This window comes from Phasianus colchicus, chromosome 25, assembly GCF_987193195.1.
Source record: "Phasianus colchicus chromosome 25, bPhaCol1.hap1.1, whole genome shotgun sequence".
Taxonomy (NCBI): domain Eukaryota; kingdom Metazoa; phylum Chordata; class Aves; order Galliformes; family Phasianidae; genus Phasianus; species Phasianus colchicus.
The window spans coordinates 4,135,066-4,398,769 of record NC_143460.1 but is presented as its reverse complement, the minus strand read 5'-3'; the positions used below and the strand labels follow the sequence as shown (position 1 = coordinate 4,398,769).

Sequence of the window (263,704 nt, the reverse complement as noted above, 5' to 3'; positions counted from 1 at the left end):
GCAGGTCCCAGCTCTTCCTACACTGAAACTAACTCCTCTCTCAATTCTCTTTCTCTCCAAAATGGAAGTGGGAGCTATGGGAGCTCCCAGCAAAGCAGTGACCAAGAGAAGCTCGCTGGCTTTGTACCCCAGGTTGTGTTTTGACACAGCCTCAATGTGGGATTTTGTTCCCAGGTTGGAGCTGCAGTTCCAGAAAGCGAACTTGCTCTAAAATCTGGTCACCTAAAACCAAAACCTTGAGCGTGTCGTTCCTGGAGTCACACTCAGCACCACCAAAACACACCAATAACCAGCAAAACCGACCCGATTTCTCCCTAAAACTGATCCCAACACTTTGCAGTTGCTCCAATTGTTTCCCTGTAGAAACACATTCTCCCCATGCAGCTCTGCACACAGTCCTGCACACGCTGAGCCCAGCAAACGCCCTGAAAACAAACAACGCCATTTGCTCCCAACCTGTTGCTTTACAGCACGAGGAGTTTCTTCCTCTTTCGGCCCATGCATCTCCTATTAATAGCAGAGCAGAGCCCGGCGCAGTGCAAGCTCTCTGGAGGAGGCAGGATGTGAAGTGCTCTGATGCCAAATGCTCTTCAAGCATTTTGCTACGCATTTCCACCCTCGGGAGGAAATCCTGCTTGGGGAAGATGGGTCAGGCTCAGGATGGGAAAACTCCTGACCTGGGGCAGCTGAAGGAGGGAGCCCTGCCCAGGATCCAACCCATGCCCAGGGACAGCAGTGGGATGTCACAGCCTTCCAGTGAGGTGTGACAGCCACACACCCACACAGGATTGCTGGACTTCACCCAGCATCTGGTAGTAAAAACACAGGGGACACAGGAAGGGACACAGCTGGGATGTTTCCGCAGAGCCACTCATCACTTCTGCCCTCTGCTCCCCAGTCCCAGGTGCGTCTATGTCACATCCAGGGTTGGGGTTTCTGAATTACTCAGCCCTCCCTCCTCCAGTGCCCAGCACCCAAACCCAGGGTCGGGTTCTGTCTGTGCTCAGCATCCGCAGGGGATGCTTGCGGTGTGGGTGCACGGCTTCTATGCAAATCTTAGCTTCCTCAGTTCCCTCCAAGCAGGGGTTGTTACACATATTTATATCCACCCTGTATAGCCCACAGTGTAAAGCACAGCAATTCCAGGCTCAGTGACCCTCACTGCCCTCACACCACCAGCCCAGCGTCTCACTGGGAGGTGCTGGAAGCTGCAGCTGCCCCCGCTCTGATCATGAGCTGCATGTTCAGTTCTTGCAGCCACAGGGCTCCCCACCATCCAGAGGACACGCAGCACTTCGGTTGTGCCACCTCCCGGCTCCCCCCATTGGGATGCCAGCAGATCCAGCCCTGTGATGGGAACCGGTTCTGTGCACCGCTCGGATTTACATCTCATGGGATTAAGACACAGCCATGCATGCCGGTCAGGCGTTCCCCGCTCCTCCCCAGCACCAAAGCACACGGAAACGCCTGGCTCGGGATGGGGCGGTGGCTGCAGCCTCACCCCCAGGGTGCTGGCAGCGGCTGCACATCGCGGTGTGCATCCAGGCAACGCACAGCGTGCACTCACACTGCAGCACGCGAGGATGGAGAGGCGGCTCCTTGCTCCCGCAGCTCCAGCTTTCATATTTCAGGCTCCGTATTTCGGGTGGTGCTGCTGAAATGAGGTGGGGCTGCACCTGGCTGGGGGCTTTGAGACCCGAGCAGCCCATTTCCCTCACCCCATCGCACTCCACGCCATGCTTACCCTCCCGATTTAGGAGGAAAAGATTGATTTTTCTGCTAGTTCACCCCAGCCCAGATCCTGTGAACAATTGCATTCGTGCTTGGCATATACACATGAATAGCTGCGGTTAAGTCAATACATCTCCTTTGCTTAGGGGCAATAGCTCACATTTCTCTGGAGTTTACTGTTAAATACACACATGAACATATCTGCAAGTTCAGGATCCAGGAGGAGAAAGCATCCAGGCTGCAGCAAGCCCGGCATCCTGAGAAGCACCTCCAGCCCCGTGTGCTGCCCAGAGCCCACGGCTGCACCGTGGGAAGGGCTGACCCTGCCCTCCAGCCCTGCCTGTCCCCGTCCCCATCCCCATCCCCATCCTTTGGGGGGGGGGGACGCTCTGACATCACGGCCGAGCACACGGAGCCCACCGCCGCCTCTCCCCACCACTCACACCTGGCAACTTCGCAATCCGATGGGCACCGTTCCATTGTTCTGCAACGCATCCCACACAACCGCCCCCCGCACCGCACACTTTAAGGACGGGACCCCAGCCCCGTTACACCCCCCTCTTACCTCGCGGTCCTTCGGGCGCTGCCAGCAGCCGAACCGCCTCCCCGCAGCGCTGCACCGAGCAACGCGGATCAACGCCGCGAAGCGTTGAAAAACCCGGAGCGAGCAGCTAAAAACCTCGGGACCGGCCTCCTCCCGCCGACCCCCAAATCCCACCGTTTCCCGTTTGCGTGCCGTCGGTTCCAGCGCTGCACCGCAGCCCTACCTGCTCCCAGCGGACCCGGCGGGCAGCGCGGGGCCGCGCCGCGGCGGCGGCGGCGGCGGCTGCGGGCGGAGGGAGCGCGGCGGCGGCGGCGGCGGAGGTGGCGGACAATGGAGGGGCGCAGCGCGGCGCGGAGCGGCGCCATCTCCCGGCGGTCCGCAGTATTGCACGGAGCGGGGCCGGGGGCGGCCCCAGCGCTGCGTTCGGCCCGAGGGATGGAGGGGATGCGGGGCTCGCACTGTGCTCTCCCCCCCCCCCCTTTCCTATCCAAAAGCACCGTCTCCATCGGGTGCATGTCTGCAGAGAGGGGTGAGAGCACCCCGTGGATGGGGCTGAGAGTGGGAGGTGGGTGGTGGGCGGCTCGCAATGTCCCCAGCAAAGGGATCAGAGCGCACAGGAGCATCTGCGCATGGTGGGTTGGTGTGAGAGGCATCGCGGCCGGAGCTGTGGTTTGGGTTTGCCGGTAATTGGCACACACTGTCACTGCGTGTGGATTGGGGTCGGTGGTAGCACAGGGTGAGTCCAGGCTCTGTTTCCTGGGAAATCTCAGCCACGGAGTCATAGGGGTCGAAGATCAGTCAGGCCAATCCCTCTTCTAGCTCAGGTTCCCTAGAGTAGGAAATCCCAAGGATAAGGGAGGTTGTGGTGGCATTCGCCGTGCCTCTTTACGAGCGAAGCTGGGCCCTAATGGGGAAATCAAACTTTGCAAAACCGCACCCCCTGATGGCAGTTGTCACCCGCCGCAAGGACATGCCACATACAGGGCTGCTGGAGGAATCCCGCTAACTAAACGTGCCCCAGTATCTCCAGTCCTGGAACGGATCATTTCCTGCTCTTCTTTTCTTAGAGCTTTGTCTGATCCCGTTTGGAACAGCACAGATTTCTCAAGGGCTGCCATTCCCACAGCAGCAGTGCTCTGTGCCTCCTTTGGGTTATGCAGCAGAAGAGGTGAAGGGCTGCGGGGGCAGCGCAGAGCATCGCCCCGTATTCACCCCCAGAACCACCGTGCCTGCAGAAGGAATAAAGCACAGCAGGCATCTGCTTTGATTTATTGCCCTGAATGCGAGAAGGTGAGAGCGGCAGGGACAAGACGGGGGTGCAAAATGACAGCAGGGGAGGGGGGGTTCGGGGTGCAGGGAACAGAACGGTGCACAGCAAATTAGAAACGCGAACACAGCAGTGCCTCGTGTAGAGCCGTATGGATGGAGACAGGAGACTTGTCCAAGAGCCCGGATAGCTCAGTCGGTAGAGCATCAGACTTTTAATCTGAGGGTCCAGGGTTCAAGTCCCTGTTCGGGCGTGTAATTTTCTCGCGCGTTCCTTTTTCTTTCGGTTCCTTTTCTGATTTTTTTAGATTTCTTTATTTTTATTCCACAACCTCCAAGAAGCTCTCCTGGTTATTTCTCTCCTCAAAAAACTTTTAAAAATTGGGGTAGGAGCGGCAACGTCCACTGCTGGAGTCTCGGCTGCCCCTCTTAGCAGCAAAGGAAAAAAAAAAAAAAAAAAAAAAAAGGGAAGAAAAAAAGAAAAGAAAAATTGGAAAGGAAAGAATCCAAATCCGGCGGACAAACACAAAAATTGGCGCGCCCGAACAGGGACTTGAACCCTGGACCCTCAGATTAAAAGTCTGATGCTCTACCGACTGAGCTATCCGGGCTCTGAGAACGGAGCCCTGACGCCACTCCTATCACCGTGCTGCCGAGTGAACGCAGTGCTGCGCTGTGCCGGGGGAGGAGCGGAGGGGCTCGAAGAGGGCTGGAGGCTCGCATGCAGAACTCGGAGCGTCTCTGGGTGGCACATCAGTTCAGGGAGCGGGCTAAGAGGAGGCACTGTGGGGTTACGTGGGGCACAGCACTACGCGAGATCAGCCCAACCGCGCGGTCCTCCAGGGCGATCTTCCACCGCAGGGAGCGGGCGCGGATTCCGTCCACTCTAGCAGAGCATTTCCGGTATGCTCTATGATGCGGCCGCGCCGTGCCGGGCGCCGCACGGAAGCGGCCCCGCAGCCATGTTGGCTCCGAGGGGAAGTGGCGGCCGAGGCCCCGCTAAGATGGAGGAGCGCAGCCCGCGGGGGGTGTAGGGGGGCTTCCCCCTAGCCCGGGCCACCTGGGGCCCATGGAGCAGCTGTAGGGTGAGCTTCGCCGCTGCCAGCACCGGGAGAGGCCGCGGGGCTCGAGAGGGTGCGGGGAAACGGAGAGCGAGGCCTGGAGTGGGTGGGCAGCCTGTGTGGGGGGGCGGAGTCGGCCTCTGTGGGGGGGCGGGAGCCGCAGGCCGGGCCGTGGCCGCTGGGGGCAGAGCTGCGATCCCCACGTGGTGCCTGGAGAGAAAATGAAGTTTCCAAACTTCAGCGTCGTTGTAATTGCGTGTTGTGCTGAAGGCTTGAAGGGTCCTCCTGCTGGCTGGCAGCTGACGTGAGCTCACGGCGAGCTCGAGCCTTCTGCTGCAGCGGTGAAGGGAGATGTGAGAAGTGCTGCTCTGTGGTGCACCTCTGCGTGATTGCTCGCTTTTTCCTCTATAAGCTCTCTCACAGCTCACAGTTATCTGTGACTTTGGTCCCTTAGCAGCACGGTCGGCATCTTGGAGGAGTGTGTCACAGCCTGGCTACAAAGGGGAGGAGGCTGGGACTGCTTGTACTTCATATCATGAAGCCTTCACATCATTAACCTCAAACCCTACCATGCTTTTCCAGGGCCAAAGCCTTCGGCAGTGTAACTGTTGAAGCAGTGATTCTAAAAGCTGTATTAACAAGAAAGAAGTGTTTTCAGAGAGCACAGATAACTCAAAGAGCAGATGAATGATGTTTTGCAATTATTACACAAGATGGACTTTAGATGAGCCCTATTTTTTAGGGTGGTCAGACGTGGCTTGCAGCCAGAAGGGCTGCAGGTCACTGGGTTAAAAGCAAAGGTGAAAAACTGAGTCTCGGGTTTGATGGCAGCAGAGTTTAATAGATGCAAATTATAAACTATTTTGGAGAAAGGGTGACAAGATTGAAATGGTCGGTGAAACAATGTTGTTACAGGTTACACTGATATCTGCTTTAGTATTTGTTTATGCCACGCTCCCCAGCAGCTCAGTGTCACAGCACTGCTCCAAGCAGAGTGCTGGGGCTGCTGCTGCTGCTGGGTGGGTCTGCAGGGTCACCCAGCTCTGCCCTGCATTGCACTTAGCACTGGGAGACTGTGGTAAACGCTGATGGAAAGAGGTTGCAGTTTATGTACTGAGTGCTCGTGTCTTCAGGACTGCGTTGAGGGCTGTGTGTGGCAAACAGACTTGCAATAGGACCTTGAGTGAATGCTTGTGTGTTTAGTAACTCTTTTATAGGAGTATTACAAAAGCCCCTAGATGTTCAGCTCTGTGCAAGCTCCTCAGGCAAACATATGCAGCTGGAAGATAGGATTAAATTAAGGGCTTTTCACTGCAGCAAGAAAAATAGGTTTAGATGATTAGCTTCAGTTTCGCTTATATTCTAAAGTGCTTAACACTGTATCTGTGCTGTGACAGGAACACTTAGCATAGTCATGTCAGGGTATTATATAGCCATTATCTGGTGCAGGAGAAGCTTTTTTAATTATCTGACTTGCTTCATCTTTGTGTTAAAATAGTGATATTGATTTGACACCTCCTTAAAGCAGTATTTGAGAAAAGTAGCCTAGGAAGAAAAACGAATACAATATAATATGTTAAAATAGAGGTAAATGGAAACAGTATGTGCAATGGGGTAGAGCTGCTGCAGGGTTCCAGACATGGCCACTGACAAAGCTGTCAGCAGCAGCTGATTTAGGGAGATTTGCAGAGCCGTTTGCCAGCATTCATTTTTAATTGAAACAGTCAGTTTTGTTTTTCCTCCTCTTTAACTGGTTTTGTAATGAAATAGCATTGCATAACGTTTGTTTTTGATAACTACTAACATTTGTCAAAGGCTGGGGTATTTTGGTGCACTGTTGGCAGATCTTAAAGTGAGAGCACACAATGAAGGTGCAACGTCTCAGCAATGAAATTCTTAATAGGCAAAATTCAGACTTTTTTGTTATTGTTAGATTTGGACTGTACTCAGAACAGTTTTAAAACATCCTTTGTGGAAACTGGTGTTTCAAGTGAATGTTAAAAATAGTAGCCCTGCCTTTAGTTACCATAAGTAATGCATTAAGGGACTTCTCCATTGTGAAACTGAGCATTTCTCAGGATGCTTTTCCTAATTGAATGCAAGTCAATATTAAAGCAATGAGCCAGAGCCTCCCTGCAGCAGTTAGCACTGCACTCAGGAAGACAAATACCTGCAAAAAGGCACTACAAAAGTACCTTTTGATGTTTCCTTGGCTGATATCTTGCAGCCCTCCCAGAGGAGATGTGTGGACTGGATGGGAGGGTAGTGATGCAATCAGGTGAAATGTGTGGCGCAAAGAAAGGCAGCAGCAGAGCAGTGATGGGCTAAAGATGCAGGCAGGTGTGGTTTACAAGGAGCAGTAAAGCTCTTTAGCCAGCTGATAGGTGGGCAGGCAAATTTGCAGGCATGAAAGCTCCCAGGGACCTCACACTGATAGGGCCAAACCTAATTGACTGTGACTCAGTTGTCAGATTAGTGCTTGCTTGGACCCTTCTCTCAGGAGTTTCTCTATATGTGATGGTGTACACATGATGAATTTATTCTTTTCTTTTTTTTTTTTTTTTTTTTGTAGAAATTGTTCTTTATTTGAAAGCAGGAAGAAGGATGATAACTGGGAACAAGAATTCAAAGTCAGGCGTTAGCCCACTGTTGAAATGAGCTATTACTGAGACTATAGATTCACCAGACAGCATCATGTCTACTTTATACTCTTTGCTGCTCTTTTTACTTTGCACAGTAGCTAGAAACTGCATTATTTCTTGAAAGACTGAAAGCAAACTGAAATAGAATTAGAGCTTCAACTTTACAGATGGTGCCAGGAAACATCCATGCACCCAAAGCCTGCACCCACATGTGAGTGTCTTAGTTATGCTCTTTGTCTCAAGCTTTGCTTTGTGTGAGCATCAAATAAGCCGTGATCTCATGGGGTCCTGATCTCTTTCAGGAACTTTTACTCACAAAACGGGCAGGCTACTTGTTCCTGTAGTGTGCATGACCATATAAAGCATTCAGATGGAAAAGAAAAAAAACCGTTACTTCATGACTACTTTGTGATTCATGATTTGTTCCAAGGCTTTAGTCTGTTGGGACCAGTGTCTGTTACACATGTGGCTCTGAAGCTGTGGAGGAGAACAACGTTAAGTTCCCTGCTACTTTGTTGTCTACAAACTTGTCTGGACGCCTTCAGCATTGCAGGGTAAATATGTGGCACATAATAAATGGAAGGATACAGCTGGAGGGGAGGTTATGGAGGAACTGGAACTGCTTCTTTCTGGCCAGCCCCGGCAGGGGAGCCAGTGAGGTTTTCTGTCCTGATGGCCCTGGGCAGAACAACTGGTGGCTGCTTCCATCATTCTTGTGGGTATCTGCAGCCTGGGCATGTCTTAGAGCTTGCATGCTCATTTAGCCTAATTAAAGGAAAGCTGCTTCTACAAGTCAGTGCTAAGAATCAAGCTTACTAAAAAGTACAGTTTGCCTGTGAAGTCTGGAGGCAAGATGATGACTTGTCTGCCTTCCTCATAAAGGCAGTACTGAAGCAGTTAAAACTTGAAGACGGTAACTGAGGTGTAACCTGGAGGAGCAGAATCTCTTTCCAGGAATGCAGGGTGGAGGGGAAACCCGCTGTTCTCTCCTCTTTTGCCTTCTTTTCACACCTCCTGCAGCTGCCACCCAAAGCTGATGCATTTAGCTGCAGCTGGCAGGGAGCTCAGCCAGGCTTTTGCAGAGTGCTCACAGCTCTTACCAGGAGCAGAGGCACAGGGAGGATTTGGAGCAGGGAAGTTCAAGGCTGGTAAGTTGAGCTGCAGTTCAAAGTACAGCACAGATCGTGCAGCATAATGGGTTCTGTGGGTGGTTTGTGTTGCAGCATGTGTGGCATTATGGAGTACAAACGTTGGGAGAAATGTAAGGCTGGCAGTGGTTTTAGCTATTAAGTCACTTAAGTTATACCTGGATGTGGTGACTCCCAGCGTTGCGTACCCAGCTTGAATTTGAGATGCATTAATCACACTTTATTTAGAGATGCTTGATCTTTAGGGATGATTTTGTTCCTGGCAGTGCTTTATTTCTGAGAAATGCAATGGTATGAGGAATATCAGCAGCTTTTTGCAAGGTCACAGCATCTCTCAGTAGTTGGGCTATGGGAGGGATAGGGGCTGAGTGTGTTACTCTGGATGTTGACTTGAGAATGCTTTAAAACCTTTTGCTTGTTGAAGTGTTAGCTCTGCCTGCTAGATAGGTGTACGGTCTGTTTTGTCATCCACCATTCTGAAAGCAGCATTTCAGTCTGTATAGGCAAATTCAGGAGCCAGGCTTTGCTATTTAGTTCATCTCATGCTCTGCCAGAATGTCAGCAAGAGTAGCCTATAGGATTTGTTTTATTAATGCCTTAAGAAGAAGGCAACCAGATCAACATTGCAATGGAGAATTAATTGTAAGAACAGCATTAGTGCTGGGTTGGTGCATGCTCTAGAGCTGAGGTGATGCTGTGTGAGAATAAGAGGTCGGAACTTAAGCTCTTTCTCTAGCAGGTTCAATTTTCTTTTATTCAGTAGGTGGTTAATTTACACTGTCCTTTCTCTTTAAATATAGAGAAGGTTTTGAACCTGCTTTGCATGGGGCAGATTGTACCGAGCTGCGCTGAGAGCATGAGTCATTACCAATCATTGTGCTTATGAAGCTGGGCTCTCTGGGTGGATACTGAAACTGATAGGGCCTGACACATTCAAATAGCTGCAGGACTTCCCCTTTTGTTCCTTTCCAAGAAGGGATCACTTCACCTGCTCAACCAGTAATACTGTTAAACTCGTTCACTTATAGCCTACATCTGGTCATTTGGGGTGAAGGCTGCAGCAGCTTTAACAGATTTTCTCCTCTTGAAAAAGCAGGTGGGGAACACGCTAATCATTGCCGCCAGTGCTGGCTGCTTGGGGGGGTTGCTGTCCTGTAAAAATTTCCCTTGGGGTTATTGTGACTCAGTTTCTGCATTCTCCCCCTGTGACTTGAGGGCCTCAGCACGTTAAGAATTTGCTGATGGCTGGTGCAGAACTGCAGTTTGCCCCCAGCTGGCAGATCCAGGTTCCTCACCCAGCCATGCTGCATCCTCAGCAGCCCCAATGCCTGCAGAGCTGTCCCAGCTCTCACCCAGCTGTTTGTTGGGTACTGAGGCAGATCTGTTTTAAAAGAGCACCTGTGGGGGCACAGTAACATGATCATCATTTTAGATATGCGTGCAGGGCTATTTTTAAACACTGACTTCCTGAAATTTCTAAGAAGTGGAAGTGGTTAAACTCAAGACCAGGTTTCTTGGCTTAACTGGTACATGAAACTTCTTGTTTACAGGTTTGTACCATAAACAGCTTATCACTGCCACAATGACATCTTCAAGCTCTGCCCAGCATCCAGCAGCTGAGAACGCCTGCAGAATCACTCTTGGACAAGCTAACCAGGTAATTATCTCCTCTGCTTATCTTCATTGCTTGCTTTCTCTTCACTAAAGCTTCCACTTCTTCCATTAAATCAAAACTCTCTAATGACATTTAGGTAAGAAGAATTTAGCATGATGGAATAGGGCTTTTATCCTGAAGATTTCTGTTAGCTTTCAGCAGATCAGAGATTTATGAGTATTTTAAAGGGAACTGAAGGGGAGAAAGCAGATAAATTGGGCCATAGAAGAAAATGCATAATGCATGTTTTTGTATTGGAGCTATACTTGAAGAATTCCATATGCAGCATTGCTCCTAATGGTAGACTACTTGTGACAGTTGCACTGAAGCATTATAGCTTTGTATGCTAAACTTTGTTCAATCAGTAATGCATCCCCACAGCTCATTTTGAGGTCAGTACTGAACGTGCAGCACTCGTGTTATTGCCTCTTAGAGCGTCCCTGGAAGAAGCAGCTGCAGCTGCAAGCCAAGGGCAACATGGCAGGCATGTGGTTTGGCTGTGACACAGCATGCTGACAGCCAGTCGAAGAGGAAACACCCTGCAAAGAGTGGCTAGAGAAATCTGATCTAAAATCAACTATTTCTCTTCCAGATCCACTTCACTTGTGCAGGGCATCTCCAAAATATGAAGGGAATGGGCAGGAGTGAACATAAACTGATGGTGTGTTAGAAGATCCTCCCATTTGAGGCAATTTCAGAGGCTTTGAAATACAGCCAAGTCCTGTGCAGTTTATGTATATGCTTATTTATTCAAATCATTTTCCTTGAAAAAAAGCACATAAATAGGCTCTGATATTGTTATGAAAATATTGATGGCCAACAGTTTCCAAACTAACAGTTCTGTTTTGGCTGTACTGTAATAGCTGAGGGCTCATTTTGCATGGATCAAGCTAACTAGGTTGCTTCTTTAATCAAAAGGAGATGCATGAGCAGTTATTTCAAAATCTATTTGAGAGTGGTCATTAGAGAAATGAATGAGTGCAAATACATAATTTATCTTATTGAAAACCGTATGCTGATACAAGCAATTACTTGTGTTGTGCTCAGCTTTTTCCAAGTAAACATGCTGTTTTTGAGAAAGAACAACTCATGTCCAGCCACAAGCCTCTATCTGAGCTTGAAAATATATCTAACAGTCACAATAATGGGGAAACAGGGGAACTAGATATTCTTGCAGTAGGAAATAATTTTTTATGGTACTTAAACAGTGGAACAAAAGCCTTGCCAATATGCTGCCCAATAGCTGAGTGACAAATTATACTTGTGACAAGCAACTAAAACTTGTGAAAACAGTGCTGCAGCTAAATCTGGCTGTTGAGGAAATATAGGGTTGCAAGGGAAGGAAATAAGTATTGCAGTTGCATTTATATAGACAGAAAGGAGAGGTGTGTATGAAGCCCATGTGAACCCATTTGACTGATAGGTGAAAGCCTTCACCTGCACAAATTGCATGCCTTGAGTGCCTTGTCAAAGTATAAGGGAGCCAGCAGTAAACATTGTGTGCTAAGAACTGGGTGTTTTTTCCAGTTACAGATTGAAATATCTTGCTGTTTTAACACCTGAGAGACAAAGAAGGAGGGCAGCGGAAGCGATTCAGAGTGGGAAATGTGTACATTAGCATACAATATTGTGCACAATTATGTAGCATTCAGCTTCCTGGCAGAGCAGCGTGGGCTTTCTGACATCTTTTAGGAGTGTGAGGCTCTCCTACGAATTATTAAAATTCTTGTGGAGCACACAGAGTGGAGGGGAAAGCAGCTATTTAAAACTCGCTGTAGTTTTATATAGCATCTGTCTCATGTACTACTCAAAGCTGCTTGGGAGTGTGGGTGAAACCTAAAGGGGTTGTGGTGCACTTGCATTGTTCCCAGGGTGCTTTACATATTACTTAGTACAAATTTTGTTTATTGACTGAAATCTACACAAAGCACAGATTCTGGTCCTTGGTGTTAATTAACCACGCGTTGTCTTTGACATAGTCTTATTATTAGGTGCCTCTTCATGGATCCTAATAAAGACATCCCTCCTGAGGTTTGTACAGAGCATGTTCAATCTGTTCTCTGCACTACTTGAGGGAAATCAGCCTTGCTGAACTTGAAGTCCCACTGTGGGTGCCCCATGGTTGCTCTTGAGTACGACTCAGTAAGTTTGATTAGTCACTGCCCAGCCCTCCATACCAAGGGCCTGAGTTTCCTATATTTCCTCACATGATGGATGACATCAAAGTTAATTGGGCAGTGTGAGTGATTAAAGCCTTTGGATCTGTCTACCCAACTTCCTTTATTTTTTTTTGTCTTGCACCTGAGTCAGGGTGATAGTGCTGATTTTCAGACCTTCTGGCTTTTCTTCAAGCACTTGACCATGCAGATTACTTGTTAAAGAGTATCAGCTCTCAGCAGGTTAGCCTAAGGCAAGCAGTGTTTTCCCATGACCTCCATCTTATAGCACAGTTGTCTCTGCTCAGTGTGGCAGCCTTAGGCAGCTTGAGCAACTTGGGTTCTGAGCTGAGATCTGCAGGCATGCATGCTGGGCTCACATTCTTTTTCTCATTGCTTCTCATCATTCAAACAAAAATCTGTGCTTTGTGTTTCAGGTGCGACCCAAACTTCCTCTTCTGAAGATTCTGCAGGCTGCAGGTGCCCAAGGTGAAACCTTCACCCTGAAGGAGGTGGGCTCAGTTTCTAAGCACTGAAGGTTTGCCTGTCCTGGGTTGCTTGGTGGATGGTTCTTTTTGGGAAAGATTTGGGACTGACTCTTGATTCTTCTGTACTTGGAGGCCCTACCTGCAGAACAGGCATTCTGTACCCATGGAGCTGTTGGGATTTAATTGGTGGTTAATTGTCAGGAACCTTTGAAGGAACTGAGAAAGGAAGAAGTATAATCAGAAACTGCTTTAGAGAAAGATGGAATAAATAGTCTCCTGCCTGAGAGAGTGTAGGAGATGCTATTCAATTGTCTTACTTAGTGCATGAGAGCCTTAAAAATTGGATGCTAGTCGATACTTTTAAGTTCTTTTTGAACTTGCTTGTCAGCTAAACCTGAGAGACCCTGCAAATTCATTTATTTTTAGATTAAAATGCAGTATGTGTACAAGATTAAAAAAATGACACTGACTGTGATTTACAAGAGTAGCCTGTCTGGAAAGAATTAAATGCAGTGGTTTTTCATTATGAATGTGTCAGATATTCCCGCAGAGCTCTGTGACTTATTTTAAACACTTATGCATTTAAATAACTTGTTTAGCTTCTACAAAGTTTTGCAAAAACAAATTGAATGCTTTAAATGGGGGCAGTTCAGTATTAAATGCAGGTTGCTTGTACGGATTAACATTTTAACTCAGCTCAGTCAGTTTTTTTGCAGCAATTGGTGTTCTGTTAGCATCATTTTGGTGGCATTTGCTATCGTTCAGGAGGGTCACTTTGGTGGGTAATGGGGGGTGGAACTTTGCCTGTATTGGGTTTAACACACTTTTCTTTCTCCTCTTGTACTCCTCACTGTAGCTGGCATTTCTTTTTAAATTGGAGTAGCAGAGGGAACTTGTCTTAGCTTTCTGTCCTCTTAGTTGCAAACCTTATGGCAATGTGGTAAAGCTTCCTTGTTTGAGACACTGATGGGTGGCAGAAATGCAGAACAAGCAGGTGCTATTCAGCTTACACTGATTAGGGTATCAAGAACACCATAAAAAATACCAGAAACTAACACAAATTTCCAGGGTCTTTGGTTTCAGCTGCAGATGTGGCTAATGATATGTTACAATTCCACAGGTTATGCATTACCTAGGACAGTATATAATGGTGAGGCAGCTGTATGACAAAAGGCAGCAACACATGGTGTACTGTGGAGGAGATCAGCTGGGAGAATTGCTGGGGCTGGAGAGCTTCTCTGTAAAAGATCCAAGGTAAGAAAAAGTAACCTTTAGCACACGCTATATTATGGAGGTTGCTGAGTGAGAGACCCTTGGTGACACTGTTCCTATTTGCAGTCACACAAATCTCCATGAGCACCAAGTGCCCAGCTCTCTGGCTTTTTGCTAATGCATTTGATGAGTTTGAGTTTAGCTCTTGTTTTGAAGAGCTGGTTCTGAATGATCCAGACAGCAACTTGCTTGAGGTGACATCTTTTCTTCCCTTTTATTTTTGCATCTTCTCAGACTGTTGGTTTCAGGCTCATGCTAAAATCTGCATCCTTCAGGTAGGTTCTGAACTAGATTTAGGAGTGGAAAAAATGCACTGCAGATTCCAGCATCTCTATGGGGATAATAAATGAGAATTTCTGTCACTGATTTGACAGGATAATGCTGTTTGCTATTGTGATTATATTCACCACCTCCTTCTTTTCCACAGCCCAGTCTATGACATGTTGAAACGGAACCTTACTTCTGCTGCCATGACAGGTAGGTTTTTTACAGTATGGGCAAGTATATTCAATAAAGTGTTGATGTAACTTGGGTAAGTAATATATTCAGAGAAGAGAAATGTATCTGAAGTTGGAACAAACTGCTGATGAAGGCTTTGACAAGAGTCTCTTTGACTGTGTTCTGTTTGTGTGTGTCCACCATCACTAGCTGTGGTATGAAATCAATTAGCTGGTTGAGTAATACAGCTGCCTTTAACCAATGGCCAAACCTCAAAGCAGCAGATAAAATATCGTGGATGCCCAAATTAACATAGCTGAAGCATCTCATCCAAATTTTTATTGATTGCTCAGTCTTTTGTCAGTTTTGTGACAGTCTGTGACTTCTCTCTCTCGTCTCATTTTATTCTTTAATTGTCTTGAGAGTGAGTGTAAAGAATGCTGGAAACCTAACCTAGTTCTGCAAGCCAAAGAGGTCTGGACTTTACTCAAACCCTTGGATGTTTAAAGGCTGCAGTTCTTTGGCTTGTGAGGGATACAGTCTATTTACATCAGTTTATTCTTAAGTTAATCTCAGGTGATGGCTCCCATGGTACAGCTCATCATCTTCATGTGAAAATTAACTTATTGAAGCCACAAATATGCAAATCAGGAGTTAACTGTACCAGGAAGATTGTAAAGTCTCATGTCTTGCTTTCTAGGCTCTCTAAGCAGATAATATGGGCTTAGTTCTTCATAAGTGCTTAGTCTGTTTTTGCACACGTGTTCAAGCAAATGTAGAAATTGAGGAGATATAGCCCTGAACTATTTATGTCTGTTTTGAGCCATATATTGGTGCCTGTGAGGCCCACCTCCTTTCCTTTCTATTTAGAGCCTTCCTAAGCAGACTGATCTAAATGTTTAGCTGCAGAATAACTGTGTGAGTGCAGTTTCCCTTGCTGGTAGTTCCCTGGCCTTTTACCTGTAGGCAGTGTATGAAGAGCAAAGGATCCCAACGAAACACTCTCCTCTGCTACCCTGTTCCCTTTTACTTGGTGTGTGTATGTGGCTGTGCACGTGTGGCTGGGTGTGCATGTGTTGTCCAGTCGTGCTGTAACTATTGCCAAACCTGCCAAAGGAAGTACTGTTCCTTTGGTGTGATGATTATTTGTTTTAACCACCATGTGTGCATGTGTATCTGTGTGACTATGATGCGAAACAAGCTTGGCAGACCAGGCCAACTACGTAGGAAGGATGACTCTTGGTATTGTTCTTTCCTTCGTTGCAACAGAAGTAGCTAAAAGTGCTGTAGGGCTTAAAGAGGCCATTATGTTTTATATTAGCAGCTTGTATTCATTTGCCAAACCAGTACTCATCAGAACATCACTTTTGCAGATTATCCTGCCCACTTCTTCCAAGTACACTTTTAGGAAGAACAGTGACTGCAGTACATCTTAATAAAGATTAAGCTCTGACATAATGCTCTTTATCAGATGCTAGCCTTACTTGGCTAACTGTCACCCTTAACATGAATCACAGGAGGAGTATTTAGGAACGCCTACCTCATTTTAAGGATGTTTTGTGTTTAGTTCCTAATATATATTAGCTTTGAATAAGGAAGCCTTTCAGTACGTGGAGTACATTTTCACACAATGTTTAGGACTAGTATGTGTCATCCAGTGTTAGAAGGGCCACGCTTCTTTTCTAATGCCACAGTGGAGACAAAGCAATGATGGATGAGCCAACTGGCTTCTTTCTTCCTGCAGGTATGAAATACTTAGTGGCCACTAGGAAGTTGTATGGTGATGAAAGCGAACAAAAAACCTCAGCAAATTAATCCATATCATTTTGTGGTCCTGCGTGTTATCACTTCATGGTCCACTTTTCTGCATACAAGATGCAGTTTTCAGTGCCATGACTCACAATGCAAATCAGATTGTTCATGCCTCCCTGGCATTCTGCAGGGAATTTCTCTGCTAAACTGAAATGGGAGAAAGCAGGAGCCATCCTCTCACCTTTTCAGAGAGTAGATTTCTTAAATACAGCTCTTCTATGATGTAGAAAGACTCTGTAGATGGTTATTGCTATTTAGTTAGGCTGGCCTTTTAAATTTCCTCCATTTGTGCCTAGCAAAGCCTGGGGAGTACTACCAGAGCGATGCTTCTCTAGGAAATGGTCAGCTCTCTAAGGAAGAAAGGGCTCTGCTTTCCTAAAGGATTGTTTAGAGGTCTGCCAAGCCTGGGTCGTTGGTTGCTTGCTGAAGACCCTCTGTGTTGTGAGAATGGTTATTACCAGGGAAGGTTTTTTCTTTTGTTTTACCTGCTATCTAGATGCTGCACAGAATCTCGCAAAGGAACAGAGCGTCGATAAGCCAAGCCAAGACCAGCTGAAGGTAAACCCACTGCGTGGTGGTTTCTTTTGTTGTACAGAGTGCCCCTTCTCTGTACCTGTGCATGGTGGACTGCCAGAACTTTGTGCTGCTTGGCTGCCAGGTTCTCACCTTCCTGAAAAGTTCTTGGAGTCCACACAGCAGGGACAGAGTGACCCTTCTCTGTTCTCATCATAACAGAGTACCAGTCTCTGAGCGCGTTTCTCTGGGGTGTAGCACTTCTAGTCCTCAGTTCCTCCAGCCTGCTCTGTCTTTTCTTGTCTTTCCCCTTTTCCCACATTTTGTTTCTGAGTAGGAATTGCCAAATCATTAAACATTCTAAAAAGCGTGAATGAGTTTTGTGTTTAGTAGGATTGTTTTCAGAAGCTTTCAGATGGAATCTGAAACCTAGGAAAAATCTTTGCACGTTCTAACTTATCTCAGGTGTATTTTGGGATTAAGGTTAAACTGATCTGGGAGTTGTCTGTTCACACTGGGGGCCAGAGAACCATGAAGAGAACAGTTTTACTGCATTTAAGATGGCAACTTTTGGATGTTTTGCCAGTCTTAAGATTTTTCCTGGGTTGCAAGTGTATTGTTTGTGCTGATTACAGATGCATTAGTGTTCCTAGAGGGTTAACAGTGTGTAGCTTTTGTTCAGAAACTTTTATTTATCTTCTTCTCTTTTTGGCCTTGTACTGCAGCTGGTGACTCAGAATGGAAGTGCTACATCCCCTTGTCTCTATAAGCTCTGGTGAGCTAACATCTGCTTTTTCATTCATGCAGTTTAGCCCAAAGGAATGTTCTGACACTGTCATCATGGAGGATGAAAGCAATGCGTCTGCTGTGTCTACCTCAGAGCACAAATGTGAGAATTATGAAGGTGAGTGCCAGCTTTTCCATGGTAACAGGCTGTACAAGCACTTCTGCTCCTTCTCCAGCATGACATGTTGAGCTTTGTATCAGGAAACAGCTGGAGGAGGGTGTTGGGAGACTAATAAAAACCTGTTGTGGAATATAGTCTTTAAAACTCATCATTTTATGGCAAAGATTGAGAGAAGTGCAAATGTCTGCCAAACATACTTTATGATAGGCATGTTTTCTAGCTTAGATACTTTGTCTCAAAAATAAACACTGAATAAATTGGCAGATTAAGCCCCAAAAGCACATCTTTCACTAACCAGTGCCATCAAAAATCTTACAGACCTTGCTGAAGGGTATTGTAAATGCTGAAATTAGACTTGTATCTATTTATCTTCCCGAGGGACCCTCTCCTCTGATTACACAGAACACAGCCTGAGCTGTCTGCAGTCATTACCTGCAAACCAATCAGGAAAATGAGTAACAAAGGATATTTTTTTTCTATCCTGCTTAAGTATCGTACAGCTCCCTCATATTTAGACATTTCCTTTGTTTTAATGTCTGGAGTTTTCTTGCTGGTTCAGTCATGGATTTCTGATGTTATGGAAACAATTTTCCTGTTTTTTCCACCTTCTGCTCACAGATTGTTCTCACATCAAGGAACTTAATTTGTAAAAACAGATCATCTTTGCAATGTGTTGGTATTTCTGGATAAAATGAGAGCAGCAAATATTTTCTTGGCTGCATGTGCAGAGGAGGTAGAAACAGTCCTTGATGGTGCCTTTGAAGCTCTCAGCAGTGAGGAGGGTTTGTTTCAAGGTTATCTTGAAACTTAGACCTCTGAGTTGAGGATTGGAGGCTAAGCTGCATGCACTAAGAAGGAGGATGAAGCAGGTAGTTATAAAGGATAGATTTTTACCTTTCCATTTCCTGATTTAACCCTGGTTTGGGAATTCAGGAGCTCCCATCATTTGAAATTTGAACAAAATTCAAACCAGTTCTTTCTACATCTTAAGCACTCCAAGCAATCTACTCAGTGTTGTCTTGGATAGAGTTCTGAAGGGAGGATTCATATTTATGTATTCCTTCTTAAAAAGATGGTAATGCTAAATAGAACATGTGCAGTTATAGACACGCTGGGAGCTCTGGAATGCTTCTTTGACCTCTTGGCTGTGTGCTGACTGTTATGCCAGATTCACTTGGGTAGATACACCAGTGCAGTTGTGTGGCAGATCTAACATCTCAATACACTCACACAAACTTCAAAGCTCCTGGCAGTAACTCAGGCTGTAAGATAGTGGAAGAAAGGTTTCTCAAATTAGATGGGGCCAAATTTGTCTCTGCTAGTCTCTTTAACGATGTAGGTGTGGCATGACTTAGATTCTACTTGGCTCTTACAGACAAAGACTTAATAGAAAACCTCTCTAAAAGCAAGAAGCCTAAACTGGACCTAGTGTTTGAGGAATGGGATGTAGCTGGTCTTCCATGGTGGTTTTTAGGCAACCTCAGAAGCAATTACAAGTCCAGAAGTAATGGATCAACAGATATTCAGACTAACCAGGTGTGTAGACATTTTAAAGAGGTGCACTGTATTCTCTTCCTCTCCTCTCTTGTTTTCCAAGTAAATAATGTTTTTGTCCTTTCTCTTCCCTCCCCGCTTCAGGATTTTCAGCCTCTCCCTTCTGTGTTCCGCTCCCAGCCTTTCATATCAGGTGGTTGGTTACCTTTATAGTGTTCTTAAATAAACTAGGCACTCTGTTATCTGCTGGAGGCCCTTCTGCACACCAGAGCTTTGATGGTGTGCAGTAGGTGCCCCTTCACTGTGTTGAAAGTTGTTGCTCAGTACAGATGGTGGTACTGTGGTGGACAGCTGTATGGCCAGCCTGCAAGGGGAATGAGCATCGTGCTGCTTGCCACCAGGGGTGTCTTTGTGAGAGTAGTCCACTGCCCCTTTCTCTCCTAGGCATGACTGGAAAAGCAGCCCAGGGCCTGGAAGGAAAAAGGGAGAGGCATTTCCTGTGGCTATGGCTGCAGTGCTGGTCCTCCTGCTGTTGATACTCTGAGCTCTAAGTGGTCTCTTCTGTTTCTTCTCCAATAGGACGTAGACACTGCCATTGTTTCAGATACTACTGATGATTTGTGGTTCCTCAACGAAAGTTCCTTGGATCAGACCAACACTGCAGTCAAAATGGAAACAGCTGACTGCGAGGAAGTGAAGGAAGGTGACAAAAAGGTACCTTTTCAAACAGACACCACATGCGTGTGCCACCAGTTGGCTTTGTCTAAGTGATCTCAATGAAGTACAGAATCCTTTGTTTTTCCCCAGCCTTTCAGTGCTGTATTAACATGTGAGGAGCTAATCTGTAACCACCCAGAGTTTGTGTTAGGAAAGGCTGTCACCATTCCATACGCAGAGTGATAGCTTTCCTTCTAGTCAGTCTGGGTTTTGGTTTAAATGTGTGTATTTTCAAGGCACAAAATTAATTTAAAATTACTGGCCAATCTGAGGTTTTAATTAGGTTAGTCATAAGAGGAATTGATAGATGTGTGTTACAGTAATTCAGTTCATGATTCATGGAATTTAGTAGGAACACTCAAGTATTTGTGTTTGCGTGGGTGTGATTTTTTTGGTGTGTGCATTAGAGAGAGATATATGAATTCATCACAGGAAAATCTGACTGTAAACCAGCTCAGTGCAAGTTATCAAAAACAGCCTGGAATAGATAAAGTACACAAAATGACTTTTCATTCACTTCTGTGAATTAATTCTCATGGTGATTATATCATCATTTTCGTTTTGCTGTACAGAGTTAGGCACATCATAAGTAAAGATTGTTGCAGCTCTTCTGACAGCATATCTACTTTTCCCAGGTGACTGAGGAAGCATGTTTGCATGACTTTGAGGATTCTCAGTGTTTAAGCGACGACACAGATACAGAAGCTGCTTCTGAGGTAGGCATCCCTTGGGTCAGTGTTCCTTGCTTTGGAGTATGCTGCAGCCCTAGCTGTATGTAGGGAAAGTGCTCTCCCAGCTCCTTCTTGCAGTAGGAGAAGCATTAGGATGTCCCTGGCATAGGGCAACTGAATCATAGCTCTTGCCCTTGCTTTCTGGGGTAACCAAGTAAGCTACTGTCAGTTGTGCACACTCAACAGATGCCAAATGATAATGGTGTCTGGAAAATGTATTCCTAACTGATTCCAGGAGCTCTACACTTGAATTCAATAAACTGCACAGCTTGAGGACACTGTATTCTTCCACAGGCTGGGAGGAAGGAAGGACAAATTTAATGCTTAAGGAGAGACCTGCATTTTTAGAATGCACAGAGTACTAAAATTCTTAGGCTTTCTGAGGTGCTGATAATTGAATCACGTATCTGCAAGCCTCAGTAATAGCTCTCTCTCTTTTCCTTTGTTGAGGAAAAGAATTGTTAGCAAGAATGCACTAACTTGCTGCTGTTTTTTGTCTGCCCCAATCATTCTTCAGGACTGCTGGCAATGCACCAAATGCAAGAAGTTTAACTCTCCAGGCAAACGGTACTGTTACCGCTGCTGGGCCTTACGGAAGGACTGGTACTCAGATTGTCCCAAACTCACTCATTCTCTTTCTCTGTCCAACATTGATGCTATGCAAAATGAAAACAGTGATGAAGGGATAGATGTCCCGGACTGCCGAAGGACTATTTCTGCTCCAGTTGGCCCACCTAAAGACATGTATGTGGTAGAAAACAAATCACACGTAGATCCCTGTGGCTCTATTGAGTCCTTGGATTTGGCACAAGAATGTGAAAGCAGGGACTCTCTGTTGCGTTTCACTGAGCATAAAAAGGAAGAAGAAATACAGTCTTTAGAGAGTATAAAAAAGTTACTGAATCCTTGCTTCCTGTGCCATCACAGACCGCGAGATGGGAATATTGTCCATGGGAGGACTGCTCACCTTGTGGCCTGTTTCAAGTGTGCAAAGATGCTGAAGAGAAAGAGATCACCTTGCCCAGTGTGCAGGAAAGACATTGAGATGGTGATTAGAATCTTTATGGGGTAGTTGTGCCTCTTCAGGCCTTCTCTGCTGAAGGATAGTGCACACATTTTCTTGCACTCTACACAAACCCTAACTTCAGAGCTCGGAGCATGAATACCAAAGACAATTAAGATTCCAAACTGACGAATAACACAGAAATCAACCCTGTATGTCATATGAAGCAGTGTTCGTTTCTACTATCTACTTAAATGTTGGGAGTGGGGAGGGACCAACATGCTGGTATTGATGCCCTAGCTTTGAAATTATCCAAATGTTTTAATTTGAGTTCAGTAGTTTCAGAAGGCTTCTCTGTTCTAATAACTGATCCTTGCAGAAAGCAAGTTTTGGAGAGAGTTATGACTTTGGCTGTTGGAGTTTTCTCCAGGAAGTCAGACACTGTGCAATGTCTTCTAAGGGAAGAGTGTGATGGGTGGGTAGGAAGAATGGGAGGGAGGGAGGGGTAGGTGAAGAGGGTTGTGATTTACATAAGCCATTTCTCCAAGGATCAGCTCTCATGAAGGCAGTAAGAGGTAAATAGCCAGGTTTCCAATCATCCCTTTTTTCTGTTTTTTTTTTTTTTAACGTGTGTTAGATAAAGTGAAAGTCCTTTGCACCCAGACTTGAAATAAGTCCTTTCAAACTTCTAATTTGTAGCTATCTCAGGTCATGTACCAGTTGGCAGAAGAATAGGGTGTTATACTGTGCTTTGTTACTAGATCTTTTCAATTTGTATTGATTCTTTTTTTCATTTAAGTACACTTCTATGTCAGCCTTATAGCTTTGTTGAAGCCTGTCCAGTGTTAGGTCAGAATCTGGTGTGCCAACTGGATTAAATCATAGCAGCTCTTTGCTCATAGCACCTGTGCAACTTTCACCATTGCTTCATTTCATCAGGTCAGTCTAGAAGATGCATCGCTTTGTGTTATGTGGCTTTGCAATCAGGAGACAGGTCTTTCTGGGGATAAAAACAGTCCTGCAAAGCACTGATTGCAACTAGTTAGTCTGTGGGCTGTGTTTAGTGTTCGCTCTTTTGAGTTTTCTCTGCTGATTTTTTTCTTACCCAGTGATTTAATGCTTCAAATCTGTTTCAGCAGATTTGTTCTGTCTGTCCTTGAAAGCTATCTGTGTTTGCTCTGCTGTTTGTTAAAACTCAGTTAGGACTTGCAGTTTAAACATGTCTTACTCTTTTCTGAGATCATATGCTAGAGTGCTCAGCTCTTCCTCTGCTTGTTTCCCTGATGCTTTGTGTTCAGAGTATTGCCCCATGGAGAGGACCTGTGCTCTCATAAGTGGAAAGCAGGTAGGTGCAGTTCAGAAGCAGGGAGGAATTCTAGGGGTGTAAAGCTTTGGGGCTCCCAGAGAGCTGCCTGGGTGCCATTTAGGGTGCTCTGAGATCCCTGTGCTCCTCTTCTGTTCCTCTTCCAGCTTTCCTCTCTGTGTATTCTGGACAGGGCAGAGTAATGCAGAGTCAAAGGGAGAAGATGGTGCTGTGGGAGAAAGCACTGAGCACAACTTTCAGTTTTCTGAGTCTTTATTTAAAATGTTATGTTAGCAAATAGTCTTGCCATCTGTCTATTCTGGGTTCTCTAATGTGAGCCGAGAGGTGGGGGAAGGCAGCTTTCAGCCTGTTCTTCAGTGCTTTGAAGGCCTTTATCCTGTAGCAGTAGTGCCTTCCCCTCTAGCTTTCAGTATACAGGCATTTGAATTCAGCCCAGCGTGTAGGATGTACCCTGTTTTGTCATCTTCTACATGATTCCCTCTCCAATCTAGGAAGTGTTCTGCAGATAGAAGAAAAGAAGGTCGTGTTTAGAACTCAGAGCTTCTCTAGGCTGTCTCCCAGTTGTTTTTCACACTCCTTGTGCTGGTCCACTCCTAGCAGGTCAGGTGTGCAATGGAAGGCCACAACACCTGCCTGGCTGTAGGTCCCAGCAATCTCTTATGTCAAAGTTGTTTCTGTGCAACGATATTGGAGTAGGTGCTATTTGCAGTCACTGCCAAAAGTCAGATCAATTTTATATTTTACGGAGTATTGTGATTATTTCTATGTTGGTTCTTACTTAGACTATTATTGTTGGCTGTTATTTACAGCTGTGTTATCAGACAGTTTTCCTCTTATATATTTGCTGCACTATCTGAGTATATGGGAGTCAGTCCATGTGGAAAACTATGCTTCTTGCTCCCCTAACTGAAGGGCTGTTCAATGCAGGTGATGCACTTTAGTCATGCTAAGCTCAGCAGCGTTATCTCCTTGAATCACAGAAAGGGAGTTCCTGCCTGGTAGTTGCTTCCATTTTCAGATAGTTTTTCCTTTTTTTTAAGGAGCTTGGGCTTGGGCAGTGTGCATTGTGGCACTCTGCAGCACTTCTGAATACTGTGAATTCTCCCTCCCCCCCCAGTAGCTTCTGAGAACAAAATATTTTGCTAAAAGCAGCTTTACTGAATTGTTCAGGTATGGCTGCACTGAAAAGCAATTTGTGTTGACCAAATAAATGTCAGGAGAGTGTAGGTTCCTGCAGTGGGCTGAATATCCTTACCAAAATCCTCCTAAGATCTGTATGCAGCTTTTGTTGTTAAATTAAAATTGTCCATGTTGCAGGTTGTGATAAAGAAATCGAATCTGTGGGATAAGCTTTAGGGTAATGATCTTCTGATCTGTGACTTTTCCTTGAGTGTAACCACATTGTTTACAACATGCATTTGCTAAGTTCTTCATTCTTTTTAACTGAAGTAGTGCTCATGATGTCTAACAACGTTACAGTTGGTCTTCCTTTCTCTAAAAGAATAAGCTATTGCAGTGCAAGCGGAGCTGGGGTGCCTGGGTTGTGGCCAAGGCATAGGGTGGGTGGGAGGGTTGTAGTGAGGGAAAAAGAGGGAAGAAGAATGTTTTATTGCTTTAACTGAAGTGTGAGGCTAAATGCGGTGTAATTCAGAAAGGGCTGCTCTTTAGGTGACACATTTTAGGAAGTGCAGGCTGGAAGTGTGGGTTGAAGAAGTAGTTCAGAGCACTGGGTTGTAATATTTCCTTTGCAGTGCCATGGGATGTTGGCCAGACGGTGCTATTAGTTTCCTTTTCCACCTGTGCTTTTTTTTTGGAGGTGGGTATTGTGAGCTCATGTTCTCTGAAATCATCCCTGGCATCTTATTGTGCATAACAGCTCCCTCTCTTAGTGTGGTTTTCCTATGAAGTGCAATATGGCAGAAGTGGTCCGTGGGTAAGCTTAGCAGTTTTGCTGCCTGTCTGTATTAGGAAGGGCTGAGCACAGCTGCCTTTCAGCTGTCAGATCAGAAAGGTTTCTATGTTCTTCATTGGCTGCTGGTCCCCAGGAACCTGCTGACATCTCAGTGTGACTGTGTTCCCATGCTGGGCTTCATTCATGAGATCCCTCTGCTTTTCAGCCAGTTTTGACACCATTTATCTCTGGAACCAGCACACTTCTTCAATGGATATTTAAACAGAGCATGGGATCCATGAATCCATGGGCAGTGCTCTGCAGTGTGAATCCTTGTATACGCCTTCCCTCTATCTTGACAGCTGGAGGTACACACACTGCATTCACTCCTGCAGGTCTTTCCAGTTTAAGTGCCTCTTTGCAGTTACTCCCAGTGACTTTTGCTTACTGCTGCACCTCCCTTACCAGCTGTTTGGTCGGTTGTCTGCCCCTCCTCTGCTGAGCTAAATAATTTAGTTGAATTTATCATTGCCAAAGCTGTGACTGAGGGGGAACATTTGGAGCAGCCCCCAGAGTGCTTATTTTTTCTGAGTGCTGGGCCTTTCTTTGAAGACAGTAATGAACTTTCTGCCTCTGCATTGCATTGTTTATCATGGTGCACTTATGAAGGTGCGTGATGAAAACCATGCTACAGCTTGCCAGTGTCCTCTCCATCCTTCTGCATCCAGTGCTGATTGTAGCTGATACTGAGAAGCTGTTTTGGCAGAAAAAAGGTGGCTGTTGGACAAATGAAAATGATGTGAGAACAGAGTGCTTGAAAACCCACTGGGGTAGCTTGCTGTTGCCCGTTCTGAGCTTTGTCCTCCTCTTCTGGAACAAGAGAAATGCTCTCATTAGTAGAGGCCTTTGGTGGAGGCTGGCTTGCTGGGAGACAGCATGGTTAAGTGATGGAAGAAGAGCCTTTGTCCTGGCATGTTGTGTGAGGTGGAAGAAATTCCCTGAATCTTGTGCCATCTGAACACCTGCAAGGAGCATCAGGATCCTCGAAAAGGAGGCACTGCAAGGCTGTTTCTTCAAGATCAAGAAGGACATCTGCAGGTGGTGTGGGGGTGATGAGCAATGTGTGCTTGGAACAGCTCCAGGACAACAGATCACCTCCAGGCAGCAGCTTTCTTGCTCCAGAAACCTTTTTTTGCTTACCTATCCAAAATGGCTGGCATTTTCCTTGCTCCTTTGAAAGTAAGCGAGACCATTCTGCTCATCAGCCACAATTTGCCCTAACACCTCTGCACCTTGCTTTCTGTACTTGTTCATACGAATACAGACAGCTATTTTGATTGCAGCCCTGTTTTTTCTGTGCTTTTACCCTGGTTGCGTGCATTTACTGCCCACGTATGTGTGTGAACACCACATCCTGTTGCTCCAAGCAGGTGCTTCAGCAGCACGTGGCTGCTGAGCTCTGCAACAGCTTCATCATCTCTGTTTCATGTAAGACATAACCGCCTTTGAGGATTGGTCCAGGAGGATGCACGGAGAAGGCAGGAGTGTGTTTTACCTCTGGCAAAGGTAATAAAGATTTCTTGTTGTGCAAAGTGTGTTCTCCTGCCTGCTCTCCCTGGCACGCTTCTCCTGCAGCCTGTGGTTCCTCAATCTATTTTTCTTTAGAAAAACTCTGTATCTGAGTAACTCACCCACGCAGTCACCACAAGCAGGAGCTCTCTCTGAACGACCTCTGTGTTTGCACTATTTATAAAAGGCACGTAGCACAGAATGGATGGCCTGTTTTTGTGTCCTGCGCCTAATGAGTTTAATTAAATAAAGCACATCATTCTATTGACAACGTAGGTTTATTTTTTCATTCACACTGCCTTTTGGGGAAAACTTTAAGTAAAGGCCTGTTAACCAGTCAAGTAACCTGTGCTCTTTATATGTTTGTCTTCATGGGGAGGCAGAGACCTCCCAGCCCTTCCCAGGCTGCAGGTGGAGGGGAGGTTATACTGCAAGGATTTGTCTGCAGGGCTGGTAGCTTGGGGCTGGCTTAGTCTACCTGTGGAAGTACTCGCCATGTGGTTTAGGAGGCTGGAGCAGCTCCCCAGTCCCACTGCCACCCCTCCGTGCAGCACCCAGGCCATGCAGCTCACTAGAGGGCACCCGCCCGCTGCTGCTGGTGGAGCAGGATGCTGGCAGCTTCCTTGCAGCGCTCAGTTCCTCGCCTCTGGGCTGCGCACACCGAACCTTTAATGCTGGCATAAATAGGTTGCGTTGGGGGGTGGGAGTCCTGCGGTTAGGATTCAGCTTTCCTTAGTCTCCTCTTGGTTTATGGGGCTGGTTGGAGACCAGCAGGCTGCACGTAATCAGGAGGAAGACAGATGAACACGCTCTGCTCTTTTGTGTTGGAAAGTAGCACCACGTGCACCCTGCAGTGATTGATCACCAGCTGCTTGCCAAGGAGGAGATGCTGCTTCATAATAAGCATCTTGACTGCATTGTAGGAAAACAATAAAACTCCACCTGTGGCATCAGAATAGGAGAAAGGAGAGCTGGCTCCCCCATCCCTGACACAAGGATACCTGCTGGCAGGAGGCAGAGGTGGCTGTGTGGCTCCTGTGCAGCCTCCTGCTTGCTCCTGGCTGTATTTCTCTGAGCTTTGGGGAAGGTTGGAGTCCAGGATCACCTGTTGGCAGGCAGCTGGTTTGCACCCAGCAGCCGTTCCTATTCTGCCCTGTAGCAGCCATTGAAGCAGTAATTAGGTTTGCTGGTAACCCCTGCCAATCTTGAAGCCTGCAGGGAAGTTCTTGGCTCTGCCCCTGCTGTCTTCTCTCAATGTAACCTTACTCTGCACCCTGCCAGCAAAACCAACCAGTCCCAACATGCTCCAAAGCACAGGAGCTGCATGAAGCAGATCCCATGGAGCAGAACATTAAAACACTCATCAGCTTCTGAAGCAATTCCCTTCCTTCTGCAGGTCCCAGGTGAACGAGGTGATCCAGTGCTGCTTTGTGCACTCTGTGCAAGAGAAGCCCTCCCTGAGAAGGAACGATTGCATCGCTCCTCTGGGAGCCTTCCTGTATGTGTGCAGCTGGCCAGATGTTTCCACCAGGCTGGGGTAGGGAAGGAGGCTGCTACAGAGCATCTGTGTCCATCCTGCAGTTTGGCAGGCTGAACAAATCCTCCCATTTCTAACTAAACGTATTGGAACAAGATGGAATTGCTCACCTCAGAGTTCAGCTTAGCAGGGAGGGCTGGTGGGGTGTGTGCTGAAGTGAGGTGGCCATTCATCTCCTATGGGAAACAGCAGTGCAGCTGGCATTTCATCCTCATAGGTGCAAGTGGGATGTGGTTCGATGGGGAAGAGGCACTGTTGTGTAGCTTAGCAGAAAATGAAGGCTTTGTTTTTACAGCAGCATGCCATGTAGCTGCTACTCCTGCTTGGTTGCTGCTCTCTGAAGTCCTTCAGCTTCATTGTACTGCTTTCTAACTCATCTTTTATAGGAAAGCAGTGGTTTGGGGGCAGTGTCAGTGACCCAGCTGTCAGCATCAGGGAACCCTCTGAACAAAAGCCCTCTGGAATGTAATCTATGTGGTAGAGCAGCACACTGGACAAAGAGTCACCTGGCTCTGGAGTAGTGGCAAAGTCTGCATTAAACCACCCTGGCACTGCAGTATCCTCTGTGCACCCAGCAGTAAATCAGGAAGGACATTTACCGGAGTGATTTAGTGGGATGCTTTAAATGGCACATAAATGTTTGCATATTGCTGCGAGCGTGGGAGCAGCTTTACAAGTGCCAGGTATTATTATTTTGTTTGGAAACGGTGTTCTCTTTAAAATCAATACCACGAAGAAGAATACAAGAGCAAGCGAGTTAACTTGCTACAATAGTCTCATTATTGCCATTAGCAGAGGATTGTAACCCACACTGACAGCCCTTCCAGCTCCAGCTGTTGCTCTCATTTGGCATAAAGCAGCACTTGCTTCATCCTGACAGAGCAAGCACTCTTATCTCTGACCCTTGCTTGGAAAACTATATTTTCTCCTCCTACCTGGAAATAAAATGTAGACAGGCCTTTAAACCATAAAGAAACAAAAAAATAACCCTGGACATGGCTTAAAACACTGCCTATGAGCACTGTGCCATCAATCAGCCATGCTAGCATAGAGGACAAGGAGCGTGGCCCATTCTTTAGGTGGGCAGCACATCCTCAGCTGTTAACCCTGTGCAGGGAGTTGGTGACTGCATGACTGTGCACATCACAGTGGGAATGCTCATCCGTCCTTCTGTGCCTGGATTCTGCATGTGCATTGAGTTCCCATTGTTCTCTGATGCTTTGGGTCCTATCCATCCAACAGCTGCAAGCTCCCAGTTTGGGTCTGAGGCCTGCCCTGCTGATGGGGGGGGTTTAATTCATCTCCTTGGCTGCTCTATCCAGATATAACGTCCTATAGGTGCCACTTATCACTCTTCTCCCCACTTTCCCTTAAAGCTGTGCGATTCCCCTGTTAAATATTTACTATTCTCTCCATACCAGTGAGACTCACAGTTCCCTTCAATTTCAATTAAAGATTTACCAGGTGGGCATTGGCATCCATGGGGCAGCCCTAATCCAGCACAGAGCATCCGTGTCGCTGCGCTGGGACGATGCTGCTCATGGCAAAGCCTCATCACTGCTGTAATATTTATAATGAACCAACTTTTTTCGATCAATATTTTATTGGGAAGGTTGCTGGGGTAATTCACGCTCCGAGCATCCTCCCTCTGCCAGAGAGAAGCCTGGACTACTAGGAATAATTAACTTTTTGCTAGTTACCTTTCGTGAAGTCGTAAATCTTTAATGCTGGCTGGGAATTTAATAACGGAGATCGAGCAGTGACCTCAAAGCTGACAGCAAGGTTGGGGATGGAAGGGGGGGCAGCTGGGAGAACAGTGAGGATGGAGAGCACAGAATCCGTGCTCCTCCAGCCCAGCTGTGCTCACACAGCTGCTTTGCATGGAAGGAGAAAACCCCCAAATTTCCAGAAGGAAAACCCAGCATTTCCATGCAAGCTGCTGCCACCATCCTCTTCAGGCTCTTTCTCAGCTGCTGAGCAGCACTCAGAATTATGTTTCCAAGCAGGAAAGGCAGAAGGCTGCTCCTCATCATCCCTCCCCCCCCACAGACACACCAGGATTTTGGGATGCACCACAGCCTCTCCCCCCATAGCAGATGTTCCCCCCTCGCCCGCAGCCGGCTGTCACTGCGCTGCATTATTTATCCACTCGGTAACATTTGCTGGGATTTAGTGTTTAATAACTGTCACTCCAATATATCTTTCCTTAATCCCCCTCAGATCTGGCACGGTGGCAATTTTAAATATTTATCAGCTCCGTTTGTGTGTTTGCTGTTAAGGTTGCAATTTTCTTGTAATTAAAGATTTACAAGATGCTGCGTGAGGTGTACAAAGGGTTGGTAAAGACCAAAGCCCTCTGGCATTCATGCTGGAAACCAGCAGCTCCCTGTAGGTTTTCTATGGGTCTGAGTGATGGGGCAGCCACCCCCATGCATCTCCAAGCAGGTTTTGCTGTTGTTTTTTCCCCTGCTGCTCTCAGTGTGGCTCCTTGTGGTGCAAAGCAGCTATCTGCAAGGGATGGGGCTCTCAGCCCCCTGTTGCTGTGCCTTTGCCCTTCCAAACCCTCACATGCTGCTCTCCCTATGGCTCTCTGCCTGCTCCTCCCAGCTGTGCTCCAGCTCCTTGTTCCCTATCAGCATCCATTTCTTATTAGCAGGAGCCCCATGCAAACCCAAACTCAATTCCCCCTCCCTGCTCCTCATTAGGATTCAACACGGCTCCAGGATGGCTCCACAGACCCTTGGCTCACCAGCATCCATGGTGTGACAAAGCAGCACTGTGTCCCCAAACTTTTGCTCCTTTGGTGACCCCCCAAAGCAGGAGGTGAGCCCTGAGCACCCCAGTGCAAGGGGGAAGCATCCCAAAACACATAGCAGGGATTGGAAACGAAGCAAAGCAGCTAATTGCAAAGCACCCCCTCCCAACACCAAGGAGGTCAGTGCCTGCCTGGCTCAAAGCAGACTGCCATCTGCCCCAGCTGCTCTCCATCAGTGTGATTGATGGGCACCTCATTGCCCACCTGAGCTCAACTGAACCCATTTCCTCAATGCTTGGCTCAGGTAGGAAGCTGGAGCTGCAGTATGCAAAGGGCTGAGCAGCTCTCTTTCTTTTTCCCCATCTTCAGAGCATTGCAGCAGAGCAGGGAGAGGTGCTCACCATGGAGATTGACAGGCAGGTCTTCCTGAAGGTTTTTTGAGCTGCACCTGCTTCATCCTAATGGCATCATGCATATGGATAACACTGCTGACATTTCCCAGGGAGGTTGGACGTTTTAATTCAAATCATTCTGGAGGAAGTGCTGGAGGAGAGGCCTGCTTTGATTCCCTAATGAACCCATAATGATGCGCCCATTGCGCTTCTCTGGGAGCCAAAGGATGGAGATGTGGGTGCTGGGGCTGCCCAGCAATGGGTGCTGAGTGCAGGGCGATGCTGTGGGGCTGCATGAAAGAAGGGCCTCTTTAGAAACTTGTTTTATTAGGAGCTTAAAATAGAGCCTGGCATGCTGTGTTCTCAGTTGGCTTTGCCAGAAGTTCTCTTGCATATGGGATCCATGATGCTGCTTGCACTGAAAAAGAGGAGGAGGAGGGATGGAGGGCAGAAGAAGCAGAAATGAGACGTGGAGAAATGAGAATCCAGCCCTGGATCTGCTTTAACTTCGGTGGCAGATTGAAAAGCCCTCCTGCTTTCCACTGCAGGCTCAGCCTGGGAGCAGAGGAGGATCCACGAGCCCTATAACACTTTGCAGCCACTATAATTCACCCTGAAAAGCTCATTTCTGGCCTGATGCCCCCGATCAGGAGCTGGAAATGGCACAAAAAATTGCAGAGGGAAATTTATCGCTGGGTTGGTGCAGGATGCTGAGATTGAGCTGTGCACTGAGGGCTGTGGGGTGCTGCCTCACAGTGCTGCATGGGCTCCAGCATGGGGACAGGGAATGGTTTCACCTGACACAGCACAGTGATAATAAACATCATCAGCAATGAATAGTTGATGAGGTACTGATGGTGCTCTCCAGCTGCTGCCTGCAGTCTGGTCTATGGATAGGGGGTATAAATGGTTTAAAAACAGCTTCTTTTGGAGGTGAGGGGTTTAGGATCTCACTATGGAAGAAGGGAGCTGTACCCTGCCCCAGCTGAATTAATTGCATTTCAATCTCTGGTTTGCAGCATCACTTATTTCTCAGCAACTCTTTCCGTGGGTTGTAGCAGCCGTTCAGCTGAACTGCGCAGTGCAATAGACCCCATTCATTTGTGACTTTGATTGTCAGAGAAAGCAGCAGAGCAGATTCTATGCCTTCCTTTCCCTTCACCTTCCACATTGTACAGCGGTGCGGGGGCTGAACTGTCCTGGATCCCATTCCTTCCTGCATCTGAAGGAAGGTTTGTTACCATAAAGCCCTCTTGCTGCAGTACATACAGAAATTTAGAAGAAAAAAAGAAAAAGAAAAGCAAGAATATCCTTCCTCCCCCCTCCCCCCCCTTTCTCTTTCTGTAACGTTACCCTCCGAAGTTTACAAAACAGCCATGAGATTGCACTTGCAGGATCTGGGGTTGCAATCAGACAGCCCTACAGGGATGCCCATTAAGAGATGCGTCACTGCTGCCACTTCTGCTCTGTTTGCCCCATGTGGCTGCCATCCATCCCCTCTGCTTCGCTCTGGGGGATGGCAGCGAGCAAAGGAGGGAGCAGTGGGAAGGAGCAGGGGGTGGGTTTGTGGCTGATTACTCAAGAAAAAAAACAAGAAACAAACAAAGGAAAACGTATCCTAAAGGGAAAGGCTTTTTTTTTTTTTTTTTTTTTTTTTTTGTATTTCCAAAGCAAGGACTGTCCAACCATGGAGCTGCCAGGGCTGTGGGAAGGGGTGACCTGCTGCCCATTCCTATGGCTCTTCAACCATCCCAGCTGTCCCAGGGCTGCTTGTAGGACCTACACGCAGATCCAGACTGTGTAGAGCTCTGCAAGCCCTGCTGCCAAGCTTTGCTCCTCAACATCCCCACGCTGCTTTGTCTCTTAGCCAAGTCCGTGATATTACACCATGTCTTCACTTTTTGTTCTGTTTTGCCTGATTTTTTTTCTTTTTTTCTTTTTTCTTTTTTTTTTTTGGTAAAAAATAGTTTCTCCCTCCCTCTCCCCACCCCGCTCCCACCCAACCCAACCAATGTGACAGCCTTCAGGAGTCCAGGGGTGCTGCCTGCACCTCCACAGCCAGGAGCTGCCCGCTGCGTGGCCCCTGAGCCCAATGCTGGGCGAGACGGGGGTAAACCACTCGCATGGCCCCTGCATCCCATTGTGCATCACCAGCCCTCCTGGGCTCGTCCCCAAAACCACAGCGAGCCACCAGGCCGGTGGCCAGCAGCAGGATGCTGAGGGCCAGCAGAGTCAGGAGGCACTGCCTGTCCCCGAGGAAGCGGTGGTGGCGGGTGGCCTCTTTAGTCCTGGCGTTGACACATGCCACCTTGGCCTGCAAGTCTACAAAGGCCACGTGGAGGCAAGCCCAGTACTCCGTGTCCTGGTGGAGCCGGGTGATGTTGTACGCGTGGGTCCCCAGCGGGATGCGAGCGACGTTGGTTGTGTCCAAGCTGGAGCTGAGCAGGAAGCTGGACCAGGTGAGGTTGGAGGAGACGGCGTTGAGGTGCGGTTTCCAAGTGAGCAGGATGTGGTAGGGCTGGATGTCCAGCACCACCAGCTCCAAGCTGGCCTCGCTATGTGGGAAGGAGCTGTTGACCAGCACGGTGATGCTCTTGGTGTCTGCCCCCAGCAAGTTGTGGGCCACGCAGGTGTAGAGTCCAGCCTCCTGTGCTGAGATCCCCATGATCTCCAGAGTCCCCTCGGGGTGCACCTTGTAGTGTCCATCATGTGCATAGGGGATTAACTTCACCCCCGAGGGGGTGACCCAGTAGATCTCCGGATCCGGCTCTGCCATCGCCCGACAATGCAAGGAGATGTTGTCACCATCCATCACTTCCAGACGGGAGGGAAAGCTCTGGGTGGAGATGAGAGGCAGACACCGATCCGTCATCTCTCGGAAGGGGACGTCCCGAATGTGCCTCCTTTTGAGGTCGGGGGGCTCAGCACACAGCGTGGACTGCGGCTCGATGAAGCGGATGCGGGTCTCGGTGCTGTTGACCCAACGGATGACGCAGTCGCAGCGGATGGGGTTGCTGTGGATGCTGATCTCCTGCAGGTTGGGCAGGGACTCGACCGTCTGCTTATGCAAGGCACTTAGGGCGTTGTTGTTGAGCATGAGGGTTTCCATTTGGGGAAGGTGGTGGAAGGCGTTGGGGTGGATGAAGGACAGCTTGGGGTTGTTGGTGACGTCCAGCTTGGTCAGTTCGGGGAGGTTGATCAAGGCGAACTTGTCAATGGACACCAGCTCCTCCATGTTGTTGAGCCCCAGCTCCTTGAGATGCAGCATGTTGGTGAAGTCACTCTGCCTGACCCTCTGCAATGGGTTTTTGTTCAGATCCAGGAACTTGAGGCTGGGCACTCGCTGCAGCGCCCGTTTGGGGACGGTCACCAGCTTGTTGTCATAGAAAGAGAGGCTCTCCAGGCTGCGCAGCCCCTCCAGCGCGAAGTCCGAGATCTCCCGCAGGTTCATCCCAGCCAACACCAAGCTGCGAAGGTTTGATAGGGGCCTGAAATTCATATCCAAGATAGCATCCACCCTGTTGCCTCCGATCATGAGAATCTCCAGGCTGGGCAGCATCTGGAACCAGCGGCTGTCCACCATCTGCAGGAGGTTGGAGTTGAGGTGCAGGCGCAGGAGGCTGCCGAGGCCGGCGAAGGCACGGGGCGCAATCCTACGCAGCTGATTGTGGTTCAAGTAGAGCTCCTGCAGGCTGCTCAACCCTGGGAAGCTGCTGTCGGGCAGCTCGGTCAGCCGGTTCTCCTCCAGGTGAAGGCTGAGCAGCTGCGGCATGCTCTTCAAGCCAAAATCCCAAACGTTAGAGAAGCTGTTCTGCGACAGGTCCAGCTCTGTGAGGTTTCTGAGATAGTCCAGCTCGCTCTGCTCCAGCCTGGCGATGTTGTTGCTTTGCAGAAGCAATGTGTGCGTCCCCGCTGGCAGATCCTCGGGCACGGCAGTGATGAACAAATCATTGCAGTCCACGGTGGCAGCCTCCCGGTACGCAGAGCGTGGGGTGTACCAGGGTCTGATCTGGCACACGCACTGCAGAGGGCATTTCACCTTCCAGGGTACGATGGGGATGGCAGCAGCAGCCACTACGCAGAGCAGCAGCGAGCTGCCCTGGAAACCTCTCATTTTTGGGTGGTGGGACCAGGTTCCTTCGGTCAGGGAAAGCTCAGGGGGTGCAACAAGAGCAGAGCATGAGGTGACCGTGGTGGGGACGGGGTCTGCAGGAGGAGATGCCCCAAGTGAAGCCCTCGGAGCAATCAGCCCCCACTGCCCTGCCTGACTCCCCCAGCTGAGGGCACATCACCCCCTGAGTGGGGCCAGTCCTTTAATCAGAGCTTCGCCTCCTCTTCCTCCCCAGTGGGTTCATTTTGGCACTCTGCTGCATTTTCCTGGTTGCTCCTCAAGATCATTCCTGAAAGAGGGCAGACAAGGAGTTGCGTTAGGGGAGACCTTGCACGCATGGCATGGACTGGAGAGGCAAAACCCCAGCATCAGCCCCAAGACATACTAAGACATCCACTTCACCTGCTTTGTATCAGCAGCATCACCTCTCCCCTCCCAGCCCAAGAGGTTTGGATGTTGGCTCATGGTTGCTCTGTACAGGGCAACCAGCAGCCCATGGACCTCTCGTGCCCATCTCATCCTCTTTAGTCCTCCATTGCTCTGGCCTGGGGAATCCCACCCCAGCTGCCCTCTGGAAATCAGAGGAGGGACTGGGACCAACCATCCAACCCCAACCGTGCACCTCAGCACTTAAAGCACTGCTAGGATCTAATTAACAGGACCAGGAGTCGCTGAACTCATTGGAGGCTCCTGGAAGAATAGTGAAGCCCATTAACCCCATCCCTGCTGGGTGAACCCCTTTGTATCACCCCCTTGTTCTCCCTATAAAGGGCTTCCAAACAAACTTTGTTCGGCATCGACTCAACCAAACCTGGTGCCAGAATCGATCCCTGCACCGCCTGCTGTGGGGGCACTGCCTTTAAAGCACCTCCTGCATTAAAGGAGGGGAAGGTGGTATTGATTTCTGCTGCTTCTGATGGACCCTCAGCTTTCTTTTTAAATGCACGGACACTCCTGTGGCTTTCAATCTCTCCAGCCATTAAAATACCAAAGAATTTTTTTTCCTTAAGAAGAAATAATATGGAAGAATATATATCTGTATATATAATATTTCCTCATGGTTGTGAAGAAGAGCCCAGAAAAGTGCTCTTTCCTAGGGCTGGCTATGGAAAGCCCTGTGTGTGAGGTGATGCTCCAATGGCCTGGGTGGTTGTATAGCAAAAGGACCCAAATTTACAGAAAACCATAATTTTCTGCTTGGGTTTCTGGTTCTGTTGGACATGTTCCCCAAATGGATCAGGGAGGGCTGATGCTGTGCACACAGCATTGCATGAAGAGGCAGCAGAAGCCCAGAGGGAAGAAAAAAAAAAAAAAAAAGCAGCACAAAATAGAAAAGCAACGAGAATGAGAATTGATGAGGCACAGAGAAGGGAAGAGTCTTTTCATCAGCAAGTTTGCTGGATGAAGCCAGGAGATAAATCACTGCATGGAAAGAGCTTTGGTCGCTGCTGCCTCTCCCCTGCTGCCACGGAGCAGCCTGGCTGTGGGAGATGGATGGCTGCAGCTGAGCTGGCTCCCTCCCTGCTCCCTTAGCAGCAGTGAGAGGGGCTGATGGTCCCCAGGGTGTGCAATGAGGCGGGAGGTGATGGAGGAGAGCCTCTGTCACCCTGGTGGAGTGATGTCTGGGGAAAGGCAGAGGTTGAGCAGTGGATCTTCTCTGCAAGCAGCATCAATCCTGCAGTGGTGTCCCCAGGTGATGTCCCCAAGGCTTAGCAGCCATCTCAACCACCCTGGGTGCACAGCACTGCCCTGAGCATGCTGTGAGCTCCTTCCAAACCCTCCTCTTTTCTGAATGACAGCTTTACCGAATCTGAGTGTGGCTGTCACAGCTTTCCCATTTTGCTGTGCTCAGGCAGCTGTGAGCCTCTGCATCCCCATCAATATGGTGCCAGATGAGAAGTGGCAGCCAGATGCTGGAGGACCTGTCCCTCCCCAATGCCTTTTTGCTCTTTTCCAGGGCATGATGCCCTGGAGGAGCCCAAGGGGGATCCAACCTTTGTGTACAGGGAGCAGGAGGGTGGGAACACACAGCTCTGCAGGGCTTTGCAGCCTGAGATGCACACACTTGCTCCAGCCCAGCAGGATCCTCTCTGTGCACTGAGATGCTGATATCAGACCCATGTGTGCATCTCTCCTGTGTGCACGCCCACAGAAGGGATTTTTGGCAGAGCTTCACCCCTCCTTCAGCTCGGGGTCGTGGCACTCAGTGATGTTTATCCCTGTGCTGAAGTCACATCTGCACTGCTCAAACCTCACAGGTTGTGTTAATGAGAAAACCAGCAGCGAGTTAAAGGGTTCTGTATCGACTACTTACAAAACTTGGAAGTAAGGCCCCCTGCCGTGATCTGAAATGCTCCTCTCTCCCTCTTTGTCTGCAGCATTTCATTCTGCAGGGCTTTGCTGTGATGGCCCATCGCTGTGGTGTGGTTGGGGATATGGACAGCATCACCATGTTAACAGCCCTCCGTGGCTCTGGAAGTGAAATGTCAGTGCTGGAGCATCGCTGTGGGCTGTGTGATGGCGTGGAGCATAGGATCAACCATGGGCTACAATGTGCTAAGTGCATCCCAAGGGATCTCTGAGCTGCAGCATTCTGGATCAGCCACTTCGACAATGCTGGCGGTATCTACTAGATAGCTGTTAATCTCTAATGAATGTTTTTAATGATCCCCTGTTTAACATACAATACCTGACGTGTTAAATCTGGAGCTGATTGTGGTGAGGTGGGGTGGGAAATGACGGAGCTGTGGGTGCCCCTGTTTGTTTTGGGGAGTGGGACATGATGGTCTATAGAGGTCCTTTTCAATCCCAACCTGTGATTTGAGGCATACAGCCTAGTGGTGTTGGGCTGATGGTTGGACGTGGTGATCTTAGTTTTCCTTTCCAACCTTAATAACTCTATGATTATTCTACGACTCAAGGATTCTCCCCTCCCCACTTGCAGCCAATGCTCCAACCAGCTCTGATTTCCTTCCAGCCCTCCAACAGCGATGGGCAGCGGTACCTCCATTGGTGCAGATGGGATGTGGGGAGGTGAAAAGAAGATGAGATGGAGCTCTGGGGCTCAGCACCACGCATGGCTGTGGCTGGAGACCTCAGCAGAACCTTTGCTGGATGTGAGTTCTGCTTTTCTCCCACATGAGAAGCTTCACCATGCACACGTAGCATTGTGGATCAGTGATGCTCAGCCTCCATCTCAGCTTCAAGTTGGGAGCGCAGCAAAACCCTCCGGGTTTGCAGTCTGTTGTGTCCATACAAACCTTGCGTACAAAGCAATGGCACAGCAACGCTCAGTGTTTCTGGAAGCTGAATGCCTCCCCGGCCCTCCTGCTGCAAGCCTGGTTCAGCAGCACAGCTGGGTTGCAGCATCAGTACCCCAAGGTGGAAAAGCAGCCTCTCCATTCAACACAAAGCAACCGACCCAGACCTCAGCAGGGAGTTTGCTGCCACGTCAGAAAATAAACCAATAAATAAATAACTACAAATCTACCCAATCCCTCCGGTAACGTGGCAACTCCCCAGCACTGCTTTTTCTCATCTGTATGCTTTGTCACAGCCCCGCACCATCCGCCGGGTGAGTGCCATGGCAACGCTGTGGTCTTTAAACACAGGAGTTTGTGCTGTGATCGCAAACAGCATTAGGCAATTTAATTAAGCAGCTGGCAAAGGAAAAACTTTGCCTGTTCGAGGCGTTTTTATTAAATTCGGGGGCATTATGCAGCTCTGCGCCCTTACTGCATGGTTGGAGGGATGCTCCTGCCCCGGACCTTCTGCAGCTTCAAAGCAAATAAACAGCACGGAGTAGAGGATGGGAAATCCTACGTGGATCCTTGCAACCAGCAAAGGCACGGATGGGGCAAAGCCATGCTCTGTGCTGAGCTGTTACCCCCTAAAAGCATTTGCACAAGGCAGGGAGCAGAGCCCTACAAATGCTGGGCTGCTGCTCTGAGTGTTTCTTTCCTTGGTTTTGTGCAAGCAGACTCAGGGACTTTGCTTGCTGCCTGAGGGCCTCGTCCTGCAGCTCTCCTGGCAGGGAGGGAGATAACGTTGGTTCTGCTCATCCAGGAAGAAGCCAGCAGATAAAATTCTGCCAGGGAGCGTGCAAAGCAAACAGCTCCACTGCTGTATCTCCTATCAGTCCCATCCACCCGCAGCCGGCGGGCAGCAGCCGTGCTCACACCCTTATCAGACAGCTGCTCCCTCCTCCCCCCAACCCCAGCAGTGCTTTGGGTGGTTTTTAATGAGGAAGGTTGGGAAACGAGGCTACTCTTTCTCATCTTTTACTTTCAGGCTCTGGACCCACAAGTGTCCCTGGCTTCTGTGCTGGCCCGGAGTGGTCCTGTCCCATCCTCCTGCTATGGGAAGCCCTGAGGCTGTTTCATTGAGATAACACCACCAGGAGCCCTGGGGCTGCCTGGTTTCAGGGTTGGTCTCAGGGTTATGTGTGTATTTGTAAATGTCTTTCAAAAGCAAACTGGAAGAGCTGGCTGATCTCTCGGCTGGATTGCTGGGAAGATGGACTCTCAGGCTCAGCTTGTGGCTGAATCGTTCCTTACTTTGAAATATTGGTGTCCTCAACAGACCCCGTGCTGCATTGGGCAGTGTCTCGGTGCGTTTTTGGATGCTGCTCACACGACTGGCACATCTCCGGGCTGCAGCAGGGCTCAGCTGTGTGTGGCCACTGCAGCGCTGTCCCCTTCCTCCTCACTCTCCCATTGCAAACAGCCCAAACCCAGAGCATCCCCAATACCACGGGATGGCAGTGGGAGAGTGGGGTTGGGATGGGATGGGATGGGATGGGATGGGATGGGATGGGATGGGATGGGATGGGATGGGATGGGATGGGATGGGATGGGATGAGATGGGGTGGGATGGGATGGGATTGGATGGGATGGGATGGGATGGGATGGGATGGGATGGGATGGGATGGGATGGGATGGGATGGGATGAGATGGGGTGGGATGGGATGGGATGGGATGGGGTGGGATGGGATGGGATGGGATGGGATGGGATGGGATGGGATGGGATGGGATGGGATGGGATGGGATGGGATGGGATGGGATGGGATGAGATGGGGTGGGATGGGATGGGATGGGATGGGGTGGGATGGGATGGGATGGGATGGGATGGGATGGGATGGGATGGGATGGGATGGGATGGGATGGGATGGGATGGGATGGGATGGGATGGTGGCTGCTTCCCATCCTTCTACCACCGACTCCGCTCTGCTGCTGTGCTCATCCTCCAGCTTGCTGTTTGCCCTTTCCAACTGTTGCTGCACTGTCTCTGTTTCCAGAATGCTATCTCCCCAATCTTCTTCCTGAGTGGCAATAGCTAATTTAGAGCTCTTCACTGCCTAAAAGCCTCTGAGAGCCTCGTGCAGGGTTCCAAATGCCATTTGGCTCCTTCATCACCCGCAGGCTTTAGAAAATGTTATCTGCTATCAGTGGAGCTCAGCACAGAGTCCATTCACCTCCCTGCAGTTCTTTTGCTTAGGACCCCGTGTGGGACCCCCAGCCTTGGGGACATGCCTTGTGGGGATGCTGCTGTGCCCTTCAGTCCCTGCACCATGCCCTTGCCAGCATGCAGCTCTGTTTTTGCACCAGAATCTTGCTCGTGAGGTTTAGCTCCATTTTGCCAGGTTTGGAGACAGAAATTAAGATTTTCTTCCCCAAAACTCTGTGTACAGCGATGGGGTGAACCGTGCAGCACCAGGGAGCTGTGCTGCAGGCAATGCCTGCTCCCTGCTATTGCCTGGCAGACAAACAGCCCCGGTGCTGCAATGAGCCACGTGGCTCCTCCTGCCCACTGTGCTGCTCAGTTATTGAACTGCCTGGAAATCACCCCCAGCTCTCTCCTAATGAGCTCACTACGGACCTGCTGTCCAAGGCTGGTGGGGGGAGAGCTGTGCCAATGTGCACCAAATTGGCTCACAGCAAATTGGGGGGCATTGATGTATTCCTCTGAGCCCATCTCCAACACCTTTCCTTGCTTCCAAACCCCGCAGCCCCCCAGCATGGAGCTGGACAGCGGTGGGATGCAGCAATGCAGCCTCTATGCTGGTGAACAGCGTGCTTGTGTCACCTGTGCCATTAGCAGAGCCCTTTTCCTGCCATTTGCTGCCATTTTCTGGTGGCTGACAGACACCACTGCTGCCATACGGGGCCATAGGGCACTGGGGATCGGAAGAGGAGGAGGAGGAGGAGGAGGAGGAGGAAGGAGCAGCATTTTCATGGGGGGAGAAAGCAAAGGTTTAATGCTCTCAGCCTGCAATCTGCCCACAGCATTTTGTGCTCCAGCTTTCTGGCTATGGGGTAGACAAGAGGATGGAAAGGAGAGAAAGTGGTAGGGAAGGGGGGGACCCTGAAAAAGCAGAAATCCCCAAAGGTGGCAAATCAAGGAGAGCTCTGACTCTTGGCCACAGCACCGAAGGAGGGGTGAAGGCTCTCTCAGATCTCTGCCCTGCTCTGTTTTTAGGGTGTTTTCTGCAGGGTGTTGCATGCCCATGAGTGACACCATGGCTTGTTCCATTCCTGGGTTTTGGGAGGAGCTGCTCTGAATGGATGCTGAGTGCACGAGGAATTGAGCACTGAGACACAGAGCACTGAGACAAGCACTGGCTGCTTGGCAGAGCCCTGGCCTTGAAAGTGGAGCAGATGCCAGTCCCAGACAGCCCCGTCAATTCTAGCTAATAAAAAGAATATTTTGCATGTTGGCCACTTTGCAGAGGCTTTAATGAGAGCAAACAAAGGCTCCTTGCTGCAGATCAGGGGGTGCAGGAGAGAAGCACCCCCTGCACCCATAGGACCACACAGCAGCTCCATGGGGCTGAACAAGGATGGCCAGTGCCCCCCAAAACAGCCCCAAATGGTGACACTGGACCAGCTGTGCCATGCTACAGCCTGATGTCTGCCACTTCCCACGTGGGCTATCCAGGAGAAGGAAGCATCACCGGAAGGGTTAACTTTTTTTTTTTCCCTTTTCCCATTTCCTAAAGGAGAGATTTCATGCCATGCTGAATAAATAAAATAATGTGATATTACAAAAGACTGCAGCGCAGTATATTAGATAGCACAGCACCGTTGCAGGGCGTCTGTCAGCACCAATCACCGTGACTGATGACTTATCAAGAATGGACCTGACATTTCCAAATGAGCTGTTTTGATAGAGCTGTCATTCAAAGGGGATCTAAAATAAAATAATAATAATAATAAAAGCACCCGATAGGAACAGGAAGGGAAAATGGAAAACATTTGCCGCCTTCATCCCGCCTGTTTAAGGCTTCCCAGCTTGGCAGCGAGACAATGAGGTGCGTGGCACAGTTCAGCAGTGCTTGGCTGCTGGGGGAGCTCCCTGCAGGAGATGGGGAGCTGCAGCCCTGCACCTTGCCCAGCTGGAATGGGGGGCTGCATTGCAAGGGGCTCTTTTGCATTGCAGAAAGCAAGAGTGGGGTCGTGGGGGCTTGCCTCCAAATGGGCGCACATCCCAAATGGGTGCATGCCCTTAGGGTGGGTGAAGCTGCAGCCTCTCTGTGCTTGCGTGGCTGGGAGTGTAGGGAGGAGATGGAGCAGCTCGAGATAACTCTCTGTCCTTGGAGGAACTGACAAAATATTGTTTTCCTAAAAGCCCCAGAAAATGCTCTTCGCATGACTGAGCTCCGCGGTGATACTCATCCATTCGAGTCACAGAGGAAGGAGGAGAGGGGCTGCTCTGGGAGGAACCTTGGGATGTGTCATTAATGGTTTGAAAGGAGCGTGAAAAAAACCCAACCTGACGCTGGATGTAGGCATGTGTATGGATAGCAGGAGAAAATGGTAATGAGCACAGAACCCAACTGCCACAGCTCTGACCTGCAGCGGAGCAGCGATGCTCAGCATCGCCCTGCACCCTCCAGCCCTGAGCTCCTGCCCAATTAAGCACACAGCTCTAACGGGGTCCTCCTGGCCCTAACGAGCCCCCGTCGTTAGCTGATTGCTGTGCTGTGTCACTGCCACTTGTCAGCACGGTGACAGCGGGAGCAGCGAGGTGACACTGAGACGTGGAGCAGAGCTGATTTGGTCAAATAGGGGAAAACTACGGCCACCCAAATTGCTGCATGGGGCTGAGCTGATGGTTACAACCCCAGGCAAGGGCCCACATCTCCCTGCTTTTGCCAGGAACAGGCACTGGGGCTGCTGTGTGCTGTGGTGGTGTAGGATCCCAGCATAGGGTGCACGGGTTCTGGCTTTGGAGGAGCTCTACAAGCAGCTGCTGTCACAGAACCACGGAATCATTGAGGTTGGAAAACACTTTGGGGATCGTTGCATCCAACTGTAAGTGCGACTTATTGAGTCTATCCCTACCCACATCTGTTAACACCATGTCCACACATCTCTTACACACCTCTGGGCTCAGGGACTCCAGCACTTCCCTGGGCAGCCCATTGCAATGCTTGAGCACCATCTGCATGGAGAGATTCTTCATAATATCCAGTCTAGAGCAGGTTTCCAGGTTTCTCAAAGAGTCCCATGATCTCACAAATAACATCTCTGGCTGTGACATCGCTCCTGCAGCTTTTGAAGCCACGAGAATCACTGAGCTTAAGCCTTTCCTTCACCAAGATCTGCCCATACGCATGTTTGCACGGAACTGCACCTCGAGTATTTCAATCTATGGCAACTTGAAGCATCTATTTTACAACCTGGATTAGTTTAGTTATTGAAAGGCTGCTTTTATGGTTTCAGATGTCACCCACCAAGTTTTAAAGTCTGAAAACCTAGCAGGACACAAAACATATTTCCCCTTAAAGCAAAGCTACCGGTCAGTTTGAGCAATGACTGCCAGACACCATCTTGTTCCCCCCACGGTTTTAATTGGTGTTGTTCGAGAGCTGCACCCCGGGAGGCTCAGCCTCCACCACAATGGAGGAGGAGCATTGAGGTTCAGACAATTTCACCTGCCACTCCTCCACAGGGGGCCCCATGCAGCTCCCAAAAATGGGATCTCCCAGTATGAGGGGTGCAGCCACCACCTCCTTCCATCTAAATCAGCTATTCAAATGAAAGGTGATTCAATGGGACGATGGATTCCTTAGGAAACATCGCCAGCTCTGCAAGGTGCAGAGGATGATGATGATGCCAGGGGGATTTGGGGATGGAGGGGGAAGGAGGGAGGCACGGCCGGAGATGTTTGGCGACAGCGAGGTAAAATCAGAATGGGGAAATAATGGTGTGATGTTTCAAATTAAATGACAACCCCCTGCTTCAAAGGGCAAGCGGAGAGGATAACAGACTGTGACAAAGCAAAACGTATGGACACGGGCAGCCAATTCCCCTAAACACGGCTTTCTCTGGCTTTGATGTCTGCAAACAAGTGGCCTGCAATAAAAAATGAATGTATTCCCCTGCACTCCCCACCATGGGCATGGCTGTGGTCCTGGCCCACCCCATCCCCACCGAGCCCTGAAGTGGTGGGGCTGTGGGAGAAGGAGCGAGACGGCATCACTTAGCCTTCATTAGGCCAAATTAAAATCAGAACCGAGATGACAATTACAATTTGTGCCCGGCTAATTGTTCACCTCAGAAGCTGATCGTTGTGCAGATTGGGGAAATTAATTGTTTGCAATCCCAGGTGGGCTGGCTCTGAAACCTGCTGGAGGCGTGGAGCTCCTGTGGGCACCACAGCCAGGAGATGTGTGCTGTACTGCTGGGGGGCTGCAGACCCCAATCCCTGCTTCAACCCACCCCGAGCAGCTGCACAGTGGCTGAATTTAGTGCAGCTTGCAGCCCGGCCCCTCGCATCCTGCAGCCTGGTCCTTTATAACATGCAGCCAGCTCCATGGGTTTCACCCATTGGAAGGGTCTCAACCCATCGCTTGCCATCTCCTCAATGGCAGCACTGCCGTCCTCACTGCTGGGTGACAGAATGGCTTTGCTTGTGATGTCTGTCCCTGCCCACCCTTCCTTCTGGTGCTAGGGGTGCTGCAGCCATTGCTGCTCCTGGTGTCAGCCGAGCTCCTGTCAATCAAACCCAACCCTTCAGAGCATCCTGCTGGAATTTAGATTTTTTTAATCCCCGGGGTGCTTGGGAAAGGGTGTTGTGAGCACTCGGGTGTAATTATAGCTTCTAACGAGGCTGCCAGAGAGGGGGAAGGTGCCAGATTTCAACGGAAACGGAGACCTCCAGCTTCTGCCTTCTCCCACCCCGCAGGTTGCTGGCAGGATCTCGGCTTCGACGCTGCTGCGTGGGAGCTGGATCCCTGCAGAGCTGGGGCTGGGCGTGCTGCAGGCTCATCCATGGGCCAGTACCTTTTGCAACCTGCAACCAGGTCCTTTGCAACCTGCAGTTGGATCCTTTGAAACCTGCAGCCTGCACTGTTGCAATCTGAAGCTGGGACCCTTGCAACCTGCAACCAGGTCCTTTTGCAACCTGCAACCAGGTCCTTTTGCAACCTGCAGCCTGAACCTCTGCAATCTGAAGCTGGGACCCTTGCAATGTGCATCTGAGTCCTTTGCAACCTGCTGCAATCCCACATTAGAAGGGCTGCTTTTCCCTCTCCTCCTCCTTTTCTCACCTGCAATTCCTAAAGCAGACTGCAGCTCCTCTCCCTGGAATAAGGGTCTCATTTGCTCACTTTTCTTTGGCTCTCAGACAGCTCCTGCAATGCCAGCAGCCTGGGGCACAGAGCATGGAGCACTGCCAGCAGCCAGGCACTGGGACATGATCATTCCTATGCTGTACACACCTAATGAGCTGCACCAACATGACAGCAATAGCAGCTCATAACACTCACAAGTGTGTGCGTGTGCCTTGCAGCGATGTGAGTGCTGGAGAGACAGGTGCATGTCAGGAAATGATGGTGTATGTTTCCTTGATATACCATTGCCCTCTGTTGCATGCTGCAGATACAGAAAAGCCCACAGATGGTCGGGGTGGGATGAAGCACAGCCTGCAGAGGGAACAGGGAGCAAGATTTTCAGCCCTGGTGAGCCTGACTGAATGATGCAGACAGCTCTGAAGCTCTGGACACTGAGTCTTTGTGAAAAATCAAGGCAGCATGGCACAGGAGCTGAGACTGGAGAGGGATGCTCACATCTCTTCCATTTATTCCTACATCTCTCTAATCAACCAAGCAAGCAGCACGCCTGGAGCTGCAGCATGCAAGCTGCTTGAAACCTCCTCTCCAAAGATATGAAATCCATGGGAAAGCATCCATTGCTCCGTGCTGCTCCTGGTCATCCTGAGTCCCCAACCCACTCAGCACAAGGCTCTGTCCCCATCCCATAGGCATCCTGACCCTATGGCCAGCACAGGTCTGCTTGGGGTGACTCCATCCAGGCAAGCACAGTTGCATCACCCGGGGGGACTCTTCCCAGCTGAGCAGCATGGAAACAGAAGGATCAATAGGAGCGTGGCTGTAACCATCCCCCCTTCCTGCCCACAGCGAGGCCATGGCAGCATCCTTAGAGCAGGGATGCTCCGGGCAATGTCAAAAAGCCTTTTGAGCTCTGCTGCCCACGTGGCTGGCAGCAAATCCAAACTGCTGCGAGGAGACTGTCACCTGGGGAACACACATCCATGTCAACGTGGCACTGGGATAAGGTCTCACCTCCCATTACAAGTGCTGGGACAGCAGCTCCGGGCAGCTGAGCATTGGGTTCACGCACTGCCCTCTGATCCCAGCCCAGGGGATGCTTTAGGCTGAAGTGCTCTCACTGCAGCATTTTGATGTCGATCCCTTCAGATGGATAAACCTCAGCTCTTTACGCTTTCTTCAGCAGGTGGGGAAGAAGAGTTTATTAAACACAGCTTTAAAAAGGGAAGGAATTCCTGAGCGTAATTAAAATCTAAGCCACGATGGGACGTCTGCTGTTATTTCTCCAGAGATGCCTGTTGCTGGAGACAGTATTTCTTCAGCTAAGCAGTAGTGCTGCAGGCAGGGAATGCTGCACAGGGGCAGGAGGGCAGCTGTCTGCCTTTGCTGACCTGAGGGTCGCAGGCGATGTTTCAGCAGCTCATTAGGACACAACAGCCATAAGGAGCACAAGGGTGGCACTGCAGGTTGGATGCTGAGCTGCTCCCAGTGCTGCTGGCAGAATCTTTCCTGCTCTCTGCTCATCCACCAGATGCAACGTGCAGCACTAACAGCAGGCAGGGCTGTGCTATGAAGGAGCTGCGCAGGAGAGCTCAGAGCTGCACTGAAAACCCCACGCTGACCTCAGGTCCTGCTCCATCCCCACAAACTGCAATGGCAAATTGTGCCTAAGCTGCCCCCAGTGAACCTGGGCAAGGCGTTGATTTTTGGTGTTATGCATGGGTTGAAAACAAGAAAGCATTGATTTCTCTCTCCAAGCTGAGTTTCGCACCTCAGAGCACTGTCTGACCCTGCGGTGGTTTTGGGGTTTGCATGGGGCCCCTCTCATTTCTCTGCTTTCTGCTGCATCTATGCCTTGCAGGAGCAGTCCCTCTCCATCCCCAATATGTCTGTGCTCTCCTTTGGGGAAAAAAGAAGCTGTGCTTCAGCACCTGCCTTGTGCAAAGGGCTCCAGCTTTTTCTACTCTGTGAAGCTGTGCTGACAACACCAGGGCAGCATCCCCAGCCCCATCCCTGCTGAGCACCCCGTGGGATAAATCCGTTCTTTGAGGCCGAGGAGAGGCAAAGCAACATCCAGCAGTCAAAGAAAAAAAACCACCCAAACCGTAGATTACTGCAAATGCCAATAAGTCATTAGGAATCACAAGAAAAATGTAGGGTTGCCATAGCAACTGCCATGCATGGCTTTTGGGGATGCTTCACCCCTTCCTAGGGCGGGGATGGAGGAAAAGCTCTGTGCTGTGGCATTGTTCCTATTTGGTTTGGGGGTGTTGAGCCCCACCTGGGGTGCAGAGAGGCTTTGCCATCAGTGAAGACCACAGGGATCATCCCAATGGGATGGGGATCATGGGGTCTTCCCATCCATGCAGAGCTGCTGGGCCATTTCTCTCACCTGGCACAGCCCCGTGGTGCTGAGCCTCCCACACAGCTCCTTTTCCATTGCATCTTTTGATAAATGCTTTAGCAAAACGCAACCTCTCCCCATTCTGTTTCCCCCCTGCTTCCCTTTCCTGCTCTCTCCCTTCACCCACAGCATCTCAACCAGGATTGCAGCACAACCCTCTGGGTGCCACGGCATCAAAACCCCATTCCCTTCCCCTAAGTGCCACAGGTGCCTTAGCAGCAAGATGCAACAAGATGTCCCACAAAGCAGAGCGAAGGGAGGACACTTCTGGGTGGACAGGAGTTGCTTGGAGCCTCTCACTGCAAACTTCTCCCCCTCCCTGCTGGGGTTTTTCAACTCATTTAGCTCCATAATCCCATTATGACCGGCGCTGCCCAAGGAGACCGTTTGCATCAAGGACACCAGGAGAACCAAGGTTGGCCCCAAGCCCTGGGCAGGGCAGATGGAGCAGCGCAGTGGGGAATGCAGTGCTGCTGGGTGATGCCTTAGCATCCATCACCCATTTCCCTTCTAAGCACTGCAGTTTCCCAAAGGAAAACGGCTTTGACTGTACGTTTCTTCCGTTCTCCGTCCCCATTCAGCACTTGGGAAGACATAAAATAAAGCAAAATGTGACGCTGGGCTGCTCTGTGGCTCGGAGCTCTTCAGTGCAGTGTGACATGGAGCCAGCCCTAACTGCTGCTCCTTCCCAGTGCTCAATGCAGGGTCAGATCCTGCTGCTGCACCGCGGCTGTGGGAAGGTCTGACCTGACTCCGGACCAATGGAGCAATGTGACCCATATGATGCTGCACAAATCCAGCCCTGGGAAGCCCGGCTGCCCAGCCCTCAGCACATAGAAGGGAGGAAAACTGCCTCAGGAATGGGAATTAGCAAATTTTCTCCAATGTTTCTAAAAGCATTCGCTGGAAAATGCAGCTCTGGATCAACTGCAGCCATCCAAATTCGGATCAGACGCCGCAGAGCTCTCAGAGCAATGCCTGAACCCAGCTGGACTCTTCAAGTCAAACAAGCAGCTCTGGTTCCACGTTTCCAAACCACATTTTGAAAGGCTGAACCTTTGAATTAAATTGAATTATCATACTCTGAAAGAGCGATGGGCACCCAATTAAAAGGCGCATTCCGGCGCAAAAAAAAAAATTGCTTCATTTTGTAACGTTCCATAAAGAGAAAAGAAGAATTCTTGTTCTCTTCCCAGGTGCCAGCATCGCTTTCTCTGTTTTTTCCACATTGATGCTCTTCACCCACACACCCCTGCTGGGATGAGTGGGGTTTCCCTGTGTTTTCTACCCCCAAACTAAGCTGGGATTAGTTCTCCTGTTGGGAAAGGTTGGTTAAAATGCAAAATCCCCTTCATGCTGATTGCAAACTCGGCACTGATGAAAGCTTTTACATTCAAAGCAATTGCTGAGGAGCACGGCGGCTTCGTGCAAAGCAGGTTTCCCAGTATGAAGCTGGAGATGAGGCTCTGCTCAGCTATGGGCAATGGGAGGATGGCGTGGGGAGACCCTGACCCCGCACATCAAGTTTGATGCTGGAGAGGCTGCTTTATGGCCAGTGATAAATGCCACAAAATATGGTTTTATAATAGTGCCTGGGATGGGCTTTTAAATCCAGCGGGCAGCTCTGGGGCCTGGAGGGGTCAGAAAATATGGGCGCGTTTATAAGCTGCTGGAGGGGGAAGCTGGTATTCATTCTGAGTAAGGATGGTGAATAATTTATCATGAGTGATTTAAGGACTAAGTTCGTCTCTTCTGCCCGTCTGGGTGAAAAGCACCCAGAGAGCCAGCAGCAGGCTATAAGGCACCGCTACATCCCAATTAAGCCCTTTGTGAACGGTCTGGGAACGGATCCCGATTTTCCCCTATTTCTTTGTTATTTGGTATTGCACTCCACAACAGAGCCGGGGCGTCGTTCCTACTGTTTGCAAACAGCTCGTGGAGAACATGACATGAGATGTCTGGGGGAGGCTGCTCTGAGGATCCATCACCCCCCTCTCTCGTGGGATGGGGGCATCACTGGGACCCCACTCCTTGCACTGAGGGACCCTGCAGCCCACACCCCCCCATACAGCACACAGAAACAGGGCTGGGGGCTGCCAACCCCCTGCTGAGCCCCCGCTGCTCCCAGCCGTGACCGGAGTGATTTTCTCAGCCATTTACTCCCTTCCTAAACCCACCCATTGGAACAACCTCTTACAAGCCCTCTATAAATTTCTTCATCACAGAATACTCTGCTGTCAACCACTGAACCTCTGTGTCACTGCTTGGGTGCTGGATGCTGACTGGGTGCGGGGTCAGTGTGGAATAGGGGGAACCTGGATCCCCACAGAATGCAGGGATTGTCTGGGGCATGGTACGTCTGGTGGTCAATGAGCATCAGCAAACAAAGCCCAACCCCTACATGCAACCCTGAGCCCAAGGAGACCAACTCCCTTCATAGGAACAAGTTTTGGACTCATTGAATTGTGATGTTTTCTCTCTTCCCAACGCATTCCCAGTAAGTAATCCCGTTCCTTGTGACTCTGCCCAGGGCTGGGCTGGGAGCTGCTGCTCACGCTGCAGACATTTCCCCATTTCATGGCCAGGAGAGCCAAAGTCAAGAATATATCCCCATCATACCAAGCTGAGAAGGAGCTGCCAGGGGTCAATGCCATGCTGGCAGCTCTTCAGGAAATCTGCCACGTGCTGGCCCGTGCTCAGGACCTCCCTACATGTCCCATCCCTCCCCTAGGCAGAAATTTAGGATCACAGAGCTCTCAGCCCCAGAGGGGTCAGCATGCCCTGTTATGAGTGTTTCCACAGCTCAGCCCCAGCAGCTGACACTGAATTTCTCATTTCATGTTGCAGAAAATAAAAAAAGAAAAGGTCCCACTCAACGGAAGGAGCTTAAAATGGCAGAGGAGCAGAATGTGGCACTGAGTTCTGCTCTCATCTCTCCTCTGCACAGCCCCTGATGCCAACACCAAGGGGATGACAAGCCGGCTCTGCACCAGCGCAAGGAGAGCTCTGCCCACTGCAATGAGGCTGGATTGGAGGGATGGGGGTCTCCTGCCATAACGAGGAGGACAGCAGCTGGTTTGTGGTGTCCCATGTCCCAAACCTGACCCCCAGTGACTGATGGGCTCAAGAAGTCCCACAACAGGGAGCAGTCAACGCTGCATGGAACTTGCATTCACCCTGCAGCTACAAAGAATTAAGGCAAGCAATGTTTGCTTCCCAGCTTTGCTACAGGCTCTACCTGCATGCAGGCTGCAGCATCAGGGCTGCTTGTCCTCCAAACAGCAGCAGGGGCCGGGTCCTGGCTCAGCAGTTGCACAGCAACATGGTAGGGGGGGGGAGGTGAGATGGGCAGGGTCTGTATGTAGCCAAGGGGCTCTTAATGCACACAGACCCCAGGATCCCCATTGCTCCCTGGGCTGGCAGCACCCTACAGCCACAGGAGGGGCTGCTTTTCTTGTACACAGCAGTGTTTGCATGGAGAATGGGAGCTAAGAAGTGGTAAAATCAATACAAAACCAGCAGAGAGAGCATTAAAATGACCCCATGAGCTTCTCCTGCAGAGCAACCCAAAGCCTCTTACCTTCCCCAGGGGCCATCCTTGCAGTGTGGGGCTGTGCACCCCCAGCACCCTGCTGCCCATAGGCTGCACACCCACTGCCCAGGGCTCCCAGTTTGCTTTCCCCACTCTTTTTGCCTTGCTGCACTCTCAGCAGGGTTGTGCCTGGCACCGGTGGGTAAAAGCTGGTTGGGAAGGAAGGAGGGAGAGCACAGGACCAGGCTGCTGGATTTGATAGAGTCTCTTCTTTATGCCCTAACTTTGACGCTTTCTCCAGGGCTCGGGCACAGAGGGGTTAATGCTTGAAAGTGCTGCTCCTGGCGGGATCACATCCTGCTGGCAACCCTGTGCAGTGCTGGATGGGTTTCACATTTCGGTCTCAGTGACACCAATGCAACCCCACTGCATCGCCATAGGGATCGTCACAGTCACCCCATCAGTGCCCAGGCAAGAATCAGCCCGATCCCAGAGAGGGTTTGAGGGTAGGACTGGCAATCCAGGCTCCCCCATCACTTCCGAGTGAAACCTTTCCCTGGAACACCCGTTGTGCTCCTTGCCCCCTCCTAGACCACTCAGCAGATGCTGTGTGCACTTCCTATTGTCATCTGCTTCTCCGCTCATTTTTTTAACACATCATTCATACCAGAGATCAGAAAGAGAGGAAAGGGTAAAACCCCAAACAAACAGCAGAAGCCCCAAGCACACCCAACAGAGATAATACGGCTGAAGCCCTACTCACCACTGGGGTCTCCTCCTGTCTCCCATCACCGTGAGCATCCGCTGCGGCCGCCGCTCATCGGGTGCGGGCAGACAAAGGCTGGGGGTGCGTTGGACCCATCAAAGAGCTCTCCAGTCCTCCGGGGAGGGGAGGACAACAGCCCACCCCTGCACGCTGCCTCTGTGCTCTCTCTCAGCGCCTGATCCGGAGGCAGCGAGGAGAGAAATCCATCCTCCCCTCGCGCTGCAGCCGCTGCTGCCCCCTCCTCCTCCTCCTCCTCCTCTTCCTCCTCCTTTCTTCTCCCCTCCCTTTCCCCGTCCTCCTCCTCCTCACTCGAGCCTTGTCGCCACGACGTGCCACCCACCCGAACCAGCTCCTGCTGCCTTAACTCCTGCAGCTCTGGTGAGCACCATCACACCACGCGCCCATCCATGGGCTGGTGACATGGGGACAGCCACCCCTGGCACCCCCACAAGGCAATGCTCCCCAACAGCTCCCATGAAGGTGGAGCTGCTCGCTTGCACCCCACGGCATCCACAGTGCCTCCTGTGGGGGCAACATGGGGACAATGACAGGGGGGTCACAGAGTTGGGGTTCCTCGCACAGAGATTCCTGGCACTGTGCTGGGAGAGTAGTGGGGAGGGTGATCTTCTCAAAGGGTTTCTTCCCTTCCACAGCCTGGTTCCTGGCACTAATCCTCTCCCCATGCTGCCCGTAGTGACACTACGGATGCCTCTATGTGCTTTGTTGAATATCTCCTCCAATTGGGTGGTGGCCACATCCCCAGGTAGGACCCGCTGCCCATTCTGGCATTCTTTCACATTAATTGGAAGAAATAATCCCTAACTGCCAATAGAAGTCTGAGTATGGCAGATCTATCACAACCCAAGAGCTGCTGTAGGGCAGGATTTCAATCAAGCCAAAATTTCCCCTTCTTTAACCCATGATCCAATCCTAATTTCAGTGGAATTATAAAAAGTCAAATTTGGGGTGCAGAAGCCTGGAGGTTGAGTCCAGAAGGCTGACTGTGGTCAGACAGAGAGAGCTGGGGTTAATCACAGAATCGTACCCCTACAGAACCATAGTATGGACCTCAAAACTCATCCAGTTCCAACCCCCCTGCTGATGTAGGCACAGATGTGGGCTCCAACCAAGGCAGGATTCCGGGTGCAAACCAGAGCAGCCTCAGCTTTTGTTTTCTTGCCAGCAATACTCCCCCCAAAATGCTTTTTCCATCTGATGTCAGAGCCCCGCAGATGCCACGTGCCCCAGGGGTGACAGTGGCCATTGAATCACCATCTCATGCGTGCATTTGCCTGGAGCTCAGGGATGGAGAACAGCCGCGCACACACGCGCCAGAGCCAGTGAGGGAGAAGAGGAGAGATTGGAGTGACCTGATTTAATTGGCAGGACTTCAATAACATAAAAACCCTGCCCATGTGCCCAGACCAAATGGGTGATGTTCTGGCATGTTGGCCCCCATTCAGCAAAGCATTTAAATGGAGAGTTAATGGGAGCACATGCTTAATGTTAGCCTCGCTTAAATGCTTCGCAGCACAAACTGAGAGGCAAAGAGAGGGGTGTCAGCTGGAAAATTCCCTTGTGGCTTTTTAAGTAGCAAAGGGTGAAACTTGAGGCTGCATCCAAACGCTGGGAGAGGTGGGGCAGTGCCAAAACCAGTGAGCACCCTATGAAGCGCTGCAGGAGGAGGGACGCTTTTGCTGTCCATTCTGAGCTGGGAATGGGGACCCACACTACTGGTATCGGGGTGAGAAGCAGCTGGCTGTGCCCAACCATTACTCAGCAATGCATCCTCGAGTGCCAGCCACCCCGGGTGGCCCTGAGCCCTCCCAGTCTCACACCTTGCTGCTAATCACGCTGCTCCCTGCACAAAGCCAGCCTGCTGCAGAGGATGACTAATGCATGTCACTCTCAAGATGCTATCTTCAGGCAGATGAGTACAGCCTGATCCAGGTTTTAATTGTGTGGGATTTTAGCCGAGATGGTGTTAATTTATTTTCTCTGCTGCTTCAGCACTTCTCATGGCTCTCATGCATGCATTTGAAGTCACCTGGAAGATATTCCCCTGGTGCAAGGGGTTAAAGCTTTTCTTTCTGGGGCAGCAGCTTGCAGTCTCAATGATGTTCTTCCCCTGTAGCTGGTTATGTTTCTGGGGCTGGAAAGAGCTTCACATTCTCTTCCAACCCCATATTAGCTCCATGGGGGAGATCATGAGTGCTCCACCCCTGGAGATGCCCAAAGCCATGAGTGGGCAGCCTGAGCTGGTGGGGCACTGAGCTCATGGCAGAGGTTGGATGGGATATCAGGTCCAGCCCAACCTTCCTATGACCCTGTGTTTGGGTTAGGAATGAGTTGATCTTTGAGGTCCCTTCCAACCCAACTGTTTTATGCTCCAGTGATTTTAGCACAGTTGCTGTAGGGATGTGGGGGCTCAAAGCCTGTGGCACTGTCTCACCACACCTCCATTCCAGTCAGAAGTAATGGTGACCAGCAAAATTTCCTCTCTCCTTAGGGCCCAATTTGCCCCTGCAGGTTTGCTATAGGCAGGATCAGCCCCAGCAGTGTTTTCCTTTCCTTCCTCCCAGCTATCTCCCCTACCTCACTTGTCCCCATTGGGGATAGAGATGCTGGGCACAAAATGCTGAGATCCCCTGGAGCATCGCCTGGATGTTACATGGATACAGGAGTTGTTGTATTGCCATTATTATTTTTCTTTAATGATTTAAGGACATAACAGCAGCTCCCTCAGGCAGCAGGAGGGAACCATAAACCCTGGAGGTGTTTGCAGAATCTGCCTGCAGCCCTTCCTCCAGAGCCAAAGAGCAGACACCCCTTCCCTCCCGCATCTCCCCTGTGTGAAATAAAGCAGATCACTTCCCAGCAGCAGCAATAAGTTATGGCAGGGCTCTCTCTGGTGCAGGACAGAGCCATAATTCACACAAGCTCTGCTGCTGCTGAGTTACAGCGTGGCTGCTGCCTGAAGCAGAGTGGCTGTATGTTACCCCTGGCACCTGGAGCACTGCAGGCAGGGATCAGTCCTTCCTTGGGCAGCAGTGCCAAGAATAATCAGCTGGGCACAACACAACCAGTTGGGTACAACACGATCCAACTGAGTACAACACAACCAGATGGGTACAACACAATCCAACTGGGTAGAGCACAACCAGTTGGGTACAACACGATCCAACTGAGTACAATACAACCAGCTGGGTACAACAAAATCCAACTGGGTACAGCACAACCAGTTGGGTACAACATGATCCGACTGAATACAACACAACCAGCTGAGTACAACACAAACCATCTGGGTACAACACAATCAGCTGGATATAACACAACCAGCTGGGTACAGAACAACCAGTTGGGTACAACATGATCCAACTGAATACAATACAACCAGCTGAGTACAATGCAATCCAACTGGGTACAGCACAACCAGCTGGGTACAACACAATCCAACTGGGTTCAGCACAACCCAACCCAGCACAGCCCAAGCCCCAGAGCTTCCTGATCTCAGATTTTCAGGGACCTGTGATGATTTTCCTCCTACTCTGCTGGGAAGACAAATGCCAACATCGTTCCACCAGGCTGGGGATGGTTCCGTAGCTCTGTTGTTGCACCAAGCAGCACAGCACAGGCTGCCACCCAGGATGCAATTGCCATTGCATCAATTCCACAATGTCATTGCCATTTTGGAGGAGCAGTGTACACATAGGCAGGAGCCCTGGGGTGGCTGCTCATTGCTCAGAGCAGCCACACACTGGCAATAAGCTTGCTCAGGGTCATCAGTAAATCCTTGCTTCAAGGCACTGTTAACACGCTATTGTTGTTTTCTTCATATTTATATTTCTGCACATTTTTTTTTGGAGTATCTTTCAGCACTCTGTTAGGGGAAAACCTCCACATCCCTCCAGATCAACCCCTGCACATTGAGCACTGCCCATAGACACCTCTGTCCTCTCACTGGGTGAGGTGACAAACCCACGCCCATGGCAGCAGCCAATGTTGGGGTGCAGGAGACAGCCACGCTGTCAGCTGATGAAGGGATGCTCCCCCTCAGCCTCACACCTCCTCCAGAACACCAGTCCCGAGCTCTCACCATCTCATCCCAAAGCCACATCCCCACACACCACCACCAGGCTCCCGCTGCAGGAGGCGAGCTGGGTGGGAAGGGCAAATATTCTCTAGTTCCTTTATTTCTCTGCTTTGGGGCTGGTTTACTGCTACTATAAAAGCTGCTCATAAATCAAGGGCGATACTATAAAACGCAAGAACAGCCATAGTTAGAGCCCCAAAGAGACCAAATCCCTCTGCCAGCCCCGGCAATGCGAGAGGAGCCGCTCGGTTTATCTTTCCCCTTTCCAGCATCTTTATGGCTGCCTTGGGAAGCGAGTCACAGGGGTGAGGCAAACCTGATGGAGTCCCCCATTATATGAACACGAGGCACGCTGAGTAATGCGGTCTTCTTTTATGGAACTCGCTTTGCATTGCAGAAATTTTATATCACTCTCTCTTCCTCTCCTTCTTTCAGCCTTCGCCCCCACCCGCTCTCAAAATTACAGGCAGGAGATTGGTCCGGGGGGAAATAAACTTCCTAAAGAGCACAGCGTTGGCTGATTAAAGAAAGGAAAAACCAGGGAAGGAAATGATTATGATGCCTCATGTGTTACGTGCTGCTTTAAGAGTCAGATTTGTTTCTTTTACTGCCAGACAAAAATGTAATTAAAAGGCTGCAGCGTCAGCCAGCGCGAGTGAACTTGTTGCGTTTGTCAGCAGACAGCGACCATTAATGCCTTCTGTGTCTGGGTCTGCTGATCCCCCAGGTCCTGTTATCGCTCCCATTGCCTCCTTGCAGACAAAGAGCAAGGATGCATAGGAAGGGAAGGTTGGATGTTAGGAAAAAGCTCTCCTCCAGATGTTTGGCGATGCTCTGGCACAGCTGCCCAGGGAAGTGTTGGGTCACCATCCCAGGAGGTATTCAAGGACCGTGGAGATGTGACACTTGGGGACATGGTCGGTGGGCATGGTGGGATGGGTTGGGGTTGGATGTGGCAATCTTGGAGGTCTTTTCCAGCTTTCTGTTGTTCCACTCTATGAAAGGTGAGGCACGACCTCAGCTCAGCCTGTCTTCCACCTCTGGGACTGGAAAACAGACTGCAAGATGTGATTTTCTTTACATTGGATCACACGGGAGGGAGGGAGGGGGCCCTCCTGCCCCTTCCCCACTGCTGCATGAGGCCAAGCATACTGTGTTTGCCAGCAGCTTTGCATTTGCCAGCGTTTCCATGACGATGCGAGGCACCTTCGCTCCCCCTGTGCGTGCACACGTGCGCTGCGGGCACGCACGGGGCTCCCACGTGTGCACACTTGGTTGGCACACACCCATGTGCTCACCTCCATGCACATGCACTCACGTGCCCACACGCACACCCACACGTGCACACAGCAGAGCATCCTCCCCCTCTCCCTCTGCCCCCCGCCTCCATCAGAAGGCATCTCGCAGGCCTCCAGGCTTTGCTTGCTCCTCACCAGCAGTCATGTAGCTTTTATTTGTTCCTCTCTTGTCAGACTGCTCCCTATTGCTGCTGCTTTCCTGTTGAACGTGGAGGCTGTGGCCGCACCGAACCACCAGGAAGTGGCTCAAAAATTAAAACATGCATCATTTGTCCCCATGTTCTGATTGATACGGATCCCCCAGCACTTCTCTCCCAGGCAGCCTTGCCCTTTCCTTGTGGGTTGCCCACCTCCCTGCTTGCTCTCTCCACCAGAGCCCCGAGCTGTGCACCAGGCTTGTTTCCCTCATTTTTTTTTTAATTGGAATCTCTGCTGAATCCTCTAATTAAGTTCTTTGCCTGCAACCAATATTATGCCTCTAATTCCTCCCCGAAACGATTCCTCCAGCAGTTGCAGAGGTTATGTTCACTGGCATCCTTCCACCACTCTGTTAGGAAAAAAGAAGAGCCCTTTCTCATCGCTGCAGATGACTCATCTGTCAGCCCACTGCTTGCTGTGGGGCTGAGCCCTTGCAGGATGGGACCCTTTGGACCAACCACAGCCCCACCAGCGGCCCTAAGCAACCACTTGGCCCCACTGCAGCACACAGCACAGACCCTTCTTCCCCCTCATCTTGAGGATTCAGCCACGCTCATGAAAGACTCGGAGCAAAATTTCAGCTTCATCTGCTTTGCAAAGGTGCAAAGCCCCTGCTGGAGCTGCAGGATTTGGCCTTGGGCTCCGGCAGCGCGGTGCAGCTGGGGCTCAGCACTCCTCCCGGAGGCAGTGGGCTGTGATCTGATCCAAAAGGCTGCTTGCTCACACGCAGCATGAAAATTCAAGAGCCCTTTGATATTTTTCCTCTCTATCTGTTTTCTCCCGCTTGCTATTTTTATAAATAATACCTGGGCTCGAGCTGAACAGAATACCAAGCGTGCAATTAAATCCCCGAGTGCCAGCGCTGCTTTGGAGGAGGGCTCCAAAGTGGTTCATCCTGGAGGCAGTGATGCCACAGCAGATCATCAGCCCTTGGTGGGATCTGACCCTACAGAGCACCCTGCAGTCCCACTGCAGCCAGGATGGGACCTGTTCTCATCCCACCACCCCTTGAAATGGGGTCCTCCCATCTCTTTGAACTCAGTCCCTGTTAATCTGAGCAGCATCTCTCTCTCTGCCTGTTGTGTGCTGGCTGAAGCTCTGCATTGCTGGAAGGTGAAATGCATCAGAATTAAGGGGACCGAGCATGGAGAATAATGCCCTTCTTGCACAGACAAAGAGAGAAAACATCATATGTGCTTTGTTTTTTCTTTGGGGGGGGAGGGTTGTGGAGGGTTCTCTGAGATATATTTCTGCTGCTTTGTGGTATCCAGGGGTGCTGAGATTTTAGCAGGCTGGGCAGCACGAACTCTTCACCACCACACCCCTGGGTAGAGCATGGGATGCTGGTGACAGCCCCAGTTGCCACCTCTTGGTGCCATCAGGCAGGACAAGATGGGGACAAGAGCAGGATGCAGAGCCAGGTGTGACCCAGGGCTGTGATGTGAATGGGGTGAATGGGTGCAGAGCAGCAGGGAGCTGGGAGATGCTACCTGGAGAAGCGTTCGCAGGCAGCTCAGGAGGATGGCCCCAGGGTTGCCATGGCAATCAAGCAGCTACAAATTTGCCGATGATTTATCATGAGTTTTGCTTTGGTTGGGTGAATGGAAGTCCTGCTTCTGGGCAGAGGGCTGCTGGTGGGCTGTGGGTGCCAAAACAGTGTTGTGGGAGCTCAGCTCGTTGCTTGGTGGTGTGAGAAAACACGGAGCAAACCCAAAGGCAGAGCTGAAAGTCGTCTGCTCAGCCCTTTAGCAACAAGAATTTCTCACAGGCCTGGATGCCAACCAAAAAGATTGAGCTGGGGTTGTTTCACTCGCTGCTTGCCTTCTGAGTGCAGCCCCAAATGCCCCACAGATCTGCACTGTTGGTGGATTTGGCACAGGGAAAACAGGTTGGGGCTTCTTTAATCTGTTACCCGGTTTTGTTTTTTGGATGGGTTTGGGTTGGGCTCTGCATTTGCCAGTGCAGGCTGAATTGCTGCTGGATGGCTGTCTGCTAGGAATGCTTCCCAAAGCAATTTCAGGAGAGGTGATTGAATAATGCTCAGATTTATGGCGTTTCATGCCACCTCCTGAGCTCCCTTGCTTGGAGCAGCAGAGCATCCCGCAGCCTCTGAGCAGCATCCAGCTGCACACATCCAGAAATCAGAGCCTCCTGATGGGAAGCCCGAGCTCTCTCCAGATGTCTCTCTGTGTATCTTCCTCCTGATAACATGGGGGGGGCACGGGGAGCTCTGTGGTTGCTTGGAGCTGGGAACTTGTCCATGAGCACAGAGCAGAGCGATGGATGGCACACGGAGCCCAGGGCTGAGCAGCTTCTGTAACCTGCTGCCAGCTCCCAGCCTGCTCCCCTTCCGAGCAGACATCTCAGTAATTGCTCCTAAACCTAATAACCGATTCTTTTTGATGCCTTCAGTGTCACTGTTATGTAAATCCCACCGTGATGGTGCTGTATATTTTATGGAGTGTGTGTTTGCTGATGTTCCCAAGCGTGCGTGCAGCTGAAGAAGCGCTTTTGATTGCAGCATCAAAAAATCACAGGGGCTATAAGAACAGTACAAGCAAAGAACAACTCAAGGAAATCAGGAGCCTGTGGTTGGATTGATTTGATCTTTGGTATGAAGGTTCCTAAAATCTGGCTGCTGTAGGGCTGCCCATCTCCCTCACCAACCCCAGCCAAGGGGAAGAGGAGAGGAGAGTTCAGTCTGGATGCAGAGGAAAGAGGAGAGAAGCCCTGGATGGATGCAAAGCCCTGCTTTGGCTTCACCCCTGAGGGGGCTTTGCTGCCCTTCTGCTATCTCTACAAGCAGCTTTTGTTTTCCTGGGTATTCCTGGCTGAGTCGTGCTGCTCCAGATGGTGACCCTGCTCAGTTATTTCGGGACATCAGCTTGACCAGAGTTCCCCTGCCCTCAGCTGTGACAACTTCTGCTCGGAGCTAAAGCAGCTGCAGCAGGAAGCTGCACGAGGCACTGGGGGCAGCAGGGGGGGCACATTGCTTTGTTTTCTGCTGGTGCAGCTCTGACAGTGAACCTCTGTCCAAGTGCAATGTGGAGGAATAAATGAGGCTGACACAGCTTCCTTTGCAGCAGTAGCCCCATCCCTTCTCCACACGTGCCTTGAGATGGCCATAAAGCATCTGCAGGCTTGGGGCAAGCTCTAACCCTAACCCTAATGCTGTCCCTAACCCTAATGCTAACCCTAACTTAATGCTAACCCTAATCCTAACAGCATCCCAGCTGGTGCTGCCTCTGGAACCACCACAGAGGGCATCTGAGGCACCCATCTAAGTGGGAGGCTGAATGGGAACCTTCCCACGGCCATGAGAGGATGATGCTGGAGGACCACAGATGATTTGACTCCCCCTCTTCATTCCAGCCCCTATGTACCACACAGAGCTCAGCTCTCCAAGCTGCCATACAGCACTGTCAATGCGTCAAACCTAAGCCTGGGATTTGGCCAAACAAATGGAAGGTGGAAGGAAGCACTCCTTGGGAGGGGAGGAAAGGTTTTCCAAGAAGTGCCACCCCCATGTGGGGAGGACAATGACAAACGAGGTGAATTCAGAAGCTGCTGAGAAAATTGGCAGAGTGATGAAGGTTTGCTGCCAGGTTTGGGGGAGCTTTAAATGGCATTTAATTAGTGGCATTCAGGTGGTCACGATGCTGTGAGGCACAGTGGCAGCAAAAAGACACTGCTGCAGTTCCTGGCATTTGTTAATTAAAGCCGCTCCTGACAGAGACTAACGACTTTTTAATGAATCTGTTGTCTTAATGTCTTATTAAGTTTTGATTTTCCCTTTCCATCCCCTTTGTGGTGCTCTCCCCATCTCCCCACGCTGGCAGCAAAGCAGAGGGAGGGAGGCTTTGCTGGGAGGTGAGGAATGCATGCTGCTGTCTGTGCAGGGCTGGATCTGGCAGGGGAAGCATTGGGATTAGATAGCTCAGCTCCTGCCTGCAGCCCTGGAGCAGAGGATGCACAGGTTGTGGGGATGGAGCTCCAACAGCTCAGTGTGTAATGCTATGGGAAAACATCTCCCAGAATCTGAGATGAAGGAGTCAGAGCAGAGAGACCAAACTGAGGGAATCCACAGATCCATGTGATAGAAAGCAGAAGGTGTCATCATGCACTGAGTGGCTGCACTGCAAGGGTGCACAAATGCTGCTCCAGCCTGGTGGTCCGGGGGTGCTTTTATGCTCATGTTGCTCTTATGAGTGTCTTGGCAGCCCTCAGACAGAGCAATGAGGAGGACAGAGGTGGCCTCAGGGTCTGTGAGTGAGGCAGGGAGCAACTTCTCATCACACCAGTCTTACAGGCCGACATAGGCAGGTAATAAGGTCCTCATCATTTTGAATTAGTGACACATGCATATACAAAGGTGTGGCCCTGCAGACACGTGAATGCAGAGCTGGCCATGTGTGCAGCAGGCACACACACACACACACACACACACAAACATACTCTGCCATGGCGTTTGCGTGTGCAATGCCATCACCCTGCAGCCTCAGAGATGGGACAGCATCCAGTTCAGCGAGGAAGAAATTTCAGCTATGACACATTGTACAAGTGTTACCAGAGAGCAGAAAGCCACAAAGCTCAGGTAGCTGTCAGCAGGCCAGCAGGTGCAATACACGAGGCATTAGCCCTTGGTAGAGCTCTTGGCATTTAATGAGCCTCTGCTTAAGGACAAACTCAGACACCAACACATTCGCAGGACCTGCACATGGGGGATCTGCACTGTGTCCCCTCAGTGCCACCCTGTCACACTGAAGTGCAGGCAGTGCTCCTTCCTTGGCTCAGCCCTGGCCCCAAGTGCTGGAGCAGCACTGAGCTGAGCACGATGGATGCTGCCATCTCTATGGCAATGAGACGCTGGGAACTTGGCACCAGCCACTCCTGCCAGCCATGGAGAAAGGCATTAATGGGGTCTTTATCTCTCGGAGCCACCTTGGCCCTTCTGCTGGTGCTGCCAAGGGCTCAGCTTGCAGCATGGGATGTGTTGGAGCAATGCATCCTGCCCTGCTTTCCTGCAGCTCTGCTGTGAGTGCAAGCTGTGGGGTCTGTATGACTTCAGGGCTCCTTTCTCCCTCTGTTCCTCTTCCCTTCCCTGCACCCCACTTGTGCACAAGTATTTCTGGCATTGCAGATCTCTCTTGGAAAGAAAGAGTTAAGCACAAATCATTTTCACAAGTGCTGGGATGGAGAAATCTCCCGGCAGCTCATTGTAGAGAGCCAAGCTCCAAACCCTCTGCTCCAGGGCCAGCTGCTCTCCATGGGTGTCACTGTCCTAATTAAGAAGGAGATGTTTAGCAGTGTAGATTAAAGGGGAGGGAGGAAGGGGGGGAGAGAGGAAATGCACAGAGGATGGGGACAAAAGCGATGCACAGGGAAGAAAAGTGCTTTGAAAGAGGGGAATGTGCAGCAGGGACCAAGAAGTGCTGCTAGCCTAAGGTCCAGGAAAAATGTCCTGTGACTCTAAGGGGCTGCTGGAAGCAGGTAGAGAGCAGGTTTCCCTAAAGGCCAAGTGCAAAATCTAGCAGGATCCTAACTGCTATCGTTCATCAGGCATCGCTCAACAGAATCCCAGCTGCTCTGGTAGGAGCCCACGTCCCAAACAAGAGACTGACGCTGTGCTGACAGCTCCCAGTGTTGACATCCGTAGGAAGAGCAGCAGGCAGAGCCCGCTTCAAAGGGAGCACAAACCACCAAAATAGATCCGATTTCTACATCTATATTTAACACTGTGTTCTCCTTGGAATGGACTCAGGCTATGGCAATTAGCTGATGTTGAGGATGATTAAGGTTTGCTCTCGCGCGTTACATTTATAGCATCTCTCCCACTTCTTTTCTGCATGATAATTCCTTTCCTTTGCAATAGCTCCCAGGAAACGAGAGGTAAGAGGCAAGGTGAATTAGAAAGGTGACCCACTAAATGGATTGGGGGAAATGAATCAATCTGGTGTTTACGGATCCCCCAAACAGGAGGAGAGCATCGGCCCCGGGAAGGATTTACTCATAGATCTCAGGTGAGAGCAAATGGCTCTGTGCATAGATGTGAGATAACAGGAAAAAGGAATGAGACCAACAACCAGTGGCACATTTCTGTTACCCTATCTGAAGAGCTGGGGGCAGGAGAGTGAACATCACTTTGAGATCTGCAGTGCCCCTGCCTGCCCCATCAGCATCCCTTCAGCAGGGAGGAACATTGCTCCTCTTCCTGAGAGCGAAAACAAACAGAGCATGAAAAAAAAAAAAAAAAAAAAAAAAAGAAAAGAAAATCAACTGAAATAATTACAGGTTGCAAAGAATCAATTGGAGCTGTGTAAATAGCCTCCAGACAGACGTAGGACATGGTGTTCAGGGCTGAACGCACTCAGTGCTCACCCTCTTCCCCAGACACTTCTCCAGCTGCCACAGCTCCAGCCAAGGGATGAACTCAGCTGAGATGAGCCCTGCAAGTCCTTCCAGAAAGCAAACACTGGGGCTGCCCTCGCTGCAAGCTGGTGCCATGGGTTTGGGTTCCATCACAACGCTGGGGAAGGTTGGAGGGAGATGTCTGATGCTGTACAGCCCAGGAAGCAGATGTGGGCTCTGGGTGTAGGTTTGGGGCAGATTGTGGGATCCCAGGGTGCTGGGAGGATGCTCCGTCATGCATTCATAAGCTTCTCTTAGCAGAGATCGCCGTTAGGTATTCATGCAGCTAATTCTTAGAGACGTGCTGCTGGAAATGAGAGGGCAAAACTGTCGTCGTAGTGAAAATTTTATGGCTTGCAAGCCTTATTACAAAGCATTTTGAGGAAACAAGACAGGAACAATTTTCTAGGATGTTTCTTCTGCTTTCAGAAACCCTGGTGAATATCAGTGCTGCTCACTAGCTGCCAGCAGCATCCCTCTGCCCCCCTGCCCATCTCCCCTGGGCTGCTCTAGGCACCATCCTCTGCTTCTCCTTTGGGTTTTGGTGCCATGGATATCCCAGCTGGGGATGGGGCTTGAACAGGACTGAGAATAAGTGCTGACTGCACGCACTGCAGCAGCCACAGGGGTGGATGTGGGGGGTTTCTGGATGGACACATGGTACTACAAACCCACCAGGAGCAAGAGCTCAAGAGCAGAGCATCCTTCATGGCTCGGTCTGGGCTGAGCACCCTGGGTGTCCTCATTGCAGCCATGGGAGCTCTCTGCTCACCCAGCATCCCCAGCACTCTGCAGCTGATCTATGGCCACCGGAGGCTCATTCCCATTGATTGATGTCCCACTGCTCCTGTACACGCTCAACAAGATGCTAATTTAATGCTGCGGTCAACTGGCTGTGTATGAGGATTAATATGAGCTCGTCCTCCTTGCAGCCCCACACTGCTCGGGCTGTGGGGAGCCAGATCACCTCTCTCAGTCCTTTTCCACCTGGGGAGATGTCCCAGCTCCATCATCAGCTATCTGAAGCAGGAGTTCCATGGCTAATAGTGCTGGAGCACAGCCTGGGGGTCTGCAGTGTCCTCATGGGGCTTGGGAGTTCTGGGCGCCATGAAGCATTTGTTAGGGCAACACCAGAGCTCAGCAAATGCCTTGCAGAAAATATATTTTTTTTTTTTCTGGACCAATCTTGGCTTGAAACTTACTTGTGAACAGCTTACGTGTTCCCTGGCCAGATCTTCTTTTAAAAATCAATCATGGCACAGCTTCCGAACCAGCTGCTCAGATAGCAGCTAATGCACAAGCAGCAGACTGGAGATTTTCAGTAAGACTTACTTGAGTAAACACGGGATCAGTTGCCCCCCACCCCACAGACGTTCTCCCCAATGGGAGCGTTCTTTGAACGCTTACAGTACTGAGCTCTGAATTGACTTTCTGGAAAAAACCTCTCCAAGTTGCTTTGAATTTGGCTACTTGCTCAAACGCAAGTGCCAAGAAATTCATTAGCAAACTATTAATGGAAAAGAACACAACGTCTGAGTGCCCATCAAGGAGCTCGCAGAGGAGATACTTGGCAGCTGGCTGCTATCATCATGATTGGCATCTTTCGTTACACCTGAAAAGTGTTGGAAATGTGAAACAATGAGCACCTGTGTGAGAGCAGCTCTGCAAATAAAGCTGGTGTCCATCCTAAGCATGCTATAGCTGTAGGGAGAGCCTTGGTGGTGGATGGGGGGCTGTTTGGAGATTAGGGCTTTTTGGTGTTCAATATCTTGTATCTGCAGAAGACCAAGGGTGGGAGGTGCAATGGTGGTCCTGATCCTGGCTGTTCTCTGGACAGTAAGGTGAGATGTTGAGCCCTTTAAATGTGTGATCTCCATGCAGGCAGGACTTTGTGCTTCAGGAGCAGCAGCACCGCAGTGATCATCTCATGGGATGGCTGTGCTACTGAAATGGTTTAAGCTGGTAAACCTCCCCAAGATGGTAGAAACCAATAGATTTCAGTACATGGCTTTGAAAGACACTGAAGGAAAAGGAAACTCTATCTGCTTAGCTAGAGTTGTGTTGGATGCCTTTAGTGATCAAGGAGAAGGCTGTATCAATCACTCCAGCAGAAAAATTCACAAGGAAAGTCCTTTAGAGCTGGAGGTGGGCACTGAACAGCCCTGCAGGGAGGGAGCCCTGCGAGTGCTGCTGATGGAGCTGTAAATTATATTCCACACTCGAATCCTTTTGCAGTGCAAGGTGTCGGCTCTGCTGCCTGGGTTCATGCTGTATAAATATTTATGGCTCCTAATGTAGAGCTTTGTCACATGTAATGACATGAAGCGAGCGGGATGTTGTCTATAGGTGACACGCTGCACCAAAGGAAAGTGGTTAATGTCCTGCTCTGCTCCTGTGGAAAGTGCATTAGCAATGCTTCATGTGCAGCTAAGGGAGCAGGGAACTTGGTGTGGCAGGGTGATTTCCTACCCACCGTGGCCCATTGAAGGGGAGGGGAAGATCAGGGTCCCCTGAAGGGAAGGGAGGGGAAGCTCAGGACTTCAGGTTATCCTCTCTGACTGCTCACAGATGGGGTGAAATCCCCATCATGAGCATCCTTGCTGCAGGGCAGCGTTAGATCTGAGCATCACCATCCTGCAGTGGGGGCTCCTATCCCCACATCAGCTCTCCTCCCTCTACTTATAACCTGATAACAACAGTATCTCTGTGCCTGCCAGCCGACAGCACGATCTGGTTTTTGTTTTTTTTTTTTCTCCTCCTGTATTGTTCTGCACGTTTCAGCTGCTCGAGGCTTTGGGGCCATCTCCCAGCCTGGCTGATAATATTGCCATTGTTCTCCTCCTCTACCGCCGCTGCTCTGAGTCATTCTGCTCTCTTGCAGGGTGAGCAGAAAGGTCTGGTGGATATCAGATGCAGCTCAGCCCAAATCTGCCTGTTTGGTTGGTTCTGCATCTGCGATTCATCTTCAGAGAAGTTGAGGGGCTGTGGGGGGGGGAAGGGAGGAGGACTAATAGGATTAATCCTCTGAATTCATTACAGAGAAAACTCGGCGCCCCGCCAGCCCTGTTCTCCTGAACAAATGGTCAATGCTTCTCTTTAATAGCATTAAGCAAAATTACAAATCACAACGTTGGCTAATCAATCTCAATAGGCTTCTCTGCATGAACTTTTTTTTTTAACTGTCTCCTGGAAAAGACTGTAATGGATGCTTTACTCCCTCTTTCTTCTCTCCTTTCCCCCTTTTCCCTCCTGACATTGCTAGAATTCCTTGTTATTTAATTCCTTTCTGAAGTCCTGGGCTGGCTGGAGTTCTGCATGCCAACTTCCTAAATGAAAGCAATTCCAATGCATTCATCTGGGTTCCAAACCTTGTGCAAACAGAGCTGGGCTTGGTCCAGCCCTGCCTGGTTTTGTGCATGGGAGAAGCTGGGAGCTGCAGCCCTCAGTGCACCCCAATGCTGCTGTGCAGCAGCAGATCTGCCTCCCCCTCCCCCCAAAAATAGAAAACAACTTGAGATCCATGGAATGCCCTTTCATCAGATGGGCCAGGCTCTTTCCTTGCTCATTGTTTGTGATTTGGGTGCAGGGTTTGGTCATGCTGCTGTTTGTGCTGCACAACAACAACTGCTGCAGCAGGCAGACTGTGGGCAGGTGTATTCTTGCTATGCTAGGCAACAGTTTGGAGTCAGAGCAAGGCATGCTTTGGTCTTTTGTGGTTGTTTTGGTGTTTCTCACGTCAGCATATCTCTATATTAATACATGGCAGTGGCTTGCATACAGTGTGGGGGTATATTTAAAGAAAAGCTAACACAGGAGTGTATATATATCATAAGTACAGCTCTGTATTACACGCTGCTGTTTGATATTGGAGATGTTTGCCCACCTGTGGGCTTGCAGTGCCCACCAGGGCAGCTCATTCTGGCCAACCAGGAGGGCAGGCTGAGGAGCAGATGCTGCTTTGTGCATTGGGGGAGGGGGGGGTTGGGTGAGCTCTGAGCCTGCAGTCTGTGCATGTAGGATCTGCCCTTCCTTCAGGTTGCATGGACATCCAGGTTGCATGGACAAGGTGGTTCCAACTGGGGTAAAGCAGCAGAAATTATGACAAGAAATAAGGAAAACCTTTGTAATGGGGCCCCTTAGCACTCTTTGGGTGGAACAGGGGACCAAGAGAAGGCAATGAAGAGGGCAGGAACACCCACACAGCAGAGGAAGGTCAGCACTTGAAGGAGCTGCCTGGGGTGGTAAGCATTAGCTGGAGTGAAATCATCAGGAAAACGAGCTCTGAAGTGGTCTTGCACTGCTTGTTTTGCTGGAGAAGCACTTCAGTAATAGGCAGGCTTCTTGCAAAGAAATGCCCACTTACCACCTATATCACATTCTCAAGAGAACAACCAAAATGTGCCTCTTAGGTCCAAAGTAGTAATTGTATTTAAGGTCACTTTTAGCTTATTTATGGTTTTTTTTCTGGCCATGGTATAAAAATTCACGTGAATATATGTAGATGAGTGTGCTGAGATGCATCAATCCCCAGGCTTGGGTTTTTTAGTGATATTTCAGTCACCTTTATAACAGAGAGAGGAAAGAATTTTGGTGATATATGCAGTGCTGGAACGGTGAGGGCACAGCAGCCCACCTGGGTTAGGCTCACCCAGGATGTGAGAAGCCACACCATCTGCTCTGCTCCATGGAGAGCATGAGAAGCAGAAGGAGGAGCTGATCTCACCAAGAAGTTGGTGTGTGCTGATGGCTTGGGAGGTTTGCAGGTGATGGAAGAACTTGCATGGTCTGGTCCAGCATTGCCCACAGCTTGGCACAACCATAGGGATGCACAAATGCTGGGGGATGCTGCTGCAAAGGTTGGGGCAATAGCAAATATCTGCAGGACAGTGCAGGTTCCTTTAGCAAAGGAGAAATCTAGCACTGAGCTTCCCCTGGTGCACCAGCCTCCTCCTCACCTAATCTAAAATTAACTTTGCTGTTCAGCTGCATTTAAGCAAAACCAGTTGCCATGGCCACGCCAGGGGCTCCTAGATATAGCAAACGAGGTAATCAGTTAAAATGAATAGCCACGGAGCTGATGCTTGCTGTAGGTTACATGTGAAGTTCATTCACTTGTTAAACCTAATGGACTGTATTGCCTGTGAATTGGAAATGTAAATTCTTTCTCTTTTGGTGTCTGGAGTTTGAATCCGGCTGGAAAAGCTGGAGGAAAATGTCAAATTAAAAGAGCTGGTGCTGTGGATAATGTGAGCCCATGGTGGATCAGAGGGGATTTCTGTGTAGGTTCGAGCCTTAGGTTTGCTGCAAGGCGTAGAGCTGAGCCCCCCTCGCTGCCTCTGAGAGGGACACAGATATTTATAGCACCTTATTAATGCTTGCTTTGCTGGTGCTTATTAGCTCTGCTATCCTGCTTTGAATTAAATCAGTGATCAGGTCCTGCATGGCTTCAGAAGGTGCAGGAAAAGAACAGTTTCTATAGCACAGCCTGCAAGGCATTGAAGAATCTGAAGGCAGGATGCCATGGATTGGCTGTGACCAGGCAGCCTTTGCCCATTGCTGCTGAGCAGCCAAACCCTGGGCAGAACTGTGCAGTGGGTGGATGCTCACTGTTTTAATAAGCTCTCTCCTGCAGGAAATGGAATGGTCTGAAGCTCTGTTTCATTTTTCATACCAGATCTGGCAAGTGTCCTGCTCCAGTGGCTGTGAGCAAAGCCTTTCCCCTAAGGATATGAAGAGCAGAGACTGTGGCACAGCTCTCTGCAGCCTCAGGGCAGCCCATTACTGAGTGTCAAGCAAGCCTGGGTTGACCCCTGTGGTCATCCTGCTTGTGTTATCAGCCCTGTGCTCATCAGTCTGCACAATGCAGGCACAATTGCTTCGTTTGTAGCAAGCTTTACTACCAACCCATTCTGGCCCCGTTCCACGCAGCCTGATCACAGGGATTTCTGGAGATTCCCACTTATTGCTGTGTGTGCTCCCCAGGATCCCCTCTGTGCAGGCTGTGAGCACACAGGTAGGCACAGCATCCTCCGCTCCTGCTGCTCAAATGTGGTAGAGGCTGAGTCATCCCCTGCTGCCTCCCTTCCCCTTTTTCCATCTCCTGAAGGTCTGTGGTTCGTGGTGATGGAGAAAAGCTGGCCCGTGCATCAGGTTGGCTTTTGGGAGGGTTGGGTTCGTGTCTTTTGCTTCCATGCATGAAGTGATGCTGTTCAATGCTTGTCCTAACCCAAAAACTGGGTGGTCAGGAGGTGATATTTACAGCATTTAACTGCTGCACTTGTTAACATCTTGCTAACTCAGCCTCAACTAAGTTACGAAAGAGAACAGATTATTTTGTCTACTAATGGCCTGTTCCAATTGCCAAATCTTGCTCTTCTGCCAGCCTGGGGCTCTTGATGGGTGTGTAACACCACTTGCTTTACTTTTCATCTCAAATCATAGGCACAGTAGTGGTTTTGTCCAGAACATCCATATCTGTCTCCATATGGAGAATTGCAGACCCATATGGGCATCGTGGGCAAGTTCATCACCTGACATAAATCAGAGTGTCCCCACACTCTTAACAGTTATGCTGATTTACAGCAAGCCAAAATCCCCTTCTAAGGAAGCTTGTGGCATTGAGTAATAGGCCTCACTGCAAATCTTGGAGAAATTAGCTTTACTGTGACATATGGCACAACCTTCAGGTCCTAATTGTGTTGGCTTGAGCGTCTGTAATACTACCAATTATTTACATGATGAGGCAGGATAGCGTGTTTATCAGTAATCTTCTTTTTGCAGGCAGTTTATCAGTTTATGATCAGCAAAGTAGCACCCATTGGAATACTCCAGGCAATTAGCCACTCTGATGTGTGCTCGGTGTCATCAGATGTGTCGTGCAATAAACAAAGAGAGGTTTTTGTGTTTAAAGGGGGCCCTGCTAGAGCTGCTGGGTCAGAAATACATCCTCCACGCTGTGATTGTAATTGCAGGAGGGTGTGTGATTTGTCATTGCTGTGCCTTTCCCTGAGCCATTCTTGCACACAGATAGGGAAGCACATTGACCACAGCCACCGAGCTCTGTTGCCTGGAAGTTTATGACTTGTCATTTTTGGGTTAGGATTTGCTGTTGCAGCTGAAGCCATGGGTCAGTGGAGCTTCCTATCTCTGCACAGCACAAATGGATGAGTGGCAGATGCTGTGTCCTGAGCCAAGTGCCCCAGGTTGGGGATGCCCCACAGTTCCCTGCATTTTGGGGTTGTTCAACATGGGAGATCTGCTTTTTTTTTTTTTCTTCTTCCCCTTTGTGTGTGGAGGCTGAGTGTTCCCCATCTGCTCCAAGCTGGTGTCTCACCTGGGTACCTCCTAGGCAATGTTCAAGGCAATTATTCACATGCTTCTCCACCTCCTGTTGTTGGTGGAGAAGAAAGCAGTGCTGGCTGCCCTCACTTTTTCCACTGTGCATTCATCTGTCAGGGTAAATATGTACCTCCAGGCTTGGGTGAGATGCTGATGTTCCTGCACAAGGTGTTCGTGCTCACCTTCCTGCCATTGAGGCGGTGACAGCATTATCTTGGTGTGCTCAGGGTCCTCCTTATCTCCTGTCCTTGTGATTTCTCCCATGAGGTGTCAGCTGCCTCCTGTTTGGTGCTAATCAGCTCTTTCCCACTGTCCCAGCAAATTGTTCAGATAAGGAGGGCTGATAGGGGAGGGCACAGTGAGTGATGAGCACGTGGATTGATGAGGGGTTCTAATCCTGAACCAAGGGGAGTTCTGGCTTCTGCCATGCAGCCTCTGTGTGCTCAGGTGACAAAGGTGACCCATGCAGGCTCCAAGCAGCACAGACCCCAATGCCAGAAGGAAGCCCAGCCCTGTGGTGGGCTGAAATAAGTGTCAGGCACACAGCTGGAACAAGCTCACAGCACCTCACCTTAATGTCCCTTACCTGTTGTAGGTAAGGACTTACCCAGCATCCATAGACCTGCTGGTGGCATTTCCAGGCTGTATTAATAAGGCTTTAACAGTGTGCTTTATTTCTATTATTTTACTGTCATTTTTCCTGTGAATCTGAAGCTTAGCAGCTGACTCAGATGAGGTTAGCTTGTCCTCTTTAGGCTCAGATCCTGTGAGCTCTGTGCCCATGGCCTCACTTCCATCTGCTGCCCGTTGGCTGATCAGTAGGGCTGGGCAATGCAAGGAAGTTAATTAAAGAAGAGATTTGCTGAAAGGGTGTCTGGGAAGGATGTGTTATGCAGGAGGGTCATCAGGTTCAGTGGGGTGAGACTGGCTGTTGTCATCTCCCTGCATACAAAAGGGATGCATTTAGATGTGACCCATTGCATGAGGCTTCAGCCTAGCCTGAAACTTGGAGATATCAGTGTTGGTTGGCTCTGGATGAAGCTAAGGAGCATCCTGCCCCATATCCACCCCTGGCATACCCATTGCTGTCTCTCCCTCTCCATGGCTTTGTATGGGGATGAGCTTCTCATTCCAAAACATCATTCTGCTCCAGGTTGGAGGGATGGCTGCAATTAAAGGCTCTCTGCTAACTGGCTGCCTACGGGCACTGAGAGCAGATCTCCTACATCCAGCCTCAGCCCGCTGCTGGCTTTCAGCTCCAGCAAACGCTGCCTATCAGGGGACACTTAAGGAAACCTTTTAGTCAATATTGCCTTGAGAAATTCACTGGTTGAGAGCCTTAATGCCTTATCATCCACAGTGTGTGGTATAGGACAACACAGTCCGGGAGGCAGAGAGAAATCCTCCAACACTTTCATCCTCCCCACCACTCATCCAGAAGATGAAAACCCAAACTGTGCTGCTGGCTGCAAAGGAAATGACTTCTCCCTGGGGGAGAGAAGTGTGGCTCTGAGAGCTGCTGTTCTGTGCAGCCTGAGCTGCTCTCCTTCTGAGAAGAGGAGCAGGGAGTGTGTGCATGCTGGGGATGAGGAGCAGTGCGTGGATGAAGGGCAGATGTGTGGGTCAGCACCTCCCTGTGTGTGGGATAATGCATGCAGGATGTATGGGAGCACACATCCCTACCTGGTGCTGGGGATTCGTGGCATGAAGCACTGCCTAGGAGCTGCCTCAAAGCCAGATTGCTAAAAGATGGTGGTAGGGCAGCCATGCAGTGCCTGGCATGTCAGTCTTCCTTGTGATACTGGTCTGTGCTGGGAGAGCATCAATGCATCCCTATTGTGGGAAGAAAGGGAAGGACTCCTCCTCTCCCTGTTGGCACTAAGCATCCCATTGGAGGCCACTTCCAGCCAAGGTGGGGATCCTGTCCTCATCTCTTGAGACACAGAGCTGTGCGTGAATAAAGGAGAACAAGTTTGCTCCTATTTCTCATGTCAACCTCCTGTCAGCCTGTCTTTCTCAACTGCCATGGTCTTTTGTATCCTGTTTCTTCCCTATCCCTCCCACTCTGGTCTCTTTTCTCCCACCTCTACTTCATTTTATTTTTTATTTTTTTCCACTTTGCAGCATTGTGCTAATTAATTCTACTAATTAGTTCGTGTTTGGACATACAGCAAATGAATGTGCCATGGTAGGAGGGTAAAATATTAGACATTATGCTGTCATCTAAATCTTAAAGGCATCAGAGCTGCCTCCCTCAGTAGGTGAGCGATGTGGCTGAAGGCTGCATTGGTGCTGGGTGTGCAAGAGAACACCTGGAACTGCAGCAGGAGCTGCAGGGGGGGATGAGATCCATGTCTGGGATGGCATCATACTGTGGGTGCCCTCTGGTTGGTACAAGTGAGCTCACTATACATGGGAACCTGCAAGATGCATGTATGTAAAATGCCATTGGGTTCATAGCTTGTATGTTATCCAGGCTTGGGGGTGTGTGGGTTCTGCATTAAAAAACTGAAACGTGGCAAAAAAGAGTCAGTGTGGGCACCTCTAAGATTGGGTTGAAATGCATGGGTTGAAATGCATGGGTTGAAATGCATGGGTTGAAATGCATGGGTTGAAATGCATGGGTTGAAATGCATGGGTTGAAATGCATGGGTTGAAATGCATGGGTTGAAATGCATGGGTTGAAATGCATGGGTTGAAATGCATGGGTTGAAATGCATGGGTTGAAATGCATGGGTTGAAATGCATGGGTTGAAATGCATGGGTTGAAATGCATGGGTTGAAATGCATGGGTTGAAATGCATGGGTTGAAATGCATGGGTTGAAATGCATGGGTTGAAATGCATGGGTTGAAATGCATGGGTTGAAATGCATGGGTTGAAATGCATGGGTTGAAATGCATGGGTTGAAATGCATGGGTTGAAATGCATGGGTTGAAATGCATGGGTTGAAATGCATGGGTTGAAATGCATGGGTTGAAATGCATGGGTTGAAATGCATGGGTTGAAATGCATGGGTTGAAATGCATGGGTTGAAATGCATGGGTTGAAATGCATGGGTTGAAATGCATGGGTTGAAATGCATGGGTTGAAATGCATGGGTTGAAATGCATGGGTTGAAATGCATGGGTTGAAATGCATGGGTTGAAATGCATGGGTTGAAATGCATGGGTTGAAATGCATGGGTTGAAATGCATGGGTTGAAATGCATGGGTTGAAATGCATGGGTTGAAATGCATGGGTTGAAATGCATGGGTTGAAATGCATGGGTTGAAATGCATGGGTTGAAATGCATGGGTTGAAATGCATGGGTTGAAATGCATGGGTTGAAATGCATGGGTTGAAATGCATGGGTTGAAATGCATGGGTTGAAATGCATGGGTTGAAATGCATGGGTTGAAATGCATGGGTTGAAATGCATGGGTTGAAATGCATGGGTTGAAATGCATGGGTTGAAATGCATGGGTTCTGTGTACCTAAGAGCAGAAGGTTCTCTGAAACCTCACTGTTTTCTTTCTGATCCTGCAAGAATTCAACCTTTGTCCTCACCAAAAAAATGCCTCATTTTATGTATGGGATAGAGAGTAAACTGTGTTATTATAAATAATGAGGCAGCTCGTTATGTATGTGTGCTCCGAACTACTTGCTCAGCGTCTTTGCTGTTGATGGGGGAATAAAGCAAAGCCTCCTGCAGGAATAGTGATGCTGCTCACCAGGTTGGTCTGCACCAGCTTTTGGGGCAGGAATTAATGCTCTGAGATGTGCTGTGGGTGCTTCCCCTGCCCTGTGCAATGCCCGTGTTGTTTGCTCCTCATTCAGCACGTACTCGGTGCTCAGAAGGAGCACAAACAGCTTTGCTACTTCCTTCTGCTGTTTGCTTGCTGTGCAATATTATTTCTTCCTTCTCTGCACAGAAACCTGTGCAAATGGGTCCCAGCCCCATAAGCAAACAGAAGCTGGCACTGTGGAAATCACAGAGCCGCATCCAAGCTGCAGGGCTGGTTCCTTCACCTGCCTGTGTGTGAATGCATTCACCACTGAATGCAAGTACTGATATGGGCACCTCTGTATACCTGGGACAAGCTGTCCTCAATGTCCTGCATGGTCCTAAACCCAATTTCTTTATCTGTGGAAACCCAATTATCAGCCTGGATGCTGAGGTCAGGAGAAGAGGCAGCTCGGATGATGAAACTTCCATTTCCACATCCCTCAGGCTGAGCTGTATTATTTTCTTTCATTATGTCACGCTGTCAGAACCCATTGCCTGTGTAAGCATGTAGCTTGATCGTCTCAAACGATCCCTGCAGGATCAGGGTCGATTAATACCAGTGAACCAGAGGATGGATATGGAGCATCTTTGAGATAAGTGCTTCCTTGGGACCCTCCATCTCACAGCATTGCTCTTAGGGCAGAGTTCTGTATTGGTTTCCCTTCTCCTGGGTACCAGAGCTGAGAATCCCAGAATGGCCAAAGGACCAGGAATGAGGCTTTTTGGGGCAACGTGGGCAAAGCCCTATTTCTAACACTGCTGCAGCATGTAGTGCTCGGTCAATGGAGAGCTGTGTGCTGAACTTGCTGCTGATCTGTACTTGAAGCACTGGGCAGATGCCTGAAGTGCCTCCTAAATCACTTCCCTGCACAAACTGCCTGGGCAGCCATAGATCACTGATGGCATTGAGTTCCTTGGAGCCTCTGTTTTTGGCTGCTTTGAAGTGGCACCGGTGCAGTGGAAATGGAGCAGTGGTGGAGAGGATCTGTTCCCCCTCATCCCTGTGCTGTGTGCAGAGTAAAACAGCCAAGTATATTAATTTAAACTCAGCTGAGGGAGGCCATGGATGTTCCCCATATCCCACTACCTGCTGTCCTATGGGAGGAGCAGCCTCTTGGAGAGCACATTTGCAGCAAGATCACATCTGACCCAGGCATTTCCTTTCATTCCCTCCCCCAGGTGGCTTTTCCAAAGGGAGAGGGGAGCCCCCTCTTCCCAGTTAGGGACCAGAAGATTGGCAGTGCTGCTGCTGGGAATGGCTGGGACTTCTGTTCCTCTGAGAAATGAGCCCTGGAGGCACCCTGTAATGCACACCATGGGTGCTTGGTGGGGATTTTATATGGCCCTGCTCATCAGTGAGGGATGCTTGGGGAAGGGAGGCACTGTGCAACATTCTCAGCAGAGATCTGGAGAGCAGGAGGGGGGCTTAAGGGTGCAGGAAGAGCAGTGCCACTGCAAGGCAGGATTTCTGCACCATCAGAAGGTGATGCAGGGGAACACAGGGCCCAGATTAGGACGTGGGTGGGCTGGCTGTACAAAATCCCTGGGGTGACTGCAAGATCTGGGGCTTTGGTTTCCATCTTGTGCACTGCTTTCATCATCAACCACCTGATAAATGAAAGGCCAGGAGCTGATTGGCACAGGAGAAAATGAAATGTTTCATCTGGAAATTTAAACTTTTATTATTTTGTTTGTTGTTCTGATGAGAACTAAGTTGCTGTTGGGTTTTTTTTCCCCAAGGAGGAAAAAAATCCCTACATTTTTATTGAGTTAATAGCAGGGATGGAAGATTTTTAGATAAGTCTCATAGGAAAGCCCCTGGTGAGGTTACAAAGGAAGCAAGGCAATTTAAAATTGAATCCACCCAGAGCCAGTGAAGAAAAGCAAGTCGGAATGCCTTGTGGCTCAGAGCATCCTTTGCCCCAGGTGGGTTAATCTGTTTTCCTTGCAGTCAATAGGCTGGCTGAGATTTACCCACACTGGGGTAAGCCTGATCCCATCACCTTCCTGCTCAGTTGGCAGCTGGGAAGCAACCAGGGCTGTGCACTGTGAATGTCACTGCTTGGCTCTCACTCTGACCCTCTGTGGCTGTTGGGGGAAAAAAAAGCATCTCTGGTGGATCAAGTGCTTAGCCAGATCCTGCATTCCTGAGCTGGGCTTGCTCCTCAGAAGCCATCAGAAATAATCAGGACCCTGGAGGTTAGCACAGGGGGGTATGAAGGAGTGTTAGCAGCCTGACCCAAAGGATCAGCTGCCAGGGTCTGCTCTGCAGCACTGATGTGGGGCTGTCAGGTGCTGTCAGGGTAATTATGGAAAATTGCTGCGGGATAAACATCACTGTATTTGGAAGCGTAATTGTGTGGCAGCCTCAGGTTCCTTTTGGCATGTCAGGCAGGCACCAATTTTAGCTCCTCATGCCTTGACGAGCTCAGCAGCTCTGAGCGAGTGTGCTCCTTCCTTCCATCTCTGCTTGTCCCCCATGACAGCAATGAGTGCTGCCCTCTGGCTCATCCTCTCCTTGGGTGACCATAAAACGCTTCTTCCAGACACACTGTGAGTGATGCCCCAAAGGGGGATGACTTTTCCTTGTCCTCTGGGAGAAGAGTGTGTTGCTCTGCTTGGGATAAGAGGCAGCGCTGCCTCAGCTTTGGCAATCTGGAGAGGCAGTCTGCAGTGTTTTCCCTTCATAATTTCTGCTTCCATTTCTATACATTCTTGGTGGTAATTGTGGGGAATAAAGAGCCTATTTATACCATTGTAAACAACTTGCTGCTGCTTTGGGAAAGTCTGGCTGGGCTGCTGAAGCCCCAGATGCGATGCGTCGAGATGTTCTCCATGCAGCTAGGACAGCTCTAATGTCCAATCAGCTCCATCTGGTGTGGCATCTGTAAGGGAGAAACAAATGGGAGCAGGGGAAATGCCATGTGAAATGAGCATGGGGTGAGAATGGAACTGGCCAAGCATAAATTAACAATAGGACCATAAATACAGTGGCAGTGGCAGCCTCTGTGCACTGCTGGGTGTGGGTCTGTACCAATTCCCAGTGAAGAATGAGTGAAAACCTGTTGGATTTGTCAACGTGGGTGCTGTGTGTGCCTGTATTGCTGCTGGCATTTGCTTTGCAGTGCAGACAGGTACAGGTTAGGTGTGTGCTTTCGTTCTTGCAAATATAGTTGGCTGCGGATGCCTTGTGCTCATACGTGCAGAGCCCTGACCCTCATTCTGCAAACACTTCTGTGCAGACAGAAGATTTCCAGTGCTACAAGACTTCCTTAGGGACATGGTTTAGTGGGCAATGTTTGTGGTAGTTTGATGGTTGGACCTCTTAGAGCTCTTTTCCAACCTTAATGGTTGGTTGTATGAATGAATGTGGACTCATCCTTGTGCTTGACCCAATGGATTGCCAAATGAGTGCTCCTGGATATTTGGGGGCAAGATGGATTTTTTCTTCATGTGAACACTACTGTGTGGCTCTGAGCACATCTTGGCTGGGTTCTTAAGAACTGCTTGGGGAGGAACCACAGCCCACTGTGGGTGTCTGCTCCCCAGTGCCTGCAGGGAAAAGGCAACTGAAGGAGCAATTAGTCTGAGCGGATGGGTGTGTTTGTGTAGGAAGATAAATAGAGATGTGGATGGATGGCCAAGGCATAAAATATCATAGGTAGATAATTATGTGGTAGATGGATGGGCCAGTAAAGTCGGATTGATAGCTGGCTGCAGAGATGAGGAGATGGAAGGAGACTTCTTTTGAACAGAGCAATCTCAGCTTTGTAACTCACAACAAGAAAACAACCTCAAGTCAACACACACCCACACGTGCGTGTAGTTGGCAAATTTCATGAGAATCCTGCTAAAACTTTCAGAATAACTTCGTAAATAACAATTTTGTCTTGATGTTAAGCAGAAAGCAGGAGTTGTGAAACCCACCTCCTTACACAGCACTTCAGGAGGTAATGGCCAAGCCCAGGCTTAAAGCAGGCTGGTTTGGGATTTGCATCATCGTTGCTGTTACGGAGGAACAAAGCAGCCCTGGGGCTGCCCTGGTCACTGCAGGGGACACACGGGGACATCTGTGGGCTGTCATCTCAGTGCACATCCATGTGCATTGTGCTGGAGAGAAGGGATCATCATGAGGCTGTCAGGGAAGTCCTTATGTGTGTATCGACAGAGAGTAATTTATTGTTCAGGAGATCTCTCTGGTTCCATTAAGGAGAACACTAAGGCACCAGCTGCTCTGCTGACCTGGCTCGGGCTGTTTCCCTGTCAGTCAGACTAATGCACCCTGGCACTTCCCAAGTTAATTTGCTGCCTAGGTTAGCCAGCCCTACAGCTGTAACGCCACATAAATCACGTTTCTTAAAAAAAAAAAAACAATGTTTGCATACATTTATTGGGAGCACTGCAAAGTATCTGCATGCTCTCTGCAGTTCAGAGACTCCAAACACGCTGAGAAACCCAGCAAATTGTGAATTTGGGACTGTTCTGACATTGGAGCCCTATGTGCACCTCTCTGCACAACCACGGCTGCTCAGATAAATATTAATGCTATTGGAGTCATCCCAATGAGTTCCTCTCATTCCTTCATCTGCCCCTTACCAGATTGACCAAACCTAGAGCCTGAGCTGCAGCAGGGAGAGGGGATGTGCTCACATTGAGTCTATTGGGAGCAATTACTAAATATGAGCTCGGTCTTCATTTGGTGCAGGGAAGAGGGGGAAAAAAAAAAGAGATCAAAAGGAATTTTTTTTTTTTTTCTCCACTACAGGAAAAGCAGATATTATGGATGTGAACTGCTGGAGAAGGAGCTATTTTGGTGTTCAGATAACTCAGCTTATTAAAGGGCTGTAATCAACAGAGCTGTGGGTTGGTGGCTGTTGTGATGGTGGTGGGCTGCAGTGGGTGGTTTTCCGTCTTGCTTGCAGCTGTAGAGTTTTACAGTGGGTCCTGGGACTGCATGGCCATGAAGAACTGCTTTTTGGGGAGGCAAATCTCATTTCTGGGCGCGTTTCTTACCATCAAAAACTTAAAAAAAAACAAAACCTCTGGGGACTGTATGAATTTCAGCAAAACTCTTTGCTCCCCACTTCATACTGCTTTTACGTGTGATCTACATCAAAGCCTCCAAGAACTGTTTGGAGTTCTGCTTACTGAAAAGTGAGATGCTTCCTCTCCAAGCAGGGATCTGCAGAGAACTGCCCTTCCTTCCCTTGGTGCCAGCAAAATCTGCATCCCATCACAGCCTGCAATCAGAGCACCAGGAGCCTGTCTTGCTGGGCCCCCATCTGTGGGATGGTTACCCCTCAGCTGGGGAATGAAGTGGAAAAATCTTGTATGAATGTGCTCACACACAGTGCAATAGAGATGTAGGTGAATAATATGCTACAAAACGTTGAGGGCGTGAGTTAGAGCAGAGAGATGCCAACAGGATGAGTGTATTTATTTATTATTTTAGGTTGGAAGAGAGAAAGCTGTTGCCTCGTAAAGGACCTTGTGGCTTCCATCCTCTATTTCTCAGCCCAGGTTGCTACGGGATGGCAAAGATTGGGCATGGGCTCAAAGCAAGGCTGTGCAAACTCCTTCATGCAGCCCCATCCAAGTACTTTTCTGAAAGGAAAGGATGAGCTCCTGCCTTGGGCAGCAGTAGGAATGACCCCAGTGACATCCCAAAGCCTTTCTCCCCCACTATCTGAGCACCTGGGCTGTCTGCCCTTCCACCCCATCCATTACACCCCTGGCAATGCCATGCAGACACCAGCACCAATTTACTTGATAAATTCTACTGCTTGTTATTTGAGGGATCGGACAGGCCTCGCACTTTTGGGAGATTAATTTTTGATTTATTGCTGGCTACAATGATTTATTCTGATCCTTCCCCAGGGAAAGGACAGGGCCGTAAATATTTTAAATGCCGTTGGCTGGTGACAAGAAGCATTGCTGGATGGTAACGGGGTGGATGGGGGATTGAAATCAGGGCAGCCTTTCTACTAAATTACTTAAAGGCGACTCCAAACATCTGCTGGTCTGCTTGAATGGAGGAAGAGGGGAAAGAAGCTCCACCACGTGCTAAATTGTTATCTTATTAACTGAGAGAACATTCTTGGCTTTCTCCATTTGCCCTCGGAACCACCGCTGTTGATTGGAATGAATTGAATTTCAAACATCATCTGTCCTCCCTGGTGAGGCAGAGAGAAGCAATGAAAAGGAACTGCATCTTGAAATGCCAAGTAGTCACAGAATCACAGAATTGCCAGGGTTGGAAGGGACCTCAAGGATCATGAATCTCCAACCCCCCTGCCACATGCAGGGCCACCAACCATTCCACCTAATGCTAGACCAGGCTGCCCAGGGCCCCATCCAATCTGGCCTTGAACACCTCCAGGGACGGGGCATCCACAACCTCCCTGGGCAGCTGTTCCAGCACCTCACCACTCTCTCCGTAAAGAATTTCCCCCTGATGTCCAACCTAAATCTCCCTTCCCTCAGCTTAAAACCATTTCCCTTGTCCTGCTGTCACTCACCCTTTCAAAGAGTTGATTCCCCTCCTGTCTGTAGGCTCCCTTTAGGTACTGAAAGGCTGCAATGATTCACCCCGCAGCCTTCTTTTCTCCAGGCTGAACAAGCTCAGCTCCCTCAGCCTGTCCTCATAGGGGAGGTGCTCCAGTCCCCTGATCATCTTTGTGGCCCTCCTCTGGACCCTCTCCAACAGCTCCCTGTCTTTCTTGTACTGGGGGCTCCAGACCTGGATGCAGTGCTGCAGATGGGGCCTCACAAGAGCAGAGTAGAGGGGAACAATCACCTCCCTGTCCCTGCTGGCCACCCCTCTTTTGATGGAGCCCAGGATCCCATTTGCCTTCCGAGCCGCAAGGGCACACTGCTGGCTCATGTTAAGTTTTTCATCTACCAAGACCCCCAGGTCCTTCTCCACAGGGCTGCTCTCAAGGCCCGCTCCTTCCAGTCTGTAGGGATGCTTGGGATTTCTCCTGCCCAAGTGCAAAACTCCGCACTTCGCCGTGTTGAACCTCATCAGGTTCACCCAGGCCCACCTTTCCAGCCTCACGAGGTCCCTCTGAATGGCATCCCTTCCTTCAACCGTGTCAACCACACCACTCAGCTTGGTGTCATCAGCAAATTGCTGAGGATGCACTCAATTCCGCCATCGATGTCATTGATAAAGATGTTACAGAGCACCGGTCCCAAGACAGACCCCTGGGGGACGCCGCTCGTTACCGGCCTCCACCTGGACATAGAGCCATTGATGACCACCCTCTGTCTGCAGCCTTTCAACCAGTTTCTTATCCATCGAGTGGTCCACCCATCAAATCCACATCCCTCCATTTTGGAGAGAAGGATGTGGTGGGGGACCGCGTCAAAGGCCTTGCTCAAGTCCAGGTAGTCACATGGAGAAGTCTGGGCTGAAGGCTCTTGGTGGTCTTCTGCTCCAGCTGGGATCTCCACGTGCTTTATGGAGGGGATGGGCACTGCACCATGCCAAGGTGGGCAATGGGAGAGCAGCAGCAGTAGGGCTCAGGTGTCCTGTGGGTCTCTGGAGCTCTGGGCTGGTGTCCTGGCTGCTCGTTTTGCTGTAGTCCCAGAGGGGTTCAGCACTGTGCTGTATCAACGTGAGGAGCCGGATCAAAGTCGAGCTGCGTGCAGCTCCAGTGGGAGAGGAAAAACAGTCCTGCTAAGTTATGCAAAACATGCAAATTGCTTTCTTTTTTAAAAGCAACTTTCCACGCCCTTCTCCAAAGGTTTGAGAAAAGGGAAAGCAGTTAGGATGTGTGTTTTCTTCGGGATGCCTCTTCTTCTCTCCTCGCACCCAGGGATGATTATTGGGGTGCTTCTGTGCTGACTCTTGGCAGTGGCAACCTGCCTTGATGCAGGATGGGAGCAGCTGCAGCTCCAGGAAACTGGGAAGCATCCCCTTTGGTATTATTATAGGCTTCCCCATCACTATTCCTTTTTCAGCCCCATCAGCCCTGCCTGTTTACAGAGCACTAATCAGCTGCTGTTATGGTTGCCCAGCTGTGCTCTGTGCTTCCCATAAAACTAATGGTGTGTGCAGAGGAAGCGTGCATAGTGTGAGTGGGGTAACTGCCTGTTCTCATGCCCTTGGTTAACTCCACCACTGATTCCTTGTTTTCCAGCTGTGCTTTGTGATGCTCAGCCTCCAAGAAAGGAAGAGACTTCACCTGAGCACCGTCTTTCCTGTGTTACATCTGCACCGTGATGCTGTTGGGTGGATGAGCAGCACCAGGACGCTGCTTCTGCTGTCAGACCCTTCCACCTCTCCTTCGTTCATGAGTAAATCCACCCCAAATCTCCTCTGCTTGGGTTGCTCCCAATCTCCCTTTGTTATCTGCCAGCGAGAAGAGGGTTCTGGCCGTTGGTGTGCACTCATTGAGGTGTTAATCAGCAACAACCAAGCTGCATTTTCCTTGCTCAGAGTGATGCCCAGGGTGAGCAGGGGCCCTGAAACCCATCTGTGCAGGATGCAGACCCCAACACATCCAGGTCTGAAGCACAGTGAGGGCTCTGAGCCAGGAGCGCAGAGCTCCTTTCCTTCTCTGTTCGAATAAAATCCTTTCCTCCTGCTGCTAAACGGGAAAGAAAGGGAGAAAGAAGAAGACAAAACAAAACACCTCCCCCCCATCTTCCCCCTCCCCAGCCTCACAATAAATATCTTGGAGGAAAAAAAAATAACTGGAGCATTGAAGATAAAAGAGCGGCTGTTAAATGAAAATGTTGAGGCAGAAAGGCATTAGACAGCTCTAGTAATTGTTAATTTGTACTCGGATTTAGTACGAAAGGGCTTTTATTACTTCAAATATGCATTTATTCTGGTTTTCCATTTGGAGCAGTAACACGCAGATGAGCTTTCAAACCCCCAAGGTATTGGGTAAAATAAAAAATAAAAAATAAATCCGTTAATGGATTTTCAAGACTCCAGTCCAGCAACCATTCCTGTTTTTTTTTCTCTCTTTTTTTTTCTTTTTCTTTTTTTCTACTGTTTCGAGCAATACGGTGTGCAATTAACAGAAGCACAATGGGCTCATCATTAATTGACTTCTCTCATTGTGCTAGGGAGCATCCCAGGGCATTGCTGGGTTATGGGCAGAACCCCCCTATATGGGGACAGCTGGGACATGGGAGCTCTGCAGTTGGCTTTAAAAAGTTCCCTGTGACACAGATTATTCTTTCTTTTTTATTTTTTTCTTGAGAGAAATATTCTGCTTTAAATGGGAATCGATTCGAGGAAGTCTGACAGACGAATACTATAAACAAGATCAAATGAATTTATGACTGTTGTCCCTTGTAGCTTGATAATCAATGAACTGTCGCAGGAAAGATGCTGGAATAGCAAAGTGCTGGGGCTGTATTGTCATCAGAGCCGCAGGGTTGAACTGTTCAGAGCTAATTCTCCTCATCAAAGCTCTGGGGATGCTGGAGAGCTGGGTAAAGCCGCACCGCTGAATCACCCCAGCAATGGGGTCCCATCAGGGATTCATTGCAGTGTTTTCCATCAGAAACAGCCAGCACGACCCCAACCTTGTGCCAGGACGGACACCTCGGGCTGTGCACACAACATTCAGCTGAAAAATTATTGAATTTTCCGATTTCAGCTGGAGCTGCCTAAACAGCGGCATCATTTGCACGCGGTTTGGTATCATCGCACCCCAGGACCTCTCCCTGCCCTGGTTGGGTTCCTGTGGTGTGGCTCAGCCATGCCGCCTCCTTGATGACCCCCACGTGTGTCCTGCAGCTTTACGAGCTGTTATTGTCTCTGATGGGCTTTCAGTTTTCTTGAAAGTGTGTGCCGGAGGCTTCCAGTGGGGAGTTTTACTGTCTGAATCATAGGGCTGGGACAGCCTCATCTCGCTCCACTCTCTGCTCCATTAACAAGTAATCACTTTCTCACCAGCCAGCATTCAGGTTGTGTTTTGTCCTCATCTCGTTTTCTTTGAGTGAGCTTTAAACTGTGCCGTGCAATGCTAAGAATCACAAAGGAAGGGAACAAAACCAACTCAAACCTCACCAAACCCATTCCTGGTTTGGTAAAAAAACAAAACATTCCTGGTTTGGAAAAACCTTGGCCAATGGCAGATGGACACCACTGTTTCTGTATGATGGGAAAGCCCAGAACTGCTGTGAGCTGCTCTGTACAACATCCCAGCACAAGCTGCAGAGCCTGGAGCAAGCTCTGGGCTTTGGTGTGGTTTTGCTTTTCATGCTCACAGTGCTCAGTATCCAGAGTGTTGTCACCTGCACAGGTGAGCAGGCAGCCAGCCTCATACCTTCTGGCCTTGCAACCCCAGCAGCTAATCCCAGCCTTGGTTTCCTCTGCACTTCAGTTTAGGGAGCCCAGGAGCACTAAGACTGTATGGAAACCACAGGCTGGGCAACCTTCCAGCCCTGCTGGACCAGGGCGAGCATCCTTCCCAATGTTAGACCACTATAAACATGTCAGAGGCACTAAGACTGCAAGAATCGATTCCCTTCACAGGATCAACAAAGCAATTTGCTGTCCAGGTCTTGTTCTGTTGTGAATAATAAGCAGTCACGGAAGCACGGCCTTTTTAACACCTTTTGCACTTGAAATTTGGAAACCATCTGGGACTGTGTTAGTCATTAAAAGCAGGGAGCAGAAGAATGCATGGGGGGGAAAGGAAGGAGGGAAATTCCAGCCTCGTCTTTTCAAACCTAATCCATAAAGGGCTCTTCACGTTCTCAAGTGCTGCAGATGGAGTGGAGCTGCCACTGGGGGGGAGGAAGAGGGCAGTGCTGGCTGTGCTGCCTGCTTGGAGAGCACAGGTCAGTGTGTGTGAGCCCAGTGATGGAAATGCAAGACCTGTGTCCTCTGTAAGCAAACGCACGTGCTCACCAAGTATCTTCAGCAGCAAGTCATGCAGAAGGCATCTCTTGCCTGGTGCACCCAACACTTTGCAGATCCCCTCCTCACGGGGTGCAGCTGGAGCTCCGTGGCAACACTTCACACCAGAGCCCAGCATGAAGGTTGTGCCTGATATTAGGAAATACTACTTCTCTGAAAGGGTGGTCAGGCACTGGAATGGGCTGCCCAGGGAGGTGGTGGAGTCCCCTTCCCTGGAGGTGTTCAAGGAACGTTTGGATGTTGTGTTGAGGGATATGGTTTAGCGAGAATCATTGGTGATAGGTGGATGATTGGACTGGATGATCTTATAGGTCTTTTCCAACCTTAGTGATTCTGTGATTCTGGGGATCTGCTCTAAGCTCGGGTGTGAAACCAACCTGTGTCATCACAAGGTTGTACGGTTAACCCAAAACTCAGAGAAGCAGCACGAGGGAAGACTCACACACTTGTCAAAATATGCACGTTCCCAGGGCCAGCCTGATGCTGAAAGCCACACACAACGCTCTCAGCTCCCTTTGACAGAGGTGTTTTGTCCCTTTTTGCTCCCTCGAGTGTTCTCAGCATACCAACACCAGTCCATTAACATTGAACCCAGCCCTCCTTCCCCTTAGCAACAGCATCAATATTTATGATGTGTAGCTAATGCAGTCTACTTATATGATTTCTAGGATTTCAGGTGGGAATTCTTTGTACAAAAGACCTCTATTACCTTTCAATATAGGACGCCGATGTTCACCTGCAAAACAGGCATTATGGATCTGTGACCTTCCTTTTACAAGCTATTTCATGCTAGAGGGACCTAGCCTGCAGCTGCTTCTCCATCACAGATAATCTAATTGGGAATAGAAATACAAGAAACCCACTAGTACTAATTGTTCTGCTTAAGCAGGTTTCTGTGAGTGTCTGAAAAGGATCAAGCCTATTGATTAATGAACCAATAACCCATACACAGGTTTTGGTGCAGGCTCTGCAGCCGTGTGCTTGAGTCACTCTGCAGCTTTTTGTCACAACAAACGGTGAGCAAGTCAAAAAGTCCTGGGATTGGCTTTGTGAACCTGATTCTGGAGGACTGAGGGTGCTGTGTGAAGGGCAGTGAAGTGTCCCAGCTCGTGACAAAGAGCTCAGAGGTAGAATAGTAGTGAAGGAGGGGGAGCTGATGTTGTGGATGACATTTGGTCTTCAGCTATTGAGTAAAGCCAGCACCAAGGGACTGATGACTGGTAGGTGAGAAACTAAGCAGCACCAAGGGCTGGACACCCCTATGTCATGGAAGGATGCTGTGGTGTAAACATCTGAAGACTTGTGTGCATCCTGGGTCCTTCCCTCTGTCCCACATATTGACCCCAGGCATAGCAGCTCTCTTCTGCTGCACTTTCATACGTTCTGCCTCAATTCAGTCAGGACTTCAATTTTTCAAAAGGACATTCATGATTGTTGGCAGCGAAGCCTTTCTGCAGGGGGAATCTGTTTCAGCTCACTGCCTGGTTAAGGAGGGCTGGAGGAAGTTTGTGCTTTTCTCTCTCTGTCTCTTTATATATTTATTATACATATATATGCTATTCAGCAAGAGTGGTGTTTTCAACTCAAGCAAAAACACTGCTGAGCATTGATGGAATCTCGTGTGCTTTAGTTCTGTTTAGACACTTAAAGAAGGAAGCCTAACACTTAGTATGAACCTGAACAACTGCCATGCCTCCCTCCCTCCCTCCTTCCTTATTTTTCCTGCCATTAACTCTCTGTGCTTTAACCTGGGCCTTCCACATCATCCCTTGTGTTAGCTGTGTTCTCCAGACCCACAAATTACCAGGAGGGGTCACTTCAGGACTGCTGTGTGCCAGACACAGGGATCCAGTTGGACATTTCTCCTCCAAAGGCACGAATACTGGATGGCAACTGGAACAAGGCAGTGGTTATCTGAGCGATGGCCCAAACAATGAGAAATCCTCAGGCTCCCAGCCCCAGGATTTGAGATTTCCACCAGAACACATCCTTCAGATTCAACACTTTTCATTGCTCCGGAAAAAAACGCTGTTCTTTTCCATGTGGGGCATCTAGCAGCCAAAGCCCAGAATGCCAGTTGATAAAAACAGTTGACTGATGATTATCTTTACTCTCCTTTAATTAAAACCATGGCATTTACAAATCAAAAATATCCACACTGGGATTTTCTCCTGCCCTGGTATTTTAAATAATAATTGTTAATTATTAATTATTCATGATTAATGAATGTTTTGCACATCTAAATGTCTTCCTTCCAGACAACCCTGTAAAATACTTTGCTATAAATGTAAGAAATCTGCTAGGTAACAGCAAAAGTTTTAGGCCTTCCGGGGCTGCAGTGGAAATGCAGGAGATCTTTAATACATGGCAAATCCCTGTGAAGGGATCCTCTGAGAGCTGATGGATTTGCTCTTAGGATGTACTTGGTTATGTCTTCCTATTCTAGCAAGGAGAGGATGCCCACTTTGTCCTGTTGGATGCAACAGGCAACATAGATCACCCCCCAGTGACAAAATTGGAAACTTGGGCACAGGGCATTCTTGGTAGCAGTGCAGGTTGTGGTAGGAAAGGTGGATGGGTGGATGGGTGGATGGATGGGTGGATGGGTGGATGGGTGGATGGGTGGATGAATGGGTGGATGGGTGGATGGATGGGTGGGTGGATGGGTGGGTGGATGGGTGGATGGGTGGATGGGTGGATGGGTGGATGGGTGGGTGGATGGGTGGATGGGTGGGTGGATGGGTGGATGGATGGATGGGTGGATGAATGGGTGGATGGGTGGATGGATGGGTGGATGGGTGGATGGGTGGATGAATGGGTGGATGGGTGGATGGATGGGTGGATGGGTGGGTGGATGGATGGGTGGATGGGTGGGTGGATGGGTGGATGGGTGGGTGGATGGATGGGTGGATGGGTGGGTGGATGGATGGGTGGATGGGTGGGTGGGTGGGTGGATGGGTGGATGGGTGGGTGGATGGGTGGATGGGTGGATGAATGGGTGGATGGGTGGATGGGTGGATGGATGGGTGGATGGGTGGATGGGTGGATGGGTGGGTGGATGGGTGGATGGGTGGGTGGGTGGGTGGATGGGTGGATGGATGGATGGATGGGTGGGTGGATGGGTGGATGGGTGGATGGATGGGTGGATGGGTGGATGGGTGGGTGGGTGGATGGATGGATGGATGGATGGGTGGGTGGATGGGTGGATGGGTGGATGGATGGGTGGATGGGTGGATGGGTGGGTGGGTGGATGGATGGGTGGATGGGTGGATGGGTGGATGGATGGATGGAAGAAAACTTCAACTGTGGAGTTTGAGACCAACACGTCAAAGTTGAAAGCTTACAGCTCAGCTCTAAAATACTCATCCCAGCTGAAGGATTCAGCTGGAGTTCAAGAGTGCTGAGCATGGATCAGTGCTCTTGGCTTCTTTCTGCAATGGGAATTGCAGAAGAGAGGTTTGGAGACAGCCACCACCGCCTGTCAGCTCCTAGGATCACGTTGTCATTGTCAGTTCAGCAGTTTCTTCTAGGTCACCTCTTGAAGGATTCACAGCCAAGTTTCAAGTTTGCCAAATGTTTGTGCAAACTCAGTAGAAAACCACGGTCCGGTTTCATTGGAGCTCAAGTCATTTACCTTTATGGCAACTCAGTGCCTTGAACAAACTGGTTGTAAGATGACACAGTGCTGCACATATGGGATGTTCTTCCAGCCCAACAGAGTGGGTGTGAGACATTCTTGTGGGTTATGTGGTTTCCCTTGCTGTGGTTCACGTTATGTGGGATTTCTCACCTACATTTTTGCTTGAGCGATAGCAAGATGTTTCAGCTCTGCAAACTCCCCTGTCTGCTCCTTTCTCCCAGCCAGCCAAGCGTGCTGGCAGCAGAAATCGATGTTCTGCTGCAATCTAGTGGTGAAACAGGCTCATGAAATTCGATTCAGGCTAAAGATGGGCTCCCAGGCAGGTTGTCCCAAGTTCAGGCAGGTAGTTCTGCAGGAATACTTGTGTATATGTGCTCCGTACCAACAGTTCCAAAGCAAATGAGACAAACCAAAAGCAATGAACGTTATTCTTCATGATAAACAATAGAGAGCATGGATACGGCTTGAAATACTTGTAGAAAGGTGTTTCAGAATGTGCAATCTTTTAAAATTGCCCCCTGGAGAGTGTTGGAAGCCATCTTAGGCTTTATGGAAGGGCAACACGACTGAAGTCTTGCATAAAGGGCAGCTGGCTCATGTTAGCAATCAAAGCAATGGAAGCACAGGCAAGCTGGCCTACTATTTTCCAGCTGAGCAGAGTTATAATAATAAATGAAGGAAACAGGAGGGGTGCTCTTCTAGTTTGCAAAATGCTTTTTTGGGATATGATGCTGAAAGAGAGCTGTGGGCAAAGCTGCCCTGCCTGGCCCCAAAAGGCAGCGTTGCTGGAGGAGAGGGAGGGAAGGATGCTGCCTTTTGTGTCTGTGATCTTGAAGCCTGTCTGGAAAGAGCAGTATCAGAACGAAGCTTTGTTGATGTTGAACTGTTTAATGTTTCACAGTAAGGCAGTGTTGAATACAGAAGCCTCTGAGGATGCCTGGAGCTGTGCAACAGAGGTGTTTCGTTGGCCTGGATGGCTGCATACCTGCCATGGTTTGCAGCAGGCTTTGCTCTCAGCTGTTCATCTCTAACCTTTTCCAGGCCATTAACAACCAGCATCCCACTGAGGTTTTCCCTGGGCTGCAAACTCTGCAGATCCTCATTTCTACAATCGTGCAAATAGGTTTTGTTCTGAAGCTAAAAGTAGAAGGGAATATTTTCCTAGAATGAAGGCCAGAGTGTGGCTGGCTGACACCAGTAAGTTTTCTCTGGGGGATGCAGAGCACTTGCTTAAGCCCAGATGACACACAGGCTGCCCTGGGGCAGGCAGTGCTTGGGAATTAAAACCATCCTTTCCAACAGCTGTGGCTCTTTGTTACCAACATGAATATAAGAGGAACTGTGGGAGGGAGCTGAAGATTGACCAGAGGAGCACATCTGCTGTTCAGTGCATATGGCATGCTGCAACGACCAAACCCAGCTGGTTCTGAAGGTCTAGCTCAGGTTTGCTGTTTCTCTCCTTTACTGGAGTCACTAATTAATAAGAATTGCCCTGCTGCAATTCTTTTCCTTCCTTATGTCTGTGGCAGGCACAGAAAAGGGAAAGCTTCACACCCAGTGCCAGGAGGCTCATCTTTTTTAATGAACTTTTGCAAGGAAACCAAGTAGCTGCTCTCCCCGTTCTTCGTGCCATCTGCAGAACATCCCAGGGCGCTCACAGGAGGAGCTTTGCAGGAGAGCGTTGGGCGAGATTTACAACAGCCTCCTAACAGAGGCACTACGGCTGCGTTCTGGGGATGTTAAAAATAATCGCCCTGAACGGAAAAAAACGCCGTTGTGCTGAGAGCAGCAGATGGCAGCACAGCATCACGAATAGCAGCAACTCGGTGGAAGGTCTCCAGCCCGGCTGGGTAACTTGGCACACCCACCCATCCTTGCCTTAGAGATGCTTTGGGAGCTACAGGTGGATTTATTTGTGGTTTTCTCCCCTATGGGTTGGCTTCATCTGCAAGGTGATTTAATGTCCTGGGGGCAGGAGGGGCTGCTTTCCCATTAAAACAAAGTGCCTGGGATGTACATCCATCACCAGCCCTTCTCGAAAGGCTGGTTGTCATAGCAGGGTGCACATGAATCCATCTCTCCAAGCACAAATGCTTTAAGGCATTTCATCAATACCTTCTTCAGAGAAATCGGTTGGAGGAGAGGAACTCGTCTAATTTCTCCACGTTTCTCATCCCTAGTTAAACCTTTTAATTTGATTGCAGAGGATCTCTGGGGATAAGGAAAGAGAGAGACCCTCAAAGAGCTGTGGAGTGAGGGCAAATGCACAGAGTGGATCTGGCAAGGAATCAGAGGTGAGGAGGGAGCTGCCCTTCGTGTCACTGCCTCCCATGGTCAGCTCTGCCCTGCAGGGAGATCTGGCTCAATAACCACTGCACATATGTATGTCTCTGGTATGGGATGTTCTCCTCATTCAACCCAATTCTCGCTGGCAAACGTCAAGAACATGGGCCAAGATTCATGCTGGCTTTAACTGTTAGCTGCCACAACAGCCTTGTATGTGCAGGATACAACTTCCATTGGGCTTATCTCTAGTTGCCATTAACTTGCAGTGATCTATTTGAACGTTTTGATCCTTGCTGCACCAAGATTGGTTATTCCTCAACAGAAATGAATTGTAAGAGGCCGTTTTTAGTTGTGTTTCCAGTGCACACATGCTCAGACAGTCTGCAAGGCTTCTGTCAGGGCTCAGCTCACCGTATCTTCCAGTGCATCTCTCTGAAGTGGCCACAGAGAAGAGCAAACAAATTTTTGTTCTTATCACAAATGGAGCAATGCTGCATGTTGCAGATCAGTGTTTGTAATGGAGTCAGGCAGTGTCTTCTTCCAGCAAGGGCTCCTTACAAATCCTCTATAAAGAGACTTCCAAAAGCAAGAAGGGATATTTCAGTTCCTTGATGAACAGGCTGCTTTGCAACCAACACCACTGACAGAATGGGACAGGTGCTTGTAGGAACAAGGAGAAGTACACTTTGCAAGACATTAAGCAGCCCTTATGAGGTACAAATTCCTCTGGAGTTAACAGTAATCAGCATTTTGGAAAAGCACTCAGCACAGTTGGAGGCGACTCTTGGAGAATGACTTTATGTCCTCCTGCCCTAAATAGAGCTGCACAATGGGATCCCTGCAGGAATAGCACAGCGTGTTGAAATCTGATGTTTCCAAAGGTGCTGAGCAGCTCTGGGATAAAGGAGGTAAGCCTGAATCTCAGTGACATTGGTAGCAAAATGTCCCCACCTTATAAGCCCTCTTTCCTTGGCATTGTTAGTGACCTCTCCTTTCTCTGTGGTTTGATTTTGCCTCCCCTTCCACCAACAGCTGTGCTGAGCAGACTCAGCTATTCCTCATGGATTAATCTTAATTTGTATCAGCTGGGCCACTGCTCTCCTGCAGCCCCTGCTCTCTGCTTTTGTATAACTGCATCTATCACTCATTAGAGAAATTGCAGTGCACAGCTCATTTTCCAGATCCCCTGAAGAAGGTGCATCCCTTTGGAGGCCATGTAGACCCCATGGGATGCACACACAAATTCTGAGCGCACGATTTCTTCCCTGACATTTATGGGATGGCAAATAGATCTTTTGGGCAAACTTTTTCATGGCAAACTCCATGAAGGCATGGAATGTAGGACGTGGAGCAACATGCTCAATATATGTTGTCCAGCAATGCCTAATCAATAAGGATGAAGGTGCTCCTGCAGGATGGATGCACCTAGATTGAAATTTCACAACCTCAGCAGTTATTTGTCAGGCATCAAAGTGGACGGTGAGGGAAGTGGCAGGTCCCACTGTGAGTGCATCCTCGATGGGGGAGGTTTTAATTAACCTGACATTTCTGATAACCAAATGACTGAAGAGATGGCTGCGCTGTTAGCAGGAGCCTCTGCTGGGGGGGCACGGAAGGAAAGTGCCTGAATGCAGATTGCCACCAGCTGACGCCTCACCTAGAGCCAAGCTGGGATGCTCCTGAGCATCGTCACCCCGTGTGGGACAGGGAAGGATGCATCTGAGTGATTCCTCGTGCTCGGAAATCTTTCTCCTTCCCTGAAAACCCGGAGTTGAGCTTCAGAACCTGAACCCGGTGGGTAAACCCTCATCGTGTTTGTGGGGAAATCTGAGGGCTGAGCAACAGCGAGAGCTGCAGGTGCTAATTAGCGGCAGCGTTAATAAATCCCTCCCCTGCCCTTCCTTCTCCTCCCTCTCTCCCTGCCTCCTCCTCCTCATCGGGGGCGCGCTCGCCCGCCCGGGAGCGCGCAGTGCGGCGCGGCGATCCCCGGCTGCGGCGATCCCGGCGCTCCGGTGTGGGTAAGCGGGGCCGGGGGGGGTGGGGGGGAGAAGATGAGGATGAGGATGAGGATGGGCGCCGTGCCCCCGGGTACAGCCGGAGCTTTGGGGCTGCTTTACTCCCTCATCCCCCCCACGGGTCTGGGATCTTGCTGCCTGCTGGGTTCCCCCTTCCTAAATTTTTTTTTCCCCTCCCTCGGAAATGGGCCAGAACTGCAATGGGGGGAGGGGGGATGCTGCGTGCGGGGCTCGGGCATGTGATGGGGTTTTTGTTCTTACGTCACGACATCGCGTCTGTGTGAGCGATAATACACTGATGTGTCAACCCAGGGGGACAGGGTAAGGAGCACGGTGTGACAGGGCACATTTCAGCCCCAAATCTCCAGGGGGAGCTTCTCCCTGCCCCTTTTTCCCCCTATATTTAAGGTTGCAATCGCATCTTCCTTCTCAAACGCCCAGGGCCGGTGAAACCCCTCCTCTGGCCTTATCGGGGAGGCCTCTCCGCCAGCACCTGGGCTGTGATGCTGCAGTAGCAGTGCTGGTGATGCTGTGGATCCGCATGCTCTGGCTGAGCCTGCAGAAGGGCTCGCTGCTATCGATCAGGCTTCTGGAGGTGGGGAAAGTGCTGAATCATTTGTACTCCGGCTGTACGGGCGGTTCAGCTGTTCTCCATCTCTGGGAAATACTCAGAAATGATCTGCAGAGGCTGAAGAAAACTCTGTTGTGTTGGTTTTTGGTTTTTTTTTGTGGCTGAGGTGGGAGTCCCGTGGGCCTGAAAGAGAGGTCCTGTCTGCCTTGAGCACAGGGTGATATCCTCCAACGTGGCCTCAGCTGCTCCTCAGGCAGCAGAGCACAGGGAGAATGCATGCTTACATCTTGCTGAGGCCTCCAATTGGGACCTGGGGGGAGTTATGTGGGTTAAGAGGAGGGGGGGGGGGGTTGGAGGGAGGTTTTTCTCTAGAAAATCCTGTCCCTTTTGGAAATGGGGAGGGCATGTGAGCCTTGCTGCCCGAGTTGGTTTCTCTTTCTTCTTTTGAATGCCGTCTTTGAGATGGTTTTCAAGGTCGGATCCTTGGAATAGCATGTGGGCTATTGAGCATTTGTGAAATTCAGGCGGGGATGTTTGTCTGCTTTTTGAGAGGCAGCACGGAATGCTGGAGGGATGCACATAAAGCAGAAAAAAAAAACCCAGCAATATTGAAATCCAGCCCAGAAGCCTGACTGGTTTAAGATGGATGCTGTGGCAGTGTCAGCGTTTCCAGGGCGCTCCTATCAGATGCTCAGGACAAAAGGAAGAATCTGGTGACTTTTATGAAGATGCTGACTCCTTTATTGGTGGCTGTGTATCTGTAAAATGTCCATCCTTTGGCTAAAATGATTGTCAGCATGACTGCTTTGTTTCCAGACAACTTCTTTGCATGGCCTATCCTGAAAGATAACTGCCCAAATTCAGCATCGGGTCCTTTTTATTTAAGGGCTTCAGGCTGGGCCTTTGCTGACTTTTCTTTTTTGTGTGTGTGGCTGTAATGTGAGTGCAACATAAATAATGCATGGAGGCCTTCTCAGCTGACCGAGGATGGGCTCAAGTTGTTAAGTTTGAAAATGGACTTTATTTGCCAGGGTTGAGTTTGGGGGCTGCCTTTGTCTCATTTGAGCTAAAGCTGCGTGATAATGCAGCCTATCAGATCAACAAAGCTCCAAAATCACCCAACAAGATGCTCCAGAGGTTACTGAGGCCTCGCTGTTCTGTGACTTTTGTTGCCTTGCTTGTGGCTAGGGATCTGATTTAAACTGAGTCAGTCAATCCAATCGTGCTGTCTCAGAGCTAATGATTAAATGGAAAACATCCCGAGCTCTTAAATGGTATTAATTCATAATGAATTATTTGTCTAGCTGTGATCTAATAGCCTTTATGTTTGTGGGTCTCGTGTATAATCGATGCTGCTGCTGGCAAAGTGCCACCATGAAGGCTTTCTGCAGTGCACAGGCATTAGAAGTGGTCGTGTAGCTTTAATTATAATAACAAGTAACGAGGCCTGATCCTTCATGCCTGTGCACCTGCAAGGATGCCATGAGCATGAAGCCCATAGGGGGGTGATCTTAGCGTGGTTGTGCCCCACTAAATGTCAGTGTTTGTGTGAAGGAGCCTGGGATCAAGGCAGAAGGAAGAAAGGACTTAAGAAGCAGGAGCATAGGAGAAACTGATGGAAAACAGGACTACCCTTCCAATCTGTTTACTAACTTCCCACAGAAGCAATCCTTGCTTCCATTGCTCAGGTTTTGACCTGGCTGGGTGACCTCGTGTCCTTGGGACAAGCTTGCTGTGTGAATTATTCATGCTCACCGACTACCTTGGCTTCCTTTCTTCCCATCTCTTTAACCCCATTTAGCAGAAATGCAGTCATCTGAGGATGTCTCTATCAAAATGCAGACTTGGCAAATTGAAGAGCTTGTAGAAATGGAGACCCCCTAGGCAGAGAGAAGGCTTTGTACAGATCACACAGAGCTTCACAGTGCCGTGGCTCAGTCTTGGTCTGGTTGTGCTGTGGTGAGGCAGGAGCCCACAAGTGGATGGTTTACATCTGAGCTGGTTAGAGAGATCTGGGGAAATGAAACAGCTGTATTCCCAGGACGCTGCTGTGGTTCTGACATCTAGCAGGGAGATTTCAGGACTGGCTGAACCTTCCTTCTTTGTGTGGAAGCTCTGTGTGCGTGTTGACGTGTTGGTTTTAATTTAGTTGTCTTTGCAGCATCACCGTATTGAGTCTCATCTGCACTTCACCTTCTAAGTAGATAAACAGCAAAGCTGAGTTCCCTGCTGTATTGCTACAGGGCTTCAGTGAGATCTGGGATTGCCTGGCAGCTGTGGAGATCTGCTTGTTCAAGTGAGATCAGAATGTAAGGAAACCTACAAAGAATTTATCTAAGCTGTAAACAGAAATCAGTTTTCACTTGAATTTGAATAGAAAGCACAGGAGGAGGCTTTTAAAAAAAAAAAAAAAATCAAGAAAGAAAAATAAGCTCTGGTACTTCCTCTAAGAAACTCTGTTCTTCCTTGGTTTGCCTTCATCAAAATATTCCCTCGTATCTTAAAACTGAACGGGCAGCCCAAACCACGCGTTGTATTCAGTTACAGTTTTTGAAAGGCTCTGGCAAATCTTGTCAGAGAGGTCTGGCTTGTCTCCCTGCCCTGTGGGCAACTCCTTTCAAAAAACATTCTCTTGATTTTTAAATATTGTTGGGTGACTTCTGCTCTTCCCCTCCCTGTCTGCTGAAGCAGGTTGGAACTTTATTTTTGCTTTTACCTCTGCTGTGCTGGGTTGCTGTTGCGTAATTGCGCAGATGCAGCTCGGAGTGAACACTCAGAGTTGTTGTTACGCTCAGTAATCCCCCTCCTCTTCTTATTTATTTATTTTATTTAAATCCAGAGCTGAAAGAGACCTTGCTGTGTTGTTATGGATTAAGGCAGAGGAGGATTTAGCCCTCAGCCCCGCTTATAGGGATCACAATTCCTAGTCAATAAGACAGGCAGCAAAGGATTAGCGGCCAAATAAACAGAGATGGTTATGTGTGGCTAAAGCAGGTTAGAAGTTCTTGAGGGTGATATGCAGGGACATGTCTTCACCTTGCCTCTTCAGTGCTCCTCAGTCTGTGTTCCTTTGGACCTCATCCCATCCTCTTGATGCTGATAATAACCGGCTCCTTTTATTCTCGCTGCGCATTGGGAATGTGGTTTAGAGACTAACCCAAGGGCACAGAGAGCAAAGCATCCTGTCCTGACTGCAGGCAGAGCTGGAAAGAGAGCAGGATGCAGGCCTCAGGAGCAGGGAATGGAGATCTCCCTTTAAAAAGCAGCACCTGGGAGACCTTTGCTAGCATTGCTCTGTCTCTCTTACTCAGTTAAGCAGCCTTCATGCTGGACTTCATTCTGAGGCTGACAGAGAAATATAGGTGCTATAAAGATGGTGCTTTGTGGAGTCAAGGTACAACCTGGTGTGATACTGGGCACCTTCCTGTCTCGGTGTCTGCAGTGGTATTTGAGGCTTTGCCAGCTTCATGCATGAAAGTCTGTGCAGTCCAGAATGGTCTCACCTCATGCCAGCCCTGCTCCAGCTGGCACCGCTGATCCTCGTTATAGAGAACAACTAATCACATGTTCAAAGCCTAATGTAGGTAGAACTGATGAACACTTGGCATTGTCTGTCCTTGATGCTGCTCACCCACCTTTGGAAGCAAACACTGAGCCTTACTGATGCCAGCATTAAAAGGAACATAACCCAGAGGCTTGGTGCAAGATGTTTAGCCCCGGAGGTTTATTTTAATTCCTGGCAAGTTTTCTCCTATTTTATGCCTTCTTGACAGTAGGTTTTGCAGGCTTCCAGCATGGGGAGTGATAGGTTCCTACAGACTTTGAAAGTCACAGCAAGCATGATACCATCTCACTGTCAACCTGCATATTCTATTCCTCCTGAAATGCCCTGGCACAGATGGGAAGGGCTGGCAATTGCAGTGTGAGCTGTGAGATGGATAGGATGCTTCTTGAATCTGCAAAAATGTCATGAAATCTCCTTTCTGTGATGAAATGTTTGCTTTTTTTTTTTTTTTTTTTTCTAGTGACCTCAAATAGCTCCAAGTTAAGAAGAGAATGCAGGGCCTCTGAAACTGAGGAAGATTACCTGAGGCACTAACCTGTTGCTCATGTCTTTCCTTTGTATTAAGTAGTTGCTACTTAAGCAGGAAAAGCAGCTTTCATTTTCTAGGCATTACTCAGAAGGCAGTGCTCTTGGAAAAAAAAACATGTGAATCCTCCTTCTAATGTGCTTGGAGTCCTGAGGTTGTCTGCATTTGTTGGATGCACAAATAGGACATACGCTCCCTGATGTTCAAGATTTTAATTCCACTTATTTCCAGTGAGTATTTATATGTTGAACAAAGCCATAGATGATTCTGCAAGCCATTGAGAGTACCCCATTCCCCTAGTTTTAACCAGGAAATGTGATTAAATAACGATACAGGGTTAGCAAAGAGGAAAAATCAGCAAGGGAAAGGGAATTAGAAGGAAATCAGAGGAAAATAAAAGGTTTGATCTTTTCTTGAAGAGGACAATCTTAGATAACAAATCATTTGCCAACAAGTGAATAACTCTTCAGGTATTGATACATTCAAGTTAAGTCAACAAAGCAATTGCCGGACAACAATCCCACAGACATGGCGAAAAATTTCTCCTGCTGAACAGCTGGGGCTTTATTCCGCAGTTTCACTCGTCATTTCATACGATTCAAGGCTGAAAACTTGAACACACCCTGTAAATAAGGTGCTCGGGTTCCCTGGGTTGGCACGGGGCGTTGCGTGGGATCGGGCGCCCAGCCGGGCTGGGACGGCGCTGCCCGCCGCTGCCGCTCTCCGTGGTGCTGAATCTGCTCCTTCGCCCCTTCCATGCGCTGCGGGAAGCGGGCATAGATTGAAATAAATGCTTTCAAATGGATGTCGGGTGGGGGAAATATGGATGGTAGGGTGGTTGGATACCAGGTCAAGGGACCCAGCCTGCCGGAGGTTGAGGAGAGTTTGGGCAATGAGCTCGGATTTATTGTTTGAATTTAGGGTTGTTGTGTGGAGACAGGAATTGGATTTGATCTTTGTGGGTCCCTTCGAAGTCGGGTTATTCTGTAAAAGACGCCCTCTCCTTCACAAGCGTATGCTAAGAAGTAGAAAAGGTTACTTGGAAAGGCTGGGCAATTTCTATCCTCATTGGATGGGTGTTTTCAAGATCTGTGTGGATAAAGCGCTGAGCAGCCTGGTCTGACCTTACAGCTGATGTTGCTTTCAACAGGCAGTTGAATTAGATGACCTGCTGTGGTCCTTTTCAAACTGGATTGTTTTGTGATACTTTGCCTTGAGGGTTTCCAGCAACAAAAAGCAAAACAGACCCCTTCCTCTTTGTGTCACTTTGAGCACTTTTTCTCATGTACATAGGCTGACTGCCATCCCTCATATAACTGTGAAGGAGCTTTTATTGGATATTTACATGGCCTGAGGGCAGGATGGGGGAAGGGAGAGAAAGAAATTACAGCACTGCCTTCTCACACAACAAACTGAAAAGGTGAAGACCATCCCTGACTCTTGACCCAATCCTGAAGCTTTACTTATAACCTGCTCAGTTAATGAGGAGCTGCCTGTGCTCTGGTGTATGAGTGGTGAAAATGTCACTGTTCCTCAAGCAATTTAGATGATTAGTACTGGGAGTCAGCCTGCATCTTGTTCTGCGAGTTCCACAGTAGGGTATAGTACCACCAGCTGCCTTGCATTTAATTACACAGCCCTGTTTGTGATAGCTGGAAGAGTTACTAATATGCCTAACAGCACAGCATGGCTCAGCAGTTGATAAAGACACATCTGTATGCTGAGCTGTACCCTTATTGAGTTAAGGGCATAGAAAAAGCTCTCTTTCTTGCTGTCACTTAAATGGTGTCAGGATTCGTGAAATCTTGCTTTCAGATTCCTAACAGACCCAGCAACAAAGACTGCTTGTTGCAAGCTCATTGGCTTCTGTTTGAATCCCTGTGACGTGTTCACAGATGTGTGCAGGCAAGTGGGAGAGAGAAGGGAGTGAGAGAAGTGAGTCTTTGTAGCCACGCGTGTGTGACAGCATGCATGGGACCCGTGGAGCTCCTCAGACGCTTTCATGACACATCAGCCATGCCCCAGACCATGCTTTGGCACAGTCATTTTGAGCAGCCTGTCTGCAGTTGAATTGCAAGCCTTGCAGAGTGCCTGGGAACTGAAGTCTTGGCTTATTTTTACTTCCCCCTTTGCAATTTCAGACCGGTGTGGCTAGGTAGGATTTGATGCCCTCAGGAGTGAAGCTGTTTGTATGAGCGTGCACTGAGAAAAATCTCTTGAAAGCTGTATCAAATCAATCTACTTAATAAATTGATAATCCTATTTCTTTCTTCCATTCCATCTCGTAAATTTGGATTTTAACATAAACTATCTAAGGCTGCGCTTTCTGTCAAAACAGAAGTCCCTCCCTTGTGCCCAGCAAAGCTGGATTAATCCACGCATGTATTAGTTGATACAAAATACTTGGGCTGTGCTTATTACAAGACAAACGTGTGTGCAGTATAAAGTGTCCTTCAAAGTATTGTGTTACATATCCCAGGCTGACATCTCTTATTGACGGATCTGGTACCCAGATGCCAAGGCCAACAGAGTTTTATTTTCCAGCCACATCAGCAGCTGGGTACATGGCTATGTATTTTGGTTGACCTCGTCTGAAATCTCCTGACCACACTGACAGCTGTGAGGCTAATCTGGCATGAGCTCAGTATAGCAGACTTCTCTCTAATGCTGCATCTAATGTTCTGCTGTTTCCTGGTCTGCCCCACTTCTCTAACCTTTCTTAACAAATAGATCCACTTTTCTACAGTGTTTTGGTTTTCAGATGGAGGTGGGACTTGTTCCTACGAGTACCAGGAGATGAGATGGGGAGACTTTGCTTTCTAAATGTTCCTGGCAGGCTCTTTACCCAGGAGATCCTATGTTTGCTCAGCTGTAATGTTTCTTACTTCCCCTTAACTTATTCTGCAGGACAAACAAATGTGATTTATGCTCATGTCCTTAAGATGGCCCTCGTCTGTGACCCACACTAATACATTTAAAAGACAACTTAATCTCAATTAAGAGGGGAGTCAGGGACTTGGGTAAGAATAAATAATTCTCTGATTGCAGGAGGAGGTTAGCTGAACTCAACGGAGTGTCTGGAATCCTCAGTTCTAGGGAAGCATGGCACTTTCTTGGGACTGTGTACACACAAATCTAATTCATTCTCAGCTCTCTCCTTGGCATCTAGTTATTCCTAACTAGAGAATTAATGTGCTCCTCTAGATGTCTCCCAAAAATCATGTTTATAATGGCAGTTATGTAATGCAGACTAACACAGTTCTCTTGTGGAAATTGGGTTCACTGTAACTCATGAGGTAGAGTGGGGTGGGAGGAGCACAGATCTTGGTTGAAGGGACCAGTCAAAGCAGAAGAGCCTGAGAACGAAACTTAAATGTATTGCCTCTTAGGCTGAGCAAACATATAATTAACAATAAGATACCAGGGTGGTTTCACAAGGCAGCTAATTGCATTTTCAAATGTCAGCTTGTCGGTTCTTATTTAGTTTTCATTCAATCTGGCCTTTGTCAGAGCACTGTCTGGTTTTAAATGGCATTTCCTTCTCCTTGTGCTGCTGAAGAGTTGTTTTCCCTGTTCCCTGAAAGCTCTGGTAGGCCACCTCCATGCTGTTGACTGTGCTTTGTGATGTAGGCTTCTGTTTGCTGATGTCAGGGAAGGAGCTGGCAATGTGTGGACAGGCAGGAGGGATTCCTCGGTGGGAAGAAGATCGTGTCACTTCTGCAACTTGTTGAATCTACTGCTGATGCATGGTTGAAAAGTCTCTGCTCCACTGCTAGTCCTCTGGGTATCAGCAGAGCTTTTCAAAACTCCATCTCTATAAGGTAAAAGGTGCCACTATTATCTTCGCTGTGCTCGTGGTTTCTGTTGGAGGAGATGCTGCAGCAGGTTGCTGTCATGGGATGGTATTTCACCTACACTGACCAGAGTTTGTGTATCATAGGCAGAGATTAGCATCATCCTGGTGTTTGAGGAAGACAGCACATACATGGTGTCAGCTCCAGCCACCCGCCACGCAGTGAGCAGCAGCGTGTCACTTTCATTTAGCATAGCCTGGGATGGTGTCCTCATTGCTGACCAGCTCGTCGTGCCTGGCTCAGGCTGTGATAAGCAGGGAAATGGCACTAATGAACTTTTCAGTTTATAATCCCTGACATGCTTAGGCAGGAATGGTGTGACTCGACTTAAGGACTGCCTGTGGTGGCAGAGAGCATCATGGAGCTAATGCTATCCAGTTAGGGCTTGGATGCTGAGAAGTGCTTGGCACTGCTGTGTGTAGTCATGCTGCAGGTAAGCACTGCCCTCCCTGTGCTGCAGCTGGCAAAGATGCTCAATCAAAGGACCTCCTAGCAGAAAATAGAGCTAGGTAGATGCAGGTCTTTAAAATGACCAGTGTCACTGGGTGTTCATCCCCTTTCCCAGCCCCATGGTTGTCCTCAGAGTGGGGGGAGGTTTGGCTTTCATGGCTGTGCACAGCCACAGGGTGCTTGGGCAAGCAGCACTGGTGCTACTTGGAGATGTGAGGTCCCAGATTGCCCTCTGATCACCTGCCCTGCCAGCATGAGGCCATGTTTTCCCTCATGGCATGGTGAGGATGGGCTGGGTGCTAATTTTCAAGCAGTGTCCATATTGCAAGGGCTGGCCTGTGTTTCTCTTCACGTCAAGAAACTTTAAGGGCTTCTAAAAGGAAGCGGTGGGTTAGCACGGAGCACTTATTCTGTGGCTGCTGAATGCATGAAAATGCTGCCCTTGCCTGCCTCAAGTCAACAGATGTCAAAAAATTTGCAGCAGATCTTGGTTCTCAATCAGGAGGAGGTCTTGCAAAATGAAACAGAGCAGGAACGGGGTATGGTACGTGCACGACCACAAAGCTGCATGCCAGCAAGCAGAAAGCTGCAGCTCTGCAGTGGAAGTGCAGTCTCTGACTATTGTTCAGCAGAGTGGGGTCTGAGCTGTGCTGGCGACGCTCCCTGCTATTGATTCTGAGCAGATGTTGAGATGTGGGAAGGCAGATGGAGCCCCACGGCGCAATTACCTCCCACAATGGGGTGGGCAGCACTGAGCAGATGTCACGTAGGGACGTGGTGGTGGCTCAGCTCCGGCCATGGGCTGCTGGGAGCCTTTGCTTGTGAGGTTTGTCTTTGGTTTGAACACAGTTCTGGTCTCAGGTAAATGAATCTGACCCTAATTGTCCTGGTGCTGAGAGGCGCTGCGCAGCTCGGAGCAATGTGTGCCATCGTCTTTCTATTTCTGAATCGCAATCTGTGACAAATCCATAGACATCTTCAGCATTGGGCTCTAGAGGGCAAAAGAAAGGCTTTTGGAATTCGGCTGCCATCAGCATGTGCTCGTACCTAATTATAGCCCAGTGCTGGCAGCTGTGGCTCCATCCTTCTACTGCCAGGCCGAGCAGCACAGACCCAAGCTCACTTGCTATAAGGGCTGTGTTCTGCTGCTCAGTGTCCTCAGCACCCCATGCAGATGTGTGCTGGGGCTGAGGCTCCATTCTGTGTTTTCTAGGGTGCAAGAAACCCTCAAGTCCTGTTCTTGCAGCTGGGGATGCTGGAGTGAAGGGCTGCAGACTGAGCTGGTGTGCAGTGAGTTTCTAAGCTGGAAAATATAATTGAATTGAGCACGTAGCTGCCTCTGGGACACCAGGAGTAGAGCAGCAGTGGTTCAAGAGCAGGCTAGAGATGTATGAAGCTGTTAACTGGGACTTCTGGAGGGTTTTTAGAATGCAGCCTGAAGAGTTAATCAGGAAGATGAAAGACATCTTCCTCCTGGAGAGGAGCTGAAGGCAAATCGCCTCCTCTCCTGTCTCACTTGGGGGTAAGATGAGAGTCCTGGGGTCCTGCTCCTTTCTCATGCCTCACCTCTTTGAATAGTGGCAGTCTGAAAGAAGTCTCATAAGGAGGGAAAGCAGGAAAAGAATCCTGAGAAACAACCTCAGTACTGGAAAATAACCCCGTTTTTCTTCGTGGTTTCCTTCAGGGCAGAAGCAGAAGAGGTGTTTTGTTAGTTTATTCTGGTTAGAAACTTAGCTGGATTCTCACCAAGTCTATGCTGGGAGGGGAGCTGAGGATTTTCGCTGCCCTTGGCTGCTGTTTGTGAGCACCCACCCCATGAATGCAGAACCCATCTTCTTTCCAGCAGCTAATTACCCCTGAAATACAACTGCTTCTAAAGGCCTCTTTGGGATACTGGGGGGGAAGGAAGAACCAGCAGCAGTGATCTCTTCCTGCTCAGTACAAGCCTGTAAGCAATCAATGGGATTTCAAGGATCATGAAAAAAGAGCATGGCTCATCTTCCCTGGGGAGCCTCTGCTTGTCCTCATTATTCCCTACCTCCCAGCCCTGCAGCTACTGCTGTCCCCACCATCAAGCAATAGAGATATTGAGTTAATCCCTGGTGACTTCATTCATCTTTGAGCAGGGATTATTTCTGCTGGCAACGAGCCCTGACTCTGACCACCCGCTGCTGTGTCCCATGGCATGGCTGAGGCCAGCACCCTGTGCAGCCCACCCCTGCAATGTGCTTTCCTTCCAGTCCATCATCAGCAGCCAATCTCTGCCATGATGGGAAATTAATACCCAAGATGCTGGCAGCATCCCGCTGCTGGATGGAGTAGGGATGCTTTGGTTCTCTGTGTTGAGCTCCCTGATTTGTCCTGTGGGAGCTGTGAAGCTCAGGATGGGGATGATCAGCAGAGTGTTGGTGTTTTGCTCTGGGGTCAGGGAAGCATCATTAGGGGATGCCACATGGATGCTGCAGCCTCACAGCCCTATGTTGTGTTTGGTTTCTTTGGGAACAGAATGGTTCAGCTGAGGATCTACATCAGGCATTTGTGTAGATTGAATTAATTCACTTTTTCATCTCAGTTCTTACTTACCTATTCAGGGTTTACTCCACGAGATCAAGTTTTAATTTCATCAGAGAGCAGGAAAGCATTGCCTGGATGATGAGGAAAGCAGAGGCAGAAGTAACAGGGCACATGGCTTACTGGGCATCGTAGTGATGAGCTGATGGTCTGTCCAACCTTTATGATTCTATGAATCAAAAGAGAAGAACGGGGCTCATGGTTTCAAGTCCAGAGTCCTGCTTTGCTGTCCCATTGCACTCATCCCTTATCCTTCTCATTTCCAGCCCCCCCTTTCACTTTCTAGTGGTTGGAAATGTGCTTGGGATTGCTGGCTTGCCCCTGGGCCGTTGCCCAATCTGAATAATCTGGCTCAGCAAGGCTGCCCATGTAATTATCTCGGCAGCTATGCTGGGTTAATGAGAAACACAGCGGAGGAGTCGGGCTGGGATCTGTTCGTGGTGGTTACGATGCTCTTTCAATGGGGGAGAAAGGATTTGGGACGTTATTTAGACTGAGTTTCATTGGCTTGTTGTTAAATGAGCTGCCACAAATAACACACTGATCAGCTCACAGTTATTAGGGCTGTAAATGATACTGAAGGGTGAGTTTTGCAGCAGTGTATGGGGGAACTGTGTGCTCTTGTTCATGGAGATAAGGACTTACTCATTGGCATTGCATCCAGTGAGCTTTAATAGCAAATTCTTGGGAGAGGGGAGCTGTGAAACAATGTTTGTCCTGAAATATTGGGTTCTTGCAACAGCTGAGCTGGGATTTGTCCTTAGAGGGCACCTTCAGGCTCCAGGAAGCAGAACTGAAGTGTTTCCTTATAAAGGTGCTGCTGAGCACTGCTGAAGCTCAGCCCCCAGCATAGGCACACTGCAGGACAGCCAGAGCCACAGCCAGCACTATTTATGCCCGTTTAATCAGAGCAATGGAAATGGCATTTAAATAAGATGGTAATGAAGTTGTGGATCAGATTGGTCGATTCCTCATTTGAAGATACAAAGGGAAGCTTTGTTTATTTCAGGGGTTTATCACTTCTGTTCTTGCCTGATTAGTCTTAATCTTCTGCTGCCCTTTGCTGGGAACCCCCCATCTCTATTCTCTGCAGAAGTCCATATGTAAGTTTGTGTATTACCCTCCAGGGAAATCAGGCCACCTATATATCATTTAGTGACTTCAAACAATTAACCTAACAAAGATTCCTCTCTCCCCGCCTCCTTCCCCCATCTGTTTCCTAATTACCAGTGGAACTGGGATGCATAGGCAGACTGTGCCCATTTCTTTAATTAAATCACCTCTCTGCAATGTTTTGTGCTCGCCTCTTTAAAAGCTGGGATTTGCTGTTGGGGGGAAAACAGTAAAACACAGAATGGACCATGAAGGCAAAGGAGCCTGAAAAGTATCTGAGGTGCAGATTTGGGGGCTGGAATGAAGAAGAATTTCAGTCTTTTTCTTGTCTTGGATCACAGTGGTGGATGTGAACTCTGACCTGAGAGCTCAAAGCGAGTTTTCAGTGCTTTCCTCCCACAGCTGGCAGAAGCGTGGGCCAGGGAAGCGTTTCTGGGAGGGGAGAGAGAGCTCCCGGCTCCCCATTCAGAAAGGAATAATGCACACGTCCCTGTGTGCTGGTACAGGCTGTCCTGCCCTCCCCTCCCTGGGTACCACTGCACCCAACCACCCCCATCCCAGGGGAAAGCATTTCTCCCTCAGCAGCTGGAGTCTGGCTGACTGAAAAGCACGGAGCTGCTGGAGGTGCCGTTAATTAATGCAGGGCAAGGCTGGTTCGGGCTGTATTGAAACCTGCTGGGAGGTAATTACCAGCTCGCTGGCTCCGAATGCCTTCGGTGCGCGGCGATGCTGTGCGATTTGAGCTTGCAGCTGATGCTGCGTGTGCTGCGGCTCAGGCTTGAGCATTGCAAGGACCAAAGAAACTGCCCAGCAGCTGTTCCAGCGATGCAGTAAGTGATTCAGCAGAAGGTGGGGAGCCAAGCAGCTCTGCTCTATTTGTGCTCCCATGCAGTGTTTGAGCAGTGCTTGGGTGTTATTGCACTGTTGACTTGTGGTGCATGGGATGGGTGCGTTGCAGCCTGGTGGGTGTGATGGGGTGGTTTGGGGTGGGACATTGAGCACACACAGGCTCGTGGATGGTGTGTGCTCAGGAGGGGTTTGAGGGAGCTCTGTTCTGCAACACGCTTTGTGCTTTCTTATACAGCAGAGGATTGAAAGCTCAGGGTGAGTTTTCATTGTTTTCTAGCCACAGCTGGTGGAAAGACAGAGAATCCTGTGCTGTGCATGGGAGTGTGTGCCCTCCTTCTTGGCTTCCCTTTTTTAGCCTTTGCACTTTTAGGCTTCATCTTGTCCTTTGCAATAATGCGTGTTCTCGGCAGCATCCTTGTTTTTGGGCAGGGCTGTGGTAACAGAACAAGGGGGTGTTCTCCTGAAATCCCTCTGGTGCTGTGAGACTGGGACCAGCAGAGCTGAATCCGAGCAACCTGAGCATCACTCAGATCAGTGCGTTGGGTGCTGAGGCTCCTTGGGACTCACCTCACCCTTCAGCATCCTCATTGCTTTGGTTTCCTCAGCTGCGAAATGAGATGCTGCTGCTTGCAAGGGACGGGGAATAGTACTGAAATAGTGGTGAAAATGCTTTGAAATCTCTGGATTGGAAGCTTCTGTCTGATACCCGGGGAGCTCTGCTCTCTGAGGATGTCACACAGCTCTCAGCAGGGTTGGAACAAAAGAAAACCGCATCTGGGAGCAGCAGCCGGTGGTGCTGACAGCCGGGATGTGGGGACAGGCCCTGGCTGGCACCGAGCCCCCTCCCTGCTGGCGTGGGGGGTGGTGGTGGCAGGGGACAGAGTGGGCAGTGTCCTGCACCGCAGCTCCTGCCTTATTCATGGGGGAAATCCAGCCGAGAGCAAAGAGGGGAGAGTTGGGGTTGTTAATAAATGCTATTGTGCCTCCTGCTGCAGAAATGGGGTGGGGAGCCCTGTGCCAGGCAGGACTGGGGAGGGGGGGGTGGGAGGAGGGACGACGGGGGAAAGATGCTCTGCGATGCCGGTGGAAGCGGGAGGCATTGAGCTAGGAAACTGATGGTGGGAGGTGAAGGAGCCTGAGAATTCGGGAGGGGCAAAGCAGGTCTGAATGGGAGAAGTGAAGGTAGGAAGCTCTCTGCCCTGGGAGCAGATTGATGGAGATGGGGTGGAGGTGATGTTTTGGAAAAGCTTCCGAGGAGGAGAAAAAAGGCTTTGCTGTAGGATGGGCTGGAAAGTCTGCCTGAGATCCCCCGGGGCGTCAGGAGAATCGCCTTGCGGCAGGGCAGGGCTGAGCTCTGTCCCCGTCGGTGCGGGGCTGTGCAGCACCTGACTTCCTCGCGCACCGCCTGCTCTTCCCACGGCCTGTTTTGTCGGCATTGGGATGCTGTAAGGACGAGTTAATCTGTTTCTCGTATATATGATCACAGCGCTTTTTGACTTTCCCGATTTCCATCCCTTCCCAACTTACGCAGGGATGACGCGTGGCCCCAACCCCCCTCATTGCTGCTCTTAGGGCCGGATGGCAGCAGCCCCGTCCCTCTGCTGGTGGGAACACCAACCATCGCCAGAAGTACGTGCACCGTTGGGTTCGATTAGGATGCTCCTCTTTTAGCTTTAGTGCAAGATCTGAAAGCGTGACAAGAGATTTAGTGCAAGATGCTGAAGTGGGACTCTGGCTATTCGTGTTATTAAAAAGCCTCTTGCAGAAGGAGATGGTGGATCTGCAGTGCTCTGGGTGCAACCCTGCAGCAGCCGAGTGTGTCCTGCTCTTTCACACCGTGCTGTGCTTTTGTTTGGGTCTGGGCTGTGCCCCGAGTGTGAGGGATTTTGTTCCATCGGTGCCTCCTCAAACCCAGGGTGCAGGCACTGAGCCCCGAGGTGATGGCAGGAGGCATTAAAACAATGGCAGGAGGGTATTAAAGCACCCTGCAGCCCCCGGGCCATGAGTCAGGATTGGAACTCCTTGGGGAGGTGATAAGTGTCCTCTTCCACTAACTGCACAGAGCGTTTTCATTACTATTTAATAGCAGGCTTTGTCTGCTTTGCTCAACCCCTCCTTGCTGGGGGCTGTTGGGCTCTGGAGACCCCCAGAAAACATTCAGAGGAATGCAGAAAGCTTGCTGGTGACCTGGAAATCTGCCTCCCTGCTTGCCTTCAGCTGGACCTGAGTGCTGTGGTGCACGAGGAGGATGCTGCGTTTTGCTTCTCCTTTCCTGGCTCATCAATGCACCCTTTCCTCTCAGTGCTGCTCCAATTGGTGACAGAGCCCTCAGGGTAGGATGATTAGGGTGTAATTGCAGCCAGGTTGCTCCGGAGATGCTGCGTCGAGTTGTATGCATCAGCCTCACCTGTCTGTTGCTGTAATTTGATCTGATTTAAAACGAAAGCCTCTCAAAAGGTTGGCTGGGAAACCTATCCTAATAGCTTCGATAACAACAGCAGTGTTCGCTGCCGGTTTGTTTTCAGTGTGCTCCATGAGACATCTGCTAGGGATTGTCTTCGTGGACCCACATCCACCTGCAGATCAAACCCCCTGCGTGCTGCTTGAGTCCTGACACCTCCCTCCCTCCTGCTCATGAAGCATCTCAAGTTGGGAACACAGGAACCAGAGTTTTGGGGTAAGCTCAGCTTTGCCACCTTTCGTGTTTCTCCTTCTTTGCCAAGCTGTGTGCTGCAACCTCAGCAGTGAAAGGCAGCTCAGAATTACACCCCAAGGCTCACACCGAGCCATCAGCAGCATGGGGTGGGAAGGACACAATGCACAGAGCCTTCCCATGGCCCTCCAGCACGTCATTAGCAAATGGGATGGGGACAGGCGTGTGTAGGGGCTGATGTGAAGAGATGATTGCTCTTCTGGGACTCGAAGGATGGCAAATACATTTCCACGCCATCTCTCTCTGTAAGAGGAATTTGCATAAAAGTGTATAAGGAAATAATTAGCATAAAGTGGCTGTTGGTTGTGGGATGGGTTCCCAGGAGGGGATGGCTGCTGGATCTGCAGAGGGCAGAGGAAAGGGGAAAGTGACCTCCATAGGGCTGAGAACACTGGGAAGGCTGGCTGGGCTGTGGTGGGAATGGGAAGGAGAACCCTGGATTCCCAACCACCATATAAGCAGCAGAACTCAGTCCTGCCATTGGGACCAAGTGCTCTTTCCTTTTCTTTTTTTTGCTTCTGAGTGAATGGCCTTTTGCTAAGGGGAGCTGAGAGCAACGTCCTCTGCCTGGCTGCTCCAGACAATCCAATCTCATAATCTAAAAAGAAAACAAAACACACTAATGCCTCTATTCTATCAAACCCTATTTATACACTAAGAAAAAAAGGTGTATGTTGAGATGTGCTGTGTCTGAATTGGGAGGGAGGAGCCTGCAGGGCTGTTGTAGCTCTCACTAATTGCTCATGAATAATTTTTGAGGTGGGGACCACGTTCCCCTCCTTCCCACAGGCATCTACATAAGTGTGGGTTGCCATGGGCACACGCTGGGATGCAAAGTGCTTCTCATGGAGAGACGGCAGCCTTGGTCCTGCTGCTCTGATCCCTGTGTGCTGTGAGTGCCTGTAGTGCTGCTCCTGCATGGAAATCCCTATTTATTAAAGACTCTGAGCTCACATCTCTCATCTGTCTCAAGGCGTGAAGCTTTTGCTAGTGCAAAGTTGTCAGCTGAGGTGGCTGCTTGGGGTTCAGTGCTGCTGTATATAATGCCGTCCATCTGTTTGCTGAGATGCTCACAGCACAGCTCAATGAGGTGCTGAATCCACGATGTGTTTATGCGCCCAGTGAGTTTGCTCCTGGCTTTAAACTGACAGCAGTGGCAGCCTTTGCATCCGATCCCACGGTATCCTCCATAGCAGCCTTCCCAAATAAAGGATGCAAAGAATACAAAGGGTTACAGCTGCTGCAGGTTTGGGCTGGCTCCCTGAGCTCTGAGCAAAGGCTGGAAGGCAGACATTATGGGAATTGTATGCATGCCTGAGCGGGAGGGAGGCTCTGACTGCTTGGCATCCACTTGTCACATGGTGTGTGTTTGGATGCCAGATGACGGCTCCTGAGGTTGCTACCCAGAATAGATAGTTGCTTGTTCTTAAGCTAATTGCACCCTTTCAGCCATTCACAAATAACAAAGTGCCAAACTTTCTCTGTTCTGAAAATTCCTGGAATATGCCTGACGCTTTCCATTATGCTTTGCAAAGAATGTTTTTTTTTTAAAAAAAGCAATCCAGCAAAAATAAACAGCTGTTTGTAATTGTAAGATCATTAAAAAAAAAAAAAAGTGTTTTATGAGCAGCGGGGGGGGAAAAAAAAAAACTCAGGCTGTGTTGAGCTGCATCCATGGGCTCTGCAATGACAGAGCAGGGCGATTTGTGGAGGTGCTGGGCCAAGTGAGTGCAGGTTGGGATCAGCCCAGAGAGCAGCTCTCCTCCTGGGACAGCCCTATTGCAAAAGCCCTGCTTGGAGATGGAACTCATTAAGCAGAGTCCCTTGGCACCTTCTACTGGGAATGGTTTTGCTTCACTGTTTTGAAGCATCGAGCACGGGCTTGTCTGCAAATGATTGTGAAAATCCTATCATCAAATTAAAAGCGTGGCTCTGGAAGCAGCAGTGTGGTTCAATGGGATGTGAGGTGCAGCTGGGGGATCTGGGATCAGCCTGAAGTGATCTGGTGGCTGCTCTCCCTTTGTTCGTGCTGGTTTTAAAGTAAAGCAGCTCATGCGATAACGGTGTTGCTTTGCAGTTTGGCTCATTAGGAGTGAAACCAGCAGCAAGACCAGGAGGCAAAACCCAGCGCTCTCATCCCTTCTTGTGGCTTGAGAACAATTGGAGCTGGCTTTTCCCCTCTGTTCTTTGAGGGGGTTTAATAAACGAGCTGTGAAAATATCTCTGGGGAGAGATGGTTTTTTAATGTGGTTATGTTTTATGCGTACACTCGCGTTATCAAAATCTGTAACAGCATCTTGAAGGGGGAAATGCTGAGTGGGTTGGGCTGCTCTGCGCCGTTGACCCTCAGGGGGATGTGAGCACATAACTCCATGGCAGCAGGGAAGAAACCAGCATCAGCCTTCGTGTCCTGCAGGTGGTTGGATTGGGGCAGACATCATAAAATACAATGAGGTTGGGGAAGACTTCTGAGGTCAACAATTCCAACCCCAACTCATCCCACTGTGCCCACTGACCATGTCACAGAATCACAGAAACACCAAGGTTGGAAAAGACCTACAAGGTCGTCCAGTCCAATTATCCACCCATCACCAATAGTTCTCACTAAACCAAACACAAAATCCAAATGTTCCTTGAACACCTCAAGGGTTGGTGACTCCATCACCTCCCTGGGCAGCCCTCAATGCCACACCTCCAGGGATTTGCGTCTCCATCACCTCCATGGGCAGCCTGTGCCAGTGCATCACTGCTCTTACAGAGAAGGGATTTTCCCTAATATCCAATCTGAACCTCTAAAATCAAAAGCAAGTGCGTAGCTTTACTTTGGGTTCTGTTCCAGTCTCAAAGTCAGTGCACAAAACAAGCTTACGCAACTCCTTCTGTGCACAAATGGTCTCGCCTGGAAAGGCTCAGCTAAATTTGTGCCAGAGGAAAAGAGAAAGAAACTCTTTCCAAAACCATGATTTAAAACAAAACCAAAAAAAAAAAAAAACCAACAACCAAAAACATTTACTATTTTCCATATCGCTTTAGCCAGCGTGGAACATGCTCTGCATTTCTAGATGGTGTTTTGTCCTGGGGGAAGTCAAACAAGGAGCCTGGGAACGGGTTGTGAAAAACACGGCCGGGTGCAAGCCGTGTCCAGGCCAGGGGAGCCAGAGCTGCCAACTGGATCACAGCCAGGATGGGGCCACCAGAATTGGGTTGGGGACACTGCACTGGGATGGGGACATAGGGACACGGCCATAGGGACACAGCGCTGGGATGGGGGTATGAGGATGGGGATATGGGGACACAGCTGCTACCTGTGCTGGTGATCTCCAGTGCTGCCCAACCTGGAGCTGCTGGAGAGAGTCCAGAGGAGGGCCACGAAGATGATCAGAGGGCTGGAGCACCTTCCCTATGAAAATAGGCTGAGGGAGCTGGGCTTGTTCAGCCTAGATAAAAGAAGGCTGTGGGGTGACCTCATTGCAGCATTTCAGTACCTAAAGGGAGCCTACAAACAGGAGGAGAGTCAACTCTTTGAAAGGGTGGATAACAGCAGGGCAAGGGAAATGGTTTGAAGTTGAGGGAGGGAAGATTTAGGTTGGATGTCAGGGGGAAGTTCTTTCCTATGAGAGTGGTGAGGTGCTGGAACAGCTGCACAGAGAGGTTGTGGATGCCCCATCCCTAGAAGTGTTCAAGGCCAGGTTGGATGGGGCCCTGGGCAGCCTGGGCTGGCATTAAATGAGGAGGTTGGTGGCCCTGCATGTGGCAGGGGGTTGGAAATTCATCATCCTTGAGGTCCCTTCCAACCCTGGCCATTCTGTGATTCTGGTGGCTTCTCCTCTCCTTGGGCAAAAAGGGCCATCAGGTGTTTGACTACAAAACCAAAGCTGTGCTTTTGTTCAAGCTTTGGCATGTAGACCTCAGGAATCTTGCTGATTTAGCCCCTGGTTCCCAATCTCACCTCTCTGCCTCTTGTTGCTTGTCAGCTGCAGCGCGTTAATGGCTTTTACGCCGATGTTTTGCACTTAACGCTTGCAGCAGTTCATCTCCATGGTGCAGAGCTTGGCTGGATGAATTCGAGATGAGACAGTTGAAGAGCTGAATATTTAAATTCCCCTTTGTTTTCTGCTTAAATACCACTATTTATCCAGTGAACTTTTCCCCCTGCTTACAGCTTGTGTCAGTGAGAGGAGATCAGAGCTTGCTGGGATCTGCAGGACACGTGTTTCCTATCTCCAGCCTATGGGATGTCGGAAATGTTTTGCAGCCCAGAGAAGGGAGATGAGGCTGCTTGACTTTTGCATCCCCTGTTGAAGCTGACCCACGATCTCACCAGTGATCTTATACAGATCTCAACACAATAATCAGTCTGGCAGCTGTGGTTTATTTTTTCTTCTATATCCATCAATTATTGCTGACACTTATGTTGTCCCAGTGTCTTCCCAGGGCACAAACCAGTTGATTTTTCTTTCCATTTTCCAATGCTGTTGGTTGGGTATGGATATCACCTGCTATTGGTGACACTTAAAGACCAAGCACCAACCACATCCTTCTGTATGCATAACCTTTCAGTATTTTCTGGCACAGGAAACCAAGTAATCCGCATCCTGTACTCAGTCCTGAAGGTTAAAAGCAGCTTTTGTGCCAACTTCATTATGTAGAAGCCAAGTGCTTCTACCAATTAACTTGTTACAGTTTTGAAGGGGTCTCAAAAAAAAAGAAAAAAAAAAAAAGGCAGATGGAGTGTCTGTGCTGGCAATATTCACGACTGCCGTGCCGAGGATGAGAATTTCATAGGGAGCAATGCAAAAACGTGCTAGGAAATGTGCAAAAGCAGCACTGCTGAGGAATGCTGGGTGGTGTTTCCCTGCGAGCCCTGTGAGCAAAGGCTGTTTCTTGGGGGTAATAAATAAAGTGTGAATTTGATGCTGTAACGGTTGATGCCGTGCTGTCTGTCGTTGAAGGCTGTCAGAGCTTTGGGGCTGTGGACAGATGGTGGGATTGGGGCCAGCACAGCGTTGTGGGTGGGTGGGAGGTGTGTAGACCACCGACTCCACCTCACCAGCTGTTGCTATGGGGGGAAAAGTACCTAAAATATTATCAGTGGGATCATGAAGGAGGAAGGAGGAGTGAAGGAACTTGCAGGAAACAGGCATCCCAAGTGGGATCTGCAACGGGCCAAGAGGTTTTATTGGAAGTGCCCACCTGAAACCCAGCCTGGGTAGAGAGGTGGTTTTCCTTGAGATAATGGGCTGAAAAGGTGGACTTCTGATATTCAGTTTGCACTTCTTGGAAAATCATTACAAGATACTTCATGTTTTTCTGTTCTATTCTATAGGCATAACTTTCGGTGAGGGTTTATAAAGCCATGGCAGGCAGGTGATGGAGCTCAGGTTTCCTGCCAAGAGCTCAGTTGCATCTCAGTGAGTGGCTGAGGGAGCACAGAGGAGAGCTAATGATTCTCCTTTGTGATTCCCTACCTGTAAACAGGACCCACATGTGCACAGGGCAAGGAAAACTGGTTACCCAGCAAAAGAAATTGCAGTGCTCCTGAGAGAGGCAGACTTGGCCATTCAAGCAGCTTTCCAGATAACTTTATTTGTGTTTTTATGTAATATTTTAGAGAATCGCTGTGTCTTTTTGGGTTCCCTCTCATTTTTTTTCCAAACTGTTCTGTGTTGTAGTGCTGTCTAAAGGCTGTACATCAGAGAGCTCAGGGATGAAATGTCAGATTTGTTGCTGCTTTGCTCTGTCACCACCGTTGAAGAGCCTGGGGTTTGAAATTAAATGTCAAAGGCGCTTTGCAGAACATGGAAACCAGATGTGCTCCTTTCCCAAGTGTCTGGGAAAGACAGGGCAGCTTTATTACCTACATTGACTCTTTTAGGGAGATGTATGTTGGGAATGGAGCTGAGACCCAGTGCAATAACGTGGTCCTACTGAGTTGTGCTCCATGCAGCTCGGGTCTCTGGACCCTCCTGGGCAATGGATGGATGGATGGATGGATGGATGGATGGATGGATGGATGGATGGATGGATGGATGGATGGATGGATGGTGCAGTGCCCACACACCATGGTTCACTGTAAGGTGATACCACAGCTTGAGGGCCCTCAGCTGAGTTGGTGTCTGTAAATACAGCTCACTTACAGGATTAATCATCAGCAGGTGTGTTCCCATCTTGTTGGTGACACCTGCGTGTGATCCAGTTACAGACCTCGCAGATGGAGACAGGAGATACACATGGTGGTGGCTTGGGTGAGAAGACTGCTCCTAAGGCTGGTGATTCCAGTGCTGTTGGGGACTTCCAGGTTAGCTGTCCTGAGCTGAGGGGAGCATGGGGTTGGTGTCCTGCAGATTAGGAACAAAACTGTGCCTTTCCTGAATGGGCAGCACTGAGTAAAGCCCTCTTGAGCTGCAGCCATCGCTGCAAACAGGTCCCAAGCCTGCAGGGCTCAAGGGCTGAATGTGAATCTTTCTGTGGTTTAGGGCTGGAAAGCTACACTGGGTACATCTGCTTTCCCCCTCTAGAATTCAGGTTTTGCCTTTCTTCTGCCTGTGCTGCTCTGGGTTGGAGCTGGAGGGGGATGGAAGGGTTGATATCTTCTTCACAGTCTCCTCAGTCATCCCAAGTGCCCAGGACCTATGAGAGGTAACATGAGATGGAAACACCAATTCTCCAATTCATTTAGCCACTAAAGTGGTTTCCTGGTGAAGAAGCAGTCAGGGGTTTTTAACCCCTGGGCATCAGCACGCGGCCGATCATCCTGCTTTGCTTCATTAACCTTTTTCTTCTGTGCAAAGAGAGAACCCTTCTTGTGGTGTCGGGGCGTGCACGTTTGTGCCAAATTGCATCATGTCACTGGCTGCTGCCATGCGGCTGAGCAGGACAGCTTAACCTGAGTGACACTGCATGGGGACAGCTACTGCAGCACGTCCTGGGATGGCTTTATTTATTCCTCAAGGGATGCTGTGGACTCCTTAGCATGCTCAAGTCTAAGCTGATGGGGGCCTGAAGGTCCCTTACCCACCTGTGTGACCAAACACAGGTTTGAGCACTGCAGACCCCCTAGATCCCTGTGCTTCTGGGTACTGGATAGACTTATGTGAGCCAGAAGGGAAAAGGCAGATTTTCCCAAGTGTTTGCTATTTATAACTATTGCTGGGTGATTAGCAGTTGGCTAATCGCTCAGGGACAGATGCTGTGGTCCCTTGGATGGGTGGCCAAGGGACACAGCAGGGTAGATGTTAATGGTGTGTCCCCTGTTGCTCTGCTATGCATCTCCTGAGCAGCGTGGGATGGAGAGCCCTGGAAAGGAGCTTTGCTGTGCGTGGGGGGGATCAGAGCTCAGTGGTCTCAGGTCTCTCTTAGGGACACGGTTAGTGGGCACGGTGGTGATGGGTTGACAGCTGGACTTGATCTTAGGGGTTTTTTCCAACCTCAGTGATGGTTCTTTCCTGAAGCTAGCAGGGAGGTTGGCATTACCACTGGTTGGGTTTGCACATGGTGCTGCTCCACTGGGACAGAACACCCTAGCCTGGCTCTCACAGGCAACACGCAACAGCCAGGATAGTTTTGGTGCTCAGAGCCTCTGCCTTTTTGTCTCAGCTGCCCCATCTTCCCTACCCATCCCACCACACCCCACAAGCTGGCAGCCCAAGGCTCAGCCCGTGCAACAGCGATGCTCTGGAGCATTTGCTTTCTACTTAAGGGCAACCCCTCACAGCTCTCTACTCCTGCTAGTGACAAGATCAGCTGCTGCCCCACACCACGCTCATGGTGCTGGCAAAGGCCACGTCATTGTCATCCACAGGCAGCTTCACACTTTCACATTTTTTCTCCACTCTCGATGACCTCTTTGTAAAGGTTAAACGCTATTTTCTGATTAAATTCAGTGCTCTGGTGTTACAGGCTTATTTCCCACCCACGCCATATCTCATGCATGACCTTGGGGTAACACTTAACCTCCCTGGACTCGAGTCACTCTCTGTAATAGAACTACTGTTTTTTCTTACATTACCAAAAGGACAGAATGATAAATTAATTCACATTTATGTAGTGCTGAGATACGGTCGTGATAGATAAAGAGCATCTCCCTGGAGTTATCCATGCTTTCAGCAGTCCTACATGAGAATGAATTACCTTCTGAATGCTCTATGCAATGCCAAGTTTGCTTCCACAGGGTCTTGAGGGTACCTGGCATGTGCAAGGTGAATTTTGCCACCTGGGACAAAGGCTCTAAACAATGGGGGATGGGGGATTTACAGCCTGGAAGGCAGCAACCTGGAAATCCACCCAATATATGGTAGGGGGAACAAAGCAGGAGCAGACCCTGGGAAAATGGGTTCTTCAGTCGCTGCTGGGGAATCACATGCATATATTCCCCCTAAATCAATGTTTTTCATTATCTGAAATGAAAAGAGCTTTCATTTGTGGAAACATTGCTCTGTGCTATTCAATCAGTTTTAATTAAGCGACTGAGATGCGTTAAATTGTGCTGGAGGAATCTTCTTGGGAACACTAGCTGCTCGAGTTTTACTGCTCCTCTTACAACCATAAATAGGGATAAATGCCTAATTGCTACTGAGAGTGTTCTGCTGGACCTAATGAGCTGATCACAAACAATCCTTCATTGTGGAATAATTTAATCCTATTTGACTCCAGCCAGTGATCCCTGTGCCTCACCGTGTCCATGTGCTGTGAGGGGCTGGGCTGGGGTTCTGCAGGGAAGGAATTGGTTTCCATTGCTGCTCAGAAAGGTCCCATCTCATTATCCTAGCCCTTCCATGTGGTTGTTTGTACCTAGGGGAAATTCTCCAGCTCTTCCTTTCTCCAGAGGAGAGCAAAGCGCAGCAGTGCAGTGAGGTTGGGACTCCTGGAGTGGAGAAGGACATTGGTGTGCTGTGGGGATGTGGCTTGGGAATGCCTCCCATAGCCAGGGCTCGGCCAGAGCAGGGTCAGATGGCCAGAGCAGGGTCAGATGGCCATCCCAGAGCCCTTGAGGAGCTGTGCATGTGCTATTGCCCAGAGGGAATCTTTTCTGTGGTGGGATCATCACCCTCACATCTTCACTGAGCATTTTGAGTGGTTTATGAATGAAGTGCTTGGCTATGTTGTGCGTTTTAATTATGGATGTATGAGCATTGTCTTTCCATCAGCAGAAACTTGAGAGGGTGAAGCTCTCTGCAGAACATACACAGGGAAATGAGCAGTGATGGCACCTGGGCAGGTTTGGTTTCAGTAGCACCCAACTTCCCAGCACGGCTAGTGGGAGTGTAGGCAAATTGCAGCCACCTGGTGGGGAATTGCCCCAGCTGAAGGGGGACAGCAGAGCTCCACAGAGCCACGCTGGTCTCTGCTGGGCTGCATTAGCATCCAACACCCCAACTCTCTGCACCTCCTCTTGAATCCATGCAACCCTTGGCCAGTTGCTCAACTGCTGCACTGTTACTCCAGATTTGGCTCGTTTTGCTATGGAAAGCACAATTCCCCTCTAAGCCTTTAGTTCCCATCCTGGTCCAGCAGAGTTGGCTGCTGTTATTGGCTCCCACCAGCTGTGTTCTCAGCTCTGGAATGAATTGTCCCATCAGTTTATCCACCATCCCCAGGAGCGTGTCAATTTTTTTGCCTTCTTGCTTTGCACCCTTTCCCTCTGCCTGCAAAGAGGAACAGCCTTCAGTTTCACAGGCCCTGCCCTGGGGCTCATTATCCTTTTGCACAGTGAAGGATGTTCACACAACATCTGAAGGAGGTCTGGAGCAAGATCAGGGATGCATTTCCCAACCCAGACTAACAGCTTGAGAGTAGGACATCAGGGAAATGCAAAGCAGCAACAAGTTGAAGAGCCCTTCTGGACCATGAAGGAGTATTGGGGTAAAAAGCATCCAAGTCCATCCTGCTTCTGCCTTGCTGATAGCTAGAGGAAAGCAAAGCTGGGACCTGGATTTGCCCATCTTCTACAGCAGCATCACTGGATGAGAGCTGTGTTCCAACTCAGGTATCTCCCATTGTCAGACACTCTCAGGAACATCCCCAGACACCCATTGCTATGCGCCCCATCCCTCTGTGCTGGGGCAGTTCCCTTACTGCCCACATCCCCAACAATTCAGGCTCTGTTCTGCAGCGCCCAACCCCAGCAGCCCACCTACACACATGGGCACGGTGACAGATTTTGTGCTGCTGCACCCACAGCTGCCCTGGAACGAGCCTGGCTGTTGCTTCCCTTAAAGGCAGGGATGATCTTAGGGCATGCTTTGTTGTGAGTTTTGTTATTTGTTCATGTTTCTTTGGATTAGCAGTGCTGACAATGCTCTGCGTGGATGCAAGGTCACGCGTGCCATACAGGCTGTCCTCCCTGCTCCATTCTCACGTGGTCCCCACTTTGCTCCCACGTTGCTCTTCCCTCTTCCTTTGCTCTAGATCAGCTGAGTCTCCATGGCTCCCATCCCCTCAGTGCAGCACTGCTGCAAATCTCCCTTCTGATTCACACAGCCCTTGTTTTCCCAGTCCAAGCACACGTGATGATGGGCGGGATGTATCCATCAGTTGGGTGCACAGCTGCCTGCTTTGTATACTCCATGTAATCAGTGTTTGGACTCAGTTATAGATTGGCTTAGGTTGGAAGGGGCTTTAAGTCCTGTTTGCATTTCCATTTAATGCATACATGTATGTAGGCATCTCCCAAGCCTCTGCCAGGACCCTTCTCCTTTATGTCACAGACGTTGCTTTCACTGTGGCTGATCTCAAAGCAGTGCATAGAGGCATTCAAATGCCTGTTGCCTTACACCTTGCATTTGTGAAGGAAGCACATTTTAAAGCATTTTGTGATTTTTTTTTGTGAAATATCGCAATGTGAGCATAGGAAGGATGCTACAAATCTCAGCCTTGCTAAATATCTGGTTGCAGTATTGGCTGATTTAGTTCGTAAGTCCAACTATTGCTTAGTAACAGAGAGGCATAAAACCAGCCCATCCATTACTCACTTTAAGCTGAAACTGGAGAAATGAAACGCTCTAAATAATGAAGACCACAGATCACAGTGATATCTTCCTTTAGACAGAAAGCTAAAGAAGTAATTTGAAAAGCTTCGTTCAGGACGACCTGCTCCCTGAGGGCTGTGGAAGTCCTGGACATGACTTTAATTACTGACCCGGTCCTATAATTATTTTGTCCTTCAACTGCTTTTATTGCAACGACTGGATTGGAAAATCCTTTGAATGAGCAAAAAAAAAAAAAGATCAAAGTAGAACTCCCCTCTGAGCCCCTTTGCAACCCATAATTTGGTGTCATGGGGATGCAGAGGGCTGGTGACTTCGTTTGGGCTTCAGCCCAGGGATGGAGACGTGTTCTGGGCTCTGATTTGGACCATCCTTGAGGTTCAGACGTGTGCACGAGGTCAGGAATGCTTCATGGTAGATCTTTAGGGCTGAACAACTTGCTGTTAACACTTCAAAACGAAATCTTGGGCTGCACATTTGGTCTGGGAAGGATGCACACAGTCCTCCTTACTCATCCCTTCTAATTTAATAACTGTGATGGCTTTTAGACATCTCTATGATTCCAGGGTGCGGTGCAGGAGCAGCATCTCCTTTAGGCAGGGCAAAACCCAGCATGGATGACAAAACACTGCCCGTTCTCCACAGGGGCGATGGGAAAAACGTTCTCAGGAGCTGCGTTGCACTGGCTGTGCCCCTGCCTGGGGTGCAGGAGAGCAGTGCAGGCCATGTGTCAGGGCTGTTGGCTGGCTGACAGCTGTCAGCTTGGCTCCCTGCAGTACCTATCAACGGCTTCTGTCTGTTGTCCTGAGCCCCCTCCCTCCCACATCAGCCTCATTGGGTCTCAGCAGCAGCAGCCCAAGCTGGACTGATTTATATTTCATGACCCAGGTTCTCCTTGCTTGCCAAATGGCCTCTGTGCTGCTCTCCTGTTGGTGCCGTCCCACCACAGTGCAGGGCTGCATGGAGATGGGAAGGAGCAGCACTGGGGATTTTCCACTGTTTGCTGCCCTGGCGTTGTTTCTGCTCTCAGCTGAGAGCTGTCTGGATGTCTGCTGCCCGGCTGTTATAGCTCTATTACAGACAGAGCTGTAACTCAGCTGTGATGCCACCTCTGCGGTGCAGCAGCCTTTCTACGGGGAATTTTATTGTCCAGATAAGATAATTCATCCTCCTTTCTACTCTCTTTTAATCTGCAGTTTGTCTGTGGGCTTATTAACAGCCAAATCAAATGGATGTCTATGAAAACTCCAAGAGATGCGCTGCCAGTCCCTGCGGGCTCCTGGATGTGTGCAGGGGTGAAAGCATCATCCCATTGCCTGACCCCACACAGCCTCGGAGCCCCATTGCCTCCTGGAAAATAGAGGCAAAGCAGCTCACAAAGAGATGCTGCATCTGTGCTCTGCTCCCATTGGTCCAAAAATGTTCCCATAGTGTGTAGCAGGCAGTGCTGTTTTGGGAAGGGGAATGGCCATCAGCAGTGCTGCAGCACCTTCTGGGCTTTCATTGGCTCTAGGGTCACAGACAGTTCTTCCTTCAGTGGAATTCAACTCTTTTTTTTTTCGGTCCAGAATGAAAACTGGGTTTTAGTGTTTGTTGGGTCTTGTGCATGAAATTCAGCTATGGGCTTCCTGACTTCTGGGCAACATCATCTGGTGCCTGTTTCATCTGCTTTAGAGGTTTGCAGCCCTGCCCATGGTGGGGTGGTTGGTAGGAGGTGGTCTTTGAGGTCCCTTTCAACCCAGTCATTCTATGATTCCATGGTTCTGTGTTTCTACGGTCCTATTAAACAGCAAACCATCCTTCTGATTTTCTCCTGTGGGGGCCTATGTGGTTCTGCATTCACTTCTGGGGCAACTTTCCAACGTTCCTTGGGGAGAACTCAACAGAGCTCTGGGGTTTGAGCACAGGTAACCATAAAGGCTTAACAAAGAATGCCTTGGAAAGACAGCGACCGTGGGCTGAGTACTGGAAACATGGCCTGGAAACTAATTACCTTTGTTAACATCCTTTGTCCCTCTGCACAAATATTTTCACATTGCAAACTCTCTGTCCCCACAGTTGCCAGGAAGAGAAATGCAGGACATAGCAGTGCTGACCTCTGTTTTTTTGTGTTTTGCAGCTGAGGACCCAACAGCCATCAGCTCTCCTCGGGGGAGCAGGTGAAACCATAGCATTATCCTGATATCCAAAATGGTCCTGCACAGCCACCAGCTCACCTGCGCAGGGATTGCATTTGCTCTGTGCCTCCAACACCTCATCAGCGCCATTGAAGTCCCTCTGGATTGTAAGTTCTGATTTACTCCACCTGGGGCACGGTGGGGATGGGCTGATAGTTGGGTTGTATGATCTCAGTGGTCTTTTCCAAGGCTTATGATTCTATGGTTTCCTGCTTGAAGGTCTGCAAAGGCAGAGTGAAGAAATACATGGACCGGGCATGTCTCCTGCTCCAACCAAATATTTGGGATATTTTTCTTTTTAAATCACATTTCATCCAGAAATCCACCTGAACTGCTGACTTGAAAGCTGAGCAAAGGACTTGCAGCCACCCATCAAAAAGGGACAGAATACCAAGTTGGTAGAGAAGCCCATCCCCAGAAAACCTTTAGCCCATAGACTTAAAGTGGAGCATCCCACAGTTTTTGTCTCTGTTGGGACTTTTGGTTAAACATGAGACACGAGTTATGTTTTATTTTGTTTTATTCAGAGAGTTTGAGGATATGGAGGAAGGGGACAAGGGGTGATGTTTCCACTAAACAGCATCTTCAGGCCAGTGTCTGGGAAACGTATGACTTGTTTGGGTGCACTTGGGATGAAGGTTTGTACTGAGAGCGAGCTGCTAAGTCATGGCTCAGAGGCTCTGTTCCAGCTACTCGTCTGGATACCAGTTTCATAATTTCTCTGTGTCCCAGCTTCCTCCTGTAGAGGCTGTTAATAATAATCAGCCTGTAGCTGCAGGGAATCTATTCTGACAGTGCAATGTACAGAAATCCTCCAGCGAGCGGTGCATTAGTGGAAAAAGCACTGCTTTGTGCTGCTGTCTGTACTCGGGCTGAAGCACCAGGGTTCTTTGGAAACAACGTGAAGAGAGAGTGGGAAAGCTCTGATTTGCTGAGGGGAAAGTAAATACTTGTGCAACTGAAAGCTTGAGGTGGGGGTCCCAGTGCAATCTCTTATCTTTGCAAGAGTTGAGTGTGAGTTCCTGCTTTACTCCATTCCGAATGATTGTGGATGAGCATAATTTTGTTCCCTAGGGTCAGCCCTGGAATGGGAACATGGCACTCTTGTTCCCAGCATGGGAATTCGACAGGATGTACACAGTTTGGATGTGCAGGCAGTCAGTACAGAAATGGGATCCAGTTGGGCATAACCGAGTAGGTCTGCAAACAGCACTCTTCTGCTCTTTCTTGTGCTTTCCTGTCAAAAAAGAGTGATTTTGATGCTTACACGTAATATGAGCACAGAAAAGTAAGGGAAATGCTGACAGCTGGTGGAGAACTGCTGAAGGCAGCCTTCCTTTGCAACTTGCCACTTCTTCGGTCTCCTCTCTGCTGCACAGCATGGACCCACAGCAGAGCAACATCACCTCCAGCACTGGAGATGCTGGGGGATATAAATATCTATCTATCTATCTATGGGATAGATACCTATATATCTACATATGGGATATAGTACTGGTACACTAGAGTTCATTTCATGCCCTCTTTGGACCCCCAAAGCTCCCAAAGGCTGCACAGGCAGTTAGCAGCTAACAGTGATTTGGAATCCATGGCCCCTATGGGTCTCTTCCAACTCAGAATATTCTATCATTCTCTGAGTGCTCAACAGCATCTCCTGCTATATAACTATATAAGTAGGTGGATTAGAACATGCTGGAATTGTTAAATCAGTTGTACGTAGGATTTGCAGATCCTACAATAGCAGCATTTTGTTTTCATATGTTTGTGTGCATAATGTGTGTTTATGGGGGTTAGCCCTTCGATTAACCCTTCTTTCTTCTTTTTCATTATGCTTGCACTTCGGAAATAACAGCAAATATTCAGAGTGAATGTAAGTGCTGCCTTCTATGTGAACATGGTGGTGTCCTCTGCATGTCCAAAATGGCATGAGGGGTTGGGTCTGGTGCCAGCTGTGCTTTGGTGCAAGGTACATGTGGTGCACAGGGCTGGTGACAAATAGCATGTTCTCCACGCTTGCTTGTGGTTTTGGAGGTCTTTGGACCACAGATTTGCACAAATTGGGAAAGAATCCTGGTGAGATCTGCTGCAGGAAAGCAGAGAGAGGCACACAGCTCATCTCACCCCTGCCATTTGCTTTGCAGTGCCTCAGCCCCCCACCATCACCAAGCAGTCTGTGAAGGACTACATCGTTGACCCCCGGGACAACATCTTCATTGAATGTGAAGCCAAAGGGAATCCAGTTCCCACGTAAGTGCCCCGGAATTGCTCCTGTACCGGAGCTCCGTGGTTTGTTAGCACTGGTTCTGAAGGTGCTGGGATTTCTGGGCAAAGCAGATCTGAGTTGGTCCCACTGTCCCCAGAGCCGGCACTATAGATGCCGATTGCCACTGATTTAACTGTTTACTTGCATAGCCCAACTAAGGCTCTTTTCAGGTAAATACACCCCACAGTCACCTCACAAATCTCTCTGCCATGCTCACAGCTTTTCCTGGACACGGAACGGGAAGTTCTTCAACGTGGCAAAGGACCCCAAAGTGTCCATGCGGAGGCGGTCAGGGACGTTGGTCATTGATTTCCATGGAGGTGGGCGACCAGACGACTACGAGGGCGAGTACCAGTGCTTCGCCAGGAACGATTTTGGCACTGCACTGTCCAGCAAAATCCACCTCCAGGTGTCCAGTGAGTAAGCACAGTTGTGTGGGGTGAGCACCAGAAATCAGACTCAGGAAGTTCCACACTTCTATGGATGCTTTGTCGTAGAAGCACAGACAGCATCCGGTGATCAGATATCCCAGCCTGCTTTGTGGTCTTTAAGGTCACTTCCAACCCTGTGATTCTATCATCCATTGCCTGTGTCAAGATCATAGAATCATTAAGGCTGGAAAGGATTTCTAGGATCACTGAGTCCAACCCCAAGCCATCTCCATCATACCCACTAACCATGACCCTCAGTGCCACATCTCCACAGTTATTGATCCCCTCCGGGGATGGTGAATCCACCACCTCCCTGGGCAGCCTTCACCAGTGCCTGACCACTCTTTCAGAGAAGAACTTTTCCCTGATATCCGACCTGAACCTTCCCTGGTGCAACTTGAGGTCATTGCTTTTAATCCCATTGCTGTTACTCAGAAGAGACCTACCCCTCCTCGCTACAAACTTCTTACAGGGAACTGTAGAGAGAGATGAGGTCTCCCCTGAGCCTCCTCTTCTCCAGACTGAAACATCCCAGTTCTCTCAGCTGCTCCCCATAAGACTTGCACACGCAGAAATAAGGCTTCCCTCTCTGCCAATTGAGGCCATTCCATTGAAACCAGGCCAGGTCCAGAGGGAAGGGAGGAGATCTGCAGAGTGAATGCCTACCTTCCTCATGCAGTGCTGTGATTCTCGTGGCAGGATCTCCCCTGTGGCCCAAGGAGAAGGTGGATGTCATTGAGGTTGACGAAGGTTCTCCACTCAGCCTGCAGTGCAACCCACCTCCTGGTCTGCCTCCTCCTGTCATCTTCTGGATGAGCAGCTGTGAGTTGGGGAAGCCTTTTCCATCATGAACCCTCACTCCCTTCAAGCACCTGCAGTGTTAGTTTGAAATAATTAAATTTGGAGTCATCGTTGCCAGTTCACAGCTTGGTGGTACCCACGCATGGTTTAAACTGGGAGTTGCTTTTTGCCTTCACGTGTTCAGGAGGTCCTGGTTAACTGAATGCCTCTTCCCCCGCAGCCATGGAGCCCATCCACCAGGACAAGCGTGTCTCCCAGGGCCAGAATGGTGACCTGTACTTCTCCAATGTCATGCTGCAGGATGCCCAGACTGACTACAGCTGCAATGCACGCTTCCACTTCACCCACACCATCCAACAGAAAAATCCCTACACCCTCAAGGTGAAAACCAGTAAGTGTCATGGTTGTCAGCCAGGATGGAGCTCTGCCAACCTCTTGGGTAGGGTTCTCCTTTCAGTCTTTGACAGCTCTGAGTCCTACCGAAGAAAAGAGTGTCTTCCCTCATTTTGATTAGGATAGGAGTCTGGTTAAGAACTGATGGGACTCAGACTGACTCCATGGCTTGTTCCCTTGCTGTGTCCCAGGGCTGCAGAGGTAGCTCAGTGTGGGTATTGCTGAGTTTCTGAGATGGACACAGATGGTGTATTCTGTCCATCTTTAGGGAGAAGTGCAATATCAAGTGATTTTTTCCTAATTTGGAAAGCTGGAGATAGCTGTGTTTTGCTCCAGGTTTAGGTTTACGGGGATGCCCTGTGGTGCTGCATGTGACTGAGTGTGTGTTCATTGCTGACCAACAAGTCTTGGGGCTCACCATGACCAGGAGCTGATGATCAGTTCTGGGAGGTGGGAGCAGGGGGAGCAGAACTTTAGGGATCTGGGGACACTGGCTCCCAATTCCCAGCACCAGGAGCTTCATCTGTTGCTTAATAGGAGGTAACACCATTAAAGCGTTCTGATACCTGGGATTGAGGTGTGATGTGAGCAGCAGGCTGGGCTTGGAGCATTCTGCACTTCTGGTGTAACACCCTCTCCTTGTGCAAAGCATGAGAAGTAGTGATGCAAATACAACAAATGGGCACTTTTCTAATGGTGAGGAAGGTGTACATGTAACCCGCTCCGATTACTTGTTATCTGAGTGAGAAGCTGGCTGAATAATGCCAAAATTTGCCTTGTAGTGAAGGACTGAACCCTGAATGAGCTCAAGCTCAAAGTAGCAAGCGAAACCATGTGTTCATTTGGGTCTCAGACGTTTTCAGCCTGGTATATTGGTCCAGCTCCAGAAAAATAAGTGAAAGAAATCCTGGAAGGATTTCCTGTAGAGCATCTCTGCTGTGTCTTGGGCCCCAGGCTGTGCCCTGGGTGCTCTCTGTTCTGCTCATTACCCAGTGGAGCTCTGTTGGCAATTAGTGGCTGTGCTCGCCTAGGTGTCAGCAATTGTCAATGAGGGAGAGGGGTGTGTTATGAGGAGCTGCTGTTTTTGCCTATAACACAATTTGCTTAAATTACCTGGGAATTGAAAGGGGTTTTACAGCAGATTATGCATTTAAAACTTAATTGTTGTTATTATTTTTATTTGTTTGCCCTCTCCATGCCTTTCTGCATCATTGCACTGCTGCCTCAGTGCATCCAGCCCATGCTTTGTGCTAGAAAGAAATAGCAGGAGTACGCTTATCTCACAGTTAACTGAGAGAAAAAAATATGTTTTCTTCCCAAATTGAACTAATTCTTGTCAACGTTGTCTTTATACCAAAGGAAAAACACCTGGAGGAAATGTTTACGATCAAATTAGGTGATATTTATCACGCGTTTATTTGTCTCTCCATCTCGTAGGAGGAAAGCAATCTTCTCTTCCCCTCCCGCACCACTGTGCTCTGTTGCTGTTTGTCTTCTAAGGCTCTGAGCACCCCTGTTTGCTTCTGCTACCCCGTGCCCCCTGGTCCCCACGTAGCCCCATCCCTGTTTCCCACTGCTGCTTTGTGCCGCTCGGTATGCTCACAGTCTTTTGTTTATTGCAGAGAAACCCCATAACGAAACGTCCTTACGAAATCACACTGACATGTACAGTGGTGAGTCAACAGCAGCTTCTGGAGACCTTCACGTTTGTAACCCCCTGTGCCTAACCCGACTGATCCCGTGCTAACCCAGCGTGGGCTGCGTCGGCAGCATCCCGGTGTGCACAGCCCCGATGTGTGCGTGTGGTCCTTTCTGTGCTTTGTCCCCCAGACGTCACAAAAAGCGGGCTGGGAGCAGCCCAGCAGCCCAAATCCTCTCTGAGTTTTGACATCTTAAAATGATTGAGGGCTAAGCTAATTAATTGGATACACCGGGCTCTGCTTGAGAGATATTTGGGTTAATAGGATCAGGGCTAAGTGGGAAAGCTGGTGGTTGACTCCACTGCCTCATCCTCTTGATTGAGACACAAGAGCCACCACCCCTCTTTATCTGCATTCAGAAAGACCACCTATTGTGCTTGCAGCAAAGCATGGGCATTGACCATTAGGAGGAAGAATCCAAGCATTTGGTTTTCCCAGCCATTTGTTTCTCTGTGGCACGGTTATACCTGTGCTGAGTGCTTTTCCACTTACCCCAGCAGGGAGGCTGTCACTGGATGTGTGATCAACACATCCCAAAGCTATGGAATCATAGAATCCTTAAGGTTGGAAAAGACTTCTAAGATCACCAAGCGCAACCATCAACCATCCCCAACGTGCCCACTAGCCATATCCCATCAGCTGTTGTTCTGGCACATGACCTCACAGCTCCTGTGAGGAGCTGGGAGGTGATGGGGTGAGCCAGGCAGGGTGGGTTTGCATGGGGGAATGGGGCACACTGTTGGGAGCATCCCCAGGAACCATTGGGCTTCCCTCTCTGCCCATCTGCCATTTCTTCCCTTCTGTGCCACGTGAATGTGTGTTCAGGTGGTGCTTAGCAGCTATTGGCCTCTTGGTTTTTGTCTCTGCTTGAAGCATGTGCTTTGTCTGGGAGCAAGGACCAAGCTCTTGCTGCCTCCAAAAGGTTGAGATTAGCCAGATCTTACATTGCAGTGGGCTTTTTTTTTTTTTTTTTTTTTTTTTTTTTTTTGCAAAACACAGGAATTTCTCCCTTACTCCTCACATACTTGTGCAATGGGACAACCTTCCCTGCTGAGTTGGGGTGAGAGATTCCTCTGGAAGCTCTGAGCGTGAAGCATAATTGGAGGAAGTGGGGACAGCAAATGGGCTGGGCATGGTCTGCAACACTCATAGAAATGGCTGTGAAACAAGCAAAATTAACATCAGTGTGAATTCCATAAATGGAATGATGCCTCAATGAGAGGCACGTGGGAGGAGATGCCTTCCTGGTGGGCACACGGTGGTGGGATCTCCTCTAAACACAACGTGCAGCTCCTCCAAGCAAAGAGCAGCGTGGATGGTTGTGTTGTGGAAGGAATGCCTTTATGTTCTGGTGCCTGCAGTCTTCGTGGGTTGGGGTTGGGAGGGGGTGCCTCCATCTCCTGCTGCGTTGGTGTAATCAGGGAAAAGGGAGGTGAATGTCAGCCAGGGAGATAAAAGGTCTAAAATGGTTAATTGGGAATTTCATTAGCCGAAGTTCACCACCTTCTTATGGAAGTTGAAAGTCTTTTGTCCTTTTTTTATTTGTGCTTTTTTGGCAAATCTGTTGGATGTTGTCAAGCTGGCGAGCGGGGCAGGAGGCGAGAGATGGATGTGTTGGGATGCACATGTTTCCATTATTGCCTTTAGCAGAAACAATCTGCAGGTTGATGTACAACTTGATGTGCTGTCAGGGTGGGATGTTGGGGAGGGGACACACGGCAGTTTCTGGAATATCCCTTCTGCAGCTGAATGGGTTCAATTCCACAGAGGTGGGGTCAGCAGCAGTAACCTATTGGAAGCAGAGCACATTTTTGAGCTCAGCTTTCAGTGAATAGCCATAGAATTTATTCTTCCAGTCCGTTCCACCCAAGTGGAGGAGTGAGATGTTGCTGTTTGACAGCTTCCAGCTGTAGTGCCATGAGATCAGAGCTGGAACTTCTGCCCCAGATCATTGCTGGCCTCTTCCCATTAGAAATAGCAAAATATTTACTTAAAGTGCTGTGCTAAGGCAAAGCTTATCAGCTAAGCAGTGTTGTCATTAGGTTTATTAAACAAGTGGATAGCATACTAATTTATCTCCCTTATGTTTTAATGTTCATCATTAATATACGGCTCGTAAAATTTGGCTTGCGCTGCTGCTTATCTCTTCTCGTTATGCCCCAAGCAAATGGTTCGTGGCAGGAGTGAGGCACACAGCCCATTCACATGGGCTACAGGTTACTGGCAGATAAAAGCCAATATTCACGTATAAAATGATTGATAAACACAGACCTGAAATCTCAGCACTGATCTGCAGGGCATTACATGGGTGGTGATCCTAACCAGGAAAACCAGCATCTCCAAAGCAGGCGAGCAAACAGCAGCACGCCTGCCCCTGGTAATCCATTAATCAAGTAATTAACTAACCCTCTGACGAGCACCTCCTGCTGCTAATATGTGGGTGTGTGAGAGCAGAGTGGTGCGTGAGTGTGGCTGCTCCCCAGTGATGTGGAGTCAGTCTGAAGGCATGAGTTCCTTCCTGTTGATTTATTACTATTATTAATTTTAATTTCTCTTGAGGGGCCTGGTCACGAGCTTTTCTTGATTGAGTTCCAAAAACAGTCTCTGCTCTCTCTCTCCCCTTTTTCTTCCCAGCCCTTTTCTTTGTATCAGAGCTCAGGCAGAGATTTCCCAAATATCTCATTTGGTTAATGAAGCATTTGGGCCAGCAGGAAAGGACCCCAAGAGCTCACTCCTGCCCCAGGGTGGGCTCTCCCCAAATCTCTATTTGCCCAAATAGATTGTGTCAAACCCACCCATCTCACCCCATGTCCTAATCCCATAACCTCCATCTCTGCTACTGCTGCTTTTGAGACCATCTCATCCCACGCTGTCCTCACTGATCCAGATCTAGAGTAATGATTCCATTTATTAATGGAAGCTATTCCATTAATAATTTTTTTTTTTCTCTCACAAAGAGAACTCCACTGTGTGTATCTGTAGGGAGCTGTCTTGTCTATCCCTGGTTGTCTCCCATTAAACTTTCCTGTCCCATCCCAATGTCTTCAGCTCTGCTCCATCCCCAGACAGCTCCATCCTTCCAGGCCCAGCAGCTCCCAGTAAGAGTGGGAATCTACGTGATGCTGCCAGAGCTCTGGCATCCTCCATCCCATGGGGATCTGCATGGCTCAGCTGTCTCATGTACCCTTCTTGTGCCCATTTGTCACTATTGTCCTTCACTAAATGTTCTGTCCATCAGAATTTCCATGTCTCATCTGATTCCAGCCCCATGCTGGAGGTAGGGTGAGCAGGGTCAGTGCTGCCCTGCTAGGGAGTGGGCTCTCCTGGTGCCCCATCCCTATGGTTCTGCTTCCCTGGCCCATCCGTTTTCTTCTTTCTTCTTCCTGCCTGCCAAGCATCCTCTCTCCATTACGTCTTTTTACCTTAAAAATGACTTTAAGCCCTTCTCTAGTTTCCAGGTATATTTCTGGGTGAATCCCGTTGCTGAACCTTTCCAATGCTGCAGAGAAGGAGAATTTAAAAGTGCTCTGTTTTTGTTTTTTTTTCTTCTTGATTTTCTTTCCTGCTGATCTCAGCCCGAGGGGTTACAGAAACAACACCCAGCTTCATGTACCCATATGGGACCTCCAGCAGCCAGATGGTGCTCCGAGGGGTGGATCTCTTGCTGGAGTGCATTGCATCAGGAGTGTACGTACCATGATGGGAGCGGGCAGTCACCAGCAGCCCCATGAGGTGCTCTCATAGCTTTAATGCTGAATAGCTGGTGAAAATACCTCTGGGGGAGCATGCCCTTCATTTTCTATTAACTGCTATTAACAATATTCCCATAACTTACTGAAAGGGTAGGAGCATGAAAGCAGACAAAAGAGCTGAGTTCTGCAGCACTGCTCAGAGCAAGAGGTATCTTCAGATACTTGCTGTCCAAAGATGATGCCCCATCAATTTGTCCTTACAGTGAGTTGCAGATTTCTTGGGTGCCCCTTTAGCACACTGTACTAAGCGCAGGTGAGGATGTTTGTAGTATGTGTACCAGCAGAAGTGTTCTAGGTATGGGGTGGGACTTTGGCAGCACTTCCCAGGCACAAGGTAGGACAAAAATCCCACTCCTCACCATCTGGTGATGCTCGGGTCCTGGTAGAGGGCTGTGGTAGGCAAGAGGGTGGCCCAGAGGTCTTTCTCCTTGGGTTTAGAAGGTTTAAAGTGCAGGATTTATATTAGGAAAGTTGTCTTGCAAGAGCATTTATCTCCTTCCCTCTCCTTAGACCAGCACCAGACATCATGTGGTACAAGAAAGGAGGTGAGCTCCCAGCGGGCAAAACCAAGCTGGAAAACTTTAATAAGGCCCTTCGTATCTCCAACGTCTCGGAGGAAGACTCTGGGGAGTATTTCTGCCTGGCATCCAACAAGATGGGCAGCATCCGCCACACGATCTCGGTGAGAGTGAAGGGTACGTCACTTTTACTTCACCATCTCCTTCACTTTCACAGCCAGAAACTGAGAGGGGAGCATGGGATCTCTGGAGGCCACCTGCTCCAGTTTGCTCTGTGTGTAACTGTTCCATTTGTGTGTCTTAAAGCTGCCCCGTATTGGCTGGATGAGCCACAAAATCTCATTTTGGCCCCTGGTGAGGATGGCAGGTTGGTGTGTCGAGCCAATGGGAACCCCAAGCCTTCAATCCAGTGGTTGGTGAATGGAGAGCCCATTGAAGGTGAGCCAGGAAGAGTCTGCACCTCCTATATGAAAACATAGCCAAGGGTCTCGTGGCTGACCATGGGAGCCAGAGCTGCCTCTGGGGCATTGGCCTGGCTGAGTCATGGCCAGCTGAGCCATGTCTCTGGAGGTACACAATATGCCACTGTCTCTTTTTATCTGGGCTGAGATGTAAAGATGCATAATAAAATGCAGCATCCTGTGAGTTTTAATTTAAAATTTAATGAAAAGTGTCCTTTCTGTCTTCCTTATTTTGAAGGTTCTCCACCCAACCCAAGCAGAGAGGTGGCTGGAGATACCATTGTGTTTCGAGACACGCAGATCGGCAGCAGCGCCGTGTACCAATGCAATGCTTCCAACGAGCACGGCTACCTCCTTGCCAATGCCTTTGTCAGTGTCCTGGGTAGGTGCCTGTGTGTGGACAGGTGAGCCCTAGTGCACATGGATGGAGGAAGGAAACTCCCTCAAAAGAAGTGACCATCAGAATCCAGTAGCGTGTCAGCTCATGAAACGCTTTTCCACACAGAATGATGGTTAATGCTTCCATTCTTGTGGAAGATGGATGCCCTGTACTCAGATTTCCTTGCAAGTTATCCCTATATCCTCTGTGCTCTTAGCTACTCTGAGAATGATGTATGTGGCCTCTGCAATGGGGCTTCAGGATGAAAGTTGGTGGCCGTATGGCAGCAAAGCAAGGGTAAGGCAGCACTGTTGGACCACTCTGTTTCACGGAGTGAGGTTGGAAAGGGGATGGAAAAGCTCTGTTTAGTCTTGAAAAGCTCAATGTAGAGTCATAGAGTCATAGATTTGTTAAGACTGGAACAGACCACTAAGAGCATTGAGTCCACTCATTCAATGGCTGTCATCTTTGATGCTTGCAGATGTGCCACCACGGATACTGGCCCCTCGCAACCAGCTCATCAAAGTCATCCAGTACAACAGGACCCGGTTGGACTGCCCCTTCTTTGGCTCACCCATCCCCACCCTGCGATGGTAAGGAGTGTAGCACATCCCCTGCCCACCCACGGGGCTGGGAAGGCGGTTTCCTGCTCTTTCTTCCCTTACAACAGTACTTTGTATGGCTGTGAGGTTTAAGAACGGCCAGGGGAACACGCTGGATGGAGGGAACTACAAAGCACATGAGAACGGGAGCTTGGAGATGAGCATGGCTCGGAAGGAGGATCAGGGCATCTACACCTGTGTTGCCACCAACATCCTGGGCAAAGCAGAGGCCCAGGTTCGCCTGGAAGTCAAAGGTAGGAATACAGTGAGCTCAAGAGCAAAAGATACTCTTGGATCATCTGAATCTTGCAGCTTGAGCTGTGATGTGCTGTGAGCACTGAGAAAAGAAAACACAAAAGATGCATCGGGAATAACTGATGGCACTAAAACGTCTTCAGAATCTTTTTTTTTTCCCCCCCGTTGAGCAAATTTTTTTGCTGAGACAGAAAAGTTGGTATTTTTTCAAGGATCAGCTCAAGTTAGTGGTTTGTTAAATGAGTTTGTTTGCAAGCATCTGTATCAGAGGCGGATTAGAGGCAAGCAGCTGTCGTGCACGCTTGTCCCTTCCGAGTGACACCGCTCTTAAGCTTTGATCAAGATCCAAGCTGACGTGCTGATATTTCCTTTGGGGTGCTTTGCAGACCCCACCAGGATTGTGAGAGGCCCCGAAGATCAGGTGGTGAAGAGGGGCTCCATGCCTCGCCTGCACTGCCGCGTGAAGCACGACCCAACGCTGAAGCTGACGGTCACCTGGCTGAAGGACGACGCTCCTCTCTACATTGGGAACAGGTCTGTGATGAATGCTTCCATCTGTCTTCTCACCAGGATTTTTATTCCCCCACTGCATACTGTTTCAGGAGGCACCAGGGATAATAAGGACAAACGCTGAGTTCCCATCTGGGCGACAACGGCTGTTCTTGATACTTGTAATGTTATTAGCTGAGGATAATACTGAGGCTGCCTAGCAGTTAAAATTGACTTACCAGTAAATCAAGACATCGACCTTAGGCTTTATTTACAGATATTTTAGGACATCTTGATAAAAACAGGCGGGTTAATAACAAGCTACTCCAAAGTTAATGTTTATCTGTGCCAGTGGTGTAGCTGTAATTTCCTTTCCACATCCCGAATCACTTCTTGTGAAATAATGAGATGTCATCACAGGACATGAGCTGGTCAGAGGTCAGCCTGCTTTCCCAAAAGTGTGACTCTTCCAGATAAATACCAGAGCAAATTCACTGATTCTTTAGAAAATGAGGTTTCCAAGAATAACTCAATGCATCCCCAACCGATAAAATCTTCAGGCCGGAGATGTACTCCTCTTCTCTTTGGGCTCTTTTGTGTATTTTATCAGAGAACAGCTCGTCTTCAATCCTGCTCTTTAATTCTCTTTGGAACAGTTGTGTGATTATTGCTTTCATCCCTTTAAGGATGAAGAAAGAAGATGATGGTCTGACGATATACGGCGTGGCTGAGAAGGATCAGGGTGATTACACCTGCGTGGCCAGCACGGAGCTGGACAAGGACTCAGCTAAAGCCTACCTCACCGTGCTAGGTAAAGCTGTCCTCCCAGTGCACTCAGTGCTTCATCTGCACTGCAGGAGGTTGATTTCACACCGAAAGGTTGATCCGTGGCCATGGGGCCGTCCTCTAAAGCAGAGATGATGCTCAGTTGCTGGCAGAGCAATTATTGGGTTGCTGCAGGACTTGGCAAGGATGTGCAGCCCAACTTCAGCCTCTGTCAGTGCTGTTGGATGCGAAACTTGCATTTGACACAAGAAGAAAAGCAGTTATTACACACAGCTAAAAATATCCAAATGTAGCCCTGCATTTGCAAGTGAACTTATCTGAAGCTCAGGGTGCTGTCAACCAGGGGGTGAGTGAGCTGCTCCCAGCCTTGCAGCCCCCCCCTTTTCAACATCAGGCATGACAAACCTGAGACCCATCCACCATACCCATTCACTGCCAGATCTACTCTGAAAACCTCCCAAATCTATCAGTCCCTGCTCTCCACCCCTTCCATTCTTGAGGAGGAACCCTATTTCTGGCAGTGCCCCAATCCAATGGTGATGCTGGCATAGACCCACACTGCCATACCAGAGCAGGAGTGCAATACAAATCCCATACCCCTAATAATATGACTGGGCTTAATTTATTTCCCTTCCTCTTCCCCTAATAGCTAATTAACTTTCTAATAGAAACATAAAAGAAGGTGTGCAGAGCTGAGGGTCTCTGGGGGAAGGATGTGCTCTCTCTAGTCCCCAGGTGGGATCTGTGACTGTGTGTGACTTCGTATTTACCAGGTTCTCCTTTCACCACCCAAGCTTAATGACTAAACTAACACTGTTAACATCCAATGTCTTACCTTGCAGCAATCCCTGCTAACCGTTTGAGAGAGTTACCTAAAGGTAATCATCACTAATTCATATGGTTTATTTTATTTGGGGAGTTGATTTGTTTTTTGCCTTGCCAATAACTCCCACAGAAAATCAAGGTGTAGTGGTTGAGCACGCTGGGAGATGTTGCTTCCATGTCCAACTCAAGCTGCCCTCTAAAACCCACCCAGGTGGCCATGAGTAGAAATGTGACATCTCGTTTTGTGACATCTAGAATGGTGACAATTCTAGAGTGCAAGAATCCCCCAATCCATAGCTGGAAATGAGCCCTGAGGGTAGAAAAAAATAAATCATGTTGAATCCCTTGACTTTTACGTGGAAATAAGGTGCTGCTGTTACTGTTGTTACATGAGAGGGCTCAGTGTGTTGTGCCAAGACAGCACAATAACCAAGTACGTATTTTCATTTAGGTTTGGTGTCCTTCCCATTCCACTTGCAATTACTTTCTGAACAGTTGCATGTAGTGTGCTGTAAGATCATATATCCTGCTAAGCCACCATCGTGCTCCCAGCATCAGATAATGTCAGTGCATACAAAGGGCAGCTCAGGTTACGAGGCAAGGCGCAATTAATACATGAGCACATTTGTATTTAATAACAAAACACGCTGAGAGCAGAGGGATGTGAGATACCCTGCAAAGCACGTGTCCTCCTGTGGGTCCAGACCAGGAGAAGGGGTGGGATTGGATGCTGCTGGGATGTTTAAGCCTCATTTATCTCATTATTTGGCCACCAGAGCGACCCGACCGGCCCCGGGACCTGGAGCTGTCAGACCTGGCTGAGAGGAGCGTGAAGCTGACATGGATTCCTGGAGATGACAACAACAGTCCCATCACAGGTCAGCGCCGGCCCCACAGCCACGGATCCTTCCGGTCTTCTCCTGTGGGGTGTGGGGAAACCACCTCATGCTGGGCTCTGATCCCTCCATCCTCCCCTCAGACTACATCGTCCAGTTTGAGGAGGACCGATTCCAGCCTGGCACGTGGCACAACCACTCCAGGTATCCTGGAAATGTCAACTCGGCCGTCCTGAGCCTCTCTCCTTATGTCAACTACCAATTTCGGGTGATTGCAGTGAACGACGTGGGCAGCAGCCTGCCCAGCATGCCTTCAGAACGATACCAGACCAGCGGGGCACGTGAGTAGTGGTCACTGCAGCACCTTGGGGTGGATCCCACTGCTGCCATCGCTTTGGGATGAGTTTTTCCCCTCTCTGGGTTCAATCACAGGACGGGGATGAGCTGCTCCATGCAGGTGTGTGCTGGGGGGTGATTTCATAAATTGCATCTCAAGGCTCTGAGGGATGTCCTGTGGAGCAGCAGGGCTTGAATGGCATGATTTACCCAGTGGTTCTTCCTGCAGAATCTGTTGAAGGAAGGCAAGTTACACCATACAGAGAAGCTTTCTAAAAGAGATCTTTCATCCTTTCTGACCACAGGAAACTCTTGGAAAAACAAACCAGACTTCCAAGTGTAAAGTGGCCACGAGCAAAAGACATTTTGTTCCAAATTTGCTAATTCATTGCCCACTGCTAAAGCTGGGCAGGAACCCAGGCTTATGCCAGAGTAAAGTGTGCCGCAGTCCACAACCAAGACTCAGCCTTTGGTGTGTGCCCGGAGCTTTGTGCATTGGACAATACTTGGGAAAAGTCATATGAGAAGCTCAGAGGAAGCTCAGCAGTTTTGCTGCATTTCTCCATTTGACCTTTGTAGATGCAATATCTGCTGGCATCTAGTGTTGGGTTTTGACATCGCTCTTCTTGCTGTGGATGATTCTAAAGGGTCAGACTTGGCTCCTGGGGTTGCTTCACAATGGGTGTCTTTTAAAGATTGAGGACAAGATTTTGGGAGAGAGAAAGGAAAAAAAAAAAAAAAAAGGGAAGGATCCTAAATAAACGACCTGGTTTTCAAGAGTGCTGGAAAGTCTTGTGTTCCATTAACCTGAATGGGAACTTGAAACTTCTGGAAAATCAGGCCATTAACTTCTGTTTCGGAAGTAGTTTTGACCTGCACTGTAAATGGGTTTTAAACACAGAAATGCTCATTTTTTTTTCCAGCACTTTATTTATTTGTTCTCCCTATGTGAATTTCAGGACCTGAAATTAACCCAACGGGAGTTCAAGGAGCAGGGACCCAAAAAAACAACATGGAGATAACCTGGACGGTGAGTTCTTCCTTGACTGCTCACAGCAATCCAATCTTATCATTATGGTCCCTGATGGATGCTAAGATAGAGCTAAGATAGAGCTCAGGATCTCTAGTGTGTGTGATGTATCACACAAAAACTTAATTATCACAATGAATAAAAGGCAGAAGACACAACTAGTAATTGTTAGTGCCAACAGGAAGGCTTGTGATTTAAAAATAGACAAAGAAAAGGTGCTAGATCACAGGTGCAGGCTAGTTGGGATGCTTGCAGAGTCTGGTCCCTTAAGCAAAGACACCCAGGGCTCTCAGACAGAGCAGTTCTTGCTTTTCTTGGTCGACCAGTAGGTGTCATCCTGCAATAAGCCAAAGTCTGTTGGTAGGCTAGAAATTGAGTGCGGACTGGAAAACGAATAGAACGGAATCATAGAATTGCTCAGGTTGGAAAGGACCTTCAAGATCATCAAGCCCAACCACAACCTAACCATACTGCCCTCACTCTATGCAGGCATGGCTTTTGGTTCTGCCTTGGGTTTGGAAAGCCAGGATGAGATAAGTGTTTTTGGGGAAAAAAAAATATAGGTCTTAGAGGTTTACCGAATATGAAATAGGAATCAGCTGCTGGACAGAACTTTTTGGAGCGCCGTAGCAGAGAAATCCAGCTGTCTTTCTCTCTTAGCTTTCTTCTTCTGCTTTGCTCCATTCAGCCTCTGAATGCAACGCAAGCCTATGGGCCCAACCTGCGTTACATCGTGCGATGGAGGCGGAGGGACCCGCGTGGGAGTTGGTACAACGAGACAGTGAAGGCACCACGGCACGTCGTCTGGAACACACCCATCTACGTCCCCTACGAGATCAAAGTGCAGGCAGAGAATGACTTTGGTAGAGCACCAGAGCCTGAGACCTACATCGGCTATTCAGGGGAAGATTGTGAGTATTTTCTTTGACGGAGCTCGTAAGTGTTTCAGAGCTGGAGTCCATCTAATGTCAGTGGGTTGGCATCTATTCCTCGGATCGTATTTATAGCATCGCTTCATTTGGCACAAAAATGCAGTTTTAGGCATTGGGAGAAGGAAGTGGAGTTGTGCTCTGGGCTCTGTCTGCAGATGCCTATGTGACCTGAACCACTTAGCCTCTCCCTTTTGCTCTGTGAAATATTCGGTGTGGAAGACTAAGATTTCACCAAGATGAGCTCTGGCTGTATTCCAGCACTCCATTTCTTTCTCCTGCCGTTTGCAGAGCACCAAGTTCATCCCCATCTCTGGAGGCATTCAAAGCCAGGCTGGATGTGACTCTGGGCAGCCTGGTCTGGTGGTTGGCAACCCTACCCACAGCAGGGGTGTTGAAACCAGATGACCTTTGGGGTCCTTTTCAACCCAGGCCATTCTATGATTCATCTTGGATGAAGGGTCTTCCAAGTGGCCAAAAAGGCTCTGGGTCACCCTGGGCTGGGTTCTTGTGCTGCTGACAAAGCCTCAGCTATGCCCAGGCTTGGACTGCTGTTTGCAGCACACAGCTGGCTCAATTTATGTCCTTTAAAACTCTCCTCTTGCTCATGCAGAAGAGCAGCCAGCTTCTTCAGCTCTCTTTCCCCTTCTTTTTGGACTGCTGGTATCACATTCTGCCTGTAGCATCCAGGTCTCCCTTTTATGATCCTGTGAGGATAATGCAGCTTGCTGCCAACAACTTTATTTTAAAAGAAATAGAAATCATTTCCTCTCAGCCCCTCAAATCAGCAGGGATCCCTGCTGGGTGACTTTGGGACCACCAAGAGGTGGAAACGCTGCTAAAAAATACTCATCTTAAAAAGCATACATGCATTGTGTTCACCTTCCAACTCAGAATAGTCTGTGATCAGATAAAAAATGTGGAGGATGAAGGTAAGTAATGGAATACTACATACATTGGTGCAGCCATAGTGTCTACCTGACCCAAAGGAGGACAGCCTAGGTGTCCAGAACTGGCCAATTGTTGCTTTTTTTAGGAAATCCTCTAAAACTGAATTGAAAGAGGGAGAAATGGCCACGATTTCTCCCCAGGAAATACCTGAGGATGGCCAGGGGGCCAGCAGATGGCAGAGCTGGAGCGTGGCTGGGCTGTGCTGGTTGCCTGATAGACGCTCTGCTTTGTCCCCAAACACCCAGATCCCAAGGCTGCACCTACGGATGTTAGGATAAGAATTCTAAACAGCACTGCCATTGCTCTGACATGGACCCGCGTGCACCTGGACACCATCCAGGGACAGCTTAAGGAGTACAGAGTGAGCAAAAGCAAATCTCTTCTCATTGTCTATTAATATGGCTAACCTTCTCACTAGCCAAGCTGGCCCCGTTGATGGAGCCACCTGCAATGGGGATGACAGAAAACTGCTCTAGCCACCCTGACCCTGTGCTATGGTGCATCCCACAGGCTGAGCTCTGCTCTGGATCAGCACCAGGAGTGAAGCCTTTGGCTGCTCTTCATCATGCCTGGGCAGTGGAAATCTCCCTTGGATCCCCAAGACCTGGGGTGACACAGGGATTGCCCTTGGGCACCAAGGGACCGATTCTAAGGCAGCTCCTGGCCCTAGAGCTGCTTCATACTTCTTCAGATAGGTACAAACAGGCTCAATTTTGTGTCATCCCCAAAGTACCACCGTTGTCTTTTAACAGACACCAACCCATGCAAAACCCAAACCCAGTACTTGGTACTAACTGGCGACTAGAGGCAGCATAGATCCTGCTGTTGTTTGTTTTTTTTTAACATCTAATGTTGAAGATTTACTGCTACGGTAAAATACCTGTGTTTATGTGTAGAAGATAAACCCTATTCAAAGCAAACCAAAGTCTGAACAGAGCCCCTTTGAGCAGCGTTAAAGACTCTTGATACCAAAAGCATCTGTGCTGCAGACAGCTATAACACTTCAAATCCAATCATTCATCAAGTGTAAGGAAAGCTCCCCAGTTGCTACTTTCATTTCTTCTCCCTCTGTTCTGTTCTTCTGGTCTGTTTTCCAAATGAATCTTATTTCTGCATGAAATAAGATTTGCTGTCGGGGCTCTGATTCACAGACTCTCCAAGTTCTGATTTCCCCTTGTGGTTGGACGTGTCACGCCTTGCCTAACACTAATCTGGGCAGGAAGGGAGAGCTCAGTGCCCAGCAATGAGAGCTGGAGCCAGAAGCAGCTCTTTGCATCCTAACCTTAATCCTAACCCACTGCTTCCCCACCTGCCTTGCTGGGAGGTGAGGAGCTCCGTTTTGCTCTTCGCAAAAGCAAAGTTCTGCTGCGCTTTGTTGATGAAAACCAATTGCACTTCAAACGGGAAAAGCTTCATGCCATGCGTGTTTCTTGAAGGCCTATTTCTGGAGAGACAGTAGTTTGCTGAAGAACCTGTGGGTCTCCAAAAAAAGACAGTATGTGAGTTTTCCTGGAGACAGAAACCGGGGCATAGTGTCCCGGCTGTTCCCTTACAGCAACTACAAGCTTGAGATGGTTGTAACCAACGGGAGAGGCGATGGGCCCCGCAGCGAAGTCAAGGAGTTCCCCACACCTGAAGGAGGTACGTGCTTGCTGAGCTCTGATTTCAGGCATCTCAGGCTCTGCAGAGCCAACCAGGAGGAGCGCAGCTCTGCAGCAGAGCTGTGATTTGGCCAACAGCACATAAAGAGGCATTGCTTGGGGCTGAGCAAGGCACAGCCGTTGCCCTTGCTTTGCTGCTTGACCTCCACGCATCGCCCGCCCTCCCCGGTGCTGCAGCGCCGCTCAGTCAAATCTCTGCAAGAACCTCAGGACTGAATGAATGTAACCAGTCTCCGACTGTGGGCTGTTCAGTTGGGAGCGCCTCGTTCTGCTCTGCAAAGAGCTCGTGTCAAGGAGGAATGGGAGATTTTAATTTTCTCCTTGTCATGGGAGCTATTTATAGAGGCGCCGATAACTTTTTGTCGGAGCGGCGCTTGCAGCGGCCGCCCATGAATCTTTCTTTAGCACAGATGTTTTTGGCACAGTGCGTTACGGGATTGCAGGGGAAAGAAACAGAGGAGGCTGGAAGCAAATCCTGTCCCAAATAACATAAAATACGATGGGCTCTTCTTTTTCTTCTTCCTGCTATACCAGAGCGCGCTCTCTTTCTCCTGCACCGTTTCCTTGGATGCTGTCACTGTTTTCTGATTGTTTTTCACTGACCAGCTGCAGTTCAGCTTGTTTAAAAAGGAAAAGTTCTGTTCTGGGACAGCAGCTTGGTGGTGGGGTGCGCCTTGATTTAGCATTTACCTGGGGGCTGGAGGCATGTCTCATTGGGATAATGGTCTTGGCATATGTAAACTATTGATTTTCTTCTTCCTATTCCACTAAGCTATTTTATTGGCTATATATTGATGCTTGGGAGATGGGTATTCTGCCAAACTTCCATTTAAGAGAAAAAAAAAAAATCAAAAAATCATTAATCTCTCAGATCAGTGAACCAAGCTCTTTCCCCACTTAAAGGCACAGCGATTAAGGAATAAACCAGGAGAATAATTAAATTCCATAGGTCATAATGCTTTCCTTCCTTTACTAGCTTTGAATAAGCAGCCATAAAAGCAGACATTCCTCAGGGTAAGGACTGCTGTATACCTGCACCGGATCCCCGTTACAGCTCCCCAGACATTAATAACACAAAGATGCTCTGCAGTAAGAAGTCGCTCTGCTTTTTCTATCATGCCAGCAGATAAATAGATGAGGCGTAAACGTCGGGCTGGGTGAGACCATGGGCAGTAACAAGACTCCAGCAGCAGTAAAATATGCAAACAACATACAGAAATGGGACACAACTATCAGAGTGCTCCCTTCATGGCTGCAGCATCCGTTGTGGGTGCCTGGTTGAGCGTGGTGATGGGGGACAGCAGTCCCCAATGTGAGGGCATGGTGCATGCTGAGCTGCTGTGCTGCTGGTAACACAGGGCTAGAGCATGATTCCTGGCCTAGATTGTTGTTCTGTCAGTATCTGACCTTTGAAGTGTGTTTGTACGTGGTTGAATGTCTTGAGTTTTATCAGGCAGCCTGCGTTGTGTACAGTATTGTAAGGTATGTTATCTTGTATGTTTTTTCTTCTTTCCCTTTTCTTCCTGCTCCCGTCCTCCTCCCAAGTGCCCAGCTCCCCCAGGTACTTAAGAATCCGACAGCCAAATCTGGAAAGCATCAATTTGGAGTGGGATCACCCAGAACATCCCAATGGAGTCCTCACGGGATACAACCTTAGATATCAAGCCTGTACGTTCCACATCTTATCTTATATTAGTGACAATAGCTAAAAGTCATTCAGTATTTTCCTTGCTACTGAGCTACCTCCTTGCCTAACACGAAAAGCAATCTATAGGGAGTGGGATGCTTCTAACATCAACTGATGGTACTGAGTCCTGGAGTGGTGCTGGGCACCTGCAGCTCACAGTTGACCACAGAGAGCTGTGGATGCTCAGTAGTTCTCCACCCCCAGCCCCTCAAGGGAAATCAGCTTGACCTCAGACTCCTGCAGTAAGTGATGCTGCACACTGTATGGCCCAGTGTGATGTCTGGGGAGCCCAGTTTTATCTGAATTCTTGACACTTGTGCTAAGCTTTTCCTTAGCCATCTCCACAACCCTGAATGTCCTCAGCAGCATGTTCCCAGACAAGGCATATCTGCCCCCAGCTGCAGGTCCTGCCCTTGGGAACAGGTAACGCTGCAGAACCCAAGCTGAAGCCACCACCACCTGCCTTTCCTCCCCAGTTAACGGATCCAAAACGGGCAGAACCCTGGTAGAGAACTTCTCTCCCAACCAGACAAGGTTCACCGTGCAGAGGACAGACCCCATCTCACGCTATCGATTCTTCCTGCGTGCTCGGACACAGGTGGGAGATGGAGAAGTCATAGTGGAAGAGTCACCAGCACTGCTGAATGAAGGTGAGTGCAGGGCAGCTCCTGGCATTGGGTTGCAGGTGGTGATACAAGCGTTGGCTAAGAAGTGCAGGTCAGAGGATGCAGTGATCCTCAGCCCAAAGCAACCAGTGTCAGATAACTGGTGTATGTCTGCTACCTGCTGCAGCAATGGGCAGACAGTCCTGTGTGCTCTTGCTTGATTACCCTAAACATGTCTCTTTAGGTTTGGATATTAGGAACAATTTCTTCTCAGGAGGAGTGGTGATACATTGGCACAGCTGCCCAGTGAGGTGGTGGGGTCACCATCCCTGGAGGTGTTCAAGAACCATCCCTGGAGGTGGAGATGTGGCACTGAGAGACGTGGTTAGTGGGCATGGTGGGGTTAGGTTGGGGTTGGATTTGGTGATTCGAGAGGTCTTTCCCAAACTCAATGAGTCTATGATTCTTCAGAGCTCAGTGATGCAGACAGGCACAATCTCAGCTGCCTCTATAAGAGCCAAATTCGGGGCTGATGATTTCTACGCCACTGGAAGGAGGTGCACCTCAGTGCCCCTGCCTTGCCACTCTGCAGCCAGCACTGACCCCCCCTCAGAGCCACAGCTCCCAGACTCCTAACGAGATAAAACGCCCCTTGTGAGGCATTCATCACACTAAGTGAAAGTTCAGGAGCCCTGGGGGAACTGAGGAGACAAAAGCTGGCTCTTTCCTTTCTTCAGCCTTTGCTAAAAGACCTATGATTTAGTTAGCCCTCAGATTTAATGGAGTTTTTGTCTCCTTTCCTCCATCTCCTCCTCCCCAACTAATGGCTCTGAGTAGGAAAAGCAATTCCTACTGACGACCCAGAGGAAATGAAATGCTTCCTGACACTCTTCAGTGGGCTCCAGCATCACTAATTGATGCGATAGGATCAGAGATGGGGCTGCATATGCTAAAGAAAAAATCAGCAAAGTTGCACATTGGCAAATATGAGAAGGGGGGAAAGTTGATGCTTCAAAGAGAAGATCTGCTGAAAAAACAGAGCATAGGGATTGGATCAAAGTCGTTGGTGCTGATAGTGGTTCTGATTGTATTTTAAGCATTTGCTGTACTGGATTTGTTTCTATACGGTGGCAACGGTGACTGTAAGGACAGCATTGCTTAAAAATGCCTGAATGGTGATGGTATATTGCTTAACTGATTTGTATCAGAGAGCAGTGGGTGCAGACTACCAGGATGCCAAGGTAAGTGCTGAGGGCTGCAGCCCCTGCAGCATGGAGGAAGGATGGAGCACTGTCATCAGAAATTGGGAAGGGTCAGATCCTGAAGCAAGGTTACAGAAATGAGGCACAGGTTGATCTCAGAACGTGAAACCCTGAGGTAGAATTCAACATAGGCACATTCTGGTAATGGCAGATGTGTGTGTGCAGTTAGCAGCTCTCAGTGAGCTGGGTGTTGTGGTGCTGCTGTGCAGCAATGTGAAAGAAGAATCTGGAATTAAAGAAATATAAGAAAGGTAAACCCATTGACATTCAGGGGTTAATTCCTGCTTGCCAGCCTCATTCACCTGAGAAATCCAAACAAAATACAGCTTTCTGGTGGTCTGTATGGCAGGCCCTGACTCTCACAGCAGAGGATGAGCCCTGCCCTTAGAGTGGCACCAGAAAAATGAAGGCAAAATTCACTGTCTAAACCCGTCCTTGCTGGGATGAGACATAAACACCTGCTGAAGAGCTTTGCTGAACCAACACCTCTGGGATCTCTGCCTTGGTCTGTGTGCCACCGGCTCCAAGGGGCTGTGCTGCACAGAAGGGCGATGTGTTGCAGCTAACGCATTGGTGTCCTCTCTCTCATGTCTCTGTTGACTACGTGGAGTGGTCCGAGTCTCCTGTTGGTGTGTTCTGGCTGTTTTATCTATTCCTTTGTTTTCTCTTCCCTTCTCTTCTACGCTGTCCTCGTATTCCCCTCTCTATCCTTGGCGCTGCCCTCTGAAGCCACGCCAACCCCAGGTATTGTACCAGCGGAGGAGGTAACAGGCATGGGGCAAGGCTCACCCGCTCGCGTGCGCTGCCAATTAAGCATGCACTCCATTAACCCTTTCAATGGGGAGGTGAAGCAGCAGGGGGTCTAAATTGGGCACGTGGAAGGATGGCAGGTAGCACCGCAGGCGGATTAATGATAGCCAAGCAAATCTCACAGCCAGCTAGCCCGAATGATGAGGTTGTAAAGCCCAGGTCTGCACCAGCCTTCTCTCTTTTCAAGCCTCAGCATCCCTGCTGTGAGAAATGCAGAGAAACCTTCATCAGTGGTGCCCACCCTGTTAACCAAACGTGCTGCTCTTTTGCCTCCTGGTGACCATTGAAAGGGTAAAGGACAATGTTTGTGCCACAGCTGTGCATGTCTGCATGCGAGGCTATCGCTAGCTTTGCCCTCTATTGCGTATTTCTACACCAGCATTGAAGCACAGAGAAACCTTTCCTCAGCAAGGGGTACACACCTGCTTCAACAAAACCCAAACCCCAATTAATCCGGTGTCCAACTACCCAGTGTCAGCAGTGCAAAGCATTACCAGAATTTCTTGCTGCCCAGAGGACATCTACCTCCTAGAAAGCTGCAGCCAAGACTTCTACTCCTCAGATCTGTATTTCCACAGGGTTATACAGCCCTGTAAGCAGGAGCAGTGCTAGGGGATGCATCCAACCCCTCAGTGCTGCAGAAAAGCTTTGGGCTGCCCTGCACGAGGGTGCTGTGTGAGGTTGTGCTTTGCCTTTGCTGGGTGCAGCCCTGAGACCATGGGGCTTTCCAGACACTGCCAAAGTGATGCAAGTGCAGGACCTGCTCTGTGCACCCTTAGGTTTTACTTCCCTACCTCATAGACGTTTCTCTTCCTCCTCCTCTTCCTTTCATTTTGTTGCAGTGATGTCTCTACTCAGTATTATTTTGCACTTTTTCCCTTCTGAATAGATGCCAGTCTTTTTCCTATTGTATTTTCCTTAAATATCCATATATCCATATACATTAGGGGCTAACAGATTGGTCTGCTTTGGCTGGTGGGAAGCTGAAAAGTGGCACGACCCCTTGGCTCAGAGGAGCAGAGCTCCTGCTGCAGTCAGGTTAGCTCAGCCACGAGAATCCAGCTTTTCTTCCAAAGCACTTTCCTGCTTTCAGTGGATATTGCTGAACTCCAAAAGCACAATGCAATCTCTTTATCCTTCCAGCATCGTATCGATGCAGAAATAACTCTTGGACTTCTGGCAGCCAGATGAACTCGTTGCCATCCAAAGGATAAGATCATTAAATTCTGCTGGAATAGGGGGCATTCCTCTATTTTTACTTTCTGATAGGAGCAATAGCACAGAGGAAAGATAGGCGAGCACTGGAAGAAGGCTGAAAATCCATAACCGAAGCAGCAGTGCTCGCTGGGCAGCACTCTGCAATGTAATTCTCCAAGAGGGATGAGGGCAGGGGAAGGTGTAGCATTATTCAGAGCAAATCCTCATCTTGATACTGAGCTGAGCATCATTCCTTGTTAGGGCGCATCCCGGTACTTCAGGACCAGCTGTGCCATGTATTGGTGTTGGTAGTGGGATGCTGCTCCCCTTCCCAAAAAATACAGCCCTCTGGTGAATATTGTTTGACCTTTTTCAAACGATTCCTCTCTGCAGGGTGGAGTTTGTGGATTTTATGGATTCTTGGGGAAGGTTGCCTAAAAGTGCACTACAAGGCTATTTGCCATGGGCTGTTGGCTCTAAAAATGGCCTTTTTTTTCCTGGGAAGCCTCACTCATGAGGTCATTGCTGCTCTGTAGGCGCGTGAGAAAGTGGACCAAGTTGATGGAAGTGAAGGGCAGAGACTTTACCTTAGAAAGGCTTTGCGTTTCCTGAGCCACAGCTGGACAAAGGGCGAGGTAATGTGGGGAAAGGGTGGCACACAAAGGGCTCTCATTTATGCTACGAATGACACCACCAAAAAGCGCATCCCATAATAATACCCGGCGCCCATCCCTTCATCAGGGACCGTAAGAGTACTGGCCTTAGACTTTTTTGGGAAAAAAAAAAACAACAAAAAACCCAACACATTGATTTGTTTGTTCTCTCCTCGTTGCTCCATAACGACAAAGCAGAGGAGAAAGCCCCGATTGTTCATTTTGGAAAGGGACAGCAATAGAAATACAGAAAACTGCTGACCCTTCTCTTTTAGAGGGCATTCAATTGCTTCTTTCTGCTCTTGAATTTCTTAGAGCTGTCAGATTTGGAGCTTTTTTGTTGTGGGTTGTTTTTTTTTTTCTTCTTCTTCTTTTTGATAACGACTTAACAATCTCCTTCTGTTGCTACAAACTGGGAGAGGGAGAGAAGTCTGCAAACGTATTTGGCTAATCATCTAAATTCATGAAAAATTCATCAAATTTCTCCAAGCCTAATTATTTTGTAGACACACCCAAGGGAAAGCTGTTACCGCAGCCTAACAACACATTAAAAGCACCTTTAAATAATTAAAGAGCAGTATGGCTGGGCTATTATTATTATTGTGTTTTGGGTTGTTTTTTTAGTATTTTACAAAATCTTGCCAACTGCTCACCCAGCCCCCATTGGAGGGGCTTGGAGCAGGGTTCAAGCCCCTCTCCCATGCCTTAAATTCCCCCTTTTTTGCTTTTGTGTTTCTTCCTTGCAGCATTGCCCGACCTGAGCATCCCCAGTTTTGATGACTATCCATTCCCAACCATACGAGCTGTATTGCTGCTAAGAGAGCAAACCTATTGGCAGCCCTCCTGCTGCACCCATCTCATCACTTACCTTTTTAATTGCTACAGCCAGACTGCTGCATCCCTTGTCCATTATAGCAGCGTCTCCTCCCCACCGTGCCCCTTGGTCTCCATTACCAGGAATGCTAATGCATCTTGTAGACAGAAAAAGCAATCAGTGCGTGGCAAAGATGGGGCCGATTTATGAGCTAACTCACATGTATTTCCAGGAAGAGGAGCTCATCCATGCAGGGAGCCATATGCTGGCTTTCACTTGGGGTTTTCTGGATAAATTGGGGCTATTTGAAGCCCTGCTCCCTTCCACACACCATCTTTCAGGGTGCACTCTACCCTGCATTAAGAACGTGGCTGCCCATTCTCGGCAGCACCTCCTGCAAGCAGGGAATGCAGAAAGAGAAGTGCAGCTACTCTGCAAAGCTCAGAAACGCTAGAAGCCATAAATGTTACCCCTGCGTTTTTGGAACGATGCGCACAATTTCTAGATGGGTATCATCTGGCAAAAGCAAGCAGTTGGTTTGAGCAGATCCGGAGCTGCCAGCTATGATGAGCAGCGCCCAGGTTGCAGCACGGGGCTGTGGAGGGGAACTCCTTTCTTTGGGGGCAGCGGGGAGCTCTGATCTTCTGTCAAAGCCGTCTTTACCTCCCCCCAACCTGAACTCAGCACTCATTAGGGGATGGATTTCAAAGGCTAGCAAATGCCCCTTATCTTCTCTCCCCCAAATCTACCAGCTGAGCTTTTCCTCTGCATACATTTCGTATTCAAACACAAATGAGGCTGCAGCTGCGAATCCCGAAGCAGAGAGGACCAAATCCCTCAACCCAGCAGGAGTCCCGGCTGCCCTCCTCCTGCCCGATGCTGTCCACATGTGCTCCCCTCGTTGACCTCCTGCTTTAACAAGGACTTAACCTGCTGCTAGAGCCATTGCAGCGGTGCTGGCTGACGCACGCGGTGCGCTCGGGTGCAGCCTGATGGATCAACGTGGGCTGGGAGCTGGGCGTTGGAGCAGCCTTAAAGCAAATTGCTTGGGGCTCTGTCGTGTTGTCTTTTCCTTCGCTGTGAATCAGGGATTCGCAGAGGAAGTGGTGAGGTTGCATTAGCTAATAGCTAGCTTCCACTGCTCAGGTTGGACTTTGGATGTTGTAATCCTAAGGAGGAGTTGCAGCAAAATTGCATTAGAAGTAACCATGCCAATGGCTTAACCTTCCAAAAAATGGTCGTACCTCTCGCCCTATTTGCAACCTACAGCCTCAGGACACAGCAAAGCAAAGCTTGGCAATGAACTGAGATAAAGCAGTGCAGAACAGCAATCCCTAATCCTGCTGTCACAACTGAGATTGCTGGGGCTTTGCTATGCCCCACGCTCCCACGAGAACCAAGTTGTGCAATGTTCCAGCCTGGCTCCCATCACTATCACTGCCGTCTGTCTGGGTTGGGATGTGTTCCACAATGCTGGAGTGTTATGGGGAGGGGAGGGTTGTTCCTTTCCTGCCCCACCTGGTGCTGCATCGCTGCATGAGGCTTCTGCAAGGCTGCGTCGGTCCCTGCGTGGGGTGCCATGGGTTGCATTGGGTTTGCTGTCATGGTGTGTGCTGGTAATGGGGTTTGACTGCAGCTGCATGCAGTAGGGAGGTGGCCACAATGAGCTTCGGGACCGCTGGGATTTTAAAGGTTGGGGGTCTCTTGGGGTCTTAGCTGCATTCTCTCAGAACTTTCCTGCTGTGCTTGTGGGCTTGAAGGGAGGTCTGCTTCCATACAAGCCAACCTGGGACTGAGCTGGTGAAAAAGCAACCCTGGCTTTGATCTTGGGTGGTTTTTAAAGCACATTCCTCACGCTATTCTTATTAGTGGGTGATATTTGTAACAGCCATTTTCATTTGCCTGATGGGGATTTGTAATCCCTTGATCTGTAGTAAGAGTAAGTAAATACAACTTAATGCAAGCACCACGGGATTTCCTTTACTCCAGGCAGTTTAAGCAGCTCCTCAGCTGTGTTTTCTGCTGGCAGGTTTTCAGGCAGCAGAAATCGCCTTTACAGAGCAATGCTCACTCATACCTGAGAGCATTCAGCAATGGTTTCCAATGTCCCCTTCCATCAGACATTAGCCAGTGGTACTGCCATCTCCTCTGCAAATTCGCTCTGTGTTCCCATTAGCAAAGCCAGCTGCAGCCCCCTGCTCCAGCTGAGGGCTCTGGTCCCATTCGTGGCCACTGAGGATCACAGCCCTGACCCAACACAAAGCTAGAAGATGTCCTATTGCCTCCTCAGCTAGCCCAACACATGCACCTTCCCTTGGTGGCATTTAGGAGCTTTTGCAAGTACACAGAGGGATGTGGACATAATGTGCATATTGACCTTATTGCTCACAGCAGAGCTGAGATGTGCATGGGGCAACTGGGGGCTAGTGAGAAGGCAAATTGTACTAACTTCTCATTTGGAAAGCTTAAGGTATATCCTACATTAAGTGTAAATTTTGAGGGGCAGTGATGGCAAAGCAGCACCCAGAAGAGCTACACCCACATTAATGCTAAGGCTGCTTCATCACCATCCTGCAGGACCAGTACACAGAGCAGCAAGAAGGAAGCAGCTAAGAAGCTGCGGGGCAGATTGGCAGCTAAATAATGCAGGGGCTGCCAAACACACTGAACTGGGGTTCGCCTGGCCCACAGCAGATGGGCTTTTCCTATGAGCTCAGTCTGGGCGCTGCTCCCACTGATTGCTATGGGGAAGGGACTGTGGGTCTGCGTGGTGCTGTGCTCGATGCTTCCCCTCTGCTCGGTGTTGGGAATGGTGTGTGAGAGCCCCAGGAGCCATAACTGCTTCTTGACAGCCAGCATCTGCCTTTCCCTCTGCCAGCCTCCACCTGGTTGCCTCCACCTACAACCGAGCTAACTCCAGCAGCCACCACTGCCACCACCACCGCCACCCCTACTACTGAAACCCCTCCTACTGAAATCCCTACTACTGCCATCCCTACCACCACCACTACTACAACCACCACAGCTGCCAGCACCGTCGCAAGCACTACAACAACTGCAGAGAGGGCTGTGGCAGCCACCACAAAACAGGAGCTGGGTACTGCGCTTTCCTTTTCCTCTAACCCTTCTAACCCTATGGGACCTTTCCCATTTCTTGCTCAGGGTGAGGATTAATAATGGGGACAGAAAAAGGCATCCCGTGCTTTGGGAATGGTGTTACAAGGAGCCAGAGGTGGTACAGGCTCAGGGTTATGGTGGTGATTTGGGGGTCCTGCTGCCCACAAAAGGGGGAACGCAGCTCTGCCTGGGGTGTCGTGATGTTGAATTAGCATCAGGGTTGGGAAGGAGGTGGAAGACCCTATAAAGTATTATCTTACCTTTATTGTCCTTAAAAAGGGGTTCTGCTGCTATTATAGAAGATGTCGCTTCGAATTTAGCACATCAGCTGTTAGAGAAGAGAGCTGTCACAGCTCATAGGAGTCTTTTGGTTCATGGTGCTGCTCCCTGCATCGTACCCTGGTCGTAGCCCACGGGAAACCTGGGCAGGTGGCTAAAGGTACAGCTGTGCTCCAGGTGTTACCCAGCTCACCACGCAGCCATTGTGCAGTCAAGCAGGGTGATCAAACTGCATTGGTGTGGGCATATTCTCTACTTTATATGGGGAGAGGTGTCCCTCTGAGCCTTGCTTTTAAAGACACTGCGATGACAGGCTCTCTGGTTAATGAATAATGGTTGTATTTGAGTTGCTCAAAAATGAGTCGAGGGAGCACAGCCAAAGGAATGCAGTTACGTAGCTGGATAGGATGCACTCCAAAATGTAAGAGCAAAAGCTACAGAACTCTTTGTTTGCTCTTTAAAGAAGGAAAGGAGACTGTAGTAATGAATATTAAACTTGACACCGGTTTACTTCAAGGAATTTGATAAAAGCAATTCAAGCCACTTTCTGCCTAAATTCAGCTCAAGATGGTTAAACCCAACACCCAACGCATGCTGGGAGGCCCTGGGTCCATCTGAGAGACCCTCTGCAGTAAGAGAGATCTGAGAACCCACAGCACATCTCCTCCTCTGCACTAGTTTGCTCTTTAAGGCTGCCATCCTGACTGAGGAAACAGATTTGTGCTTTGGCTCACGGCAGGCAACCCTCCCAGGAGCAGCTCCAAAGCCACACGCAAAGGAGACACGGGCATGGATTTGTGCTGCCCTAACAAAACCAGTTTAAAAACTGGTGCGAGATAGCAAGGTGCAACTTCAGCATTATGAATGAGTCCATAGCAATGAAGCAGGTTCATAAAATTGTTAGCAGAACGCAGTCACAATTCAGCCAGCACGTGGGGAAAATGCTGCTTATTGAGACCAGGTGATGAGCTGGTGAGGAAATGGGAGGCAAGGAGGCAGAGGAGCAGTGAGAGTCCCTAATGGCCCCAGGGCCATGAGCCCAGAGCCCGACCCTAATGTGAGCAGACAGAGAGACTCCCACTTCCCCACCATGGGCTCCAACCCCTATCCCAAAAGTCCCACAGCTGTCCCTGTTGCAGGAATGGAAGGCACTCATCTGTGCATCAACCCAAAACTGGAGCTGCACCCCTTAAGTAAACAACATTAATAGCAAAACGGAGGTGTGATGCATCTGGCGGGACATGCACGCATGCTAAATAGTGGATTAGCTCCACTTCACCAGAAATAGAAGTTCATCCACTCTCCAAAGCAATGTCGACAATCCTCAGCTTCAAAATCAGAAACGAGTGACTTCATTGCCCCACTGGCTGTCTGAGCCCCAGTCAGATGAAGGCATTCGCTCCCAGTTGTGGCAGTGCGGCTGTGTGCGCTCACGCATGGATCTCCTGTGTTGGTTTAGGCATGAGTTTAGCCAGGAGATTTCCCTATGGACCAAAATCCACACAGAATTGCCACAAAAGCCAAAATTTCTGAGATAAACTGAGTGCAGTTGGACTTAAAACCCAGCATGCCGTGAGATACTGAACTTCCTCCAGCATTTTGAAGTCAAGGTTTGCATAGGAAACGATTACATCTTCAGGTACACTCATAGGTTAAGACTGAAGCATCAATTTTAGGAATGATTTTATAAGGTTTTACCAACCCTGGCTGCTAGGTGAGCTCTCGTCTCGGTATAATCCAAAATACTAACTCCTGTTCTAACCTATTCACCAGCCACCAATGGATCGTCCATATGGGACATAAGAGCTTGGGCTAATAGTAACTGGGCAAACATCACCTGGAGCCACAATTACTCTGCAGGAACTGACTTTGTGGTTAAGTATATCACCAGTAAGCATCAGATCGCGTGGGGAATCTATAGGGTGGTGATGCTGCTGGAGATTCTGCCAGCTCCCAAGGCCTGCAATTGCTAGTCTTAATTACTGTGCATTCCATGTGCTCGTGGTTGTAAGACGTTCATACTCACGAACCACCGATGAGCACAGCTGTTTTTCTGGGGGCTGTTTGTAGAGCTGGGCTATATGTAGTCTCAGCATAAAGAGACTTGAAATATATCTGCTTGTATGTATAAAACAATCTTTCATAGAAAACAAATCGGATCTACACAAATTGGAGGGCAAGGTTATACGTCTCTGGAACAGGGCTTGCTGAACTGGAGCTGGCAGAATCACCTCTGACCCCAAACCTCCTGTCGTATCGGATATCTTTGTCTCTTGCAATTGTAAGGCTGCCCGTGGAAACTTCAGGCCGATATATCTGCTTTTAGTGCTCGTTTAGAACAGGCGTTTACCTGCTGGTTTGGATTTCTTGTAGATAGGCAGCGATGAGCGCTGCTTATCTCTGTCTTTATTTCCCAGCCATTTCAGCCTTACTGTATGGCACATCGATCTTAAATTGGCATTTTAAACAAACAGTCATCAACAGCGAATCACTTCTGGTCACACACTGAGAGCTGACGTTGCTGCTTACTTAAACCAGCTTGGGAGGCACCATCAGCGCCCGCTCTCGCTCTGCAGCCTTTGTTATCACAACAGGGAAGGGCACCATTTCCCCCCTTCTGAACCATTTTCCACAACTGGGGAGACAAACATTGGTTGTCCAAACTCTAAAGGCCAAATATCCCAAGCTCCAAACTCATCTCCTCCCAGCCCAGCTGGGCTGCAGCATCCAGCCCATAGAAAGCATCCTTAACCTGCAGGCACAACGCTAAGCACAGGAGCTGGTCCTTTACCCAGTCCTGCAGCACAACAACTGAATGGGACCAGGCAAATCCCAGACCTTTGTTATAAGCACTCAAACACCCAGACCTACGGCTGGGCAGATAAAGCATCTGTCAGGTCTTAAGAATAGGGAAAAATCTGGTCAGCTCTCCATTGTTTAATTTTTAAGTACAGCAAGCAGGGATGCAGCAAACCACCTCGCTGTTTTTCCTTCTATCTGAGGGATAATCACGGCACTGCTCACAGCCCCCTGACCACCGTGCTGTATTATTTCTGCTTGGTGGCTCAGGCCAGCACGACGCAGCGCCTGCGGTGCCAGCACAGCCACCTCCCGCGGCTGGCTTTGATGTGCGGTTTCTGTTTCTCAGGTAACAAGACAGAGAAATCTATCCCCGTTAAAGCTCAGACCCCCTCCTCTGTGCAGCTGGCCAATCTGACGCCGGGGATGGTGTACAAGCTGTGGGTGTTCCCCATATGGTCTAGCCCCAGCGAGCACTCGTACATAACCTTTACCACCAGCTCAGGTGAGCAGGGCTGCGTGTCCAATGCATGTCACTGCGTCCCCACGGGTGGCACCGGCGTGGTGGTGGGAGGGGGACAAGCACAACCCTGCCCTTAAGAGCCAGCCGAGCATCCTGATTGCATTGAACAAAGGGCAAAAGGAAGGGGTTGAATCAGGGTGAGGAGCACGTGCATGCACCTCGTGGCACTGCGCATGAGTTGGGGACGGCACCATAGCCACACACGGTGAGGGCAATGGCTCTTCAGCTCGGTGAAAGGCAAGGTATGTTCCCTCGGCAACTTTGCATTTAATTGCACAAGCAATTTTCCAGGCTTATCACCTCAGTGATTTTTAGAGCTTCCTAATTATGGGCTTCCTACACTGCCCACTGAATGCCACAGAAGGAGCCTTACTGACTTCCACAGGCACTCAATCAGGCTTTATGCATTTCTAAAGCATCCCTGTTGACACACGATGAGTGTCAGTAAATCACGACGCCCGTGCTTCCCTTTGTGCCCGCTCGTGGGTTGTGCCGTAGGAATCTGTGTGCAATGCTGTCCGAGCAGAGGGCTCAGCTCTGCACAGCAGCTGTGTGAGCAGCACCGGAGCAGCCCACGCTGCAGTAGGTAAAGGCTGAGATTTCAGAGAGCTGAGATTACTTTGCTGAGATGTGATGGAGAGCTGAAGCACGAAGGCCATCTCTTTGCTCAGGAGCAAAATATTCCCAGCAAAGGAAGGCTGCAGCAGCAGCAGCTCTCCCCACCTTACTCCACGCACCTGCAGCCCAAGTGCTAGCAAGGCATTGCTCCATCAGATAATTCCCTGGTGTGCTGAGCAGGGACAGAGGGCAGCTGTTGGTAATCCTGAGTGTCCAACACTACCCAATGCTTGTATTGCCTCAGGCACAGCAGCATGGTACACCTCTCCATGAGGATGTGCAGCATCCCCAATTTCTGCTCCCAGACTGACTCAGAAATTGCCCCCAGGTTGCAGCCCCCTCACCCGTACCATGCAATACCCTTCTGCATCACTGCTCCCCACCTCGGACCCGTCTCTTCTCTTCTCTTGCAGCTTTTCTCCCTCTCTGGGTGTTAGGGTGGAGGACCACCAGCACCACGGGGTGGGAAATCATTAGAACAGGAGGTCACATCCTTGGCTGATTGATGCTGGCATGGCTATCTGCAGTAATTGATGGGTTTCTACTGCTGTTACGGAAACAATGCACAGGGACGACCCAACCCTGTCCCCACAGCTCCATCCCTGCCCATTTTTCACTGCTAGATTCTGCTGAGACGGGCGCTCAGCCCCCGCTGACAATCACATGCTGCAGGAATGCTGGTGATCAGAGAGCCCTGTTCATTTTGCTTGTTGGTTGTAATGTTTGCCAAATAGCTGTTCTTCAGATCGAATGCAGATAAATAAGAGGTCCACGCGCACCACGCCTTCTCTTCTGCTTAACTTGACAGCTCAATATCCCAAAAGAGCTCTTTCCAATAGTAAATGGCATTTAAACTACAAATATAGCTTAATGCAAATTGTCTTTTAAATTCAAGAAGCAATGTAAAACGCTGAAGGGGGATCTGTGCTGGACTGCAGCTAGCTGGGCTTCACACACCCAATTGCTTCACAAACGTGACATAAATTTTGCTGGTCTGCTGTCAGAATACAGTCAGCTTTGCTACTGGCGTATAAACCACGACTGTTGGGTAACATGTTTTCTGCCACAAGATTATAATTACTTTTCTTTTACAAAAAAAAAAAAAAAAAAAAAGCTACTGCAGTTGCATTTCAGATCAATACCAGTTCGATGCCACAGCTGCTTGCCACTATTTACCCTCGGCGTCAGCCTTACATTAACACAAATCAGAACGCTCTCTCTGACAGCCGTGTGCTTACCCTTCTCTTTCCGAATGCTGCAATGACAGTCACTCGTTTACTCCAAAAACAAAGATTGCTGTGACTATGATTTGTCGGCACGTGTTGCTTTTTTGGGAAGGATGGCAATCACACCCCTACCTTCATGGCATGCAGTGCCACAGTCCTGCTGTAGGATCCCCCTCTGTGCAACCAGCTCAGCCCTCGTCAGCATGGAGCTCAACCCTTGGGCACACTTGAGGCTTTGAAGAGCCCTCCATTCCCCCTTAGCACTGCTTTCTGCACAAACCCCACCAGTGCTGCTAAAACCACCTCCTCCCATTTCAGATCTCTCCAGTAGAGCTCTGTTTCTCTTTCCTCCTCAAGCACTTGAGTTAATTGAATCCAATTCTCAGCTCCTCTCTGTTCTAATCTCATTCTCTCGACTACAAACAGTCCATCTACGCAGCTCAGGTTGTTTTAAATACCGAATGTGGCAGTATTAAAGGAAAAAAAAGCAACAAAAGAGAGCCAAGGCAGCACCCTCCCACCCAAAAAGCAACACCGAGTGTTCTGCATCCAACATCGTTTCTTTAGCAAATGGTACTTTCTTGTCAATCTCATTCTCCTCTTTTATCTGCGATTTCTTTGCGTCGTGCTTTGGCTGCAATTATCTGCCGACAGCGTGGCTCAGATTTCATCTTAAGGAAAGCACCTGTTATCTCAAGTCGGTTTGGAAAGAATGATTTTGGGAGGAATAATAGGAAGCGTACTGAGTGTGCTGTCCAAGGGCTCACTCTCTGTTACTGCTCCTGGTGCAGAGGATGGTGGGTTTAAATCCAATTATTTCAAGGCAGCTCCACAAGACAGTTGCGTGTGCTGCCTCCCAGGTCTTGTTGGCTAGAGTTGACTCGTCTAATTAAACGAAGCAAAGTCTGGAAGCAGCAGCACATCCCTCCCTCGAACTCCACAGTGCCAATATCAGGGAGCAGCAGCAGCAGCAGCAATCCCATTGTTTCAGATTGCTTTTTGGCACAAAAGATGCTCCATCCTTCCCATTTGGGGCAAACCCCCCCATTAAACCCCTGATTTGATCCCATCCAGCTCAGAGCTCCCTTACTCCAGGAACACCTCTCTGTCTGCTCCGCAGCCCGGTTGCTCTCAGCCCCCCGCTGTGCTGTGAAGGTTATTTTCTCCTCCACTCTGTCTTGCTGAATACCAAGCGTGTGTCAATGAGAGCCCGAGAATGGCAGCTCGTTGCTATTTATAGGAGACAGATGTGTCGGTCTGACCGCACACGGGTGCTGCGTGCAGCACGGCAGGGCATGGCTGCAGGAGCAGGACACCTCTCCTTGCTCAGTGTCAGTGGTACAGTGACATCCCAATGCTCCCAAACCACATCTCAGCAAGCTGGGATGTTCCTTGAGGATATAACAGTAACCCTGCCCATGGCAGGGGGTTGGAGCTTGATGCTATTTAAGGTGCTCCCAATCCAAGCCATTCTATGATTCTACGACCTCCCAGAGCTCTGCACCTGCTGCTTGCTCATACACTGGCCAAGCTATGCACGCCAGGATTGCATCTTTATCTTGGGGCACCTCGATCCCAGACCTCCAGGGCTGCTTTCAGGTGCAGGATTTGCAAGATCAAATCTGTTTACCCAGCTTCTTTTGCCGTTACTTTCAATGCCTTTTCTCACCAGTCTCTGCTAGGTTTTCCTTTACGCTGTGACCCTTTGCTGTTTGTAGCTCCTGCTAAAATGCTGAGTTGACCCACCATTAAAAAAGCCACAGATCCCTGTGCTATGGCGTCAGATAACCCAGAAAACACACACACACACACATATATATATATACAAATGCAGTGCTACAGATAGCGTGGACTAAGTCCTTCTGGTCATTTGTTTCTCCCCACTGTCCTGACCTCCCCTTAGAGCTTTTTCCTTTGTCCATTTTCCTCCCAGCCTACACCAAGAACCACGTGGACATCGCAACCCAGGGCTGGTTCATTGGGCTGATGTGTGCCATCGCTCTCCTGGTCCTCATTCTGCTGATTGTTTGCTTCATTAAGAGGAGCAGAGGAGGGAAATACCCAGGTAAGAGGGCTGTGGGGTGATCCTTTGTGCTGTAAATATCTCCAGGCTTCAGAGGCAATCAAACTACTGCTCTGATACGTGTTCACGATTTCAAGCACTTTCCTTCTTCCATAGTGGGAACACTGTTATTAATGGGAAGCATTTTAGTTAATTAAAGGGTGGGTGAGGGCTGTGTGCTGTGCAGGGAGCCGGATGCTGCTGCTCTGCCTGACCCCACCTCTGCTCTGCAAATCTGCTCAGCCACATAAAAAAAAAAGCTCATTAAATTTTTGCAAAGCAAAGACAAGCACTTAAGAAAAGTCACTTTCCATTGTGTGCCTGTGCCCTGGTACCACTGCAGCACCAGGAAGTCTGGGGAGCAGCCTGCAAGCCCACCCAGCTGCACTTCACCTTGCAGGCACCTTCCTTACTGATGGGGATGCTGGGGGATGTGTTTGCTTACAGTGCGTGACAACAAAGATGAGCACCTGAATCCTGAAGACAAGAACGTAGAAGATGGCTCATTTGACTACAGGTATGCTCCCTGGCATGGACCCACATCCCCATCAGCCCCATCACAGCCCTCACTGCTCTCCCCCTCCGCAGCCCCCACGGTGCCACGCAGCCTCCTCGGTTATTTCTCCCACCTTTCTCCTCCTGCCTCATTCTCTCTGCAAGTCCTCTGCCAAAGGAAACGTTTCCTAAAGCTCCTAAAGCAGGGAGTTGGCTGCAAAAGTTTGCTTCTGGGTCAGTCCAGGAAGAGCTGGCATGCTGTGACCCAGGACATGGCTCTTACAGGTCATCAGACATGGAAAAGGTGCTAGAGTGAACTCCTGAAGCATCCTGTGGATATCTCAGGGACATCACCCCATAGCTCAGCCTCTCTCCTGTTCATAAAGGAAGAAGTGTCCCAAAACCATGCTAAGAACAGCCCTGAAAACACGCAGGTGCACTTGCCCAGGCTTCAAAGCAAGGTTTTGCCCTAAGGTCCCCAGGGAAACACTTCTCAAACAGCCCCTGGAGTGCTGAGCAGTGATCCTGCTCAAACCACTCTGATTTTTCCTCACCTCTGAGCAGCCCCTTTTGAGCAAAAATTCATCCTGGTAAGAGCAGCACCCATCTTTCCTCCTGGAAAAGTTCCTAGGATATTTCAGAGAGGGATCAACATCTCAGAGCCACGTCAGTGCCCCCGCTGCTGCCTTCCTCCAGGGAGCAGGAGCAGGTAATGTGTCAGGTCTCATTGGATCGCCCACACTCGACAGATGACAGGGATGTTTTACAGTACACCCAGTTTGCCCTCCGAGCACCTACTGTGTGCTCTGCTTTTTGCTAAAGAATTTAAATGCACCTTTCCATCAGAGCTGGATCCACAGCCCAATTAGTCTGGTGGGAGTTCTTCCTCCTGACTTCAAAACAGGGGTTAATTAAACCCTATGTCATTACCAGCACTCCTAGCATTACGAATTGACGTAGCCAAGATGGGAAGAATTTACTTACAATTCAGTGAGGGATGTAACAACTCACACATGTTCCACCAAAGACTTCAGAGGGAGCAAAATGAATAGGTCTGCCTGCACACAGTGCTTAAATGAAAGCAGAACGACTGCATTCCTCTGTACCATCACATTTATACTGTTTGTAGCATGGTAACTACATTAGGTTTTTCTCCAAAGGATGTCTGAAGACCAAAGCTCCCCAGTTTTCTGGTAGGAATGGTAGAGAATACAAATATACCTCAATGGAAACTCACATAGGTACAGTCTAGAAAGAAGTCTTAATCACCCTCCACACCACGCAGGGGCAACACCTTCAAGCTATGGATAAAACCATTAAATACAGAAAATAATAGTTTGATCAAGAAAATCTACTGCTGATTTCCATACTTTGGTCATCCTAAAACGCAGCAACTCCTGCTTAGCTGAATCTCAGCCTCTTATTGACAGCCCCACTGCCACGAGCATGCAGAAGATAGAAGGGCAACAAGAGCAAACACAGACATCGTTCGCATAGGAATGACCGAAGTGTAGGAGTTCGAAGGGTCCTGCTTTGAGTATTTGGGGTTGTTATCCATGGAGCTGAGGTTTTTGCAACGTTGCTGGCATGGATATGACCCTTGCTCTATGAGTCATGGATTTACTAAATCAAAACAAGATTTCTCCCTGTAACAGCTGGATACTGTACTTAAATCCTGCTGGGAAGGTGTGCTTGAGTGCAGTCTTCATACCAAGCCCCAAGATGCTCTTGCATTTTCCATCAGCATCCCACGAACTAGATGTGAAAAAAAAAACAACCAAAGAGAAATAAAACCAGACCCTGAACTCTGCCCCTCCATCAGGAACAGAAGTGGTAGGAGGTTCTCTCAAGGAGGCAGAAAGGAAGGTGAACTTGAAGGATTGATATGAAATGCTGTTGGCTGATTAAGATTCAAAATGATTGCGATGCTAGGCTCAAGGAGGGTAGCAATTAGTATTTCAAGCAAGGACAGGATCTGAGCTGACGTGAGTTCTTCACTGGTTTCCCTCCCCACCTCCACATAGCATGTCTGATACGCTCTCATCATATCTCACGTCCTTAATGCCCTGTGCATGCAACTTTCAAATCTCTGCAGCCTATAATTAAGAGATACTGTCACATCTTTCTGTTCCACTAACAGAATAATGGTTTTCCTGGGCAGAGGCTAAGCTGAGAAGCTTATTTTCAAAGCAGGAGACCATTATCCTTGGACAATGTTCTGTGCCAGTGACTGTGCCTCATTATACCAAATGTTTAAAAGCTGCACATGGGGGAACCGACCAGAAATCCTGGCTTCTGGGAAAGTTGAGTGGTTTTACCTCCTGGGCTCCATGCAGCTCTGATTCAGGTTGGGATCTGGTGGCACACCCCAGTGCACTGTGAACAGCAGGAACCAGGTCAGGAGACACAGAGCTGCCCCCAGCTCAGCAAGGGGAGGACAGAGGAATAGGTTCAACTGTTGACATCACCATGCACTGATGTTACATCAGCGTGGAAGCCCAGCAAAGGGATGGAGGGGATGCTGAACGGTCCCTTCACCTGACCCCAGGCCAGCATGTTGTTTGTCCCCCAGCATGGCATTTGTCCCCTTGTAGCTTGTGCCTGGCCATCAGCCCAACACAAGCAGCCTGGCCTCTGCCATCTGTGCTCTCCTGGATCAGCTTTCCCAGGGATGGGACTCCTCCAGATCTGAACAATTCCACTGGCTCCATTTGGTATAACGAGGCAACGAGCTCCATGAGGAATGCAGTGACTTTTCGTTTTGGTTTTAGCACTGCCCCTGTAAATGCATACCTCATCATATCTCTCTCTGATCAGGCTCTTTCTGCTTCTCTCTGTTTTATTCCCATTCTTTCTTCTCCTTTTCACCTGGTCTATCCACATGGACCATGAAGGTCTCTTGAAAGGTAGGACCACGTGCTGCCAGAACTCCAGCACATTTAGCTTTTTTTTTTTTTTTTTTAAATTATTCCTTTTTGCAATTTGTTTCTTTCATAGCTGAATGCCCTCCCCTCCCCATCCCATCCCCATACACCCACCTTCACCTAACACCTAACGTTAAATACAACTCCCCTATCTCTCACTGGGGTCGAGAGTACCCCCATGCCCACCGGTGCATCTTGCTTGGAGATGCTCCATGGGCATCACCAGCCATGTCACCCTCATCCCAAACCAGTCCCTAATGTGTAGTGGGACCAAGGGATGCTGACAACGGACACGAGCAGAAGGGCTGGATCCTCTGCATCACCCCTCAGCACCCTCCCTCTGGCTTCAGACTCCCCTACTTCCCAATGATTTATGCTGCTCAGGATAGCATTTCCTCGACGGATCTGAGCTGGGTGCTCTGCTTCTTTAATGCACCCATCAGCAAATCCCATAGAAATCCATGTTAACAGGGTTAGAGCGCATCAGTGTGCTGATGAATATCTGCTTCGCCCTCCTAATGTACTAACAGGATGAGCAGTGTTGGAGAGAGGTAAAACCAGGGCAGGCACGGGAAATGCACTGCCGGGGACTTTGGCATTGCAGAGCCCACCTTAGGGAAAACCTGGCTCTAGATCCAAGTTCAACCCAACCCACCCCAAATCTTGGGAATGGGTATTTCAGATAAAAGGATCTGGTTTTTGCCACTCTCTACTTGACATTAATTGGGCTTTCTAACAGCCGGTCCTGCTTGCAGACTGAATCCTCTTCCCCCTAGAAAGGAGCCACTTACGAAGCTAACAAGTTATTATTTATTGAGATGCCAAGTTAACACAAGGCCTGGAACATTGGTTTTGTATTATTGCTTAATTCACAAAGCGCTGATGGAAGGAAACATGGAACAAAGCTGCCAGTTGTGCCGTGGGATACCAAATTCCTCTCCCACTGCAGAGAGCTGATGCCATTAATTAAGTGGCACAAAGAGATGCAATGCTTCCTCTGGCCGCTCCCATCACTAAGGAGCATTTTTCTCCTTGGTCCAAGCAAAATGTTCCCTGTTCCCCTCACCAGGACCAAGCACTGTAGTGTGGATGCTGCCTACCCAAAGGGCAAGTCCCGAGATGCTGCTTTAATGAAAAATGGCCCCAAAACTCAAGAGGCTACGGGAGGTTGTTTTTCCAAAAAAGCAAACAAATGAAAAAAAATAGGCTGAATCATTTTTTTGATTGATGACTCTGCGTGTACAGCTTTGAAATAGCCCCATATTTTTTATCAATTTTAATAAAAGTCAAGAACAGAGTGGACTGCCATACGCGGGAGCGAGCCTGCTGGGTGCGGGACTAAACGAAACCAAAATAAATAGAGACAGGAGTGGGAGGGAGGAAAAATGCTCAAGGTACGTAAGAGATCTCCTTAGCTGTATTACACAATTTGCATGCTGAATGTGGGCTCAAATATGAACTAATGACTAGCTGATATGAAAATTAATTTTTATATATAGCAACTCTCTCATCCTCGTTGCAATACGATCTTTATTTATGAGGTACCAGTCCTTGCCCTCCTGAGAGAAAACAGCTTTTCCCCCACTTTTTGTTAAAAGGTTTCTTTAAAAGATTGTTTTTTCCTGTGGGTCAGCCGATTTATTTTTCAGTGACCTGGCTTAATCTTTCCAGTGAAAAAGAGAAAAGGGTAAAGAGTTGAGCAAACAAGCTTAGATGCTCAGAAATGAGCTTGGAAAGGTAAATTCCCATGAGTTTCGGGAGCTGCACAGAACTTGGCATCCTGTACATGCCCCCTCGCAGTGCTTTGAGTTTTCCCCATTGCATGGAGCTGTCTAAAACAATGTGTGTTTTCACAAGGAAAGCTGGGAACAAACCTCACTAAACCAAGGTTACATCAAGGTTGGCTAAAATGCAGGGAGAAGGAAAGGATACGAGCAATGACAAGGGAAGGATATTTATCATGTACATCCAGTTGGACTGCTCTGAGCAATGTGTGTCATATAAAAAGTTCAAGAAACATTGGGACAGTGCTCTCACACAAGTTTTATGACTTATGGGTGGTCTTGCGTGGAGCCTGGAGTTGGGCTCGGGATCCTTCTGGTTCCCTCCCAGCTTGGGATATTCTGCAATTCGGTGATTCTACAAAATTGCTTTCTAAAACCAAAAACCACCAGGGCTGGGCTATCAGAAATACCAACCACAGCACAAAACCCAGCCAACTTCCTTCATGGAGGCTGTGTGCCCACCTTGGGTTCATACTAGGCACCCCATGACCCGCTGCCTGCACTCAGTGCCTTTCTTCTGCACTCTCAGCTCAGCACAGTCACACACTGGATTTATTTTTGAATATCCAGCCCTTGGCTTTTATCTCTTGCAAGCCCCACTCTCAACCCTCATTTTGTCTGTCTGTCTACCAGTGATGAAGACAACAAGCCACTGCCCAACAGCCAGACATCCCTGGATGGCACGATAAAGCAGCAGGAGAGCGACGACAGCTTGGTGGACTACGGAGAGGGTGGGGAAGGGCAGTTCAATGAGGACGGCTCCTTCATTGGCCAGTACACGGTGAAAAAGGACAAGGAGGAGACAGAAGGCAACGAGAGCTCAGAAGCCACATCCCCAGTCAATGCTATCTATTCATTAGCATAACGCACTGCAATGGGACCACGAACAGCCTATGGGGCTTGTAGTGGCTGGGGGTTAAAGAGCCACCACCACCACTGCCTCCAACTCAACATAAGAATGAAAACCAACCAATGACACACACACACACACACAAAAAAAAAAAAAAAAAAAAGAAAGAAAAAAAGGAAAAAAAAAAATAGAAAAAAATAGAAAAAAATAATCCAAGCAAACAGGCAGACCAGGTTGCTGCCAATGCCATCTTATCCTTAGCAAACAAGTAAATGGCAAGGACTCCCGAGGCGTGGATGAGTTGTAGATGTAGCCAGAATCAGAGCTGAAGCGCAGGGATGGAGGGATGCAGGAGTGCTGTACGCAGCTCCCCGTGTCCTTTTTCTTCTTTTGGTAGGGAGTTTAATTTCTTTTTTTTTTTTTAATTTTAAATATATATATTTATAAGAAGGTTCCAGATAACAGGGGGAAAAAGAAAGAATTCTGGGGAGGGAAAATGGCTGAGCAGAGAAACGAGTCTATCGAAAATGTATAGAAGAAAAGGAGAGTGGTTTCTATATGGGCAACGCCGCCACGATATTGCATTACAGCAATGTCCATCCTCATGCAGCACCTTGCCCACAGCCTCTCCCAAACCTTCCGGAAAGTTCTAGCAGCACCTGAAGCTGAGAAGTGCGGGTCCTCACAACTGTGGGACAGAGCCCTGGGGGCCACCAGGCCCAAATCATGGGAGCCCCAAGAGGATGAGAAGTTGCTGGGATGTGCTGCAGTATGGCTAAGAGCCACTTGCCCACCAAGCCTGGCTCACAGCATCACTTGCCTGGGGAAGCACAGGCAAAACATTTTAGTTTAGTCTTTGCTTTGTAAGAAGTTTGGGGGAAATCCCCCTCCCCAGACCATGCCTGCTTTCTTTTAAAGGCAACTCCATAAATCTTATGTAGCAAAGAGGGAGTGGAAGCAGGACCAGTATGAAGAAGGGATGAGGGGACCAGAAACTGCTTATCTTAAAAAACAAAAAGAAAGCCACCAACCACCCGTTCAGGCTGAGACATACCGCCTGGGAGTGGTTGTGGGGACTCCCACTATTGCCCTGCACACTGCTCCAGCACGTCAGGGACACATGTCCCTCAGGAACAGCAGTGGGACACCAAGGTCCCCCCAGCAGCAGGTATGTGCCAGGTTGGGCATTCTCAGCTAAACCCTGATTTCTTACAGTGGCCTTTCCCCCCCTCCCCGCCGCAATCAATCAGCCTGAGAGACGCTTCCACGCGCGGAACTCACCTCTGCTGTTCTTTACATATCAAAAACCCCACGCAATTTACGTTCAGCCTGGGAAAACACACCGTAACAAAGCGTCTCGGATAGGAGTGCTCCTTCACATGCCTTACACAGCTTCCAACGTCCCGGGACGTTTAACAAACTGACACTAACCCCCACCCCGCTTCGCTCCCCAACGCGATGGCCTCGGAGCCACCGGAGCAGTAGGACTAGGACGCTGGACAGCTCCCAAATGGGAATGCATGGATCCTATAGAGGGTAGAGTCTTAGTGGCCAACGCTGTGTGTAATCTCCCACTTCCTGCACTTTTGAAACCAAAGGTACCTTCGCTGAGAGAGATCGGATTCCTTCAGACCGTTTTGCAGACGTCGAATGATGTTAGGATGGATTTTTTTCTTTCGTTTCTTTCCTAAGGAGGAGGGTTTTGTTCAGCTTAATGGATTAAATGCAATAGGATTAATGCAATTATTCTTTCAGCTGGTTTGCTACGAAGACATATCGCTAACGAGAACACTACTAATAGGGATTGCTCAGATGTACTTTGCCACATTCTTGAAGCTGCTAATGGCACAATGATCCTGCACTTTGGGGAGGAGAGCCAGGACCAGGTCAGCATTAACAGAGCACATGGGAGAAAACAGGCTGCAAGCAGACAGCAGACGGGTGACGTGCACCTAACCCCAACCCCAACCTTACAGCTGCGGGGCTCCAGGACAGCACAGGAGCCATCTGCCAGGGTCCTTCCCAATGTCACCTTGCAGGGCAGGGCCATGTTTGCTGCTCTTACCCTCCGTGTAAATGCACTCATGCAACAGATCCGTTCCTGCTGTTTTCACCATTGGCCTCTCTAAGGAGAGCATCCGCAGTCTATCCCACAATTGCATTTCAGGTTTTAAGCAAACTCATTAAGCCAAACATAACACAGCCCTCAGTTATGGGGCTGGCTGCTTCCTGAGCCCACAGCTGTCTGTATGAGTTTGCATAGCTTGGAGGGAAAGCAACCTGCAGCCACTGTTATAGAGAAGCAGCTTCTGCTGTGGGAACTGGAAGTCTTGGGTACCACACAGCATCCCCAGCCCTCAAGGAGGCATCGGTCCTGGTGGCAGGGCAGGCTGTGCCACGTGTCTGCTATGTGCCATTTGTATTAACACTGGTGTTTGTGTCTTGCCATTAACCTCTTTGCATCTTGCTGGAAGCTGGGCAGTGTTCACCTTACAGCCTTTCCGTGCTTGCCCAGTGCAATGTGGCTTCAGTGAGCCCCAAAAAGCCTCACAGAAACAGTGACAGAGTCTGAGCAGCATCTTCCTTGTGATCAAATAGGAAACAAAGGCAATGAGGACCCAAGAATGAATGGCTCAGTGTAATTTTTGTGGGCTTGTACTGCTGGGTGTGAATTTACTAAAAAAAAAAATATCAGAAGATACAGTTGAAAAAAAAAATAATAATACTATATTTGTTTGCAAGTTGCCCTGAAGTTTCACCAGGGACAAGTAGAGGGCTGTGGGGAGGCTCTGTCCTAGCCCCAGGGCTGGGCCCTACAGTGCCCATCAAAGGGTGCTCATCCTTGCAGGACTTCTTGGAGCAGGTCATGCTCTGACCACCTCTTCTACAGAAAATGCATCCTCACTGAGGATAAAAAGCAAGGACAAACATACACATGGCCAGCTTGTGCCAACCATGGAGCACAGGCATGGGACAGGAGGGAGTGGCTGTTGCTTTGATGCAATGCTGAGACTGCTCCTATATATTTTCCCTGAAGTGATGTTGCAGTGAGAGACAGAAGTGCTGCAGGAAGCACCGAGAGACAGTACATGCCTTCCTAAAACCCTTGTCATGGGAACACCAACAGCCCATCCCCACAGCACCCTTGCACAGCATTGCCTTCTCGCAGAGGAAAGTCCCCAACGCCTTCCAGGATGGCCACTTTTGCCCCCGAGGATAGAAAGAGCTGGCAAGGTGAAACACACTGCTGTGGGGCTGCAGTGAGGGCAGAGCCATGCAGTAGCATCCCTTGCAAGTCCCATCCATCCTACAAGCCATCAATTCCTTACCTCATCCATTCATCCTCTACCCCATCCATCCATCCTGTATCTCATCCATCCATCCCATGCCTGCCCCATCTTTTCTCTACTGCATCCATCCACCCTGTGCCCTATTTATCCATCCATCCCATAGCCCATCCACTCATCCCGGTGCCCATCCATCCTTCTATCCTATGTGCACCGTTCTGTATCTCATCCATCTCATGCCTGCCCCATCAACCCTACTGCCTATCCACCCATCCATCACACACCCCATCCTTCCTCTATCCCACCCATCCATCCGCTGCCTCTCCTCAGTGCACATCTCAGCAGAGCTGTGCACTCAACCTGCAACACCACACCCACCGTACCAGGCTCAATTGTGTACTAGCAGCAAACAATTTCAGTTAAGCAATAAAAATAAACAAACCTTGTAAACGTAAAAAATAATAATGATAGGAAAAAAAAAAAGAAAAAAACCAACCCACCCACCTCCTATTTCTTGCACTAAGACCTGTTTTATTGAAGAGAATAACGTTGAGTTTCTGGTCCTAACACAATGCCCTGCTGCAACAGCAGCTCCCCCTGCCCAGCATCACCTGTCTCTGTGTCCTTTGCAAGTGGGCATTGGGCTTTGGTTGTCCAACATGGTCCAAACCCTGTGTCAAACCCTCAAAACCAACTTCTTTGCAGTGCAGCGTTCTATATGTTCGTTTCTTCCGCTCTCATCGGAAGGAGAAATACTGGACCGTTTTCCTTTAATTTGTAAATATATCTCCATATGTCCTCTCTGTAAAACCACCTGGTTGGTCTAAATATTCTATGTATTTATTTGCCTTTTTTTTTTTTTTTTAAGCAAAAAAAAAAAAAATCAACACCTTTGCGTTAACCCACTTGTTTCAATGAGAAATGTATATCTGAAGCTGTAAAATTAACACTTTACAGCAAGAAGAGCTATGGACTACAGAAAAAGTGTTTAATATAAGGACTTATAAACTGACTGCATGAGAGATGAAAGAAAGCCAAAATACTCAGATAGCATTTTTTTTTTTTTTTTGAATCACTGTAAAAAAGAAAAAGACTGGGATTTTTTTGTATAGAGAACACTAAACATATAATAAAACATTGTTCAAAACTCAGGCGATGCTTGCCCTTCCTGTCCATCAGCTTTCTAGCCACTGATGCTGTCCCCTTCCCATCCACGTCCACAGCCCTTCCCAGCAAAAAGCACAGCCCAGAAGCTGTGATGGGACACAACAGGGCAGGCTGATGGTGGAGGAGCTTTGGAAGGGAGGTGGCTCAGCAGCACTTCACCCCAAACCATCCATAGGAGAAGCATTTCCCAACCCACACAGCCCTGCAGGGGATCCCTGCAGTCTCAGTGCAGCAGCTCCTATGGCTCAAAGCAGCAGGACAAGACCTGCATCTGCTCTGAGCACATCAGGAGAACTTCTGGTACAGGGGAGCAGAGCAGAGCCCGTGCTCTGAGGATGGAGCACCCATCTGGACTGCAGTGCCTATCAGCCAAGGGAGCGATGTGGCTGCTGTGCAATTTAACTTCTTTCAGCCCAGCCTGGCTAACACCATCCTGCCATCCTTGCACAAGGGGAAGAGCAGCAGCACCAGCTCTGATGTTCATGGGAGCACAGAGCCTTCACCAACCACCATGGAAGCCTCAGTGCAGACAGCAGCACCCTTCCCAGCTGGGGAAACTGAGGCACAAGTGTGCAGCGGTTGCTCCATGCAGGTGGCTCAGCAATGCCCAGGGCACAGGTGATGCTGCTTGGCATCCAGCACTGACACAACACAGACAGCCTCACTGAGCACAGAGAAGCTGGAGCAGGAAGCCCCCGTGGCCCAATAAACTCATGGGAGCATCAAGGTTTAACCCAGGTGCCCCCAACCCCACAGCTCCCGGCAGAGCCCTGCATTTCCCATCCCTACTCAAGGCTCTGAAGTGCTCTTTGCTCCCTCGTGCAAAGCCTTGACGAGAATGGGCTGGAGGAAGGGGGAAAAACATAAAGCTATTTGGCTAATGAGGATGTAATTGCTGCAGACCTCACTAAGAGGATGAAAGTATTACTGCAGTGGGGGGGGGGGGCTTTGTCCATCCCCTCCCCCTCATTAGGACAGCAGTGGGGAACAGAAGCACTTTAACTTTGGGCAGGAGAAGTTCCAGAGTGTTTGGGGCAATGGGGGCAGCAGCCATCCCCAATCCCTACCCCAAAGTCCTATGGGATGTGGAAGGATGGGGCAGGAATGGCACTGAGCATTGCAGTCCTGGCACAGGACCAGCAAGCATCAACACAGAGCAGGACCCTCCTGAACCAGGTGGGCTCAACCAGGAAATCTTAAAAGTACTCCTTTATCCATTCTATTTGATAGATGCTTGTTATTCCCATCACTCCTACAGGGAAAATCATGTTGTTGCCCAGAAATGAGTGATAGCAGCCCCATCCCTGTGATCAATACGAGGTTGATATGCATGCATTAGTGCTCAGCCCTTTTTATGGCACCATCACAACACCCACTTCTTCCCTGACCTCGGTGGGGCGCAGATCGATGCTGACAGCCCTGAGTTCCCTCAGAGGGGCAATTCCACCTCCAGCACATTCCCCATTACCGTCACTAAGAGCTCCAGCAGCACTGGGAATGGCCACGGGACCCCTTATGGAGCTGCCTCCTCCCCCAGCTGCTACAGGACAGAGCCCCAAGGGGTCACTGATACCCAGATCCAACCCTTGGGAGCTGTGGGAGCAGAGATCTGAAGGAGAGGGGCAGATTATGGGCAAAAGACCTCTGCTCTACCCGGAGATGACAGCAGGAAGGGCCGTCGTCAATTCCTCCTGGTCTCACCCCCAAAATAGCTGCCAAGAGCAGAAAAAGGGACAAGAGAAGGACAGGTGGAACCCACTCTGGCTGGCCAGAGGAACGCAGACCGCTGGAGCTTTGCCAATCAATAGAGATACCGATGCCTTAATTACTCCTCTGTAATTGCAGGCCATTAACCTGCGGACAGCCCAAGTGCCCATTGATCTCCCTCCATCATTAACTGGTCTGGGAAGGAGGGGAAGCACAGGGTGACCGCTGCTCCCACTGCTCTGCTCCTGCTTTATCCCCCAGCCAAGCCCAGACTGGGAGCTGCTGACACCTTGACTTGCTCAAAGTGTCACCTGGGAGGTCCTGGATTGTCACTGTCACATCCCATAGCATCACTCTCCTGGACAGACCCCCACAACACGTGCTTCAGGTCCCACCTATGCCAGCCACACTTGTCTCAACGGAACTTCCCAAAATGTTGCTATAAAGCAATTTCTGCAGCCTGCTCACAAACCCAGTTACGTACACCTACAGTTACACACATATATTCAGGCACGGGGGAGTGCATATATATATAGAAACACTGCACAGGGGTGGGTGTCCCTGGTGAAGCCCAGCAGCTGGGGCTGCTCCCACACCCCACAGAGCAGGGATTTTGCCCCCCGGCCCCACACCTGCTCCAGCCTCATAGGGACAGGATTCGGGGCTCCTGAAGGAACCGGGTGGGCGCAGCAGCCCGGAGGCTGAGACATGCATTATGCATCATGCTGCAAGCGGCTCTGACTGGTCCTTGCACTGTGGCAAGTGAGGTAAAGGCAGAAGGAAAAAAAAAAAAAAAAGAAAAATCCCCTCTCCAGGGACCGGCGTGGTGGTTGGCAGCGAGCGAGGGAGCGCGCACGCAAGGAGGGAGGAGAGGGAGGAGCACATCCTAATGCAGAGATGCTGCAGTGGCTCTGGGCACACACATCCCCACTCGGGCAGGCACCAGCCGGGCTCAGCACCGCGGTAGGAGCTCCGCGGCCCCGCACTCCCCCGCCTCATGCTCAGCCCCCGATCCTATCCCAGGTAAGAGCCTGCTCTCTCCTTCCCGCACCGTAACAGGGGGGATGGAAAAAAAAAAAAAAAGAAAAAAAAAAAAGATGAGGCTGCAGATTTTGGAGCACCATTTCCAGCATAGGTAACTCTCCCTTATAGGGAGAAGCAGCCGAATCCTGCGGGATCGGGGACGCAAGGGCACGGCGTGGGTTTGTGCGCTGCTTGGGGCGATGGTTCCGCGGGCACAACTCAGCTCTGCTGGGGATGGAGTTGGGAGGAATGGGGGCACAGCGGTGTCACTTGTGGCAGGGGATGGGCACGGCCGTAAGCAGAAACGGCTCTTAGGGACCAAGTCGGAACTTATTTGTTGTTAATTGCTACGGTTACGCCTCGGCTTTGCATCCTGGCTGGTGGCACTTCGCAGAGCCCGAATGTGGAGGGGTGGGGGCTGCCGAGCTCCGGCTGCGCAGCGCTGCTCAGCACCCCCGGCTCAGAGAGCAGAGCCCAGGTCCCCCCTCACAAAGCGAGAAGGAGAGCAGTGCGCTGTGACCCCCACCACCCTCCCAGCTCTCAGTTGCTCTGGGCAGGGTGGGAGGGCTGCTCTGGAGGTATTGCTGTGTTGGAGGTTGGTCAGCATTTTGCAGCAGGAAGGTGTATGTGTGTGGGGTGGGGGTCCTTGATGTAATATAACAGGCAAAACCCTGTGCTTGGCTTTGCTCCTTCTGGGTGCTCGGATGGGGAGCAGCTGGGCTGCTCTGTGGAGCTCCGCTCCTTCACTATAAACTTCCTGAGCTCTCCTTCCTTCTGTATCTCACCCACCCGCTCTTCCAAGGCTCTCACTGCTCCCACAGCCCCAGCATTATTGTTTCAGCCGGGCTGGGGGCATTCATCAGATTACCATCCCTCTGAAGGAACACTAGTTGCTTTGAGGGTGGGAGGCAGCAGCCTGATTGCTGAGAACAACCCGAGTGTTCCTGGAGGTTTTGGCCAGAGCCCAGCACAGCTCTGCCCCCCCCATGCATGTCCTCAAGCATCTCAGGGTGCAAAGCAGAGGCACGAGGTTTAGGAGCAGGTGTGCATGTATGGGTAAATCTCTCAGTGCTGTGTATTTGGCAGCACTCCATGCAAAACAGTCTTTTCTGACCTCTCAGCATAGTCAGAAATACGCCTTCCACCCTCTAGGACAGCTTGGGGTCTGCAGGGCATGGGGAAAACCACAGCACTGGGTGGGACCGTGCTCTGTTTGGGGCAGCGAGGAAAGCAGTGGTTGGTTCTGCTCTTGGGGTCTGAATGCACCTACAATGCACTCAACAATGCACCAAAAGCTGCTTGCTGAGCCAACACAGCTCCCAAACTTCCTAGAAATAAGCATACTTTGTACTGACGGGTGAGAAGGGGCTGCAAAACTAAGGGAAGGTGCCGGGGTTACGTTCAGCCCACGGAGCGCAGTGACGATGCATTGAGACAAAGGAACCATAACGCTCCTCTCCAGCACCCAATCAATTATGATCCAACTGAGTAACCACGACTTTTGTCGCTGGGAATGGATGCGCAGAGCGTTTAACAGGCTGTGCCTCTGCAGACGCATCGCACGCGAATCACAGCAGCAGCAGCACAGCGGGGCTGTAGGGAGGCATTTCCAACACACGAGCACAGAACGTAGCATGCAGAGCCCACGTGCACAGCCCATAGCCTGGATGCTCAGCCACAAACTGGCCATGAAAGATCACCGAGCCTGGATGAGGGATAAATACCTCATTTCTCAGTGCTCCTTCCCTTCTTTACCCCAAGTCCATGCCATTTTACAGATGTGTGAGGAGTGTGCCAAAAGCGCATCCCCATCTTTAGGATATGCACGAGAATCACCATGCTGGCTGCTCAGCCATGCCCTGCTTGGAACAAGGATGGTTTTGTTCCATCTCATGGGCTCAGGCGTGGCACAGCACTGCTGTCATCTCCCCACACAGCTGGAGGCACATCTGTCCCTCCTGAGCTTGCAGCCTGCCCTATAAACCAGAGCGCCATGCAAGAAACCCAACATTTCTCAGGGGCTGTCAGAGATGGCATTAAAGCACAGACACGTGGGAAGAGGTAAGAGAGGATTCCTTCAAGAGTCCTTTAAGTGTCAAACAGTGCTGATGGAAGGGGAAAAAACAGAAACTTATTCTAACGAGCTCTATCCAGCTCCTTCTAGATTAGGGAACCAAATCTAACTCATTTTTGGTTACCAGCCCTCCCCTTGATGTCTTCAGGCACTTGGAGAGCTGTAAACAAGGACTACAGTCAAGGAAACCATCAGATCCCAAACAATACAGAAACTGCTTTTTTGAACCCAAAATACATTCCCTTCCTACTCCTCCATGGCACATCCTTAGCCCCTTCACCACAGCTGTAGAGTCCAGTATTCACCAGAGGGATGTTCAACACGACCCCAGTGGAGATGCCCAGAGGCACTGATGGGCATGAGATGTACTCCCACCAGCAGCATGGAGCTCAGTCACTGTGTGTAGCAGTTACCATACAGCTGGAAGAGCTGGCAGCCCCACAGCAGAGCTGCAGAACAGGAGAAATGGGATCTGTGTCGTGCTCAGGTCCCTGCTTGTTTTCACAAGGCAGAGAGCAGCCTGGCACTAGCTGAAGATGGAATGTTAAACGCGTTAGCAGACAGATGAGCAGGTTGAACAGAAGGATGATGTCTTCAAAGGAGCAAAATGAATGCACAGTCATTACAAGGGATATCCCAAGCATCTCCTGGGAGAAGGGAGAGGATTTTAGCACTGCATCCTCATCACAGGGCCAAGAAGCTCCATGGGGATGGGAGTGTGAGGCTGTGCAGGGTTCTCTCACTGATAGCTCCTACCTATTGACACATACTGGCATAGGGCTGATGGATGCTTGAGGTCAGGGCTTCCTCAGGCCACTCCTCTCCCTGGGGCAGGTTTCCCAAGCCCCGTGCTTGCTTTGCCTTGTTATGGCCTCTCGAGGAGCCCTGCTCCTGCCAAGTGATGTAGGAGCAGGCAGACGGGCTCGGTGGCAGGTAGGAGCTATTTATACCTGTGACACATCAAAGAGCTGTGCCACTGAGAGCAGCACCGACAGCAGAAAGTAGGCGAGTTTGGGAGGCTGAGGTTCCCCACAGGCACACTGCGATGGGAAAGGAGAATCTGTTTTGGAGATGATGTATTTTGGGGAGGCAGTAGCAGCACGCACATCTCACCTCTCTCCTGCCCGCACCAACACCCAACTTTTAGCATCTCTCAGCTTCTCCTTCAATGCAACCCCAGTGCAACACTCTGCTTTTTCCAGACAGTGCTGCAGGTGATGCTCAGTGGTTTGCAATACTGAATTTACATGGGGGTGTCTATCAGCAGCACCAGATATTTTGATCTTGAGCAGATGTAATCAGGGTGTTAACAAGGATTTCAGGCAGACATCTCTCCAACAACTGCATGCTAAGCTGAAGGCACTCACGGCCTTGTTTTCAAAGACTTTGAGCATTCTTCCAGCTGCCATTGACTCCAGCTATTGATTGAAACAGCCTTCAGGGAGAGCTGCGTGCTGACAGCATGGGTTGAGCACCATGCTTGCATCCAGCTTACGGGGAAATCCTACATGATTTCCTCCTCCACAATCCTGACTTTTGTCTGAAGCTGGTACAGGGAGCTTTCCAGGGGGCTGCTCTGCTCCATAACATTATCTGCTTTATTATAATCAAGGTTATATCACAACTCCAATCTCAAACACGCTGCCCATCAGTGCTGTGCACACACACGTGTCTCCATGTGCTCTCAATCAACTCCTCCCAACCCAAAGCAGATCCCTGCTTTGTCCTCTGCACAAAGACCCGACAGGCTGTGCATCAGCATCAGGGTTTGCTTGGCTGGGGAGATCTTGCTGACTAAAAGAGAACTCCCACTGAGCCCCTCTCACAATGAAGTGCCATGACCTGTGATGTACATGAATGTGTTGGCCAATTATTAGGGAAAAAAGCACTTAAAAGACACAGAGACAACAGAGACAGCTTGAGCACGCTGCCGTAATGCAGCCATCCTGCTGGGTGCACATCAGCAAGCCCTGCCTGCTCCTTGCACAGGGCTACATGAGCCTCTCCTGGTGAAAATAATAAAGCTGCCCAGTGTTAGCAGGAGCTGGATGGGACATCAAGGCAGCACAACCCGCAGCACACCATGCACTCATTCTCATGCCACACCATGTCATCCTCCTCCAGCAGAGCAGAGATTTCCATCTCCCAGAATTTTCTCCTATCTTTTTGAGCTGTTTAACCTCTCCCCAGCCCTCAGAAGTGCTGATCAGATGCTGATCCTCACCAACCCAGTTCTGCCACAATTAAATCAATCCATGATAAATAAGGCACAACCCAAGGGCAGATGCAGGGTGGGTGCACCCATCCCAGGTGAGGAACACATTGCCCACACATATTGCTTTAGGCAGCATCACTCACACCTGAGGCTCTTTCCTCCTCCCATTTCACAGCCCAAATCCTACAGCATCACCCAAAAATATGGGTTTGGGCTTCCCAGAGCCCTGCTCTGCAAGGGGAGCAGCATCTATCCGGATGCTTTTGTCAGGGAAAGTGCATTAGTTTCCATGGATATGGTGATTCAGAATTACTCCAGATGTAGATGAGTTCAGAGTGCACTGCTCAGAGACCTGCAGCATTGCTGCACTGGGTGGGAAGCACAGCTCCCATGGAGCAAAAAGCAACAGGAACAGATAGGAACAGACAGATCCCCAAGTTTTGGAAGTGTCACCATCTGGGGATCCAACAAACACAACCAACTCTTCCCTCAGCTGCAAGCAAAGCTGGTTTGCGCAGTGCATTACTCTGGGTTAGATTCTTATTGCTTGACTTTATTTCCCAAGGCATAAAGGGAGGGACACAGAGGCCATAGTAGGGGATAGCAGCACAGCACAACTACTTGCAGCACATCCTAGATCAGCAGCAAACAGCAACAATTCCCCACAGCTCCTATTCCCACCAGAGCCCTGCCACGCTACAGACCCCCATCTCCTCCCTTAGGAGCCCAAATGCCCCCCCTCCAAAGATTACTTGATCATCTTTCCCCCCTTACCTCCTTCCAGCACGTTCTCCATTCTCTGCACTGAACCAGGAGGGTAAAACTCAGCCCTGCAGGCAATTTAACTAATGAGGGCTGATTGCAATTGCTCACACCTGGGGCATGGGGCTGACCTGAAGGCTTTGGGGGCTCAGGAGCAGCATGGCCTGAAGAGTGCTGTGCTTTTTGTGTGGTGGCTCTGCTCCCATCCTAGTGCTGAGTTCCTGTGCCCCACATCACCTCCCTCTCCCCACGCTGTGCTGCTGAGCACTGCAGCCATGCCCAGAGCTGTTTCCCTCACCTCCCTGCCTGCAGTGCTGATGCAGTGCCCTGACTGAGTCCAGACCCAAAGCACCCAAATACCTCAATCTTCTCCACCTGCTGCCTACAAATGCCACCTTTACTCCAGCCCCAAAGCTTTGCCTTTTGTGATGGGCAGCCCGTTGTGCAGTAACAACATTGGGCATGAACAGTCCCTGCTCTGCAGGTTGCAGCTCGGTGCCCTGCAGGGTGCTGTGGGTACCATCTGCTCCCCACAGTCCAGGCATGGAGCCCAGTGTGGAGATGTGCCCGCTGTGCTGCTCTATGAGGAGGGCAGGGCAGGATGGAGCCAGGAGGCAAAGCACATCCCAGCACCCCTCTGCAGCACAGAGCAGGTGGAAACAGGGAGTCCTGGAAGTGCAGGAATGATTCAGGGCTCTGCATGGGGTGATGGATGAGCCCAGGGAGAGCTGAACCCCCCTGGGTGTGTTGGCCATTGGATCACAATGGTTTCAATGCTCAGTGTTGGTTTTGGGTGGTGTCAGGGTTTTGGTTGCCCCGCTGCTGCTGTAGATCCCGGGGCCACCAGTGGATTCTCAACTCAGAGAAGCTCAGGAAGGGCAGAATTGAGAGTCTGCATCTCTCCTCAGCACAGACAGCTCTGCAAAAGGACAGACACATTACTATAAAATCTCTTTCAACTCACTGAGACATTCTGTACTGAAAGTGGACAAAACGTACCTGACATTGAGCAGATTTGCAAGAAAAATCCAGCAAAGATCAGAAGTGTGTGTGTTCCAGCCTCAGAAATGCTCCTTAATGAAAGGAACACACAGCACAGGGCACACTGTGTCATCCACCCTCAGCAGCTCTCCTTCAGTGGAGGATGTTGCAGCAGAAGCCCAATTGCTTGTCTCATAACTAACCCCGGAGGACTGAATCACAGTCATTGATCTATGCTAGGTTGTGCTGGCTATGACAGCTCTCCCTGCAGCCCAAGTCCCACCATGAGCTGGGAGATGGCAGGGCCAGCATGGTGCCATTGGCTTTCCCCTGCCCTGTGCCACAGCTGCCTGGATTCGGAGCCCACCACCCATTCCTCCCACTGCACTTCAGCCCTCCTGGGGCCACCACCTCCCAGTCGTGCTGTCCTGGGATGAGGCAGCACCTTCTGTCCCCAAGGCTGAAAAGGATCCCAAACCTTTCCATAGCTCTTTTCCAAGAGCTCTGTCTTGGTGACAATGGATCTCTCTCTGCTCCCAGGGGCTCCTGCACAGCACTAATGCAACCCATGTGCATGTCTCCCAGTGTGCCCATGCTGCTGGAGGTATTAATGACAGCATCCATTAGCGGGGATGACAGATCCCCTTTCAGTACAACAGAAGGCTCTCGAGTGACTGTCAAAATACCCCATGAAGAGGGGAAAGAACAGCTCCCTGAGGGCTCTCTCCTAATGAAGGGCACGACCAACAGATCAGATGCACAGTGCATGGCTGTGCCTGGGAGAAGTTAGGAGTCAGGTGCAGAAAACACAGCTCAGGGCACTGCCTGGGGATGATCCGTGGTGCACAGCACTGGGGGAGCAGCACAGCCCCAGGTGTGCTCTTAGCATCACTGGATCACATCCCTTAAGCAATACAATGAGGAGCGTGCCAAGCAGCATGGGAGAGGGCGATGTGGTCCAGTCCCTAAAGTGAACAAATCCAACCTCAGCACAAGTAGGAACTATTCTGTTATTCTCTTGCATGTGGGCCATGCCTGGAGGTTCCCCTGGATACCACTTTCCCCGTTTCTGCAGAGCATTCCAAGTGCAGACCGTGCTGAGGTTGGGTGCCAGAGAGCAAATGGAGCAGCACTTCCTGTCACCTCTTTAGGAGCCCTGTCCTGGTCTCCCAGCACAGCCATGGGGAGGGACACAGGAGACACAGGAGCAGTGGGTACTAGGAAGCAAGGAAAGAAAATGATGTGTGCATCCAAAATGAGAGCAGAGTGGGGTCTGGGATGAAAGAGGCGAGCTGCAGAGCCAGCTGCAGAGCTGGGGATCAAAGCTGTGGTTTACATAATAAATAATGAATTGATAACTAATTGAATAATTCAAACCAGCTTAATTTTTGCAAGTAACAGCTTTGCTGAGCCGTGGGGAAGGAACGGAAGGGGCTGGGCAGCAGGGCATCCTGCACTCCCTCCCTGTGATCTCTGAGCTGCTTTGGGGTGATGCACCCACAGATGCAGGATGTGCTCTCTGCTCCTACTCCAACACAGAACTGCGTTGAAAAACAGACTGAGCAAAAAGCTGCTCCTTGTCCTAAAGTGCTTACGCTGGAAGCATGAGACACATGAGGGAGAAGCAGGCAGCGGGTGAACAATGTGGCAGTGTTTGCTGGAAGGCCATGGGTTCAGGACACTGTTTGGGGCATGATGCTGATTGACATCGAGTGACTTCATCGGCCTGACTCACCCCAGAGCTGCTGGATGGAACACACGGCATGAGGCAGCCCCAGGGAAAGGACCTCATGCCCGTCTCTGTTCTGTCCTCATGCTGTCCCTCTCTGTCACCCTGTGACCATCACTGCTCTAGGACAGGTCCTCCTCCCCCAGCTCTGCCATATTATTTGCACCTCTGCCATAGGAGCATTTAACCTGGACTCTTGCTCTCAGAGCTGCGTGGGGAGGTTGGCATCCAGTCCCTGAGCCCACCAAGGTGAAAATGAGGACCTGGGATGTGGTTTCTTTCCTCTGTAGTAGGAAAACGTTCTATTTTGGGTGAGGATGCAGAGGGCAGGTGGCTTTCCCAGTCCCAGATTCCCCGGAGACAAGACTTGAAGCACACACAGGACAATCCCTTTTTGCTCAGGTGCACGATAACGGCAGCACTTAATGAGCAGGCGCTGTGCCTTCCAAGCTGCAATGCACCGGGGGCTGCGGTGCATGGGATGGAGTTGGTGTTCAGTGGGGCAGCCAGATGGGCAGGGAGTGAGGGACCAGCTGGGGCTGGGTGGGCTGCAGAGCTTGGCAGAGCCTTCAGTGTGTGGGATGTGTTGTTTCCCAAGTTGTTGTTAACAAAGAGGGGGAAGGAAAACAAAATTGGGTGTCCTCCTTGGATGTCTCCAGAGCAAAGGGGTTGGAGCTGAGCAGTAGGATGCCCACACACAGCCACTGCCTGTTAGGAGAGAGATGTTTTTGGAGGAGGGAAGAAGAAGAGTTGGTGGTATGGGGAGGAGAAGGAGATGGAAAATGAGGAGAAGAGTAAAGGGAAAAGGGGAAAAAAAAAAAGTGAAAAGGGGAAAGGAAAAGGAAAAGAAGGAAAAGAAAAATGGAAAGGGAAAACAGAAAAAAAAAGGGAAAGGGAAAGGGAAAGGGAAAGGGGAAAAGAAAAAAAAGAAAAAAAGGGAAGGGAAGGGAAGGGAAGGGAAGGGAAGGGAAGGGAAGGGAAGGGAAGGGAAGGGAAGGGAAGGGAAGGGAAGGGAAGGGAAGGGAAGGGAAGGGAAGGGAAGGGAAGGGAAGGGAAGGGAAGGGAAGGGAAGGGAAGGGAAGGGAGGGGAAAAGGGAAGGGAGGGGAAAAGGGAAGGGAGGGGAAAAGGGAAAGGAAAAGAGAGAAGAAAAAAGGGAAAGGAGGAAAGGAGAATGAGAAAAAGGAAAAGGGGAAAAGAGAAGAGCTCCTTCAGACCTCTGCATATTTCTCACTGGCTGTTCCTACAGACACCTCCTGGTGCCCACAGGGACATGAGCTGCCCTGGGGCCTCGTGGAGCAGCAGGTAAGTGCAGTGCTTCTCTTGCAGGGCTGCTGTCCCCACTCAGACATAGAGCCACGGCCATAACATCTGGAGCACAGGATGGGAGGCACCGCTGGATTCATCTGCATCTCCCTGGCCGTCATCATCTGTGTGGGTAAGAGCCTGAAGCTGTTCTTGGGATGGATGCCTTTCTGCTATACCCCAGCTGCAAAGATTCCCCCATTTGCCATCCACTGGGGATTGCTGCTGGATCTCAGGGAGTGTCAGGCTACACACTGAGGGTTCCTTTTCAGCAGGGAGATGTTTCATATCAGGCAGCTGAGAATTAGACGATGTCTTCAAGCTAATTCATCATCCCAAGAAGAGGCTGCCTGGCTGTCTTATAAATATCTAATTACCTTTTAGTGTTCTGTGGGTCCCAGGAGAGGAAGAGGGGAGGGGTGGCTGCCCTAGATTGGGAGGCAATTAGCCTGTTTGGAAATCACGCTGACCCAAATCTGGAAGAGGCCCCAGGATGGTGCTGGGCTCTCCCATTAACCAGCTGAGTTCGTCCAACTCATTCCCATCCAAGCTGAGCCCATAACAAATGAGTCACTACCGAACCCTATGAGGGTTATTTTCTCCTGACCTCTGGCTGCTGATGCAATGGATCTCAGAAGCCATCTGGGACAGAGAGAAGCCCTCACTGGAAACATGAGCCAGGAGCAGGGACCAAATGATGGCAGCTCCAGATAAGGCTGAAGGAAACGCTCTGGGGAGGGGTGAAGATGGACCCGATGTCTCCAGCTCTGGAGTTTGGGTTGGTAACATCATCCCTCCCTCTGACATATCACCAAGCGATGAGTTCCCAAGGACATGAGAAATAACCACTTTGATCGTGTTCCTATGAAACCAATTAATTGCTCACATGCCAGGCTCAGGCTGCAGCTCTGGAGTTGAGGATGCGCTGCCGGTGCTCAGTGACAGGATTGCTGCTGATGCACTCATCACCTGCAATACATCTTGGCAAATGTTCAGCTGAGACATCCGTGATTTCCTGCTCTCCAAAGCTGGAGTGTGGCTCAGCACAGCCCCTGGACATCAGGGCTTTCCAGCTCTGGCTACCAGCACGTTCCAGGTGCTGGCAATAAGAGCACAGAACAACTCTTTGAGTTCTATTCCTGCAATTTCTGGTATAAGGTCTGGGATGGTTTTTACACTCAAAGATTACGGCCTTGCTGCTGTATTTCATTATATGGTATTTTTCTCTCCCAGACATCAGCACAAATCACTCTCGGAGCACCGAAATGTTCAAACATTTCTGCAGCTATTTCTCCGAATCTTAATGTTCTGATATTCCATTTCCACCTTTCCCTCTTTATTTTGGTGTTAAGACTGATTTTTCTTCAAAACGAATGTTGTTCCAGCCAGACACAGCAGCACATTGAGAATAATTTCTGCTCCTAGCTGCGTTTCAGCGCACAAGTAGGGCTGCATATGGCATGCTGAGCTCTGAAGGGATCCCTCTGCCTCTTGCACACGCAGCTTGCAGGCTCAAAGATGTTATTTTGTGTTTGCCTTCTCCCTGCTGCCCGAATGACAGAGCCCTGGGAAGGTCTTGTTGTGGTAACATTAAAAAGGAGAGTATTCTGGTGACAGCAACAGCTGAGATGATCGGTCTCGGAGGTACTCAGATCTGCTGTTCTGCTTTGATCTCAGTCCTCAGCTCTAAGCACCATCAGAACTTGTAACAGTTCAATTATCGCTTTAATCTAACGGTCGTTTCGCTTAATGAGTGAGATGCAGGATTTCACCTCCAACACCAACCGGACACCTTGGAACTGTACATAAAATCTGTCTGAACTTCTGGCATTGATTGCATATGAGAAAATCAATGCCTGACAGTGGTAGCCCATAACCTTGGCAGAGAAAAAGGGACAGAGGAGGATGCTGGGCTCCAGGTGGGATGGGAGGGATGATTGGCCAAACCTCATTGGGAAAGAGCTCCCACGAGAACAGGCATGTATGGGACTGACTATAATATAACATTTGTTAAATAATCAGAAGTTATTTACCATGTGCTACCTATTAACCTCTGAATGCAAATCTGTTCATCCTTAATCCATTGGCTGCCGTCGCTCAGAACACAACGAATACACCACGTCCTTCTTAATTCTCCATTAACTCATGATTATGTTAAGTGCTGGCCAGCAAGGAGCTATTTCCAGCTGAGAGCAGCACAGCAGAAGCAGAACCAATGGAGGCGATTTCTAGCAGAGAGAATCTTCTCCTTGGTGAATGTAACTATCCCAGAAGGGAAAAATAAAAGGCACTTGCACAGATCTGGAGGCAATGCAACCTTCACAAAACTGCTTCTCTCACTCCAAAGCGTTAGGGACAGGCACGGAGCAGAGTCCCTGCTAATTGGGCAGAGCCTGGATGCGAGGACCAGACATGGGGAGCAAACAGCTGCTCCGAGCCTGCAGAGACAATTAGTGCAGCCCCTCTCTCTTTTCACCCTGGTTTCCACATGCCATGAACACGAGGGGAACCCCGTGAGCTGCAGGTGAAGAGCAGCTTTCCCTCAGCCCGGAGAGCTGATCCCTGCTGGAAGTTACTCTTGCATAAAACATCACACTTACGGGAGTCACTTCATTTAACCGGTGACCATGCTGCGTTCTGCAGGGAAGGAAGCAGATTGCAGGTTGGCATGGAGGTTTTAAGACGGTTATTAATTCAATTACAAAGCATGGAAGGATGCTGGGGGCAGCTAGGCATCTCCTTGCTTATCACTGCAGAGAAGGGGATGCTGCCTCGTGTCCCGTTCCTGCTAAGGGGCATGGCTGCAGGTGCCAGGGATGTGTGCTGGGAGTGATTACCTTGCTGGCTGCTTTTGGGTTAGAGGTTTCCAGGCAGCTTTCTGCTTTGTTCTTGCCTATTTGCATTGCAATTTCTAGTGTCTGCAAGGACCGGTTTGCACCCAGCTGCAAGCAGCAGGCATGACTCAAAGAGAGAGCTGAGGATGCTGCAGCTGTAGGGATGGAGGGAGCAGCCAGGTGTGTGCAGGAGGTCAGTGCAGAGCTGAGATCTAGCTATGAACACCCAGGCTGTGCTCTCCTTCTTTGTCCTCAATAGGACATAGGAAGAACAAAGCAGCAGCGTTGGTACAGAGGAGGCAGAAGCATGTCCTCACTTCCAGGATGCTGAGAGCACCCCGACATTCCCAGCTCCCACCCCATCTGTGCATCACAAGAGGTTGTGCCAGAGCTCCTTCGCGTGCCCATCTCTAAGCACGTCTGCTCCTGTGGCACAGCAGAGTCGGTGTGAGATGCTCAGCAGGGAATGCACACAATCTGCCCGCAGCCCTGCTTGGGGCTGGGCGACAGATGGGCTGCTATTCTCACATTGCTCCTTGTTTTATTCCAGATATAGCTCTGCCACCGCCAGGGACACCCTACAAAACCAAAAAAAAAAAGGAGAATTTTTAGAAAACACCACATTTTGCTAAGCAGGTTTTCCCCTCTCTTGCAGTCTGGTGCCAAGCACAGAGTGGCACAAGGAGCTACGGGCCGGTGTTTGAGGAGCAGCCCGCACACACCCTGTTCCCTGAAGGCTCAGCAGAAGAGAAAGTGACACTGATGTGCCGAGCCAGAGCCAATCCCCCTGCAACATACAGGTGAGCCAAACACCACGAGAATGGGACGTCAGAATGTGGGTCTATGTGGCACCAGCTACGTGAGCGCACAGCCTCAATACGTATTCTCCCTTCCCACTTCTTGGCAGGTGGAAGATGAACGGCACAGAGCTGAAGATGGGGCCGGATTCCCGGTATAGGTTGGTTGCTGGGGACCTGGTGATAAGCAATCCAGTGAAAGCCAAGGATGCAGGCTCCTACCAGTGTGTGGCAACCAACGCCCGTGGCACAGTGGTCAGCAGGGAAGCATCACTCCGCTTTGGCTGTAAGTCTTCTCTTGGTCTGCATAAAGCAAACAAAATGCAGCCATAGTAACGCTGGGGGGTAAACCAAGCCCTCCAGACCCATAAGTAAACAGAAATTCGGGGAGAAGTTGTGGATGCGGTGCAGAAATCCCATTAGTGTAGGGTCAGATATTTCTGTATTTCTCTGCAAAGCCACTGGAAATTGTTGGTGACTGGTGGACAGTTGGACTGGACAATCTTGTAGGTCTTTTCCAACCTTGGTGATTCTATGATTCTATGAAAAACCACCCCACGGAGGGGCAGATCATCACAGCAGCTCCTCCAGCTGCTCATGGGCAAGTTTCACTGCGTGTCTTTAGTTTTGCAGGAATTCTCTGCAGAAGAACGAGAACCCGTGAAGATCGCTGAAGGCTGGGGAGTGATGTTCACCTGCAGCCCCCCTCCCCATTACCCAGGTAAGGTTTCCCATCCCTCGGCAGTAGGAGATGGAGGCAATCCTCAGCTGCACGAATCACTTCCTGATTTCTGTGGCAATGCCAGGGGAGCAAACTTGGTTTGAGTTCACTCTGAAAAGCACCAAAGCAGAGGCATAATTTTGCATGCGGAGAAAATAAGCGCCATCCGAGGAACAATTTAAGCTTTGACAGGTCCAGAAAATGACCCGCTTGCTTAAATCCCAGCTGAGGCCGCCAGCAATCTGCGCAGTTCATTCCTTCTCCTGCTCCCCACAGGCTTGTCCTACCGATGGCTTCTGAACGAGTTTCCCAACTTCATCCCAGCCGACGGAAGGCGTTTCGTCTCTCAGACCACAGGAAACCTCTACATTGCCAAGACAGAGGCTTCTGACCTCGGCAACTACTCGTGCTTTGCCACCAGTCACATCGACTTCATCACCAAGAGCGTTTTCAGCAAGTTCTCCCAGCTCAGCCTGGCTGCCGAGGGTCGGTGCTCTCCAATTATCATAAAGGGACTGGGGAAAATGCAAAATTAACAAAGCACACGGGCTCCTGAAGGCTCCAGCACCTGAACAAATTACCCAGTGGCCTCTCAAGGGAGCTTAAGAGTTGATGAAAGCATTAATTGGCCGGAGCCTGGGGGAAGCAGCCCTGTCTTCATGCTTCGCTGGTAGTGCTGCCATCAGTGGGGTTTCTCTGTCTGATTGTAAAATAAAAATGGCACCAGGACAGGCTCATATCCCCTGAAACTACCTTTGGTGACCTTGGGAGGTGCAGCTGAAGATATTGATTCGGGAGGGAGATGGGAGTGGAGCTAGTAGGGAATCAGGGAGAAATAGTCCGTAGGTGTTGTAAAGGAGAGGTTTATAGAGACCCTGCTCAGAGCTCTTTTAAAAGGAAAATGAAACGTAGCCTCTGCCCAGCTATAAATTCTCCAAACTCGTGAAGGTTTTGCAGAGAAGCGGAACCTCACAGGTATCTTTGCACTTTAAGACCTCACATATGCAATTTTAAAGTCACCCGGAACTCCTCACCAGTGCTTTCCTCTTAACAGACGCCAGGCAGTATGCGCCCAGCATAAAAGCCAGGTTCCCTGCAGACACCTACGCTCTGACCGGGCAGATGGTGACTCTGGAGTGTTTTGCCTTTGGGAAGTGAGTGCAGCACCGCGTCGCTCGGGGTGGGGAGCAAATCGCAGACCCAGCAACGGATCTGCTGAACACAGGAGGGGGAATAGCGGGAGGGATGGAGCAGCAAAGCCAATCTGTCCCGCTGGCCAAAGCCCAGCTGGGATGGGATCTGGCTGAATTGGGACTGGGTTGTGCCACCTTTGGTACCTGCTGTGTTAGAACCCATGGCTAAAAAGATTTACTTTTACACAGCCCTGTTCCTCGAATAAAGTGGAGGAAGCTAGATGGCTCGCAGACCTCCAAGTGGATCTCCAGCGAGCCCCTCCTGCACATCCAAAATGTTGACTTTGAGGATGAAGGCACTTACGAGTGCGAGGCTGAAAACATCAAAGGGAGAGACACCTACCAGGGCCGCATCATCATTCACGGTAAGGCAGTTCCACGTGTGCCTTTCCATGGTGGTGAGGTGTCCCAGACAGATATACCCCCCCAGTCCAACCTATTACAAAGGCAGCACAGATTGCTGATCTTTCCTTCATGGATATATTTAGGCTGTGGCAAGGACAGAGAGACCTCCTCACTTGCCCTACAATAATTCTAGCAAAAATGAGGTAACCACAAATGGGAGCATAGAGATAAAAAATAAAAAAAAAAAATCAGATTTGTCTCTCCATCAAATCCTCCTCCGAGCCAGGGTCCTTTCACAAGGGTTAATGCTTGGAGCTACTAATCAGATCTAGTCAAGCTGCAAACTTAGCCTGGTTCTCCCATCCTGAATTCAATCTTTTCTGAAGGTCAGATATGACTGCATTTCTTCTTAGAAACAGAAATAACAATATTCTTCTCCAGATCTGGTTTTATGCCATGATTTTGTGCAGTCCACGTGCAGAGCAGCAGTCAGAGAGGACCCAGTCCTGCATCACTGCACAAAAGGCAAAGGCTGTTACTATGGTGAAACACGCCGTGATAAATAAATCTGCCAGCAGAGATGACACAACGAGCATCCTTCTGCCTGCCTGGCACGGCAAACCTCTCATCTGATTCTCTTGGCTCTGCCACCTCTCTTGCTCCTTTGCAGCTCAGCCGGACTGGCTGGATGTGATCACGGACACGGAAGCTGACATTGGGTCTGACCTGCGCTGGAGCTGCGTGGCATCTGGCAAACCCCGGCCAGCAGTGCGGTGGCTGAGGGATGGGCAACCTCTGGCCTCCCAGGTACCACTCACCGCCTCACTGCATCCATCTCAGCCCCCGTTTATCACCCGCCTTCCTCTTCCATGTGCCCCCATGAGGCTGCAAAGCAACGTCACGGTCCTTACCTCCAGCAAGGTCCTTCTCCCGTCACTGCCATCGCAGCCATTGATTCATGCAACTGCAGGAACTCGGAGCCAGTTGTCAGGGCAGATAAGGATCACCTTGTTCCTGCCTTTGTATGAGCTGCAAGTTGCCGCTCAGGCTCTCAGCAGTTTCAGCAAACAGAGCGTAGCCATGTGGGGTGGTGGCTGGATGCAGCGGAAATGGCCTGTGCTTTCTCCCCCAGAAAACCAGGCTGGCTTTAAGCTGCAAGGAAACTCATCCCTGAACAGACAAGGCTTGAGTTCCATTTCCGTTCTTCTCATCTAATGGGTTCATCCTCTTGTTTGCACAGAACCGCATCGAAGTGAGCGGTGGAGAGCTGAGATTTTCCAAGCTAGTCCTGGAGGACTCTGGCATGTATCAGTGTGTGGCTGAGAACAAGCATGGCACAGTATATGCAAGTGCTGAATTAACAGTGCAAGGTAATTTCTCATTTCCCAGCGCTCTGGGTTTCAATGGGACACTGAAGCACTTCAGATCTCTTTCCTGATATACCACGTTTGCAATCTCAGAGTAAGATAAGAGCAGACAAAACTGCTTCACTCGCCATTGAAATATAGCTGCTGGTTCAGCACGACGCTCTACAAGCCTCTAAAATTTGAATCTGGTGTAAGTTCAGTAATGCTGAAAGAGCACAAGGACATCTGTTTAGCTACAGAAAGTGTACAGGACAGACAGCAGCAGCACAACTCCCTTCAGCTGCCCTCCCTCTATTTGGGAGGAAAGAAGCCCAAGAAGTGAGCTCTGCACCCAGCCAGCCAGCTCAGATATAGTGGCTGGAACTGGGCTGATGCTGTAGGGAATATCCTCTACATTTTCAAAAGCAGCTGTTCTTGTGTCTCCCAAAGACCTTGCACTTGTTAGGGTCATGTTGCCATTGCTAAGTACGACGCGTGTCACCTGGCACCTGCCTGGCAGGCGTTGGACACCCAGCAGCAGAGGAACCACTCCTGCATCCCGCTCGCCAGATATCGCCATGCTTTGTTACCAAGCCATCCAAGAAAGCAGTATCTAATGCCCCGGCACTTAAAATGCTGATACAACTTTGCTAATCCTCTTTTTTTTCCCCCCGTATAGCCTTAGCACCAGATTTTAGACTAAACCCAGTAAAACGACTGATACCTGCAGCCCGGAGTGGGAAGGTCATCATCCCATGCCAACCGAGAGCAGCACCAAAAGCCACTGTGCTCTGGACCAAAGGGACCGAACTGCTCATCAACAGCAGCAGGTAGCAGCACAGCCAGCTTTGGCCCAAAAAAAACACTGCTAAAATTGACATTTCTTCTTGCCAGAGGATGAGACTTGATGACCCACGTGTGCTGCTACGTCCCTAAACACAAACCCTTTGTTATTCCTCTAGTTTCTCCTTTGAAAAAAAAAATCTTACATTGTATTTTGCAGTCCTGCCTTTTTTTTTACCTTTTTTCTCTAAAATCAACAAGAGCAGGAAATGGTTTGGTAGGTGCACAGAGTGAGTAGACATTTTAACCTTCGTTCTTTCTATGGTTCTTCATTTCCAGGGTGACTATTACTGCCGATGGTACCTTGATCCTCCAGAACATAAGCAAATCTGATGAGGGAAAGTATACCTGCTTTGCTGAGAATTTCATGGGCAAAGCCAACAGCACGGGGATCCTCTCTGTTCGAGGTAGAGATGTTTAGCTTGACTTGGGGTCAATCAAGGCTAAGAATGCCACGATGTGAATTGGAACATTTCTCTTCCCTGTACACCCCCAAAAAGCAATAGGGTACTCAGGGAATCAGATGCATTTCAGCCTGTGCATCAGCAAACCTTCTGCCAGACCCACCAACATCTGCTCCATGAGAAAAGCATTTCTATTTCCTATCTACTTTAATCTCTTATCTTCATCTTACGAAAAGCCAACAGCTAAAATCCTGCTAGAGAGGGATGACAACAAGTTAGGAAGTGTTCATTTCGCTGTGCACCAAACCTGGTCCAAAGAACCCTCCCCTCGTCTTCCTCTGCAGATGCCACCAAAATCACACTGGCACCATCCAGCGCTGATATCAATGTGGGTGAAAACCTCACTCTGCAGTGCCACGCATCCCACGATCCAACCATGGACCTAACCTTCACCTGGTCCCTGGATGATTTCCCCATTGACTTGGACAAGTCGGAGGGTCACTACCGGCGAGCCAGCGCAGTGAGTACCAAAGGAAACTACATACCAACAATAAGGGCAGAAAAGCCACACCAGCCCCTTTTGTTTGCATGTTGGGTTGTGGTCAGCTGTGTTTCCCTGCTGTCCTTTCTCCCTACACAGAAGGAAGCTGTCGGGGACCTTGCCATCGTCAATGCCCAGCTGAAGCACTCAGGGCGGTACACGTGCACAGCCCAAACGGTCGTGGACAGCACTTCGGAGTCGGCCACGCTGACTGTCAGAGGTAATCCCCACTGCTTATGAGCCTGAAGCACCAGCAGGCTCTTTGTTGAGGGCTCAGCCCTTTCTGTGCAAACACCCCACAATCTCACATTTCCATTTGGCTGGGAGTTGTGAACGCTAGGAGAAGAAAAATGTGAGGTGAGGCTTCCTTGCCTCCAGAAAAGAAAGGTTTGATCTTCATTTATGACTTGCAGGACACAAAGAGCAGTAAACCCCCAAATCCTTGACACTTTAGTAATGCGCCCACCTCTCTTCTTCACCCCAGGGCCCCCTGGACCTCCTGGGGGTGTGGTGGTGAGAGACATTGGTGACACCAGTGTCCAACTGAGCTGGAGCCGTGGCTTTGACAACCACAGCCCCATCGCCAGGTACAGCATCGAGGCCAGGACACTGCTCTCCAACAAATGGAAGCAGATGCGCACCAGTAAGTGCCCTCAGGGCTGTGGTGTGGTCCCTGAAGTCCCAGCTTGGGCTCACCAGCTCCCTGCTGAGCTCTTGCTCTGTGCTCGCAGGCTGTCCCCCATTTGCTCTATTTGTTCTCCTCTCGTGTTATTGGATTATATAGATCCTGTAAACATCGAAGGCAATGCCGAGACAGCCCAGGTGGTGAACCTCATCCCTTGGATGGATTACGAGTTTCGGGTCTTAGCGAGTAACATCCTTGGAGTTGGGGAGCCAAGTTTACCCTCCAGCAAAATCCGTACCAAAGAAGCAGGTACGTGCAGACATGCTCAGAGGTGGAATCAGAGGCACCTACATGCAGAAAGAGAAGGCTGGCTTGCAGCAAGCCCTGGCCTGGGCAATTAGTCTTCTCCTTGAGTGCTCCTAGAGGTGAACCCATTGCAAATTTTTCTGCCTTTTTGCCCATTTACACATCAAAGACAAAGAATTACCAGAACTGGCAGCCAGCCTCACCAGCATGAGTAACAATATATTAAAGCACTACAAATCCTAGTTTCAAATACAATACGTTCTGGGTAGTAATGCTTAGAAAGGTGAAAGAGCCCTATTATATTAGAGAGCACAACTGTGCAAACACAAGATAAATTTCCCAGCTGTAAATGTTGATTCTATCTCGTGCAGCTCGAACACGCAAGCAGAAGGGATGTAGGATCAGCAGGAGAAACACTCTCAACGCACCAAGTGCATATTAACTCCTTTCTAATTTAAGCTCTCCCACAAATTCCTGCTTTTGAGATTGATTCTCATCCCTTCAGAGAAATGCTGCTGGTAAATAAGCATGTCAGGGAGTAGCCAGTGTTCAAGACCTGATTTTCACAAATATCTGGAATACTTCTGGCTGAGAGGCAGCTGCCTGTGCCTGTCTTTGTGCTCATCCTCACCACTGCTGTTCCTTTAACCCAACCTGCACTGTCTGCAGCACCCACAGTGGCACCATCTGGGCTCGGCGGTGGCGGTGGGGCTCCCAATGAACTCATCATCAACTGGACGGTGAGTCAGTGGCACAACACTGGCAGGAGGGCTGCGGGAGGGCAGGGGACAGCACATCAGTGCTGTAATGCAACTGTGATCTGCAATGGAGCCAAACACTGCTTAGCAGCGGTCCCAAAGTCTTGCTCTCTTGAACGGAAGGGCTTAGGTTGGAAGGGACCTTAAATATCACCTCCCTGCCACAGTGGCATCTGAACAGCCACAGGAGCAATTTCGCTCACAGCAGACAAGGAAATCATAGAATTTTTCAGGTTGGAAAGGTCACTAAGGTCATCATTTCCAACCATCAACCCGTTGCCACCGTGCCACTAAACCACACCACTCAATGTGACCCTTCTGTTGAAAACCCCATCCAGAAATGCCCTACCCAAGGCTTTTTCCTCACAGCCAACACTGCGGGACTACCAGAACGGTGATGGCTTTGGCTACATCCTGTCGTTTCGTAAGAAGGGCACTCAGGAATGGCTCACTGCCCGCGTGCCTCACGCAGAATCCCTGCACTACGTGTACCGCAACGAGAGCATCGGGCCCTACACCCCCTTCGAAGTGAAGATCAAAGCATACAACAGGAAAGGAGAGGGACCAGAAAGCCTCACAGCCATCGTGTACTCTGCAGAAGAAGGTGAAGGGGACTGCAGGGGTTCTTGCTGCCTGGCGGCTTGCTGATAGGAGAGGTTTCTTTCATTCTAAAGGCAGCTGATAGTGATTTGAGCATAGGATTTATCTTCTACTTCAGTACACAGATAGAGGCTTCCCTAAGCACAGAGCAGACAGATCCTCACAGCATGCAGCTGTTGGTCTCCTTGACCTGCTAAGTCCCTCAATCCCTTCCCCTTTCTTTGCTCTGTATACACACAATACCAGCTGTCGGGCTGCATGGTTACGGTGCTGAAGCGAGCCCCTCCTTTCAGTACAGTGAATGCACTGCCCTGAGCTTGGAAAAGCATTTTATCCCTTTTTCTTGTCTTTTTCAGAACCAAAAGTGGCTCCATTCAGAGTTACAGCCAAAGCTGTTCTGTCCTCAGAAATGGATGTGTCCTGGGAGCCAGTGGAGCAGGGAGACATGACTGGCGTGCTGCTGGGCTACGAGGTATGAGTCCATCATGGGAACAAGGGATGGCAGAATCTCTCGAGCTGTAAAAAACCTCCAAAATCACCATGTCCAACCACCAACCCATCCTCACCTTGCTCACCAACCCGGGTCCCAAGTGCCAAGGGGCGTCCAGCGCTGTTCTTGAATGGAAATTTGCAGACGCTTCTTTCCTTACTGAACCCTTTTCTATTCAGATCCGGTACTGGAAGGATGGCGATAAAGAGGAGGCAGCTGACAGAGTGAGAACAGCAGGGTTGGTCACATCGGCTCACGTCACAGGCCTAAATCCCAACACGAAATACCACGTCTCAGTGCGAGCCTACAACCGTGCTGGAGTTGGGCCCCCCAGCCCCTCCACCAACATCACAACCATAAAGCCACGTGAGTGAGCTCTGACCACCTCCATTACACGGTGCTGCCTCCTGTGCATCCCTAGAGAGCAGCTGGCCAATCAGCTTGCACCTCTCAGCGCCCTAAAACCATCCCAAATAGTCAATAAAACAGCTCCCTGCATTTCCTAGGATCAGCCCTGCTTACCATAGAATCATACAATCATAGAATTGTAAAGGTTGGAAAAGACCTCGACGATCTCCAAGCCCAACCATCAACCCATCCCCACTATGCCCACTAACCACATCCCCAAGTGCCACATCTACACTTCATGAAGAAATACTCTGAGCCTTGAAGGGGGAATGTCATTTGTTAGAAATAGCACCAGGGGAAAATAGTTTTTCTCCTCTCCTTCAAAAATGTTGTAACGCTCTCTGGGATGCCTTTCATTAAACCAACGAGGTGGTCCCACAGCTCTATTCATGAATCAGAGAGGTTGAAGAGATGGGTGCAACCAGCACAGCCCCTGCATCAGCCCCTGGCTCGCTCAATCTCTGTTTCCTTTTTTATCTCTTAGCACCAAGGAGGCCACCAGGCAACATCTCCTGGACTCTGACTGGGTCTACAGTCACCATCAAGTGGGACCCAGTGGTGGCACAGGCAGATGAGTCTGCAGTTACAGGGTACAAGGTACAGGCAAACATGTAGAGACCCTTCTGTTACACTAAGGAAACGGCAGGGAACATAAACTCAAACCTTGCTTCTTCCAACAGATGCTTTACAGGCAGGATTCCCACTCTGCTCCCACGCTGTACCTGGCGAGCAAGAGTCGGATTGACATCCCAGTGCCTGAGGACTTCACTCATGCCTTCGTACAGATCCGGGTGACAGGGCCTGGGGGGGATGGGATCCCAGCAGAAGTCCACATCCTCCGAAACAGTGGTATGTCTGTATGTGTACCCCGGGTACAAACGCTCATCTTCAGGGTTCTTCCCAGGACACTGCAAAACGATATATCCATTTTCAGGAATACTTGCTGTCATGTTCTTTGACTTGGTCACCAAACTCTCCCCAGCCCCTTTTAGAAACTGTTCAGCCTAGAGCAAACCCAGCTTTATCACCTGAAGCTGAAACCCTTTGTCCCCCGACTCCCATGCAAATTAGATTCACTGTGTGACATCCTGACTGCATTTAGAGCCCCCAATCTGAGCCCACCCCCAATTCCTTGATTCAGTGCGTAAATGCTCACATCCCACCTCCAAACTCTTGTTTCAAACGCAACCATTTGTGGGAGGTTCACCTGTGCCGTGCACAGCAGGAGCACACAGAACCCCACAGCCAACATTGCACCAATGTCATCTCTGCAAGAAACCTCTGTGCCCATGCAGCACCACAGCTGTCCCTTCCTTGCTCCCTTTCTTCCAGGGACCAGTATGATGGTGGAAGACTCCGTGACGAGGCCAATGCCACACGCTGCCATCATCACCACCAACTCCCTGGCCATGGTGGCCCTGATCCGCTACCTGGAGCTCTGATAGGGCCAACAAAACTGGGATGTGGGACATCCCTCCTCCCAGGGCAGCAGGAACTGCTCAATGTCTGGTGCTGCACCTCCATGTTTGGACCGCAGCAGTGTTACAGAGAGGGATTTGCTAACATTACCTGAAGGGAGGAAGAAAGGGTTTTTTTTGTTGTTGTTCCTTTGGAAGAGTATGAGATTTCATACAAGACATGGGTCTGCAAGCAATCGACGTTTTTTTTTTAAGAAGTGAGTAAAACAAAGAAGAATTCTACCCAAATTCTGACAGACGACTGCCCTGTACACCACATTGAGAAGGTTTTCTGCCTTACAAAGCCATGTACTACAATAACCAGACTGCTAAACTTGACTTTTTTAAAAATATGTACAGTGTATTTGGGGGAGGGGGAAGGGAAACTGGGGACTGAGGACTTCCAAGTGATGGGCATGCTCCACACCAACCCCAACCACAGCCATCTCTATGGAGCGATGGGACACGATTCACTTCCCCATAATAAGAGCCAAATTCCACAGCAATGAGCCCAAGGAGACAAAGCCACAAGAGACACCACTCTCTGCTTCATCCTGAAGGAGATGGGTGAACACAAGAGTTTAGCTTGTGAACATCATCTTTTTTTTTTTTTTTTTTTATGACACTGGTGTTAACTCGCAGCCTCGTGTTTGTAAGAGCTGCCATGCTGTGAGGTGCAATGTTTGATGTGATCCATATCCCACCTGGTCCGCGGTGTTCTTGTTATGTTGTTTGCTTCTTTTTGTCTGGGGAGGGGTAAGTGAAAATCCACCTGTTTGGAGAGAGAGCCTCCTGATGCAGAAGACTTGGAGATATTTCATTTCAAGACGGAGAGGACCTGAAGGAAAGGAGAGAAAGGAACACAACACAAATTTTAACCAAGACCTGGAGACTTCACAAAGCTGAGGCAACAAGGAGGATCTGGAATGGGGCGTTCATCCTCAGTCCCAGATTTGGGGACGTATGATGGATCCTCGGTGTGCTTGGCTCACATAGCCAAAATGTGTAGATCTGACACCCCAATGTGGGGATGTCCAGCTGCCCCACTGATTGAAATGGTTGGGAAGAGCTGCCACCTATTAAAAGTTCTGCATCTCCCAGTAAAAGCGATCAAATGATTCACCTTCCTTGCTGGTGCAATGGGAAGGGACTGGCACGCAGCTCCTACACTAGATGCCAATTCCTTACCCCAGCTAATCATTTTAAAACTAACATGTCCTTGGCCTTAGTGAGCATTAAAGAGATTACATGCATAAATCCCTGCCCTCCCGGGGGAGTGAGGCCTGCTGCACATCCACAGCTTCCCATTACCAGTTTGTCGCATCTGGAAGCAAGAAGGTAACGGGTCCCACGGTGCTTAGGGAGCAGGAGAAATGCTTGAGGGAACGGGCAGGGGAAAATAAATATAACGAAATTAAAAACATTCAAAAGGCAGCTAAAGCAAAAAAAAAAAAAAGAAAGGGCTCTTCATTTTCCCTTGAATAAAGTAAAAAACTAAAAACTAAAAAGCAATGCATGATCCCATTGGTGCGTGGCAGGCAGTGATGGAGGGACCCCCCCCTCACTCTGCAGCTCTCCATGGATTAACCCTCCATCCCAGCAGTTCCTTCAGGAGGACAACAACATCTAAATATAAATTCCTATTTTTATACGAGATAAGTTCTTGAAGACTTTTAAATATTTCTATTCAGGTTTGGAACCCTTTTTTTTTTTTTTCTTTTTTTTTGGCAAAATGTTTTCTCTTGTTACATCAGTGTTTTTGTCACCACCTCCATCCACCTCGCTGGGCCTTGGGAGAAACCATGGAAGGATGAAAGGTGAACGAGGAATTCAGAGTTAGCTCAAAACAAAGAAGACCAGGGCTTGGGCACGGGCAGTCTGATCGATGCAGAGTGGAGGAGGCAAACTGTGGCTGCACTTACTGAGTTTGGAAGCACTGACGAACCACTCCCTGCAGCTCTGCAGAGTTTGGGAGAGGAGCAAACGGGAGAAGGATGACATGAAGTGCCCAAAAAGGACCATCGGACTGAGGTGCAGCAGCTGGAGGAGCCCAGGTTGGGTCCTGCTGTGCTCTGCAGCATGGGACGGAGCTGAAACTCTCATTCTGAAGCCTGAGCAACATGGGGAGAAAAGCAGAGCAGTGGGGTGCAGGCTTGGCTGTGACCCCGAGGTCCATCCCAGCATTGGGCACAGATGTTACGTGAGACCCCAACCAGCAGAGCTGGAGCTCTGTGCCTCCAAGAGGTGCGTGCACAGCTGCAGAGCAAACAAATGCGCTTGGTTAGACCGACTGCATGCTGGATGAACTCTGACAAGTGAGCAGAGCAAAGCAAAGCAAAGCCCCACTGCCACATGCAGGGGCTGAGGCTCTGCACCAGCCTGTCCCCGACACAAACAGCCTCAGCAGATGCTTCCAGATGTGTCCAGCAACAACAGTGGCTGTGAACACTTGACTTAACTTCACAGGATGATGATTTCTAGCACAGTGAAAACAGCATTTAAATGCTGCAGTGCCACTGGGTGCTAAATAGCTGCCACCTGCAGCATTCCCTGGGAAGGTTTGTACATTCTCCATGTATTTATGGGTTGAAGTAGATCACAGGCACAGTTTATAGCAGTGAAAAACTTCATGGTTGGATTTCAAATGTTCTGGCTGGCACTGCTCTGCATTGCAAACGGCCTGAATATATTCTGCTATGTAAAATTCATGGGACAGTATTTCCTAAAGCCCTTAAGTGACAAGTAGGTCCCCTTGATAGCTAAATGTTCGCTATTTGAATTCAAGTTATGCCTCATTTTTGAAAAGATAAATCATGAAGACACACACAGCTTCATCAGGATGCATTTAACCAAAACGCTGCTTTGTTTTTGCAACGTTTTAAGGACTACACATAGAAGCAAAGAAGCGTGACCTAGAGATGGCCATAGCCAGAACCCCAGATGCGACACAGGTTCCAGACCCCAGCAATCACTCTGGTTTCCCCTCCTGGGAAGTGAAACAAGTGGTGCCTTTGCATGTTCCAGGCAGTCTGCAACATCTGTGCACTCACGCCGCTGCCATGAAGGGCCTTGGGGTTGATTCAGAGCAGCACAGCTTTCAGCAAAGCTGGGAGCCCAATGCCCCCAGCCCTGTGCCATCACCCAGCACTGCTCACGTGGCACCAGTGCTCCCCAAAGCACTATCACAAAGAAGCCCTGAAAAGTGCACGCAGTCAATAATGTGCCCACCAGGCACTGGGGTGACCTGGGGCAAAGATAGGGGCACACTGTAAGGCATTGCAGCACACACAGGGATGCAGGCTGGATGTAGGGCAGGGTGAGTAGTGAGGGTTCCCCACCTGCAGCACCCACAGACCTTCCCTAGGGCAGCCCATTTTCCCCTTGCATTTCTCAGGGGGCTTTGTGACACACACACAGTGATGTGCACACACACCTATTCCTTTAGCAAGGTGCACTCGAGGCAGTGGTGGTACCCAATTAAATTCTATCCAGGCTGTAAAATAAACCCACATGTAAAGCCCAAGCAAAGCCCTCAGCAGGAGGGAAAGATGTGGGAGAAACCTCCTGTGAGGGCACTCAGAGCTTCTGAAGTGCAGCACAGGGCCTAAAGGGTGTTGTGAGCTGGGGGAGAACACAGAAGATTTCAGCATCTTAACACGAGGTCACTGGATTTGCACGGTTGCATTAAGCTGCAAATCAATTTCCTGTCTCATTAACAATCCCTCACGTGTAATTGCTGTGAGCATTTACTTTAGGAATTGACTTACAGGGACGAGTTAAGCGCCTGGGTTTTGTTCTTGTGCTGTAATGGCTCAGTGAGGGAAGTCATCCAATTTCACAGGGTCCTTCTTACTCCTTAGCAGTGCCACCAATGCCACGAGGATGCTGGAAGGGATAAGCAATGAGGGCGAAATGCTTTGGGACTCCCAGATGAACAGCTCTGATATATTCACATCTAACATGCAATAAATAGCCTACCTGGTCATACTGAAGTTACAGATGGAACGTTGCATTTCTGATTTTAGGAGGTCTGGACCAAACTCAGCACTCAGCCAAGTGGGTTTGGATGAGGAATGGCTCAGTTGCAGCAGGAATGATTCAACACTGATCCCAAATGGGAGACGTTCCCATCCTTCACCCCAAGAAGGAGCTGAGTAACGAATCCCATTCATAACGGGATAAGGAATGGGATGGCATCCCATCCATAAAGCCTGGAGCCCTGAATCCTGCCTGCTCCAAACCTACAGAGCTCTTCCCCACCACCCCAACCATCAGCTGGGAATATTTTCACCCAGCCTCACTGTACCCAGGCAGTTTCCTCCTCAATAACTTACTTGTGGACTATTTTTTTAAGGAAAAACAAATGGGGAGCACTGTAAGCATACTGTATTTACTGTAATTATGGTTATTTATTGGCTACAGTAGCACGCAGTTCTTAAATAAAGATCTTTAGAGACATCAGACAACTGCTGGAGCCTGGAATGCTTCTGGAAGGGCAACGAGCACTGGGAGCACTCAGGATCCCCCCAGCCCTGCACTGCCAATGGCACCCACAGACAGAACACCCCAGCAGAACTCAGCAGAAGTTAATTAGGACACAGTAAACTCTGATTCTATCCCACAGACAGCGATATCTGATGGGAAGCTGAGAGGCTGCCCTCAGGGCAAGCAATTGCAGGTACTGGGGGTCTGCTTAGATCTGTTAATTTACTGTGCTTTTCCTGGCTGGTGTTCTGATGATAAGCAAGTAATGCTAGAAAACTCAAGTCAGAAATTTCACGTGGCTCATTAGCAAAAAGGGTAATTGATTTTTAGGATAGCTTGCCAAAAAACCTTCATCATCCATCGCAGCATTTAAACCCTGACTGGAGTTCTTCCAGGAAGGATATCCCTGAGACCAGCCACGAGCCAGCAGGCTCGTGAAGGTTCACTTCCATTACAGAAAATAATTTCCACCGTGGCAGGAAGCACGGCATGAAATCACCTGCTCTGCGCTCTGTTGGATTAATCCATCTCCCTCCTTCCTTCTGGCCTTAAATAAAACCTGCTCGCATTCCCTCCACCTGCAGGATGGACTCCAAAGGATGGAGCAGCGGTGTGTGGCACAGCTCTGTGGTTGTGTTGGAATCAGAGTGGGCAGTGAGATGGGAGCTGAGCAGCAGTGGGCATAGGAAACATCACCCGGACCTTCCTGCTGCACTCACTCACATTCAGTGTGCTTAAGCACTTCTGTTCCCACCAAGCTAAACCCTATAACAGCTCACAAAAAGAACGTGCTTTGGAATGGAAGCAAAAGGGTCACCTTTGTGAAAGTGCTGGGAAAATCCCAACTGCTTTGAAGCTGACCTGTAAGCTTCCAGCTCCAATGAGTTTGGATGGTGCAGTGTGTGGGGAGGGGAGGGATGAAGGGGGAGGCATGGAGCTCCTTTTCTGAGGAGTTCCCACTGCCCGTGGGTGAAGAGATGAGTTCATCTGGCTGCCATACAACACACTGAGCCCTTAGTGTGGCTTAGGGGCAGGATGAGGTCCCAGAGCCCAGCTCAGCTGTGTTCAGCCCATGTCAAGCTGTGTCTCCTCTGCCCCACACTGTGCGGGGCCGCAGGTGAGCCCCCTCCTCCCCACAGCCCCTTAATGAGCTCAGGGACTGCAGCAGCAGAGGGGCTTTGTAAGGTGGGGGGAAGCATAATTAAAGCACGCAGCAGGCAGCACAGAGATGGATCACCCCCAGTGCACTTCTGCTTTCTCAAGTGCCATCATTAATGGCACACAGACACCAAGGGGAAATTGCTGGTCGTGGTGAATCCCATTCAAACCTTGGATTCAGAGCTAAGCACAAAAAAACCCCCCGATTCACGTGTACACCTGACTCAACATCTTCTAATGCAGAGTTAACCAACACGCCCCTGCTTAGGATTAGTGTTGCAACAGTGGATTTGTTTTTCTCTATTTCACCTGAGATAATACACGAACCCAAAAACCCATCAGTGTTCAGCGTGCTTCAGCAAAAGACACCGCTTTGTTCACACGCTCCAAAGCTCTACGTTGCTATCACCAGAGACAGGCAACAAGTGAACAAACGTCTGCAGGGTGTCACTGCCAAAACGCTGGGAGAAATGGCAGGGGAGGGAATAAGTGGGATATCTACAGCTCCCAGTGCACTTGTGCTGGGAGGAAGGGAGCAAAAGGAAAGGGGAGGGCAAAGTGAATTTCTTCAAAGCATCCTTCCGTGTGTGGGAAGGAGGGGGATGCGTTATGCAGGTGGTTACTGTGCATTCACATGCATTTCTTAGCCACAAGCAATGCATGTCACACCTTACCTCCTAAAAGCCTCTCCTGGAGGTATGCAGGCATCTGAGCTGAGCCCCACTGCTGAGCAGTGCATTGTTGCTGCATTTGCAAGCCCAGTTGTTGCTCCCACCGAACCACATCCACTATTATGTTGTAAAACACTCTGCAATACCGGGCTAGGAAAGCTGTTCTACAAAACCAATGGTTATTGAAGAAAATTGCCACGTTTCCAGGCGCTCCCTCCATCCTGCTTGAGGTTTAAGGGATGCCTGCAGCAAACAAGATAGTAACAAATGAGCCAAAGGGGGGAGAGCAGCAGCGAGGAAAGGCAGAATGCTGGGAAAGGGGGAACAAGAAGGCAACAGCCTGTGAGCTGCACTGCTCAATGCACCCCAGCAGACCGTGGGACCGAGCAAAAGAATTAACTCAGATCAGCGTGCAGAGGATGGCAGAGCCAGGCTGGGTGTAAAAGAAGCATATGGGGGTTGTTTTCCTCTTAGCTACCATTCAGATTCCAGCAGTTAAGGCAATCTAGTTATTCAATTTAGATAAGCTTCAGTAGCTAACAGCAATTTAAACAGCTGCCTGTGCCTCACCATTCTGTTATTGCCTCCTTCTTTCCAAGTGCTAATGCCATTAGCAAATTGACTTCCTCCCTCACACAATCTGTTTGGCTTTAGCATGTGCAATTCTAATTGCTTCCTAATACCTGGGCCCAGCAGCAGGCTGCAGAAGTTTGTGTCACAGAAAGCCTCAGTGTAAGGAGGGGTGTGCAGGCAGCCCCTCTGCAGCCCTTTCCTCTGGGTGAGACGGAGGAACAACTGCTGAAATAGAGGAGAAAAAAACTGAGGCACAAATTTACAGCAAAAAAAAACCACATTTTTTCTATAGTGCAGACAGTTACATGGGGGAGAAGAGGCAGACTCAAAGCACGCAGGGAAAGCATCATTTCAAACAGCAGCAAAAGGCCCCGTCCTGCCCTTCCTGGTGCTGGTGCCACGCTATCCATCACTGCCTTCCATCTTAAAACATTAAAAAAAAAACCCATATTCAGCTTCCCTGCTCCAGGCAACTGCCTCCCCTCGGCGAAAAGAGGGAGAGGATCATCAAAAGATGAAGGACTCCTTTGGCTCCTGCTTTGACCTCCTCATCACCACTGAGGAAACGGATGGTCCTGGACCTTTCATGTCATCTTTCTGCATTTCTAAAACCCGGCTGCCCACGGGAAGCAAGCTCTATATTTGCATTACAAAGTGTGAGGGGACTCCTCCAGATGGGACTGATTCTTTGTGGGTTTTAACCATTAGCTCCCAAGGAAACATCTGCCTGCTCCTGCTATTCAGAGGGTCCTCCAGCCCCAGACAGGACCCAGGAGGTCTCACCCCATGCAGAACGGAGCCTCCTCACTCCTGTGGTGCGTATCTGTAGCATACAGAGCTCAGTTTCTTTACATTCAGAAGCAAAATGAGCTCTGAAAAGTCTGGTGCATGCATATCCCAGGATGTGGGCACTCACCATCAAAAAAGCCACAGACAGGAGAGGTCTGGGTGGGATGAATGCAGTCAGCACGCAGTGGGCTCCTCGAGGTGTCCTAAATGTGGGTGTGCACTGCTCTGTATCAGTGCTGCTGCTTGGAAAGAGGAGATTCCCTGTGGGTGAGAAGATGAGGTGACAAGAGGGAACCAAGATTTGGGTCTCCCCTGCTTGCATTTTGCTCAGGGGTGGGGAAAGTGTGGGCAGAAAGCCGAGCTGACCCCCCTCACCATGCCCAGAGGCAGCATGCCCTGTATTTCAGTCGATGAGAAATCTGTTGTTAAGAACAGTTAGCCTAAAGCAGGGCTCAACAGGGGAGCTCAGCAGTAAATCAGTGCAAAGCATGGAGCCAGACAACCAATGCACACCCAGAGGAACCTTCCAGCACTGCAGGACAGCCCCCTTCACCTCCACCAACCTCTGCCCATGGCTGTGAACACTGAATTCTTCCCTCAGAAACCAGCAAACAACCCACAGAGAATCCAAGGCTGGTAACAGGCTCGATTCCTCACTCAAATACAGACAACCCCACGGCCTACAGATCATTATCCAGATGTACCCATTACCCACTTAATTGGACATGAAGATTCAGCTCACTACGTTTTGGTCTGATGTTGTTTTTTTCAATAGGATGTTCTGCAAATAAAGTGCCTCCTTGTATATTCAGCTCTTTCTACATTAAAGCATTATTTTTCTGGTCTGAAGAAAAAAAAATAATAGTATGCTTTGATCTTAAATAGTAGAGCTCCATCATTACTTTCTCCGGAATTGGATGTGTGGTGCATTCCTGTACTTCAGTTCGTGGGGAAGAAAAAGGAAACAGAGCGAGTAAATAGAGTTGTTTACTGTAAAATAAAGACAGAAACCAGAGAGAGAAGGCACTTAATAAGTCCCTCTGCGGATTCTGCTACCAATGGGGAAACAATGCTCCCTACAGTGCTGCTGCACGCTTTGTACTTATTAGTCACCAGGAAAACGAGCGAGCCACAAGCCCACTGAACTCTTCCCTCTCCTCCTCCTTTAAAGATTTTAGGAGTGAGCTCAGCTCTGAGTCGTGATTAAAACCACCCCGTTACGCTCCTTGAGCTGCAGTGCTCGGATTGAAGATGTGCTTGTGCTGCCTAATGCTCCCTGCCTCGCTGTTCTGAACTACAAAGGGAAGAGTGGAAGCTTCCAACTACCGCTACTGATGCTTCAGCTTTCTGAAGTGGGAGACAAACAATCAGAGCAGGCAGGGAGCGGTGGCTCAGCTCCTCCCAGCACTCCCAGATCCCCAAAACAGACCTTGGGGTCTGCTGGGAAGGACCACAGAGACCCAGCAGGGACCCAGCTGCAGCATCTTCACTTCTCTGCATCTCTTTTGCTCCAGCTACCAACCTCAGGGATCTGTGTCACAAACCTGGGCAAGGGAGAAGAAAATCAAGAGGATGAGGGAGAAATAGGATCCCAAGTTATGAGCTACAAAACAAAAACACCCCAAACTCTCCAAGCCAACAGCCAGAAAATAACTACAAACCTCATTCTGAAACAGTGCACCAATGCTGATGTTGCTCTACTTGTTACAATAAGCGAGACAGGGACAAGAAATTGCATTAGAACTCAGTCTGATTCTCTGCACCTCTGCTTCTCAACCTCTCCTGCAAGCAGCGGAGAGCTATGCTCACCATGATGATTCCTACCAGCCCGATTCCAATCCCTATCAAGGATCTATGAAACGATTTTCTTTGCCAAAAGTACAGCTTCTCCTCCACGTCTACAAGGGTGCTGTTGGCTTCGATTCCTTCCTCCTTCCTGACTGCCAGCTTCTGCTCCCGAGTCAAAGATTTGACAAAGTCCAGGTCCACCAAGTCGTTTCGGATCACCCTGACCCCAAAGTAAATCCTCTTGATGACCCTGAACGTCTTCAACACGCGCACATCGCAGCGGTACGTCCCAGCATCAGATTCCTTGGTTGGGGAAAAGGCAACGGCGAAGCCTGGGTTTTTGAAAGGTGCAAACAAAACATCATTCATGGTGATGAGACCCGGGGCGATCTTCCACGTACAGCTGTACCCTCTGACACCCAAATCGATGACGTCTGAGGTCAGGCAGCTGAGCACCAAGGGTTTGCCCACGGGGATGGTGAAGTGCTGCAAACCGCAGCCCCACGTGGTGGTGCAGTGGGAGCGGCGCATGGTGCAGTTCTTCCTCTCCCCTGCTGCTGTGATCTCACATGTTTCCTCCACTTGGAGGCCCAGCCCGCAGGTGACGCTGCACGACGTGGCGTTCACTGCAATGTGAGCCTCTACTGACTGCAGCTCTGCTGGGATGGTTACTTTTGGAAAGGAAGCTGCCCCCAACGGGAGGCAGAAAACCCAAGGCAGGACCATGCCAAGGATGCAGCTGTTCCCAAAGGTCTTCGTGGCAGCCATCGGATGTGGCACCGTGTAAATTCAGCAGTCAAAACAGCTTCTTGTAAATCTTCAAACAGAAATCTCACCAGCAGCCACCAACTAGGCAGGTTTGAAGTATAACACTGCCAGGGAAGGTGCAGAACATCACTGTGTGGGTCAGAACACCAATGATGAGTTCCAGTTCCCAGGCAGCAGAACGTTTAAACCCACTGTATCCCAGCAACTGGGATCTGCTTGACTATTTATTAAGTCCTCCTTTCTACTCCCTGACATTTCCATGCTATTTCAGATGAATTTCCACGCTGCTGTTCCAGTTTAATCTTCCCACCAAACTATAAAACAATACGTCTTAATTACTGGAACCTCTAAAACAATGTTGCTTAGCACAAAAAAAAACATGATGACACACACAGCATCTGTATGGCTCTGCTCTATAGATGCTTATCCTAAAATCTGAAGTCCTCCCCCAAGATGATGAGAACAAGATTTTGACATCCAGAGATCAGTGGTGAGCAGGGCTGTGTCACTGGCATCCATCATTATCCAAGAGTTGATGGCACCCAGTGGTTCTGGGTTGGAAAGCAGATGCAGATGGGATTCAACAACACCAACCTCACTGCATCCCAAAAGAACAAAGCAATGAGAAAAGCTCTCCATGATAAAGTTGTTTCTTTCTGATGGTGTAACAGAGCTATGGTCAAACCAGGTCAATAACCAGATTGTCTGAATGATGGATTGCAGAAAGGATTTAGAATGCCACGTTCTTCACTGGCTTTGCTAATGAATATCCAAGTTTCTCTTCCTAACAGCCCTTAATTTATTAAAAACAAAACAAAACGCCTTCTGATAGAGAACGTTCACAAACACAGTCAGCTCCTGCAGAGATGCTGTCTGCACCCAGCACTCTTGTTCAGTTCCCTTTCAGCATTTCTCAGATCTCCTTACACTGCACTCAGGTATTCCTTCCATGGGGGATTTAAGTAAAGACACCACCAACCAAATGCCACACTACAGAAAAATCAGTAATAATAATAAAACCAAACGTAACACACTGGCTGTGGTGAAGGCACATGTTTGCACCAGAACTGTATGGCAGGGTTCCTTGGCAGCATGACAACAGAAACCATCATGAAGTTTGGAAAAGCCAAGACTTAGCCATGACTTTAGGAAATAAAACATACCTCTTTATTTACAGACACAAACCTAAACCAGTGCTATATGCTACCACCAAGCCAGGATCTGACCAGTATTGTACAAAACTACAGACGTCAGGTAATAAAATAAAAGAGAGAAGACAACAAACCAAGGACATACAGACTGTACAGAGAGGTTTTAACAAAAATGAAGGCTGGAGTCTGTGGCAAATGATTCGCTTTAACACAACCAGGAGAGCCATTGCCTGTGCATCTTGTGAAGCTTTTGCGTTCAGCCACGCCACGTATGGGCAGGTTTGACAAAACAGTTTTCCACAGGAGATGCAAGCCATCCTACGAGCAGAAAGAACAAAGAAAACCAATGCTGCACACGTGGGAACAAATGGCATTAAGCAGATCACTGTACCAAAGCGGGAAATGAAAATACCAGTTTGTAAAATCCTTCTGATTTAACACGTCTCCTCTCTTGCCATGCTTATGTATCATGTTACCACTGCATGCTTCCCACTGTAAATTAACACCTCTCCTTATGACTCCTCAGCTTTTAATGTCTGCAGGATGCTTTGGAAATCTAAATAGTTGGTGATAACCTCAATAATTACACCTGGGGAAAACCTGAAGGTAATTGTGTAGGAAGTCTCTACAAAACAAAGGGCATTGGGAATGAAAACTAAGTCTGGTACAGAAAGATCTGGATGCAGATACCAGATAGAGAGAAGTGTCTCTACCCCATTCCCACAAGGAAAATATTACAAGTGAAAGGTTAAAGCACAGCTGGAAATAAGCTGTGAGCATTCACCTTCTATTCTTGATTCAGAAATAGAAAAGAGGGAAAAAAAAAAAAAAAAGGGCATTTTTAAAAATTCATGGTCCATATGTTTGTCTTTTACAATCACACCGTTATTCATTTCATCTTTAAGTCCTGGAAGCGTAGCTGAAAAAAATACAGTTTCAGTTAGGAGAAATATTGGCTGTTGCTTCTCTAAGTACCAGTATATAGCAGCTAAGGAGGAAACAGCATTCCTGGTGGGGCATCTTAAATGGAAAAAGAATAAACACACTTGCAAGGAGAGACACTGCCAACACTGCTCTTCATACCACTCAGTTTATACACTTCTGTCTAGACTGTATTTTATATAGAGCTACCTCCATGTGCTCCTCTTCCCATCAGCAGAGTCATCCTTCGTGTCTAAAATATTAACAACATGAAAATTCATTCTTTGCAGACTTCAGAGGGTGTCTTGATTCTTCACATTAGGTCTCTATCCACTTGAGATGAAATCAAACCTGGCACATAATCAGCAGCAGTTTCACTAAGCATGTCAGCATAGAAGACATCACACAGAGCTAACCAAAGCTGCAAGGCAATGCAGCTGGCACAGAAAGGCCCACAACTCACTGAAAATGGGAATTAACAGCAAAGAAAAGGAAGTTTGGAGGATACACAGTCATTGGTATCAGGAATAAAAACACACACTTTGGGTATTTTTCAATCCAGGAACAAAAAAAATTACTTAAAAGACAATGCTTATGAGCTCTGGAGTGGCAGAGGGTCGGGTACCAGCTCAGTGCAGAACATTACACGTGCCAACATGAAGGCAGTCCAGTCAGTCTCTTTGCAAACTGCATGACCTGAGAGTCAGCATCTCACACTGCTCAACCAAGAGGCAATTAAGGAAGAACGAAGGCCGTTTCCTCTTCGATACTCATTTCTTATAAAAGTCACTCCCTGAATTCATGAACAATCAGGCTGCTGTATTAAAGTCAGTCCGTTCTGACTGCTTCATCTATTCTCCATGTTATGGTGCCAATACGGGAAAGAACAGAGGAGGATAAAGAAGAGGATCTTCATAACAGTTCTGAGATGGCACCACCTGCTAAAGAGATCAAAGACAGGTGAAAAATAAGTCATCTGACTCCAACAGTTTCTGAAATAAATGAAAAAAACTAAAAGCCTTTGAGAATATGATTCTCTATGTTCCTTACAGAACGAGATATAACCAACAAGGCACCATCTACAACAAATTAAGAACTCTATATCTGAGACCACAGGCACGGATGAGGCAGTTCATGGTTTCTGAGCTTTTACCCCACAGAGGCACAAGCACACTTACCTGCTGGAAAATGGATGCACCAACCCCAAAACCTCAAAGCAGAAGCATAACAGAAAGGAACAAGTTTCCACCTACACTGAGGTCAAACAAGACTGCTGCATGGCTTTGTTCTAAAGCTGTACAACACATCAAGCTTCCCAGTTTGTTTTTACTGAAAGCCAATTTTGACACAGCTGCTTTGACAACATGATATTGGCTGCCAGGCCCCAGCCAAGCAGCTCCCAAACGTCCACTGTAACAGCAAATCAGCCTGCAGCTCCCAGAGAATAAATGCTTGTGGAGAGGCTGTGTGAGTGAGTGATGGGCTCCTGCAGGAAGCAGCAGCACGTGGAACAAACAGAGCTAACAGCTTCATGCAAGAGAGACAGAGAAGTGTGCCCAGCTCCAGCAGTGCAGGCAGAAGGCCATTGCAATCTGCACGTGGGTGGGCCCAAGGGAGAACTGGCTGTTCAAAATAGACATTGCAAGTCATAAAGAGAACAAAAGAGAGACGTGAATTTCATGGACTAGAAGACTGTTGTGAGTGCTGAGAGCCAAGGGACAGCTCCTTCAGTGGGCAATCTGTGACTCACTGTGTGACTCACATAGACATTTCCAACACTAAGTGGTGGGATCTACTGCATGGATCTGTTAGATCCTTTTAAATCAGCAGCACTATGTAAGGGAGCACAATAACTGAGACAGGACTCCATCAAAGCAACATTATTTGCATCTAGCTCAATCAAGCTGAATACCACCATGGTGGCAAAACACCCTTACATGCTACAAACTACATTTGAAAGAGCTCTACAACCTCCAATGGGTAAAGAAAGCAGGGAATTTGGAGTCTAAACTCAACCCCAATTCTGTTTTCATGCTGCCCATGTGATAAATTCACAGGTAGGGGTATGCACATCCCAAGCTGAGTACAATTAGCAAATTAAATTCTATAGTGGTCTCATAAAAGCAAATCAGACTATAACAACTGCATAGGAAGTGGTAAGCAAAAACACAGGGGGTAACACAGGACCAGCAGTGAGGGAAGGAGGAGGGGAAAACAAAAAAAACCACAACAATTCTGTGCAGTCTAAAATCCACAGCACTGCTATGTCCAAGGAAATGCAAAACTTGAGATATCAGTTACATCACATCTTTGAATCTGTTTCTGTATCAACCACAGGCTCTCACTTACAGTGGAAAAAAAAACAAACAAACAGAATGCACATCATTTAATCCAAACATGTACTTCCTTTACTACACTTGAATGAGCATTTCCCAAATAAGCTCGAGTAGTAAATGAGACAGATGGGAAACACTGCCACCAGCTGAGAGCCAGTCCCTGTCTGAGATTCAAAGTCTGGGTCCTAACAAAGGTGACAGCAACAGTCCTGTACTGGTAAGTAACCAACAAAGTATGGTTATAAAGCAAAGAACACAAAATGATCCAACAAAATCTGTCTTTTTTTTTTTACAGCAATTGCACTTCTTGGAATTTGATTTAGGCTGCTCCATAGCCAGGATTAAAGAATTCAGCTCCTGAATTTTATCCCAGGCTCCAATTATCAAACAGGCTGTAAGAAATGCTCAATTTCAACCAGAGTGCCATCCCTACTAAAACCTAATGTGCTCTTCATATGCAACAACACATGCACAGATATTGCTTTTATTATAAATACTGAAAGCACTTCCACTTTAACAATCAAATATATAAACGTTTGCCTATCCTTGACAGCAGTGACATCCAGTGAGCAAGGGCCATTTGGGAAGATAAAGTGCTATGACTTTGCAAGGCCACCAAGCAAGCAACGACGCTCACAGTGGGTCCTTACCTGTCAAAGGCTGTCCCAGCTCCGCCTGCACTTTACCCTTCGCTGCTCCTTCCAGAGGTAAAGCACCTCTGTCCCCTTTGTAGAGTTTCGGTTTAAATGGAGAATCTTTGTCTTTACCTTTTGATCCTTTAGGCCTGCCTGCTTGCTTCTTCTTGGATTTACCATCTCCCTTCACACCCAGCAGCGGATGGACTTCTGTAGGAAAACAAGGTGTTACCAGACTGAGTTATCCCTCAGGGTGCTTAAATGAGGTGTTAAATACAAACAGCATTGAAAATTACAGCTTTGAGATGTCTGCCCTCATTTCTAGTCTGCAAAATGCCAGCAAACTTTGCAGAGTGGGCGGCCATTAATAACTGTTACAATAAGTAACTTCATAGAAACTTCTGTACTTCTTGTCTTTGGACTATGAGGACAGGCTGAAGGAGCTGGGCTTGTTCAGCCTGGAGAAAAGAAGGTTGCAGGGTGACCTCATTGCAGCCTTTCGGTACCTAAAGGGAGCCTACAAACAGGAGGGGAATCAACTCTTTGAAAGGGTGAGTGACAGCAGGACAAGGGGAAATGGTTTGAAGTTGAGGGAGGGGAGATTTAGGTTGGACATCAGGGGGAAATTCTTTACAGAGAGAGTGGTGAGGTGCTGGAACAGCTGCCCAGAGAGGCTGTGGATGCCCCATCCCTGGAGGTGTTCAAGGCCAGATTAGATGGGGCCCTGGGCAGCCTGGTCTAGCATTAGGTGGGAAGGTTGGTGGCCTTGCATGTGGCAGGGGGATTGGAAATTCATGATCCTTGAGGTCCCTTCCAACCCTGGCAATTCTGTGATTCTGTGACTAAGCAAAGCTAAAAAAAACATCTCAAATGCAGAACTGGTGCTAAATCAATGACATCTTCTACACACCGTCATTAGGTACTCCTTGTAGCTCTATGTTGGTGGTTTTGGGCTTCTTCTTTGGTGCCTGAGGTCCATCAGAGGATGACTGCCTCTTCTTCTCAGATCCTATACCCTCATCAGTTAAGGAACTCTGAACAGCATCAGGTGGAGGCCCATAGGGGTTTTCTTCTGGATCCTCTACTTCAGGAGCAATGGGTAAGTAAAGTAGAGCCTTGGAGTCCTCCAGTTCTTCATCACTGTAAAATAAAAAGTTATGATCTCTTTTAAAACTAGAAGTCTTTAATATCTTGGTTTTTTTTTCCACTTATTAACCCTGACCCTATCCTCTGCCAATGGTTTTTTACACAAGTAACTCTTTCTACCTGCTACAGCGGAGACACAAAAAATCTGAGTGTACAGAGGGAGCTGCTTTGGGGGAACGTCAGTGATATGTATTCACACTTTAAACAAAGTTATTCTTTTACCTGCTACAAAAAGCAGCAATGGGATCCACACTCGTTACATCCACTTCTTCATCTTCTGCAGCATCAGCACCTGAAAAGCAGGGAGAAATGAAGAATTAACGAAAGAAAGGAAAAACGCAAATTGTTCAGAAAGAATGGAACTGCTCTTAAATGTCTAAGCATGCAGGGATGAGAACTGCAGCACACAGCATATGTGAGGCATTTCCCCTTACAGCTATCAGGTTTTTGTTTTTAATTTCAGCTGCTGCACTGTTCTCACTGAGAGTTCTTGGACAGAAGTTGTTTTAATGCTTTGTTCCTACAAACCAATGCTACATTTTAACACAAAAGTAATCTAAATAAGCCTGAAAATGAGGAGAGCTCTATGCCTTACCAGGAAGAAATCTGAATTCTCTCTACAGTAACTACAGCCTTTTCCATGCACAATTTTTTGGCACCACCAAGTGGCCAAACTGTGCCACTACTGATCCAAATTCACCGCTCACATCCCCACAGCTGCCAGTTTTAATTTTTATTATGGCCATATATTTGGACTAACAATTATTTGGTAACACCTGAAAGGCCAACTACACAACAAAGAGATTTACAGTACCTGTCTGTTCTGGTTCACTCTTATCTTCATCTTCAATGTCAAACTCTGACTCTCTCTCTTCATATTCTACATTTTCATCCAGCTCTTTGAAATCAGGTGCAAAGGCACTCCAGTTTTCCTAAGTCACAAATTCAAGATGAGATTTACCTCAGTGTGAAGGACCAGCTGCCAAACTGGGGATTCATGCAATTCCAATCTTATTCTGTATGAAAATCTCCCAAGCCATGAGCAAGAAATCAAGCCTCAATCAGATATACAATCATAGGGCAAATTAGAATTTGCACAAATGAGTTCCTACTGAAAATCTGACATTACAATACTCCTTAAATATTACAAAGTATGCCATTAACTCTAAAACCAAGGATGTATTCATATTTAGCTTTTATTTATATTTAGTTTTGGCTCACTCTGATTTTCAGTGCTTCAGCTACACGTTCAGAATGACACCATTCCCCCATCAAACAACCCCAAGATCATATTTAGCACTTTACACAAAGCTTAACTAGCTCAGCAGGTGAGCTATAAGTACCCTACTCACATTCAACAAGATGGCAAACATCTTTCAAGTTAGGCAGGTGAGGCTAGAGAGTTTGCTGAGTTGGGTTTAATAAAAGATTTCAACATGCAATAATTCAGGCTGCTAGGACTAGTATGGATGGAGACCACCAGGAAAACCTCTTAAAGAAGCAATGTAAAACACTTACCACTTGATTCTGAGCCCATATTGACACGACACCACTGGAAATTGAAGCTATGATTGGTCGGACAGGATGCCACTGGGTTTATATGAAAGAGAAAAGAGGAGGAGCTTAACTGGTAAATGGAATTAAGAAAGCTTAGATTTCTAAACAAGAAACTTAACGATAGCTGGCAGTGTTCTTACTGCTACATCCAAGAGCAGCTCTCCTCGGGTCCCATGGAGGATTTTCACCAGGTTTCCAATACTCTTCTCCCAAATGTAGAGAGCATGCTGACGTGCCGAACCTGCCACTATATATTCACCATCACCAGAGAAACAACACTTCTTCCACGGTGTCCTGCAAGCAAAGCAAAAAGAAATCATAAAAGACTGTTAAATGTTGAGGATGAGGACTGTGGGACTGTTCCTCAGACCATAACCCTGCATCTTCCCATCCACAAATAATGTTTACGTTTCAAATCAAACTGCGACTCACATTTCAAATGAAAACATTTGTTTGTTGAAGGAGATACTGAGCTACCCTTCACACAGGCTCCCACAGGTACAGAACACACAAACCTCAATGTTTTCAAGGCAAGTTGACCTTTCTACTGCAGGCTGACCATCCATTCTGTTGCCTCTCACCTGTTCACTAAATCCTGCAGCTTCTGCATTGGTTCAGGCTCCCCATCTCGCCCACAGGTTAAAATTTCACGGCCATCATACACCCTGATTATCCGGTCAGCTGTGTTTATTAAAAAGCAGCTGTGGGAAGAATGCCACAGAACATGCATTGTATTAAAAAGAGAGTAAAAAGAATCAGAATATGTTGTGGGAAATAATTGTGGGAGGTTGTTTTTTTTTTTTTTTGTAAGATCTGGTATAGTCCATAGTAACTCACCTTCCCTTCCGAGCAAATTCAATTGATTTAATAGCTGTGGTGTTGCTGGTTCCAGTTGTCACTCTGAAGGAGGCAACGAGATCCTGAGTGTCTGTTTTTAAGACCAAGATCTGAAGATTAAGGAAACAGAAGGCAATCAGCATCTCGTTGTTACTCGCTCCCCTTTTAGTACCTTTCACATAACTACTAACCCTGACAACAGAAGCCTCAGCAATCTACACAGGAATAGTTGGAACTCTGCTACTGCAGTTTCTACTACAGTTTCTGCGACACTTCTGCGACATAAACATTGGTTTATTTACACTGGAAAAGGATCCAACAAATATGGTCAAAGACAAGAGCAACACAAAGACCTAACTCAGATCTATATGCTACAGATCTTAGAAGATGAAATACGAAGACGATCGTAACGACACATCAATTATTCAAGAGACGTTCAGGAAGCCTTATTTGTACAATGAAACAAAGAATACAAGTTAGAAACATCACACATCTTGATAAAGTAATCTAAGCTACACCATCCAGTGCTCTTGCCACAGTCTCACCTTCCCTTTGGCATTGCCTGTATAAATGTATTCCCCTCGCCTGTCAAAGGAGGCCACGACATTGAGATCAGAATCATCATCCACAGGAAGCACAACGTGTTTGGAGTCTGACAGTGTCAGCATCACTGGTGCAGACTTCATGGGACAAACCAAAACTCTGTTTCTGCAAAGCAAAAGCGGAACAGTTCATAGCTTCTGCTCTGGAAAAGAAGCTTCTACATTTAGCAGTAGGGAAAAAAAAGTCATTCTGCCTTTCTCAGCATAGACTAACACCATCTTTTATTCAGTCTTTCATCTGGTCTTTCTCTCTTACACTACAAAATGACATTAAGCCGTGTCTGCTTTCATTTCCTTTCTTTTTCTGAAGGCTCCTTTATGTCATGCAGTAACTTGTAAACTCAACAAGGCATTTCTATACCCAGTTCTAAGGATCATTGCCATGTTTACTTCCCTCCCTTCCTTTCAAAATAAAAAGAGCCACAAGCAATCCACAGTAGGGCCCCACTCACAGAGGACATTCAGAAAGCCACAACAAATCCAAGTTAGGGCCCTCAGTGCATAAAGAAGACAATCTGAAAAGATCCACCAGGTTTAGAAAAAGCACTTCAAGCTCCAGGAAAAATACCTGCATCATCATTAATTCTACCCAAACGAGAGCATCATTTTTTTCACAGGACTTACTGGTCTCGAGGGTGATACTGAACTTTCAGGATAGGTGAAGGAAATCGGAATCTCTGGTCACAGTCCCCAGACAGCACATCCCACTGCGACACGATGTTATCAGTCGAAGCACTCACCAGTTTGTGGCCATCCCGACTCCAGCTATAGAAACAAGGGGCAGTTCAAGTAAAAGCTATTCCTTCAGTACATAAAAAGCATCCTAACACACTAACAATCCTAACATTGGTGTGTTAAATTAGCAGGTCTCATATTAAAGTTCGGCTGTGAAACCGTTGGCTTGAAAACCAACTCCCGAACTCTAGTAGCCAAAAATTTCATGGGTGCTTCACGTTTTCAAACTCTTTTAAAGGAAATTATCTTAAGACGGACCATCTTTTTACACAGTCTGAAAGAGACAAGACAAAGGAGAAGGGTATTAAACTAAGAGTAGAGATTTAGGTCAGATGTTGGGCTGAAGTCCTTTATTCAGAAGACAGAAACTGAAGGGCGTTCCTGTCTATCAGAACAGGAGCCTGGGCCACCATCTGGAATCAGATTCGTGCTTCAAAGAGGAGATTAGAACGGGCGACTGCCGAACAGCCCTGCCAACATCTCTCCCACCGAGAAGAATGGGAACCAGATCAAAAAGTCCCTGTTGTACATGTAAAGAGCACTTGGAAAAGCAGGGTCCGGCACTGCTGCCCTGAGAAGGGTGGGAGCCCCATCCCTGCAGGAGCTCAGGGCCAGGCTGAGCCCAGGGCAGACTGAGCTGGTAGTGTGACACCGAGCGGCAGAAAATACAAAGCCCTCCCTCACCAGAGGGAGCAGACGGGGTGGATGTGGGCGCTGATGATTTTGGCGATTCCCCTGGTGAGGAAATCCCAGATGACGATTCGGCCGTCGTTGCAACCCACGGCGAGCAGCGTGCCCCAGCGGTTGAAGGTGCAGGTCAGAGCCATGCTGATGCAGTCCAACGTGCCATCGGCTTCCTGAGATGAAAGGAGGGCGGTCAGGGCGCTGCGCAGGGCCGCTGCGGGCCGGGGCAGCCCCGCGGGGCGGGAGATCCCTTACCTCGGGGTAGTTCTGGCCGAAGGACTCTGCAACGGAACGCAAAGGCAGCGTTTGAGCGAGGCGCGCCCCCGAGGCCCGGCCATCCCACCCGGCTCCCCGCCGCCGCCCCGGTTCCACACCGCCCACCTCCCAGCCCCGCTCCCGGCCCCACCGAGCAGCTCCAGGTTCATCGCGGCCGCCGCCCCGCTCCGTCCGTCTCCGTCAGCCAAGGACCCCTCCGGGGGCCTTCGCCGGGCGCCGGGATGCCCTCGGCGTTCGCCTGACGGAACCGTTCGCTTTTCCTACCGCCGGCTCCGCGAGCAGATCGCTACAACGCGGCTCACACCCGCCCCAACACTAAACGGCGAGGCTCGGAGCTTTCCGTCTCTCGGTGCTTTTTAGGCGGGCGGCGCGGCGGCGTTCAGGCAGTGCGGCGGGCAGCCCCGCGCGTGCGCACACGGAAGGTCCGGGCGGACGCCGCGACCGCAGCGCGGAGTTCCGGGACGCGAAAGGAACGGGCAGATTGCGGACCCAGCGGTTTATTGAGAGCGGCGCTGAGGGCTGAACTCACGGTCGCGTCTCTTAGAGCACGGAAACACGGTTAGTACAAAAACAAAGTAAAAATACAACGATTCAGGGCAGACGATTCCGGTTATTGCACTTTTTTTTTTTTTTTTTTTTTCCTCTTAGGCGCCTGGGAAGCTCGTTACATTTTGTTATAACGCCATAAAACAGAGCACTGTAACATAGAAAAGCGATACAAAATACACGGGGACTACAACAGTTCCTATTTGCTTGCTGTTCAGAGCTGAAGGCCACGGGCTTTCCGTAACGTGGGCTGGGAGGGAGCAGATTCGCAGCCCTTTAGTGTCAGGAGGAACCCTTTGAATGAAGGGCTTTGGCCATTCAGCCCTATGCCGTCCTCAGCCTTTGCTCCCAGCTCTTTTTCCTCCGTAGTGTTTGCAAGTGAAGGCTGAGTGCTGGCAGAGCAAGGCTCAGCACCTGGCACTGTGTTCTCGCACCTTGCAGCTCTACTGCTGCTTCCTATGGGTCCCTACGAGCACGTAAACTCCTCCCTGACCTGTGCAAAGAAAGCTTGCATCTAAAATCCTACAGCTGAGCTCCCCTTGGAGCAGGACAGAGCTCCAGGAGAGGTGTTGTGGTGTAGGATGGCAATTCTTGGTCTGAGCATGCCATCCCACACAGGTGGCAGTGGTTACAGGTAGCAGGATCTTTTAATACAGTTCCTATTAGTCTTGGTCACCTTATTCTTAAAAAAAGAGAGGGGGGAAAAAGACATTTTAAAGATTAACTATGTGAAAGCTCTCCTCTCGGGAAGAACATTATAGTCAATGGGAAAAAGTGCAGAAAAAGCAGTGCAAAGTTTGGGAAAACCTGCTGAGCTGTGATGCTGCACATGCAAGAAAACATACTAAATGGAAACAAGACAAAGTAGCTGCAAAGTACAAGGAAAAGGCAGCTGAGGAGTGTCTGGGAATGGCTGCGTGGGGAAAGCTATACAAGAAGTTTCTGGAATTGCATATACAGAGATTTAAGTTTTATTCATACATTTATTTACACAAGTTATATCTATTAACTGCAAGAGACTGACCTTGACTCTCCTTGTTTTAAATAAGGTTATAACCACCACACACAGTAAAGGAGTTAATACTATTAGTGTCATGGGTGGCATGAACGTGCACCAGGGCAGGGTGATGCCCAGCAATTCTACTTTGGAAAAGCGTTTGTTCTTCTGCAGATGCAGTTTTGGCTGCTGCACCTTCAGCTGGAGCAGCCATAGATGTGTCTGTATAGAGCCACATTGTTAATGCCATCACAGACTGGAAAATGCTTATAATATATGCAGGCAAGTAAAAAAAAAAGTTTTTTAATATAAAAAAGCATTAAGTCTGTCTATTGCACAAAGAAGGAAAGAGTTAAACTAAACTACTACTGCAGGATTACGTATCCCTTTCCTTTGCTCAAGCTGTTTAACAGGCAGATTATCAGTTGTAATTTTGTTACGTACTAGCCAATAAATTCCAGCAACAAGGTGCAGTAATTCCACGTGCCTACAGTTCTGGATGCACTATGCCAGCTTCCCTGGGAAACAAAGCCATTGGGTGCCCATCCCCTACAGCTGGGAAGAACTGGAAACTTAGTGAGAACTTGTCCACTCTATTTCCTCACGTAGTAAACAAGGTGCAGTTTCTATCTCAGCCTCCACCCCACAGGTTTGCTGCCCAGAAATGCAAAAGACACAGGGCAAGAACATTCGAGAGTAACCCACTTCATGAGGGCACCAGAGCCAAATTAGAGATCCCAGAGTGAAGCAATCAGATGAATGGACACACAAAAGCTACTGAGGAAGAGTGCATGACCTGTTTTCCCTTGACTATGTTCTAACCAAGCACGTGAAATTATATAAAAGCTGAAGAAACCTTTTTTTAAAAAAAAAAAGTCTGTCATAGTTAGTACAATTTAAAACTGTCTTTGCCATCACAACTAATTCAAACCCCAAATGTAATTAAAATGAATTGGCATTTTCCCCACGGACAGTCATTAGATGTAATGACTAAGATTCTGTGCTGTAATCTGAGCAGTCTTCTATTTTACCAGAAGACTGTGGAAAAAAAGGTCAGGTTTCTTCAGACATTCAGACAACTATTATGAACCAAAACTACCAGAAAAGAGTTTGTTTACAGAACTAAGAGGTGAAGGGTACATAAGAGATAAATAGCTTATAACTTGGGGTCTTTTAACTGCAGTGGAACAGTAGATAATCCCCCTTAGGTAAAACATGGAAGCTTTGCTCCTGTCAATGTAAACATTTGGAGTGTTGCACGAAGCTAATACAGATACAGATCCTCTTAGCTTCTAAACACCTTCTAGCCTAAAGCCTCTACTTTCTCTTTCCTCTGACTGCACTGTAATTGGTGCCAATCTCTAAGTGATTGGGATAGAGTTATGTGTGGACTGAAGGCCACCAAGGACCATCAGTTCATGGGAAGAGAGCTGTTACTTTACTCAGTAAAGACTGTCACGATCAATTCCTAGCAACACAGATGCTACCCAAACACACAAGATGCTTTTGTTTGATTGGTGTTTGCGTGGGATTGGCAAAAAATCCCTTTCAGTTCAGGGGAGTGGATTTTTTTTTTCCATCGTACTCGCACAACTCCATAATAAAAGCTGCAGCAGGGAAACTAGCATCAATGGGGTGTGCTGGGGAGATGTCTCTGGCTGCTGCTCGAGATGGAACATCTCCAAGGTCTCACCTCTACGAGGAATCTTCTGGTTGCTATTACCTGTCCCACTCATGTTAGCCACAAAGAGCTGCATCTGAAGAAGCCATCTGCAGAGTTGGGGTTCGGAATTCTCCCACAATTAAAAATCCTTCTGCGCTTCCTTTTCAAGTAGAGTCATCCAATCCTTTATTTGGGTGCTCAGAGCTTGACTTGCAGAGCCTGTCCATGATCCCCTGCAGCATAGGTTGGACAATCCCCAAGAGAGGGCGCTGGGAGGAATCTCCATCCCAACAGGCTTCCATCAGCTGCCAGCATTCCTCATCAAACACAGGAAGGCGCTCTGGGCGAACTCCTGGGAAACAGAAAGGGACCCCCAGTCACCATCACATAGGACAGCACCTCTGTCTGATGTCCATTACTTTGGTGCAGGTTGAAGTGATCAAAGCAGACTGTTTAGAGTATAATGCTACTGATAAAGGTTAACATTGCAGCAAGACTCCTGAGTCAGCTCTGGGAGCATTGCTGAAGTCAGTGAGGAGCCCACACCCTTCCAGAGGATGGCCAATGTGTTTGATTTCACTGCAGCCTCCTCTTTGTGATTATTTGGGAGCAAAATGAGCGCTCTCCCCAATAAAAAGAAATTTGTCCTTCCCGTTGATCCCAAATACACTCTTGATGGTATTTTGGGGAGCAAGTTCTTGAGAAGCAGCAGTGAGTGTAGCCTTTTGACCAAATACAAAACTCACTCATCTGAATTAATCTTTTTCACATGAGAAGGGCAGAGATTATATGGACAGCAACTCAGGACACACAGTAGTACAACATCCTGATCCTGTGATGCAGCATTAAGGGCAAAGCTACCACAAAATACAGTTTTGTGCTAAACTTACAGAGGCATAAGGGAGAGTAAGTTTAGATTTTGGGGAACAACTGCTAATCTTTCACGTAACATCCAACCCTACGACAGTTTTCCCAGCATGCTGCATATTCAACATGTGAATGTACAGATCACCAAAGCTTCCAGAAATTGCAAGAGATTAAGCATTCTTTAAGGGATCATGCTGTGGTTGGCTAATTCTGGCATCCAGCTTACATCATAAATATTATACAGGGTTTACATGGTTTGTTAGTTAGCACAACCACCTTCCTGCCACAGTGTCACAGGAGCTAACTGAAAAACTGTTCATTTTATCCCTGCTGATTTCTGTTAGATTTTCAATAGAATATGTCCAAGTTTAATTAGACAAATGTCAGTCTTTAAGCAGTCAGTGACAACACAACTTGCATTCTTACCTTTCAGTTACAAGAGGAGAAAAATTATTTCCTCATCTGTCAAATTTTACATAAGCACAGAGCATCACCCAGAGTTCAACATAAGCCATTCATACCTCTTCTAACGTTGTTCCAAAGGTGATCTTTGCTTGCACATCTCTCAAAAGCCTCTGGCAACTTCACGTGTCCCGAACAAATGTACCAAAACAGAATGCCAAATGCATAAACATCCACTGAGTTATCATATTTTCCTGTGACAAAAATATATTTCATCAGCAGGGCAAACAACTACTTCAGTGTTAGTAGTGAGAACCACCTGAATAATATTCTCCAAATTAAATGCAACTTCACTTCCCAATTACATGAGTTTTAGCCATTTCAGTAAAGCTTCTGAATCAAACAGTTTTCTCCTCTTTCATGTAAGCAAAGATTTGAGATGCACAAAAACCAACACATACAATGCATGCAGTCCTCTGATTTTTTTTTAATTTATTATTTTTCCCTACATGAGAAAGTTGATAGATTAGTTTAGCATAACTGCTTTCAAAATTCAAGCCAGAGAGAGACAGCAGTGGATTCAGTCAGCAAGCATACCTGTAAAAAGTTCGGGAGCCATATGAATAGGTGTGCCTACAATACTGCCAGACATCATGGCTTCTGGTTTGCAGAACCCCAAGTCAGTGATTTTGGCTCGATTCTTTTTGTCAAGCTGTAGAGGAATTCACACACAGACAGCTGACAATCACAATTCTCCAGTTTTATTACTGCTTTTTATTATCATGGTTCTAATTGGTGTTTGAAGGATTGAAATTTGGTCTTAAGGAGGCTTCCCTGATTGTTTGGCTGCTCATGGACATTACCTAGGTAAGCTCACAACAAAACACGCCTTCACTTGTCTTCTACAGGGTGTGGTTTGGGTTTAATAAGGCTAAGAAATGGAAGTCCTACTGCTAGCTCATGCTCTGTACCTTCAGGAGGTGAGAGTCCACCACTCCCTTTCCCCTATACTGACTGAAACTGAGTTAGGAAACCCAGCTGCAAGGCCAGATGTTGCTAATGATATCACAAGTTAAAAGATTCTGTATGAACTAAGCTATGGCATTTATAGCACGCTTCCCCTCCTGCTTAAAGGGAGTCCAAAAAGACTTTGGAATTAGTCAGACACAGAAGTTTTCCTTACCAAGACATTCTTAAGTTTGATATCCCGGTGCACAAGTCCCTGACTGTGAAGATAACGGATTCCTTCAACCACATCCAAGGCAATCTGTAATCGTGTTTCTAATTCTAGCCCAGCCTGCAGAATAAACACACACAGACTTGGTTCTTACAAGAGGAAGTTATGTTTACTCTTATTTACCAAGAAAATACTGAAATTCAATTCTTCCAACTCTTGCAAGATCATCCTCTTAAAAAAAAAAAAAAAGAATTCCAGCCACAGAAGCAACAGGAGCTACTGTTACTACTTTCCCAAGGCAATACTTACACCAGGCTGAGAACCAGTAGTCTTGTTTACCACCCCCTGAACACCAGTAAGGATGTTACTGTAGCCACATCACTCTCTTATTTATGTATACATAAAAAGGCATATACAAATACACAGATTATACCTTTAGTCCTGTATAGAGGTCTCTGTGCAACCGTTCCATTATCAGTAGGACAGCAATGCTGGAACCTCCTCCATAGCCATAATCTATCACAGAGCCATGGAGATGCACGAGCCGCTCATGTGACTGCAGAGACCTAGAGGAAGTTGAGCACAGAAAGGTGATCATTCTTACATCCTTCCCTCCACCCCAGGCCAAACCTCACCTTCTAAAGGAAAAGTGACCAATAGCTGTAGCTTCAGTAATACAAAAGTAAGATACAGTAGGGACAGTTACCTCAGAGAGGACTAAGACTGGAGAAGAAGGACTGATTCAACACCAGAAATCAGGGAAGGAAGAACTGCTTGCTCCATTAATTCTAATTAACTGAAAATCAGCAAGCACTTGAACAGTGCAGACACCAGGGAATCAGATTAAGACAGGAAAGAGCTTGCCTGCCCACCATTCTGTGCCTGTCACATTTTTGCATAGACACTGAAAACCTGTCTTGCATCTGCTAGAAACTGCAGCTTAGCATTTCACGAGGTCAATGCACTGAGTGCAGACTAGAAGAATAACAAACAAAATTCTACCTATTCAAATAGTGATCATTTGTAGCAATGAATTTAAGGACATCCATATGGAATGAGAAAAACGCTTGTGAAACATACCTCATATAGTGAAACTCAAGTGCAAGGTCATTCCAGTGCTTCTCATCTGGAGGAACAACAGATTTCAGTGCACAGGGGAAATGACCTCCCCAGCTGTCACACAAATAGACCACACCATACTGTCCTCGGCCCAGCTCACGGCCCAACTTTGGTTTGCCTGTAAGGCATAATATCCTTTTAATTAGAAATCAAAGCATGTTTACTCCTTCCTCCTACATACAAAGCATGCTCTCAGGCTGGCAGGCCAGTGCTTTTCACAGGCTAGGAGCTGCACAATTCAAGGTACTCAGTACATGTCAGATGGAGGCTCACTGAAGTAGTTCAGTGCAAAGCAGAACATGCCTCCCACCCCTTTCCACCCACTGACTGCTTCAGAAGTAGGAAGGCAAAGAACAGAATGCAGAACATAAAGCATTGCTCACCATGTAACAGCACATCCTGGAGGGACCTGCTCTCCAACGACAGTCGTGCCAGCCGAGGGGCATGATCCTTCCTCACCTTCAGCCACAGGTCTTCTGTTTTCTCCAGCCTGCCAGAATGGCCATCTTCTAACTGTAAGAGACATCACACATGCACTGTCATCCTGCCTGGTCTAAAGCCCTCAGTGTAACAAGGTTGAGGATCCTCCTTAAAGCACCTCTAAAAATAGGATCTTGTATTAGAACACTCACATTAACTCTACCACCTTCATAACAGCAGCATTAACTGCACAAATTACTCTTTTAACAATTAAAAATCTTGTTTTGTGCATTGCCACCCTTGGAAAGCTCTCCTTAACATCTCCTCATACTCACCTGCCGCAGGGAAGCTGCAAAAGCCTCATGGGAACTGTTTAGCCTGGTCCTGAACTGGCTGCAAATGCTCTTGGCTAACTTGGATGCACTGAGGCTCTCAATAGCATCCTGAGCAACTTTCCTCTTCCAGTCACTGGTGATGGCAGGTGGGCTGACCCATGTAATCCGCTGAATTATCTAGTAAAATAAAAAGAAACAGAAATAAGCAAAACAAATCTGGAGGTTTGTTACCACTCAGTCCACATTGCAACTATTTGGGAAAAACTCACATTCCTCTCAGTCATCCATACAAGGAACTCAAGAGAGAGAAGGCAGTACAGGTCACTGACAGCTATAAGAGTGAAAACTTGTGAAGCATGCATGCTTTAAGACAAATCTAAAAGACCCAAGGCTTAGATGGAGAACAGTGAACTGAATTGAATGAAGACTTTGCAAAACAAAAGGGAAACAAGAAAAAAAAATCACAGCAATTATTCAAAATATAAACAGCAAATGTTTCAAAGTACTCTACATTTCTTTGCTGTTTCAGAACAGAAGGAAACAATGTTAAAGAGGCATTTGTTTTAAATTAAATATTAGCATTCCCAGGAATAAACTATACACAGTGCAGAGAGAAAGCAATAGCTTTCCAAAGCACATGCCCAGAATCTAAATTTAGAGGGCAGCCAGACATATTCAAATGTTTTGCTCCAAAAACATCTCACTACATAATAATGCCTAGTAGGAGTAATAGAGATGCCCAAACCTGTTTGATCTGTTCCCACAGCATCCTGGTTACTGTTGAGCCAGAGTGGAATGTGACTTCAACATGATAGGCTGCATTCAGTATCTGGAAAGCAGGGGAAAGATGAACTTTGCAAGCTGTGCTCACAGTAAAATGAGAAAATAAAGGACGGAATTCACTTGATTCAAATCATTAATTTCTTATTAAACTCATTAGTGTTTCTGGACTGCAAGTTAATTACTTCATACAGATTTAGGAAGGGTAAGTGCTAGGCCTGCAAGTGACAATTTAAGAACCAAGTTTTAGCACCTCCCTTAATAACACCAGACCCCACCAGGCGCCTCAAAGCTGTGTTCCTCCCATGTCTCCATTTCCTCCCACCCTTGCAGTGGGAGAGTAAAAGAAACCAGAAAATCCCAGTGTTGTATATGGCAGCTGAGCCACCGTACCTGCTTGAGATAATTGCTTGTGATGTGTACAGAAACATCCTTTGACTTCTCCAAACTCCTCGCAGGGTGTACTGAAACCTCCCAGGACTCCTCCAGGCTCTTCAGGCATCTCTCCAGAGTCCCTACAAAGCTCTCCCGCAGATAGTCCACTGAACTAATTAACTTGTTGGCAACTGCTTGGTTTAACCGAGAAATAATCAGTTCCTGAATTTGTTTGATACAACATTTTATGTCCTTGGAGCTCACAGGTTCCCCATTCTCAGGAATTATGATATCTGCATGGAAGATAAAAAAAAAAAAAGAGGCATCTTCTGTACTCAGCATATCACCATTGCAACAAGAGCTACAGAGAGCTGCTGTGAGTGCTTTGCAAAAGAACTACAGCACAGCACAACTCCAGGCAGCTTCTGCTCCAAAGGTACTTTTTTCCCACTGTTCTCTTCCTACAGACATGCATCATTTGCTTCAGACCCAGATAAAGTAACCTGAAGCCAGTAGCATTTTAAGTGAGACAAAGAAACAGCAGAGAAGTACAAGTCAGGAGACTCTTCCAAGCCACTCATCCAGCAGTGCTTGTTGCTTGCAATTAGATGTTAGAAAGTAATGGTGGTTACATGATGTTTTTTCCCCTCTAACCTTGAAAAGGTTGATCAAAACTTGGTATTTTTAAACAGATAAAGAGCAATCACATACAGTGCACTGTAACCAGGCCAAAGAGTATTACATTACTATTAGGAGTGGAAGATTTGTCTCTGGATTTTGGCCAACAGTCTAGACTAAAAACCAATCAGTGATCAGCAGATGGCATTAGCTCCTCAAAGTAACACCATCCTCCTTCTAAGATATCACTGCAAAGACTGAGAGCCAGCAAGATGCTTCACTCTGAAGTGAATACCACTGTTATTTATTTGTGTACATAAACAAAGAAGCCAGTGCTTTAGCTTGTACTGTGCTTCAACTCTGCATAGGGGGGGGTATCTCTTCTAATGGAACAGACAGAATACCAGAAATGATTTTTGCCTGTCCATGGTAATAGCATCATTAAACAGAGAGAATTAACAACTGTACATTTAGCACATGCCTTTTTTTTTTTCCCCCTTCCGGAATGCAAATAACCTCATGCTGCAGTCAGAACAAGCTCTTTGAGGAGGACATTTTCACATGAGTGCTGCAAAGCAAACATTTCAACAAACAGGCAAGATCTTATCCATTTCCCACCCCCAGAAGCACAAATATCCAAATCCTAACCCGCAGCATAAACAATTCTTCATTTCTCCTCTTCCTCCCAGGAGATAACATTCCAGTTTGAAATTCAGAGAAAATAAGTCAAAGTTATCTGGAGTTTTGGCCTCTCACATCTCATCAGATCACTCCAATTCTATGTCAATAGCTCAGAGTTATTTTTGACTTGGAGTAAAAATCTCTTTCCTTATCAGCCCAGTGAACTGCTTTTCCTTTGAAGAGAAATGATTGTTATATTAAGCCCCTGCTTGGTAAGCAGAAGTGAAAAAAGCTGTAGAGCATCAATCTACAAATCGTCCCTTTGAAGTCTATGACAAGCCCTGAATTCCTGGAGACAAGACTTGGATAGCACCTCACCCCTCACACAGCTTACACAGATCTGCGTTCTCCCAGCTTGTTTTCCTTTTCTTGGAGACTCTGGTACTATAAGATGCAGTGAGAATTCCCACATTTCCCAAAAGCACACACCAAAGGCCAAGTACAGCCTCAGGAGAACAGTACATTAAAGTTTTTGAAGGAAAACCTTACCTATTTTAAAAGGTTTCATTTTAGGAGCTTCTATACTCTAAAGTAATGCAGATCTCTCAAAGAAATCAAGCAAAAATAACAAAAAAAATCAAGTCTTCAATGTTAAATTCAGCTTTTTATCTTAGGACAGACCTATTTATTCCCAAGTCCCAACACACCTTCTGAAGTGAAGCTGAGACATTTTCTTCTTCTGCAGAACAGGGAATTAAAGCAAATAAAATATCCTGCCCAGCAAGCTAGAATGGAAAAAAAAAGTGCCCGATTCATAAGAAATATAGAACTTAATATTTTCAAGCCTCAGATTTAAGAGCAGTGCTTTCTATTCAGGAGATACTACAGAAATAAATCCTTTGTGTGCTGGGTCTGAATTGGCTTGCAAAGTCTAGACTCTTATCAGTTATCCCATAGGAGATAGCAACTGTTACTCCATCGCCTCTGATTAACATCCCCAACCACTTTGTTCCAATCACTCTCCAGCTAGCAGTTTACCTTTGAATTCCATATTAGCAGCATCTTCCAAGAGCTCTTCTTTCATATTGCTAAGAGTCTCTATGATCATGTCCTTCATCTCCTCTTGTTTTCGGTTGGCAATGTTCATCAGAGACTCATAGAGCTCGTTCTCCTTCCTGCGGGTATACTCCAGCCTCTTGGGGGTGATCTGCAGGTCCCGCTGCATGTCAAAAGCCTGGTTGATGAAGATGTTGAGGCAACGGCAGTGAACCTCATTTAAACTGGTGGCTGCTTCCACGAGATGCCTCTGCAACACCTGTCTGGAAAAAGTGCTCAGGAGACGGAGCTTCTCCAGCTGCTCCACCAGCATGCTTTGGGCATCAGCATCAGGGCTGGGTGCCCCGCAGCTGCAGTGGTTGGTGCTCAGGTACTCCAAGTCCATCAGCTGGCAGTAAAGAGAGGACTTTTCATTATCAGTTTTTTTAGGAGAGATCAGCTCAACTCCTGACTCCGGCACCTTGAAGAAGAAAATGGGCAAAGAGAATTTCTCTTTGATTTCACGCAGTTCATTCTCATCTGATGAAGAAAGTTCAGCCTCGCTGATGGCAAAGATGACAACAAGCAAGACCTGGTTCATGTACTCTCCCAGGGTGGCTTCAGCAGACTGGAATCCACGACACGGCGCTACCACAACGTCCACCTCCTGACAAGTAAGAAGGTTAAAAGAGATAGTTGTGTGCAGGTCCTTTTTAGCAGTAATGAGGCAAGAATGCACTGTAATTCATTCACAAAGTGCAAAACAGAAACATCTGCATCCTTTAGAATGCTTACACAGCTTCAAGCCCACCTGTAATATCAATGAGTGCTGCAGCAGGGATGCAGTCTGGAATCAATCAGTGCCCACTGACTCCAAAACTCTCATTGTGTACCTGCACAATGCGTATCTGCATTTTAGCCTGATCCAGAACAAAACTTACAACAAGTTTCCCAGAGAACCACTATCACAGAATAGCAGTTATTCCCTAGAGTATGCCTTTTCCATTTTGCAGCAACCTCCCCCAGGAAATACACTCTCAGCCTCCCACTGATGTTTACGTGATCTGCAGCTCTTGCAGGAGATATTTGTGCTGTCAGTTTTCAACATAGCTTCCAACAGCAAGAAGCATTACACTACCCACTGCTGCCAGGAGTAGGGCAGCACAACAACCTATTGCAAAGAGTCTGCAGCCAGAGGATGGGGAGGAAGAACAGATGGCTGCGATAAGTTTGCTTATAGCATCCTTCAAATCTATCCAATACCTAAGAGATTTTATTTGTTTACTTCCTTGCTGCCTAGAGTTCTAGTGCTTTCAATGCTGGCACTCATTCTTATCAATTTCATTAAAAAAGGTTCAAAGGAAGAACACATACACCTGCAAGCATTTGAGAACAGCGTTAGAATTTTGTGTGTGTGACTTGACTTAATAAGGAAAGAAATGTTGAAGGCTTTGAATTGAAGACAAACTGAAGTGCCATCTTCCCAGCTCACAACAACGGGCTCTAATTAAGAATTCTTCCATTGTTTTTTTCTCCACCAGAATTACTAAAATGAACGACCTGACCACATCTACCCCTTACTCCCAGTGATAACAGGAAGTCATTATGGTGATGGGAGTCTGGGCTGCTCACACCTGCCTAGCACAGGGCTGGAGCAGAGCGGGATGATGCTCACCAGGACGTGACTCAGCCAGCCACAAACAAAGGAGGAAGCCAGTGCTGTCTCTAGGAGACAGGGAGAAAACCAACACAGTGCAGAGCACAGCCTGAGCAACTGGGCCTTCTGTTTCCATAGAGGCATCACAGGCTTTTCCAAAGATCATTAGCAACATTTTTTTTATTATTGTTATTAAATTAATTCCTTACAGAAGCTTAGACAGTGCCCATGCAGCCTCATACTACTGGGGATCAAGTCTTCCACATGGGACAACCTGTGACTCACACTGGATTCCTGAAATTCCTCAGCAGGTTCTCACCAGGTCACATTCGTGAACACTTCTGACAGAGCTGTAGGCATGAGATTGCTGTCAAGTAACTTCATTCACGTTTCTCTTAACCAAAAGGCCCTTTTTTTAAACATCAGCTTCCTACTCAGCACTCAGGGTACACAGAGTTGCAGCTATTCCTCTTCACGTGCATAACTCAACAGGTACAGATGTCAACAGCAATGCAAAAAGGCACCTGCAGAAAAACATTGTGTAGACAGCCTGTGTGGACATCTACAGGCTCAGACCTGCAATGCCAGGATGGCCACCATCTCCTACACCCAAAAATAAAAACAAAAACCAAGTCAGATCCTCACCCCAGCTCCTACACCAAGCAGGTGATGAGGGAAGGCCACCACGTGCTCATGCTGAGCCCATCTGATGCTGTGCCTTCCAAGGAGAGTCAGGGAATCACTGCAGTCTGACAGTTACCACGTTTACTACACATGAGAGGTAATCTCAGCCTCTTTATTAACCTGAGGTGCTTCTATACCCTTAGATTCTATTTTGAATTTGTTTTGTTGGTGGTTTTCTTTTAAATGTTTGCTGGAAGAGCCAACTCAAGAAAACCTGCAAGAAAAACACATGCAACAAGTCTAAGCAGCAGTGTTTTTCCCCTATAAAAGATGCATGGCTAAGCCAGCAAAACTAGAAACAGAGAACAGATCCCACAAGAGGGAAGGATAATTTCATGCTGCTGATGTATTCAGGATCTCAGTTATTCCAATGGAAATGGACAGAAGAAGATGAGCACTTCAGCACACCCCAAAGTAATCCAAGACTGTGCGGAAGGAACTCAGCCAACACAGAAGCCTTTCGTGTTCCTTTATTAATGCCACAGCCCAAAATGCTCTCAAGGAGGAGATCAGGGCACATTCTTCCAAATTTTAAGCAGGATGTGCTCTAAAATTACAGCCCCATAGCTATGTAACCACATTCTTTCCTACTTTAACAGCTACCAATTAGTATGACCTGAATCATTGCTACAGCACCTTAAGAAATGCAACAAAAACTCAAATTCACTTCTTCTGCTGCAGTTCACAAAACCATCCTGTATTTTTTTTTTATTATTATTCATTTTCCAGCTTTGTCAGAGCAGCTGAAATGTCTTCTCTCCCTTCGAGCCCTGGCTAAAGCCTCCAAGCCTGAGACTGAAAGTAGAACGAAGCTCAAAGCAAAATGAAGGAATAAAAAGGAAGCTTTCAGCTTGGCTACCCTCCTCTCATTCAACCACACCACCCAGATGAAAACCAATACTTCAGAGAAGTCTGTTTGGGCTTCTAGGCACAACTGATAAGATTTAGGGAAAGAGCCAACTGTTTACTTCCATGGTAAATCTAATAATCTGCCTGGCCTGATGGATTATTCCCCATGACCTAAATGCATTCCTGAACACAGTGATCGCCAAGGAACGGAGCACCTTTCCCATGCTTTCCTTCCCTGCTCACTTAGAGAAAAACCAGTTCACAAACCTATTTGCACAGAAGACAACCCAAGGAAATGAAGTTTTCAGTTCTCTCCTCCTCAGCCCTTTTATCTGTGATTTGATGAAGACATCTTTCAGTAATACAGAAGAGCAGCTGGATATTAAGACGTTATAAAGCAGAATAAACCAAAAGTGCTACATTCACAGCCCAGTAGCATACATTCATATTCAATTTGTCATAAAGTACAAAATGTGTGTGCACATATATATATGGACACTCAACTTACATATAACGTATCCTTTCTTTACCATAGCAATGGTTAATGAGATTTGATTTAGCAAGCATCTGCACCATGATTCAGCACTAAGTGGATGCACAACACAGCAGCATGTAATCTAGGTGCCCAAGCCAGCCTGTGCAATTAAGTCTTTTTCATAAGAGATGTTGAGGCCTGAGAAGCTGCACAGATCCTGTGGTATTTTCCCCAGATCCTGGTGGTATTTTCCTGGTGGATAAGTGCCCCCATTATGCAGAATGAATGTGATTTCAAATGCCAAAATCAAATGCAGCACACAAACAACGTCTCATCTCCTGAAACAGCACGAGCCCACAGCAAAAGGTCTGCAGACTTCCTTCAACACCAGCAAGTTCTCTTAACATCCAAATACTGAGAATGTAAGGCTGTCATTAAGTGCACAAGCATTCTGCTGTTGAAAGAAAAAAATGCCAACAGTTGATAAACCAGGAATTCTAGACAGCAGGTCTAGAATTCAGACTGATTTCCCTCCTCTTTGCCCAAAAGGTGGCAAGATCCTCCAAATTCGTTTCTGTGCAAAGCTAAATCCTTAAGATCTGTACTGAATATGATGTTATTGTCAAGCATGCCGATGTTATTAGGCTACTAGTCTTATTTCACAGCTAATAAAAAGCAGAAGTTCTTTCAGAGTAGTTCTGCAGACACAGTTTTGGATAATATCCAAAAAGCTTCATCCATTACTATTCCAGACATCAAACCCACTAATTACAGAAGCAGTGGCCCTGACTAGCTGTTCTTGTGCTGGTTGTTGGCTTTGTTTTTTAAACTCAGTTGTCTTAGTGCAGGCTAGACAGACCTGGAAAATACACATTAGCTAGAGGGCTGAAAAAGGCAAGCCTCTCTCCGAAACACCAGACCCCATTAAGTTAATAGGGAACTATCCCCAGCCCAATTCACTGCTGAAACACCTACCGCCTCCCATCAGCCTTAAAAAATATTTTTGTTCTTGTGTTCAGCCCCTCAAACTTATATAAGGAATCCTTTGACTCAGTCTTGAGGCTAGCTGTGATTCACCCTCCCTCTCCTGCTGTTGGAAAAGGGTTTTATTTCACCAACCCTTTTCAAATTAATCTGAGTAGCTGTTTTCATCTAAGTGTCCTAAATATAACCAAAGCCAGACAGAGGGATCTTTGTCACTCACATGAGAAACATAAATGTAGAGAGGGTTGTAAACTGCAGCATAAAAACATACACAAGCAAAATAAATGTAAAGCTAAGTACTCTGTATGCAACAGCAAAGCAGGATTCCACATGCAGATCCAGAGCAGGCATTTACTTTGCAGCAGCTGATCAGGTGCTCTTCAGGAAGGTGCTGATGCCTCATGTACAATCTATAAATACCACTTCTGTTCTTTCAGTGGGTATGGAAGGCCACGAACACCCACAACACAGCACTGCCTTGTTGGCATCATTAGGGTAGGCTTCACAGTAGTCTGGGTTTGTAAAACATCTCAGCCTGAAGAAAACAGACTGAGTCTCCACTATGTGCCTAGCTGAAATGATGCCTTAATTCAGATGCCCCAGAAAAAAGTTACCTTGATAGATTATTGTTCAACAACAAAGTTATACTCTTACTTGCATGAACACAGATCAGATTCTTTGCACTTAAGCAATTTACATTTAAGAATAAATAATCTACTGTGGATGTTTGATAGCCAAAACAATGCTCCACGTATATTACACTGCAATAAAAACAGCTCAGTATAAGATCTACAATTCAAAGAATGCTTATGGAAGCTATAAAAAGTGTGATTCAACTCTCATCTTTCAAGTTTTTTTGTTGAGCACCAAACAAACACATCCAGGACAGGAGCTTATGGGTAAGTGAAACATTAGGGAAGGAGAGAAGGTACAAGCAATGGCAGACACAGCACTGCAAACAGAGCCCCACCTTCTTTTTTGTAACACCTCCAGCTCCCATTGACATCACTGACTTCCACTGATGGTTTTATCACAAAGTTTTACTGCATCTTATGTTATGTTCAGGTAGGACAACTGTGCACAGACACACGGTTACCTTTAGCAGCGAATATGGCAGTACGACCTCCAGCTCTGCTATGCGGTGAGCAGGATCTTCACTGTCCCCACGGATCTCTAAGTCCTCCTCAGGGATGGTGTCCCAGTGCCCTCTGTGGGCTGCCATCATATGGACCAGTTCATATTGCTCAGGAAGTGCTAGACTAACCCGTGTTTGTGTCCCGTGTGTGAAACGGATCCGCCGCCGCTTACAGTTCTCCTCACTGCTGATTTTGGTGGTAGGCAGCAGCTTCTCACCCAGCAGTATGTTGAGTAACTGGCATTTGGCATTACAGTTCTGGCCAAGAATGAGGAGGCAAGGGTGCCAGCTCACAGTCTGCTGGAGATGTTCTTCCTCATGGCGAGGGAAGGAGATGAAGTTCTGCCCTGAAATTGAGTACAAACTGAGTCACAACAGGTCGACTGAACAGTAAGTCTCATACCTCTAAGGCAGCTGAACACCAACATTCAGACATCATTGCCCCACAGCCAGCTGAGAAACCCACAGAGCACCAAACATTTGCTTTCATGTCCTGGAGCAATTTCACATCCATCAGCAATTTGGCACTTTCACTGTGTCAGTACAGATGTCCACAGCAGTCTGACTTACAGCAAGTCACGAAACAGGTTTGCTCTGCTCTCCCCAGATATTGCCCTAGAAGGAGTTTCCACCACCCTGTTCAGGAGGGCTGTGTAAGATGGTTGGTAGATCCTAAAAGCTAAGAGGAAACAGTTGTCAAGGCTGAAACAACCAAAGGGCTGACATCATGTGCAGTATAGAACACTGCAGCCTAAAACACATTAAGCAGCAGATTTATTCCTCTGACTGCACCTAACAATACACATCTTTTTTCCTTCCATCCAAAGGGAGTCATCTATATAGCTGAACTAAATCAGCAGAGCTTGCCAGATATTCTTACCAATTTCACAAACAATGTTTTTGCTGTAAAAGGAAACTGCTGAACATCTTCTGCAGAGCAGCCAGAACTGCCTGGAATTGCTCTCCTTCCCCATCTGCCATTGGAAGCATCCCTACAACAGCCCACTAACCAAGCTGTTTGATTTCTTTGCCCATAATGGTGCAACTCCTCGCGTTTGCCTTACTACATTAATGCTGGAGAAAACAGTCTCACTATTGAATTCAGCTTCTGAATTCTTTTAGAAGTACTAAACACAGCTTTTCTCATGCTCAGTCATCTAAGCTGAAGTGTAAGCAGCTTTGTGTTACCTTACACGTAGCAACAGAACAATTCTGGTAGTACCAAAAAATGAATACAAACAAATTCCCCATCTGCTGCCCTTCAGTCTCACGAGTCCCCATCAGCTGATGCTCCACCCAGCCAAAGAGCAGACCCCATTTTTTCCAGACCTGAAGGCAGATGGCACCCAAAAAATGAATCAACAAAACACAAAATGAATCAAAAAATGAATCAACTAAACACAACGGCCAAATTTCAGAGCTACCAACAAGGATGACTGCTCTGAGGTTGGACAAAGCAAGAAGAAGAGCGTGAAGTTGGGCTCACATGGCACAGCATAGAAGCACCAGCGGGGATTTTGTAGGGGAAGGTCCTGTTTCACCAGGGCTATTATAAGAATTGCAGTGAGTCATGTTCCGGCACCCAACATTGTTTCAGCATCTCCAGCCTCAAGAAAACAAGATGCTTTGATATACCAAGATACTTCCTCAATACGGCTAACCAAATGAAACCCAACGGTTATTCTGGACCTCATTTTGATGCCTTTCCATTCTGTGAAAATAATCCAAATTAGGAGCCTCATAAACCAAGAGCCTGGAGACCACATGAGCCCAGTTGGCCTTACAATGGGTTCTCTGACACGACAAGGAAATCCTACAAAAGGTTATGGAGGCTTCACTTGTTGAAGTCTGACTCTAAGCAACTCTCACAAATGAGCCTTTTGATACATACAACCAGAGCAGAGTGACCACATCAAGTGACCAGAGGGCACAATCAAGCAGTGCCTCAAAGAAAAGTCAGAGAAAACCCACACGTAGCACATTTATGCCTTCATCTACAAGATAAGGATTCCTTTGATCCAGTTACATCTACTGAAATTTCAGCTAAGATTCAAGTTTGCCCTTCAGACATCATGAAAACACAATCAGAAGGAGTTGGACTGGCCATGAAATCTTCCTTACATTGTTTTTTTTTTAGAAAAAACAGGCAGATTTCACCCAATCCTTGCTCTGGGCAGCCTCTGCATTTATATGCCCTTAATGCCAATTAGATGATTGAAATCCATCATTTCAGCTGAAATTACTGCAGCACAGAATGGATAAATACCACCTCATTCTTCTCTTCACAAACACAACCTCCCTCTGTTCTTCACCAAGTTTGCTACGGTCAGAATCAGCAATGAACATGTGATATTTAACACCAGGTCACCCTCAGAGACTTTAAGATCTCAAATTTGGAGCAAGCTGCAGTTGTGGAGCAATCATCTGTGATTCTGTATTGCACAGAACTTATTGCTATTTCTGCTCATGAAAGCAAGACATAAAGTAAAGAGATTCATAGTGTACCTAGTAGGTGGTGGCACTAACATAGGGAAAAATAACAACCTCCCGTGGTGCTGACCTAACAAAAAACAGATTTAGGATATTCTGAGGAGATGCAGCAATGCTCCCATCTCTGTGTGAGCATCTCCTGTCCGTGACAGAAACTGTGTCATTTGGAGACATGTGATAAGCACTTCAAAAATAAGGCTGCAGGGGAGCCCCTAAGCGCGTGCATCCCATTCAGCTCCCTGCGATGAAAGGCGGCCTGTCCACAAACAAGGAGATCTCTCACCACGAATCAGCACAGAATTCAGACCAATTCTTGGCAAAACAAGCTTAGATTGAATTTACCAAACCTGCAGAAGCCCTAAGCACTTATTCATCTCCTTCTGTATCTCCAGACTCATTTGTCTTTGTGGTGTTTCCGATGCCACATCCGCACTCCTTGCAGACACTGACATCTTCCAAATTCCTCAAGTTCCATGGCAGCCCATGCGTTGCAGAACGCTTTGACTACAACAAGATTTACAATTAACACACTCCCTTATGTGAACCACCACACATCCATCAGCAATGCTGTTAATTCCAGACCAAACACAGCTAATGACCATGCCAGCAAACAGTTCTCACAGTGCAACATCTCCGTGGTCTGCAGCAGCAAGCTTCACCTTTTGCTCAACTCAAAGCACGTTGGCCAGAGCTTCCCTGACCTATTCAAAGAGTTTCTTCTCAAACAGCCTCCCTACCACCTCTCCATACATTATCTGGTCTTAAAGCTCACCTTATGTTTACGTATCCAGCAGCACAATACAAGCCCTAACCTGAGGATCACAGCAGCATGGGGAGAAGTCACATTTTAACCAGCCTATAAACTCTCAGTCAATACAGCATCAGATAAAAACCTTTGTTTAACACATTCAACCCCTCCAAAACACATTTATGCATGGAGTCTTTAGGCCACCAAGCCCAGGGCTTTTCCCTGACAAGCACAAATTAAGATGATACCAGTGCTGCCAACCACAATGCTGGGGCTACTGTGGTTATCTGTACAAAAGGTGCAGTTCAGTTTGCTTTCTGAAATAAATACACACAGAACAAACTCAGATCTTGGGTTAAAGAGGTGGTATTACTTTAAGCACAGAATGAAGAAAAAGACAAGCAGTACAGAGGCAGGGTTGCTGTTTCTTAATATGCACCACTATGATCCACTCCTGACAAACACTGCTGTCATCCTCCTGAAGCAGAAGCAGGTGGGACAAGTTGCCCCTCTCATTGCCCAGCCCTGGCTGCCCAGCTCAGCAGCAGGCAGACCCCAGCCTGGCAGTTCCCTGGGGCTGCTTTCAGACAGCACTGCCCAGGCTGTGCTTTAGCTTACTGATTTCTGTTGATTCAAAGGGCACTTACCTTTCTCCACTCTTACACCAGCTTTACGTGTGTCTCAAAAGCAAACCCTCACACATTTGTTTTGTTTCCAAGACATCTCAGTTTACTTTCTCTGTTTATTTTCCTCCTTCAGCTGTAGGCAACAAGCGTCCTGTCCATTTCACTTCCCATTTCCTACCTATTTCACACTCCAACATTTTGCACAGCACTGCAAAAAGACTTTAGAACTGTTTAGTCAACATTACTTTCACTTTGAAACCTCTTGCAGGGCAAATTCTAGGAAAAATGATTCTGAAGTCTGTGCAAACTGAGTCCTGCAAACCCTCTGATACTTAAAATAATCTCCCTGTGTTAGAAAGGGAAAAACATTCATTACAAGAGAAAGTAAGCATTACATTTCAGAGAATACTGGAAGCACACAATTTAACTATAACTTCCAAGAAAAAAACTCCATTCAGAGCTGACTACTCATGCACAAAGGCAATAAGCACTATCAGTGCCCTAGGTTTCAAAGGGTTGTAAATGTTACACAGTCTCTGTTATCCGAAATCCTGAACCCACAGCCTATACTGTCATTACTGTTCACATATGCAAGTTCCAAAGCAGTCTGTGTTTCTTGCAGTCCTGATACTTGAAGGCCAACTGGTAACACATGCAGTAGCAAAGTCAAACCAGGTCAAGGTTAGTGCTGGAAAACCAGGTTTTAAGCACTCCATGGCAGAAACAGGCAGGACACCTGCTGAAATCTGTATCCCATGTCAGGAATATTCAATTAATAGTGCACACACATCTTCAAAGCTCTACAAGCAGACTCTTAATATGCAATTGATATCAGGCTGGCATCATTTTACAAGAAGTAACCAAAGAACGACTCCTGTTGAATGCTCCACTGAGAGAGCACTGAGATTAACAGAAAGAGCAAAATGAGCTAGTTCCTCCTTCCCTAAAGTCACTGAAAGATACATAAACACATGTCGGATGAATTTTGAGCAAGCTACTCACTTTTGGCCTAACAGTTGATATAGAACACTCTCTGTTTGGACACAGGCCAACAGAAGAGCTCAACAACACTTTCAAATAAGAACGGTAAGCATAAGACAAGCAGGGACAAGTAGCCAACAGATGACTCATGAACTATTTGGAAATGCATAAAGAAGATCTTTATATATATATATGTAATGTCACGCTGAACTTTTCTCACAGACAGTCTTATGGAACACAAACTTCTGCACAAGGCAGGAGGTCTCCAAACTTCACAAATGTTTGCCAACACTAACAGATGAAGTGCAAGCAGATGAATGGCAATGCACGTAGGGCACTCTGAAAGCCACCAGCTCAGTGTGCCTCACCTTGCTGGCCCCCACCCCACAGCTTCCAACCCCACACAGGCTCCAGCTCACCTTCCAGCCCTCACTCACACATGACCTGCCTGCTGCGACCCACAAGCCTTCTCAAACCATGGGATTATAAAGGTTGGAAAAGGCCTCTATGATCATCAAACCCAATTCCAACCCATCCCTGCAGATCCATATCCCTCAACGCCACAACTCCACAGTTCTGAACCCTTCCAGGCTTCCACTTCCCTGGGCAACCCATGCCAATGCCTGACCACTCTTTTAGAGCAAAAATTTCTGTCAGTATCCCAGAGAACCTCCCCCAGCACAACATAAGGCCACCACCTCTTGTCTGATCGCTGCCACCTGCAAGAAGAGGCCAATCCCCACCTCACTCCAACCTCATCTCAAGGATCTATAATAACCAACACAGCCACCCAAACCACCCACCTCATCATCCCAGACCTCCATACACAAACACACACACCCCACAGCCCCTCTAACCCTGCCATAACACGACCCCACAACAGCAAACCACAACCTACCCCCTCCAACCCCACAACCCACCCCACCAATCAGCCCCTCACCATCCACATCCCACCCTCAAAGCCCCAACACCCCCCCCCTTCCCTCCCAGTCCACTCCAACCAGCCATTCACCATCCCCCCCCAAACCCCCCTCTATTCCAGACCTCCCAATCCTCCCCCCAGCCCCCACTCTGGCTCCCCCCTCCCCTCCACGCCGCCCATCCGCCCTCCCAGCCCCCCACTCCGCTCCCCCCCCCCCAAACAGGCCCCATACTGAGCCCTTCCCCCTCCCCCCCCTCACCTCCATCCCTCGTTCCGCCGGCCCCGCTCGGGGATCCCTCTCCGATCTCCACCCCCGAAACGAAAAGATTCCCTTGGGAATATTTAACGTCGCGGAAGAATTTCTTGGTCTCTCTCAGGTTATGCTGCAGCCTCGCCAGGTGCCGGTTGTAATGACCGAAGGAACGGCACAGCTCTCGGATCAGCCCCCCGGATCCACCCCGCCACGAAGGGGCTCCTTCGCCCTCCATCTCCTCCGGGTCCGTCCCGCTTTCCCCTCCCCACAGCGGGAGACGCTCCGGCCCCGCCAGGCTGCGGCCTGTCCGCCCCTCCCAGAGGGAACTGCGCTCCCCACGGCGGCCGAGCCTCCTTCTCCTCTTCTCCCACCCCCCCCCACCCTCCCGCCTCCCCTACCCCCCACCGCCGTCGCCGCTTTCCTCCTCCGGGGCAGCGCCTCAGCGAACCAGCGCTGCGCGCGCCGCGGAACCTTTATCGGAGCGCCGCGGGGCAAACGGGGAGGAGAGCAACGGACGCTGCGCGCGTGGCATGCCGGGAGCTGTAGTTCGCCCCCGCGCGCGGAGCACTCTGGGAAATGAAGTCCCGCGGGGAGGCGGCGGCGCCACCCCGAGCGGCGTTAACTCAGCACCGCGCTCCGCGACAGCTCCGCGGCGCCTCCACCAATCGTCGCCTCCGGTTCCTCCCTCCGCCTTCTGCCATTGGTCCGTTCAGCCGCCACTCAAGCGCTGATCGGCGGCGGTGGCGGCGGCGATGCCGGCGGGTGCGGAGCCGCCGCGGCGCGGTGCCGCCGCCCGGCCCGGTCACGGCGGGGCAGGAGCGGGCGGGGCGGCGGCGCGCAGCCCGAGGGCTCCGCAGCGGCCGCCCGGGCGCCGCCCGCCGCCGCCGCCACCGCGGCCGTAGAAGCCCCCGCATCCCGGGGGCGAGGAGCGGCGGTATGAAGCGGTGCCGTTCGGACGAGCTGCAGCAACCCGAAGAGGAGCACGGGGCCGCGGGGGAGCAGCACGGGGCTGCAGCCATGGAAGCTAAAACCGGGGAGGCGGCGGTGGTCCCGGAGGCGGGTGGCGGCGGTCCCCCGCCGCGCTCCAAACCCCCCGACCTGAAGGTGAGCAACGGGAGGGAGATGGGGGGGCTGAGGGTCCCTGCAGGTTATTGCTGGGGCTGTCTGTAGGGTAACCGTGGGGTTGTTGGAGCAGGCAGTGACCTGTGAGCCCAGCATTGGGGTGTGCGGGTGCTGGTGGGATGTGTGGCATAGTGGGTGCCAATGTGGTCCCCGTGCTGCCACAGGTGTCACCTTGAAGGATGAGGGATGGCCCTACGATGGGGTTCGTCCCACGGTGGGGATAGACCCACAGTAGGGATGGTCCCACAATAGGGATGGTCCCACAATAGGGATGGTCCCACAATGGGGATGGTCCCACAATGGGGATGGTCCAACAGTAGGAATAACCACACAATGGGATTGGTCCCACAGTGGGGATGGTCCCACAATAGGGATGGTCCCACGATGGGGATGGCCCAACAGTAGGGATGGCCCAACAGTAAGGATGACCACACAATGGGGATGGCCCCACGATGGGGATGGCCCCACGATGGGGATGGCCCAACAGTAGGGATGGCCCGACAGTAGGGATGGCCACACAATGGGATTGGTTCCAGGATGAGGATGGTTCCACCATGGAGACCCCCAACATTACCAGGGGTGGCCACAGGATGGCCACACAATGGAGATAGTCCAATGATGGGTTTGTTTGGGGGATGAAAATACTGTTGGGATGGCAGTACTCTTGGGATGAGGATGCTCTTGGGTGTGAAGGTGCTCTTGGGATGACGATACTCCCAAGGTTGAGGATGGTCCCACGATGGTGATGCTCTCAGTTTGGGGATGCTCTTGGGATGGAGATGCCCCTGGGAGGAGCATGTTCCTGCAGTGATGATGCTGCTTGGATGAAGTGGTCCCAGCAGCTGCCCACGCTGCCCAAACAGCCTCAGGAATCCACCTGCACCCCTCGATGCACATCCAGTGCTGAGCTGGAGCTCAGCCCATCTTCAGCCACATCCAGCTCACGGCAGTGACCAGGCTGCCATTGATTTTATTGATGCAAGCACGGTGCCCAAATGCAGGTTTACCTCTTGATGTTCCCCGTAACGCATTTGTAGCCTGATAATTAATTGCCTGTATGGAGTCAATCCTCAAATGTGCTTCGTGAAGGAAAAAGTGCATCCTGGTGCTGCCCGCAGCTCCCAAAGGGAGCTCACTGCTGGCCCTTCCACCAACACCACCAATTCCTACTGCTGCCATTAGTGGCATCTTTAGGAAGCAGAGTCATCTGGAAGTTCTCCTGACCCAGATCCCTCTGGAGCTGCTCCAGGCTGGTGCCCACTCCCAGAATCACAGCCCCACACTCAGCTCCCAGTAGGCAATGAAGGAGCCTTGGGTGTGAACTTCTGTGTGCTGGGACAGTTGTGAGCTGGGAATGTGGAAACAAAGAGCTGCACTGTGTTGTGCCCATCCCCAAGCCCCAGCATATCTCCAACAGCTTACCTTTCCCCAACTCCTGTGCTAAGAGCAAAGGCTCCATTAGGGAAAAAGGTTAAAAAAAAAAAAAAGAAAAGAAAAGTTCTGGCAAGGAGCAGAGCAGATGCATGACACATAGTTTTGCTTTAAAATATGTTGGGTGGCGGAGATTTCTGCTCTGCAGCAGAGTGGCTGAAGCCATACAAACACTGCAGCAGGGAGCACCCAGGCCTCCTGGCTGCAGCTCTGGGCTCACCAGTCCCTGCACAGGGGCACTTACAGCTCAGCTCCCACTCCTGTGTCCCCAAGCATCTCAGATCTGGGTGTATTTCTCTCTATTTTCCCAAATGGTTCAATCTGTCAAAGGGCTGAAAGCTGAAACCTGGCATCCTGGCATTTCCATCTCCAGTTTCACCGTCTCGATCTGCGCTGCCCCAGCTTTTCCTTCCTCTGAACCCGAAAGCTGAGAGCAGCGATGACCCCATAGTGCTGTCCTCAGCCTTTCCCCTTCTTTGGGCCTGATGTGATGGGGAGCAGCCATCCAGGGGCTCCATGGAGCTGAGGAGATGAAGGACGGGGGGGGTGGGGGTCCTTGCAGCCCCTAGGGGCCTTGGCATGAGCAGTGGGGTGGAGCAGTGGTGGGCTGAGCTGTGAACCTCGCAGGCAGGACGCACAGGACAAGTCCTCTCCATAAAGGTTGCCATCCCCCTATTCTCAACCCGCTGGTACGTTTCTATTTAATCCATCACACGAACAATTTTCCAAGCATATTTTGGTCTTAAAAGGACACCGCCAAGGTGAGATGGATCCCCTGTGGCTGCCAGAGCAGAGCTGCTGTCAGACAGCTCCAGCAGCAGCGTGGTCACCAGAGCAGCTCCATCCATCACCTCCCCAGGGCATCGCTTACCCACAGCTCCCAGGGTGCTGGCAAGGACCCCAGCAGCTCCCCATACCCCATGAGGGCTGTGTGCTAAGCCCCTAGCCCCCTCAAAGGAGAGCATCTTCCCATGCAGGAGATGTTCAGATGCTGCAGCAAGGATCCCAGCGTGCTTTCAGCATCCCTGCAGTTGATAACAGCAATGCAGAGGTGACAACTGCAGGCTGATGCCCTCCATGCTATCTCCCAGCTCCTTTCCATGCCCTATAGATTTGGGGTCCGGAGCCCCCCAGCTGCAGCAGCACTTGGCAGCTGCAGCCAAAGGTGCAGATTTGCTTGCAGGCAGTGCTCAGTGAGCTGCATATCACTACAGCACTTTGGTGGTGCACGGAGCAACATGACTAACACTTGTCACATGTTTGTTCTCTCCTCCTGTCCCCAAGAGGAGAAGCATGGCTGGGGGGGAGGGAGTGCTTTATTTTCCAATTTAGAACATCTCTATGTTTGTGGCTGAGGGGTTCTGTTCTCCCCTGGTGCCCTGAGGTGCTGGATGTTGTGGGATGGGATGGGGTGGGATGAGATGCAATGGGATGCAGTGGGATGCAGTGGGATGCAATGGGATGCAGTGGGATGCAATGGGATGCAGTGGGATGCAATAGGATGCAGTGGGATGCAGTGGGATGCAATGGGATGCAGTGGGGTAGTTTTCCACTCTCTCTATGCAGTGCCTCCAATGGGCTGCAGAATATTGGCTGGAGCCTCTGGGCATGCCAGGGATATGCATAATTAATAGTAATAATAATAATAATTGAACCTGGTGCGTGGCTCTGCTGTACGGTCATGGTGATGGATCCCCACCTTGTGCATCTGAAACCTGAGAAATGGGGGTTAGATGTCAGGGCAGGGCCCATCAAAGAGCTGGAAAACCTTTGGTGATGGACCACGAGGTTCTTCTGTGCCAAACCCAGGTGATACCCCAGATCTGATCCACTGGCACAGGGATGTGATTCAGGAGCTGCTCCTCTGCAGTCCATGGAAACCAGATCCTGGCATCACTAGGAGACCTTAACCTGTGTTCATAAATACGTGTGTATGTGTATTCTGGTAATAATCTTGGTGGTTTACAGCTGTCTGCACAGCAAGATTAACCTCCATATCTATTGCATCAGTTATTAAGCAATGGCAGTTCCAAAATAGCCCATGTAGACAATCTGTTCTGAGCCACCAGCAGCTCTGTGCCAGAAAAATGCCTCTGCTGTAGAAGTGCAATCACATCCCGGAGCAACACAAGAAAAACAGAGATTTTACATCAGCAATAACTATTGCAGAGCAGCAGCGTGTTCACAGGGACCACTCTTCACTGCCAACAGGTCCATAGTTCAGCAAGCCCTACATCCACAGCCGAGCAATGCCAGGATCCTGCTCCCTTCTTTTGGCCTCTTTTCCCTTTTTTTTCCCCCTTTTTTTTGGCTTCCACCCAATGCAGCTGCTATAGAATGTCTTTATTGCACCTTTCCCTTTGTTTTGTTTCTCTTACCCTCAAGGAAAGGCGTTGCTTGTTCCTTTCCACCTGGACATCCTAAAGGGCAAACTGTGCATCTGTGGCTACGTCGTACCCTTGGTGACAAAAATCCACAGCTTTATGGTTATTACCCACCTAATGCTGCCTCTGTTTCCATAGAGACACTATAAATAGAATAAAATTTAAATCACAATTTCCCCAAGTAGCAATCCAGCGTTGTGGATTCATTATAAGACTTTTTGGGAAGAATCAGGAGGGGCATGCATTTTCATTATGAATGGATAATGGAAGGATTAAAGGTGTTCCCTGTAGTGTTTAGTGACGTGGGATGTGCTTGTGTAACCACCCTCATTTCAAGTTGGATGTTAAGAAATAAGAGTGGTCAGCATTGGACCAGGCTGCCCTGGTGGGAGGTGAGGGGGGTCACTGTCCCTGGAGGTGCTGTGGTCAATGGGCACAGTGGGATGGGTTGGGGTTGGACTGGGTGATCTGAGAGATCTTTATGTGATCTTAATGATCCTGTGGTTCTGTGATTCCCTGTGCATCCTGCAGGTGTGATGAGAATGAGCCCCTTATGGACACTGGGCTTTCATATGTGTGGGTTTAGGAGATGGGGTCCCTCCTGCAGGGATGTGAAGCCCTGTGGTCATCTGTGGCTCCCAAAGGTCAAATCTCAGAAACCAGTGCTTTTGCCAAGTGGCTACAAAGGCTATAAGTAGCTCCCTGCATGCTTGTTTTCAAGCATGAGTAAATGACAGTGCTCCAATTACGGGAACCAGTGTCCCTGGGGAGATGTCTCTGCTGCACTGCATCAGCAGCAAAATGCCCCTGAACCTCAGCAGGGCCAGGATCATCACCTGGAGATCCACAGTGCTCATCTCCTGGGGATGCTGTCTGGGCACTGCAGTGACTATAGGGAACTGCTCTGGAGTTACGTGGCCACAATCAGCACTGGATTTGTTCCAGCACCCAGGTCAGAGCCAGTAGGAGGGCAACCATCCCCACTGAGTCCTGGTGGCTGCATGCTGGGGCTGATGCTGTGTGTTCTCTTACTAAAAACATGCTGCCCTTAGGATTGCTTGGAGGTTTGTGTGGCTTTCTGCATGCTTTTGCTCCTCCTTCAGAGACCTGTATGGTTGCTGCTGGAGCCCTGAGCCATCCCGAGCCACCCTGCGTGTCCCCACCTCTGCATGCCATCAATGTTTAGCACTCACTCAGGTTGCCTGTGGCTGTGCTGGCTCCCCCATGCAGGTCCTTTTAGAAAATGGGGGTCCCAACCCCCCCTAGAAGCTCTTACACATCACGTTTTGGTGCAACGCTGGTGTGAGCACTGTCTGGAGATCCCCCAAGGGACATTTGTCACTTGTCTCTGTAACCTGGAACTGCTAAAACACGGCCATGGGAGCGAGCTGATGCCATCCTTCTGGACAATAACAGGACTTTCTCTCTTCTCATTCCATGCAGAAAATCCAGCAGCTGTCTGAGGGCTCCATGTTCGGCCACGGCTTGAAGCACCTCTTCCACAGCCGCCGACGGTCGCGGGAACGCGAGCACCAAAACTCACAGGATTCACTGCCACCTCATTATGGGCTGTCTGACCACGAATCCCCCGACGAGAAGGAGCGCTCCCCAGAGATGCACCGCGTCTCCTACGCCGTTTCCCTGCACGACCTCCCAGCACGTCCCACCGCCTTCAACCGGGTGCTGCAGCAGATCCGTTCCCGTCCCTCCATCAAACGTGGCACCAGCCTGCACAGCGGAAGCCGGAGGGCTAAGAGTGGTTCTTTGGACCCCCAAAAGGGCAGCCCACACCTCATCCGAAAAGCTCCCCAGGACAGCAGCCTCACCGCCATCCTGCATCAGCACCAGGGTCGGCCCAGGTCGTCCTCCACCACTGACACTGCCATCCTGCTGGCTGAGAGCGGGGCCGTCTATCTGCTCACTGAGGACAGTGAGAGCCTGGCTGATAAGGTAGGGATATTATGGGGTGGTTGGGGGGTACAGAGACGTAGAGATGAGGGTGGATCTGCTCTTGGTGTATTGGGTTTGCAGAGCTGCTGTTGGGGTTTGTGCTCCTCGTGGGGTTGGAGAAGGCAGGGATGTGCTGAATTCGAAGCCTGGAGTTGAGTTGAGGAGCACAGAAGTGAACCTGGTGAAGTTCAGATCTCTTTGATGCCACTCAGTGTCACCTGCACTACTTCTTCCTCTTCTGTGCTCAAGTTTTCCCCTGGAAGTGCTGTGGCAGGAAGGATGCAGGGACCAGTGACACTGATTTTTCTCGCTGTGCTGTAGACAAAAGTTTCCCATTTGAGCTGGTCATCTGTTGCTCTAAGGGGCAAGCCAGGAGGTATCTACCCACCTTATTAATTGCTCATCAGATGCTGAACCTGCTGATAACCCAGAGAGGGGTGAGCATAGTGCATGCTGAGGTCAGATGAGGGATGCTGATGCTCAGCCACACATCCCAGCCCATGGATGCTGTATGGGAACTGCTGAATCACGGCCTGAACCTCTGATTGACCACCTGAGGCAAGTAATGAGTCAGCCACGGGAGCACAGGTGAAGGTAATTCACCTCTCCTAGATATCATTTATTGATTATACAGATGCATTCAGAGAATGAGCTTCCAGGGCTGGGGAACAACCCCAGATCCACTCTGTTAACCATTCCAGCACACTGCAGCACATTCAGCTCCTGGCCCCTTCCTTTAGCTAGCAGGTGCCACATCCCATCTGAGCTTAGGGACAAAATCCCCTTTCCTTCATGGGACACATCTCACCTGGGTTTGGGGACAAAATCCCAATTCCTCCATAGGATCTTCACTCCGCTCCACCAGATGTGGAAGCAAAGTGATGACTGCCAGCAACAGGACACAGCCAAAATAAACCCAGCTTTGGAAAGACAGCAGCTGGTGTGTTCCCAGTGAAAAGAAAGGTGCAGTGATGGATGCAGGAAGAAGCAAACTTGGTGCCCACAGATGGGGCACAATGGGAAGAGCACAGCACAGCAAGGCTGCAGATCACCCCCCCAACGTGATTTCTAAACCACTCTGTGCATAGCTAATAGGGAGGATGGTATTTCCATCCAGTCTTTGGCCCTGTTAATTATGAAAGAGCTGAGATTACCGTGGCAGCACGGCACACTGAGGTGAATGGCAGAGCTGTGCTGGGTGGGCTATGGCCATAAAATAACGAGGAAGGAGTTCAGAAATAAAGGCAGTGTGGTACGCAGGGATTTTTGGTCTATAGATGTCAGCAGTGTCAGCTCACTGCAGCCCAGAGGGGTCAGAAATCACTGTGATTTCCCTGAAGGTACAGCAGTGCATTAGCCAGGCTGTAGGGCTTGGTGACACAGCCAGGTGGGCTCTGAGGTATTGAGGTTTTGATGCTCTAAAAGAGGGACAGGAGGTGGTGGTGGCTGTGGGAGGGAGGCAGAAGCACAGGACTAAGGTGCTTGGCATGGCCAGGAATAGCTCTGTAATAGGATGGAGGTGGCTGGGCAGAGCTTGAGAGTGGGAGAGTGGAGGAAACCCAGCAGGATGTGGAAGCATTGTGTCCCCCCAGCTGCTCCTCCTTGGATCCAAGCATCCAAGGGGGAAGTCTGACCTGCAGACTCGTGTTGCTCTATGAGATAATGGAAAGAGGATCACAGAGATACTTTTCGTTGTCACTCAGCTTTTTCTGCTCTGTAGCTGTAAGCTGCACCTGTGCTGGTGGCAGATCCAGCACTGCTCCCTTGTGACAGTGGCACAGAGATGGGGCACCTCTGGGATGTGGGTATCTGTCCCCATAGCAGAACCACAGCACTGTGCTGTATGAGAATCAGCTGCAAGTCCTACCCCTCACTGCTGCATGCATACTGGAAGCCACTGACCCCCCCCTGGCTGCATCAACACCCAGACCAGGACCAGGGCCAGGAGCTGTGCGGGTCATTAATCTGAGCAGCCACAGCCTAAATTTCTTGCATTTGGCATGTGGCTTGTGCTGTACAAGGAGCTCATTCCTGCTGAGTCCTCTTTGGTTGCAGCCCAAGTTTGGAGCCGAAGCCATTTGCACCAGGAGGTGGGAGCAGAGCAGCACAAAGAGTGCAACAAGGGGATGAATAATTAACTGCATATGACACAAAGAGTAATAGGAAGAGAGGCAATACCAGGGCCATTGTGGGACAGTGGAAAAAATAAACTATTTAGAGAAACAAGAGCTACGTGATATTCTCATGTCGTATTATTTTTCCCAAAGGGAGCTGCCTGCCTGCAGACAGCTCGTCTTCTGCTGGGGCTGTGGATGGGGAGATGTTCTGCAGGGTTAAAAACATTGCAGCTGTGCTGTGCGTGCCCCTGCTGTGAGATTTAGGATGGGGTAGGGTAGGGTGGGGAAGGATAGGATGAAATTGAATGGAATTAGAATGGAGGGGAATTTAGAATGGGACGGAATGGGACGGAATGGGACGGAATGGGATGGGACGGGATGGGACGGGATGGGATGGGATGGGATGGGATGGGATGGGATGGGATGGGATGGGATGGGATGGGATGGAACAGAATAGAATAGGGTAGAATGGAATGGAATAGGATGGGACAGGATAGGATAGGATGAAATTGAATTGAGTGGAATTTTGAATGGAAGGGAAGAGAAGGGAATGAGGAGAAGAAAAGGGAAGAGAAAGAAGAAGAGAGGAGAGGGAAGGAGAGGAGAAATTCAGTTGGAAGGGACCATCAAAGATCATCTAGACCAACTGTCTGACCTGTAAATTGTGCCTTAACAGAGATCTTTACTCACCAAAGAGCCCTTGGGCTGTGGGATTCCCTTCCTGGGGATGCAGATGCAAATACCTGGGAGCACTGCTGGATTTCACAGTTTCCTACCTCAGCCAAAGCAGGAGAGCATGTTGGGATGTACATTAATGCTGGTGCTGCATCTGCTGCTTGGTGTTTCATGTGAGGACGTGCCAGCTGTGGATATGGTGGCGCATGGGACAGTGGCAGGGGGACAGGTTGGGGCACGGGCAGGCAATGGGAACGTGCTGCAGAGCTTTCCCTTTATCTCCCTAATCCCTTCCTGGTGACCTGCCAGCGCACGGGGAGAGGCAGACAGGAGGATTACGGCCGTGGTCAGCCACGGAGCTGGTGGGTGCAGGTCCCTGGGCTGCTATTCCCCCAGCAGTGGGGTGGGCTGGGAGCCGGCGCTGGCGGGGCAGAGCATCCCAGGGGGACCCTCGTCCCCGTCCCCCTCCCCATCCCCGCAGCGACGGACGGAGTCGGGACGGGGCAGCCGCGGGACGCTTTGCATGGTGCTGCCGGGGAGCTGCGTGGAAGCCTGCGGGGCGTGCGGGATGGTTCACGTCCAGGTGAGCCCCCAAAATCAAAAAGCTGTGGGGACCGGAGGGGACGTGGAGCGGAACGCGACCGTTAGAGGGCGGCGTTACCGCAGCGTGATGCTGGGCGGTGAGTCCGCCTTGCCGTCTGTCTGTCTTTCTGTGCCAGCGCCGTGACGCACGGGGACGCGAGTGGCAGCGCACAGCCCCGCTCGCCCCATTTCGGACCCACACCGCACCCCACAGGCGGGCTCTGTGCCCGCTGCCCTCGCTGCAAGTGACAGCACCAGCTGCCATCGCTGCGGCCCCGCTCCGGATGCTTCTTCCATGAGACAGCAGTGGGACGGAGGCAGTTGGGGCTCGTACATGTCAGCCTTGGGATGGTTACTGAAGGGAGACGAGCCTCGCTTATTTATAGGCTTCCAGCCCTGATGCCGTGCCCGCTGCTCCCCTCCCCGCATCCTGGAGGTGTTTCCCCAGCCTTGTGGGGGTGGTCAGTCGTTGTAGCTCAATCCCTGGTGTCCCCAAAGGCACCGAATGCAGAGCAGGGCTCACCCCTGCTCAATATAGCTGTCGCAGTGGCTGTATCTGGATATTCTGAGCGTGCACCCCACGGCCATCACTGGGCTGGGGACAAGGGGAGGTGTTGGGGGTCTCAGGGCAGCCCCAGCATAGCAGCATGGCTCAGCCTTCGCCCCGTGGGCACTCAGGCAAAGTTCAGCGCCCATTCCTGGCTGACCCGGCACTGCTGGCATCCACCCGCATTGGGTTTCAGGGAGGGGAGGGGATGGGTTTTGTGCCTCTTACGGCTCTGGTTACTCAGAACTTGTGTCAGTCGACAACTGGGACGGACAGAGGGACGCAGGGAGAGCACAGCCCGAGCTCAGCTTCAGCAGAAGATGCCCTGGTGCCAGGAGCTTGCTGGTAGGAAGGTTTTGCTCCACAGTGCTGATTGAGTATCCTTCCTGCTGCAGGAGGGGACACGGTGGCACTGGGTGTCCTGGGCAAGGGGGGGGCTGCTGAGGGTTTGGGATCCCCATCGGTGCTTTGAGGAGCAAGGGAGAGCAGTTCTAAAAGCACAGATACACCGGATTGCTATTTAATTAATTCAGGAGAAGATGATCAGGCTCTCGTACTGATTCACCCCCTAGCAGAAAACATCGTGTTCCTCACTCAGCCTTCTCTGACATATGGCTGTTGTTTCCAGCCCACCCCCAGCTCCTGCTCACTGACAAGCAGCCATGCTGAGCACATGCTGCGTGGGGTCCGGCTGTCATGGGGACCCCCCAGGGCAGCGGGGGGGTGGGAGAGGGTTGGGAGCAGAATGGGGTTCCTGGGGGCTGAGTCAGGGTGAGCAAAGCATGGTCCTGCCCTGGGACTCCTGACCCTGCTGCCTTCACCTCCTCCATCTGCCAGCAGCACCAAAACCCTGCAGTACAGGCAGCTTTAGCATTGCCTGACCCAGCAGGGAAGTGGCAGCACCATTCTCAAAGCTCCCGGCGTTCCTCCCTCCCATAAGCTAATTTTCCCCTAAATTCTCCAAGCATAGACATGGCCCTAAATAACTTCAGCTGCAGGGGATGGTAACTGAATTGTCCTGGCCATGTGTTCCTCACCTGTGATTGATGTCCAGGGCTGCTGTGACGTGTGCCCAGGGACTGCAGGACTGCCCTATTGGGACCTACTGTGGTGGCACTGCATGGGGAACACAGAGATGCTCAGAGCAGGGTGAGGACACATCCCCATGACCCCAAGGACCCATCTCTGTGCAGGGCAGGAGCACAACCCCATTGCCAGCACTGTGGGGTAGCAGCCCAGACTGGGGACGTTTCCACGTGGCTCCTTTGCTGTTCCCTGCACCCCGTTCCCAGGCTGTTGCCTCTCCCCCAGGCTCCCTCCCCTCTCACCAGCCTGTGCCGCCTGTTCTTGGCTGCTTCTCAGCCTCACAGTGCCTCTGCTGCAAACCCCACTGCGCCTTTCTCTGCCCCTTGGACTCCTTAACTGCAGCCATGGCAGAGGGAGAGGATCCGACGCTTGGCAGGAGTGAGCAGGGCATCCTCATGCAAGATCCACACCCTCCTGACTCCTGTCCTGGGAAGAGGATATTGCTCTTAAATTCTCTCCTGGGTGTCTTTGTAAGTACCTCCATCTGCTCCTCTAAGCAAGGACCTCGGGGTATGAAGGGTGCAGGGTGGTACCCAGTGCATGGGGATGCCCATGGGGTTTTATCTGACTCGTGAGGTTGAGGGTTCAGCTCTGGGCTCCAAATACAATGGGGACAGCAAGAATTAGGAACAGTTAAGTTTGCAAATCTCCTGATAACACCTTTGTGTTGCTTTGCCAGCTGGCCTGCCCCTTATTTTAGGTGCTCGGATGGGGATGTTGTGGGCAGTCAGGGTTGGATTCTGCATTGCTCAGCACTGCAGTGTGCTGTGATTTTATGGCAATTCAGGGATTTCCTTTGCAGGGAAGCTGGGTTTTATTTTATTCTTAAATTTGCCTTTTACAGGCAGGCCTGCAAAACGTAGCTTCCACTTTTTAAACAGAACTGGTGCTAAGGATGAAGGGGAGTCCACCGCTGGTGTCTTGGGTGATTTCCTTGCAAAATTCCTTTGCTTCTGGCATGGGGAGAGCTGGGCTGCTCTGGTTTTGTCTCTGCAGAGAGCAGTGCTGCTTTCTGTTCCTGGGGGTTTTAACTTACGGGGGAATTGGTGCTTTTTGGAGGGCTCTGTGCCCTTCTGTGTGAATTGGGTTGGAATCTGCTGCTGCTGTGCAGGGTGTGTGGAAGGGGCTTGCTCATGCAGGCTCACAGCATGATGAGGGCAGGAGAGGTTTGCCAACAGAATCTGGAGAGGGCAGACCTGAGAAATGTGGGGACTGTTGGTGTAGGAAGCACCCATTGGGGTTTATGGCACACAGGGTCCCTGCAGAGCCGTGCAGGCTGTGTGTGGGGATTGAGCAGTTCCCTCCAGCACTGCTCCCAGCCCCAGAGCTGTTGGGATGAGTTCAGCCCATCTGCTCCTTGTCCTCCAGCACCATTTCATCCAACTGCCTGCCAACTTGGCTGGAGATGCCCTGGACATTGTGCCATTCACCGTGAGCAGGACCCTCATCCTGCTTCTACCCTTGGTGTTTAATTAGAGGTGTTGAACTGTGCTTTGGCAGCTGCACATCACAGATCTGCTCATGCCAGGCTGCTCCAATTCCTGGTGCACTGCGATATACGGTGCTGGTGCAGGGGGATGCACTGGGTCCAGCAGCACTGGAAATGCATCCATGTCTCAGAGCAGCTGCTGCCTCCATGTCCTGTCCCCCTGCTTGCTCCATCTGCAGCCGTCCTTATCATAGCCCTGTCAGAACCCGTGTCTGCACCCAGAGCAGCTCCGAGCTGGTGGAGGGAGGGCATGGACAGATGTGGGGACAGCCTGAGAGGTGATGGGAGGTGATGCCAAGCAGTGCTCAGGGCAGTCTGCGTGTCTCAGCTGTGGGAACAGCACAGCCCTGGCCATTAAGCATGTATCTAGGTCAGATCAGCTCACTGCTCCGGCCTGTACAATTAAATGTGTGGCAGAAGAGACTTCCTAAGCTGTTGTCTTTATGTCTTTTCTGAAAAAAAAGAAGCAAACCAAAGAGCTGCAGCCCAACCTCTGCCGTTCAGCCTACCATCCATGTTTATGCTCAGCCAGCACAGGGCAGAGCCCAGCATTGGGAGCAGCTTATCCGAGCTGCAGGTCAGTTTCCTTGCCCAGAACCTTGGCTTTGACTCCAGCAAAATGCAGGGACTGGTGACTCCAGGCTGCCACCAGCTGCTGCAGTACCCGAGCTTGCAGCCTCTCCGCTCTCTTTGCAGCCATGACATTTAATAGCTTTTTAATTGCACATGAGGGAATCACAGTTAAGAGACAAAGCGAAGTATCAAATACCTGGAGCTGGCATGTAGGCGGCTCGGCTGCTCCGTGCCATGGCAGAGGCTGCAGCACTCACAGCAAGTTCCCCATCGCTCTGTATTGCACAGAATGGGGCTAACACAGATGGCTGCTCCCTGGCTTTTGCCTCGTGTGTCCTTTTGGAGGTGGATTTTGGCACCTCTGGGGCGGGTGGCTGGCTCTCCATGCAGCCCTCAGGTGTTGCACTGAGGTCTGTGGTTGCACCACATCACTGTACTGTGGCTGCTTCTTTGCATGCCCCCAGCACAGACGTTGCTTCCCTGCTGCCAGAACCTCAGCAATAGGTAACGAGCAGAGCTCCCCATCATCAGTGTGACACTGGGGGCGTGAGGTCCCCTGTGTGCTTGCTGCAAGCTTTCTTCCTGGCGTGCTAAAAGCTCTGAGGCTCACAAGCGTATATTTATCCCGAAATGTGGTCGTTTAATTTTACTTTCAACCATTTGCCACCCTAAGGAGCAAGCTGCACTCCTGCACTGCCGTGCACAGCGAGCCCTGAGCACACTGTGAAAGCAGGGAGGGATCCCAGCAGAGCACAGTGGGAACACAGAGCTGTGGGTGCTGAGCACGCAGAGGTGTCATTACCACCATTCCCATGAGTAACACCCCCACAGAGATCTCCACAGTGCAGTGAGGATCAAAGCATCCCAACTGTGAGCAGAGCTGCTGCCGGGCTGCCGAGCGCTCAATGGCTTGGCTGGGATTTTCCCATGCATAGTTTCCCACCCAGAATTCTACTTTGTGCCTCCGCTTGGCTTTTCCCAAGCTCAGCATCCTGGTGTGTGACAGCGTGGGTGCTCAGTGCCCGTCACAACACCCCGCAGTGGGGCACGGGCAACGTTGCAGGGCTGGAGGCGGCGTGCGTATCCCGCTGGAGGGATGAGGGCTGTTTCTGCATTACAGCCCTGAAAGCTACAGTCAGAGTAGAGCTGTAAACAGCTCGGGAGGATTTACTGAGTCGGCAATCCCGCAGCACACAGCTCAGCTCAGCCCCGATGCTGCGCTCGCTGCCTGAGCGCTTGGGAAGCTCACAGGGCTGCGGGGACGGCTCTGCTCGGAGGGCTGCAGCCCTGCACGCAGGCTGGGGGCTCTGCTGGGTGATGCACTGCCCCTGAGCCCTCCCCCCTCCCCGGGCAGTCCCTGAGTACACCCTGGGCTGACTCCTGCCATGGCATCGCAGTGGGGATGCAGCCGGGCAGCCCACGCCGAGTAGCCCTGGGGGATCCGAATCTGCTGGAGATGGAGGTAAGTGTTGTGGTCATCGGGTTTGGGGAGGGTGGGCAAAGAGATCTCATTTCTGGTGCTGACAGCGGGATCCAGACATGAATACTTAATGTGTGGAGATCAAGGGGTGATCTGTGCCGGAGCGGCAGAGATGGGGTGGGAAGCTCCACTGGGAGCTGAAACCCTTAACGTGCTTCTGATTATCTGTAAGAAAAATTACTGTCAGGCTGGGAAATGAACAGAGGCAGCTGCTGCTGTCCCCTCTGTGTGTTCGGGGCTGGTGGCAGCCAGCAGGCAGGGCACAGAGGGCATGGGGCAAAGCAAAGAGGGCACGGGGTTCCTGCTCCAGTCCCTGCTGCAGGCTTGGAAAGAAAGTGGGAGGTGTGAGTCAGGGCTTCTGCTTCTGTTTTCAATGCCTGGGGTGGGAATAGCGGCTCTGATCTGCACGGCACGAGGCTGGGAACCTACATGGGGATGGGAAGGGGCTGGGGACATCCCACGTAACGCCAGGCTGATGGCAGTGAGCAGCTCACAGGAAAGATCTGCGCCGAGTTCTGCTTTGCTCTGAGCCCCCCAGGGGAGAGGGGCCATGGGGACAGCTACACTTCATTAATGACTACCCAAAAATCGACCTCTCCGCAGCCACGTGGCATTAGCTCATCTCCCATGCTTCCTAATAGGTTGCAGCATATGGAAACCAAAATAGTTTGGAGCGTGAGTAAGTGTCCCGAGAGCTATCTTCTGAACTTTGTGATCATTGTGCAATTTCTTAAAATGGGTTTGAATCTTTCCCAGCCCCGGGCTGTGCTGGGTGACCCAGAACCTTTTGTTGGGGACACAGCTGTGGCCCTGGGCTCCTCACCTTCTACCTGGGCTTTCTTCCATCAAACCTGCAGCAGCAAACAAACCAGCATTGCATAATTGTGCCCGGCCGTGGCCCTCCAAGCACTGTTTGCTCAGCTTATTAGCTTGAGCCTTTTGCATATCTCAGCTCTCCCGGGCTGAACTCTGGTGATAAGAATAATTTTCCTCCTCTCATCCTGCATTCCTCCCGCATCCCACATCAGCTCCCCCCTCCAGCCTGCCTGGAAAACAAGAATGGGAGATGGACGGTTTCATTTCATCGTGCTTACCAGAAGGTTTTTGCTGCATGTAGGGAAAGTGTGGCTGCTGCTAATCCCCCTGCTAAATCTGCTGCACAGTCATTTAGGCTGGCTGGGATTTAGCAGGCACTGCCTGTTAATGCTGCAGAGATCTGTATTGTCTTTTTGTTGTCGTCGTTGTTGCTTTCGGAGCAATAACCTGATGTGGCTCTCACATGGTTCTGCCCTGTGTCTGAGATAGGGCAGAGCTTTCTTGTGGTTCTGGGAAAGGGATTTTGCCCCGACCACAGCAGCACAATGGGCAGCATCGGCGCTGTGCCACCACCCCTGTGCTCCCAAAGAGGCTCCCCCCAATAAATCCCAGAGATGGGATTTGCAGGAGCTCAGCACTGCACGAGGTCAGACCCCACTGAGGCCGTTTTCAGGACTGGGATCAGCAATTCCCAAACCTTCTCCTGTTTCTTCAAAGCTCCTGGGGTGCAGCTGGGGCTCCCCACCTCCCTCCACCCAAACCCTGCAAGCGTTTCACAGGGGTAAGTGGATGGAAACAACACAAATTCAGCTCCAGGATAAGGGGAACTGGAGGCACTGCTGTGATAACACTGCATCTCATACAAGTTTGAGCCACTTCTCCCTTTCGTTACCCCATTTCACATTTCCTGTTCCAGCTGCTCCAGGGCTGCTTTTCTTTTTCCACTGCTGTTTTTTGTCCTTTGCTGTCTATAAACGGTACATCTGGGGTAACAGCCTGCTTCCTGCTGCCTCCCACTTCTTCCTGCCCATAAGAACCAAAAGCAAAACCCTCCCCTTGGCTGAAGGGGAGCACCAAGCACAGTGCCTGCAAACTGCAGGTTGGTTGGGTGGGTTCTTTTTGGAAAATGCTGATCCAAAAGGGATGGAGCTACATGCAGCTCTGCCCTGAAAGCAGGCAGAGGGGCTGTTTGTTTTTCCCTTTGCTTGCATCCTTGAGTACCTTTCCCCTGTGACAGAGAGATGAGAAAAGCCCAGCCTAGGGGCTGGGGGCTGCACAGAGCTTGTAGTTATCTGTGTTTTCCTCCCATGAGGCTGAAAGCACTGCAAGAAGACCCTTATCATGAGCACCAGTGCCCCTGGTTGGTCTCCAGCAAGCACGAGCCATGCCTTATATAAAGCCCTACAAATCCCATGCTGGGCACTAGGACAGGCATAACCCCTGGCTCTGTGTCCACAGCAAGGGAGGGACATGAAAACAAGGGGGGAGCATTTCCCTGCTCCTCTAGGCCAGCTCAGCAATTGCCACAGACAGGAACCTTGATAAGCAGCATCTTGAGAACATTCCTCCCTCCTGCACAAGGCATTTCCCAGTGATAAAACACTCCTAAGTAATGATCTCGCGGCGTTATCCCTATTAAAGGGTCACTCGGGGAAAATGTGATGGAAATGAGAAATTATTCAGGTCTGCCAACAGTATTTAACTTTCAAGCAGTTCTTAATTAGAAGCCAGGAGCCATTTATACAACCGTTGAGATTTGCATAGGAATCTACATGTAGAAGCTGGGAAGAATGATGATTTTTGAGTGGTGAAGCAGCATATTGGGGGATTGGGGGTTGCTGGCGTGGGGTCCAGGCTCTGTGGGTATTTGAAGCCCAGCCTCAGGAAGGTGGTTCTCTCTCCCCCAACTCTTTAATTTTTCCATCTTTAAATGGAGATCATTGTGTGCCTGCAGTTCCCAGCAGGCAACCACTGGGTTGCACAGTCCCTGCTCTGATGGGAGTTCAGATGAGGGGTTTCCATTTCAGCTCCTCACTGCTTTCCCCCAGCACAGAGCTGGTTCCCAGCACTGTGTGCAATGCAACGAGCCCCCAGCACTGCATGTTCTTTGTTAAGAGCCCAAACCAACCCTGGACAACAATCAGTTATGTCTGTGCCCTCTGACTGGGATTCCACCAGTACCCAACCAGCAGGGTTGATGGCTAGACTTGATGACCTTAGTGGTCTTTTCATACTTGAATGATTCTACGTCTGGAAAATGCTTGAGCAGACAGAAAGAAAAATAATCCAACTTCTGTTTAGCTATTCTCCTGCTCTTTCCTATTCTGGTTAGCTGTTCTCTTACTTTTTCCTCCCTGCCCATCACCCCATGGCACTGAGGCTCCCCCCACCCCGGGCCTCACTGTGCTGAGCTCTGCCCCCATGTCTCACAGAAGCATTGAGGTTGGAGAGACCTCTAAGATCCCCAAGTCCAACCTGTCCCCACCACATCACTCAATGCGACGTTCCACCCTTTTCTTGGGCACCTCCAGGGACGGTGACTCCCCCACCTTCCTGACCAGCCGTTGCCAATGCATCACCTCTCTTACCAAGAAGAAATGTTTCCTGATATCCAACCTACCTTTCCTAATATCCTCTGCCCACAGCTGGATAAGGGGGACGTGGCCACGCTTGGGCTGCCCTCCACCACCGGCCACGGTGACACCGACGGCCCCATCTGCCTGGACGTCCCCGATGGCACTCCTGACCCCCACAGGACCAAGGCAGCCATCGAGCACCTGCACCAAAAGATCCTCAAGATCACCGAGCAGATCAAAATCGAGCAGGAAGCTCGTGACGACAATGTGGCCGAGTACCTGAAGCTGGCCAACAACGCAGATAAGCAGCAGGCATCGCGCATCAAGCAGGTCTTTGAGAAGAAGAACCAGAAATCGGCGCAGACCATCGCGCAGCTGCACAAGAAGCTCGAGCACTACCACAAAAAGCTGAAGGAGATCGAGCAGAACGGCCCGTCTCGACAACCCAAAGATGTCTTCCGGGACATGCACCAAGGTCTCAAGGACGTCGGGGCAAACGTCCGTTCCAGCATCAGTGGATTTGGTGGTGGTGTGGTGGAGGGTGTCAAAGGAGGGCTCTCGGGGTTGTCCCAAGCCACCCACACCGCCGTGGTGTCCAAGCCTCGGGAATTTGCCAGCTTAATCCGAAATAAATTCGGCAGCGCAGACAACATTGCCCACCTGAAGGACACGTTGGATGATGGACACCCTGAGGAAGCCTCACGGGCGCTCAGCGGCAGTGCCACGTTGGTTTCCAGCCCCAAATATGGCAGTGATGATGAGTGCTCCAGTGCCACCTCGGGGTCAGCTGGTGGCAGCAATTCTGGGGCCGGCCCTGGTGGGTTGGGGAGCCCCAAATCCAACACGCTGGAAGGCCATCACAGCAACTTTGACACCATCCTGGAGGAGCTGCGGGAGATCAAGGACAGCCAGTCACACCTGGAGGACTCCATGGAGGACCTCAAGGCACAGCTGCAGCGGGATTACACCTACATGACGCAGTGTTTGCAAGAGGAACGCTACAGGTATAGGGCTGAGGGGGAGGGGGGGGCAATGTGCATCACCCAGGGTGGCTTTAGGGGGACCACGAGGGAACCTTCCTGGGCTTGTGACCAAGCCCTGCACACTGGGGATGGTGGGAGCTGCACCACAGAGAAGCAGGAGGTACGTTACCATCATCAGCCCCAGGCAGGAGGGAGGTGGATCCAAGGGTTGTGCTTTTGGGATGGGTCTCTCCAATGCCAGTGCCCCTCTGCCCCCACACACAGGTATGAGCGCCTGGAGGAGCAGCTGAACGACCTCACCGAGCTGCACCAGAATGAAATGACCAACCTGAAGCAGGAGCTGGCAAGCATGGAGGAAAAGGTGGCCTACCAGTCCTATGAGAGGGCACGGGACATCCAGGTAGGGGAGCACCAGGGCTCAGCCTCACCTTGCACCCTCCACCAAGGGAGCCAGAAAGGGACCCTGGGGGCAATGGAGGGAGGGACAAAGGGAGCCCTTTTTCCAGCTGTTACCACCATCCAGATTGTGTCCTTGCTGTGATGCTGTCTGAGCAAGAAGCTGTGTCCCCAGAATGCTGTCTGTGCCCCAGAAAGTCCCTGCTGTCTTAAAATCCCCAGCTGCTCACAGCCACGTGAGGCTCAGGGTGGGATAGTCTACACTTGGGCTAACATATCATCCCTGCTATCCCAGTTTGGGTAGGTACCCACGGTACAGAGGCCATTCCCAGCACAGATTCACAGAGGGAAACCCATTCTACCACCCATCAGCATCATCATAGGTTTGTGCACATAGCAGAGCTACACAAGCAACACCTTGCACAGAGCAAATCCCCAAAGCCCTCATTGCCACCAAGTGGCTGTAACACAACTCCACCCTGCAGGAAGCAGTGGAATCCTGCCTGACGCGGGTGACCAAGCTGGAGCTTCAGCAGCAGCAACAACAAGTGGTGCAGCTGGAAGGAGTGGAAAACGCCAACGCCCGGGCATTGCTGGGCAAATTCATCAATGTCATCCTGGCTCTGATGGCAGTGCTGCTCGTCTTCGTCTCCACCATCGCCAACTTCATCACACCGCTTATGAAGACCCGCATGCGCATCCTCAGCACCGCCCTGCTCGTCCTCTTCCTCTTCTTCCTCTGGAAACACTGGGACTCCATCACCTACTTTCTGGAGCACGTCCTGCTCCCCAGCTGATCCGCAGCACCGGGGTTTTTTTCCATTTCACAATGGAGAGGGTGGGAGGGGATGGCGCTCCGGAGCCTTTGGTCATTTCTTTGTGCACTCTTTGGTTGCTTTCCTGGCCCTCAGTCAGCTGCAGTCGCTCAGAGCACGGTGAAATCGGTCCTCTGGGATGCTCAGGGTGGGGGAGTTTTGGATGAAATTGGTAATGTAAGCGGTGGTGGGTTTTTCAAGGGGGGAGTTTGGCTGTTTCTTTTTATGTTGTTTGTTTTTTTTAACGTTGCTCTGTTCTGAAAGTCAGTAGGAAGATCTTCTGCAGAGCCCACCTCGGGGCTGTTGGTAGAAAGGATTGAGCTGGAGCAAACTCAGCTCTGGGAGAACTTTCTGTACAGAGAGGAATTACCGGGGCTGGCTTTTCCATTTCAATCTGAAAGACAGCGAAAAGATGGAGCTGAAGCAAAGCACGTGGCAAAGGAGGAAGCAGGTCCAAGGCAAGCATCACTGCTCCCAGCGAGCTCACAGCAGGACACACATCTCACCAGCTTCTCCAACCCCATCACCTGGACCAAGGGCAGAGCAGGGCTGCGGTGCCATCCCCACGCAGACCCAATGCCAGAAACAGCATCAGCACCGGCACAAGCGAGACCCACCTCTATCGGTTTCCCCTCATTTATTTATTTCCCCTTCCTTTGGCTTCAGTTGATCTGATCTCTTCAGGGACACCCAGATTTTCCAGCATCACGCCACTGAGTTTTTCAGCCTCTGCAATGTGTTGTGTGCGTGTGTGTGTGTGTGGTTTTTAAGTTAATTCAAGACTCTGTTTCCATTTGTGAATCAAAGCTGGTAGCGCCGGGGGAGGTGGGCAGCTGCCTCCCCAGCCCTACACAAGAGCACAGCATGCAGTCTTGGATGTTTCTTAAATTATTTCATACCTATATATTTATGTAATATATCTACACACACACACATACATATAAATATATATATAAAAATATATATTAAGATCTATCCACAGTCAGATCCTCTTCTGGTGCAAATGGGTGCAACTCCACCGACTTCGGAGGCACTGAACCAGTTTGCCTCAGCTGAGAATTTGGCCTTTAGCAACTGTCCTGATCTGCAACCCTATGTGCAGGGATGGTTTGGGGTCCCGGGGAGGGGTGCATCACTTCTGATCTGGGCACAGCTGGGAATATTTTGGCCACCAGGTGGGTACCAGCCTGAATGCATCAGGGTGAAGTGGAGGAGAGGACAGCTGGGGGGGGCAAGCAGCAGGTTGGGTTTCAGCTTGCATTGACCTGGAAAGGCAATGGATTGATCAGAGCAGGCAGCTGAGCCAACACAGAGGGGGGAGGCGGGCAGTGGGGCCCTGGGGAGGGTCCTGAGAGCACCTGGGTGCATGGATGGACCCCACTCCTACACATCCTCCAAGCCTACTGGGTGTTATTTTCCCCCAGACAAGGGCACTGCCTTCAGGCTCAGTCACCATTTACCCCCTCTTTGTGCCTCCCTCATACCTTAGCAGCCCCCCTGACCTTCTCCTCCAAGTTCCACACCCCGCACTGAGGGTCTCCCCTGCCTCACAGCCCCCTCTTCCCCCACCCCCCCCTTGCATCTTCCTAGCTGCTGCCCCATCACCACACTCCCAGACGCAGGTATCGATTCCTCCGCTTGCCCACCACCGCTGCACCCACCATTCATTACCTGTTAACCGTTCTCCCTGCCCAGGGAAGCAGCAGCGCCATACAGAGAGCGGGAGATGCCCGGTACCCCATCCGAGCCCCACACCAGGAACGGCTCCGTCGCTACGGCCACTGGGGGGCCCCCGGCAGCCGTAAAGAGAGAGCGGAGGCGGAGAGAAGATGGGGAGAGCATCAGAAGCACCCCTAAGGGCGCTGGGCAGTAAGGAACCAGATGAAGTTTAACAAAAGCAAGTGTAGAGTCTTGCACCTAGGGAGGAATAATTCCATGCACCGGTACAGGTTGGGGGATGACCTGCTGGAGAGGAGCTCTGCAGAGAGGGACCTGGGTGTCCTGGTGGACGACAGGTTGGCCATGAGCCAGCAGTGTGCCCTTGTGGCCAAAAAG

General features: G+C 49.2%; 8 protein-coding genes, 5 long non-coding RNA genes and 2 other non-coding genes across 31 annotated transcripts; 7 read left to right on the top strand and 8 right to left on the bottom strand.

Moving 5' to 3' along the window:
- The first annotated feature begins 3,722 nt into the window (after nt 1-3,722).
- TRNAK-UUU (transfer RNA lysine (anticodon UUU)) lies at nt 3,723-3,795 on the top strand. The gene has a single exon. It is a non-coding gene; the product is annotated as a tRNA-Lys (tRNA).
- Nucleotides 3,796-4,079: 284 nt separating this feature from the next.
- TRNAK-UUU (transfer RNA lysine (anticodon UUU)) lies at nt 4,080-4,152 on the bottom strand. The gene has a single exon. It is a non-coding gene; the product is annotated as a tRNA-Lys (tRNA).
- A 314-nt stretch (nt 4,153-4,466) lies between these two features.
- Nucleotides 4,467-26,702, top strand: MDM4 (MDM4 regulator of p53). Of its 4 annotated transcripts, none has more exons than XM_031605987.2 (11): nt 4,467-4,626; nt 9,943-10,049; nt 12,640-12,714; nt 13,811-13,944; nt 14,390-14,439; nt 16,709-16,770; nt 17,533-17,629; nt 19,008-19,168; nt 19,706-19,840; nt 20,479-20,559; nt 21,092-26,702. In XM_031605987.2, exons 2-11 carry the CDS (start codon nt 9,975-9,977, stop codon nt 21,644-21,646), a joined length of 1,425 nt encoding a protein of 474 aa, XP_031461847.2. In that variant the 5' UTR covers nt 4,467-4,626; nt 9,943-9,974; the 3' UTR covers nt 21,647-26,702. The 4 variants fall into 4 exon arrangements, with proteins under 4 accessions (XP_031461847.2, XP_031461848.2, XP_031461846.2 ...); XM_031605988.2 differs by lacking the exon at nt 4,467-4,626 and adding an exon at nt 7,712-7,798; XM_031605986.2 differs by lacking the exon at nt 4,467-4,626 and adding an exon at nt 8,074-8,392.
- Nucleotides 26,703-26,754: 52 nt separating this feature from the next.
- LOC149915056 (uncharacterized) lies at nt 26,755-39,638 on the top strand. Of its 2 annotated transcripts, none has more exons than XR_016459896.1 (4): nt 26,755-27,859; nt 37,535-37,778; nt 38,134-38,272; nt 39,447-39,638. It is a non-coding gene; the product is annotated as an uncharacterized LOC149915056 (long non-coding RNA). The 2 variants fall into 2 exon arrangements; XR_016459895.1 differs by having other exon boundaries at nt 26,755-27,898.
- On the bottom strand, nt 32,703-52,711 carry LRRN2 (leucine rich repeat neuronal 2). Its single transcript, XM_090124651.1, has 2 exons — nt 52,429-52,711; nt 32,703-35,445 (listed from the first exon to the last, which is right to left on the bottom strand). Exon 2 carries the CDS (start codon nt 35,157-35,159, stop codon nt 33,069-33,071), a length of 2,091 nt encoding a protein of 696 aa, XP_089980777.1. The 5' UTR covers nt 35,160-35,445; nt 52,429-52,711; the 3' UTR covers nt 32,703-33,068.
- On the top strand, nt 39,677-42,203 carry LOC149915055 (uncharacterized). Its single transcript, XR_016459898.1, has 2 exons — nt 39,677-39,765; nt 41,634-42,203. It is a non-coding gene; the product is annotated as an uncharacterized LOC149915055 (long non-coding RNA).
- A 41,574-nt stretch (nt 52,712-94,285) lies between the features above and the next one.
- NFASC (neurofascin) lies at nt 94,286-170,610 on the top strand. Of its 6 annotated transcripts, none has more exons than XM_090124768.1 (33): nt 94,289-94,366; nt 110,388-110,539; nt 123,680-123,844; nt 125,590-125,607; nt 125,879-125,984; nt 126,220-126,416; nt 127,131-127,253; nt 127,453-127,623; nt 129,248-129,298; nt 132,901-133,012; nt 133,588-133,772; nt 133,902-134,033; nt 134,295-134,438; nt 134,917-135,028; nt 135,125-135,291; nt 135,679-135,826; nt 136,468-136,592; nt 137,410-137,445; nt 138,169-138,270; nt 138,372-138,569; nt 139,524-139,594; nt 140,283-140,505; nt 141,720-141,835; nt 142,911-143,115; nt 144,681-144,803; nt 145,299-145,472; nt 147,419-147,433; nt 153,042-153,260; nt 155,333-155,449; nt 156,708-156,863; nt 160,659-160,790; nt 161,235-161,304; nt 166,624-170,610. In XM_090124768.1, exons 3-33 carry the CDS (start codon nt 123,751-123,753, stop codon nt 166,853-166,855), a joined length of 4,074 nt encoding a protein of 1,357 aa, XP_089980894.1. In that variant the 5' UTR covers nt 94,289-94,366; nt 110,388-110,539; nt 123,680-123,750; the 3' UTR covers nt 166,856-170,610. The 6 variants fall into 6 exon arrangements, with proteins under 6 accessions (XP_089980893.1, XP_089980894.1, XP_089980896.1 ...); XM_090124769.1 differs by lacking the exon at nt 94,289-94,366 and adding an exon at nt 107,470-107,843; XM_090124767.1 differs by lacking the exon at nt 110,388-110,539 and having other exon boundaries at nt 94,286-94,366.
- LOC149915054 (uncharacterized) lies at nt 136,586-153,851 on the bottom strand. The gene is made up of 4 exons (XR_016459930.1): nt 153,541-153,851; nt 150,218-150,320; nt 137,403-138,796; nt 136,586-136,799 (listed from the first exon to the last, which is right to left on the bottom strand). It is a non-coding gene; the product is annotated as an uncharacterized LOC149915054 (long non-coding RNA).
- A 3,178-nt stretch (nt 170,611-173,788) lies between the features above and the next one.
- CNTN2 (contactin 2) lies at nt 173,789-197,143 on the top strand. The gene is made up of 23 exons (XM_031605966.2): nt 173,789-174,024; nt 183,113-183,221; nt 186,578-186,722; nt 186,830-187,005; nt 187,345-187,440; nt 187,717-187,926; nt 188,495-188,594; nt 188,823-188,998; nt 189,649-189,785; nt 190,219-190,348; nt 191,004-191,154; nt 191,447-191,574; nt 191,916-192,091; nt 192,212-192,332; nt 192,597-192,755; nt 192,897-193,046; nt 193,713-193,783; nt 194,171-194,405; nt 194,758-194,873; nt 195,071-195,257; nt 195,784-195,896; nt 195,980-196,148; nt 196,632-197,143. Exons 2-23 carry the CDS (start codon nt 183,167-183,169, stop codon nt 196,739-196,741), a joined length of 3,111 nt encoding a protein of 1,036 aa, XP_031461826.1. The 5' UTR covers nt 173,789-174,024; nt 183,113-183,166; the 3' UTR covers nt 196,742-197,143.
- On the bottom strand, nt 197,132-198,767 carry LOC149915053 (uncharacterized). Its single transcript, XR_016459934.1, has 3 exons — nt 198,679-198,767; nt 197,461-197,594; nt 197,132-197,310 (listed from the first exon to the last, which is right to left on the bottom strand). It is a non-coding gene; the product is annotated as an uncharacterized LOC149915053 (long non-coding RNA).
- A 77-nt stretch (nt 198,768-198,844) lies between these two features.
- Nucleotides 198,845-204,538, bottom strand: LOC149915052 (uncharacterized). Its single transcript, XR_016459933.1, has 5 exons — nt 203,949-204,538; nt 203,754-203,865; nt 203,074-203,313; nt 200,524-200,641; nt 198,845-199,012 (listed from the first exon to the last, which is right to left on the bottom strand). It is a non-coding gene; the product is annotated as an uncharacterized LOC149915052 (long non-coding RNA).
- A 162-nt stretch (nt 204,539-204,700) lies between these two features.
- On the bottom strand, nt 204,701-208,030 carry TMEM81 (transmembrane protein 81). The gene is made up of 2 exons (XM_090124790.1): nt 206,094-208,030; nt 204,701-205,976 (listed from the first exon to the last, which is right to left on the bottom strand). Exon 1 carries the CDS (start codon nt 206,986-206,988, stop codon nt 206,170-206,172), a length of 819 nt encoding a protein of 272 aa, XP_089980916.1. The 5' UTR covers nt 206,989-208,030; the 3' UTR covers nt 204,701-205,976; nt 206,094-206,169.
- A 102-nt stretch (nt 208,031-208,132) lies between these two features.
- Nucleotides 208,133-218,206, bottom strand: RBBP5 (RB binding protein 5, histone lysine methyltransferase complex subunit). 5 transcript variants are annotated; one of them, XR_004168665.2, is made up of 15 exons: nt 217,999-218,203; nt 217,848-217,873; nt 217,593-217,765; nt 216,798-216,938; nt 216,117-216,279; nt 215,572-215,681; nt 215,316-215,435; nt 214,875-215,028; nt 214,696-214,767; nt 213,992-214,109; nt 213,400-213,469; nt 212,942-213,171; nt 212,047-212,241; nt 209,271-210,001; nt 208,133-208,457 (listed from the first exon to the last, which is right to left on the bottom strand). XR_004168665.2 is itself a non-coding variant. In XM_031606033.2 (14 exons), the coding sequence occupies exons 1-14, from the start codon at nt 218,015-218,017 to the stop codon at nt 209,973-209,975; spliced, it is 1,503 nt and encodes a 500-aa protein (XP_031461893.1). In that variant the 5' UTR covers nt 218,018-218,206; the 3' UTR covers nt 209,216-209,972. The 5 variants fall into 5 exon arrangements, 4 of the variants coding, with proteins under 4 accessions (XP_031461893.1, XP_089980915.1, XP_031461892.1 ...); XM_031606033.2 differs by lacking the exon at nt 208,133-208,457 and having other exon boundaries at nt 209,216-210,001; nt 212,164-212,241; nt 217,999-218,206; XM_090124789.1 differs by lacking the exon at nt 208,133-208,457 and having other exon boundaries at nt 209,216-209,998; nt 212,164-212,241; nt 217,999-218,206.
- Nucleotides 218,207-218,349: 143 nt separating this feature from the next.
- Nucleotides 218,350-240,997, bottom strand: DSTYK (dual serine/threonine and tyrosine protein kinase). Its single transcript, XM_090124788.1, has 13 exons — nt 240,634-240,997; nt 234,569-234,954; nt 228,827-229,490; nt 226,568-226,842; nt 226,140-226,223; nt 225,395-225,571; nt 225,023-225,152; nt 224,601-224,757; nt 223,954-224,086; nt 223,527-223,640; nt 222,941-223,055; nt 222,463-222,597; nt 218,350-221,426 (listed from the first exon to the last, which is right to left on the bottom strand). The coding sequence occupies exons 1-13, from the start codon at nt 240,860-240,862 to the stop codon at nt 221,239-221,241; spliced, it is 2,787 nt and encodes a 928-aa protein (XP_089980914.1). The 5' UTR covers nt 240,863-240,997; the 3' UTR covers nt 218,350-221,238.
- Nucleotides 240,998-241,497: 500 nt separating this feature from the next.
- Nucleotides 241,498-262,593, top strand: TMCC2 (transmembrane and coiled-coil domain family 2). Of its 4 annotated transcripts, none has more exons than XM_031605806.2 (5): nt 241,498-241,731; nt 247,008-247,514; nt 259,525-260,459; nt 260,703-260,838; nt 261,320-262,593. In XM_031605806.2, the coding sequence occupies exons 1-5, from the start codon at nt 241,564-241,566 to the stop codon at nt 261,629-261,631; spliced, it is 2,058 nt and encodes a 685-aa protein (XP_031461666.1). In that variant the 5' UTR covers nt 241,498-241,563; the 3' UTR covers nt 261,632-262,593. The 4 variants fall into 4 exon arrangements, with proteins under 4 accessions (XP_031461666.1, XP_089980512.1, XP_089980511.1 ...); XM_090124386.1 differs by lacking the exons at nt 241,498-241,731; nt 247,008-247,514 and adding exons at nt 251,689-251,812; nt 252,873-252,991; XM_090124385.1 differs by lacking the exons at nt 241,498-241,731; nt 247,008-247,514 and adding an exon at nt 252,864-252,991.
- The last annotated feature ends 1,111 nt before the right edge of the window (nt 262,594-263,704 follow it).

Bases quoted from the DNA above. Each gene is read 5' to 3' on its own strand.
- MDM4 (XM_031605986.2), top strand. From the start codon at position 8,281: ATGCATTTAGCTGCAGCTGGCAGGGAGCTCAGCCAGGCTTTTGCAGAG. The intron at 8,393-9,942 runs GTAAGTTGAGCT...TCTTGTTTACAG, and splicing joins AGCAGGGAAGTTCAAGGCTG to GTTTGTACCATAAACAGCTT. The intron at 17,630-19,007 runs GTGAGTGCCAGC...TGGCTCTTACAG, and splicing joins CAAATGTGAGAATTATGAAG to ACAAAGACTTAATAGAAAAC.
- LRRN2 (XM_090124651.1), bottom strand. From the start codon at position 35,159: ATGAGAGGTTTCCAGGGCAGCTCGCTGCTGCTCTGCGTAGTGGCTGCT.
- NFASC (XM_090124767.1), top strand. From the start codon at position 123,751: ATGGTCCTGCACAGCCACCAGCTCACCTGCGCAGGGATTGCATTTGCT. The intron at 127,624-129,247 runs GTAAGTGTCATG...TGTTTATTGCAG, and splicing joins CACCCTCAAGGTGAAAACCA to AGAAACCCCATAACGAAACG. The intron at 138,570-139,523 runs GTGAGTAGTGGT...TGTGAATTTCAG, and splicing joins ATACCAGACCAGCGGGGCAC to GACCTGAAATTAACCCAACG.
- CNTN2 (XM_031605966.2), top strand. From the start codon at position 183,167: ATGGGAGGCACCGCTGGATTCATCTGCATCTCCCTGGCCGTCATCATC. The intron at 188,595-188,822 runs GTGAGTGCAGCA...ACTTTTACACAG, and splicing joins GAGTGTTTTGCCTTTGGGAA to CCCTGTTCCTCGAATAAAGT. The intron at 188,999-189,648 runs GTAAGGCAGTTC...GCTCCTTTGCAG, and splicing joins GGGCCGCATCATCATTCACG to CTCAGCCGGACTGGCTGGAT.
- TMEM81 (XM_090124790.1), bottom strand. From the start codon at position 206,988: ATGGCTGCCACGAAGACCTTTGGGAACAGCTGCATCCTTGGCATGGTC.
- RBBP5 (XM_031606031.2), bottom strand. The intron at 216,939-217,592 runs GTGAGGGAGGGC...TTGTTTCTATAG, and splicing joins CACCCCGTCTGCTCCCTCTG to CTGGAGTCGGGATGGCCACA. The intron at 214,110-214,695 runs GTAAGTGTTTTA...TTTGTGACTTAG, and splicing joins TATGGGCTCAGAATCAAGTG to GAAAACTGGAGTGCCTTTGC.
- DSTYK (XM_090124788.1), bottom strand. From the start codon at position 240,862: ATGGAGGGCGAAGGAGCCCCTTCGTGGCGGGGTGGATCCGGGGGGCTG. The intron at 226,843-228,826 runs GTAAACTGCTAG...TCTTCCATGCAG, and splicing joins TGCTAATATGGAATTCAAAG to ATATCATAATTCCTGAGAAT. The intron at 223,641-223,953 runs GTATAATCTGTG...TTTATTCTGCAG, and splicing joins ACCTCTATACAGGACTAAAG to GCTGGGCTAGAATTAGAAAC.
- TMCC2 (XM_031605806.2), top strand. From the start codon at position 241,564: ATGAAGCGGTGCCGTTCGGACGAGCTGCAGCAACCCGAAGAGGAGCAC. The intron at 241,732-247,007 runs GTGAGCAACGGG...CATTCCATGCAG, and splicing joins CCAAACCCCCCGACCTGAAG to AAAATCCAGCAGCTGTCTGA. The intron at 247,515-259,524 runs GTAGGGATATTA...CTCTGCCCACAG, and splicing joins GTGAGAGCCTGGCTGATAAG to CTGGATAAGGGGGACGTGGC.